Here is a 277,682-nt window from a genome sequence, read left to right as displayed (position 1 = left end):
TTTACCGTAGATTTAAATTTATGTTATTTACTGGCAAGAGTTTGTTCAAAGTTGAATAAATTTTAAATATTAACATGTCTTTATCTTTACAGAATAATGACATCCTCATGCAAAGCATTCTGGGAACCAGAAATCATCATCAACCTTTTTTGCTTCAGATTTTGTTTCCCAGAATGTTTTGCGTGATGCTGTCAGAGATGTTCACAAGTCTTTGACCTCGAGTCCAAGTCAAGTCTGAAGTCTTTGAGCTTGAATCCAAGTCAAGTCTGAAGTCTCTGGACTCGAGTCCAAGTCAAGTCTCAAGTCTCGTTGTAACAAATAAAACTCTAATAACAAAAAGAAATTATAAACATTTATATATAAAAAACAAAGTTGCACATTAAGTAAGGTCAGTGGTTTGAGGTCAGATTTTTGTAGTGAGTATACTGTGATTTTTCCCTCTCACCCTTATGCTCACTCGTCCCAGCGCAACGCACCACCACACTCACAGATGCATACAGTATGGATCTTCATGTAATCGAGAGCATTCTGAAAGTGTACTCATAAACAAATAAACTGAATGTGTTATCAATGTCAGTTTATTATAAGAAAAAAAATACTTTAACAGTCAATGGGTTTACAGCTGGGGAAACTGGATGGATTTTTAGACTGGTTTAGTGTTAATCAACATCTAACTCAGGGCCAAAACTTACTCAACTGTTAATTAAAATTAAATAAACTGTTTTCCGTGGCTAACACATGCATCGAACGAGAAAAAATATCCACTCTTTCAATAGCTATTATATGACACCTAGTGATAACATTACCATGTGTAATTTAATGGTGTAAATGTTTTTAATTAATACACATTTAAGATGACCATGAATTAACTCTAATTTGCATAGTCATTGAAATAAAAGCTTATTTTATGCATATAATACAAGCAGTGTCTAAAAATGAAAATAGGCTTTTACTTAATTATTATTACAAGACCATCATGTAGCCTAATATTAGACACCAAAACCAAAGTGAAGAAAATTATCTTTAATTTGCAAGTCTGAACTGAACATCAACGCAGACATGATTTTCCTCACAAAAGTTTAAGATCATATACATATTGAACGTAGATATATAAATTAACACGGTGAGGGAAAGTTTAACACTATGAACCACAAGCAAACATGCTGAAAGATAAAACCATCAGGATGTTATTACGGGCTTATTTTATTGCATTTGGAGCCTTACCTCCAGATAAACTAATAAACTGGACTGATGTTTTAAATGTTGTTTACTCACTCGCATGTGCGTTGTTAACTCTCCGGATTTTATATTGCAGCAGCTCGTTCACTTCACATGGATTGTTTACAGTGTCGCGTGAGCAGCTACACTGCAGGTTCGAGTTCATTTGGCGCTAAGCAGACCTCTTGGTGATGTCAAAGTACCGCGAGAGCGATTCAAAGCAGATTTCTCCATGTGATAACTGAAATCGCTCTCGCGGTACTTTGTTGTCACTTGCCTGTGGGTTCTTGTGGCGCCACAGCAGTCTGCTCCCCAGTCACTCTAGATCCGCTATAGTATTAATTTGAATTCATACGCCGATCGGATCGCGCAATTCGGCAAGTACAGTATGACACAAAGTAGCGCAACTCTGGACCTGACTGGAGCTGGACCGGATACACTGAACCGCATGTGCGTACAGAAATCTGCTCACTTGAGCGCCTTTTTGCGGTTAAATTGTTTAACCATTTAAACAATTGCAAGCCTTAGAAACACGTTAATGATAAACGTACCCTATTTAAATTGCATATTAATCCGCAAATCGCATGCGAGCCGAACCGCGGATCCGTCACAGCACTACCCAAAGCGTCAGATTAATGCCACAGCAGCGGCTGCCTGCAGGTACAGTCGACATATATATTCGCGGCCGCAGAAACGTCACGTGTTTACGTCGTGGGCAGGTTGTAGGTAACGGAGGGAGCTATGACAGCGAGCTCATCAGACGTTCCCTAAAAATAAACATTGTTCACGAGTCGCGCGGCTCGAGTCCGAGTCGAGTCTGAAGTCTTTGAGGGTCGAGTCTCAAGTCGAGTCTGAAGTCACTGTGTGTGCGACTTAAGTCGCACTCGAGTCCGAGTCTCAAACTCGAGTCCCCATCTCTGGATGCTGTTTTTCTAGATTTATTCTGTAAAGACAAAGACTTGTAAATGTTTAATGTTTATTTAACTTTGAACAAAATGTTGCCAGTAATAACATACATTTAAATCTACGGTAAGTTACCGGCAACCCAGCTGCAAATTTCTACAGATTTTTTTTACAGTGATGAGCCAAGAACCACTTTTAGTGCTACTGTTAGTTTTTAGAGTGCAGTTACAACTTTTGATTTTAATAATGTATGCTGAAATTTAACATGAACAAACATCAATAAATGCTGTAGAAGTACTATTCATCGTGTTTGCTAACTAATTGTAAAGTGTTACTTCGATGGTCCTGGCAGCTTTGTGTTGCTGATAGGCTGACATCACTGATGTCATTCACACTACTGTCACATGTTAGTGGCCTCTCTCCATCTCTGTCCCAAACCTGTGGCAGTCATGAGGGGTAAAACAGCCGCATACAGGCCTGCATGTGCATGTGGTTCTGTTTATTTTGCAAATAGCCTGTTTTGCATAAATGTGTTATTCGGATGAATCTTTCTAAGCAGAACTTTCTTGCTTTCCTGTCTTAAAGTAACTGTAGATCGATCCACGCTTCTTAAAAGCAGCTAGAATGAAGATGGAATTCAATTTTGCACAATCGACGTACCTGTATATAGAGCTACTTGTGTGCATACGTGTTTGTAAAGGGAGACCAATATATATCCAGAGAGTTAAAAAGAGGGGGGGGGGGGGGGGTTGGTGATGGCCGGATCGTGTATGCACACATGTGCATGCGTGTTTGTCCAGCCCTTATTTGCACAAACGTGTCTGATTTTCTCAGCCAGAGAGGATGTGTAGTTGGTCTCTCTGAGACCTCAGGCTTGGCTGGATGTGTCTAGGGGCTCTGAGTCATGCGTCTGTGCAGGCATGAGGATGGAGAAGACCCGCAGCTGACACAGTTCCTCAGGAGCCTCGTTTTGGCCTTAAGACTCTTGACCCTGGTCATTCCTGTACTGTTTGAGAGTCAGCCCTCTTGAATTTTCACCTCACATGTTTCCTGACAGTTACTAAGCCCTTGCATGAGCATTTGAGATACTTATGTCATCTTGACCTTTGACCTTATATGTGGACTGGTAAAGGAAGTGTGCTCATTCAGACCAGTACCAAATCATTTATTTGATTTTTAGTCACTTGTATCATTATGTTAGTGTATATACTTAGGCTAATATATGGTAATTGATTAATTGACCTTTATGCTCCTAGCGGTGAGGTCATCTTCAGGAAAGTGTGGTTGTGATGTAATCCTACTGTGACCTCTGTGCTCTTTACTTTAACAAATGTCACTTTGACAACAACAGCACACGTTGTTCTGCTCTTATCTATGATCCTATAGCTGTGTGCTAGCAGTGCAAAAAGTCATGCGTTTGATTCCAAGGAAAGACACTTAATAAATGTATAGCGCATAAGTCGCATGCTTGTAGGCTCTCAGGATACACTTAAAAATGTCTGAATGTCATTGCATGAGATACAAAGTATTCAATCTGCAATTAAATGATAGTCAAAGAGAACAAATGTCATTTTAAAGCCTTCAGTTACTTTTATTCATCTGGAATCAATGTGAAATTAGTAAATGATTTTCTGTAGGAATGTACTGTAGGAGATACAGTCTTTCCAATTAAGACTATTGTGTCTCTTATATTGTAGAAGTAAGCACGTATGGGTTGAATATACAGTATAATTAGTCTCTAAATGAAAGTCTTTAATATAGATACAGATCTGTTTTAAGTATACACATACTTTTGGTGCCGACAATATATAAAGAAAATAAAATCCAAAAGTCTAAAACACTTGACACGTAATGCAGGTTTATCCTGCTGATAAGTTCAAGTTTATTTATAAAGCACATTTGAAAACAACAGATGTTGCTGTACAATTATGAAAAGCAATAAGAGAAATTAGGTAAAATTTACAGAGTAATAAAGAAGACTTATCATACTGAAACCTTATGCATCTCAAGAAATACCAAAAGGAAAAAACTTAAGGGGAAATTTCTTCTGCAAATCCTAAAAGTCTCTTGCACCGCTAAACTTGCTACCTCACTTCTGCCTACATCTTTTGAATCAAATTGAAACCTGGTCTTTACTTGGTGTGACTTTCATTGAGGCGTAGTGATAAACGTGCGGTTAGGTGTACCACACAGTAGTCACAGCCTCGGGCGAGTGTTGCTGCGAACCAACCACATGTGAAGGCACTGTGTATCTAACAGAAAGAGACGAAGACTTTGCATGCTAAATAATATGGTGCCGATGAGCCATATTATTAGTAGTGAAAGCTGTTTCATTATTTCAGCTAATATAAAACGTGTGGCTGTGACACGGGGGACATGACTTCAGTACGCCCTGTGTCAACTGCGATGGCACGATGAATATTTTGCGTCTCATCTATAGGTGTAAAAACATCACAAAGCCTCACCATCTACTGTAGCTCTCCTGATTCCCTTTTAGCATCTTTATTACTCTGAAAAAAGAGCCATGTCTTTATCAGCCTAGCATTATATGGCTAGGTCTTTGAGAATGGTGCTTTTTACAGCTCAAATTGGCCACTTAGATAGGAAGATCCATTTGAGTGACATTATTCTGCTATATAGCTCAGGTCAGTTTGCTTTGTTTTTATGTACTGTTTATGGGTTATCGAAGATATTTTATACTTCAGGTCAATTAGTTCCTGGACTGCTTTTCCAGTTTTATGTGCACTATGCATCAGATGGTTAGTGAACTGTGTTGTGCAATTCGGTACGCCATCTGCAACTATTATCTACAGTATAAAGAATATTTATTTTCTTAATGAAGAATGTAATAACCCCCCCATTTTGTAGTTTTTGTCTTCCACTTTGCATTTTGTGCGTTTCGATTTCACATAGTATCTAATAAATGTGAATGCTGGCTTATACTGATACTTACATATGCGTGCCATTCAGGAAGCATTTAGAGGTGCATGTGAACTTCTGAACTTAGACATTATAAAATTTTCATGGTTAAAAGACTTACCGTGAGGCATGTATGGCCTAATCTACGTACAATTGTGGATGACTGTTTCTGTGTTAATAATTGCATAAATGAAAATACTGCATGTAAATGACTGTATCCACATTTATGTTCTTTAGTAATTGTGCAGATTTATGTTGCTGAAGATTATTTAATTTTTAAACCTTCACCTTAATGCGCTTTAATCACGTAATATGTAGTCGCACATCTGTTAGTAATTTTCACAGGAGTGCAATGCTAGTAATGTTGTGAATCGTCATACCAGGGCTCAACTCTAAAGATTTGTTCGTTCCAGTGGTTCAGATTTTTACTTGCCCTGCCAAAATGTTCATTTGCTCGGCCGCAAAGCACTAAAATAAAACAGACATGATTATTGTTTTCATTGCTTTTGGTAAAGACAAGTTAATGATCAGTGATGAAATAAGAACAAATAATCTAATTATGAGCAATAGCACAAATAAATACAAAACATTGAGTTTTTTTCTTTGTCTGTTGTTTGATTAAAATCTACACTAACACTAGTTTAAAGGAACGCTTCACTTTTTTTGAAAATATGCTCATTTTCCAGCTCCCCTAGAGTTAAACATTTGATTTTTACAGTTTTGGAATCCATTCAGCTGATCTCCGGGTCTGGCGCTAGCACTTTTAGCATAGCTTAGCATAATCCATTGAATCTGATTAGATCATTAGCATCACGCTCAAAAATTACCAGAGAGTTTTCGATAATTTTTCTATTTAAAACTTGACTCTTCTGTAGTTACATCGTGTACTAAGACCGACGATAAATTAAAAGTTGTGATTTTCTAGGCTGATATGGCTAGGAACTATACTCTCATTCTGGACTTTGCTGCTGTAACATGGCTGCAGGAGGTGCAATGATATTACGTAGTGCCCGAAAATAGTCCCCTATGAAAGATACTAAGGGGACTATTTTCGGCTGCTGCGTAATAAACTGTCCTATAGATCATCTTTTGTCAATATGTTGTCTCAGACGACAGCATGTTTGTCCTATGGCAGCTGTCGTACCTTCTCTATGTGTTTTGAAAGTGAGGGGTGAGCTGTGAACTGTGCCATTGGTAGCAATTCACAACATCACCGCTACACTCTTAGAAAAAAGGTACCTTTTTGTCACTGGGTAGTACCTTTTAAAAAGTACCATTAAGGTACAGATATGTACCTTATTGTACCCGTATGTAGTATGTACCTTAGATACCAAAATGTAAATTTTAGGTCCAAAGTGTACTTTTTGAAAGGGTACCGCCCCATTGAATACCTTCATGTATTTTTTTTCTGAGAGTGTAGATGCCGCCAAAAATGTACACAGTGGACCTTAAAGACCTAATGTATGGATCCAATACACTGTTACTGTACACATATGTTTAATATTTCATACTTTAATAACTGTTCACATTTACTTAATATAACTGATGAACTATGTTTCCGAAAATAAGCACAGCTTTTTTAATAATATTTTTTGCAAACGTGAACCATTTGGACACTATCTAAAGCCCTGAGATGGGGCTTTCCCTGCATGCAATTTGGATGTACGCACACACAGAACTTCTCAAACAGCGTGTGAGGAGGCTCTATAGCGCAATGACATCTTTCACATCTTCTTTTCTTAAAAACAATTTACTGGCAAGACCTCAAAACACGTGCAAATGATAAACTTTCGATCGGTCAACTGCCAGATCTTTTGGCCTGAGCAACGTTTTCACTGGCTTCAAGCTAATCTTTATTGTCTAGCCCTGTGGTACCAATACATTGAATAGGCCCTGTAAACTGTACAGGTGGTTCATTACAATACATACTGTGGAAAAACACTAAACTAAAAGTCTTATTTAGAGCTTTAGTCTGTTAATGGCAACATATGCCAGTTTGTTTTGGTTTATAATCAGTATTGAATATAAGTATTGTGATTACATTCACATGATCTGTTTGCAGATCTTTTTGCAGACTTTAGACTTTAAAAAAACTGTTTGATGTGGTTTCCCAGACAGGGACAGGGTCAGGACTAGGACTTTATTTATAAAATATAACTAGTTTTAACAAACATTCCTTACTAAGAACATTAGTTGTGTGCATTTTGAGGCAAAACAAAGGGCACTGATGTATTTTAAGATATGTCAGTGCAAGTTATTTTCAGTTTGGACAGCTCTTGCATTTATTTCAGTCTAGGACTAAGATAATCCCTGTCCGGGAAACCGCACCATACAGTATAGTAGATATCGAACATGGTATTATTAATTGCATTGATATTTGACAGCTTTGTTTTTGAAAATTTTACAACATTAATCGAATTTAGAACAGAATGTGAACATAAAAATATTTTTTTCTGGCCTAAAGCAAAAACGCAAAAATGCAGTAGAAAACTCTGCAACACAATGACCTCGTATCACTTCACCAATTCCCTGTTCCGTGTCTATCTCAATCTTATGATTATTCATAATGAACTGGGACCAAATTTTGGAAAGAGCGAGCAGTTATTTGGCTGTAAAATTGCATGAGTGGTTTAACACTTCAACAAAGGTGGCTTATTCTGACTCACAGCACGTATGCTAATGCATTCGCAGCTGCTGCACTTTTGATAAAGACTGTTATTCACAGAGCTAGTATGCAGCGTTTCCCCTATGTTTTAAACAAGGTGTTTGTGCAAGTGATGGGGTAGTTAAGAGGAACAAAATCAGCCAAGCACTTTAGCCACGGGCTGTCACCAATCCCGTCACGCTGTTCCAAGTATTTGATAGCTACAATGAGATAAGCTGTATTTTTACCTCGCAACTGCATTCAAAAGCTTAAGTTCAAACTTGAACTAGGTTTTGCCCAAATCTTAGATAGCTTACAGTGGTGTTTATCTCCCAAAACCATATCCTAAATTCTGAAATGTAAGCAGAGAACAAATACCCGATTGTTTCCAAACCAAATCTTCTCACTCTGTCCTTCGGTTCGTGTTGGGATAGATTACGGAGAGCTTTCAAGGTACTATTGTCTTCTTGTAGGCTGACAATGGTGCAATAAACCAGATGCCGTGTTTTGTTCTGTTCCTCTATGTAATGCTCTCATAACCGATGCCTTAACATGCTTGGAGACGCTTGCATGTGAACATCTTGTCAGCAAGGCGACGGTTGTTTACTGAAGCAGGGCTTTGTTTGCGAGAGCCAGCCAGCTGATACTGCACCTCAGGCATGTCTAGCAGCTCCAGCAGACAGCGAAGTTCTTCCTCTTTGAGTATTTGCTACTTGCCTGGATCCAGGAAAAAAGGCAGGTCAGTTCTGTGTCCTCAACGCACCCTGGCCGTCGTTCGTGGCCCTATATCGTTTCAGTGTTAACCACAGGCAAATGTGAGCGATGAGAAAGCAGGAATTCACAGTTTATTGTACTTGTTACTCACTGAAAGCTTTCCATCAACATGCCATCAGACCGGCTAATAGAGATTCGCTTGTTTTGCCAGGGCTGTGGAAACGTGCTGGAATTTTCTTGAAAAAAAAAGTCTTCTGCCCGTCCATTCTCTTTTTTAGCATTCTGCTGTAGGTTAATGTTCGAGTTGATTAAAACATCTCAAGGTGAGATGAGGTCCTCCTATGCACAGCAGCAGACCGCAGTTGCAACAGCATGGCGTTACCAAGGAAATCAAGCATTCGCAAGAGTCTGGGTTAATTTGTTACCTTGGAGAAAACAGCATGTTTTTTTTATTTGCAGGTAATATGCTGCGTCTGAGAGTCGGTGAAGAACATCTGTAGATTTTACAGATAGCATGATGTTTTCGGTATATTGCATGAAGCTTTATGACATACTGTAGCATCACTTAAGCTGCACTTTTTAGCATTGCTAAAAACAACTTTATTATGTGTATTATTGTTAGTTTGCATGGTTTATGGTTCAAAAAACACATTATTTTCCACATACCGTACATTATTGTTGCTCCTCTATGCACTGCCTCCCTGAAACGCGTTGATTTTGTACAAAGGTCATTGTTCTGAAAAGCATTGTGTCCTTCTATTTGCCTGCTAACCAGAATTTTGTGATTGGCCTGAATAATTCTGACGTCAGCCGTCAACGCTCCTTACAATGTTTGGAAGATTAGCTTTCAATGCAATACTGACAGGAGTTAATATCGTCTTTACTACTTTATCAATGGTAGTTGAACCGAACCGAATCAGGGGCCGGATTCACAAAACACTCTTAAGAAGAAAAATCTTCTTAACTGCCATTTTTATCTTAAATTCAAGCTTAAGAAAAAAGTTAAGAATATTTTGTATTCTCAAAAAAGCTTCTTAAAAAAGTTCTTATTTTTTTCCTTAAGTATGTTCTTAAGAATAAACTTAAGAAGAATTCCAATTCTCGAAAAATAAACTGTCTTAAATAAAATCTTAAAGTTAGGATAACCTTACAGTAGTCTTAAATCTCAAAATGTAAGATGTTTTATAAGTTAATGTGATTGTTTTAAATGTGACATGTTGTTTGTAGTCTGAAATGGCAATTTAATCAGTTTACTTCACATAGATTAGTTTAAAGAGGAATTCAACACTCATATAATGAAGTTTAATGGCTACTCAGTATATGAAACACATATAATAAGTATTAGTGATAATATTAGCAAACATTTAACTTCCTCCGTAATAGCCTACATTCATTGTGAAATTACTTAACAGCTAAAAGTCGCTCTAAGCGGGAGGCGCACCGGTAATCGCTCCGTCATGTGAGTTGAGGGCTCCGAAACCGCGGGCACGCTTCACCCTCCGCGGCTGTCTCTTGACGCGTGAGCGCGGGTCGCGGGAGACGAAGCCGTGGACACGAAGAGTGAAGCAGGCACACCCGGAGCGCTCGACCCGCATGACGGACCGATTGGGACATTATGGAATTATACGCACCGCACCGCCTTAAAGACTAGCTGGCCTCTGTTACAACAGCGAATAACATCCTGTAATTGTCCTAATGCATCACTCGTTTGTATCGCGTTAATGATCGCAAGGTAGCCAAAATAGTAATGGATAAGTGTATTGTTACCTCATTAGCAGGGTATCTTAATTCATTTAAAAGCTTGTCATTTTATTCTTAAGACACAAATTTAAGATATTCTTAAGAAAAAAATTGAGAACTTCTTAAGAAATGTTTGAGAATTCCACTTAGGAACATTCTTACGCACTTCTTATAATTTATCTTAAGAACTTTCTTATTTTTTGTCTTAAGAATGTTTTCGTGAATCCGGCCCCTGATCCAGAAAATGCAGATGACCAAGCTGATTGATTAACTTTGCCAACAGATTGGTAAAGTAAGAATAAAGCCCTTTTCACACAGACATTCCGGAAAATATACGGAAAATGAATTCTTGATTTTTCCGGGATCGTTTAATTTTTTGTTCATTCACACTGCCATGATTTGCCAGCATCTGCAAGGTCCCGGAAAGACACGTGAGCTGTTTAAAGACCTGCCCTCTCTTCTATGCAGCGTCTGAAGTTTGCATATTATTTATTATTTCTCTCTCCAGAAACCACTCGCGTGCTTTTTTGTTTATGATAAGACTATAAAGGAGCGTGTGACGCGCTGTTCTATGTTGGTGAACGATCTCAGCTTCAGAGTGGATATTTGATGAGCTTCCTGGTCTATGCTTCAAAAACGTTTTTCAGACATTTCTCATTGTGATTGTTAATATGCATTTAAAACCTCCGTTTTGAGGAGCTGAACGATATTGTTGGGATGACGCGCGGGCATTTTTGTTTATTATAAGCTCAAATTAGCACGTGACACGATATTCTTTTATGCTGCTGAATGATCTCCGTTTCAACGCAGTAAGTAACGAGCTAACTTACCTGATATCTGCTTCAGTCCAGTTTGCTGACATCTCTCATCTTGTTGTAAATCCCTCATTTTAAAGAGTTGAACCAACTTCATGTTGCCATGACCACGTGTCCTCACTATGGCATGCTCGTTGTTTATGCGTCTCATTTATCACTTCCTACTTCAATCGAGTTTGCGACATTTCTCGTCGTGAATGTTGATCTCTCGTTTTAAAGAGCAACCAAAACATAACTTTTGTTGTAATGACGCACTATGACACGCCCATTACGGCATTGTTTCGGCTTCTTGTTCACACAGAGGGTTTTCCATGTATCTTACTAGGTCCTCTTTCTCAGAAGATTTACGGGACGTGTTTGTTTTCACACAGACGCTTGTCTGGCAATTTTACAGGTATTTTCTGGGACCAAAGGTCTGTGTGAATGGGGTATTACTAAAACATTAAAACCATGTCTACATTTGTGATCATAGAAACAACAAACCCTGCACTGCTCAAAACTTTAGTTTGAATTATGGTTTAGTCAGTAGTAAATTCTTTAAATATGAAAATATAATCTGCTTACAGGCTGTGAGTCAAAAGCGGGCTTACGTCAACAGGCCGAGGAAGTAAACTGTTGCCTACAATCTGTGTGTTTGCTATAGTCCAAGAAAAGAGATTTACGTTGGAAACGATAACTCGTGTCATCGTTTACTTTGGGATTTGTACATTTTGCATATCATTAACATGTACTAATACACACTTACACACCAAAAGAAATGTAAAATCGTGAATCTGCAAATTGGTTCTCTTTAAATCTCCAATGACCTCTTTAACAAAACAATCAACCTTCCATCACGAACGTCTTTCATCTTGAATGCTTCTCTTACTTTGAACAATGATCAACCCAGTCAAACCCTGCAGTTTGATGTTGTCGCAATTCACACGGCCAATGGACCAGACTTCCAAGTCTGCATGGGGTTCTCTGACCTTTCAGGCTCCTCTGCTGTATTGCTGGAGGTAAACTGGAGTTGTGTGATGCAGAGGTATCAATAATAGAAAAAAGGAGCCTCCCTGCTGTAGGGCTGTATGTGGGTCATGCAGGCTCTCTACGGACGGGCGGAGATTGATGAGGAGCACCAGGGAGAGCGCCCGAGTCCCAGCTCCAGCGTCACACATTCACAGCCAAGCTCCCTGCACGCTCTCCCCCAGCTTCCCTCCAGCATCACACAGCCTGCCGCTCTTTAAACGACCTTCACGTTACCCTTGCTTTCCTGGGCCTTCAGAATCTGAAGGGCCTTCCTACAATAGAAAGATTGTTGGTTCTTTCTGTGGCACTGTATGTTCCTGCAAAGTTTTATTCCTCTCTGCAGTCCATTAGTTTTCTGCTTTCTGTTTTGTCAAGACTGCCTGGATGAAGATGAGGATCTTAATAATCTTATTGTTTTATGGGACTGACTTGAGGCCAGACTGTAGGAACCCAGATTAAGTCAGATAAAGTCTTCTGTGTGTCAATATCTGATAAATCAGAGGATGTGTGACCACCAAATGCAAACACTGTTTGAAAAACAGTAAAAATGTTTGTCGAGTTTTACAGTATTTAGCTTGGCATCAGTAAGACCAACCAGAAAGCTTCTGTCAAATAATAGTTAATACAAAATAATTATAATATAATATGTGACTGTGAAAATCGAGCTACATTTTACTTATTTACTGTTTTTTTTTACTTATTTTGCACAATTTTTGTCTTTATTTGACAGACAGTAATGGAAGGATAGACAAGTACAGGGTGGAGAGATGGGTGTAGGACATAATGAGCATTTGTTATAATGCTTCTATGATTAGGTTCAGTCATTTCACTTTAATTGCAATGAAAAGGTAATTAGTCAGTAATTGAAATGCCTTTTTTCACAAATGTCACTTTATTCATTTGATTAGTTGTATCATTAAAGTGTTTTGCTGCAAAAGCCTTTGTGCAAAAATGTGTGAACCACACATTAGCGGGCACATGGATCTATGTACTGACACATTTGGGTTACATTTATTTTCATGTACACCAGTTTGAATGATCTCTTAAGAATTTGTACACATTTTACGAATTGGCTAATTTGTATGAATTCGTACGAAGTGAATCATACAAAAATATACAATGATCATAAAAACAAAAATGAAATCCCCACCCATAACCCCAATGTCAAAGGGGCAAAAGCAAATCATACAAACATTTATGAATGTGGTCGTATGAATTAGTCACCTCGTAAAATATGTACGAATTGCCATGAGATAGGATTGGATCCACGTAATTTAGCGTGCCGTTGTTGGTCCAACAGTGGCGGCCGGTGACTTCTCTTCCAAGGAGCACTAATTCAAAATATGTGTTCGCTGCAACTGATCTCACAAATTTCCATGTTATAGTCAAGGAATATTTATCTCATTTATCCGTGTCATTGTCACGGATCTCTGCATTGTTCTTTGTCCGTACCAAGGACTTTCTTTTCCGTGTCAGTTTCACGTATTGGTTACTCAATTGTTTTTCCTATTTTCTTACCATTGTCGCTTGGGTTTGGGGTTAATGACTTTCTGTTACATAAAATTACATCCTAATCCAAACCCAACTCTAACCCTAACACCAGGTGACAATTGTTTAAAAATCTGGAAAAAATAGTATAAACCAATAGTTAAAGTAACATCTTAACCCAAACTCCAAATCTAACCCCAAACCCAAGCGACAATAGTAAGAAAATAGAAAAAAACAATTGAGTAACCAATATATGAAACTGACACAGAAAAGAAAGTCTGTGGTACGGACATGGAAAAATGTGGAGATCCGTGACAATGACAAGAATAATGAGCAAAATATTCCTTGACTATACCACGGAAATTCTTGAGATCAGGCTGGTTCGGAGTGTCATTTGTGTTGCTTGTCATTTCAAAATATGTGTTTGTTAAGTCATGTGAACCATGTGCATCATGCCTCTTGTCAAAATATGAGCCTGCTGCACACACATTGAAAGGATTTATGTACAAAAATGTACGAATGTGGTCGTATGAATTAGCAACCTCGTAAAATATGTACGAATTTTGAGCCTGCTGCATGTGCGTTAAAAGGATTTATGATAAAAGAGACGCTTGTGTTCACAAAATACTCGCAAGACACTAACTTAAAATTAAACTCTGATTTAGTTTTAAATCAAACACGAGCCTCTCGTTTATCATAAACCCTTTAGACGCGTCTGCAGCAGGCTTGAATTTTGACATGACAAGTTTACATGATGCGCCAAACACATATTTTGAAATGACGAGCCACACACATGATGGGCTACATACATGTTGCGACAAGCTTTGCATCATGCACCCTCGTAAAAGAAGTCACCGCCGCCACCGTCATCCAATTCAACTTCTGCACACTGAATTTGAAGCGAATGTATTTGATGAATGTATAATGCATGCAGAGAGCATTCGGTTAACATCATTATCTCAATTTTGATGAAGGTGGCATTTAGCAGCTTTTTCATCTGAGCTCCTCAAAAGCTTATCTTGAAGTCACTCTTAGTTGCTTTGGATAAAAGTGTCTACGAAGTGCATAAATGTAAAATCTTTCATCAAGATTGTATCCTGTCTTCTGTTTATTTAGTTGTCTGTTTTTGTCCACCGTCTAGTGAGAGAATGACACCTGCCCTGAGGTACCATAACTTGAAGCTGCATTTTCAATAGACCCTTTTCCGGTAGACTTCAGAATCAGGTTCATTTAAGTTATATCCATCAATCAGGCGATACAAACTTGAAACCTAACTCTCCATAGCAACGGCATGAACTCTCTGATTGGGCTGTTTGCTTTTCAGATCTTCTCCTTATGTTAGCTCTCGGTTGTAAAGCGTCTCCACAACACCGATGTAATTTTACCTCAGTTCTTCTAGCACATCTCAGGCGGTAGTCGCCGTCTTAGCTCAAGCGTACCTCACAGTTTTTGGATGAATAATTGTGTGTGAAACCGCTGAGAAGTGCCTCTGCTCACCCACTGATAACTTCAACAAAACACCCTGAAATGTAACCGATTCCTCCATCTCGAAAAGGTGTTTTGATAGGACAGATGTTTTTCTGTCAGGATGAATATTATGGTAGAGGCCTGTCGGAGGGAGAAATTAGAATTAGACGCCCTCCATGTGCCGAGTTTACCGGGTCTCTATGCTGTGTGAGTCTATGCCAGACATTTGGAGCTAATTTTCTGGCTATTGAGATGGAAAAATCTGAACGAAGGCTATCGTTACTCTCCATCGAGAGGGAGAGGGAAAACACTGAGAAGGGGAAATCAAGCTGGTAGAAAACATCATAAGTCATGATGTAGTGGAGGAGTTAGAAAGGATTGTGTGAGACAGTTTGTGACGGATGACTGTAGGAAAACTGGGTTTGTCTCTCCAGAAGGGCAAAGCCAGTCTGATTGATTAGAGAGCCTTACCAAATGCCCAATGGCGAACAAATATTCTTTTGATCTTTTAAGAAGCTTTAGCTATAAAATGATTAGAACACTAGCAGCAATATTAGTTATAGCACATTGTGAAACTATAGCTCGGTAAACTTAATGCTAGGCATATTAAAATTAGAGCTATGCGACTAAAAATAGTATTAGGAATGGAATGGAACAGAAACAGAATAGAATAGACCAGACTGATCTCACAGAAAGTCAAAATTTTATTTATTTTTCGTGTCCATGGCACGAAATTCAGCTTTTTTACGTGCTTTGAGGACGAATGTCTTTTTCACGTGACTTGCACATATTTCTATAAATAGTTTTTTTTGTGTGTGGCACGACTTTCTTTTTCGTTTCATTTTGTGTATTGTTTTCTCATTGTTTTTTCTTACCATTGTCACTTGGGGTTGAGGTAAGAATCATTTTCTGTTACATTTTTAGACATCGTAACCCAAACCCCAACTCTGACCCCAACTCCAGGCGAGAATAGTGTTAAAAGCGGAAGAAAAACATGTAGAAACCAATACGTAAAAATACAGTCTAACCCAAACCCCAAATCTAACCCCAAAATATAAGAGAAAACAATACATAAAATGACACGAAAAAGAAAGTCGTGCCACGGACATGAAAAATTTTTATAGAAATTTGTGTAACGCGAAAAAGACATTCGTGCTCAAAGCACGAAAAAAGCTGAATTTTCTTTTTCGTTTCATTTTGTGTATTGTTTTCTCATTGTTTTTTCTTACCATTGTCGCTTGATGTTGGGGTAAGAATCACTTTCTGTTACATTTTTAGACGTCCTAACCCAAACCCCAACTCCAAGCAAGAATAGTGTTAAAAGCGGAAGAAAAACATGTAGAAACCAATACATAAAAGTACATCCTAACCCAAACCCCAAATCTAACCCCAAAATATAGGAAAAAACCAAGAGAAAACAATACATAAAATGATACGAAAAAGAAAGTCGTGCCATGGACATGAAAACCATTTATAGAAAATTGTGTAATGCGAAAAAGCTGAATTTTGTGCCATGGACACGAATAAATTCATCATATTTGGGGTGATATTATCTTATGAAATAAATGGCAATTCAGTTTGTAGAATCAAAGTTACACTTAGAAATACACTTCAAATAAATGATCATACAGTAAAAACTTACCTTGTATTATCAAAAATATAAAAAGCCTCTACACATTTATTAAATGTACTCCATTTTAAAGATAAGTGGTTGCAATCAATTTATTTAAGCTAGATTTAAACAAAAGTTTTTTATTTTATTTTTCTAATTTTTTTTGTTTAAATGTCACTTAAATAAATTGATTGCAACCACTTACCTTAAAAAATTTAGTAAATTGAATGAATCTTTTTTGTGTGTGTGTATTTAATCATGATTAAACATTTAAAAACAAGTATCCGCCTACCGATGTGGCACCATGATGAAGGCTTACCAGCCGCAGTGCATTGCTGCGTGGTTACCTGTTTTAAAATGTTGAAGCCATGAATAAATAAAGACTTTATTGGGCGGTTTCCTGGACAGGGCTTATCCTTTTCCCAGAATAAAATGCATGTTTGAGCTGTCTTAATTTACAAACATTTCACACTGACATATCTTAACATATATCAGTGCCATTGTTTTGTCTCAAGATGCATATCAGTATTGTTTTTCAAAGGTATGTTTGTAAAAACTACTTAAATATTCTAATATAACTAAGACCTTGTCCTGGATTCATCTAAAACCTATCCGTGCAGTTACATTTTTACGCTTAAACACTTCAACTTTCTTGATTAGTTGGTATACATAAAAAAATAAAGTTGAATAGGTTTAAGTTCTTACAACTTTATTTTTATAATTTAAAGCAACTTCTAACTAGTCAAAATAGTTGAAATGACTTATTAATTCAAGTTGTTAAAACTTAAACATTTAAGTGCAGCAAGGAATTTTAAAGCAACACTAAAGAGTTTTTGCTCTTTGCTTCCCCTACAGGTTGGAAGCGGAATTGTCCATTACCACTGTCGTAAATTATTTAGCCATACTGCAGCAAAGCTGGCTCTGATTGGATTGTAGGTCTGCCGTAAAGCAAGTTTTTGTAGTTTTCACTCGAACTACAGGACCGAACTACAGGTTCTTTAGTGCGGTTTTGGCCGTTAAAGTGCCGTTCACCCTGTTTGGAGTGGATGAACGACTGAAACTTTTTTGGAAATGTTATTTTAAGGTAAAAAAAAAACTCTTTAGTGTTGCTTTAACAGTGTATCTGTATCTCGAATTCCTTGACTGTTTTTTGATTTATCCCAAAGAATACCGAGATGCAGATTTTACACCCCGCTCTTTTTGTATTCTTTGTCGTGTTTATAAGTCTTGACATAACATTGGCAAATCTTAATCATTCTGCGTCCAATTCTTCTACCGTTTCTTTCTTTCTGTCTGATCAAGGTGTAAATGTATTCAACTCTCTTTCCCTCTAAACATGTGCATGCTGCCCTTTGCTTAGCGTGAAGCTGTGAGTCACATGTAGTTGTATGTGATGGTAAGCTGAGCTGACGTTAACACATGTGACATAAGCCCCTGGCGTACAGACCTCTGCGGGGTCACGTCTGCAACTTGACTTCAAGCAGTTTTGTATCGTGCAGGGACGTAGTTGTTTGTGGTTTTGATCTCATCCTCACTGCTTCTGTAAACCTATTGATTAAGAGACCCTATTGATTTAGACATCGCTCATTTATTTTAACGCCCACCATTACCCACTCTCATTAAAGTACATCAGCGTTATAGTTATGTGCTCAAAAGGTTATGATTTAAAGGCTCTTTCTCTTTTTCCTTGTTCTTTGACGTTTAACTTTGAAATCTTCTTTTGTTTCGCTTCGGGCTAAGAACTCGAAATATATACATTCCTGATTCCCGATGTACATCTAAGCAGTGATTTGCAAAATATTAAACAACTTGTTTTTTTACAGGCAGTTCAAACACTACCTTGAGCTTCACATCATGACAATGATGCTCCATTTAGATGGTGTTTCGGCTCGCTCTAGAAAATCTATGTCTCTCTCTCTTTTTCTCTCTCTTTACCTCTTTTGGGTTATGAGATTTTGGTCTACCCCTTTTTTCTGCCCTCTTCTCAGGGTGGAAAAGAGGGTGCTTGTTAAATGATTTGCTTCCACATTGTACTCAAAATCCACACTCATTCTGTTTGAAGCAACTTCAAACAAAAGCATGAGTCAACTGCAGTTTTTGAGTTTTTGTTCTGTGCCCGCCATGTGGATGGCATATGCTAACGGCATGAGGTGAAAAAGTGGTGTTTTGTAAGATTGGCACCAGTATAGTTGCTGGTCATAACCGGTGGTGCTGGGGCTTGAGTGGCATGTGATTTTTTCAGATGTGTTTTTCACAGTTGCCACATGAAAAAAGCATTTGTGGCTTTGTGCTTTCCACTGAAATGGACAGCTTCCGTCTGTTGTAAAATAATCATAAAAAGACTCTTCCTGCCCAGATGTGAAGCACAGGTTTGTTAAGTGACAGAATTAAGGGATGTATAGGAGTTTGACTGTGAAAAATTTGGTCTCTACCACATATAGTGAATGCTAAATTTGCATATGCATGGATGGAGTATATAAAAGGTTGCCTACTCATAAACGTATGAATATGAATTCTTAGTCTTTTAAGCCATTATTTTATGCATAGGCTGCTATATAAAAAAATTAAATAGTCAAAGTTCATTAAAGAAAAGGCCTTTATTTTATCTCTCAAATATAATTTTCTTTGGGCGAATGTATGAATGCATTAAGTCAAGTCAACAGTGAATGTCAAAAGCCATTCACTACAGGTTGTTACCGTACTAACCGTTGTTTGCTATTATTAAAGGTCACGCTCTTCCTGATCCCATTTTTCAAACTTTAGTTAGTGTGTAATTTTACTGTTAGAGCATAAATAATACCTGCAAAATGATAAAGCTCAAAGTTCACTGCCAGGCGATATATTTTCTTTTACAGAATTCCCCTTTCAAAGCCTACAGCAGCGGCCGGTTTGGACTACAACCCTCAACTTCCCGATTGAATGACGTCAATAAAACAGTTTTTGACTAAACTCCGCACACAGGAATACGTCATTGCCAGCTAAGCTCAAACAGCTCTGGCTAAGCTAAGCAGCGATTATCACAACACACTAAACAAACTACACAAACTTGTTACGTATTTCTGAAGGAGGGACTTCATAGAACAAGGAAGACATCAGCCCATTTTTAGGAAAGTGGAAACAGCGCTATACAGATAAGTAAATTGTGTGAAAAATAATGTGTTTTTTTTACACATGATACATGAACACATGTTATATTGCGCACCATAAACACAATCATAGCTTCAAAAACACAAAAAAACGGGACCTTTAAGTCACATTCTCTTTTAACTATTAGTCAACATATCATCTGTAAACAGATTAATGATGCTAAACGCAGGATCACTTTAATATAACAGTTACAGATGATAATTTCAAGTCTTTTAAATTTTGACATGACCAATAATAGAGATGTTGTTTACTTTTTATTGCATCCATCTGTTTCCACTCATTCAGGCTGGTTTGTGAACTAGACAGAAAAACATTCTTATGCTGCGTTTACACCAACCGCGCTAAAGTCGTGAAGCGCGAGTAATTTCAATGTTAAGTCAATGTGAAGATGCGTTGACGCGCGTTTAGAGGTCCCGCGGCGCGGATGAGGCGTTTGGCATGGAAGACGAGTTTCCGCCCTATTCACGCGTCTAGTTCGCGCGAATGGTGCGAATTGAGCGCCTGGCGTGGTACGCGCCAAGTGAGCTTTTTGTGCATTTTGTGTTTGACGCGAATTGGCGGCTGACGCCCGAGCTGAAAAATTTGAACTTTGGCGGAGTTTCACGCCACGTTAACCAATCAGGAGGCTGCTTGCTGCTGTGGCGGCAGTCCCGCCCGGAGTCACTCATTCAACATGAAGGAACGCTTGATATTGTCCGTGAGCAGTCACGCGGAGCTATATGACACAAATTCTTATTTCTATAGAGACAGGAATAAAAAGGACCTCGCTTGGAAGTGTCAGTGAGGACATTGGGCAACCTGGTAAGTTGTAATACACATTTAACTTTTGAGTCACTTGACGTTTATAGACCCACGCCGTTTATTTCCCCCCTATAGTAAGGTTACCAAATACAAACTGGTAACTCTCTCGATAAATGCACAATCAACATCAGTCATCTTGCAAACAGACAATTGAATAGCACTTGCCCCTCCCACAAGAAGCGGAGTTTGCCTCTGACTCGCGTCAAATGCTTGCTTTTTCTGCGCGTCTACTTCGCTCTACAAAGGTGAATGCATTCAAAATGTTCAAGCGGCAAACTAGGAGCGGTAGAGGCGATTTTGACGCCTGAATGGTGTAAACACAGCATTACACTGACAATTCCTTTCACATTAACAGCACATATTCACAGTGTTATTTCAGAAAATTTTGTGGTTTAATACATTATTTATCTAATATTTTAAATGTACCTCCGATTATTATCTCGTCCGAATGTCTTTTTAAGCACCGCCTGACTTGCCTCCTTGGAGAAACGCCCCTGATCCCTTGCCACGGTACTAAATCTGACAGCCAAGTGATAATAGTCCAAAATGTCCCTATCATGGCCTTTCATTTTTATCCTCCTTAGATTTTATGTAACACCAGAGGCAATGAAGCATCTAATTGCCTTACCTTCACCTCATGAGAAATTGCTTGGCTTGAATACACAGTTTCATACCACCCTCCCCACTCATTGCCTGTCCAGCAAAGCATATCGTTTTCTCTGGCCGTGGATGAACCACTGCATCCCCAAGCCAGGATAATTGACTGTGTGGCTTAACAGCTTAATGGAGACGGGGGTGTGGGGGGAGGCGGTTACTCATGCGAAACTCAGGGAGCTTTGCTCTAAAGCGCTCTACAGGTCGTCCTACTTTGTATAGCTGAGGGAAAGATCTGGAGAGTGTGCTTAGATCGCAAGGATAAGATTTCACAGCTTCGTTTTTTTCCCAGGGGTCTTTGCCTGTGGGATTCTAATGAGCCTGATATGCTAATAGGGGTGGAGCTATCCATCGGTTGTTCCCCCTCCTCACTCCTCACTCCTCCTCCATTTTTCTGTCCTTGTCAACCTTCCCTGCAGCTTTGGATTTCAAAGGCATTCCTCTTCATACTTTCCCTGCACATTTGCATTGCGCTAACATGTAAAACAAGACGCCTCCACAACAAATATAGAGTCAGCAGTTTACCGTTTGACATTTAGCGGAGTATTAGCGAGTATTTCACGCCTCCTGTCCTCTTGCTTGTAATTAGGGTGGTGAGGTATAACACGTGTACAGTGCTGCGGAGGTGCATCGAGAAGAACATCATTAATGGACACCTGGAGATGAACAGCTTGTGGTTGCTGGTTTGCGTGACCCTAAGCTGGTAGAATCAAGTGAGTTGACTGATGTTGGGGATAATTTGTCAGATCTGGGGCATTCCCAAGAGCTGCAGTTTGTCTCCGTTGACAACTGCGCTCACCTGAAGGGCTGCTCATCCTCTGTATGCAGTAATGTGATCGCGCGGTAAAGGAGACTGATGTCCTCTATAGTGTCAGCCCTAGTGTCCTCTACAGCGTCCTCAAATTCAGTATTCATTTAAGTCCTTTTTCGCACTTATACCTCTCTTTCATTGTTCCACCTTTACAGTAAATTCCTGTAAATTATTATTTTAATTTAGTTTTTATGTTGTTTTTACTGTTACCTACTGGCAATTAGTTACACAGTTAGTACAATCTTTTAAATAAATTGCAATACTATATATTTTATATGTTTTTTCCTTATGCCTCTACTTTGTGTGTATTTATAACATGTATTTATTCAGATTTTTATTTATGATTTAGTTTCAGTATTTCAGAGGATATTTTAGCTCAGATTGTTTTCTTTGTTTATTTTATGGGTCGACTGTTTATCAGCCTGGTTGATTATCAGCATCGATATTAAGCATTTTTATGGTTATCAGTATTGGTCATTTTCAAAACCGATTTACCAATAAAATTATTAAATTTTGAAATGTGCTATTTTGCTCTGATGCAGCCACCTCACAATTATTTATAGTAATATTAATGTTATTATTAAAAGTTCTCAGAATTTAAGATACGTTTAAAAGCATTTAAAGTGCACATATTTAATTTTTATGTATTTGGTATAATACAATGTGTTTGCATAGTTTATGGTTAAAAACACATTATTTTACACATACCGTACATTTTTGTAGCTTCAGATTTCTCTCTCTTCCTGAAACGCACGGATTTGAAAAGCGCTGTGTCCCTGATTGGCCAGCTAATCTGTAAGTTGTGATTGGCCTGAATACCTCTGATGTCTGCCGGAAATGTGATGCTCCTTACCATGTTTGAAAGATTCGGTCAAAATGCAACGCTAACAGTAGTTAATTTACAGGCTGAGTCCGAAGCAGAGGAATTATGATAATGTCGGTCTTGTCTACATCACCAATCCCAGGAAGTAAACTGTTGTCTACAATCCGTGTGTTTGTTGTAGTCCAAGAAAAGAGATTGACGTTGAAAACGAAAACTCGCGTCATCGTTTACTTTGGGGTTTGTACCTTTTGTATATATTTAACATTTACTAATGCACACTTACACACCAAAGGAAATGTGAATCGGACAATAGGTGCTTTTTAAATAATTTTTTTCAAAGTCCTTGCTATTCTTAATTTTGACATTAATTTTTATTTTTATACCAGACATATATTTCTTAAAAATTTTGGTTATCGGTCTACTTGATCTGTCATAATCGATATTGCTATAGACTCTGAAAAAACATATATTAGACCCCTCGCTTATTTGTCTCAGGCAAGTTAACGTGTTTTTTTTTTTTTTAAATATGCTTAACTGTGTTTAATATCTCTGATCTATATATATATGGAGGTTTTAAACTTTATAATGTGCTGTGTATCAAACAGTTACATAAACTTAAATCCAATCTTTGTTTTAATTGTTGTTAATTATTTCAAATTATGTTAGTTTTAATTTAGTTAACAGTTAACAGAAATGTTTTTTAAGTTTAAGTTTAGTGATAACACTTACTCACAATGAGAGTTTTTGAAAAGTTGCTTACAGTGGATACATGTGTGAAGGATTTTGCATTTGCTTTTATTAGAAGTTCTCCATTCTTAATTCACCAACGATCCCTAAACCACTTTTCTACCTTCAACAGAGTCCAAGCAGGATATGAGAACCATCTCTCTGCTAACAGCTAATAGTCTACGGATTGATCCTTGAATGCTTTATGATCATCATTCAGTGGCTGGGGAACAAAGTAAATGAGAGATGATGTTGTATGAAGGACACATGGATCCAACAGGATGCATATGTAACAGACTGCAAAAAAGCTTGTGTTTTGGCTTGGACACACATCCTTTGGAAATGAACTGTGATCATATGTGTCTCACTCATAAAAACAATGGCATGATGTAATCCGCTGGGCCTGCGCTTTGGAACGACAGCCCATTATAGCAAGTTGCCATTTTATGTTCTGTAATCTTTGACCTTCCTTTAATTTTCTCACTGGCAAGATCCCCATCATCGCAGTAAGCAGTGTTATTGTGAACAGCTAAAGTAAACACAGACGTATTATTTATATCACGAGTTAAAATCAAGCACAAGGGGATTTTAAAGGAATATTCACACTTACAGTAGATAATGATGAAACTGTCTAAAACACACCGTTGCTGCTCATACAGTACAAGGAATCGCAAAGGGAATACTGCGTTTACTGTAATGTTTGCTGTCCCTTCAGGCAACCATCCCAGCAATGTATAAAATAGCATGAAATGAAAACTCCAGGCAGACTCCAGAGTTTTTGACCACATGTTGCCTCAATATGTGTTTTACAGGTGGCAGATACTGTAGTAGAAATGTGGCCACTGGTATAGTCCTCCTCTGTAGCCTGGCCAACCACAAGGAGCTCATTACAGTGGAACATCTTATGTTCTTCTGGGGGGAAGATGTCTGGGAACATATTAGATGAAATTTTCTTTCATCATAATGTCTGGTTTTGTGCAAAGTGCTAGACAAGACTCTTTATCTGTAGAAAGTGCTTTTTATTGGATCACAAAATTGGGTTACCTGGTGTTTATCCACATAGTTTGATTCCACTCTCCGACGTATTTCCTCCAGGAGTGTTTAATGCCATTTGATTGATTTTCGTCATGAAAGGTATTAGTATTTTTTGGATAGATGACCTCTAAAAACACTTAGGGGCAGTTTTGCGGACAGGGATTAGATTATTTCAGGACTAGCCCTTAGTTATTTTAGTATATTTAAAGGTGCAGTGTGTAATTATTTGAAAGATCTCTTGACAGAAATGCAAAATAATATTCCAAACTATATTATCAGGGGTGTATAAAGACCTTTCATAATGAACCGTTATGTGTTTATTTCCTTAGAATGAGACGTTTTTATCTACATACACTGAGGGTCCCCTTAAATGGAAGTCGCCATTTTGTTCCTCCATGTTTCTACAGAAGCCCTTAAAGCAACACTATGTAGTTTCCATGTAAAAATGACTTAGAGCTCCCCCATGTGGTTGAAAAGCGCAACAGTGACTGGTATCAGACACTCTTCTGCAGGCAGGGGTATGGGCGGGGGCTGTGTGCTCTACCCTCCACCGCCACTTTCAGAGTGTGCTTGTAGCAGCTAGGAGGCTGCTCAGGTTGCAGCAACAGTACATTTTGTCCAGTTAAAAGTTGTTCTATCACTGAAATAATTTTAGAGACATTATTTAAAGGTAAAACAACTACATAGTGTTGCTTTAACGGTCAAACTTTTTTTACTAAGTTGTTTCTGACGATGACATGTTTGTCTGGTGGTAGCTACCGTAGCTTCTCTATGTGTTTTAAAAGCGAGGAGTGAGCAGTGGACTGAGCCATTGGTTGCAGTTCTAAACCTTACCACTAGATGCCGCTAAAATTTACACACTGCACCTTTAAGTAGTTTTTACATACACGCCTTACAAAAAACAATACAGGTGTGCATCTTAAGACAAAACAATGGCACTGATACTGTATATGTTAAAGGAAAACACCACCGTTTTTCAACATTTTACTATGTTCTTACCTCAACTTAGACAAGTTAATACATGCCTATCTTTTATCAATGTGCGCTTTTAATCTTTATACAGGGCATTGTGAATGTGTTAGCATTTAGCCTAGCCCCATTCATTCCTTAGGATCCAAACAGGGATGAATTTAGAAGCCACTAAATTCTTTCATGTTTTCCTTATTGAAGCAGTTACTATGAGTAAGTATGGTGGCACAAAATACAACTTTTGTTTGAAGCCATAGGAATTAATGGGGCTAGGCTCAATGCCAACACATTCAAGAAGCGCTGTACAAAGATTAAAAATGCACACATCTTGCTTGCTTTATCGCAGTAAACATGATTTGTAAGATATAAACAACATAAAAAGTAAATTATACTGTTTTGAATGTCCGTGTATGAGCATGTGTGGAACTGAAGAGGCTTACAGCATCTGTTTTTAGGAATAAAGTTTAACATAAGCATATATTATTTAAATACCAATGTAGTGGGGTCTACGTTTTTTATCCATTTTATTTTGATGAACATGACACAATATAACATTGCAACTACATGAAAAGAGCTTTAACTGTTATGAAATTACAGGTTTGTGAGCATTCGTGGAACTGAGGGCATGAAAAATAAACACGAAACACACCTGATTGTTGTCATGTGGTGAATCCGACCAATCATGAAACAGCTGTGCCGTCATTACAGTACGTGTAGCTCCTCTTCGCGAACTGCGCTGGCTGACTCAGGCGGCTGATCTCGAATCGCTCTTGTGGTTCTTTAAAACAATATGACACAGTCACGTGCCTTCAGCTCCAGCTCAAGTCGAACAAAATTACTAACCGCCATGCACTGCTTTGAGCCAGCCGCCGATTGGTCTGCACAGCGCCGCATGAAGTCGAACACACCTATAGTCATCGTCACATGACCAGCATTTTCATTGCGTCTCGTCTCGTTTTCGTCACGTGAAAAAGATTCATTGACAACTATATTTAGTCAAACTTTTCGTTGACGAAAGCAACACTTGAATGAATTCATATAAGTTGAGGTAAAAACATAGTAAAATATTGGTGGTGTTTTCCTTTAAGATATGTTAGTACCAGGTGTGTTTAAATTAAGGCAGCTCAAACATGCGTTTTAGTCTGGGACAGGATAAGCCATGTCCAGGAAACCGGCACTTAAAGTATTTATGCTGTGTTTTTGTTATACACATTAAAGCGTAAAAAAACTCTCTGAATAACATCATTGTTGTCCATTGCCATCATCAGGTGGCTTCCATTGGTGTCTGCTGGGATATCCGTGTTTACCACCCTTCACCTCAGGCTCTTCCCCACTGAGAACTGCACCCAACATGGGTACAGCAAACTGAATCCCCCTTGATTCAGGTGCTCGCGTAAACAACCTGCGGGCAGCACCTCCTTTCCACAGACTGTCTCCCGCTTCTCTGTTCTCACACCGGCCCACTCCTCTAAAGGACACATCCAGAAAATTTTTTAGAGTTGGATCGTGACCTTACCTTTAGCAAAAACTTTTCAAGCTGTTTTTGTTATGTAATATAAACAACTTCTCCACTCTGTCACAGGCCATACACGAAAAGTTATACCGTGCCTCATTGCTCCCTCCATCATGGTGAACGCCACGACTACATATGTACAGAACGGCGATGTGTTTACTGCAACCACAGGGTTTTCCTCTGCTACAGAAGAGCTTGGCGTTGACAGGTCTTTGGGTCCCTGACTTTGAGGCTCATTACGCCACCTCCTCTCCCACCTCCACCAACCCCCTTTTTCACTCTGGTCCTTGACTTAGCGTAGCAGACACGTCAACTGTCTGGGCCAGTTGAAAGCTAATTGAAAGAGAAGGCTGTTCCTCACAGATCTAGACTGACAGCACCGCCTCGCCAGAAGTGATTGTGCCACCCCATGCTGGCAGTTTTCGCAGAAAGAAAAGTATGTGGTGGTGAAGAACGCAGGCTGTTCTGCGAGTTCCTGGGCTGGCTGCCAAAGCAGCCAGATGACTTTATTAGAAAAAGCAGTGAGATGCAAACACGGTATCATCTTTTGCCTTTCCTGTGTAAATTTAAAGAATCCTTTGAAGGACCGACCCTCATCAACTCAGAATCAAAGATCAAGTTGATGAGCTGGGTTTGGGAACGAAGCAAGTGGCTTGACACGCAATCCAGATCATTTGGTGTGCCGGGACTGTCGGGTTTGATCTAATGAGGTCTGATTTTGTCATCCAGCACTGTACAGCTAGGTTAATCATTTTCATTAACACCAGCTTTTAAGAGAGACCTCTGCCTCTTCATAGCTATCAGTGGTGCGCTGGCTTGGTGAGCACTCAGACCCTCAGATGTGTTTGCTTTGTGCCAGGAAAGACTGAATCGATGTGCACAGACAGGCAAGGACCCCTCAGCGGGCCCTGAGTCGACGACTGTGATTACTACTGACAATAATTTATAGACCCGGCTGATTGAAAACATGAGAGATGTAGTTATAGTTGCAAGGATGATTAAACAGTACCTTAAGATACAAATAAGGAGCCACAGCTGCTGCTGGGAACGGGTCTACTGTCAAAGACTACATGTCTTTAACCCCTGCAGTGAAATCAGTCTCTGTATCACCCCCTTACATATGCACACAGGCCAAATTATATCTTATATTTATTTTTTAATGTATACATTTACATTTATGCATTTTTCAGACGCTTTTATCCAAATAGACTTACAGTGCATTCAACTATACATTTTTATCAATACACCCTTGGGAATCAAACTTACAACCAGTGTTGGGGAAAGTTACTTTTAAAAGTAATGCATTACAATATTAAGTTACTCCCAAAAAAGTAACTAATTATGTTACTTAGTTACTTTTCATGGAAAGTAGTGCTTACGTTACTTTTTAGTTACTTTTGCGTTACTTTTTCTTGGCTGAGGCTTGATCTCTTTCAGGCCTTGCAGGTGTTTTTATAACTGAAAAGTTCTGCATTCAGAAATTGCATATTTCTTCACAAAAATGTCGAGCTCTGGCCTGCCATCTCAGTTTCTGACTCAAACTGTTCCCACACAGGCGTGTACACATAGAGTGCACAATGTGACTACGTTTAGTTTAATTCAGTGCCTATTTTTTTATCAACTTAATTAAACTAAAAAAGTAACTTGCATTATTTTTTTTAAAGTAACTCAAATATTAATGTGTACATTTAAAAAGTAATGCGTTATTTTACTCGTTACTTCAGAAAAGTAATATTACTACGTAATGCAAGTTACTTGTAATGCGTTTCCCCCAACGCTGCTTACAACCATTAGTATTGCTTACACAGTGCTCTACCAACTGAGTCACAGGAACAGAGATATACAAATTGTCGTCTTCTCGTCCATCATGTTGCATTAGTTGTTATTCTACAGATTTATGCATATGTTTACAGGTTATAACCAGAAAATAAACTTTCCCGTGCGCACACACAGATTTATTGTAATATAATTTTTTTATCGTCTTGTATTATTTTTATTGAACAAATGATATTATCCATTATTGTCATTGTTTGTTAAAATCCAGGGACAGTTGTCAACGTCAGGTTTTCCTGCTTTGTGAGTACAGTTTGATTCTCATGGTGTTGAATTTTTTTGAGCTAATTATATTTTTTCTCACCCAACGCAACTTTTTTGACCTTGTTTATATTTATTATTCCTATGTTTTTTCGTAGACACTGCTGGTTGGTCCTCATAATCTGTGTTGGGGATAACGCATTACAAGTAACGTGCATTACGTAATAATATTAGTTTTCTGAAGTAACGAGTAAAGTAACGCATTGCTTTATAAATGTACACATTACACGTTTGAGTTACTTTTTTATAAAAGTAATGCGAGTTTTTTTTTACTGAATTAAACTGAACATATTAACATAGAATTACATACTCTTTGCACCAGATTGGAAACAGTTTGAGTTAGAAACGGAGATGGCAGCAGAGCTTGACATTTTTGCAATCATAAAAAACACCAAGGCCTGAAAGTAAAAAAAAGTAACGCAAAAGTAACTTAAAAAATAACGTAAGCTTTACTTTCTATGAAAAGTAACTGAGTAATGCAATTGGTTGCTTTTTGAGGAGTGGCTTGGTATTGTGGTGCATTGCTTTTGGAGGTAACTTTCCCCAACACCGCTCATAATGCACAGCACATGATTTTATTTTTAAGGACATTTCAGCACACGCATTCTTTGCATTTCGTTGCCATATGGGTCATTCTACAGAAAAAGTGGAATTCGGGTGAAGGAAATCTGCTTAAATGAACTTCTTTCAAAACACCCAAAATTTCTATAATAACATTAATTAACTTGTCAAATCTATGAATCCGTAAAACGGGGAGCTTAATCTATGTTTAATTTTTAATACATTTTAATAAAGAATCCATGACGTTGTATCTACAATACCTGACAAAACGAGAATATAATAATAGATAATGAATATGATAAAACTTATAAACTTAAAAAATTTTCCATCTTGTTTTGTTTGCATGCTTTTATGTTGGTCAGTTAAAGGAATAGTGCTTAGGAAGAACTCATTAGAGAAGACAGTAACACCAATGACGGTAACACCAATGACGGTAACACCAATGATGGTAACACTAATGACAATTTACATAAAAAACAAACATTTTAACAAAATGGCTGCCATTAGCCATGTGCTATTTCATCAGAGATGTAACAATCACATACTTTTTCAGTAGAATGTATTTTTATGTAAAGATCTTAAAACTCCCAGCTATAAAAAAAATAACACTAATGACATCCAAAAAATCTTATCTCAAAATTCTTAGACATATCATGATATTTTAGACAAATAAGGTAAGACATCTCACAAACCTTTTGCCTTCCTCCACTGCACTTCTTCCACTGACCTCTTACCCCAAGAAAAACTTCAAAGATCTGATGCATTGTTTCAAAATAAAGGTGCTTTGGGTAGGGTAACACCAATGACATAAATTTGGGGGACAAATATTTATTTGATATTATTCATATTAGTAGTGTATTTTTTCAGTGTTGTAGTAAATTCATACAGGGTTGAAGGTAAATGTAAATTAGATTTGTTTTATAAAAAACATGGTTTTAAATAATAAGTACACAGTTCAACTTCCATGTATGATCAAAGGGACAGGACAATTTTCAGGACCAGACATTTAAAAAAAAGTTTAAAAAGGAAAAAAAATTAAATTAAATAAATAAACTCTCTCATAATTTTAAGGAGAGTCTATATTTATTAAATATATATCATTATGGGATTATTGGGTCAAAATAAATGACTAAGGGGTCTGCAAAAGCAAGGGACAAGCATTTCCACCTTTTTTGTAGAATGACCCATATGTGATTTTGTACTCTAACAAACTCCTCTGGACTTCCACGTGTGATAATTGAGGTCCACTTTTGCTAATTGTACCAGCTGTTTGCCCTTAAGTGTCAATCCGCCTAGAAAAAGGGTTAATGTCTTGTGTATATTTAGAAACGACGATTAGGTTGATGAACAAACCAAACCAGATTAGCACTAGCCACCTTTTTGTTCTTTCGTGATTGTAACCAGCACAGTATTAAAGGAGGAAAAACTCTGTGTACATGTGGATGTGGCCTAAGAGTGATATTTGATCTTAGCATTTATTCTTTTTGTTTTGATCAAATCATTCGTATAGTGTTTGGCTGCACACTGTGAGCTCATAATCCACAACCCCGAACACAGATCTGCTTTCATAAGCACCTCTATCTTTTACATATTCATCTGCTCTTTCTCATCCCCAGAGGGAGAAGCACAGTTGCTTACAATGCCTGTGCATCTATGTCAACAGCCAGAAAACCAAACACTGTTTTTATCTGCAAATAAAAGCATGTGTATTTAAGTACGCACAATGCATTTTAAAAGCATGCAGGTAAACACATTGCAAGTGTGTGTGAATATTTAAATGAAAAATATGTGTAAATAAATTCAAAGTTCCATAATACCAAGAATTAAACATATGTTTTTTAAGCATTTTAAATAAAAAGCTAATAATTTTTTAAGCACAAAAATTATGAGCCACACAAAAAAATGTTACATTGCAAGGTTGCTAGACTTGATGTCAGTTACACATTAAAATGTTTGTTAACCACAGCTGCCGATGAAGTATGGAAACAGGAAATAAATTGATCAGGTAGAAAGAAAACGTCTCGGTTACGGATGTAACCCTCGTTCCCTGAAGGAGGGAACGGAGACGTCACGTCGTGACCGACGAATTGGGAGCTCGCTTAGAGAGACCAATCTGCTTCGAATACTACTAAAACGCCAATGAACTTGGCATTAAGATATTTGCATAATGCTGGCGCCGCCCCGCCAGGTGCGTATATAAGGCGCACGTGCAAATAGGGAAATCAGCTTCTGTTCGCTGAGAAAGCCGGAAGGTGACCGGCCTAAACAGCAGGTGGCAGCACCTGTGGCGACGGGACGTGACGTCTCCGTTCCCTCCTTCAGGGAACGAGGGTTACATCCGTAACCGAGACGTTCCCTTTCAGTCGGTCACTACGACGTCACGTCGTGACTGACGAATTGGGAAACCCTACTAAAACGCCACTAGGGGCTGACCTCTTCCAGTGTCTGCTTAAAGCCCTCCGGTTCCACTTAAGGATAGGAGAATTAGGTTTCAAGGCAGAAGGCCGGGCACTAGATGTTCCTTTAACCCCACAGTAGTGCCAGCGACTGGGAAGCGCCCTAACTGAGCGGTATAGGGACGCTGCGGAAGCCACCGCCCCGTTAAGGGCTAATGGTGGACGAAAGTCAACCGTAGTTGAGGTATAAATGACAGCCGTGGCTGTGTAAGCAAAGCAGTGCTCTGCTAAGGGAAACGTGGGCTGGTAGGATTAACCCCACGGAATAATACTCACAAAGGAACCCGTTGGGACACAATGTGGGGCCCTGGCCAAACACGTAGGTTCGTAAGAATACAGCTAGTGAAAGGCTGACAGCCAATGCTCCGCAACAAAGGCTGTCAAGGCAGTGTTGAGAGCAAATCAAACCATTACGCATTTTTGCTCTGTTAGCCTTCCATACTGAAACTCAATTTGGAGCCTCAGTCGGAGGCTGCAAGCCGACTTGCGAGTCTGCTCTCCGTGTCCTCCCTGGTGAGGACAGAACACGAGAGGATACAGGCTCGATACGAACATTGTAGAATCTAATGAACGTATTAGGTGTCGCCCAACCAGCAGCTCTACAGATGTCTGTTAGCGAGGAACCACGAGCTAATGCCCAAGATGAGGCAACACTCCGAGTGGAGTGCGCTCTCAAATTAAAGGGGCAAGGAATGCCCTGCAAATTGTAAGCCAGGGCGATAGTATCAACTATCCAATGAGACATCCTCTGCTTAGTGACAGCTTTCCCTTTCTGCTGGCCACCATAACAAACAAAGAGCTGGTCTGAGGTCCTGAAGCTTTGCGTGCGGTCCACGTAGAATCGCAGTGCGCGTACGGGGCACAACAAAGCCTCGGTTGGGTTTGCCTGCTCCAAAGGCAATGCTTGCAAGCTCACCACTTGATCTCTAAAGGGAGTAGTGGGAACTTTGGGCACGTAGCCTGGTCTGGGTCTCAAGGTCACGCTCGAGACAGAAGGACCAAACTGAAGGCACGAATCGTCAACAGAGAATGCATGTAAATCCCCTATTCTCTTCACCGAGGCCAATGCTAGTAGGGTCAGAGCCTTCATGGATAGAAGCTTCAGACTCGCAGACTGCAAAGGCTCGAACGGAGGACTCTGTAGCGCTTTCAGCACCATGGACAGGTCCCAGGGAGGAATAGAAGGAGGGCGCGAGGGGTTTAGCCTGCGAGCGCCTCTCAGGAATCTAATAACCAAATCATGCTGGCCCACTGATCTGCCGTTAATAAGTGAGTGATGCGCAGATATAGCGGCGATATCAACTTTAATAGTGGACGGTGACAGCCTACCATCTAACCTTTGTTGAAGATATAAAAGCACAATGTTAATAGGGCATTCTCTGGGGTCCTCGCGTTGCGAAGAGCACCAGGTGACGAAAAGGTTCCATTTTAACGCGTAAGCCCGTCTCGTAGACGGAGCTCGTGCCGCGTCAATAGTGTTAGATACCGCCTGGGGCAAATCACTTAAACCTTGCGCGCGCTCAACGACCAAACGTGGAGATTCCACAGGTCGGGGCGCGGGTGCCATAATGTGCCCCCTCCCTGAGAAAGAAGGTCCTTCCTCAGGGGAATCCGCCAGGGAGGGGCTGTCGCGAGGAGCATTAGTTCCGGAAACCAATTCCTGGTCGTCCAATACGGGGCGATCATTAAAAGGCTCTCCTCGTCCTGCCTGACTTTGCACAGTATCTGTGCTATTAAACTCACTGGGGGGAACGCATATTTGCGCATGCCCCGCGGCCAGCTGTGTGCCAACGCATCCACGCCGAGGCTGCCCTCGGTTAGTGAATAAAACAGGCGACAATGGGTATTGTTCGGTGACGCAAATAGGTCTATCTGCGCTCGACCGAATTTCCTCCAAATCAGCTGGACCGTCTGGGGGTGGAGTCGCCATTCGCCGGGGCGCGCTGCTCGGGAAAGCGCGTCTGCCGCTGTATTGAGCGAGCCCGGTATGTAAATGGCACGAAGGGACCTCAGATGCTTCTGACTCCAAAGGAGGAGATGACGAGCGAGATGCGACAGGTGACGAGAGCGCAAACCGCCTTGACGGTTGATATACGCTACGGTCGCAGTGTTGTCTGAGCGTACTAGTACATCCTTCCCTCGCAGCTCCTGAGCGAAGCGTACGAGTCCCAGATATACTGCCCATAACTCGCGGCAATTGATATGCCAATGCAACTGGGGTGCTGTCCACACCCCCGAAGCCGTGAGCTCGTCGTACGTGGCTCCCCAGCCCGTGTCGGAGGCATCTGTGTGCACAACAGCATGCCGGGAGACCTGTCTCATGGACACGCCGGCCCTGAGAAACGCGGGGTCTGACCACGGGGGGAATGTTAGGCGACACGCAGGTGTAATGGTTACATGATGGATGCCAGCGCGCCACGCTCTCCTCGGGACTCGATCGTGAAGCCAGCGCTGAAGCGGTCTCATATGGAGCAGCCCGAGCGGTGTCACGGCCGCAGCTGCTGCCATACGCCCCAGGAGTCTCTGAAATTGTTTCAGAGGGACCGCATTCTTCCCTCGGAATGAACCGAGGCAAGTCAGAATTGATTGGACGCGCTCTTCTGTTAAACGCGCCGATAAATCGATCGAGTCCAGTTCCATACCGAGAAAAGAGATCCTCTGCGTGGGGCAGAGTTTGCTCTTTTCCCAGTTGACCCGAAGACCCAAACGGGCGAGATGTTGAAGTGTTAGATCTCTGTGTTCGCACAGCGTCCGCCGAGACTGCGCTATTATAAGCCAATCGTCGAGGTAAGCCAGAATGCGTACACCGCTCTCTCTGAGGGGCTTTAACGCCGCCTCTACCACTTTCGTGAACACACGGGGAGAGAGAGACAGCCCGAACGGTAGTACTTTGTATTGGTATGCCCGCCCCTCGAACGCAAACCGGAGAAACGGTCGGTGACGAGGGAGAATGGACACATGAAAGTACGCGTCTTTCAGGTCTATCGCTGCAAACCAATCTTGGGGGCGTATTGCACTGAAAATTTGTTTCGGTGTAATCATCCTGAAAGACCTCTTCTGAAGAGATTTGTTCAGGACACGCAAATCCAAAATCGGTCGTAACCCGCCGCCTTTCTTGGGTACTATGAAATACGGGCTGTAGAAACCCGATCTCATCTCGGTAAGAGGGATCGGCTCGATCGCGTCCTTCGCCAGCAGGACTTCGACCTCTGCACGCAGTACATGTGCAACGGACGCTTTCACCGTGGTGAAACGTATGCTCGCAAATTTGGGAGTGTGCCGATTGAATTGAATTTCGTAACCGAGGCGGATCGTGCGTAAAACCCAACGAGACGGACTGGGAAGCTGAAGCCAAGCCCCCAGGGACCGTACGAGAGGAATTAATGGCACTACCGGTGTACCCGCGGCGGGGCAGCGAGGCGGGACAGGCGGGACTGCCGGTGCGTCTGCCGTGACAGCATAAGCATCTACAGTATGTGTGTGTGTGACACTGACCTGAGCCCGCTGAGGTAAACGGTCGTCCGGTCTCCTCAGCTGAGGACGCAGACTCCGAAGGGGTTGCTGGTGGTCCAGTCTCCGAAGGGGAGAGCTCGAACTCCTCAGAACACCCACTGGCGACAGAGGAGAGGGAGGAAGAGCATCTGACTGCCCGCTCACATCTCTCTTGATCCTCTGGAGACCTGGAGAAGGAATAGGAATGCACTCTTTTTGTGGTTTTGTGGGTGCCGGCTGAGAAGCCGGCGGAACAGAAACAAAACGAAACAAAAGATTTTCCACCCGGCCCTCTACCGGTGGAAGGAGCGGTGCCGTCACCGTCTCCCGTAGAGTGATCCCATCCAACTCCAGGTCGCCCGTCTCAGGGCCGCTTCGATTTCCGTTTGCCACGGGAAGCGGGTGGTGCGGGCGGGGCGGGCTGCCGACGGCTGTTCCCTCTCCGTGGTCTAGAAGACGTTCTAGCGGGGGGGGCGGAGGCAGCCGCCGGAGGGCGCCCTCGGCGAGGAGCAGACGGGGCCGCCGGCGCTGGGGGGCGAGATGCAGGTCGCTTGCGCCGGGGCATGATCTGAGCGATCGCTTCCGTCTGCTTCTGGGCGGCGGAGACCGGCTGGGCACACGACTCCACCGACTCGCCGAACAGGCCTGCCTGGGATACGGGCGCATCCAAGAACTTGTTCTTTTCTGCATCCGTCATGTCGGCCAGACAGACCCACAGATGGCGTTCCTGGACCACCATCGTGGACATCGCACGACCGATCGCCTGTGCCGTGACCTTCGTAGCACGGAGGGCCAGATCCGTAGCGGCCCGGAGCTCCGAAAGCACAGGCGAGTCGTGTCCTCCCTCGTGCAGATCTCTCAAGGCCTTGGCCTGGTGGACCTGCAGCAACGCCATAGCGTGCAGGGCTGAAGCCGCCTTTCCACATGCATGATAGGCAGCCCCCGTTAAACCGGAAGACTGTCTGCAAGCACGGGAGGGGAGGGCTGGGCGATCCTTCCAGGTGGAAGCGGTGGCCGGACACAATTGCATCACAACCGCACGCTCCACGGGGGGGATTCCCGTATAGCCCTTAGCGGCTCCATCGGTGAGGGAGGTGAGGGGGGAGGGCTGAAACGGCCGTAAACGGGTAGAATACGGCGACCTCCAGGTCCTGGTCAGCTCCTCGTGCACCTCGGGGAAGAAAGGTACCGGCGGAGAGGGTTGTGAAACCCGGGCAGCTCCAAAGAACCAATCATCCAGGCGGGACGGTTCGGGCTGTGGGGGGTGAACCCACTCCAACCCGACGGTCTCCGCCGCTCGAGAGAGCACGGCCACCATCTCTGGATCGAAATCCGGCGTCACGACCCGTCCGGAAGGGGGGAGGACATCCAGATCCTCAGAGGTAGAGGGCCCACCCTCGGATGCTGCGGTCTCCGTGGACCCGGAGGGAGGCACGACAGATCCAACAGACATCGTAGAACACGACTCTGAAGTTTCCATCGGCGCATCAACCGGCTGTGGATGAGGAGGCTGAGAGGCAGAGGACGAATCCCCTGCCCGGTTCAGCACATTGATGCGGAGATCATCCTTCGAGAGCTTCACAGCCGCACCGTGGCGGCGATCAGAGCTCGTCGGACGTGGGTTGCGTTTTTCCCGGAGGAAAGACAACCGTCTCCGCAAATCCACAAGGGACATGTTCTCGCAGTGAGAACACTTACCCCCAGCGAACGCTGCCTCAGCGTGCTCGATGCCCAAGCACGAAAGACAACGCTCGTGACCGTCCTTCGGACCCATATACTTCCCGCATCCAAGATCGCACGGACGAAAAGCCATCCTGAAAAGGACGCTAATCTCCGGATATACGAGAGAGTGGCTGCCTTTAACCAGGCACAAAGCTCTCTCGTATCACTCTTTTAGGGAAATTCACTCAGATGCTCAGTTGATGATGCGCACAGGGAAGGCAACGCACACACTAAACTCAAAACAAAAAAGATGCAGAGCCTGTGGAATACTGCGAAGCGTCCGCTGTGGTACTGCCAGTCCAACCAACTTCCGCAATCGATCCCAACAGAGTGAAGTAGCTTCTCAGTAGCAGATACTGCCGGCTTTCGAAGCGATAAAAAGCTGATTTCCCTATTTGCACGTGCGCCTTATATACGCACCTGGCGGGGCGGCGCCAGCATTATGCAAATATCTCAATGCCAAGTTCATTGGCGTTTTAGTAGTATTCGAAGCAGATTGGTCTCTCTAAGCGAGCTCCCAATTCGTCTGTCACGACGTGACGTCGTAGTGACCGACTGAAAGGGAACAAGACACTTTAATATTTTTTTTGGAATAGCAGTTTACTCAAGGTTAAACATTACTGAGTTATTATTTTTTAAGTACTGTAAGTATGTTTGCCTGTAATTTCAGTATGAATCTAAACTTTGAGCAGTATAAATCTAAAACATATTGGCTCTTTGTAGTCATCCACAGGCTGCAATATTTCACTTTCACAAAGATTTTCTCAAGGTTAAGATGACAAAAAATTCTGTATGTAGGCTACAGTGCATTATCATGACCAGAGTAGCCGTACCCTGCATGCATTTATGAAAACAAATATCACTTAATTGGGTCATTCATATGGGCTGTTTCCAAAGGTGTTGGCAAGGGATGAGAGATGGTCCATGCACAACTGCCTCTTTATTGTGAAACTCTCTAATGGTTTGGGGCAATATCACCCTCCTCCCTTTATGTACCGACAATGGATTGCATTCATCTCTTATAATAAAAACATCATAAATGTCCCTTCATCCCCCACCGTGAAAGTAAGATCATGTGGTCAAGACCATAAAGCGAAATTACGGCTATCCAAGATTTTATTAAGCTAATTTCAGACTAAAAGGATAATAAATTGGTTTGGAGTAAGGAAACCCTGTTGAACTGTAGTGCTGAGCCTTTTAGGTAGCTCCGCCCCATTACCGCAGGTAATATCGTGTCCTTGTAGACCTGAAGATGTTGCCCCTTTCTCTTACTTGAATGCCTGCAGGATTTCCGCAGCCTAATCTCCCATGATTAGCCTTTGCCACTGGGTCCAGGTCATTAATCCCGTCCCCTACAGTGAGTGACAATAATCTCTGCTCACTGGGCAGGGGAGCCAACTCCATTTGTCACTCTGTCACCCAGTGGCTCTCACATGGGAGAGGACAAGGACCATTTATCTACAGAATGTGCTGAAGAAACTGCAGGGCTGGCAAATTAAAAAAGCCCATCCTTCTCCAGCATTCTACAATTGTATAAAGAGCAAAATAAATAGTTATTATTATATTATTATTATATATAATAACCTCGTATGAATTCCTGAGAGATTAGGCAATTTATTTATTTATTTTTTTGTACATTTTGATTACCTCAGATTACGTGTCATACAAAGAAACCAATCGTTGTAAGATTGACTGACTCAAGAGTTTGACTTTCTCTGTTTCTCTCTCTCTCCCTCTCCCACGTGCTACCTAAAGCCTCAGAGCCTCGGCAGACGTTCAGAGGAATAAATTTGTGTATTTTATAGCATGTTCCTCTGTGGTAAAGAATCCTCCAGAGGCCTCTTCCTCTTCTATCGTCTTGTCTCCTAAGTTTGCCTCACACCCTGTGGAGTCATTAGTTTCCTTGCAGTATTGAATCTTTAATCATCTGTGTTTGAGGGAGATAAAAGAGGGAATATTGCTCCTTAAAATTCCAGTTCAACCATCTCCACTTCGGCTGTTTCTTTGAAGTGCAGATCGTCTGTACAATATTTCCTGTTTCCTCCGAATTCAGCATGTGCAGGATTGAGACGTTACACAATAGGAGCCGGGATTGGTGTGACCCCAAAGGTGAACGGTGGTCTAGTTTGGCCTTGCAGTTTTCCCTCAATGCTTTGCACTGCCAAACTAAACCTTGTTCTGCTATTCTCCAGGCAACAGTCATCTATCTGTGGATGTGTGGATTGGCAGTCATTCTTTAAACGGACAGCTGGCAGCAATAGTTGAACTTATCTGCCTGGATACTGGATACTGGCACCCTTTCCAGTTCACCCTCTTATCACCTTGGATTGTGAAAGGTATGGCACAGCAGACCCAGAAATAGTTTTTATCATAATTAATGTTACACTGTAAAAAAATTTGGTAGAAATTACAGTATTACTGGTAGCTGTTTGCCAGTAACTTACTAGATTTAAATGTATGTTATTTACTGGCAACAGTTTTTTCAAAGTTAAATGAATATTAAACTTTATTAAACATAAAGTCTTTGTGCCCTATTTTAATGATTAAGTGCATTGTCTAAAGTGCACATTCACAGGCTAATCAGGCGTGTCCAAATTCACTTTTGCTAATTTAACGATGTAAAAAAAATGGTTTGTGCGCCAAGCACACAGTCTAAAAGGGTTGTTCCTATTCCATAATGAGTAATGGGTGTGTTTTGGGCGTAACTTGAAATAAACCAATGAGAGTCTTATCTCCCATCCTCTTTAAAAGCCAGTTGCGCTCAGGCCATGCTGATTCCCTATGTAGATGGCGAAATTTGTAAACTGAAAAACTAAGCGGAGGATAAAAAACACCAGTTTGAGATTGATGTTAAAAATTTGTGTTGTTTTCATTTTTATTAAAATTGTTATTTTTTGTATTAAAACCTTTAAAAGTTGTTTTCTTTCAGTCATGGAAGTAATAATAGCAGGCTTTTAATTGCTGTAAATGTATGGATAGCCCAAATAATCAGTAAAATCTCAAAAAATTATTTACAACTATGCAAGAAAAGGTTTAAAATACTTTATTTGTAACAAACAGGAGATAAAGAATTTACAAACGTGTAGAGAGCCGAAACGTTTCAGCACTCGGACAGCGCCGTGAGTGTTTTGAAAAGCAATACATAAAAACGGTTCTCGTCACATCATATCCACAGGTACAAAGTCATCATATACAATAAATCCGTGGGGTATCATTAAAAAACATTTAAAAATAGATGCAATATTTAAAAGCAAAACATTTAATTATTTACCATGCTACAGATGAAGCAGCTCTTTACGCCTTCTAACGTCTCATAATCGGCCCCTTATTTATGTCCAAGAGACTCAATGATAATCTTTTACATTTGAATCCTTTAATTTTTCATATTTAAAAACGTTTGTGGGTTGCTGCACATCCATGTGTGTGATAAGCAAATGCGCATTGTCATCCCGTTCATAGGCGCATATTACTAACGTGCTCATTAAATAACAAAAACAATATTGCACCATTGACTTTAGATCAGGTTTTAGTGTCTAAAAATTGCAATGTGCCAACAATGCGCCTGAACACATGGCGCAAAATTGGGCGCAAATGCATTTACTATTTAAACAACATGGCGATAAACGTGAAAATGATAATTGCGCCGGGTTGAAACACACACTTGTGTAACGCATTACCCTGCATTGCACCGGGTGTATGATAGGGTCCATTATCTTTACAGACTAAAACTAAAACAACAGCCTCATGCAAAGCATTCTGGGAACAAAAATTTGAAAGAAAAAAATTAAAAAGGTTCATATTTTATAATTTTATTCTGTAAAGACAAAGACTTGTTAATGTTTAATGTTCATTTAACTTTAAACAAACTGTTGCCAATAAATAACATAAATTTAAATGTACAGTAAGTTACTGGCAAACAGCTGCATAACTACAGCAAATTCTTTACAGTGTATTAATTGTGTTTATGCAGTTTTCTCTCCCACTTCAAACAATGGCACTGTAAAAAAATTGTAAAATTGTGCAACGGTTGTCTTACTTTAGTAGTTGAATCAATGATTTAAATTTGGTTGTCTTATCAAACCATACCTGACAGAAAATGTTTTACCGTGCCCCTAGATGCTCTATATTTTAAATACTTTCCTTCTTTTGTAATAACAGATGTCAGGAACACACAATACTAATGTGTGACCTCATTTAAGTTTGATCTTTCGGAACAATGGCACCACAACGGATGCATTCCCTATGCATTCCCAAGCCTGTCAGACCTGCTCAAAACGTCACACATACACACACTTTCCAACACAAACAAGACTCTACACAATAGGTTTGAGGGCAACAGTAACTGTAATAGGGAATTCTTACAGGAATAACCTGACGTTGTGCATTTCAGTATGAAGTGATTCACACTCTACACTTTTACTGTAAATTAACATAGCAGAACATTAAAGACAAACTGGACCCTTTAGTCATCTTGCTCTAAACACAGTACACATACTTTCAATAGTAAAAACATTTGCTGTGCTCCTAGAGCATTGCTTTAGCACACATGCTAATAAAATAAATTATACTTTGTAATGCACTGTACGTAGCTTTGGATAAAAGCATCAGCCAAATGCATAAACGTAAATGAACGTGTATTAACTCTCCCTGTTCATGCAAAGCATGCTGGGAACTAGAAAGCCCCTTTCCAGTTTCAGCAATGCATATATAATGAAATAATGTACCTTCTGTTTTACACATTGAAATGAACCGCAAGTGATTATGTATAAAATTTACTTGCTTTAAATTCATTAAATGAGTAAATCATCATTATTTATTATTTATGAACAACAGACCTTAGTGTGGGAGAGGGGAGGTCTAAAAATGGAGAAAAAGAAAATACAGTCATTGTGCAATAGAAAATATTATATTCAATAGCAATATTAACATTAACTAGGCTTTGGATATTGAATCTGCATCATTGTTAAAAAAAATAACTGGGATTTAGCTCAATATTAAGCTTTTTATATTGCAGAAAGCCATGACAGTCCCTGATATTTTAGGTTGTAGTTATTGCCGTGGAGACCCTGGCCTCTGCCTCTCAATACTGTTTCTGTGACAATCCTGTTTGCCTTATCTGCGTGCATTCCGGCCGTCCTCATTACAAAGAGCAAGAGAGGGAAACACACAGAGCGAGAAACCAAAAGCACACAATCCGTTTTCAACGCTTGTGGTCTGAGCATGTAGGGTTTTAGACACAACTTTTGACCGGAAATCTAAGCCTATTTTCATCCACCGCAGCACGTTTGCACAGTTGCAAAATCTAAGACACACAGGATGGAGGGAACAATTTATAAATGGCTCGCGTGTAAATGCGTGTGCAGGCACAGAGATGCCTCAAAACTAAACAAAACAACTCATAAAGCTATAATTATGCATACGTGCCTCAAATATCCACACTAATAGACCCATCTGTATGCAGGAACGCGGTATGCCACACAACCCTGACGGCTAACTCAAGACCCCACTTGCCCTGTGTGATCTTCCTAATTTAGCATGTGAGTTTGATATAGCGCTACAAATATTTGCTAGTGCACACATTAAATCTGTTTGCTCTGGATGTTTTGACAAACAAACCGCAATGGTATATTAAATGAAGTAAATGTTCAACAGTGCATGCAATTATATGCTACATATATCTGAGCTTCTTCAGTGAAAGAGCACCTTTGTGTTCACAGGTCTTGTTTAGACAGACGGTTATTCTTCAAGTCTTGATGTTATGATAATTTTCCTTGCATTAACATCTTTAAATGTTTTATTTACAGCTTGCCGTGCTATAACTTTAATCAAAAATGTTTTCCCCTTCATATCATATTTGAACTGCTACTTCAGTGTCTGATGTGCAAAAGAGATGCATGTTAGGAGGGTTTTCATGCTTTAAGTAGAAAATGAGTTTCCTTCCATTGTCACAGACTTCCTTCCTGCCCATATTCATCTTTAACTATCTTTATTCATTAATTTCCTGTACAAGGTTCCTGGTATCAAGATTGTCTGTGAGGTTTCTGCCTTCACAGTCCAAAGAGCATTAATATATATATGCCATATATTGAAAAATCAATTTTTAAGCATTTAAACAAATGTGCTTGGTTCAGACCTTCACAGTTTAAATATATTATAGAGATGTTTTGAAATCCAAGAGGAGTGTTAAATATGATTTGACAACAGTTTATACAAAGACAGTGGATTTTTGCATGATGGTTGACCAATTAGTTATTTTTCTTTTAGCTTCGTTGTAGAATATGATTTCCTTATACTGCTACACTTCGTATAATATCTTAATTATGTTAAATTTGTTTCAAAAGCCAGTGTATAATAGAATAGAATACTAACTTAAACAAAGATTTACCAGGGTAGCAATACTTTTTATTTTAAACAACTTTAGTATGAGCAGTCACAATACTGCAAATTCATACAACATCCCACATTGTCAGAATAAAATGGTCCCAAGCTGTGGGCAGTAACATTTAAAAAGGTCCTTTTTGAAAGGGTACCGCCCCAGTGACAGTTAGGGATAATTTTTTGACAATTTTTTTCTGACAATGTGGGATGTTATGTGCATTTGCAGTATTGTGACTGCACTGTAAAAATACTTTGCTGCCTTAAAAATTTTTGTTAAATCATCTCAGATTTACAAGTCATGTCAACTTACTATTATTTATTTTGACAAGAGATGAGTCGTTACAACTTATAAAATGAAATTGACTTTTTTCAACTATATTTTATAAGTTATAACAACTAACCTGTAGTTAATTCTGGCATGGTGGCCTAAGACTTTTGCACAGTACTGTATATAAAATCATAATTTATTGGTACTTTCAATTGGGAGGTGGCTGTCCATAAGCCTAACCCCTAAATATATTAAAATAATTTTTGCATTGTTGTTTTTAAAAATATATTTTTTTCGGTAAAAACGTGTTTTCTATACCAAGAAAGTGACAAGATGAAAACCACTATTTTCTGTTACAAACTTTCACATAGCATCTTTAGGTTATAAAAACATAAAAAATTCAAATCCATAACTTGATTTTCAAAGATTTATTATAAAAACGAATTCTTTTTTTCCACAACATGCAATAAATCCATGACAGTTTTTTATTTCAAAATGCTATAAATCTATTAAATCAATGTATAACTGTGCATTCATCTTTACCATTTTATATTTATTTAGTTGACTAGTGGTATACAATGATTAAAAAATAAACATTAATGGCATTAACCAAAACACTTACTTTGTCATATTAAGATCACTGTCATTGCTGCGGTTATACTTGACGTCGTCTCTTTACATTTTTCACAGTGATCAGATGTAAAATGTTTTGTTCCTGCTCGATTTTCGTTGACTTTGAGTAAAATAATGTAAAGTTTTTCATAAGATCCTCTGGGGTCAATGTGTTAGCATGAGAAGCTTGATGCTGTCAGGAGAAGAAGCACCCGAGTGCCTCTCGCGGAAATTATTAGATGTTGATGGCTTACGTTTCTTTCCCATCACAGAAAACCATCACAGGTTTATCAATGCCATTAAAGTATAATTTTGTTTTGTTTGTTGATCACGAAGTACAAAGTAGATGAGGAAAACTAGGACTCCGTGTACTCAGCGCGCCGCCATGTTTGTTTACATTGCGTGACTGGTGGGCTGTAATTTCAGAAATGGATTTATTGCGTTCTGTAAAAAAAGAGGAGTGGCGTTTATTGCATTTTGGGAGAAAAGGGAGAAAAGATAACAGAATAACACGGCGGATATTGGATTTTGCATAAAATTAAGAAGTTACAAGAGACAACATTGCCTGTCTGGATGAGAGAACCTACTCTGGTGAAAATCGCTTAAGTGAGATTAATTATAGTAACTCGCAGCATTTATTGTCAGTAACGGTAACAGCGTTATAACGGGGGAAACAGTAATTTATTGATTACTCGTTACTGAAAAAAATAACGCCATTAGTAACGCCGTTATTACCATCACTGGTGTTTATTACCTTAGAACGAGACCTTTTTATCTACATACACCGAGGGTCCCCTTACATGGAAGTCGCCAATTTGTGCTGCCCTTTATACAAAAGCCCTTAACGGACAAACTTTTTTTAACTAAGTTGTCTCTGACGATGACATGTTTGTCCGGTGGCGGCTACCGTAGCTTCTCTATGTGTTTCAAAAGCGAGGGGTGAGCAGGGGCTAAGCTGTTGGTTGCAATTCGCAACCTCACCACTAGATGGCGCTAAAATTTACACACTGAGCCTTTAAGAGATGTGTCCTTCATTTTCATGTCACTAACAAAACATAACTGTTACTACCAAAAATGGGCTGAGTTGATATGAATTATCAACTAAGATGTTATGATAGTGTTTGATTCAATGTATAGTCAAACTAATGAAGTTAATCAGTATGATCAACTTTATGCCTTTTACAAAGAAAGATTGGATTCAAAATACAACAAATCTCATAAATTTAAATTGTAATTGTTATTGATTGACCCGTGAAACTTAACCCTGGAGAACCCACGGATCAAATTTGGCCAATGTTCATTGATGCTATGAAAAGGGTTCTTCGGTTTTCCAGGGTTAAATATAGACTCACCAAAAGGATTATTAGGAACACCATACTAATACTGTGTTTGACCCCCTTTCGTCTTCAGAACTGCCTTAATTCTACGTGGCATTGATTCAAAAAGGTGCTGAAAGCATTCTTTAGAAATGTTGGTCCATACTGATAGGATAGCATCTTGCAGTTGATGGAGATTTGTGGGATGCACATCCAGGCCACAAAGCTTCCGTTCCACCACATCCCAAAGATGCTCTATTCGCTTGAGATCTGGTGACTGTGAGGACCATTTTAGTACAGTGAACTCATTGTCATGTTCAAGAAACCAATTGGAAATTGTTCGAGCTTTGTGACATGGTGCATTATTCTGCTGGAAGTAGCCATCAGAGGATGGGTACATGGTGGTCATAAAGGGATGGACATGGTCAGAAACAATGCTCAGGTAGGCCGTGGCACTTAAACGATGCCCAATTGCCACTAAGGGGCCTAAAGTGTGCCAAGAAAACTAAACAGAAATTGAACAGGTGTAATAATCCTTTAGGTGAGTGTATAAAAATATATATATTTACAAGGTCAATATAACCCGTCTTAATCATTTATAAATTATTGTGTTTCATTAGTGACAAATTTGGGGATCGGAAAAATGTTCCAAATCTTTTTGAAAATACAATATGAGAATTAACTGCACGATTACTAAACATGTGTACCATGGATATTATACAATTTGAATACATGCAAAATTTGTGGGAAAACATTTTTTTTCAAGAGGTTTTCAACTCAGATTTTAGACCAATTCTGTAGAATGACCCATATACAAGTAAAAACTGGAGAGAGGTTGATGTTTTGTATTGTTTGATTCTTTATAGACCGTTTCAGCAGTAACAACATAAACAAGCGGCTGCACGTAGCATCCGGTAAACTCCGCTAAGAATAAATAACATGAAAGTTCTTTAAACATAGTTTATTTATATAACAAGCAAAAAAACAGCACATAGATTACCTAGGAAACCAAAACATGTGATATGTCCGACGAGGCATTTGTTCAAGAGATCAGTTTAGCAACTAGTCAGAGCATTAAAAAAACGAAACCGGAAGTAAGGTTCGGATCCAGACGTGTATCACTTGCTTCCAATGAAACCGTCTATATAAAAAGCTCGTATTGTGCTCATCATATGTTGTCTGCCTCCTTTGTTGGTTCGTTTGCAATGTCAGCCTCAAGGACAGCCTTCAAGCACTTTAGTCTCAGAAGACACAGGAGGATTTCTCAAGACAATCAGGTACAAGCGTAGTACACCAACCCTGAACTGCTGTGACTGGTCAAGCTTATTGGTTTTAGAATATGACAAACCTTAGGCTAATAATTCTGCTTAACCATGAGAATTATTTCAACCGTTATGTTCATTACTTACAATATTTTGGGGTCTCAGAGACTAAATGTAAAATGTGTAGAAATGCATTGAAATTCCAGATTACAATTTATTTTTGTTGTATTTTTCTACAATGTGTTTCTGCTCAAATTTATTGAATAAAAATAATAGAATTTTTTTTTAATTTCTTCTTTTTGTATATGTCATTTATTGTCTCTGAGACCCTGATTATAAAAAAAACAATAACGTAAATTCCAACAGAACATATAAGGGTTACTCTTGGGAGAAAGGGAGGCCTTGCTGATTCACAATTGAGAAACGTGATGCATTTGTGGGAGAGAGAGAGAGAGAGAACTGTCTCTGCCTTCGACCAGTTTGAAATATGAATTTAAAGGACAACATTGATTTGGATTGAATCATGGCTGATTAACTTTTTAAGCCTAATTTACTCTCCCATTCATTTGCACAAAGTGACAAATACTGTAAGATATTCGGAACGCTGCTGGCCATCAGCGAGTGGGGGGGTATCCAGAGGGAAACGATGAGCAGAGAGGTTGTCTCTCTCACGGCCTCACTTTGCGTCTGTTATTCTTGCTCACCTGGTGTGCAAAGAGAATATACCCACCATAGTGAGCCTCACTATCCTGAGGGAAACGGAAAGGGCTCCCAAACACCCAAAGAGGGCGAGACCAGACTGAAGACTTTGTTGCAGTTTCCAGGCAACATGTCGAATGAGCCTGTGGAGAAAAGGTGGAGGAGGTGCACCACGGGCCCGGAGGCTTTGGCGTGATTAATGGCAGAGGTATGCGTTACAGCAGGCATCCTCCGAGAACCTGGAGATCAGTCTTTCTGTAATACAAATCCGACATTTGCCTCCCTCTCCTTTCTCCACCCCACCTGCTCCTGCAAAACCATCATCAAAACCTCGGCTCCAAACTGCCAAGTGCATCACTGGCATCACCCTCATAAATCATCCCCATACAAAACACGCTTAATCTGTGACGCGCAGGCCTGACGCACAAATTTATTACCTGTGTAAGATACACAACAACATGTCTTGAGAACATTCTGTCTGTCTATCTAAAATATTAATAAAGAAATACACATGGGGAGGAGAGCAATTGCCGTTTAAAACTTTTCTGTTGGTAAGGTGAAGCTAGCTACAGTATATATGATAAAGATACGAAGCATTTACAAGTCTGGTTAATTTCAAGGGTTTGATACGGCACACAGAGCGTTTCCCTTGTTCTTGCCAAAGGATTTTACCCAAGCACATTTGTAAGACATGAATGCGTAAGTTCTTTTCATAGATTAGGTTGGCAGTGAGATGAACGGTCTATGGTGTGAGTCAAATTGCCTGATTGCAAGTGGGCTTTTTAAAGGACAACATATGAGGTTAATGAAACAAAAAATTACTTCTCTGTAATGCAAACTTGATTTAGCGGCTATCACAACTCATATTCTGTGTTATTCTGCACATACACATGTTTTTCCAAAAGACTTACCTTTTTTTTAAAGGTACCGTCATGGTAACAGCTATAGGGACCATTTTCTGAAAGTGCAGAGATACCAAAAATAATGTTTTAAGAAACAACAACAAAAATGTCACCTTAGTCACAAATAAGATAATAATATTTACTGAATGCTCTCACCACGTACAATGCGTTCATCAATACTTTCACTTCAAATTCACTTAATCCCACCATCAGGCCATTCAGAAATACCGATTTGCTGGCAGAAACCATTAAAGGTCCCGTTCTTCCTGATCCTATTTTTCAAACTTAGTTAGTGTGTAATGTTGCTATAATAGCATAAATAATACCTGTAAAATGATAAAGCTCACTGCCATGTGATATATTTTCTTTAACAGAATTCCCCTTTTAACGTGATAAGGAACACTGTGCCGTACACCTTGCACGTGAGGCTGCATTATGTCATTGTAACTTTGAAGCATTAAATCTTCAAAATATACGGTCACGCAGCACATCGTTGTAAAGCTTAGACTTTTAGGATTCCATTATGCGCACACACAAAGCAGAATATGATTTTTAGCAGTCATAAAACTGTAATCTAGTTATTAGTTACCTGAACCGGGCAGCGCCGATTTAGGATATTTACTTACCTTCAAAATCTTCCCTTTATCCGCTTCGGTGAAATTGTCCAAAACAAATTGTTCATAAATCCTCAAAAGTCCAAGGAAATAGAATATCCAAGCCTTTTAATCCAAAACGATTTGTTCATCTCACAATCTTGACGTTTCTGACCGAATTACGATATAAATAGTGTATACAATTAGTTCACTAACGGACATTCGTTCGAATCTCACTTTTCATTCACGATTTATAATGAATATATTCGGATGTCACGTTTATTGTGCAACGTCTGAGGAACAAATACACTCCCTTGTGGAATTTCAGCCGTTCCATAAGAGGCTACAGCCTACAGCGAACGGCCAGTTTGAACTACAGCCCTCTACTTCCTGTTTTAAAGGTCCCATTCTTTCTGTGTTTTGAAGCTTTGATTGTGTTTACAGTGTGCAATATAAGGGGCTGTTTAAACTTGGTATTAAAATGTGTTTTCGTCAAACGGATCACAAGTGGACGAGAGAGACACATCATGTTTACGCCTGGTATTTAAATCCGTCTTTTTTGTCCACGTTTGACCACTTCTGTCCTGAATACTTTGAGTGGGTGGTCTGTCTTTGAGACGGTGGGCGAGTTTTTTGCTGTCATTTAAACGCGAGCGGGAGTATTGACGAGTTATATGGACGCGGACTAATATTATGTCAGACTCCACTGCTTTTGTTGTAAGTAAACATGCTGCACAGTGTTTTTTACGTGTATATGTTAGAGCTTTCTCTGAATTTTTTGCGCAATTTATGAAATAGGATCGCGCAACTTTCACACGCTTGCAAAATGAAACTGCGGAGATCAGCTGCTTAAGTTTTATCAATGAAAGGCTAAAAATAGCGCTTTTCACCGTGTGTTCACGCCAGATGTCAGAAACGACATAAAACCGATCGAAAAGGGTTTCGACAGGGGTTTCGACTACCTCAGAATGTGGTTGAAAGTGGTCGAAAGTGGACGCGTTCAAAACGTTTTGAACACCGTTTACACCTGGCATTAACATTGTCCACTTGTGATCCGATCAACGAAAACGCATGTTAATGCCAAGTGTAAACAGCCTCTAACATGTGTTCATGTTTCACGTGTAAAAAATGCAGTATTTTTCACACAATTTACATATCTCTATAGCGCTGCTTTTACTGTCCTAAAAACAGGCTGATGTCTTCCTTGTCCTATGCAGTCCCTCCTTCAGAAAAACGTAACGAGTTCTGATTGTGTAGTTTGTTTAGTGTGTTGTGATTCGACAGCAGCTTACAGTAGCTTAGCAGAGACGTTTGAGCCAAAGCTGGCAACTGCCGTATTACTGTGGGCTGAGTTTAGTCAAAAACGTCATTAAGTGTCTGATGCACTTTTAACAGTCAGATGCACTTTTTTACATCTTAAATTTTTTTTCTAAAAACTTCAAGTTCATTTCACCTTGATAAATCATTTTTGGATATATGCTTCATTATTTCACTGTGCGTACTTAAAGGACAAGTTCGATATTTTACACTTAAAGCCCTGTTTTCAGATTGTTTATGATGAAATAGAACGGTTTTGCCTGAAATTTGGACATATGATGCTGGCCCGAGAATTTTTTGGTTTCTCTTGTATCAGCCCCCACCTCTACAATGGCTGCATAGGTGCACTGAAACAATCCTTCCTAAAATGCATTTTTTGTTTACAAAGACGTGAAACTCACCGAGTGGTCAGGGGTGTTCACTGATATGATCACACAAAAATCGCTGCAAAAGATGCTTTCCAACAGGTGCTTTACCGTTTGTTGTAACTTGTGGACCTATTTTTCCAAACGCCTCACACCCGTACATTCTTCTGTTGAGAGCTTGAATAATAGACACTCCAGCCCAGTTGGTGGCAATAATCCTCCTTTGCCAATTGCAAGAATACAAACAAAGTTCCCGGCGGCGGAGTAATACCGTACCTCACAGCACATCTAATACAATTCAATGGAGTTGGACAAAAACTACGATAAAACCTGTTGGAAAGCATCTTTTGCAGCATTTTTTGTGTGAGCATATCAGTGAACACCCCTGACCACTCGATGAGTTTCACGTCTTTGTAAATGAAAGTTTAATGCATTTTAGGAAGGATTGTTCCAGTGCACCATTGCAGCCATTGTAGAGGTGGGAGGTGAAACACAAACACCCGAAAATTCTCGGGGCAGCCGCATGTGTCGAAATTTCAGTTAAAACCGTTCTATTTAATCATAAACTATCTGAAAACAGGGCTTTAAGTGTAAAATACCGAATTTGTGCTTTAATATTTCATTACCTACATTTGCAGTAGACAAGTGATAGCACAGATCTTATCTTCACCACACAAGAGGGAGCAAAAATCGCATAGAAGTTTTACCTGGGGAAACCCTTTTCTGATTAATGCTCCTGACATGGTTCAGATTACTGTCAGTCATCAGCATACACCAGACATAAATCACTGTAATGTGAATCACTGTAAACATCTTGGGATGCCTCGGGAGTATGACAATAACAATACTAGTCATGTTTAAGATTAATGTCAAACCTAATACAAATCTTGTGGATTAAACACAAATGAGGTTGAATTTGAAGAGCGATTACTTGCTGGATCATCAGAGCAATAGTTTTTGAGTCGCAAACAATACAAGGTAATTATGAGTAAATGAATGCATTGAAGTGCAGTCGCTTAATTACTGACATGCAAACCGTTCACAAGTTCTGTTATTAAGCCTTGTCAATTAATTTTAGGGTCTTCACAAGGGAGTCTGTGACCCCTATAGGGGGCACATACAGTAGCTGCAATGCACTGGGTCCAATTACTGTTTAATTGCAATCTGTTTTTCTTCTTTCTTTTTTATTCTTTACACCATTCCAGCATATGGCTATATTCATGGCGAGAACCGCTAAAGCCATACACATGTTGGGGAATTTGGTATCTCCAAATCACCTAACTTGCATGTTTCTGGCTTGTGGGAGGAAACCGGAGTACCTGGAGTAAACCCATGCGGACACAAGGAGAACATGCAAACTCGAACCGGGAACCTTCTTGCTGTGAGGCAACAGTGCTATCCACTGATGTTTTTATTACATGTTTAAGTAAAACAATAACATAAAACTATATAACTTATCATAGTTTTAATTATTTTATGGGTTTGCAGTGTAAGCATCATAAAGTACGTATGCAAATGATATGGTACTAAATGTATATTATCTAGGACAGGTTAAAATGAAACCCTTTCATACAGTATGGTGTCTCTCTGTACTGTATCTCTCTTTCTTTGTCTCTCTCTCTCTCTCCCATGCTATTACAGCTTTGTTTAGCTTCGAGGTTAAGTGGTAAGAGATGTACTTATGTTAGGTGTTCAATGAACATCTCCTTTGGCAACTCTTTGGTCATAATAGGCGTGTTAATGATTTTAGTACAAGGTCTTTGTGAAGTGAAAAAGCCTCTGTGTTTTAGTTCTGTATTTGGCCTTATTGATCAAATGCTTTTTATGGTTTCTACCTTACTGTCCTAACTTAAGGTACTGTAAAGTGCACAAGGATATTGATTGTTCCTGTTATACTTTTTTCGTTATAAAGCAAGGTTCGATAGTTTGGCTGGTTCCAGACTGCATTAGACAGACAGATAGAAGGCACTTTAGTGCGAGCGTATAGGCCACCTGACCTACCTGACATTCTCATGAAGGTTACATCAAGGCAGACATGAATGATTTATTATATGTTGTGCATTTCAGATAAGATAGGACCTGAAAATAAGATAAGCAGTTTTATAATCTGTGGCAGGTTGCATAAACTATTAAGACTACTCTTAAAAGTTAGTCATGTATTTGTTTCTTCAAGACTGATCATAACTGTTTCAAGTAAGGTGCATAAAAAGGTAGATTGGTCTAATTTAAATGTATATAGTAATTACCCCTAATTGATAGTTGGACAGACTAGTTCTTAAAGGAAAATACCACTGTTTTTTAATATTTTACTATGTTTTTACCTCAACTTAGACTAATTAATATATACCGATCTTTTTTCAATGCGTGCACTTTTAATCTTTGTACACCGCCTTGTGAATGTGTTGGCATTTAGCTTAGCCCCATTCATTCCTATGGCTCCAAACAGGGATGAATTTATAAGCCACCAAACACTTCCATGTTTTCCCTATTTAAAGACTGTTAAATGAGTAAGTATGGTGGCACAAAATAAAACTTGTGTTTGGAGCCATAGGAATGAATGGGGCTAAGCTAAATGCTAACACATTCACGAAGCGCTGTACAAAGATTACACGACGTGCCCGATTTATACTGGCAAGCTTGGGTTTTCCTCGTCTCCTGACATTATTGTAGCGCTTGGCGCGACGATGGGGATGCCAGCTGATGAGACAATTGCGTCTATTTCCTCTCACGCCTGTTTAACCGACGCTGATTTGGGCGGGTTTCTCCAATCCCCATACAAAATAACTTCTCTGTCTTCGACTGCTCTTACAAGAACGTCGGTCTCCTCGGCTGTGAACCGCTCCTGGCGTGCGCCTGGTAAATCCGTCATAATAATAGCAACCTGCCATGGAACTTGCGCCCTTGCGTTTAAAGGGAATGTTGGATAGGGTTCTGATTGGTTTATTTGACGTTACGCCCAAACCACACCTATGAATAATGAACCTACTTCAGACCAACCCCTTATTGATTTGCGCCTGGCGCAAGAGTTATTTCTCCCGCCGGGAAAATAGCAATAGCGCCCAAGATCCGCCCACAAAGTCACTTGCGCTTCGCACTTGCATTTCAGATCGTTAAAATAGGGCCCACAGTCTTAACTTCATGGCTATGTTTATGCAACCGGCCACTGAAGGTGTGGTGATTCAAGCAAACAAGAATTGTTTATCTTGTTGCTTTGAGTTGTATTGCATAAACTACTTTAAGTGGACCGCTTAAGCGCTGTTAGACCAATTTCAGCTATTTGCCTCAGAGATTTGGAGCAGCGTGAGAAAACACATGAGATAAAAAATATTTTGTAACCTTAGCCTGAATTTACCAGAAAAAGATTTAGTTAATGCTCAAGCGTGTTTATCAGGTGGATCTCTGCTGCTGCTTCCCAAAAGCTACGTGTCAAACGTAATTAATTTAAGGCCATTTTGCAAGATTAATTAAATAATTCTTGATATTAAGGACCTAATGAAAAATGTGAAGAAGGGTTTCATTTCTGACCTTGCTTAATTTTTAATGAACTCGCTATGATTCGTGCAAAATGTCTCTGTATTATAAATGGTCCTGTACAGTAACTTCAACAAATGGTGAGCAGATTAAAAAGCTTTTATTGTCACTAGAAGCAGCTGTCTGTAAGTCATCGCACTATACTCACGCAGAAAACATGTGAGGTATCCTATCATCATTTATGCATTTGGTATCCACAGTGCCTTCAATTCATAAATTTTTTATTAATATGTGTATTCCCTGGGAATCGATCCCATGACCTTTGCGCTGCTAATGTAATGCCCTACCAGTCAAGCTACAGAAACACAGATTCTACAGTCAATGCAACAAAATTTCATCTGCTGTGTCATTTGTGCACACCTTGTTTCATAGTTATCATTCAAGACTGAGTTTTGGCTATGGTGATGCATAGCACGCTCAAACCAGATCAGACCAACCTAAGGAACATAGTATTTAGAGTGTTTCAGCTGTATAATTACAGGCTCTGGAAACTACAGAGAGAACAAAGGGAGAACAGTAGTTAGTTAGAACTTGAGAGATTTGATTAGATATGTAACACAGATGCATGAGTATGTGACAGTTATATGCGGTAATGGCAGAGCATGCTCAGTGTTAATTACGCACGGTAATGAGAGAACAGAGCCAGACTGTGAGACACTGGGTATTTTTAGAGCCTCTGCAAAGTTATCCAACGCACAGGCTCAATCCACACACAGAAAAACTACTGTATACATCTTCTTTTTACCTTTACTTTATTAAGCTCTGCCTCATATGCTGTGGTAAAATGATTTTATGAGTCTAAATGAGTCTATCAAAGGTTTGTACACAAATGATCACAAATTCTCAATGCATTTCTTTTAATCTAACAGTAATTTGTGAATAATTTATTAGAATATATGATTTATTATATACTTTACATTTATATACTGTTTACTTTGCTTAGCATTAGTTGTTAAATAATCATGAACAATATTTTTACAGCATTTTTTAAAAGTCATATTAACTTCTTCATATACACTTTCACATTTTAAATATATAAAAAGCATTAATTAATGTACTATGAACAAATACACATTAACAATGGGCAACAGTTTAAATTAACATTAACCTATAGCTAGATTCTGTAGCTCAGTTAGTAAAGCATTGTGTTTGATCCCTAGAGAGCACAAATACTAAAAAAGTATGCCCTGTAATGCACTGTAAGTCACTTTGGATAAAGGCATCTGCCAAATGCATACAAAATGTAAAAAAATGAATGACTAACTAAATGTAAAACCAAAATTAATAAATGCATTAAAATTCAGTTAATTGTTAGTTCATAATACCTTAAATCTTGTTGTAAAGTACTTACTGTACCATAAAATATTATTGTTAAATAATTTTTCCTACTATGAAAGTTTGAAATATGAGAGAGGCATTTAAAGATTTTTGGCTTAAAGGGGCCATGGCATGAAAATCTGACTTTTTCCATGTTTAAGTGCTATGATTGGGTCCCCAGTGCTTCTATCAACCTAGAAAATGTGAAAAAGATCAACCCAGTAACTAACCATTCTCTGCAAGCACATAAAAAATAGGTAGTTGAAATTTGGCTCTCCTTATGATGTCATAAGGACAGTGGTGTAGTGCAGGGTATACGCAGGTATATGGAGTATACCCAGTTCTTTATTTGATGGCATGGGGTATACCCACTTCTACTTTAAAAACATGGGGGCATAAAGTAAGAGTGTACCCACTTCTCCATGTACCACTACACCACTGCATAAGGAGCTCTTATTATAATAATCCAACTATCCAATCACAGCACTGCTATTTAGTGCAGAAAAAAGCACAATTGAGTTTTAATTGCAACAAACCACCATCATTGTGATCAGTGTTTGAATTTCATTAGCTAATTTGCATTTTAAAGGACACACCCAAAACAGCACATTTTTGCACACACCTACAAAGTGGCAATTTTAACATGCTATAGTAAATTATTTATATGGTATTTTAAGCTAAAAATTCACATATGTGCTCTGGGGACACCAAAGATTTATTTGACATCTTAAAAAAATCTTGTGCCATGGCCCCTTTAAGTGAGCTACAGTATATGATAATGATACATTAATCAAGAATCTGCTGTCATAACAACAGACTCATGGAACTCATAAACACATTGTGCTCTATCTTACACCCTGCGCAAAGCAGCGCAATGCGCGACGCAAGGGTCTTTTGCTAGTTTCCACCCTGCGCAATTATCATTTTCACGTTTAGCGCCACGATGTTTAAATAGCAAATGCATTCGCACCCCCTTATGCACCCATGGGCGTTCTGGTCTGAAAACGAGGTGCATTGTTGGCGCGTTGCTATTTTGAGGCAACTTAAATAGACTACGCCATTGACCAACAAAAACCAGTCTAAAGTCAATGGTGCAATATGTTTTTTGTTATTTAAAGAGCGCATTAGTAAAAAGCGCCTATAAACAGGACGACAACGCTCGTTTGCTTATCACATACATGAATGCACAGCAGCACAAAATGCTTTTAAATATGAAAGATTAAAGGATTGAATGTAAAAGATTATTACTGAGTCTCTTGGACATAAATGAGGACTAATTATGAGACGTTAGAAGGCGCAAAGAGCTGCTTCACCTGTAGCCTGCAAGTAAATAAATGCTTTGCTTTAAACAAATGCATCTGTTTTTAGATGTTTTTTTTAAAAGCTACCTCACGGATTTATTGTATATGATGACTCTGTACCTGTGGATATGGTGAGATGAGAAACATTTTAAGTAATGCTTAAAAAAATCATGACGCTGTCCAAGTACTGAAACGTGCGGAGAGCCGTTTGTAAATTCTTTATCTCCTGTTTGTTACAAATAAAATATTTTTTAGAGTACAAACCTTTTCTTACATACTTGTAAATTATTTTTTGATGATATTGGATAGCCATACATTAAAAGCAACTTAAAGCCTGTTTTTTTACTTCCATGACTAAAAGAACATGGGTTTTAAAGGTTTTAATAAAAAAATAACAATTTCAATACAAGTGAAAAACAACACAATTATTTAACATTAATCTTAAACTGGGGATCTTCTTCCTCCGCTTAGATTTTCAGTTTACAAAGTCCGTCATCTAAATAGGGATTATACATATCGCCAGCGCAACTGGCTTTTAAAGGGGATGAGAGCTGAGACTCTAATTGGTTTATTGCACGTTACGCCCAAAATACTCCCATTACTCATTAAAAAAATAGGAACAACCCTTTTCGACCATGGGCTCGGCGCACAAATCATTTTTCCTGTCATTAAATTAGCAAAAGTGGATTCGGACACGCCCATTTAGACGTTGCGCTGTGCGCTTTAGACAATGCGCTTAGATCGTTAAAATAGGGCCCATTAGGTCATTGTTAAGAAAAAAATTCTCTAACAAGACAGTTAAAACAGGAAATCTAACTTGACTATAGTGATTTAGCCTGATATATGAGATATTTTTTATTTAATTGGTGGCTTAGTATCGCAACAATTCGGAGCTATTTGTGGTCTAGTACAGTGTTGAAAATGTCACCTGTCTTCGATTCGAGTGTGTTTTAATAAACCCTTGGCCCTTATGACTTATCAGTAGAAAATTTTAGCCAAAAACTAAGCTGGCAGGGCCATTTCGTTAGTTTTCAACAGAGTTATAAACTTCATGACATTTTACACTGCAAAATTCATAATTCACTTTAATTCAAATGACACTTTGTAATGGTGGCGGTGGCTTTATTTAGGGCATTTTGTGATTTTAGCTTTTATCCATCAGTGAGGCAATAATGTTCTCTGATCCGCAATATATTCTTATTAATGATCATAACACATAAAACATCCAACACACGCAGTATTGGTGAGTGACAGCTGCGGCTGGTCCACCACTCCCTTGAGCCAAGCCCTGTCAGATACACGCATGCCCAGCATGTCACCGTCCATCTGGGATCCTACCCTTCAAACTTCTGTCGCCCAGCTCCCTTCCGGCAGAAAGACCCAGGGACGCGAGTGTGAAGTCAGGCCTCACAGGGGCAAGAAGAAAGCCATCCAAAGCCAGCTGGTCTGGCTTTGAGGAAAGCAACAGAGAGAAAGAGAGAGAAAGAGAGAGAAAGAGAGAGAGAGGAATTAAAGTAAGTAGGAAAGTAAGAGAGCGACACCTGAGTGAGATACATGAGGAAGGCCTTAGCAGCAGGTCCTGTGAAGGTGATCATACAGCCCAAGAAACAGGTGAGATGCAGAGCCATTCGCTGAAGGGGAGAGGCAACGGGGCACAATACTTACAAGATATGGGGCAAAATATTAACACATACTGCATGACCTCTTGGATTGTAATGGTAATGGACTAATGCAATCAAAGAAATTATACTCAAGCAATTTTAAATAAATGCATTTCAGAAAATTGAAGAACCAAAGATTTTGTACATTATATTGTTACAATTTGTTTGCTATTTTTCAAATGCTTCACCACCAATATACAGAATATTATTTACGAACATTCACGTACTTGGCAAAGTTTTTATTTACAGCTGCTTAAATACTAAATTGGATGGTAGACGAATAAAATGTGTCTCTTTGTAGTTCATCTCTGACCACAGGTGGCTGGGTTCAGTGCGGTTTGTTAGGGTTTTGGTGCCAATGGGTGTTTGCACAGTGGATCCAGAGTATGTGCCTAGCCCTGATGGGACTATTTTTATGTACAGCTCCGGCTTTACAAGGCTTCAAATAGAATCTGAAAAAATCTGAAGTCACAGAGGGCACATAATTAGGGATTTCATCAATATCCATAGCCATTTTCCAGGGCTTAATTAAAATGTAAGTGTGTGCTTTAGATTTGTGGCTATATGATCCATATATCATGTTAGGTGTCATACGTTGGAATGATTGAAAATTTTCAGCATAAGAAATTGATGATATTATGATGTCATTTTGTTATAGATTGTTGAACGTTCATTCATTCTTATATCCTAATTAAAGGTTTTGATTGTGGCATACTGATAAGGTTTCCCAGACATAAGTATGTGATCACTGTTATAAACTAAGGAAGAAGTTTAAATTATTTTGATGATCAAAAGTTCACCAAATCCCTATCCTATCGTAACCTATTTAAAAGGGCAGCCAAACAAAAAAATGCTCCTGTATTATTTACAGTATATATCTAACAACTGGGACTTGTTTAATTTAAGCATAAATATTGTTCTGAAAAAAATACAGCAAAGATATATTTTGTTAATAATATGAATCTTTTCTGCTCTGTGTTATTGTTTTGTGTTTTTTACTGTAATGAAGTGTACTATAAATAGATACTTTGGCAAACCTTGGCAATTTCCTACTTATGAAAAGTATACCTTGAAAAAAAGACAATTAAACTATGTGTAAGGTAGACCTTCCACACCCCTTCACCAAAACAAATAAATCATTGGTCTGTAGATATAAACTTTTCTAAACAAATGACACAGTCTGTTTATATGTTATAAACTTATTAACTTGTTATTCATTGTTAATGTTTTGTTTAACCACAAAGGTTTAATAACTTATGGTTATGTCATCAAAATCTGTTTACTCATAGCAGTTATACAAACCTTTGTATTTATGTTTCATTTTCAAAATAGATATAAAGTGACTATTGTAGTCTTACAAGTTAATATAAATGTATAGACTATTCTGGCTCAGTATATGTCGTAGTAAAGCCTTGTTTGAATGCTTAAATTATTCTGTATTTTTACTGTTATAGCAATTACATAGACAGTATTACAGAATTGCACTGCAGATCTTTTGGATAGTGGTCAGAACCAAGGTAAAATGAGTAGCATATTGTGTGAAATATTCAAGTTCATTTTAGGTCATGTGTCGAGTCTGTTTCCCCTTATCTCCTTTATCCTCTGTATGACTTTCCTCACTTTCAACTGTCGAAAGATAAAAAGAAGAAAGCCCCGAAACAACATAGAATAAAAATGAAATGACGAAATTGATGGACTTAAATTGTAGCGTAATATAATAAAAAAGCTGAGCTATAGTAACACAAAGATCATGGGTTCAATCTCCAGGGAACACATAAAAAATTGTGTGCATTGTATGGACTGTAAGTCACTTTGGATTAAAGTGTCTGCCAAATGTATACGCTTAATCATTTAAACACTGGTTCCTTACTGAATAAACACTGATTTTTATAAATGTAAAGAGCTTCTGCACCATGACTGATTATTAACTTTTGTTTTGTTTTACATTACACTTTTGTTATTATTTTGTTATCCTGCATTTTAACATTTACATGTGGTAAAAGTAAAAGACAATTTCTCTTTAAGTCCCGGCAAAAACAACTCATGTTCAACACCACACCTCTTCCATAGATCCTACAACTACACGTGACGCAGCCACATGCAATGTAGAACACAGTCGGCCCCCTTTTCTCTGATTGGTCGGTAAAAACCCGCTGAGCAATTCGATTGGATAAGAAACATGTCACTTTAAATTCACTGACCCTATTGTTACTGTTGTTTAATGGAACTTACGTCAATCGTATCTAAGGTAGTGCCCGTTTAACGACCATAATAAATATTAAAAGTGCACTGCACACAACGGCTTTATTGCAAGTGACCCACATTCATCACTGTTGGAGACTTTACCCAATAGTGACGTCTTTATTAACTCTTTCCGGTTGCACTTTTACTACCAATTTCCTTGATATATGACATGCACATGTGACTCTTGAATATTCAGTTTGTTTCCTCGCTTTTAGTGATGTCATTATTTAGCCGTCATGGAACCGTTTCTTCTTCTCACCTTAAGTCGCGCGCTTATTTCTTTCGCCTTCTTTTACTTTTCACAAAACACATTTTTGTTAACTTTCTTCGTGTTTCCCGTCACATTTAAGTCACAGTTTTGAGTTTCTCGTGTTTGTTTTTAAACTAGCGATGAGACACGAGTAGAGTAGGAGGAAGATGAGGAGGCGGCTGACTTTGACTCTGTGTTCGTCATATTAGGGGCGGAGCTTATGTTTTGACAAGAGCGACTGCTGCTTCTTCTGAGTTTGTCAGCCCAGCTCCCGAAAATAGAAGCCGTGTGTCAATGTGACTGAAAATACATTTCTGTCACAGCGTATCCACGGGAGTCACTGATACACAGTATCTATATACAGCGAGGGGAACCGCGACGACAAAAAGGTGAGTCGCAAAAATAGCAACAATGTTACACAGCAGCGGAGTCTGAGAGAGTGTGGAGAGAAAGCGCGAGAGGCAGTCGTGAAGTGACACCGGAGAATCGCAAATGAACGCGTTTCACTTGGTTGGGAGGTTAAACATGTTTGTCATACGTTTCTCGGTGGTCTGCAACATTGATAGAAATGTTTGGTGTTGGGTCGTGAGCTTTGGAGTGGAGGACAACAGTGTTTGTCGTGCTTGTAATTCTCTGGGAAGAGCTCGTGCGCGGTTTTGGGTTCCGTCCACTTTGACAGTTGGCGAATGTCTATCGAAGTTGTTCGTGGTGGTTCGTTTTTATCAGAGTTTTTGAAAATTACGGATAAGTAACAGTGAGGGACGTTATAAGAAGGTTTTACTGTACGTGACCTTTATACTGTAAAGGAAGAAAACTGTGCGTATGTATCGTATTAACTGTTCAGTTTTGGTTAATATTTAGGCATCAGTGATCGAAAAGTACCACCTGACTCAGGCATCAGAGGCAGAAACTGCATTATTTTGTATTAGTATATCCCGGTTAAGAAGTTCTGAATCCGACGGGTAGCCTACTAAAGGCGCGAGGATGGATACGAAATCGGAAGACTCGTTAAAGTTGCATTAAATATGTATTCTATTAGACATGTAGTTATGTGCACTGAACATTGCATGCAAAGTAACACAATCGAATAGTTATAATACTATTTTAGACTATTAAATCGATGAAATTTAAAACAAAACAAAAAAGCTACTTTATCACTTCACCAGCCCTTTAAAGCACGTCTGACCATCTTTGATTACTTCAATGTCACACCGTTACATATGAATAACTTTAGGCGAGGTTATCGATATTTCAAGTAATTGATATCATGATGCTTAACTTTGAGAATGAATGGTGACTTTGAAAGATCCGGTGGAAGTCATTCCAGAGACTTTTCTTCTTTGTGAAGTCTAGAGGGTGCTGGTCTCATACACAGCTTTGTACAGTTGACACCAGTAACTGCACGAAGTGTCACATTGGTGAAGTGTCCGCGTGGTTTATGCTGTATGTTAGTGAAATAAATGCAGTTTAGACAAGGGTAAATTGATGGCATCATTAAGTGTAACAAGTTTATTTAAATTTTGATTAATGTTCTTTAATGAAGTCATTTGGTATTTTTACAAAGTAGTGAGAGATCTAGCTATTGTGTGGTATACGTGGCTGTGGCACATTTACAAGGTCATTGTTGCATTTATTTAATTAAATTTTAATTTCATTTTTGATATATTGAGTTTGTTTTATCATTTACCAGTAGGCTAACAGGCAGCTTAAGTGCCAAATTAAGTTCTCTTTTTGTAAAATAAATAAATCTCATAAATGTGACACTTATTCAATCAATTTGTTTGATATATTTAAAAAATAATAATTTGTTATATCTCTGTCTTCAGCGTTGTTTAAGTGTTTATTTACAATTAGCCTGTACTACTTTGTATACAATAACTTTATGTACAACAAAAAGTTGTTGATAAATGCAGCCATTGAAAGAGCAATTGACTTTAAAATACCCAATGAGGTAACAGGCTAATCATATACTGGCAAAGAGTAGAGTACTTGTGCTTGTAAGATTACACATGCCTCTGTAAATGGCCCTGTACCCCACCATTTAGTTATCAGTTAAGTGCTTTAGAGACTCACCATGATGGCTGTCCTTAAAACTGACAATACAAGATTGTATGTCTTTTTGACCTTCACATAATTCCTGTACAGTATAATTTACATGAAACGCAAAATTGAAGAGTATAAAACAATACAATAATGTATGCCATGCTGTCGTTTGTCCGAACGTTAAAGTCTGAATAGAGGCTTCTGTATGTTCTTAGGTTTTCTCATTGCTTGTGTCTGACAAGCTTTGTAATTACAAGCCACATGAGGCAGACAATCAGGTCATGGTATATTATCATGAAAATAACCTCAGGAGGATTGTTTGTCTGTTCCACTGATTGTTTGGCTTTTAAGGAGCTTACAAACCAGTGTAACTACAGTACTAGTGATAGTGAGATAAATTGGTTCAATATTTCTAGCTTTTTTGATGGATGGTGTGTTAGAAAATGTACTTTTTATTCCGTAACGAGAAAAGAAAAATGTTGGTTCTTTGAGTATTTGCTTTAAATTGTTGGACTAGAGTATATTTAATATGGCTGCATGGCAAAAATCTGTCTGGGTAACGACGTAAACAAGTTCATTAAAAAGTGTGTGTTAGTGAAAGACGAGGATTATTTCCAGTGTTGGTGTCAGAATCGATTTGGTTTTAAAATCCAATCACGCTCCACTTTGACTGTTTGACTTGAATATGGTACCTCATTTTACATTTGTTGTACCCCCCCCCCACCATATTCATCTAAAGTACATTTAAAATAATAAATTTTTCAATCAAGTGTAAAAAGCACATTTTTCTTTCTGGCCTGCTCTGTGACTTCATTATAGTTTAATAAGCCCAAACTTAGCCTGGGTGCAAAGTCAGCGCTAAAAAACTTCACACCGAAATTCAATAGCTTTCTTCTTACACACTTTACAATGAATTAGTCAGCGTAGGAATTCTTTTAACATTCTGGATTTTGCTGTTCTCTCTTAACATGCCCAGATAAAGCATGGCATCACACTTTTTTTTAACCACGCTGTTGTATGTTAATAAAGAATTTTATTTTAACACTTTTTGATTGTTTATTATGTTTCTTTATTACTACATATTGTCAATTGTAGTTGTAAGCAAATATATTCTGATATAAAAAGTGCCATTTGTTGGCTCCTGTAGCGTGAAAGTAAAGGCATCCCTGTCTATATCTAATCCCATACGATTTTTCTTTTTATATGCATTTTTTCTTTTATCGCTATTCAGCCTAATGTACCGCTATTTCAGGTGAATAAATTTCACTATCTAGCGGTACCCCAGGATCGGCTTTAGGCCTTAAATGTCATTTTGTCTTTCAGGTTCGTTCAGTAGTAAAATCTAAATGCAAATGGGCTTCATATGCCGATGACCTGCTTCTTAGAGTTAAAATCTCCCATATGCCTTTTATGATATAGTATTGGATTGTAGGTTACAGAGCATTCCGTGTAATGCATACAATTTATAACATGCCAAGATTGCATTTGTACCTCATTGTAAGTATATATGCATTCTCCCATGGGCATCTGTGAATGCTTCTTCCGATCTTGTGAAATAAAGTCAGCTATAGGGAAGTTGAACTCCAGAGGTGGTGATTGGTGTTGTGCAGGGTGGGGGTTAGAGCGTCTCCCACTGTGCTGTTCATAGCACTCCAATATCACAGCCTGCTCTCAGCTCCTTCCAGGAGAGAGTGAATAGAGAGAGTCTGGAGTGTGTGGGCGAGTCTGATCTGCAATTAACGCTGGTTGTCAGAAAGAGAAGGCTGGCGTTTACACCATGCTTCTGAATCACTGAGCGAAACACTTTTCCTTTCCTCCCTTCCCCCTCTTACAGGGCATTTTACCCAAAGAGGAGAAAGCACCAGGAAGCTCTGAGTAGTGTTCAAAGCAAAGGAAGAAAGCACGAAATTAAGACTTGAACTGGATATTTTGGGTCCAGGGCCGAGGATTGTGCTGCATTGTTTGTTTGGTAAGCCTAACTTCTTTTCCTGTAAAACCATGTTTAGACGCTCACTTTCTGTAGTAAATCTAATGAGCTAGGCTCCATACAATGTCATACAGTGCCAGTTGCGGCCTAAGGTCAGTACTGTATATGCGCGGTATGATTTCTGTGGTAGAGCTCTGGAAAGTCGTTTGTCCAAAAAGTTGTTACACTAGCCACTAACAAGTTTCAGGTTCTAATCTTCACTACAGTCCCCACATAGATTTTAGTGAATGATGCTGTTTACCCTGCAAGCTGCTGATGCAAAGGATGCGTTGTTCAGTCACAAAGTTAGCCACAAATGTTATTTAACTTGTGGAAGGTGGACCCTAAAATAGTATGTAATTTTGGTCTCGCTAGTTTTATGAAACCGGTTTTATTTAAAATGTAAATAGTCTGTTTCTAGGTTATTCTGAAGTACATAGAAGTGCAAATTCTGCCATTAGATAGATATTGTTGCAGCTTAAAGTTCATCGTAAGTGATGTTGTTTTACTGTCATACACTCACACAACAAAGTAAACAAAATTACCACATAGCCCATCGTTAACAAATTTCCTTTAATGACACATTAATCCAGTCTGTGCAGGAAACCAGCTGTTGTCAAGGGACATCATTGACTCCACATTTAATGCGTTATGCTCATTACTCGTTTGAACGTTGCTGTTGTTTGCCCTTTTTTTTTCCCAGAGTGTGAAGGCACTTTAGCAGTTCTGTTCGAAATATTTTTCAGATCAACTCTACGGAATGTTCTCCATATCCATTAAATCACACTTGCTTTTCTTTTTGTTCAACGGCTCTTTTTCACGCTTGCTCAGAGCAACGTGATTCATTGTTTATTGGAACCCTATCATTGAGCTGGAGATTCCAGCATTCCCCCGTGAGACCTGGAGGCAGGATGCAGAATCTTGAGCCCAGTAGATAATGTTTGAGTCTTAGTTTGCTTGTGTGGGCACTACAGGCCTTTTTCTCTCCTTTGGGAACATCGCTGAGGATTTTTTATTCAATAAAAAGCGTATAAACGGACTGCTTTTATCACCATAAAGGGCAGAGTTATGAATATGCATTGAACATGCATATATTCAGTTGATTTAGTCTGCTTCTCTATTATCTGTGGTTTTTGCATAGGCTTTCTAACCCAGTAGAATGTACGATGTCCCAGCGGGGTCATCCAGCAATTGGCCGTAAGTAGCAGCTCAAAAACCAGAAACCTCTGGCTGCCTCCTCTCCCACCACTGCGCCACATTGCCACACGTTTGATTCTAAATAAGTTATTAAAGGATATGAGAAACATGTTAGGTAAACAGAAAAACCATCATTTAAAACGTGTACCAAAATATTAGCTTCTCACACACAGAACTGTGCCTGTTGCAAGCCGTAAATAGGCTTCCATAGCCCTTGCCAAATAAAACCATCTATCAAGTTCTTTGGCTCCTCAGTTTTAACTTTATTAGGGAGCACCTCAATATAAGCTGGCACAGGCGTCCAAACCACATGAAAATACTGTCCACTTTCTGACACATGGATATGATTTCAAAATTAAAGTCTGTGTAAAGTAAATTTCTAAACGCAGTATAAATGTTTTGGTAAAAAAACACATTACAAAGACTGTGAACTTTGTAGTACTGAATTGTGGATAGTTAGATCATTAAATAGTTTTAATCTAGGATTTGTTCCAGTTCAGGGTTTTTTGGGCAGGCCTACAATCTTGACTCGATGATGCACTGGAGCCACGGAGCGCCCTTATCACAATCATGAGCATCCATTCAGGTTTCAGCGATATTTAAAAGTTGAAAGAGACGGATGCTTTCTCGCGGGTGAGCGTGGTTTCAGTGCCGACAGAAGATTTAACCAAATAAAACTTATTTAGTTTTTTTCACCATTCAAATTTGACTGGGTGGTTAATAACACATTTTTCTGTGGTGTGACAAACTGAGAAAACATTTAATATGCAGACTGCATTTGTGAATGCCTAATATTTGTAGGCATGCACACAATTATAATTAAATATATCCCATATAAAATATCCCATAAAAGGGACTTGTCTTGGTCATCTAGGATTGAATATACTAAAAGCATGCTGGGATAGGTTGTGAAGCCAAACAAACTTTGTACTTACCTCTTTGTGGTTTTATTGAATTTGCTTTGAGCTTTCCATTTGTGTATATGCAACAAAAACTTTTTTCTTTTTGTTAGTAGTCTCCATTAAACTTCTGACGTTCATTAAAGTTTAATAATCTTTAATGATGTCAGAAGTTTATTGGAGACTGTGCAGTCTTAGACACAGCCACATTGTATCCATTTTTTATTTAAACAGCGGGAAGATAAAATGTACGAAGGGGTTTCATATAAAAATTTATGTGAAAATGTAATGTCTCCACAATATATAACAACAACAACAACAGGATATGTTTCTCTGATGTATCACAAACATGAAACAATCATTCATATTTCCCCCTTTTCTGCTATAGTACTGTCAAACATAAGTGTATCTATAAATGTAACTGCATCCTTGATAGCAATTGAGGTCTGCTGTAAATGATCTACCTCATTACTGCTGCCTTGCGGGAAGGCTGCATCTGTGCTATCCAAGGAAACAACTCATGTTGACCTTTTAACTGCCCTGCCCTTGACTGTGACCTCTGGTTGTAAGCCACCCAACACGGTCCACTCAGCACATGTGCTGCTGAGAAGAGCAGAGCGGCTTAGGGATCGTCAGCCCATCTCATTTGCCCTTCCTGAAGACATGGTCATGTGTACGGCCCTGGCTTCAGGTGCCCTTACCTATTCTGTCTAGGCAGTGGTTGGGTACACGGCATCACGAGTACGAGGCTGGAGCCAGAGAAGCAGCCCAAAGCTGCTAATCCTCTTTTCTTATACTGATCCTCTTCCTCTCTGCCTCCTCACCCTTCCACCACGCCTTTAAGGGTTAAGAGGGCAGATTAGGCAGGAGTCCCATGTTACTCAACACTAGAGCAATACAAAACAAAACCTTCAAGTGCTGAGTACTAATCCGCATAGTGAAGGGTAATTTGCCGTAGATTATCTCGTTTTGTGGGTCAGCAATGAGCCTTAACATAAGGATCATTATAGGTACCACTGTGTTTTGGCTTTTCATCTGACTAAGTGCCTCTTTCTACTAAAATTCAGGTGGAGAATGTTTCACATCTATGAGTGTTTTTTTTTTTATATTTCATAATTGTAGTAGTTGAGTCTAATAACAAAAGTTAATTAAAATATTTGGTATCATTTTATTTTAATACCATATTTCTCTACTGTTTATTATTTTCTTCTTCATTATGTCTTTTCCAATTTTTTCTTTATTATTAATTATTTTCTTTCGGAGATGTGAGGCAGAATGTTTAGGCAGCAGTTTTCTCAAAAAGTACATTTTATAATGCGTGCGTGTGTGTTGGGGGGGTTTATAATGGCAAGCTCCAAAATGATAAAAATATGCATATGTACAGTTTTCAAAATCGTTTTATTAGTCAAGCACTGAATTGCACTAAAATTTTTGTTTGGACTACAGAAATTTTTGATAAAGTTTCTCTAACATCATGAAGAAAGTAAGCGTGCGAGAGATCACATAGAAAAGAAGTTTAAGGTGAACATCAGTGAGATCGGTTTTTGAGGTGGGCTCGTGTGAACGTGTGGTGATGATGGCTGATGGCTTATAAGAGTGACGCAGTCTGCACCTGTGTTCTGCCGACACCCCCCCCCCCACACACACACACACATACAGTCTCTCATTACCTCTGCACTGTGGGCATTGATATGTTTGGTTTCAAACCACAGCCATGCATTGCTCTGCATGCTCAGGATATTATCACTGAATGCTAACGTGGACACACCTTCAGAAACATGTCTTAGTAGACCCATCATGTTGAGCTATGAGCTTATACTATTTTGACTTGCTGCTTTTTCCCTTATATCATAGTGGGTGGATTTTGAATGTGTGGTTCTTGTTTTATCACTGCATCATCATTGTGTTTGTCGTTCAGAGGAATTGTTGTTTGCATAGCATGTCATCTGCTATGAGTTATGGTGTTGTAATGCTAAAATCACATATGAGATCTTTTTAATATCTCTATTGTTTTGCTAGCAATCATTGAAATTAAATGGAAAGCAAACGTGGGGGTTTGTCATTCTTCTGGTTTTCTGATCTTTTCTGGAGTTTCAGAAGGTATCTCAATAGTTTTAAAATGTGCCATGATTTTTTTTTGACAAAAAATCTGCATGTTTTGACAAATGCTCTGCTATGCTGTTCATTTTAGAGCGTACTCTTACACTTATTTACTGGTTTTTGTGCTGGATTCACATACAATACTGGTAACCCAATAACATTACCTGAGCTATGAAAGAGCAACATCTGAGCAAAAAAAGAATCTTTAAAGAAAAAGTTTAGGGGTCTGAAATCTTTGGTTTTTATAAAGGGCCCAGCATTTTTCCTGTTACCACTTCCTTCGCAACATATGATGGCACAACACAAACAAACAACAAACCTGTAACAAACCTAAGAAATTATCATAGTATTTGTATTGCGGTCACACAGTGGATCACAGTGAGATTTTATCAGTTCTCTGGGCGAGCTGGTGATCGCTCCGATATCCTGAATAGCAAGCTTATATCACTGTGAGCAAAAGCATGTTTGGCATGTAATTATAATGGCAAACCAACTTCTTGTCTTGGGTGTGTCTCTTTTGTCTAACAAGACTTTCCCTATTGCCAGAAGCATTATTCTTTCTTTCAACTTACTTGAACCTGACAGTAAATAAGAACAAGAGTAAAGAAACACACCTCTGGATAAGGACTAAAATTTACTATTCAAAACCAAAGTAGCTGTTTTCTTTGCCTCACGTCTCTCTGAGTGTCAACATGATATGGTTTGATAGGCAGATGCATTTTTGTAATGAACTGCATTGGATTGCTTTATGCATCGCTATTCTTTCAGTAGCATGTGCTTATCCTTAATTGACTTGCACAACTTTAAATAGCCTATGATATATGACATACTGCAAATTGTGTTGGTGCATTTTATTGTATTAGACTTTTCTCTTTTGATTTTCTGGATTAGATTCTGATTATGAACGACTGAGAGAAATCAAAAAGCATACAGAACCCATGTTGAAAATGGGGCTATTATGTAAAGACAGTCAGTTCTGTTCGAAATATAAAATGCCTTTTGTACAGCGTGATTCCTCCTTATCACTAAACGCATGTCTGATCTGGCTGCGAACCCTGCCTATATTTTTTGGCACACTGTCACAACTGACTGCAAGGAAGTTTTAAATTACCCTAATCCCTTAAATTTGTGAAGACATAATTCCAGTAATATATGTCTTCAGGAATTTGTCAAGGCCACCTGGAATATTTTTCCATCTTTCTAATGCAGCTCACCGATAGCAGGATGTCCATGTAAAAAGCCCCATCCCTGGTGTAAATAGAGCTCTTTGTCTTAACTACGCCTAGAAGGAAATTGCCCGTGCTCTTAGATCCATATTCAGCATGACACTGTTTCAATGGGGTCTTTTATTTTACTAGTGTTCAGCTAAAGAATTCAGCCAAAGCATATTATGTTGCCAGATTGATTCAGTCTAAGGCTTTTAAGAGATTTCAGCTTTCATCTTTCTCCTTACGGCCTATTATTTTATTTAGTAGTTAGGTATGCAAGTTTAACTTATTTTATGGGAGAACCTGCAATGTAATATCCTATGAAGCATCATTTAAATAATTAGGGATGCATTAAAATTTGTAATGGACTTTGGAGTTTAGTGTGAGAACACCATGTCCAAAAGTTTAAACACAATGTGTCACAGAAAATGTATGCAACATTAGTATGCTCTCAGCTGTGACAGAAATGTAAAATGACATAAGGTACTAGTAAAGAAAAAAACCTGATGCTAAGTGCCTTGGGATCCTTAAGATTTAAACATTGGTGAGAGTAACAGACCCAACAAACTTTCTGGGATAGTTAACCATAGTAAATCACGTTTTACTACATTTTCACTTTCTGTGAAACCACATTGATTTTCCAAACATGATCTCACATTGATCAGATTAGGTCAGGTCAGGTCAGCTTATCTCTATTTATCAATCGGCATGCTATGCCAATACACCAATATCGTAGTTGAGCAGAGAAAGCACAGTAAGAAGACTGATAGGCTTAAGGCTGTTCGGGAACTGATATGAAGTAGTTGACCTCTGCCATGTAAGGAGAAAGTAGTGGCAGCCAGGACAGGGAGGTATCAGTTTTACAGGCATGACATCACCCTCCCTCTGGTGTTGCCACTTTTCAGTAGAGGAAAACATGACGCTACTCCTTTAGTAAAATCTGAGCAAATGAAATGCATTGAAGACAATAAGATGAACGGGACTACGTCTTGAATCAGTTATAAATACTTTTAGTTTATGCAAATTTCAGTATTAACATTAATTTATATTTAGGAAATCCACCGGAAAGGGAAAAATCACATTTTACCTGAAGTTTTAGAAGAGGTCTTACTACTTAGATTTACCAAAATATGAAAGTCAGATTTAAATATAAAACATTTCTTATTAAAGCTGTCTCGTACTAACTTCTTTAATGTGTGTTGTTACAGTACTGACTGATTCAATGCATTTGGCACTGCATCATCTTTTATGTTGAGTCTCTCTGAAAAGTCTGCATCCAACTGTGTCTTGTTTAAAACAAATTTGCAGTAAAATGAAGTGAACAAAACAACAGTGTTTTACTGATGTGAACAAAAACATAATCTATGCTGTACTAATTTTAGAATCACAAGAAGGCAATGTGAAGACACTGCACAATGTCTTGAGGTATCTCTGTTGTTTGAATAATCTTGTGTTTTCATCTCCCGTATTTACTTACCTCCTGCTGCGTGTGCCTGCATGAATTGGTGAATTGGCTAAAGAGTCAATGATGTAGAAGTAGACATTGATCTTTTTCTGCAGAGGTCTTTTATTGCACTAATCTGGTACAATGACGGCTTTTATGTCAAAAGCTCAAGGAAAATTTGATTTAAAATGTCATGACTTCTTTAAACGCCAAATTGTCCAAACTATGCTAGCTACATAAATTTTATAGCTCTTTGCTTTTACTGTTTGTCAGCAATTGTCTCATTCGTGCTCATTTTTTATTTCTCCCAAGGAATTTTAGGAGAAACGAGACAAACTTGATTTAAAAACGTTGCACATTGGGAAAGCACTGTTGAAATAAAATTTAATTCAATTAAACTTATCTGGCGTCTCCATTAAGTCTCCTGAGCTGTTAAAGCGTAACCTTTTATGAGCAATAAAATTTTCCTTTGGGAAAATTCCAATAGGGCAAACTATACAAAACTATGTACAGTGATTGATTTAAGCAACCGCACTATGTAGTGTCACAACTCTTTAGTTGTACTACACTTGTAAGAGCAAGTGCGTTGTTGCCAATCTCTCTCTGTCTCTGCTGATCCAGGTGAAATAGTACTCGGGGCCTGGTATCTCAGCTGCTCTGTGGCCATACTTGGCCAGCGTCTCTGACTCCTGGGGTCTTATCTTTTGCTCGGCGGCCCCCCTTCACTGATCGTCCGTCTGTCAGTGGCTTAGCCGCTAGCCTGTATCAGAGCACACATGGGAGAAGAGCTGGGCCGGCACTTACCACCCAGTCAGGCCACAGGCTATCAGAGAACAGTTGGGCTGAAAAGATTCTCGGGAAGGCAAACAGCAGGGCTTATTTTGCTAGCAGTTTTTCATTTCTGTTATAATGTCACAATAGATTCTTTTATATCTCTGTATTCTAGTTTGTCATAACTTACTCGGGTGGGCGGTATGACCAAAAATCAATTTCACGGAATGAGTCATTTTATTTCACGGTAACGGTTTATTTCACGGTATACATGTTTTTCAGTTTAAATTGTTTTTGGAATATAAAAATTTGCAGAAATTTGCCACTCACTATAGCTTTGATCTAATTGCTCACCACAGTTTTATAATATGGGAGAATTAAGGTTAGTATTAAAGTGAAAAGTCTTGATAGACAGAATCTTGTTATTAATTTTATAGACTATTGAAACTATAGTATGTATTGTATTTTGTATTTATGCATACAGTACATTTAAACTAGGCAATATCTAAAATAAACATGTATGAATATATGCACAAACCTACAGACAGAAAAAAATACCTGTATATGAGAGACGGATTTCTAGATAGATATTATAAATACGACAGGTGTTATGAGGCGATGACCATGGAGTCTGATTTAAAGGGATATTACACTTTTTTTGAAAATATAATCATTTTCCAGCTCCCCTAAAGTTAAATATTTGATTCTTAACATTTTAAAATCCTTTCAGTTGATCTCCGGGTCTGGTGGGACCACTTTTAGCATAGCTTAGCCCAATCCATTGAATCTGATTAGACCATCAGCATTGCGCTAAAAAAATAACCAAAGAGTTTCGATATTTTTCATATTTAAAACTTAACTCTACTGTTGTTACATCGTGTACCAAGACCGACGGAAAATTAAAAGTTGTGATTTGCTAGGTAGATATGGTTAGGGCTATACTCTCATTCTGGCATAATAATCAATGACTTTGCTGATGTAACATGGCTGCAGCAGGCGTAGTGATATTACGCAGCAGCCGAAAATAGTCCCCTGCTATAAGTAACCAAGGGGACTATTTTAAGGTGCTGCGTAATATCACTACGCCTGCTGCAGCCATGTTACATCAGCAAAGTCCTTGATTATTATGCCAGAATGAGAGTATAGCCCTAACCATATCTACCTAGAAAATCACAACTTTTAATTTTCCGTCGGTCTTGGTACACGATGTAACTACAGAAGAGTTAAGTTTTAAATATGAAAAATATCATGACTCTTTGGTTATTTTTTAACGCGATGCTAATGGTCTAATCAGATTCAATGGATTGTGCTATGCTATGCTAAAAGTCCTAGCGCCAGACCCGGAGATCAGCTGAATGGATTCCAAAACGGTAAGAATCAAATGTTTAACCCTAGGGGAGCTGGAAATTAGCATATTTTCAAGAAAAGTGGAATGTTCCTTTAAGGTCTTGACGCCCTTTACTTTCTATTAGACCTTAACCTTTGCATCTCTTTCCCATCACTATGATTAAAGACTTTGTACTATAAGCAAATGCCGCATCAAACTACATCGATCCAGCAGCGAACGTGTCACTGATATAAACGCGAGTTTTGTCTTAGCTTGCTTAAAGTTCAGAAAACTTTACAACTATTAGCATTATGTGCGTGAAGAGCTTTCTTTATTTGGTTACATTGAACTTACCGGAATGAATTTACCGTTAAATAAAAAATGTACTGTTTACACACACAGTGAAGTTCTGTCTTTTTACCAGTAAGATGTCATTTACACATCAGTACCAAAATACCAGTAAACTCGGTGTGAAAGCGGAACCTCAAACTGCCACATGGTGAGCTCAATGTTGTTTTTGTAAAAATGGTGGTGATGACTTCATATCTACGGTCCGTATTTTGTTTTAACTTTTGTGGCAAACGCTGACAGTCGCGCAGTTGCTCGTGACCAAACAACATTGCATTAGGGGACTTAAAAACACATATAAGGCTTCATAGAGGTGTGCTAGGAACGTGGGTCATTCGGCAAATAGATGGTAAGCTTAAACAACTTTGTTGAAGAAATGTGTATGTTAACTTTATGTGTGCTCGACTTTAAGCAGTTTACGTGTGGAAGTGTCTAAACAGTGCTGGGGAAAACGTGTAATTTGTATCAAAACTTTATAATTTTACCAGTAATTTACCAGTAAACACTGTATGTGGGAAAGGGACTATTGTCTCTGTATCTCTTTGGGGCTTTTTAGCCACTTATTGACACCAAAAGTAAAGCGGAAATTGTTTTAGAAAGGTGGAATGGAATTGCATTGCAGATTCACTGGCTGCTTTAGACTGTGGACCTGAAGCAGCACATGAAGTCAGCAGTATGTAAATCCTCATGAATTAGTTTGTCAGCCACTCTGAGTTACAACTGTATCTCTTTACTAAAGAAATATTTACACTTTATTTCTCTGCATATTTGAGAAGTAATTATATGTTCAAAAGGGGGCAACTGCAAGATTTGCCTTGCTTAAAGAAATCCTTAGTTGTTATGCTTCATGGACTAAAGAATTCTCACTAACCAAAGACCACACAAATGCAGACAGGGGATATCTGTGCACTTCAAACATTAGTTCATTGTGCAGAGTTAAGAGAGACTGCATTTAGAGTCCATTAGGTAAAGAGCAGCGTTTTCTAAAGAAGTGCTTCCATTGTAAACACCAATGCATCTGCAATTCTGCATGCAGACGTTTATGTAAGAGCATATCTATATTTTAAAATTGCTTTCGTGCAGAACTGAGGAAGTAGTAATCGTCACAGCAGTCCTGTTCAGATTCTCTCTGGAGCGCAGATGCTACAGTGATATTTTGTACTTTTTGAGTCTTTGAATCTTTTTGAACCATGCATCAAGGCGGTCTTGTACTAAAAAATGAGTCTGTCCGCAAAGTAGGTTCCTTTCCATTTGTCAGCCCATGACAAAATGAAAACAAAAGTTTGACTTGGCAAATAAATTATTTTTTGTGATAGTCTGCTGAATTTGTGGAGTATTTGGCGTTTTCTTTAATGGTCCCAGACAGGGTTCGCAAAATTTAAAAAATCCCTGGTAGGCTTTCGGGCAGAGACTCTTTCATTTTGGTAGGCCGAAATGAATATAAGTAGCCCAAATAAAAAATACATTATGTTTAATTTAGAATATTGATAAATCCTGGATTTCCATGAAAGCCAACTGTTCCTGCCCATTCCCAGCTAAATAGAAAATAGAACGTTATTTTAAGGCTAGTTTAACGTTCCTCTAACGTTATTTTTTTAGTTAGTTTAACCTCCTAAGACCTGAGCTTTGGTTTGTCTTTTTTCAGATTTCTACAAGCTATTTTGGAGTTAGTTAGAACCAATAAATATAATAACGAAATATTTTCTTAGAATGGAAGCAGTGTATTTGTCCATGTTTTGTACAACATGCAGGTTCCAGTTACACAGAATTAAGTATTATGGTGCAAACAACAAAAAAATTTGATGTCCACATATGTGGACATCCAGGTCTTAGAAGGTTGATGTTCTCCTAACTTCGAATAATTCAATTACTCTTATTAATGAAATATTATATGAATGTATTATAAAAGGTTGTTAATAAAATTATTTGTTAATAAAAATATTTCAACACATCACACATTGTATTTAGAAAACATGGTATTTCATCAAATATAAACAACCAGTGACTTACAGATATAGAAGACTTAAAATGGATATTTATTGAAAAATATTTCCCTTTAGGTTAACAGATCTTACCACAGCCGTTTAGCTGCCTCTTCGTCATTAAAATAAACAACAATCAATCTCTTCATAGAGACTGAAATCACTAAAATATATTTTGGTTTTCAAATATTTAAGTTACTAAATAAAGAAAGAGAAATAAGACATTGCTATGTTGTACTGAGGTAAAATAAATCAGATTAACAGATCAGTTTTGACGCCTAACATTAGCTGTCTGTTTTTATAACAATCAAACATAATATTCTCTTTATGGAAATCACTAAAAATATATTTTCTTCTTACTAAATGAAGAGAAAAAAAAGAAATCGCTAGAATAATGTTAGACTCTGAGGTAAAACGAAATGACAAATAAATAAACATTTAATTTACCAGATCTTATCACTGCATATTGGCTGTCTAAGTTATCTATTTTTACAACAATCAAAAGCTTCTAACATTATATTCTCCTCACATAGACGTGTCAAATCGATCAGAAATCATATTTCCCTTCTGACATATTTAAATTACTAATTGAAGAAAGCGAAAAAGAAGAAACGCTTTAACAATATTAGTCTCTGAGGTTAAAACAAAATAACTTTATTTTTTTTATTACTTGAGTTCGTGTTTTTTGCTGAGCAAAAGAGCAAGCGCCCCGGACCGTAGCACCCGGAAAAACGCATGCAGGGGAGCATGTGCATTTCTGACTTGCACTCTAAAGGAATATTGGGTTTAAATAATAATGCTTTTACTTAATTTCTTGACAGTTTCACTTGTTACATGAGGATAACGACTGACAAGACCATGCCGAATTACATGCAATATAATTACAATAATATAATAAAATAAAACATTAAAATATTTTTTTCTCCCTGAGATGCAAAGATACATTTTGGTAGCCTGACAGGAATTCACAGTAGTCCCGGGACATCGAACTAGCGATTTTGCAAGCCCTGCCATAGAGAGATACAGCTTATAGGTTCATTCATTCACACAGCTTTTTTTTCAAGCAAATGACAAACTCTTTTGACGACGTTGCCTTATACTTTTTACCTGCTATGCTGTTTGTGTTTATATTTAGAGATTATTGTGCATCAATCTTTCTATAAAAGAATCTCATCAGTTCACAACCTTTCCAAGTTTATGAGTCATTGGCATCCATGCTGCCTGGGTTGCGTAAACCTTTTACATAATGGAGTATTGTAGAACAGTGGGACTGAAAAGGATTGAAATGTCAAAGGGGAAGAGCATATAATCAAAAATTTATTGTAAACCATTTTAAAGTTTTCCTGTAAAAAGCAAAAGTATCTTACAGGTCAGGCAGAGGTAGACATTCGGTGTCCAGCTGCAGCGTTACAGAGAGGGACTTTTTTTCTGTAAGTTTCAATGATATTAGTCATCATCATTGCTGGTTTGCCACAAAAAATATTGCTTTTCACCATGAATATTCTTACCATGAGTTTATATGAATAGAGAGTTATATGTAAGATATCTTTCATCACCAAAAATGCTGTCTATTGTTGGTAGGTAGAAAGTAGATATGCGATTTATTATATCAAGTGAATTTTGATTCCCCCAAAATATGAATGTGAAACCGTTAAAATTGTGTAGATGTGCATGGCGATTTTATACAGAATTTTTCTATAAAAGAGGTTGTGTGATGGTGTGTGTTCGAACGTGCATGGATGTTGTAGTAGTGCATTAAAGCATGGCATCTTTAATACACTTAAGCACCACTGTTCCCTCAGGAGGAAAATCTCTATTCATCTCCACTGATTATCATATGTGAATTGAGATTTGAGCAACATCAAAAGGCTGCCATGCCAGTTAACACAGCGCACAGGATGGCTCTGGGCAAAATTGGAGGTAGTTTTGGTGAAACGCTAGCACTTCTTTGTGGTTTAGTGGGTTTAGTTATCTCGGATAACAAGTCTTTTTCTCTCTTCCTGCTGATTGACAGCCATGCATGGAGAGCCAGGAACACATGCCATCACTTCAGACAACAGGTCCAGAAGAATGCTTTCATGCAAACATCTAGAGATCACACTGAGTGTGAGCTTGTATAAAGCTGTTATCGTGTACGTCTGTGAGTTTATAAGTGTGATAGAGTGGGTGAGAAAAAGAAGAAAACAAAGTCAGCCTTTATTCAAGTAATGAATTTTTAGATGAATAGCGTTAAGCATGCATGATTCATTTATTGATACATTCATAAAACAACATGAGACTTCAGTGGCTTACTCCAAGGGCTCTACCTAATATCACCCAGTGAAAACCTATTGTAATTTTACAGTCTGTGACCTGTTCCATATAAAAGCAAAGTCAGGACAGGTGTTTATAAAGATGAATAAAAACTCTTGAAGAGCTCACTCAAGTGGAAAAACGTAAACCTAAAGCCAACTTTTCTGTTAAGACACAATGCTGTACATTGACATACTGTCATAATAAATTTAGTGATGAAATTATTATAGAATGTCTCACAGTTTTTTATTTGCCTTTTGATGAAGATGTGTAGTGAGCTGGTGAGGCCTCTACGTCAAAAAAGATCACCCATCAGTCACAGATTGTGATATTTTGGTAGTGAGCTTGGTGTGCTTAAATTTTGGCAACCTACATTCAAAATAACACAGTATCGCAACCAATTTAATGTAAACACTTATAATGTTTTCTCTCTTCATAAACAAGAAGTATCTTAAGTAGTTGATTTTGCTAAAAATAATTGTTGGTCACACTTTATTTTACGGCATCACTATTACAGTGTAATTATACATTTAAGTACTAAGTAATAATCATTAACAACATGTACTTACTTTAGGGTTGGGGTTAGGATTAGGGTTTGGTTTAGGGTTAGTTGCATGTAACTATGCATAATTAACTGTTATTACTATAATAATTACATGTAGCATGTGTAACAAATACACTGTAAAAAAGGGTTACCTAATTTTCTAAAACCGTTCATTAATATACAGTTTAAGGCACCAGCTTAAAATGCATATAGTACATTAAACTTTAAAAGTGGAAAGGATTGAAACAAACTACTTGTATTTCTATCTTTAGATTGTAAATATCCTTGTGGGTCTTATTGCGCATGATTCATTGAATAGAACATTTAACTATATATAAATCAAATTTTCTGCTAATGTAACCAATACATTAATCAATATTAATAGAATTCTTATTAATAATAATAATCAATAATATTATAGACTACATAATGTCACCATCTCAAACCTAACTGTAGGTAAAATCAACTCCTGTGCTTGAACTTTTTCATGTCACATTACAGAAGCTAACTTTGTTTGCAAATGCTGTTTTGTGTGCAAACTGCAATATTAAGCAAATATTGTCTTTAAAGGAACACTCCACTTTTTTAAAAATATGCATATTTTTCTAACTTTAACGCACTGCCCGAAAATAGTCCTCTTGGTTACTTTCAATAGCAGGGGACTATTTTCAGGCGGTGCGTAATATCATTGCGCCTGCTACAGCCATGTTACAGCAGCAAAGTCCTTGATTATTACGCCAGAATGAGAGTATAGTTCCTAGCCATTTCTTCGTAGAAAATTGCAACTTTTAGTTTTACGTCGGTCTTAGTACACGATGTAACTACAAAAGAGTCAAGTAGGAAAAATATCGAAACTCTTTTTAGCGCGTTATTTTTTAGCGCGATGCTAATGGTCTAATCAGATTTAATGGATTATGCTAAACTATGCTAAAAGTGGTACCGCCAGACCTGGAGATCAGCTGAATGGATTCCAAAACGGTGAGTATCAAATGCTTAACTCTAGGGGAGCTGGAAAATTAGCATATTTTCAAAATAAGTGGAGTTTCCCTTTAAGTTTAATGTTTCCAACTTGTTGCTGCTAAAAGGTGACCAATATAGTTACGTGTTTCACCTTTTCAATGACAGTGTGCTTCAGTTATTAAATTGTTCTGCTGTTACTCTATTCAATGACATTTGAACTATGAGTTCCTTCACTTATATTATAGACACCAAAATCCCAAATTAGCCACAATTAACACGAACAAACGTTTCCCCACCCAACACAGTGCATCCCGCATGAAATAGATCTAACTGTTCGGAGAGGGTCATCACTTTATCCTTGAGAAACTGAGAATCCATTCATCGGCTCGGCTTGGAAACCTGACTGACGCAAATGGATCACTGGGAATATGAGTGTCCCAGCAGTAATTATGTTACAACGCTGCTACCGCACACGACCAGAGGGTTGGGGGGTGGGTGCGGTGAAGAGAATAGTGATACTTCTCTTGTTTCATTACAAGTTTTTTTTCTTTTCTCTTTTGTCCTCCTTCAATGCCTGTCATATTCACACACACACACACATCATGCACAAGCAGTGCCTACTGTACATCAGTCATCACATTTACCATGTGCTGAACAGTGAAATTTACTGTTGGCACATCACACCCAAAGTAAAGTTTAAGTGAGGCTGGTTGCATTCTATATCTTGTTGACATCGTCTCCAAATTTCATGTCATTGTTTGCCCCCAAAACATTGAGTGAGAGTTGAAAGAACATGATGTAATGGATGATCACGGAATAGACAGTAGTGGGAACAAGAGCCATATTGAAAATTCCTCCATGGCTTTTTCAGCACGGCCCCCAAGGCATCTTCTCAAGTCAAAGTCACCTTGTGTAGTCCGCCCCCTCTCTCAGCTCTCGACCTTGCTTAAATCCCTGATTGATTGTGGGCACGTCTAATGTGCAGTTGGCATTCTCTTGCTTACTATGCAGGTAACAAATGTTTTATTGCGTTTATAAATTAGACCCAGTCTTTCAAGTGATTTTTCTGATCTCGCCCCGCTGTTATCACTACTGTACAAGCCCTTAAGAAAGCGAGCTGATCCTGGGAGAGTTTAGATGTGGTGATAGCATTTTGGAGGTGAGAAGTGGCTTTTTCTCCTTCACCTCCCTGTCTATGACACCAGGCACTTCCCTGTATATCTATGTGCCAGCAGCAGTACAAAAGATCGTCTCCGTTGGCATTGATTTGGCCAGGGTACATAGCACAGACAGAGGAGAGTTGTTGTACGGACCGTGCAGTCATTAGCAGAGATTAACCACCCAGTGACTGCCTGCTCAGCAGTATCAGAGAGCTACCCATCAAACAAACAGTACAGTGAAAATCCATATCGCACAAACACACAGCTCTTCTGATTCAAAATCTGGTACAGAGATGATAGGAGGGTTCAGACTGATCAGATCCAGAGCTGAATTAAACTCTGTAAGCATTGGCAGGAGGTTTGAATACAGAGCTGACTTGAGTGTATTGAATGGCTTATGGTTGATATGTGACATCATGTGCTAAGGAATGTTTTTGTTTTTGTTAAGATCTGTGTTTTCTGTCACTGTGATTCAAGTTTCTTAGAACAGCACTTCCAAGTCCAAATAAAGCTGTGTGAATATAGAAATACACTTTAGGGATATGCCTCATGATTGTTTCACAAATGTATAGTGTGCGTTCCCTTTAAAGAATATACAGCTAGTCAGTTTTGAGAACTGAAACTTGGTTATTTTTAATCACATCCTTCCTTTTTCATTACACAAAGCTAACATTTCCTGATTGAAGCATTACATCAGTTTTCTGAATGACAACACAAATTCTGAATAAGTAGTGTGAATGACAGTGCTGATCTACAAAACAAATATGCCTTCGTGGTGTTTACTGCATCATCTTTCAGGTTGATCTGAATTAGATATAGTGAGACATTTAGCAGACTGACATTTCACATTTCTCCTGAATTTTATTATGAATTTTACATCATGAAATGCTGAAATAAAAAAAAACTGAGGCTGCGTATGATTCCTCATATTTCAGTCTACCCTCCGGGACACTATTTTGTTGACATGTACATATGCACTACTTTCCTGAAACAGTGCTCATATCCTGATCATCTCAGCTTGTGAGGAATGTGTTTCAAACTCATTTGTCCTGCTGCGTAACATCACCTAAAGCCATGTTTTTAAAGGAGTGTGAAAAGTTTGTGCGTGCAAGCCTTTTTGTGCGCTATTCCATCTGCACTCGCGCACGCTCTCTCTCCGAACCTCATTTTCACTCATTTCTTCACGCACACCCCTTTGCTAGATCTTATTAATTATATCTCATTAGTTGCCTTGGAAACAGAGGTGAGGGAATGAAGAGTGCAGAGATGAATCTGGGAGACTTAACAAGGCGAAGAATGAGAAGATGAGAGTAAAAAGAAGCCAGAAAATTAACGAAATGGAGAGAAAAGTGTTAACTAGAAGAGAGGAAAGTGGTGTTGTCAGATTAGCATCTGGAGACATCAACAGCCATGGAGCTGCTGGGGCTGGACTCTTTACCCTGGGTTGCTGGAGAGGAAGATAAGCACGGCCTCACAAAGGCAGCCAGGGTTGCTGCAGACACCAGCACGCCTTTTCCCATCCAAACCAGACCGGGGCCGCCACATCTGCAGGTATTAAGAGCCCAAGAACAAAAGCCCTGGCTCTCCCCCATCTTCTTTGCCTCTGTGTTATCAGTGTCTTTCAAAAATGAACCTTAAAGTCCTCCCACAATTTCTGGAGGCAAATTAGCCCCTTTGTTTTAGTAATACATTTGTGGTCTGGTTATTTGTATTTCAAAGTTCCACACGTTCTGCGGTGCACATCTACTGTGGCTCACGAGGCGTTTTACAGCTTCGTCCTTCTTTGGTGTGCTATCAAGTGGTGATTCATAGTTATGTAAGCTGGGAAGATTTCAGCTCCTTATCAGCAGAGGCCAAAAAAAGGAAAGCCTGGTGCTACTTGTTTAAAACAAGCAGAACGAATGGAAAGAAAGCGAGCGAGAGCCCGGAAGAGTGTGCTGTAGTCATCTGTGAAACAGTCGTGGTTATGAACATAATAAGCATGGTAGGATAATACACAGGAGATGGACTTGTATAGATGTTTAGTCTCCAACGCACAGGAAGATAACAAGGGAAGGATCAGAGCAGATGCTTGTCCGAGTGGCTCCTTTTTCCTCTCTCTCTCTCATTGCCTCTCTGTCTGTCACTTGCTTTCTCTTTCCCACCCTGTCTAGCTTTGTCTCTCATGTCTGTTGGTCATCTAAAGGGGTCTGAAAAACAGGAAGTTGAGGAGCAGGATGTGAGGAGTGCGCTCTGCCCACAGCTTGTTATATGAGCCTTCAGGGCGGCTGTGGACAGGAAACAATGATGTCGTTGGGGTGCCCAAATTGGTCACTGTGTAAAACATACAAGCGCTTAACTAGGTTTTATTTACCTAAACGATCTTTAGAGTAAGATAGGAAGGGAGTATTTTTGGGTTGACAGTGTGTTCACATTGATAAATGTGTGCATTTTCATTTAATATTAAAGGTTTTCGTTGCAAATACAAAACAACAACTTGGAACAAATAATGTTTTAGGTTTTAAATGGATTATTGACATTTTTTGCAAGACCTAATTTATGTAAGTCAGCTAGTCTGCATTACCTGAGTAAATCAGCAGATTTTACAGCAACAGTGCTCTTAGATAACCTCTTAGATAAACTGTTTCACTGTAGTCTGCAAGGCATAAAACCGGCCTACATGATTAATGACTGCACGATGTAGTGACAAGGCAACACTGGTCTAATAGGCCTAAAGAGTGAACATTTCATCAACTCTTTTACACTGAGCCTTTAGGTCGCATTTATTGTTGGTATTTTATATGTACACACAATCCTGTTTATAGAAAGTACTTTTAGGATTATGTCCATGCACATACACTCACCTAAAGGATTATTAGGAACACCTGTTTAATTTCTCATTAATGCAATGGTGTAATGGTGTGGGGATGTTTTCTTGGCACACTTTAGGCCCAATTGGGCATCGTTTAAATGCCACGGCCTACCTGAGCATTGTTTCTGACCATGTCCATCCCTTTATGACCATCCTCTGATGGCTACTTCCAGCAGGATAAAGCACCATGTCACAAAGCTCGAATCATTTCAAATTGGTTTCTTGAACACGACAATGAGTTCACTGTACTAAAATGGCCCCCACAGTCACCAGATCTCAACCCAATAGAGCATCTTTAGGATGTGGTGGAATGGGAGCTTCGTGCCCTGGATGTGCACGCCACAAATCTCCATCAACTGCAATATGCTATCCTATCAATACGGGCCAACATTTCTAAAGAATGCTTTCAGCACCTTGTTGAATCAATGCCATGTACAATTAAGGCAGTTCTGAAGATGAAAGGGGGTCAAACACAGTATTAGTATGGTGTAGAGCCCGACCGATAAAGGATTTTGAAGGCCGATACCGATACAAATGTTTGTTGGTTTTAAAATCCGATATTCCGATATATCGGCCGATATTTTTTACTTTTTTTATTTCAACAAAACATTAAAAAATTTCCCTAACATTAGTTATTTGTAGTTATTTATGAGTTTTAACTAAAATAATATGAGAAAATAATGCATTTTAAAAAGAAATTTGTTTCTTTTATTATCACAACAGAACAGAGGAACATCAAAATATATTAAAGTTCTGATAAATAAAATGTAGAAAAATACAAACTTAAGATATGAAACGGAAAGGCCTTTGACCAAAAACAACAACAACCAAATCAAAGTTACCAGTTTTAAAAGACTTGGTTCATCAATATAACTTTGAATAGGACTGGAGACAAATTCTGTTAAAGGAATAGTCTACTCATTTTCAATATTAAAATATGTTATTACCTTAACTAAGAATTGTTGATACATCCCTCTATTATCTGTGTGCGTGCACGTAAGCGCTGGAAAATAAAACGTAGAGCTTTTCTAAGCGGATTTAAAAGAGGAACTATATTGTATGGCGTAATAGCACTTATGGGAGTACTTCGACTTTTCAGGCGAGTCGAAGTACTCCCAAAAGTGCTATTACGCCATAAAATATAGTTCCTCTTTTAAATCCGCTTAGAAAAGCGCTACGTTTTATTTTGTACCACCAAACTTGCTCGTATAACTACTCGTCTTAAATAGGAAAAACGTTGATGTGTTTGGTCACTTCTAACTTTATCTCTAAATGGTACCATTGAATGAATGGGGCTAAGCTAAATGCTATCGAAGCATCGCAGCGCGCTCCAGCGCGCTCCAGCGCTTACGTGCACGCACACAGATGATAGAGGGATGTATCAACAATTCTTAGTTAAGGTAATAACATATTTTAATATTGAAAATGAGTAGACTATTCCTTTAAGTTCTGATAAATAACAACAACAGCAAAATATAAATTGCTGATCACTTGACTCAGGCAGTGGCTAGACGCCTAAATCTGGACCCCACCAGCAGCTACTGGTTCAGAGCGCTCTGTCAAAAACACAAACAGTGAGGATTTTTTTTATATTCATTTATTGGCTATTATGAATGCCGATACCGATAGTTTGGAAAACGCCTAATATCGGGCGATAATATCTGCCTGCCGATATATCGGTCGGGCTCTAGTATGGTGTTCCTAATAATCCTTTAGGTGAGTGTATGTCACTTGTATGTTTTTAAAACAGTTAAGCAAATCGTAGTTTATAAAGTTACGGGATTAGAGGACCAATCCTCAAAATGATAGGTTTGTGTTAAAATGAGGTAGTAAAGGTTTGGCAGGCATGTAGTGTGTGCGTGTGTATGTGTGTGGTAATTACAGTGGGAATAGGACATGTTTTATTGAGTGTGAAAAGGCCTGACCCCAGTACCAGCCCTCCCACTCTCACATTGGCATCCTCCAAAGGGAGAGACAGAGAGAGAGAGAGAGAGAGAGAGAGAGAGAGAGAGAGAGAGAGAGAGAGAGAGAGAGAGAGAGACCTACTCAGACCCGTTTTTCTCACACATGCTCACCCACTCACATATGCACAAGCACAGAGTGCAATCATTTACATTTATATAGATTCTGTCATCATGGGATCATCTCACTTACAATATACTTTATATCTAAGCAGTGTGAAAGACTTGGGAGTTAACTTGTTTATAAAACAAGGGAGTGTTAGAATGTGTGATAAACGCATGTTTCCCATTACAATACACAAGAGAGTGTTTATAGAAGTTTTTTGTTTTTTATTGATCCATATTGTTGTGCATGTGTGTATTTGCACCTGTGTGCATTCATAAGCAAGTAAACGACCTGTGTACAGTCGGGTCAGGGTCATCAGAGCGAGCACATGGACATGTCTCACTAGAGATCGGCTTGGTGTGCACATTCTGTGGGTCATGTACTCCTATTGATTTTCATGTCAGGGCCTAGCAGTCTGTCCAATAGAGACATATTCCCTGTTTATCGATCATACTGACTACGGATGTTTGGTAAGCACCTTTCAAAAATGCTGGACTGGGTTAAATCAAAGATGCACTGTACTGGGCCAGGTGCAATGGCATTATGCAAATGGAATATTATATTATTGCATATTTTACTGCTTGTACAATAAACTGTACTATTGCCATAAATTACACCACATGTCAGTTATTGTAATGTTTACCTGGTTTTACATTACCTGCCCTTCATTTTCTAGGTTAATAGGGTGCAGTAAAAGAGAGTGAAATATTCAGGCTAGCTGATGTAATCGGTGATGGGCTCGTACTGCTGGCTCTGCTGCCCGTGTCCAACAGGCTCATGTTGGATCACACCCTCCACCAATTAGCCCCACTGAATCTGCCCTGCTTTTCTGTATGAAACCCTTTTCAGCCTCTTATGGTTTTCTCTGTGACAATTTAAGCTTTTGAATGACCACACTGACCCTAATCACAAACATATCACAGAATAAAAGATTTCAGATGCATACAGTTTTGAATTCATAAACTGTTCTGCTCAAAATCTGCAAGACATAGTATATATGTACTGAGCTTGCAGTAATATCACAGATGGATCACTAGATATGGAGAATAGAAATGTGTCAGGTGTGCTATAATAAAGTCTGTTTTAAGTAGGTCTTTCCTTTCTAACATTAGACACACGCATTTACTATTGTTGTTGTCTTTTTTTGTTAAATGTGTTTAGGCTAGAAGGTGATCGAGCAGCCCTGCAAAGATTTATTGCTCCAGCTGTGTGACGCTTTTAGATTGTTGTGGTAACACTGCAGCTTTTACAAATTTTAAGCAGTAATCTAAATGAAGAAACATGTGAGAAAGTGTACACACTGAGCTTTTTAAATGAGAGATGAGTCAGATTTACTTTGAAATTGAAATGAAAGTCTGAAAGACAGATCAATTATTTTTTATATGTTAATTAAATCTATGCCTGTTATAGTTTCTAAATGTTTCGAGTGTTGATTCTGCCTGATGGTTTTTTTGAGCTTAGGCTCATAGACATAAGAGAAACCAGGCCATGTAACCTGACCTGAATTTCCAGGATTATGAGCATGCAACTTTGTGCATAATATTCAAAATTGCAAAATCTCAGTGTGTAAATAAAAGCAAGATTTTCTTGCTGTCCTCAATGAGTTTAATCTAAAATACCATTTGATATCCTTGAACTGAATTCTTGTAGGGAATAAGGAGACGTGTATACCAACCGTTTAAATGCGGCTGAAAATGCCAGGCAGATGCCGACTGTGGGCGCTTGCCAGCGTTTTTCAGCAAGGCAGCTTTGGTTGCTACGATACTTCTGCTTTGCTTTGCTGTTATTGAATGATGCACCGGTTGGTTGTTGTGATATTTGTTCCCCCCTCCTCTATTGTGATTGGTTGGCCTGGGTGAGTTTCACCTTCACAAAGTTGAAGAGTTTTTTCAACTCTAGGAGCTCAGCGATGAAACACAAAGAGAACTCCAGCTCAAACCGCAGCGCTTCCATTGAAAACAGTTAAAAAACACATCAGCCGCTGGCGTAAATGCCTTGGTACACACCTTTGGTACACGCCCCCTAAAGGTGCTGGAGGGATACCGAAAACCTAATCAATGGAATGTTGTATAAGCAGCTGTATATGTATCATCAGTGTTGTGATTGACAGCTTTAAATAATCGTGAAGTTTAATTAACAACTTAACTCTATAAGGACCAACCTTCTTACTTGTCAACTAGAATGTATAGGGCTGGTTAAAGGTGTGATTACTCTCACAAGTACACATGTCAGTTCACTGTAAAAAGTTTGTTTCTGTCAGATACAATCAGATAGTCATTTCAGTTAAGTGTGAACGTAGTAGATAAGCTGTTTATAATATATCATTAACAAAGTCAGTACAGCAAGATAATTTGAAAACAGTGTGTTTATTATAAATTCGCACCAGACACCTGTTCCATTATTACGTGCCTTAAATTATTATAGTCAAAAAGAAAAGGTGTTTACATGATGTATACAGCAAAAAAAGTGACAAGATGAAAACCACTATTTTTTGTTACAAACTTTCACATAGCATCTTTAGGTTATAATATCATTAAAATTTTAAATCCATAATTTGATTTTCAAAGATTTATTATAAAAACTGATATTTTTGTCCACAAAATGCAATAAATCCATGACAAGTTTTTTTTTCAAAATGCTATAAATCTATTGAATCAATATATAAATGTGCATTCATCTTTGCCATGTTATATTTATTTAGTTGACTAGTGGTATAGACGGTTTCATCGGACGCACCTGCGCTGACGCAATACACGTCTGGATCCGAACTTTACTTCCGGTTTCGTTTTTTTAAATGGTCTGACTAGTTGCCAAACTGATCTCTTGAACCAATATCTCATCGAAAATAACAAATGTTTGGGTTTCCTAGGTAATCTATGTGTTGTTGTTGTGTTTTTCTGTGCTTGTTATATAAATAAACTACGTTTAAAGAACTTTGTTGTTATTTATTCTTAGCGGAGTTTACCGGAAGTTACCTGCGGGCCACGACAGCCGCTTGTTTATGTTGTTACTGCTGAAACCGTCTATACACTGTTTTAAAAAAACAACATAAATGGCATTAATCAAAAAACTTACTTTGTCATATTAAGAACACTGTCATTGCTGCTGTCATCCTAGGGACGTTGTCGCTGTACATTTTTAACAGCAATAACCTGTAAAATGTTCGATTTTCGTTGACTTCGAGTAAAATAATGGAAAGTTTTTTATAAAATCCCCTGGTTTCAGTGTGTTAGCATAAAAGAAGCTTGATGCTGTTATGTGAGAACAAGCAACAGCCGGCATTTTTCAATCGCTCGAGTGCTTCTCGCGTAAATTATTCAATTTTGATGGCTTACGTTTCTTCAATGTCACAGAAAACCACCACAGGTTTTTCAATGCCATCAAAAGTATTATTTTGTTTGTTTGTTGATCACGGAGAACAAAGTAGATGAGGAAAACTAGGATTCCGTGTGTATTCAAATTATTGTTTACAATGCGTGGAATGGTGCGTTGTGATTTGTTGAGCGGATTTATTGCGTTCTGCATAGAAGGAAGCGTGGGGTTTGTCGCGGTTTGGAAAGGAAGGGAGAAAAGATGACAGAATTAATACGGAGGATATCGGATTTTGCGTAAAATTAAGAATTTACTTGTTAATACTAATCAGATACAATACTGATTTTGGTGGTAACATTTTTTTTTAAATGGCATTTTGGAACCAAACTCTTTATATGTATACAGCCTGAAGGCGCCTAAGACACTCGCAGTCCTTTGAGGAAGAGTTGATTCTGCCTTATGGTTTTCAAGCTCTGTCAAAGCATAGGCTCATAGATGTGAGAGAAACCAGGCCATGTGACACCAGGCCAAATGACATCCTTTCTCGTCTCTCTCCATACCAGACACTAGCACTTCACAAGGTTGCCAGATCTTTGCAGGAAACCCACATAGACATGACCAGCAAAACTCACCGGTCGCACCGTAATAGAGTCCCGTTCTGGCTTGCGCATGTGATACAGGACTGCAACTTGTCTATGTCTGTTAACTTGACAGAAATGTCATGACACAATGCATTACGCTTCCAGACCTACATTCCCCGTTTGCAGCCATGACAGCTCACAAATACGATTTCCAGCAACAAGACTGGATACATGTAATTATGTTGAGCTTTGTTTGCATAAGCAGACCAACATTGCCATGTGCACACAAACACAGATAAAGTCCTTAACTTCAACCATGTCAATTATTAATCAAGGATCTTGTAATCTTTGGATTGGTTAATCCAAATGTTTTCTCTGCAGTTTGCAGAGTGATTAAAATGCAAACAAAGAAGAAACTGGTTGATTTTAATCTCTCAAATTGAAATTGTTCATCTGTGGTAAATAGAATATATTAAGAGGGTAAGTGGGGGCTTAAAACTCAAAATCAGTTTTTTAGTTAAATTTTCGAGTGCATTTGCATCTGTGGCCTAACATGCTGGGATAAGCTTCTGTGACCCTGTGGCATATTGTACAACTAAACGAAATTCGATGAATTATCTCTCTGTTAACCTACACTGTTAGACTTTTTATTGTATATATGCGGTAAGAGTTACTGTAACTGCCCCATTACAGTACCATAACTGTACAGGTTTTTTACAGTAAGATGCATTTACCGCAGTTCCATTTTACAGTATAAAACCCTTACTGTAACTTAGTTAGAAAAAAATATTGCCTTGAAGGGGAATCAAACCCGGGTCGCCCGTGTCGTAGGTCTGTAACACTACCACAGTGCCCAGAGTCACTTGATAAAAGTTACTCGCTACACTCCCCAAGTAGCCTCTCCTGTCACTCTCCCGACACTCCGAGGAGCGAAATCTTGGCGTCACTAGTGTTTTGAAGTCTTGAGGTCAAATTCAAATCTGATGGTCAAGCATTTATCCATAATCCCTTTCTTGTTTCTATCTACAATTCTCAAAAAATTATTAACACTGCAGAAAAACAATTCACATTTTGAAATTTGCTATACTGCTAAAAGCATAACAAATAAAATGTACACTGTAAAAAAATCCGTAGAAATTACAGTGTTATTGCAGCTGGTAATTGCAGCGGTAACTTACCGTAGATTTAAATTGATGTTATTTACTGGCAAGAGTTTGTTCAAAGTTAAATAAATGTTAAATATTAACAAGTCTTTATCTTTACAGAATAAAACTATACAATAACAGCCTCATGCAAAGCATTCTGGGAACCAGAAATCATCATCAACCTTTTCAGTTTTTTGCTTCAGATTTTGTTTCCCAGAATGTTTTGCTTGATGCTGTATTTTAGTTTTACTCTGTAAAGACAAAGACTTGTTAATGTTTAATGTTCATTTAACTTTGAACAAAATGTTGCCAGTAAATAACATAAATTTAAATCTATGGTAAGTTACCGGCAACCCGGCTGCAATAGCACTGTAATTTCTACGGAATTTTTTCATTTCATAGACATATTTTATTTTTCCATTTTATATGCTTTCATAACACTATTTTATTCAACTACAGTAGCACTACTGCTGTTGTTTTACAGCAGTCTATCGCAAATTCAAAACCTACAGTAAATCACTGTAAATTAAATGTTAATATCCATAATGCAATGCATATTACAGTAATGGACTGGAAAAGAAAATGATGGTATTTTACTGGGCATTTTGTGGTAAGTAACTGTAGAAATTACAGTTAAGTCTAACAGTGTAGACTTTTACAGATCATTGCATACTTACACCCTAGTGCAATTCACCCTGAAAAACCTAAACCTGTCATTGTTGTTAAAAGCAAATGTGGTTTTCAAAATGTATTATATGGTTTCAATATGCCCAGCACTCAAAATATGCACATGTCGTGAGTGTGAAGATTGAAGGAAGAGCACATTGTTTTCCTTCCTGCTCTGGGACATGGTTACTGAGAAAGAACAGTGTCACTCTCACAGACCTGGCGTGATGCGGTATAGGGAAATGTCTTGTTTTGCCTGCCTGTGGTAAGAGTTTCCTACTGCGGACAGACAGCGTGACCTCACTCCTAATAGAGACCTGCAGACACCTAAACACTTGTTTCTGTTCAGTCAGTAATTATAGCATTTATTTTCTGCGGGTCACTCGCAGTCTTCTGGTCATCAATTTTTACAGCTGTTGCAAGTTGTTGTCTTTTCGCTGGCATCGTATGGCTACAAAGTATGTCGCTCTTTCCTGTTCTCTAGAGGAGAGAGTTTCTGCTCTCCCTCAGCGTGTCTCAGATGTGAGATGTGGTTGCATAGGCATTTTCTATTTACGTGTCCATGCTGGATGGAGATGATGAATGCTTCCTCTGAGAGGTAGCTTGCTCTTTGTGGGCAGGTTAGCAAGGGGATATAGGGACAGAAAAGAGAGAGATGGCCATTCGTGGACTCCCAAGGGGCGAACTGTGCTCTGAACCCTCTCGACTTGGCTTCCACGCTCTCTCTCACGTGTGAATTGCCTCATCTGGCCCAGAGGATTTAAACTAATGTCAGCCCGATACTGGGTGCACTCTTAATCATCTTAGGAGCAAGAGCTGGCAGCAGACGGAGTTTTGAGTGGAAGAATGAAGCCTGCTTAGTGTCTCCTGAGACACAGTGCAGAGGCAGGGTGTGCGTGTGTTTGTGTCCTAGGTTGTGTCAGAAATGCAGACAGAGAGATATGTGGGAAGAAGGAAAATGAGTAAAGAAAACAGAATGAAATGACCGATGAAACATTATGCACTGCTTGCATTGCGAAACCAGACAGATGACTTTATGACCTGCTTATTGGTATCATATCGACTTATTTTATAAAGCTTACTTGCCTTCAAGCCTGAAGTCAGCAGTAATCCACAGGTATCTAGATGATTTTCGACTTTACGTACACTCTCAAGAAACTGGGGCGGTACTCTTTTAAAAATTACAAGTTTGTAGTGCTTATTACAGGGCTCCAGACTGCCACCAAATAGTGCCATTTTGCCACCAAAATTTGAGAGTGTGCCACTGCATTTTACATCCAGTCGCACATGTGCGACCAGTAAATTTGACCTCTTTTTGTGATGTGACACTAAATTTGAAATAGCACATTGTACTTTCTGCATCTATCATGAAAGTATGTATTAGTAATACAGTGGAAATGAGTAGAAATGTGAATATTTGGTTAGCATGTTGATTTACGGTGTGTGCCCCTAACTTTTCTGGTTGCGCCCCTAAAATTTTCAGTTGGGGCCCTGTGCTCCTAGTGAAAAAAGTTAGTCTGGAGCCCCCCTGTATTAGTACCTCGAAGGTACATATTGGTTCCAAATCTATACATGACAGTACTTAAATTGTACAAATTAGGACCTTTTTAAAGGGCACCAGTGACAGCTTTTGTACTTTTCTTTTTGAAATTGTATTAGTCTGGTTACTTTTAATTTGAAATTGTTAATAGTTGTTTAGGAGCTACGTAACTAAACAGCCAGCATTGTGATGCTTAGTAAAGAGCGAGAATCGTAACACTATGTTTTGTGCTACTATAAATGCTCTATTGCAACTTAATAAATAAACAATTATATTTTAATTGACTAAAGATATGGGTAAAAGTTAAATAAATTCATTTGAATTAAATTTTTTTTTAACTAAATAAAACTTAATATAAAAATTATTAATTATAAAAATAATAAATGGAAAATGGAAATAATAAAGTGAATTTGTGCAACAAATGCCTTTGTCAAAATGTGTTTTTTACATTATACATCCAGCAGTATACATTTTCCGCCTTTTCATCGAGATGAGCGTCACATTTCTGTCTTTTTTTTTTAAATAAAAGTGCCTAAAATGAAACGAGATGTTTTTATATTTTGAGTCTGATAATGAATGTCACGAGTGTAAGACGGCTGATCTACAGCTGGTAAAGAGAAACAGGTGGGAAGATAAGAAATCATTGCGGGTCTTCTATCCTTCCTGCATGTATTAGGCAAAGAAACATTCGTCCGCTTTCATCTGCATCAGACCTCCTTGAGTTTTCATGTTTGTAACATCTGTCTTTTGGTTTTCTTCCTTTCTCTCTTTTTCTCTCTCTCTCTCTCTCTCTCTCTCAAATTTTTTCTATTCACAGATCGTGGTGTGGACACCTTAAGAGAAAGACACAGAAAGAAAGAAAGAGAGAGAAAGACTCGAGAAGAATAAGTGGAGTACAATGTGCTAGGGGAGTGAAGGGAGACAAACTCAGTGTTTTTCTGATATTCTCGGGGTGTCAGAGAGACCAAACAGGACGGCAAGATGGGACGAAAGAAGATCCAGATCACGAGGATAATGGACGAGAGGAACCGGCAGGTCAGTAGCTCCTCTACCCATCATTTTCCTTTTTCTTCACATTGCCGTCGCCGCCATTGGAGTAACTAATGGGCTGTTTTAAACCTAGTGTGATGCCCAATTTAACAGCATTTTTAGGCATCATAGGTACTACTGGAACGTTGAACTTCTGTGTTCTTATGCACTCAAAAATGTAGTCTAGCTAGGCAGCCCGCTAGGTTTTGAGACTGAGTCAAAATGGTTTTATAGGGTAATTTGACACAGAGTAGAAAACCTGCACCTCACCATATTATGAAACATTTAATTTTTTTATCGTATACAGCTCACTGATATTTACGGTTGTTCTATCATATTCATTGAGGTAAATTCTAGATGCAATTGAATTTGAATCCCGTCATAATGTTGTAGACCATGACAAACCCAACCGTCTTTAAAGGACCATTTAATTATTGCTTGGGCCATCTGTTCATTGGCTAAACATGTTGTCCCGCATTCCTGGACAGACACACAGCAAGAGCCATAAAAGTGACTAGGACACATTTCCAGCCGTATTTACAGACGCGGCTCCCACACAACGCCCTGCAATTTCGCTCTGTTGAAGCTGATGAGGCGGCCAGAGCTGGTGAGAGCCAGTCAATGTGCCAGCAATATGGTGCAGGGGTGACCGGGGTGAAGTGGGGCGACTATACTGTAGCCTCACCCTTGTCTTTACAGTGGTGGGCTTGTGCTGGGGCCCGACAGGAGCAGTCGCTCCCTGCGGTTCCAGCTGCTTGGTAGTAATTACGGCACCCTCTTATTACAGGGAGGGACAACGGGACACACAGTTAGCCAGTCTCTCTTTCCTCAGAAAAGCACCAGTTTTCTGGTCAGCGATCGAGACAGACTGGAATTCAGCCTTGTCTACTCACTCTAAATATAAACAACACAACACAACCCAGTATAGTCGCTTTCTATGACAGACATTTCTTTCCTTTACTGTATCTGATATGAAGATAACAGATGTGGTACACATAATGTACCACTTGAACGTACAGTAAGTCACATGCATAACACCTGTTTAAAACGAGAAGTCACTTCGTTTTCCAAGCTTAACGATTTGATAATATTATTAAAGCATACGCCTGTCTCTCCAGCTAGACTGGATGCACCCATTCACACCCGCTCAAAATATCATTTGCAGTGTCTCATTGGTGAAATAACTTTCTTGCCATGCTCATGGAAAGCTAATTGAGGTTTTGCTCACTCTCCTGAGGGTGATAACATAACAGCCTATGCCCTCCTCCCTCCGTGCCCCCAGCTCTCCTCCCACCTCTCTGACAGTTACTGTGGAGGTAGCAGTTCAGCCGAGTGAGAAACTCGAATTTACAGGACAGGCCAATTATCAGCATAACACCAGGTCCTGGGTGGGATCCAAATAGGAAGGCAGGCAAAGAGAAGATGTCTACTAGAAACATCAGCATCTGCACTATCTGCCCCAGCATACAACATCAGCAAAAAGAGAAAAAAGAAAGTACGAGAGAAGGAACGAAGAAAAAACTGAAAAAGTTATGATATATAATCACTTTGTGACTGGCGGTTGATCTAACACAATGAATAGAATTATAACAATAGTTTAACAAAAAATGCCAATTTTTTATTATGTACTATAACAATTTTGCGTTAAGTACTATTTTGACATTACACGTTGGTGGGCTGTGGAACACAAAAGTAGATATTTGGAAAAAAAAAACAGTATACTCCTACTGTATGACAAATAGTATAATAGCCAGAGACAAGAGAGCTTAAATAGATAAATAAATAAATAAATAAACATTGAATAGCACCATTGTCCATATGACATATGTGCTCTGCATATGAATACTTAAAAAATATGTTACACAAAGAAAATCACAGACATGAGTTATTCAATCATTTTCTTAATTTTTATTTTTGGACGAACTGTCCCTTTAAGAGTTTTTTTACTTGTGAATTACTGCTCCAAATGATTACGCCATTTCAGGCCATTTTTTCTTTTCTGTTGTTATTACCATATACGCACAAGCCCGAGAGACAATACACCGTCTGGTAATTAATAGCGCTCTTGTCCGGCAGAATTTAAATTTCACGGCTCTCATTGGAAAGAGCGGTTATCAGTGGCACACAGGCTCGGCTGTGAGTGTGGCACGCTTGCTCAGCAGAGAGTTCTCGAGGAAGATGTAAGACGTAAACCCTTCAGACTCCTTTATTACCGAGCTTACAAACACTTGCACAAAGTTCTTCTCCCCCACATGCGCGAACCTAGTCTCTTGTTCGCTCTAGGGTGCTCTCCTAACCCAGGGGAGATGGCCATTAGCATACCGGGCCCGATGAAAGAAGACAATTAAAATCCTTATGTGCGTGGCTGTGCCCGGAGCTATCTTTATTCATTGCATTAGAATGAGAGAATGCCTTAAGTGGCCTAATTAAATACAGTGGCAGTACTGCACGCTGCACAGGTTTCAGCAGGGGCGTCTTGTATCATTATGAGGAGGGCTCTGGAAAGCCTGTTGACCTATCAGGATTTATTTAGGAGAGCATAGCAGGGGTTAGGAGGTATCGCGTTATCTATCAAAACAATAGCTTTGAAGCCAAGCCGCAGGACGTTCATTGTGCCGTTTCTACACATATTTAACCACATTATTCACCCCAGAGGGGTTTGAAAGATCTCGGGGTGCATTTTATGCTCTTCCATTGATTCGCCAAGAAATTCGCAAAACCGGAGGGCATCGATTTGAGCATCGATTGAAAGAGGTGAGGAAGACACATTATTTTATAAGAATGCCCAACTTCTCCGCTCATATTCGGAAGTGCTCACACACACACACACACACACACACCCACACACACAATATGAAATATAGAGGAGCTGGAGGTCCTGTCATGCATGCAGCCCAATCCCTCCAGAGCTTTTCACCAAAAGCCCCTTAAGTGCGGCCTGTAGGAGAATTGGGGGGGAGGAAGGAATGACAGCGAGAGGAGAAGCTTCAGTGAGCCTCACTGAACAGCTCAGGCTGACATGCTAATTGCAAAGCTGTGTAAAGAGGGCGACTGCCATAATAGCACAGGAGGACAGCATGATCCCGAACCACCCCTCCCTCTAGGCGCCCACCTGTCCATCGTCCACTCGGTACAATCTCAGATTTTCTCCGAGCCTATAATTATTTGTCCTGATGATGTTGTACACCTGTCTCAATTCCAGCACATATGATATTGGTAGCAAAATGCTTTTAATTACTTCCAATAAAACTTAAAATACTCATTTTATGTATGTTGGAATGGCATCACTTCATTGTGCCTCTGATTGTGCTGTGACAGCCTTTTGATTCATGAATGATGGAAAGTATTATTGTGAACACTAAAATAAAGACCCAACGGAACAGTTCTGAAGAAGCGCGCAGATGAAAACGCTCCTTGTTAAAAAAGAGAGAGATAACTTGTTGGACTTGATTACATCAGATACCTCTTGCCTTTGTTTTTGTACAGTGGATGTGTTCTCTCACAGCTACGTTTGTGCGCGAGTGTGTCTTTGTGTTCGAGTGTGTGTTTGGACCTCTGTGCCTAACGACGTCCGCTGTACACCATTAAGCAGGCTCACTAGGGGTAATTACCCAAGTCATTAAAAGTTTGATGATTTCACTGCTGGGCGGAGTGTCGCCCGCCCTTTCTTTGGCTTACTTTTACTTCCGTATGTCACATGTACAAAGCACCAGGCTTCTGTCTTCCTTTTCATCCCTCTTATTTTCGTCAGCAGGAAAAAAGTAATGCTCATTCCTTCGTTTTATCAGAGCCCTGCTCGCTCTTCCTAAAAGGTTTTGAGCCAACCCCATTATTCTTTAATGATTGAAAACATGGTTTAGAAACTAGATATTGAAGAAAGGCTTTAGTAAAAAAGATGGAGTTCACTCAATGTGGCCTTTCCGTTATTGGATGTCCTTAAATGATAGACTGTAATTGAAGCTAAAGTGGATTATTGGAAGCAAAGGGAGTTTTGTTTTTGGTTAACTGCATTAGAGTATAGCTGTAGGATTGTAAGGGGAAATAGTGTGGGTGGTTTTCTGTCTGTAATTCATGTCTGATGACAACAACAATGAAATGCTCCGAACAATGAAAACTACACCCACCTCCCTCCAGTTATTCATCATAGTGGCGGCACATCAACAACATAGAATGAAAAAATCTTAGTAATCCACATGATCTTTATATCCAAAAGAATGTGGTTATTGATTTATTTTCCTGTCAAGCCTGTTGGCCTCATTAGTCATTTAAAAACCAAACATGGATGCACACGTCAGACTAGTTGGTTACTTTAAAAGAGTAAACAGATTTGCGTCTTAGTTGTTTGGTCTTAATTGCTTTGAACTGAATATAAGCCGCCAATTATCACAGGTAAAATTCATGCAGTGAATGAGGACAAGTGATAAATGCACAGAGATCAGTCTAATTACAAGGTCACACCAGCTAAGCCCCAGCTGGCTGGCCCAGCCCTCTGGGTACTTGAAAGCTCAGAACCCAACGGTGAACTTTGGACCCAGGGCTTTCTTTGTGTCCTGTGAAGGCTGATTCAGCCGGACAGGAGTAAGGGACCGCTGCCTGTCTCCTGTGCAGGCCTGAGAGTGCTCTTTGCCGGGAAGCAGGAGCCAGGGGGCTTGGGTCACACCGCCAGCTGGTGCTATGGCAGAGACTCTCTCTGGACCACACAAATCTCCTGCCGCTTGTTATCGAGATCATTGAAGCTGACATGTTAGTTTCATGATGTGTCACTCCCCTGCACACTCAATTTGATACAGACATATCACATTCAATGTCTGATGACAGACCCACATGGCTTGTTTTTATGTTTAAGTGCAGCCTGATTCCTTGGATTGACAAGCCAGACCTTGTCTCTTTATAACGAGGTGAAAGACACACACAGAGAACGGTACAGATGTTCACAAACATTCAAAATACGTGGGTGCACTTCCTTATGGTTTCGTTCGTCTTACCGCCATCCACAACAAGGAATTCGTTGAGATTATGGTCATGTAAATGCATTACTCAACACTTTTTGCCCACAGATATTGCCCATTTCCTCTTTTGTGGTACCTTAGATTTATTTTTACTTACATCCTCATTTGCTTTGATTCAATGGTATGTGGACATTTTTACACCCGTTGCCATGTGAGTCGGCTCAGTGCTTGAGTTGTAACAAGAGACTAGAAAAGTAAGAGATAAAACACCGAATAGATGATGGCTGAGCAGAATTAGTACCCCGGCGACTTACTTGATATGCTGAAAAGTATAGTTGTGAAAAGGTCAGCATTCATATTCCTTCTGTACAATTAGATGAGAAATGCTAATATAATTACAGGATGGCTAGGATAGAATGACCTTATCAGAGACTGCCGCAAGTTGGAGGGGGAAAAGTTTGGAGCACAAAACATGACTTCACTTATTCACACAAGGACTAACTGTGGGTTCACACCAGATGCGAGTTCAACGATTTGCGTGAGTAGATTACATACAAAGTCAATGCAAAGACGCGATCAAACGGGTCCTCACGTGGGGCGATATGGGTGGTGCGTTTGCCGCAAAAACGCGCTATCTGCCTCAAACGCGTCTTCACCCAAGTTGAAAATATTCAACTCGAGCTAAAAATTCGCATGACATGATGTTAAATCCCCCGAGTAATCTAGAGCGAGTAACGTGATGCCCCACGTTTGGTGTGAACGTAGCATAAGTTACCCTTAGGGGTTGTGCACACCAAAACTTTTAAACGCCTGGAGGCAGCGAATGCCAGCTGTTTTTCAGCTGAGTGCCAGCTTTCTTCAACTAAGCGCTTTGGTAGCTCTGATAAGTTAGCTGTGAGATGGTTGGTTGCTGTGATACTTGTCCCACCCCTCCTCCACTGTGATTAGACGGCCCCATGAGAACTGACATTGACGAACTGAGCTTTTCATCCAAAATGAAAATTTTTCAACTCTCAGCACTGAGCGCGGAAAAACCGCCGGGCGCCGGTTTTCAGCGTGGAAGAAAACCGGTAGCTGCTGGCTTATTTGAAAAACGCCAAGCTTCATTGGAAACAATTGAAAACATGCGCCGGCCGCGGGCGTAAAAGCTTTTCTCGCCAATATGCATTTATGCTATTACAAGGCATTTGGAATTAATATGTCCATGACTTATATGACAATAACTGGTTTAGAAAATTACAGTAACTGGAACAAAAGCTTGAAATCAGTCAAAATTCACCTTTAGAACTTAGTTGAGTGTATTTCTCTTTGAGCTGGTGGAAAGAAAAACCCTGCAGCCTCCCACGTGACCTCAAATCTCTCTGTGGCTTTCCACTGTCTTACCACTGACCCAGGAGACTGGGGTTGTTGTTTAGGGAATCACCCAAAAGCTCTCTTCTCAGTTAGAGAAGCACTTATTTGTGGCTCTTTGATACTGTGGCTGGTATCTTATACTTAACACACACATGACGACGGCATTTGTCATCACTGCAATCACAGATGCGCATTGTGCCGCCCAAGGCAGTAAACAATGAAATAGCTCTTTTTATGATAAGTTATGAAGTTCAACCAGAGTTGAAAGCTTTTGTTTGTGTGTAGATGTGTGTGTGCTACAACATGCACGTATACTGTACCATACCTTCTTTGCACTGCATCTGGAATAAATGGTTGCTCAGGGTCAGCAAGCAGCTACTCTGAGTGCCCTGTACAGCGGTGGGGTGAAACAGTGTCACAGCACATACTGTGCAGTGCCGGCCTGTGCGTCCCACACTAAAGGTGACATTTTTTCCACTGCCTCCGAGGTCAACCCTATACCAAACCTGCTTGGACTACGTTTCTGCTGTATATGAGGAGCCTCTAAAAGCCACTTCAGTCAAAATTAATTATGCAATAATGATATAAACCGAATGTTCTCTGCATGTATCAATTACTTACGCTTCAAATCTGCTTAATCCCGGCCTCTGGTCATTCAGAAATTCTGCTTTGTTGAAATAATCCATTAAGAGTTTGGTGCACTTGGGTGGCGTGTACACCAAAGCTTTTAAAGGGACACTCTCCATCAAGGACTTTGCTGCCGTAACATGGCTGGCCCGAAAATAGTCCCCTGCTATTAAAAAGTACTAAGGGGACTATTTTCGGCTGCTGCGTTATATCATTGCACCTCCTGCAGCCATGTTACGGCAGCAAAGTCCTTGATTATTACGCCAGAATGAGAGTCTAGTTCCTAGCCATATCTGCCTAGAAAATTGCAACTTTTAATTTCCTTCGGTCTTAGTACACGATGTAACTACAGAAGAGTCAAGTTTTAAATAGGAATATATAGGAACTCTTTGGTTATTTTTGAGCGTGATGCTAATGGTCTAATCAGATTCAATGGATTGTGCTAAGGTATGCTAAAAAATGGTAGCGCCAGATCTAGAAATCGGCTGAATGGATTCCAAAATGGTAAGAATCAAATGTTTAACTCTAGGGGAGCTGGAAAATGAGCATATTTTCAAATGGAGTGTCCCTTTAACCGTGTCTGAAAACGCCAGGCGGACGCCGACTGTGGGCGCTTACAAGCGTTTTTTCAACTGTGCGCTTTGGTTGCTATGATTCTTCTGCTTTGTTTATCAGTCGATGAACGATGCACTGGTTGATTGAGTGAGAAGTGAAATTGATGAGCTAAGCATTTTACACAAAGTTTGTGAAAAAATTTTAACTCTCGGAGCTCAGTGTTGCCAAGCGCCGGTGCTCAGCATGGACAAAACCAGCCAGCTGCTGGTGTTTTTGAAAAGCGCAGTGCTTTCATTGGAAACAATTGAAAACATACGCTGGCTGCCGCCATAAACGCTTTGGTGTGTACGCTACCTTAGAGGGTTTTGCATCTGAGTTCTTTACTATATCTTACCTTCCCATTAAGTTACACAATTAAATATGTCCTTTATGGTAGGAAGGAACATTTAATGATGATATACTTGGAAAAGGCTTGTCTAGGAAATGTGCCATGCCTTGTGTTTGCTCTGTAAGAGAGGCAAGAAGTGTCTAATGACAACTGGGAGGGATCTGCTCTCTGTGGCACTGGGAATTCGCACTGCTGTCTGCCTGAGCTCAACTTACTACTCTCACTGGACTGCTCAGGTATACAGTCCTGCTCCACTGCCACACTCCATTCCCTTCTTGTTTTTCTCTAATGAAAGCTGCTACGTGTCATTGACTCCTGCCATGCCTTGTATTTAGATAAATATGTGTATCCACAAAACATATGTTCTATATAGATTTGATTAGGCTTATAATTCAACAGTGATTTGGGAAGCTGACATTAACTTTCAGGTGCTTCACTGTGAGATGCTGTAGTTAAAACAATTTTAAACCAAATTGATTTAAAATTACTTGTTAAAGTGGATTATAGGGAGAATAATACATTCATTAAAAGAGTAGATTATAGCCCTATAGGTTGTGCATGCATGAATAGAGTAACCCGAAAATGTATTGTGTTTAGCTAAAAACACATTTTAATCGTCAAGGGCGTCCGGTGACTTCTCTTCCGAGGGGCGCAAATTCATGTGTCGTGTGTTGCTCATCATTTCAAAATATGTGTTCGTTGCGTCATGTGAACTGTGTGCATCATGCATCTTGTCAAAATACGAGCCTGCTGCACACACGCCAAAAGGGTTTATGATAAAAGAGAGCTCACATTCGCAAGATACTCACAAGACACTCACTTAACAATAAACTCTGATACACATGAGATTAAGAGAGTATCTGGCAAACGCAAGCGTCTTTTTATCATAAAACCTTTAGACGCGTCTGCAGCAGGCTCGCATTTTGACATTACACTTGATGCACGTAAGTTTACATGACGCACCGAACACATATTTTGACATATAACGGGCTACATACATGTTGTGACGAGCTTCGCTTCATGCTCCCCCCAAAAGAAGTCACCTGCCACCACTGTTAATCGTTATGATCACCTGTACTGCAACACATGTGAGGTTCCCATTTTCACAGCTGGACCGTAAACTGTATGGATACTGTGCTCCTCATTGGATTATATTGCATTATGCCATTTGAAATGAGGGTTCCTGCAAGCTGTGACCAATTAAAGTTGAACAAAGCCAGCTCATCTGCTCAGCTCTGTTTAGTAGGTCAGTGAAATTGGCGGAAGTAATTGTACAGCTCTCGCTCTTTCTCTTCCTCTCACACACACAACGCTTTCCAACTTCTTTTCGCCTAAGGCACGGCTTTCGATGCCATCTCTGTAGGTTTTGGCATGTACTGTACGTCACACGTCTTGCTCATCTTGTGAGTGTTCATATGCTCATCCATGATGTTCTTCTATATTGTGGAAGTTAATCTGCTGCTAGATTCACTGTACAACATGAGAGCTAAACAAATGCACGATACATTCTTATGCTATTGAAGGCTCGTGAATGAGCTTCTTGAGGATAATGGAGCACATGCTTGGCTTTGCTTGTTGTATAGCTGAATCGGAAGCCAATTGTATACCCGAGCTTAGTGCATAATGGCCGGTCATCTTCTGAAAAGTCAGATTGTTAGGGGCGTGTACGTACGACCTGCAGAAGTATACAGCTCGGCTCGTGTTACAGCGGTGGCACTGCAGGAAGAGGCTGTCAGAGGATGCAGGCAGGAGTGATGGAACCCACTGTCTCCCTAATGGGCTGATTGCACTGGCTGTGGAGCCTCTGTTGTGCTTCTCTTACTGACCTTCTGTCTGACCTGCCATGGCATCATTGTGGCAGCTCTGCTGTGTGCCTGACTCATTATCTCACAATAACATGGCCCTGGATAGATGGAGACCACTAAAACAATTAGACTTTATCAGATCCTGATGGACAGTCCAAAGCCAGTACTCACCGCATTAGTGAGACTGAGAATTGTTTAATTATGGCTGCTATATTAAAGTAAAGGTGTACGCATTTTTAGCTTTTTATTAAAGTGTTGTTTCTGGGTTTAATATAAGATGTTCTATTGTTGCTTTTTGGCATATACAGAGCATGACAATAAGGATATCCCGATGGGCCAGGACCAGCGTGAGCGATGCTCGGGCCACTGCGACAATGCCATGGAAATTTATCATTTGAACATGTTTTTATGCCTTGCCAATTTAAAAATTCAATAAAAGAAGATGCGAAACAGATGTCAATGCACTACTTTATAATAAACGCTTTTTGAGAAGATTTGTGTGTTCGTACTTCCGAAGCGTGAGCTTGATAAGCCGCATCTCAAAATCGACATGCATTAGGTCTTAAAGAGACAGCACCCCAAATGAACCCTGCACTAGTGTTAATTAAACTTTATACTTTCGCGTTGATTGTACGGCGTAGCCAGAAACGCGGCTACACAGTAGCCTACCAAATGTAACGCGTCAATGCTAGGCAGACCGTAAGCGCTGTGATTGGCCTCCCTGAGGTCAAAAAGATCTGCGTCGCATTTTCTTGCACGCATTTCTGAATAAACAATGATGGGCCAAGTTGAGGAGCTATATTTAAAAACTCAGGTTGCAAAAAAAGTCTGTTTACTTCAATCACTGCTGATACTTCTCCAGAAACGTATACAATCCACTTCTTCTTCGGCTTTTGCCTTGATACTTTAACATGGCCGTGGACATGCCTACTAGCGATCTGCATGTGTAATTTTGGCGTTAAGGTTACGTCGTAGGACCTACGTGGAAGTATAATGGGCCCTTTAGTGTAGATTTATCAAACAACAACTGACAAAGAAAAATCCATCACTGTTTTTGACTGGTTTACTTTTACTTAGTTATTTTAATCTATTTTTAATTTATACAGTGAAAACTATGCAGTATTAATTTACATTTGATTGTGTTCAATTTAAAATTTTTGAATGTTGTGATACTTTGTGTTTGCCGGGCAAATAGCCTTTTGGGCAGAAATGGCATTAAAAATTAAATAAATAAACCATTCAATTTCTGTAACTGAAAACTACAGTACTGTTAGATCAATCTGAAATGTATTTCATTTGTATGTTTGTTTTATATTTATTTTTGCTATAGCTCATAATTTAATTATTGGTTCTCGTTTTTTTACTAAATTATTACTTGTCTTTAACAATATTTGAAATGTATGAGGTAGGCTAGAAGTTTTTGGTGTTTTAACCTTATTTATTAAGGCTACATGGGTCATAAACATTGAAAACAATAATGAGGCTGTTTTATTTTAGTGCTTTTTGGTGGGGCCAGTGACAATTTTAGCAGGTCCGGTAAAAACTGAACCAGAGAAACTCGGGGTTGAGCACTGATATTGTTGATAAATGTCCATAAAGTTTACATGAAGCAAACTCAACACACATAAATTGTAACTATGCACAATGCAATTAACTTTTTTTTGTCAAAAAACGGGAGCAGTGGGGTGTTTTACTTTGTTAACTTAAAGGGATAGTTCAGCCAAAGATGAAAATTCTGTCATCATTTTCTCATCTTCATGTTATTTTAAACCTGTATGATTTTTTTTTTTTTTTGATGAACACTAAAGAAGATGTGGTTACACTTTATTTTACGGCGTCACTGTTACAGTGTAATTATATTTAAGAACTAAGTAATAATCATCAACAACATGTACCTACTATAGGGTTGGGGTTAGGATTAGGGTTTGGTTTAGGATTAGTTGCATGTAATTATGCATAATTAACCGTTATTACTATAATAATTACATGTAACATGTGTAACAAAGACACCATAAAATAAAGTGTTACCAAAGATATTTTGATAAATGATGGTAAGCAAACAGCTAATTGTAACCATTGACTGTAACCATTTCTGGAAAAGAAATACAATAGAATTTAATGGGTACCATCAACTGTGTGCTTACCATTATTTATCAAAATATATTCTTCATAATATCCATAATATTTCTTTTCCTACAAGGGAAGTCAATGGTTACGGCAGCTATGTGCTTACCATCATCTTTTGTGTTTATCAAAATAAAATAAAAACTCAGATTTAGAACAACATGAGGATGACTAAATGATGACAAAATTTCATTTATTTGGTGAATTATCCATTTAAGTAATTTCTTGACAATGCAGTTGCAATACTTTCTGTCTTAATGAAAATTAATGTTCTAGTTTGTTTGTTACCATTTTACCAAATATCTCTTCTTGTTTCCTCTAATTTGTTGCAGGTTACCTTCACAAAGCGAAAGTTTGGCTTGATGAAGAAAGCTTACGAGCTGAGTGTATTGTGCGATTGTGAGATTGCCCTGATCATATTCAACAGCTCGAACAAACTCTTTCAGTATGCCAGCACCGACATGGACAAAGTCCTGCTTAAATACACAGAGTACAACGAGCCCCACGAGAGCAGAACCAACTCCGACATTGTAGAGGTGAGCAACCAGTTATTTCTCATTGGAAACAATAATTTTACACGTCATTAATGATGCGTATTTAATTGGACAATTTGAAAAGTGACCTCTACATGGGTACCCTGTGAATCCAAATGTAGCTATCAAGGTCCAAATATTACTTTTTTAATGTCTAGTTTCAGCAGTCAGTCAGTTGATTAGTTTTTGTAGGCCTGATATGATCGTCACAAAAGTTCAACATGTGTGTTTCATAGTTCCATGTGGAAAACAATGTCTGGACAACATGTAACAGTTTCCTACTTATCCGAGTGTAGATAGGGCTCAGGACGTCTGCTGCCGCTGATAAGTCCAGCCACACTTAAATACCGCAACTGAAAAGGGCAGCAGATCATGTAACGGGCATTAACTGAATTCAGCACATGGCACAGTTAAGCCATTTCTTTGTTCACCATTCATGTATGTCACAAATAATGTGTGTGTAAATTGTCCCATTTATAAAATTCACATAAAATTGTTTGCTCATCAAAAAGCTTTCCCAGCTGGCCATATGGGTGCTGTGCAAACCAAAATCATAGTACCATAGTGCTCAGCACGCAGGAAGCAGGATTTGTCAGGCACGTACTGTCCTCATTTGTCAAAGAAAAATTCCTGTTTTATAGGCCAAGGCCATCAGTGAGCACAGAACAAGAATGGATTCAATTCTTTTCAGTGACGTTGTTTATATTTTTATGCATTTACAAAGCGTCGTCCTGCAACTGGTGGGCTTACTTGCTAGCAAACATGATAGTGTGGAAAATCTGGAAATAGTAATATTTAAAGGATTAGTCAATTTTCTTAAAAAAATCCAGATAATTTACTCGCCACCATGTTATCCAAAATGTTGATGTCTTTCTTTGTTCAGTCGAGAAGAAATTATGTTTTTTTTTTTAGGAAAACATTCCAGGACTTTTTTTAACTTTTAAATGGACTTTAATGGACCCCAACACGTAACAGTTTAAAATTGCAGTTTCAACAGAGTTTCAAAGGGCTCTAAACGATCCCAAACGAGGCATAAGGGTCTTATCTAGCGAAACGATTGTTATTTTTGACAAGAAAAATAAAAAATATGCACTTTTAAACTACAACTTCATGTCTATCTTCGGTCCTGTGACGCACCAGCGCAACATCACGTAATTGCGTAATGCCGTGGAAAGGTCACGTGTTACTTATATGAAACGTACATTTGCGGACCATTTTAAACAAAAAACTGACACAAATACATTAATTAGTATCATTCGACATACAACAACGTCGGAACGGTCCTCTTTATTCACACTTGTAAACACTGGGGCGTAGTTTCGCATACGTCATTCGTGACCCTTTTGGTGTGATGACGTATTACGTGAGGTTGCGCTGGCGCTTCACAGGACTGGAGATAGATGAGAAGTTGTAGTTTAAAAGTGCGCATTTTTTATTTTTCTTGTCAAAAATGACAATCGCTTCGCTAGATAAGACCCTTATGCCTCGTTTGGGATCATTCTTTGAAACTCCGTTGAAACTGTCATTTTAAAGTGTTGGGGTCCATTAAAGTCCATTAAAATGAGAAAAATACATAATTTCTTCTCGACTGAACAAAGAAAGACATCAACATTTTGGATGACATGGTGGTAAGTAAATTATCTGGATTTTTTTTAAGAAAGTTGACTAATCCTGTAATTGTTTTGCAAGGCTGTAATCTAAGAAAAATATAAATCAGGTTATGCGTGCATACTTTTTAATGTTTTTAACAGTTGTCAGTATATAGTACATCACCTATCCATAAAGTGTTCTCATTCTCGTGCACTCTACATAAATTATCATGTGTTGTAGATCGCGTTTTGACAAATTACAGAAGCACTAAAACCCAAAGAAGTTGTGCCTCTTCCTATTCCTATCGTAGTCTTAAAAAATCCTCTAAAATTGCATAATGGTGTCAGCTCTGGCAAGATATCTTTAATTCATGCCGATGACACTGCTGGTGAATTACCTGCATGGTAGAGCTGCAGAAAAATGCACAGCCATCCACATGGCCTCAGCTTTCCATCAGTGGCCCATCTGCTCTTTTTCCTGCACAGAGTGGGACCTCACCTGCATTAAAAATGAATGGACACACTCTCCCCTTATGTAACAGCCACCCCGTGTCAGCTTTACCTCTTTACAACAGCTTTTAAAAGGGATGCTGTCCTCTCTTTCAGTGGCTTTATATCTTTCCCTCTGTGATTTAAAGAACAGCAAAATCACTGTGCCGTGTTGCAAAACATTTTCATGCTATACTAAAGAGCCTCTTTGCTGTTGTGGATTACCATTCAACTGATCTCTAAAGTAAAAACTGTTAGCTCTATCCTTTAAGTGTTTGTAGGACACTTACAAGTACATGAAGAGACTTGTATGTACACACAATCGCCATGTTGTCAGGCATCAGCAGTTTTTCTCCTGCCGCTTGCTGATGTGGAACACAAGCTGGTGGCAATCTGAGCCTGAGCCAGTGCGTGAAGAGCCCCAACAAAGCAGCCTTGTCCCTGCTTAGTGGGCCAGCATCCACTCATGGTTCCAGTGATCGCCCATAGCCAGCACCTTTTAGTGCCCATGATTCTAAAGTAAAGAAGCAGAGCAGAAATAAGCTATTCAGGCCTTTATTTTGCGTTGTCATATAGTGCTGAAGAAACCAAATGCCCTGTACTTCCATCAGATTCCTTTGATTCTGTCTGAAGGCGGTATGATGGTATGTCTCCATCAAGACGCATGTAAAGATCTGCGTAGGAGTTGTACAGTACTCCAATATATCCAAAGGATATCAGCATTCAGCATTATTGATTTTATCTGTAAAAACCCTGGCCTCTCATATTTTACAGTGTGCCACTCGGAAAGAAGATACCACATATTATTTTTCAAACAGCATGTACAATAGAAAGTAACCTAAAGTCCCTTTAAGACAAGTCAATTCACTTTGTGGCCATATTTGCAATGCAACCCGTCAGCTATCTGCTATGTATCTAGGCATTAAGCATGCACATAGATATCCTATCTAAATGAAGAAGATACGCAAGCTTATATTTCAGAAATATGTTTTAAAGGTCAAATCAAGTATATTTTTTTAAATGTTTAAATTTTCCCTGTTGTCATTTTTTTACTGATAAATTCTAGACACTTATATCAGATGTAACCTGCCTGACTGTCTGTACAGTTATGTGGAAACTGTTTGCTTATGGATCCAGTGTTAGTGAATCCATATTTTGTTTGTTAGCTGTGCACTTACCTTGTCCTTAAAGAGTGTTAAGTTAATGAATAACCATCCCAGTTTTGCAACCTCTCTCTGTCTCTCTTCTTTTTATTTCTTCTGGTGAAATGTGCTACACATGGCGACACTTAACACAAATTAAATACCACACAAACAATGGTACATCTTTCTTATTTGTCCTTACAACACCCTTTTCTTTTTATTGGGTTGCCATTTCATGAGAGAAGGCACATTCCTGCTCACCACTACCATCTGCAGATAAATGCCTGGCCTTGCCATGTCAGGGGAACAGATGTATTGCTTTCCACAGATGGATGTTTGACTGGGGCACAGTGTGACAACTAAGCTCAGGGCTATGGACATTGTCCGGCCCGCAGTTGGTATCAGCGTACTACACTGAGATCACTCCACCTGAGCGAAGGGAGAAGTGTGCATGTGTGTTGTAGATGTGTGTGTTCACCTGCCGGCACGGTGGTTCAACTTCAATAACCCTCCAGGCGACAGGTGAAGCGTTGCATGAAATCTCCCTTTGTGGATCCTGTCCACTTCTCCGTCTGATTAAAAGTGGCCGGGATCCCATCTGTGTCTCCCTTTTCAAAGGATGCGGGTCTAAAGCAAGCCCTTTTATTTACTGAGTAGCAGTACAGTATTGATGGAGCGTTTCCTCAGAGGTTATAGCATGTCCATTCAGCAGCTCGCAAGGGTCTTTAAGGACCACCGGTGTTCGATAGTATCAGGTCTCCATCAGCACACTTTGTCCTTGTTCTCACCTTTATCACATCTTTGAGAATGTGAAAGGATTTGGTGATGAAAGACATGTTCATGTTTGATAGACCTCGGTCCGGAGATTGTGTTTAATAGCCCTGCCCCACAGATTTCGCTTTTTTATTAGACTGTGAATGTTCTCTGACCTTTTATGAAAGCACATGTGAGGATATGGATTATTTTTTAAGGCATTTACACGGTTCATGTTTATAGTAGAAAATTGGTTAAAGAAAAGTTTCAGGACCCAAACAAGAAGCTGTATTGATATGATCTGTGGTATGTTGTTGATTACCACAGACAATACTCCTCAGTTAATAACGAAACAAAGATTGTGTTTACAGTAACACAAATGCGGTAATGCAAATAAACTTTAGTGTTTAAAGGGCTAGGCATTCGGCAAACTTAAAAGTAGAACAATGCAGCTAATTTCTTGTTAAAATGCTGTATAATAATATAACTTTACATGTTCATACAACAGAAGTTAAAAAATTAGATAGAATTTAAGGAGCATAGATGCAAAAGCCACAAGATGCCACCCCCGTCAAAAATTAGATAATGATATTGATCTAAAGTTCTCGCCATGTATTATACGTTTATAAAATACCTTCGCTTCAAATCTGCTTAATCCCGGATTCCCGGCCTCTGGCCATTCAGAAATTCCATTTTGTTGGCAGAATCTGCTAAACGGCAAGTTTATTTTTCAGCAAAGTCCTCTAAGTGCATTAGATGAACAATGGCGTGCAAAACAACCATGAATCACATTTAACCTTTCTTAGAACTTAGGCTTGAATACAACCTGAATTTTGCTGTCACATGGATCACAACTTCCCTGCATTTGTGATTCAGTTTCTTAATTTTTACATTTTGAATTCTGACTTTCATAATTTCCAATCTTTCTAGTTGCGTCTTTAGGGATTTCGCAACTGTTTACGATGTCTTTTCCAAAGAAGTGGAATTTTTTAGAAGTTTTTGCCAAAAAACTTGCATGCACTTGTACCTTGTTCACACTGTCAGTCCAAATCCGATTTTGGTGCATATCTGATTTGACAAACTCACACACATTGTGTATCACAACTGTTCAGATCCGATCTATGCGTCCTGTAGCTTTCTGCCGTTTTCCGGATTTTCTATGGCAATGAGATCGCGCTGGCATGGCAATTTGCTTCGACGTCTGACGTCTTTACGTTTTACGTAACTGAAAAGCTACACAAATGCAATCATAGCAGTCAGACTGAAATGGATTTCCGGAAATGTGATTTGAAAAGGATGTACACCTCTGGATGTACACTAGCTTATAACGGATTAGAAAAAAAAGGATTTCATGTGTTTTTTGGCCATTCACACATTCGAAATGTGATTGGATTCCAATCGGATATGCACCGAAATCGGATTTGGACTGACAGTGTGAACTAGAGGTCTTCTTGAGTCCAAAGAAATGTACCCGAACCCGACCCGAATCAATTTATACCTACACCCGACGTGCTTAAATTTTTTTTTTAAAAAGACCCGACTCAAATTTTTTAATTACCAATCAAATGACTTAAGTGACATTTGTAAAACTAAGTTATATGAGTTATATGAAATTCCTAAACATAAGAGCATGAAATAAATGTTAATTTGCAATTATACCTGTCTGAAGCACTTAGAGGGTTTTGCATTTAAACTCCCCATTTCACAATATTGGTAACCAGTTGTATCACACTTGTCTCATGTAATGAAAATTACATACAATGAAGTATACATGGTTATACTTTCCAGTGCAATGCATTAACATATTGACCATCTTTATAGACTTCCAATGTAAGTGCATACTGTACGCACATTTTTAAGTCAAAGAGTTAAAATTATTTTTTTATGTAGTTATAGAGCTTGTAATTACTTGAAACGTTCCTTTAATTCTTTTTAATTAAACTTGTTATGACAATTTTGCTTACTGTACATACATTTCCATTTTAATAAAACTTTTAATAAAAAGTTAGGCAAACAAAAACAAAATGTTTCTATGGTTATCCTGTCTAACAGAAGTTCTTTTAGTTGTATTTTAAATTGAATTCTATTTGTGATCCAAATGAAAAAGCTGCTGGAGGTAATTAAAATAATGAAATCATCCATTCTCTTGTTTCTTTCCAACTGGATGTAATGAAATCTTCCAAAGTAGCCCTTCTCTGGTATTCTGAATACAAGCTTCTCACTGTACACATTGGATTCTTGAAACAAGATATCAACTTCAGAGCAGATACTGGATGTGGTGTCAATTCGTCCCTGTTTCACCCCGCCTCTCTTTAATGCTCTCAACAGTAATACTCATATCAGTATCTTCTCATTTTGTCTAAATGGTCATGCTTTGAACACACTAGCAGACTTAACAGCTATTCTTTTGTTTACAGACTTACATTCACACGCCAAATGCTTGCTTTGATTAGATTTACATGTATGACTTTTTCCTCGCTCACCATGTTGTAAATAACCGAACTAGTGTTGGTGAGAATGGATGGCTGACCTTTTGTAATACACTGGTTGTTGTCTGTGGTGTCGTTTACTTGTACCTGGCTCAAATAGTAAGCAAATCAGGGAATGATTCAGGCAAATGTTGTGTCTGCCTTTAGGCCTCTATAAGAGGCTTGCATTGTTGAGTGTGGTTTTAAAAAGCAAATGTTTTTTTTCTTTCCTGAACAAATATTCAAAGGCAGACCAGTGCTATGGAGCACTGACACATCAACAGTAGCCCGCATTCCAATAAGATATGGTCAGAAAGTGGCAGGAATGTATTTTTGATTTTTTTAATTGTTCGATGTTATTGTTGTTTGTGGTTTTATTATTATCGTGACCTGAAATTATTATACAGCAAGTTGAATGTACTGTATGTTGCTTTAAATAAAATAAATATAGGGCTCTATCATACACCCGGCGCAATGCGGCGCAATGCAGCGCAATGCGCGACGCAAGTGTCTTTTGCTAGTTTTAACCCTGCGCAAACTTTGTCACGTTTAGCGGCACGTTGTTTAAATAGCAAATGCATTTGCGCCCCCTTTTGCGCCTGATCTAAAAATGAGGTGTGTTCAGGCGCATTGTTGGCGCGTTGCTATTTTGAGGCAACTATTATGGCGCAATATGTTTTTTGTTATTTAAAGAGCGCAGTAGTAATATGCGCCTATAAACGGGACGACAACGCTGGTTTGCTTATCACATACGTGAATGGGCAGCAGCACAAAAATGCTTTTAAATATGAAAGATTAAAGGATTGAATGTAAAATATTATTATTGAGTCTCTTGGACATAAATGAGGGCTTATTATGAGACGTTAGAAGGCGCAAAGAGCTGCTTCACCTATAGCCTGGTAAGTAAATAAATGCTTTGCTTTAAACAAATGCATCTATTTTTAAATGTTTTAAATGCTACCTTACGGATTTATTGTACATGATGACACTGTACCTGTGGATATAGTGAGATAAGAAACATTTTAAGTAATGCTTTGTAAAAAATCCCATGGCGCACGTTTGTAAATTCTTTATCTCTTGTTTGTAATTTTAGAGTTTAGAGTTCCTTTTCTTGCATATTTGCAAATTATTTTATGAGATTACAATGATTATGTAGGATATCAATACATTTACAGCAATTAAAAGCCTGCTATTTGTACTTCTATGACTGAAAGGGAACATCTTTTAAAGGTTTTAAATGGTTAAAAATAAAAATTTCAATAAAAATGAAAACAACACAATTTTTTAACATTATTCTTAAACTGTGGGTCTTCTTACTCCGCTTAGTTTTTCAGTTTACAAAGTCCGTCATCTAAATAGGGATAAGGCATAGCGCCAGCGCAACTGGCTTTTGAAGGGGATAAGAGATAAGACTCTCATTGGTTTATTGCACGTTACGCCTAAAACACACCCATTACTCATTAGAAAAATATGAACAACCCTTTTCGACCGTGCGCTCGGCGCACAAACCATTTTTCCCGTCGTTAAATTAGCAAAAGTGGCATCGGACACGCCGATTTAGACCATGGGCCGTGTGGTTTAGACAATGCGCTTAGATCGTTAAAATAGTGCCCATAATGTTGTTTTTGGGCAACAACATTTGTTAAGAGGGAATTTGCCTGTATTGTTGTTTAAAGCCAGGGCTTAGTAAAGGGTTAACTGACTCGTAAGCACAGTTTATGAAAATCATCCTCAAAAAGAAACTTGTTGCTGGTCTTTAGAGAATTACTGCCTGGCAGAGAAATAATCAAAAGTTTGCAGGATATGTAAATCTTGACCATTCCCAAATGTCATCTTTTCTTCCGTGCCTTTTCCATGAGATTCCACTTTTATTCCATCTGAATAACAGCATTGTTTTACCATAAGCACGGGACAAAAAGCAGTCACTCTTCCTTTTATCTGAACCTTTAAAGCTGCACAGTGCAATCGGCAGATGAGCGCCTCTAAACAACCGTGCAACTGTGTTAGCTATGCTCTCCATATTCATGATCATACAGAAACACTTTTGCTTGCGACAAGCTTACTTCAAGCAGTCTCTATTGGCTCTAGAAGTGAAAGTAGTAGGGACCGCTGTCTGGGGAGGAGAGGAAGGAAATGAGGCTATACTGTGGGACTGGGGGAGGGAGATATTTTTGATAAGGGACTCTTATTCATCACTCTGGCGGAGGAAGGAGGGTGGCAGGGAAACGGGTGATGTCATCTGGACTGGGGATTTTTGGGACATTTACCCACATTACACATAACTCTGTGTTATGTCTGTAATGTAGCCAAAGCTGTTAAGTCACTTAAGCCAGAGGACCGTGTACCAATGGTTTTAACGCCTCCGTTAAAAAAGTTTTGGCTAAATATGTACGTTTTTATAGAAGATAATTGCATTTATTTATAATGCTGTGGTGCTTAATTTTACTGTTTTGTTGTGAGCTTTGCATTGAATTGTTTGTGCTGTCAATCAAAGCTCACTCGGTGATTAAGACCCGACTCTGTCTTAATGAATGCAAATTGGCACATCTGCTTCTGTGAGCTAGCTGGCCAGACTGTTCAATTAGCATGATTGATCAATTATCCTCCTCCTGGTGATGTGAGGAAAGTGAAAGATAGGAAGAAAAGCAACAGTGTGAGAAGAAAGATGGTGGGAAATGCTTCCAACCAAATCCCCCATGTCTTCCTATTAAAATATGTTCTTTAGATTTGATTAGTCTAAATTGATAGTGATGGAATGATTTAAGCCATTACACTTAAACCACACATTTATAAAATTGACTTTGACAAGAAAAATTGAAATTTTGTAGGAAAACTACAATGCAATTATTTAAACCCAATGGGTGTTTTAAAAAAGTCCCATCATTCATTACATTCAGGGCACGGAAGTTGATGTGTAATTTTGTTGTATTGAACTTGCCCATTTTAAAAGAAATTGGCTTATTTGTCTCATTTAAAAAAATTATTGTGTGCCTCGTGTGTATAAATAGAATGGAACAAACAAAATAAATTATCAGTGTATGTTTATAAAAACACCACAACGCTGTAAGCCATGATTACATTAAAAAACAGCACGAATTCAAGTGTCTTGCTTTCAGCAAAACATCATTTTTTGCAGATTATTGTCACCTTTCTGTATGATAAAAGTCTTTTATACGTTTATTTAGTTTGCATCATGGTGACAACTCAGGGGTCTCATAGTATGTGTAGTTAATACCATGAAAATGACAAATTTATCCCTCTCCGAGCAGGCTTAGCTGGCGGTCTAATGGGAGTATTATTTATATGGCCCTGTTGATTAAGACTTAGCTGCTAAGCTTATTTTCCAAACCTTGTCTCAGAGGGACTTGTCTGGGCTGTTTCAGCAACAGATCAGGGCTGGAGTGCCAGTATCTTTACTAGTGACATACCCAGATAATGTGGCTCTGGCACCATACAGTATTCAGCTCTGTGCGTCCTTACTATCACATTAAACTTGTCATGGTGTGGGAAAGCTGACTTGTTTGTTAATCTTAAATTGATTAAAAAGCCATAGGGATGAGATCTTGTAAACGGGTCATTCTACAGAAAAGGTGGAATTCGGGTGATGGAAATCTGCTTAAATTAACTTCTTTCAAAATACCCAAAACTTCTATAATATAGCATTAATTCACTTGTCAAATCTATGAATCCGCAAAACGGGGAGCTTAATGTTGAACTTTTTAATACATTTTAATAAAGAATCCATGACGTTGTATCTTCAATACCTGACAAAATGAGAATATAATAATAGATCATGAATATGATAAAACTTATAAACTTAAACATTTTCCATCTTGTTTTGTTTTTATGCTTTTATGTTGGTCAGTTAAAGGAATAGTGCTTAGGAAGTACTCATTAGAGGTAACACCAGTGACGGTAACACCAATGACAATTTACAGAAAAAAACGAACATTTTAACAAAATGGCTGCCATTAGCCATGTGCTATTTCATCAGAGATGTAACAATCAGATACTTAATCAGTATAATGTATTTTTATGTAAAAATCTTAACACTACCAGCTATAAAAAAGAGTAACACTGATGACATCCAAAAAATCTTATCTCACAAATTCTTAGATATATCATGATATTTTAGACAAATAAGGTAAGACAACTCACAAACCTTTTGCCTTCCTCCACTGCACTTCTTTCACTGACCTCTTGCCCCAAGAAAAACTTCAAAGAGCTGATGCATTGTTTCAAAATAAAGGTGCTTTGGGTAGGGTAACACCAATGACATAAATTTGGGGGACAAATATTTATTTGATATTATTTATATTAATAGTGTATTTTTACCATTTTAGTGTTGTAGTAAATTCATAGGGTTAAAGGTAAATGTAAATTAGATTTGCTTTATAAAAAGCATGGTTTTAAATAATAAGTACACAGTTCAACTTCCATGTGTGATCAAAGGGACAGGGCAATTTTCAGGACCAGACATTTAAAAAAAGTAAAAAAAAAATTAAATAAATAAACTCTCTCATCATTTTAAGGACAGCCTATATTTATTAAATATATATCATTATGGGATTATTGGGTCAAATTACGCAAGGGACAAGCATTTCCACCTTTTTTGTAAAATGACCCAGACAACAGATCTCTTCTTGACCTTGTCTATATTTTTAATTTAGTTTTATTGTTTCAATACTGTCATGTTAATGAGGTCACTCATATAATTCATGGTATAGCATGAAAGCAGGGGCATGTGAGTCCTTCCTTGAGGTTTTGGCGGGCTAAAGGATCATTCACTCGTGCACCGACGCCACACGCCTCGCGCTCTGGCACAGCCATAGACCCCTGCAGTTCAGGACTATTAACCTAGTCTGTAAGGATTTATCTAAAAGGGGTCAGGGTTTTAATTTACGTTTAATATGCACAAAAGAGTACACGAAAGAAAAGATGGTATTTTAATTGGCAAGCACTTAACTTAGTGGCTTGACTTCGGGCTGGCCAGGAGCTATATTGACTGTGTGATCTGCTAAAGCCGCGTTTGACATTTAAAAAGGCTGCAGGGGGATACATGGTCAGTTAAACTGCTCAGCTCATCCTGGGCGTAGCATCCAACTCCAAAAATTACTTGTTAAATACCATTGTAATCTTATGTTAAGGTTCTTCTTTATGAAAACGTTAGTAATTATTTTTACAAGTTATAATTTTGATATCTTTATAGTGCCTATTTAGCAGCTGTCAGTTCTGTTAATATATAATTTTCTCACTGTTTTGATAAACTAGTTATTAAATCTGGTCTAATTTCCCTCATGATCTGTAACATATCACTTCATTTCAGCGATCTCTGTTTCTTTCTATTCTCAATTCCCAATGCTCGCTCTTTAATGTCTCATCTACTGCCACTCTCTTCCTTTCCCTCCTCCTTTTTCGTTATGCCGTTCGCTCTCGCATTAAACTGCCTTCATATTAAAGCACTTATTAATTCAAGCCAAATGTCAGCAGTATTGACATAAAGTGATGCCGTCTTCTTAAGGTTATTCTAATATATGTGGTGCATTCCTCCAATATCATTCTTAATAATGCGCTCGCTGGAGCCCTACGTTATAATTGTTGTGTACACTCTGAATAACATATTTTATTAGTCTGTGGTTTGTTTGATTTTCCTTTCATGTTCAAACAGCAGCTTCACTTTTTTTTGAGGTGTGAACAACAAGTTTGTGGCACACATATCATTTTGAATTTTGGTTAAAAGCTCTATCTTGGTCTCATATGACCGCAGAATCATTACCCACATTGCAACTGGGTCACCATTATGCTTTTTGGCAGACACAAGTTGCACTCCTTTTTGAGTAATGGCCAGAGTCTTGATATGGGTGACCATTATACTGTTTTTTTCTACTGAACTGAGCAGAATTTTTAGGGATGCTGCCTGTGCAGTTTCTAGGTGGTTTAATGTAGTTTCCTCTTGCTGATAATTGAATGCTTTTGGTTTGTACACTTCTCGGTCTCTTTAGTCATTTTTTTCACAGCTGTCCTTTAGATCACAACCTGAATAATGATGTTTCACTGTGTTTTTATCTTAATAATTTGGCAGTTATTTTATATTAAGTATTTCAAGCTTTGCAACACAGAGATTGTATCATTTTTAGATTTAAGAATTTCAGCAGATAAAAATCCTCACAAATATTTAATTGTTTATACAATTTTAATGAAAATGAGTATAAGGTGTAAAGAATTTAACAAGGTGCTGTCTTTTAATGTGTATCTATTAAATCACTTTGATATAGATTATTGAATTAAATTTACTATTCACAACAGAGCGTGCATATATGTTAAAATGTAATTTGTCTTTTATGCTTTGGAGTAGCACTACCTTCATGACAAATTCTGTGTTACTTGCAGCTGTTTGCCGGTAACTTACAGTAGATTTAAATGTATGTTATTTACTGGCAACATTTTGTTAAATGAACATGAAACATTTACAAGTCTTTGTCTTTACAGAGTAAAACTAAAATAACAGCATCAAGCAAAGCATTCTGGGAAACAAAATCTGAAGCAAAAACAGAAAAAGGTTGATGATGATATCTGGTTCCCAGAATGCTTTGCATGAGGCTGTTATTGTATAGTTTTATTCTATAAAGATAAAGTTAATATTTAATATTTATTTAACTTATAAACGTATAAATTTAAATCTACGCTAAGTTATCAGCAACCAGCTGCAAGTAACACTGTAATTTCTACGGATTTTTTTTACAGTGAAGAATTCCCACTGCATTTGACCTTGACCTTAATTAACATTAGAAATATTAAAATTTTAATTTATCTTTAATGACCCAAACAATAGCAACAGTGAACTGCAACTAATCCTTGCTGGAGTAACCTGTTTAGCAGTCTGCACACTAAAAACAAATATTCGTCTGAGTAAGCGCTACGGGGAGATTTTGGCGGAAAGTGTTGTCATTTCTGCTAAATATAATTAGAGGAATTATATCACTAATGTTTGACGCAAGGTTAGAGGGTTTTAAGGATGTAGTATTAATAAATATTGCAGAGTGCACACCCATGGTTTATTTTTATTATACATGTTTAGGATAAATGTGAGAATTTTTTTTTATTATCGGTTAGCAGAATCCAACAAAAATAGGACTTTGCTGCATATATTTAAATGTTAATTACTGTTTTCATTTCTGCATACATTTTTCGTACGGCATTGTGCAAGTTTGTTTAACTACGACTATGACAGATTATATACATTATACATGAAAAATAACTTTTTCTCTTTAGTAACCTGTTGAAACAGTGACGTTTTGTAAATGAATAAATGAATGACTTGGCTCTTTGGTTCTAGGGTGAAGTACACATTTTAAGTTAGAAAGCGCTGTCTTAATAAACCACGCAAAGTGCTGCAGCACTAATGGTGTAGAATCAAGCCTCCTGCAGCTTTTCAAAGTGCCCTTTTTTATAGGACAAGGACTCCCTTTCCTCTGGGCTTTCAGTCTAGAACAAGAGCACAGTCCCTCTTTGGTACATGCCATTTTCTCTCGTTTCTCTCCTTCATTCTGAAACAAAGAACTACATTTGTTTCATTCTTTCGGTAGCCACTTTATAAGACCTTGTGTCTCTGACAGCTCTCTAGATGAAGGTCTAAATTCATGGTAATTGTTGCTCTTTTCTCTCTCACATGTTAAGTGTGACCAGGTTGCTGTGGAAACACAGTTTGGTGTTTACCTCACAACAGAGACCAGGAAGACACAGACGCAAGAGAATATTCCTCTTTCATTTAAAGCAAAAAAATTGCTGAAAGCTAATATGAAAGAAGCACAAAGGACATATAACAGTAGAGGATTTAAAGTAATGCTCCAAACTTTGGGCTTCCAAGCAACCACTTAAGTGGAAAATGGCCTCTACACGGTCTTATTATCAATGACACATCAGTTTGGAGAGCGCATTTTAAAGACCTCGGGCAGCACACGGGGTCACACTATGTGTCATCGAACATGACAAACTGAAGTGTATCCATCTCATAGCCATTCTTGCTGTGCTCCATGAGAAGGTCCATGCTTTCTCTGAGCATGATGCTTGTTACCTGGTTACTGCCAAAAGGTTCTTGTTTTCCGTACATGTCGTGCCTCATTGACGTCAGAACCTCTTTCGCTTTCTCTCTCGCTCTCATTTTCTAGCAAGACTGATATTTTTCATTTCAAAACCAGCCGTTCTTCAAGAGGTTGAAATAAAAGGGAGACAAGGCAACAAAAGGCCCTTAGCGAGGTGGGTCTTTGGTAAACATTAGCCTCCAATGAGACTAATGAGACAGGCTCTAATCTCAAGTGCTTGAACATAGATGCGCTGACTCTGAGCAAATAACCCCGGTGCTCATTCATAGAGGAAACAAGAGAGCGCGGCACAAATGAATGACTAATTTTGAACTATCATTTCTGCTCTCAGCTCGCTGGATAAAACCGCTGTTTTTGTCTGTATCTCAGCGTTGTCCAGTAGTCATGTCTTATAGATGCACCAATTATGAACGTTTTAAAGAACTGGTCACTTTTTCTGTTCTCATTTATCCCCTTTTATTTACTGAAATTGATCACTATCTTTAATCTATAGTATTTGGCCCCCACATTGAAGTAATTACATTCTAAGTGTTATTACGAAACGTACTGTGGGTTGCTGAAAGCCTCTTTTAGGCTTTCAGTATTTTTCTTTTCCAAATAACATTAAGCAACTTGGTGCCCACAATTTTTTCCTTGAGATAAAATATTTTGACTGTGATGGTTCTAGTTATTTGATAAAGTGTTTTATTTAGCAAAAACTTTTGAGGTTTTAAGCAAAGTCAGGCCAGAATCTGTTGTTATTAAAAATGGAATTTAAATGTCTTGTTTTATAAAGGGTTTTAGTTTTTTCATTACTTCAATTCTTCCTTGTAAATAGCTTTATAAGCTGAAATAAAACAATTATTTGTAGTCTACAGTCCAGTCCACAAGTGCTCAGTAACCCGCTTGAAGTTATTACTAAAGTAGGTAAAAGTTAGTTACTGATAGTGAGGGCATATATACTGTCCAGGCATATAAAATCTGCCAATGTTTAGTTTAGTCTACACTGCAAAAAATTATTTGTTAATTTTTTACACATTGTGTGTGTCATGCTATTTAAGGCATTATTTCATGTTAAAATAAATAAAAGGGACGACACAAGTTGTGTTAAAAACAGTGATGGGAGTAACGGGTTACAAAGTAATTCCGTTACTGTAATTCCACTACTTTTAGCGGTAATGAACCTGACAGTAATGGAATTACTTTGTAACCCGTTACTCCCATCACTGTTTTTAACACAACTTGTGTTGTCCCTTTTATTTATTTTAACATGAAATAACGCCTTAAATGGCATGACACACACAATGTGTAAAAAATTAACACATCATTTGTTGCAGTGTACCTGCATTGAAAAACTATATTGGTACACCAGAAGTAACCAATTTTTTTTGCTAATTTTACTCTAAGGAACTCCAAAACTTGGCTTGGGATTGTAATGATTATAACTTTGGATAAGAGATCTGTTTAATCTGCTAATAGGCTAGTATAATGAATGGAAATTAATAGGGTCATCTTTTCAGTCACGCTATGCCCTACTCCTTTATGCACTGACGGGTGCTTAGTTTGTTTAACTTTACAAGTCATGGTGTACAATAGGGGCTCTGTCAAAGAAAGCGCTAGAGCAGCCACATCTGATTGGTTTCTTAAGGGCTCATGACAGATTTCTGCCTGCCCTGTCCTTTCTGGATTTCATCTATTGCAGCAAATATCATGTTTTCTGAAAAACAGGAAATATTTCCGCTTGGTGCATTACTGATGCTATGTACAGCATATAGTCGGACGATATAGGCTAGCTCAAAATCTTGATATTTATGTATTTTCTCCGAAAAAGTGAGATTTATTATTTTTAAACATGCGATCCATCATTGGTACTAAATATTTCTAACTGCTATATTGTATCTCAGCAGATTCAAACAGTTTAGCATAGTACTGAAACTAAAATATAAAACTCGTTTCTCACTAAATCAACGGAAAGTAGGACCTATATTTATTCATTTTTATCAAAAGCACCGCGGAACTTGTATTCTTCACGTCTAGCGCCCCTAGAGGCCACAAGCGCCGCAGCACTGTCGCAAAGGAAAAGAAGACAACTCTTTAGGTCACAAAGGCCGCGGTGTGCCTTCCAGCATGTCATATGAATAGAATTTCATGGGTTTTATTTTTTTCAAACGCCAAAAGACCGCGTAAGCTCACGTTTACAAGCCAGTTAACGGTGGTCGCTAGGTTAAAGTTTATATTTAAAAAAAATATTACCTTAAAGGGAAATCCAACCCTGGTTGCCCGTGTCAAAGATCTGTAACACTAACATGGTGCCACAGAGTCACGAAAATTCACGTTAAAAAAAAAAAAAATCGTGTTTGGGTGCCAGACAGGACTTGCAAGCAATATAACATTACTTACTTGTCCAAAAGCATGACGGCCAAGTCAGCATCGGTCAAGAACCCCTCCTCCTCCTTTAGTTCTGGCCCAATATTGATCCTCGTTCTTCCTTTTATTCTGTCACTCTCCTGTTTTCCTCTTCTGGTCTCCTCCGACAAAACCTTGGGTTTCTTTTTCTTAGTTGCTGCTTCGACCATGAAAAAAACATCAGAAAATTAAATAGTTGCGCTCTCACGTCCGATTTTGAGGAAGTGGGGAAGTAACGTATGCCGTAAAGCAGTCGAATTTTGTAGTTCTTTTTGTGCTCGGGTTACTACCCGAAACCCCAAGTTTAAAAGTACAAGTAAAAGCGATACAGAATCCCGTCAGGCTATGGTGGACATGCCATTCAACCTATTTTAAGTCGATGTACCATCACAAGGCTCTTGAAAATATATAATGAAGGTTGAAAAAAAAGTCTCTTTAATATACCCCATTGTATATTACATGGTTTAAATTTCTGTTTATTTCTATTTTATTTCTAAGTCACAATGAAACGGAAGTAGCAATTGTCTTATTTTCCTCGTTGTGACGTATATCCGAGTGAAACGGTTCGTCCATCGATAATTGATTGGATCTTTTTGATCATGATCTATTGCATTGGTTCCCAACCTTTTTCACTTCAAGAAACATCTTGATTTTTGCTTGTTTTAGTTTATTTTAATGCTTGTTTTGTCCAATTTTTTATAATTTTAAGTCATCTTGAGGAAATCTCCTGAAATCTTTTCTCGTGACCGGAAGTAAAGAGAGTTCGTTTCAAAGAGGGGAAAAGATGCGTTTTTGATTAAAGTTTATGAGGGCACATGCTCACTGATAAGTCATTTGTATAAAAAAATACCACAATATTCCAAAAAAAGTTTTTAATCTCAATTTCATTGTGACTTTATAATATACTAAATTACTATCTCCTCATTGATTTTTTTTACGATAATGGCAATGACTAGATAGACTTGACTAGAATGATAGAGCTGTGTTTTGTATGACATTGGTACTTGAGTCTCTCATTTGTCTAAAAAAAGAAGTGCGTTTCAGTAATTTCCAATGCTTTAGATGCAGATGTAGGAGTGTAATAGAAACAAATGGAAACGCCATTCTACTTGAACTTAACAAAGCTCTCCGTCTCTCCTCCCTCCTTTCCTTTTCCTGGTTACCATCAGAACCAGTCCCTAGACAGCAGACGCAAAAGCTAATGGAAGTGTCCTCTTTGGCTATTGATTACGCTCCAATGGGAGGGGGAAAGCATCTCCAACACAGGCAAACATGATTGAACGTAATTCAATAAGAGCAGGAATAGTGCCTCTCTCTCTCCCTTTCTCTCTCCCTTTCTCTTCCTTTCTCTCTCCCAGATATTGTTCAGCTTTAAGATCTGGCACGTGTTTGCTGATTTCAGTCATGAATTATTTTCAGATGACATAAGCTCAAATAGCCTCTATAATAATTTCAACACTCATGTGAAAGATTATGTTTACTTGCTCGGTCTTGATTTGTAATGTAGAGTCCAGGGTTTAGTAAAATCCTTAAAGATTCTGGACCTGGCACATACAGTGATGTTATGCTTCTAATTAAAATTCTTTCACTTTCAGTGATGTATTGTTTGTTCATCACACGAGTGGGTTGAATTGTTCTCAGCGGTGATGCGGACCGCCTGAGGAAGGATTTTAAATCAGTTGACACTGCTTATGCTTGGTTTTTGCATATGCTTTGATTCATAGTTAAAACTTGGCAGCTCACTACGGACCTGACTTCAAAGAAACTTTCATGCATAACACATTCCCAAATGTCTGCAATGTGTTAAGGATACATGTACTTAATTTTACTGAACTAATTTACAATTGCAAAACAAGAAATCATCTGAAAGGTTATAAGCATGGAGGCAGAGAAATTAAGACCGCACACATGTACTGTAAACACACACACACACACCTACTCCATTTTTTTTCATTTGAATTTGTGTATGACTGTAATAATAACCAACAGACGAAACCTAAGAGTAAAGAGATAACCTCTCCCTTTGCGTCCTCCATTTTCAAGGAAACTCACTCAATCTGAGTCATTTGTAGGAGGCTTGTCTTCTTTCCATGAATGACAGCAATGTATTCACAGTAAAGTTTCATTGCAATACTGAGCAAACACCAGATCAGCCTAAACAATTCCGTGCATTTCACTTTAACACTTATCATTACAAACATTACAAACCCAATGGGGCGTTTCCAAGATAGGGATTAGACTAGTCCTAGACTAAAAAAAATGTAAGAGCTGTCCAAACTAAAAACAACTTGCACTGACATATCTTAAATTACATCAGTGCCCTTTGTTTTGCCATTAAAATGCACACAAGTAATGTTTTTAGTAGTAATGCACCGATGTATCGACCGCCGATATTTATCGGCCGATTTTTGATGAATTTGAAACCATCGGCAATAGCAAGAGAAAGGCCGATATCGATTGTTTATTAATTAACTGCATAAAGAAATCCATTATATGTAAAAACGAGTTAATGTTGTTAATAAAATAAATGCTGAATAGCAAAAACCACCTTTGAAGGTTGTCATGCTGTCTTATTATATTTGTTTTAGCTTAATTTGTGCCTCTCTTATTATGTTGGTCAGTTGAATGTTAATTAGATCCAATCCATGTTCAGTAAAAATAATTTGATGCAGAAATAAACTAGCAAAAAGACCAACTATATAGTATTGTATACAAGTGTTTAATATCGGTATCGGCCAGAAGTTGTCTGTTTATATCGGTATCGGCCCAAAAAAATCTTATAGGTGCATCCCTAGTTTTAAGTAAGGCATGTTTGTTAAATCTTGTTATTTTCTAATTAAACTAAGGTCTAGTCTTGGTTTTTAGCTAATCCCTGTCCAGGAAACCACCCAATATGTGTATTTCTTCAAATGTGTTTTGTGTAATATAAAATAATACATTCCGAAATATGGTAGTGGGCTTTTTTAATGCTTTTATGAGGAATAGGGACTGAAATCAGTCTTATTAACTATTTTATTAATTAAATAAGGCCCACTTGGCATGTCAGATGTCCGATTTCAAAGTCCCCGTCGACCTAATTTGATTCGAAATCGTAGTGACGTGAGAACCTGATTTCCAGGAGATTTTTCACTGCTGGTGACCTAAAAAGACAAAACCACCAACTCATTTAATATATGCATTCGTCTGTGAAGCAGTCCACCATTAACCCATTTGGTTGTTTGTTAAATATGATTTCTAGCCCGCTCGCCACCCCAGCGTCTCGTCCTTTGACCGAACAAACCACACAATGAGAGTATCAAGGCCACGGTCAAGGCCGGCGGTTTTCAGGGCGGATGACAGGAGGCCGGAAGGCTGGCGAGGTGCGTGTGGAGAGGTGCGCCCTCACAGATTGATGAGGCCTGCTCGGTGGCAGGGGTATAGAGTGTTACAGAACAGACGTCCTGCTGGCACGACCTACCCTCTCTGCTTTCTCCTCTCTGCCTTATCGGAACTCCTAATTGTCCTTATGAATATTTTAGAGGAGAGGAGGAATGGAGGGGTTCGGGGGGGCTATTGTTTCAAGGGCTCTCATGGCTAATGATCCAGTCTGTGGGTCAAGATGGTTAGGAGTGAAAGACAGGTAGGAGGGAGAGAAAGACTAACTAGTTTTGGAGGAAATGGGTGACGGGAAGAAAAATGAACTGAAATGAAAACGGATATATTTGTCAAATGGAAATTTCCCACTTCTTTCCCCTTTGTTCGTCATTAACTGTAATAGCTTCACTGTAGATTTCAGTGTTAAATAGATGAGATAATTTATTTAGACCAGTGGGACTAGAAAGCAACATTAGTTCATTGGAAAGAAACTTTGATGACTTTGATATGCCTTCACCTCAATTTTGGTTTCAATTCCCAATCTGCAGTCATGTCTCAAAATACCCTTGATAGTGATTATGTTCTTTTCTGCACAGTGGCAACTAATAGCTTGATCAAGCCCGCCAGTGTACTGTCTGCGAGCATCTGCCTGTCTTTGTGGGACACTATTGCTCCTAGAACTGTAACATCCTTGCTAACTAATCTTCATATAAAAACAGCAATCTCAGTGGTCGACCAGTGGTAATTAACTGTGATGCATGGCAAAACTGAGACGAAACCATGCTTTTTCTTAGAACCGACAGAGATGCATCAGGCACTTAAACTTCTGCTGTTATTTATGTGCCATTCATTGTGAAGCAGCTTTTTGTCTGGCGGGGGGGATTAGATTTCACTGTATATTGTTTTATTCCAAACAGCTGCGCAAAGATCATAATTAACAAACGTTCAGCCGGACTCACTTGCTGTAAATGAGCTCCCGCTGTCCAGCTTCCTGTATGAGGAGCACTAAGACAATAGCACAGAGGCAGGAAAATCACGCGTGACATCACATCCATAGAATAATATCTGAGCAAAGTTCAGAACAGTAGAGATTTCCTAGAATAGTTTTTTTTCAACCTACACTATAGACATTAATAATATGGGTCAATGTGGGAGGATATGCTTGTTTGTGCAGTTGTGCTATTAGTGGTGTGCTACGTCACGTTGGCCTGCTTGAACAGGCACTAACAGCGGCATTTCTTTTAAAACCAAGTGAGGGAGAAAGAACAACAAACTGTTTTTGGAAAGCAGGAACGAAAAACTCCACTTCTCGCTAACTAGCATAATCTCTTATCTTCTTCATTTTTTGTTTTGTGCAAAAATAACACCTTTCGTTTTGTTTGTTGACATGTTGCAAAAATCAACCTTCGCTATGTGTTCAAAGTTGTGTGAAAACAAAGTTTGATCATAACTGCAGTCAAAGAGAACGATCTTGTAATTGAAGCAGCACCACCAAGGCTGTGAATTGTTATGTAATGTGCGAATCGGCACGACAAAAAAGCAAGAAATTGTTTTTAAATGCATCTCGTATAGACTTAGCCTAACATAATATATTGGGCAATATATATGCACTGATTTTTAAAGGACAAGTTCGGTGCTTTACACTTAAAGCCCTGTTTTCAGATTGTTTATGATGAAATAAAACGGTTTTGATTGAAATTTGGACATATGATGCTGGCCCGAGAATTTTCGGGTGTTTCTTCTATCACCTCCCACCTCTATAATGGCTGTATAGGTGCACAGGAACAATCCTTTCTAAAATGCATTAAACTTTCATTTTTAAAGACGTGAAACTCACCGAGTGGTCATGGGTGTTCACTGATATGATCACACAAAAATTGCTGCAAAATACGCATTCCAACAGGTTTTATCTTAGTTTTTTGGCCAACTCCATTGACTTGTATTAGATGTGCTGTGAGGTACGGTATTACTCCGCCGCCGGGAACGTTGTTTGTATTCTTGCAATTGGCAAAGGCGGATTATCACCACCAACTGAGCTGGAGTGTCTATCATTCAAGCTCTCAACGGAAGAATATACGGGTGTGAGGCGTTTGGAAAAATAGGTCCACAAGTTCACAATGACACAATCTTTTGCTGCGATTTTTGTGTGAGCATATAAGTGAACACCCCTGACCACTTGGTGAGTTTCACGTCTTTGTAAACGAAAGTTTAATGCATTTTAGGAAGGATTGTTCCTGTGCACCTATGCAGCCATTGTAAAGGTGGGAGGTAAAACAACAAACACCGAATATGTCGAAATTTCAGTCAAAACCGTTCTATTTCATCATAAACAATCTGAAAATAGTGCTTTAAGTGTAAAATACCGAACTTGTCCTTTAAGATACTTCCCACACTCAAACCACCATGATAATGACACAAAGCAAAATGCACCAAGCACAGTTGTGATCTTTTACAGTTTAGCATGCTGACTTACTCAGTTGCGACAACACTGCAGGGTCACAGTTATAAACCCCATTCACACAGCATGCTGATCCCAGAAAAGTTCCATAAAATTGTCAGCGTGCCTTCTGTGCGATCACAAACACATCCCGCAATTGTTTCTTGGATTTCTCCCATAACATTTACGGAATGCGTCCTGTGTGAACAGAAGGCAGAAACATTGTGACGTAGTAAGTGCCATCGCAACAATAAGTTATCTTCGAGCTCTTTGACACGGGGTTTTAAGCATATAAACAGTCACGATGAGAAATGTCTGTAAACTGGAATTAGGCAGAAATCAGGGAGCTCCTCACTATCTCCACTAAAGCTGAGATCGTTCACCAGCATAACAGAACAAGGCGTCACATGCTAGTTCATGATCAAATCAGAAAATAAATGCACATGCTTGGTTTTTTAAAAGAGACAGGGTTTCCACATGTCCATGAAATCCTTGAAAGTTTGTGAATCTGGGGGGAAAAATTCAAGGCCCTGGTAAGTTTTTGAAAATATCCATACATAGATACAGGTCATTGAAAGTGCTTGAATCTATTTTATGCAAGAAGTTTTCTGGAAAAAAATCCATATTATTCACTGTGTAGTGTAGGATAATATCATAAAAATTCTAGACTTTTTAAGCACACGTGCTAAACTGTTCGCTTTAAATGCTTATATCTTCTGTATGTGAATGTTGATTCATACCAAAATGCTTTTTTGCAAAGTTGTGTTTGACACATGAAAACATCTCGGTATGTAACTGTTGTTCCCTGAGAATGGAACCAGACCCTGTGTCTCCTCCATCTCTGTAACGCGTCTTTGGCAATATTTCAGATAGCGATATACTTCCTGGCTCCCGCGTCACTCTGTCTTTGTCATTAAGCCTCACCATTGGTTGAATTTCATATACACATTCAGACGCATTTACCCCTGGAGGCGTCCCAAAGGGTCACCGTAGTGACGCACCGCAAGTTCCCTCGAAAGGGAACTGTAACAATGTATCTTAAAAGGTAAAACAATGTAACCTTGCACTCACTTGAAATGTGTCCACACATTTAGTCCTTGAATTTTAGGGTATTGGACCTGGAAAGTCCTTGAAAGATCCTTGAATGTGAAGGTAACTAAGGTGTGGGAACCCTGAAGAGAGATCATCGATAATAAGCAAACTAAAGATGCTGCGGACAAAATCCACCACATGCACAATTACAAATCTGTCACGTTTCTTTATGGGATCTTTGTAAACGCACACACAGATTCCGGAAAACTGGCATTGTGAATGAATCAAAATCAAACTATTCCCAGACAAATCCTGAACACATTTTCCGTGTTTTTTCCGTAATCTCTGTGCTAAAAACTTGGTTACACCACCTTGACAGAGCATGCCTCAATTTTAAACATAAGGAAAGCAGTAAATGTCTGAACGTAAAATTAGAGACTTCTTTTTACCTCATTTTACATTAGTATGCACCGTATCATAGATGAACAAAAGCTAAAAAAGTCTTCGCACACACAGCTGTGTCACCGTACTGTATGATTTAATCAGAAACGGAGGATAAGCTCTCCACCCTCACTCCACCCATTACACAGCTCGCACTCTGTCATCATCCTCCATTCTTTCTTCTTTCATTTTTCTCCAGCTCCTGCTTTATTTTGAATGCTGGGCTTTTAGGCTTACAATTTCCGACTATATCTGAATCTTCCTTTCATCCACGTGCAGCACATGAATAAGTCAATACAAAAGACCTTTGATAGAACGGGGGTATAAGTGAAATGCTTTTCGACGTATACTGTAAAGTGCTTGTGCCATTTCACTGTGCGAATGTTAAAAGAAGCTTACGCAAGCGAGGGTTTATTTTATTTTTTTACAATTATGCTTGATGATTTTAGACCTTCATGCTTAAGAATAAATTTCTGCCATAAACACTTTTTACCTCATTTTTGATATTTCTTATATATCACATCTGTCCAAGTATAAAACTGTTTGTGAACATCTTTAGCTGTAGTTTAGATACAAAATTGTCATTAGAAGTGAGCTAAATCTGAAAAAACCTTCCTTGGGGACATTCTCATTTAGGAACAAAACTATTTATCATTATAAATGAAAAGTTTGGTTCCAAAATGTGACTTACTGCCAAAATCAGTATTGTATCAGGTCAGTATTTTAGCGTAAATTCTTAATTTTATGCAAAATACAATATCCGCCGTGTTATTCTGTCATCTTTTCTCCCTTGTTTCCCAAAACGCAATTAACGCCACTCCTCCTTTTCTGCAGAATGCAATAAATCCGCTCCACAAATTACAGCGCACCATTCCACGCATTGTAAACAAATAATGGCGGTGCGTTGAGTCCTCAGAATCTTATTTTTCTTCATCTACTTTGCACTTTGTGATCAGCAAACTAAAAAACAAAATAATACTTTAATGGCATTGATAAGCCTGTGGTGGTTTTCTCCGACAGGAAAGAAACGTAAGCCATCAACATCTAATAATTTACGCAAGAGGCACTCGGGATTGGTTGCTTGTTCTCCCGACAGCATCAAGCTTTTCTCATCAGTTTTTAATTAATCTTTAAAAATCAAGTTATGGATTTGAATTTTTTTGTTGTTATAACCTAAAGATGCTATGTGAAAGTTTGTAACAGAAAAGAGTGGTTTTCATCTTGTCACTTTCTTGGTATAGAAAACAAGTTTTTTACCGAAATTAGTCAAAATGGATTTATTGCGTTTTGGAACCAAACTCTTCAAATATAGTTTAATAGCAAAGATTTTTTATTGCAAAGAAGGGTTTAAGTGTCTGCTTTCTCTATCCCCCCTTTTCACGTGTTATTCAGGTCTTGTTTCATTACACACACACAGATCCAGTCAAATGAAAACACTACGCATTTATGTTGTGCTGGCTTGACGTCACTCTCATTTTTGTGTCGACTGCCAAAGTTTTATCAATACAGGTCTTTTGGCGAACCTTCTATTAAAAAAGCGAATATCGGCATGAATATTGGCGACTGTCCCACTGTCCTGTCTCTGAGCCATGCGGGACATGCTGAACAGATTACACAATATGAGTTTTCAGCTCCCTCTCCAGAACCGCTTACGCCAGCACTGCCCACTCTCCCTCTTTCACACGCTCTCACACACTGAGCGCGCTCCACGCTCTCATAACAATAACACTCCTTTTCCCTTACGACATCTAAACTCATGATATTAGATGTTCAGGTACAACAGAAATAAAGACAGCACATAGTTTAGAAAGTGTTACTTGATGTAGGCTGCTTGCTAGATCTCTTCTGATGCTGTGTTTACAATCATCCCTCGTTACAAGTAAAGCTTACCGAAAATGCTACACTTTGCTCTCTTGATGAGAAAGCGTGGCAGACTTGCACTTAAAGGTGTAATTAAGAATGTAAATGATCCAGTTTTATCAAACTTGCGATCATACCCCCATCTTGTATTTACCATATTCACACGCATCCAAGTGTATCATGCATTATTTTTTGCAGCACTGACAACTTTTGATCGCAACGCATAACGTGCCCTTCTATGGCCATGCTTACACCAGGGCTCTTGATTGGCTGATTTGTGAGGTGAAGGGGCTGACAGGTGTTAGGGAGAGGGACACCTGTTCGGACATGTGCTGATGTAGTGATCCATTTACTAGAGCTGCGGGCAGTGTCTATGGGACACCCAAAACATGCCAAGGCATTTAAGAGGAACTTACCAGCGTGCCATTCCAGTTTTTAGTCTTTGAAGCGCTGGAGGCCATGATAGGCAAAACAAATGGCAATGCTAGTGTTATTTGTGTGTAAGATTTCCTTCCATTTATCTCATTTCAGGGCTCAACATAAAGGACTGCCCGGTGGCCCGGGGCAAAAGTGAGAGACATTCGGACCAGTAAATGTCTAGAAAACTAGGATTCCGTGTACCCAACGCGCCGCCATTGTTTGTTTACATTGCGTGGAATGGTGCGGTGTAATTTGTGGAGCGGATTTATTGCATTCTGTAGAAAAGGAGGAGTGGCGTTTATTGCGATTTGGGAAAAAAGGGAGAAAAGATGACAGAATAACACGGCGGATATGGGATTTTGCGTAAAATGAAGAATTTACTCTTAAATACTGACCTAATATAATGCTTATTTTGGCAGTAACTCTTTTTTTTTCAAAAATGGCGTTTATCGCGTATATATTATTTAACATCTTGGGAGGGTAAAACACAAGGAAAGAAACAATGCAATATTTTGCACAGTTTGCTGTCAGTTTACAGATAAAGCTGAAAAGTTGGAACATGTCTGTTGAATATGTATACAATTATATTTGACGTTTTAATTATTATTTTTAAATATGTGAAATACACTGACATTTTTATGTTGGGGCCAGTAAAAATTTTTGGCAGTATAAAAATTATTTGCGTTGAGCCCTGCATTTTAACGTATTTACTATTAAAGGATTAGTCCATTTTCTTAAAAGAAAAATCCAGATAATTTACTCACCACCATGTAATCCAAAATGTTGGTGTCTTTCTTTGTTCGGTCGAGGGGAGGTTGTGTTTTTTGGGGAGAACATTGCAGGATTTTTCTAATTTTGATGGACTTTGGTGGGGCCCAACATTTAATACTTAACTAAACACTTAACAGTTTTTTTTCAACGGAGATTCAAAGGACTATAAACAATCCCAAACGAGGCATTAGGGTCTTATCTAGCGAAACGATTGTCATTTTTGACAAGAAAAATAAAAAATATGTACTTTTAAACCACAACTTTTCGTCTAGGTCCGGTCCAGCGCGACCTAACGTAAATGCGTAGTGACGTAGGAAGGTCACGTGTTACATATATAAAACGCACATTTGCGGACCATTTTAACACTCTGGGGTCGGCTGCGGCGCGGACGCCGCCAACTCTTTATTTTTCAATCACTCCGTAAAGAGACTTAGATAACTCTGCTGATTTTGGACATACAGATATGATTTATACATCATTTAAAACGTTAAAGTGTCTAGCTTTTTTTCTGTCCACTCCCAATAAAAACAGAATGTTGTGCTTTTCGCAAAATTAAGAAAATAAACATGATGCGCGTTTTGTTCTCTCTCCCTCAGTGAAGCCATTTCAGAAACGCGTCAGAAAATTAACTGTAACTTCACGAATACATGTCATATAAACAAAAGATAAATGTCTACATAATGCTTGGAATGTCAGCTTTTAAATGGTGTAAGTGAGATCGAAAACATATATTGTCATTCGGTGTAAACTGTATGAGAAGTAGGAGAGGGACCGTCTTTCTAATGTTACCTGATTATCTGTAATGAGAAGAGATCGCCACGCCCCTGCGCCATTGAAGTGAATGAGCAGAGACATCCATATGCATAACTTGTGCCTCCTGCAGTCAATGGATACGCAATCCAGTCCACAACCCAGATCTCCATTCCTTGTTGTTTCATCCGATTGCACCAAAACATGACATCTAAATCCTTATTGACTTGCGTATGTGTGTCAGTATCTCCAGACGCGAGTGTTTTCATTGTTCTTCCGTCAAACATTTCACGCGAGGGAAACACACGTAAACAAACACACGAGTCAGGAAACTCGACGCGGTTTTTGGTATTCTTATAAAATACGCGACTGCAAACAGTACAATCCTTATTTAGTTGCGTCTAAGCATATATCTCCGCACAGCACGTTTATTAAACACAGGATCACTCGCATGTGCACACATAAGTTAATAGGCTTGTTCGACTTAGTGCGGCGCCGCGGGAACCGGCAGCCGGGTGACGTCGGAGTTTCGCGAGAGCGATTTAAAAGCCAACTCTTCCATATGTTTTCGCGGATCGCTCTCGGGGTGTTTTGCCGGCGCCCGGCTGTCGATCTTTGCGGCGCCGCATGAAGTCGAACAAGCCGACTGCTTTCATGAGCAACACGTGAGGTAATGGCGGCGGCTGTAAACAAACATTGAGCAAGTTTATCGTGCAAGTTTATCATGCTTGTCCCTTGTTGTGTTTCTACTATAATGATATAATGATTACAAAAACACAACTAAGAGTCCAAACAACGATAGGCAGTTGTTCTTTTGAGCTTTTTGCCACACACAAACCCTGTGTTCACTTTGATTAGGCTACTATGGTTTTTAAAAGGTAACTTATAGCCTACATGTGAAATTAATGTAATATATATATCTATATATATATATATATATATATATATATATATATATATATATATATATATATATATATATATATATATATATATATATATATATATATATATATATATATATATATATATATATATATATATATATATATTGTGTGTGTATTTACATTTAAATTGAAAACTAAACCATCATGGTTTTACTACAGAGAAAGTTACATTCCTGTTGAACATCCCCACAAGGCTCATTATGTGGCTCATTATGCAACCCTTTTGTCTCTCAGCTGTCAATCACTGATTATTCAGGAGCATTCCCGCCTCCACGCATACAGCCTTTCCCTAGCAAAAGTGTCTTAGAAATTCTAAATCAATATCTTGCTTTATGTGAACGAGTAGGCCGAATGATTTTCATATCATTTTGAAGAAAAAACTCTAGACTACTAGATCCTGTTTTGAAAAGTCTTGGGAAAACATGTTTAGAATTAGTTTTGTGGACTTATATCAGTGACTTAAAATTTTTGCTTTTTCAAAAACCACGCATAAACATTTTTCTCTCAAAAATACAAACATGTACATACATGTTGATTATATGATATTGTAGCCCAGTTTGTTCTGAACGCAGTGTTATGAGACTTTTGCCATTAATATGTTTTTAAGCAACTGAAAAAAGCACAAATGTCAGTGCATGTCAAAACTTCCCCAGGGCCCTAAAAACCCCTTAGACCCCAGAGGGTTAAACAATAAACTGCCACAAAGACATTAATTAGTATCAGTTGACATACAACAACGTAGGAACGGTCCTCTTTCAAGACACTTGTAAACACTGGGGCGGAGTTTCGCATTCATCCTCTGTGACCTCTTGAAGTCATGACGTATTGCGTGGGGTTAGCTGGCGCATCACGACCGGATCTAGACGAGAAGTTATGCTTTAAAAGTGTATATTTGTTATTTTTATTGTCAAAAATGACAATCGTTTCGCTAGATAAGACCCTTATGCCTTGTTTGGGATTGTTTATAGTCCTTTGAAACTCCGTTGAAAAAAACTGTTAAGTGTTGAGTTAAGTATTAAATGTTGGGCTCTATAAAAGTCCATTAAAATTTGAAAAATCCTGCAATGTTTTCCTCAAAAAAACATAATTTCTTCTCGACTGAACAAAGAAAGACATCAACATTTTGGATGACATGGTGGTGAGTAAATTATCTGGATTTTTCTTTTAAGAAAATGGACTAATCCTTTAAAATGTCAAGTGTCCATACAGTATTTCGACAGCTCCACGGTTGAAGATTGACTACGCTTTGTTTTGATATGTTATTGTGCTGCATCGCCAGGAACGTGTACCCATGAGGAGGCTGGTCTGGCAGCCGTACTTTCCACAGGGGCTCCTCCCTGTCGACTCAGGCCCCAACAGACGGGTGTGTCCCTGGGGTTACTGTGGAAGTCAGCAGCCCTGCCCTGCTCACACAGACCTCGCTGCCCTGCTCCAGCCACAGTACTTGCCACATAATGAGCAGGTTGGGACTATAATTTGCAGGTCCTGATGGAATCTGTGGCACTCTGGGGGAGAAAGTGCATAGTTTCACTGGTAAACACAGTGTTTCAGAGAGCCACATAGGGCCCTGTAAACAGGAAATGACCCAGGAAGGCGTTGCTCAAAAAGTAAGAGCAAGAGCCACCTTCGGTACCGCACTAAATAGCTTCATGGTTACAGAAGGTCCCAGAAAAGCCATATATATGTAAGCAGTATAGCCGTTTTGTGCTGTCATTAGACGTAGATAGATTGCACAGCACTATGCATTATGAACGTTTTTCAAACTTTCCTGTGCACACGTGCCAGTGAGAATTCTCAGAGCTTGGTTGCACATTTTGTTAGATAAAGTAGATAAAGATCAACAAAGATCTCACTTCAATTCACTGAAATACCAGAGGAGAGCAGCTGCACTGCAAAGGCACTCGCACACAAGCATACCTACGCAGTCACACACATTGTGAGAGACTAAGGGGCTTGTTAGTGTATGTGTGCTGTGCTTCACTTCCTTCAAAACATGACTTTTTCATCTGAAAGAACATGTGACCTCTGCTACCACACCGCCTGAGGTAGTCTTATTACAGAGGCTCTATCTAGCAAGAAATAGGCCGGGGCGTCAAATGAAGATTTCCCATTTTCAAGCGCGCCCTGACACCTTTTGCTGTCGTCTTGTTAACGCAGTCAATCTGATGCGCAACCAAAAGTGTGAAAAAAAGGGGTAACACATTACTGAAAGCCTGTATAGTACTGTATATACTGTAAATTTCATCATGAATACCTTCAAAATGGATTGTACACTATATACTGCATATAGGCTGTATACATTATACATGCTTTTTACAATATATATTGTTATATACCACTTTGATAATGTGTGCTTACCAATGTGGTATTGATTTAAATATTATTATAGTTTTTTCTATGTATATACTATGCCAGTCTCACATACAGTATACCACCTGACTATAAAGCGTATAGTTTTGGCATACTTTTAGAAATTAGATATGCTTTTGAATATAGAAATGATTTAGGACTCATTTATTGGCTAATATAACTAAAAAGTGTCTTATCTCTCATGGTAAAAAAAGGATGATACTGTAATACTAAATCTGGTGGCATGACCTCTGCACTTTGCACTTAATATAATCAGTCCCTTCCATGCTTAAATGTTAGTGACCGGATATGATAATCCATTCAATTTGTACATTGCTTTCACATTGCTCCTGTGAATGGCAGGGATGCCGAATTACAGTAAGAGAGTTTCTAAAGCTCGGCACTGTGGGAGCCCCTTATGTGTGTGTGTCTTCCAGCTGGGTGGCTTATGATAACTGAAAGATAATGAAATATGCATCACAACACACACACATGCTGAGGGAAATGTATGTTCCTAAGAAAGAGTCGAACGGGGAGGGAGGGAGAGATACGCACAAAGACGATTTGGTTTTCTAGAGCTTAATGTTTTTAAGGGAAAGGATAAGGAGTGACAATTCAATTTCCTCCCTGGGGACTAATGCAATAGGCATGGTGCAACCATCAGCGTGTTAGCTCTTAATGTATTTGCCGAATTATCCATTGAACTGTTACCAGTTCAATTTCATCCTAGCACTTTTGTGCTCACTAAGCAGATGTTACAGAAACACACAATTACAGTCGATTGTAGTGAAGTTCATTAACTATTTCTTTACTAAATGCTGTGAGATTAGATTGATCATATTGTACTGTCATTATTTAGGTAGTTTATTTTGTTGATATTTAGACATCATTTAATTTGATATTACAATAAATAAATGTTCATAGTCAGACTAACAGAAGTAAATGTTTTTTTTTTTTTTGTGGTGTAATGTTATCTAGTAGGCTAATGTGAAATCAGTAATGTTTCTCTTCATCATTTTTAGCAAAGTGTATTACAAGCTAATCATATAAATTATTTGTAGTATATTTGTTCATTTGGTAAAGAAAAAAATAATAAAATATTATTAAATAAAAATTTTAGGCCAAATTAAAATCCTGACCAGGCCAGTAGACAAAATCCTAATTGTTGAGCCCTAGTTTGGGTTTCAAATGCCTACGTATGTGTGAATTTTCCAATTTTATTTTCAGAAATTAAGAAACAAAGGCCATAATGACTGTGCCAGTCCTGATCCAGATGACTGTTTCGGTCACAGTCCCCTCATGGACGACCGTTTCGGCAAACTAAACGAAGAGAGTGATTTAATGTACAAGCGCTGTGGTGCGCTTAACAAGAAAGAACACAGAGGCTGTGATAGCCCGGATCCCGACTCCTCATATGTCCTCACCCCTCACACAGAAGAAAAATATAAAAAAATTAATGAAGAGTTTGATAATATGATGCGAAATCATAAAATCGTAAGTAAATGCAATGTTTTTGCTTGGCTTTGTGGCAGAAAGGATACACACCCCCTTTTCATTGCCTCACCCTTAACCTCTCTCAACAAATAAAGACTTTTAAAGCATATTTACTCTTTTTGTCCAGTGGAATTGCACTTATATTTTTAATTGTGTAGCTTTTTTCTCTCACCCTAATAAGATCACATTGTTTAGAAGATATCAAAAAATTCAAAGCTCTCATTCATAGTATCATTAGTTATTCTATAATTAATTTTCAATTAAAGGATTAGTCTATTTTCTTGGGAGAAAAATCCAGATCCAGATTACCCACCACCATGTCATCCAAAATGTTGATGTCTGTCTTTGTTCAGTCGAGAGGAGGTTTAGTTTTTTGAGGAGGACATTGCAGAATTTTTCTAATTTTGGTGGACTTTGGTGGAGCCCAACATTTGATGCTTGGCTTAACACTTAGCAGTTTTTTTCGGCGGATTTTCAAAGGACTATAAACAATCCCAAACAATGCATAAGGGTCTTATCTAGCAAAACGATTGTCATTTTTAACAAGAAAAATAAAAAATGTGTACTTTTAAACCACAACTTTTCGTCTAGGTCCGGTCCAGCTCGACCTAACGTAAATGCGTGGTGACGTAGGGAGGTCACGTGTTACATATATAAAATGCACATTTGCGGACCATTGTAAACAATAAACTGCCACAAAGACATGAATTAGTATCAGTTGACATACAACAATGTAGGAACGGTCCTCTTTCAAGATGCTTGTAAACACTGGGGCGGAGTTTCGCGTTCGTCCTCTGTGACCTCTTGACGTCATGACGTATTGCGTGGGGTCAGCTGGTGCATCACGACCGGATCTACATGACGAGAAGTTGTGCTTTAAAATTGTATATTTGTTAATTTTATTATCAAATATGACAATCGTTTTGCTAGATTCTTATGCCTAGTTTGGGATTGTTTATAGTCATTTGAAACTCTGTTGAAAAAAACTGTTAAGTGTTGAGTTAAGTATTAAATGTTGGGCTCTATTAAAGTCCATTAAAATTAGAAAAATCCTGCAATGTTTTCCTCAAAAGACATAGTGTCTTCTCGACTGAACAAAGAGGGACATCGGCATTTTGGATGACATGGTGGTGAGTAAATTATCTGGATTTTTCTTTTGGGAAAATGGACTAATCCTTTAATTCTTACCAAAAAATTGCATATAGTGAGGGCCAAAAGTTTAAAGTATAAGTATCTATTTTTTTGCATCTTATTTTATAAAATTTTTGTAATAAAAAAATAATTTATTATAACGTAACAAATTGAGTGAAAATGGTTTTTTATTCGTTTAAAAAGTACATTACATGAAATATTTGGATCTTTTCCTTATTTGCATGAATGTAAACATATACAGTACCTGATCCTGCATGGATTTTACAATTTATGTACAAAAACCTGATGATTTATGTTATCCAACCATGATTTGAAATGTTTGCTCTCATAGCGGACATATCGTATACGCCCTTGTATACCATAATGCTAGTTTTAAAATCCTAAAACATTAGTTAGACTCTTTTAGACAAACATTCAGATTTTTTGGAGAAAGATTAACAAACCTCTGCATGAGACTTTTTTGTGAGAAAGTGCACAGTGTATTGTCTAAGGAAATGCCTACAAGTCCACTGACTGGCTAGTATATTGACAGATTCATTGGTTTGAAATAATTGATGCGTTCTTCCCAGCACTTAGCCAAACAGATCTGGAAATTGAATCTTTTCTCTCAGTACTGTGCTCTGTCCAGGTCATGTGATGGAGAAGATTTTCCATTCTATAAAGACGGAGAGTCTTTCTCACCATTTCTCCTCCAACAGAAATGATTTTTTATTCTCACTCCTTCTGGTGGGTGGCAACACCAGAGCCCAGTATCTTTGTGTAATAACAAGCTGAGCCAAGTAACGTCCAAGTAACAAACAAATATGGAAAATTCTTAGTCAAAAACGTAGCCTTTTTTATTTTTAAAACATAATGTGACACAATAGTGATCTTGTTGGGTGGTGATCATAACATGCACCTGATAGAGGGTGCCAGGTGATTTTTTATCGCTGCACCGAATAAACAATGCTGCAGTTTTTTGTGTTATTAACTACTAATATTTGTACTAACTGTCTCACTGCACTGTTAAGTGGATGTAGTGGTTTGTCACTGCCCCTACTCACACCCACTCTGTGGATAACTATGAATAGTCAGCAATGCACTGCCTGTTGATTTTATTAAGACACACTATCCATTAATGCAATCACATGATTACCTGTTGTTATTTAAGCTCAATCAGATTTTTGTATATGTATGTCGATTAGACTTAATAAGTAAATGCTGTAAAATAATAATAATAATTATATAGTGTTTTTTTGTGTTTTGTATTTATGGTTTGTTTTGTAAAAGGGCCAAGTGCAGTGCTGGCTATAGCCATGCTTGACTCAAGAGCTATTTCAAGTTATTGCCCAAATGTGCATGCCTTTGTAATATATTTCATCTCGAATTGTTGTTTTATGTATTAAACCTGGGTCAAAATTGGTGTTCCAAGCACAGTAAAAACGACTCCCAGTAGGAGATTTGTTTTCCAGGAGTATTTTTCACTTTTTGCCAGGCTTTTTGGACAGCCCAAGGTGATCCAGAGATCTCCCTCCCGAGATTACGTTTTTCCACCATGCAATCTATCTCCTGTTTTATTCCATTGTATGATAAAAGCACCAAAACTCAAGGGCCATCTTTCAATCCTGTTAGAAGCTTAAAGACGTGTGCAACCATTCTAGTTGAATGAATTCGAACACTGCAAAAAACCAACTACATGCTATTATTGTGCAATTTCTTGTTATTCAGTATGAATCGAGATACAGTATGAATCAGTTATCTGTGTTATTGATGTGGGGATATTTGAATTAAATAGCACATGTTAAGTTGCTCTGTAGTTCTCCTCACATAAAGTTATGTATGTGCATCTGTTTCAGCCTACAGGCCTTCCCCAGCAGAACTTCTCCATGCATGTGGCTGTGCCTGTGTCAAACCCCAACGCCATGTCCTACAACCCCGGGGCCTCTTTGGGAAGTCAGAGCCTGTCAGCCGCCACTGCCTCTCTGAGTGATGGTGCCATGCTGTCTCCACCTCAGGGTTCCCTGCACAGAAACGTAGTGTCTGCCGGGCCCCCGCAGAGGCCCCCGAGTACAGGCAGCGCAGGTTAGTGCTATTCCCTAGACATATTTTAATTTCTACCACGAAAAGTAGGGCAGTTTCATTACTGTCACATCTTGAAATCTTTTCAGTGGCTTATATGTCAAGTGATGTGTTTTCTGTATTTAATACAGATGTTGTTTTTCTACGTCTCAGATAGTGAGATCTGTTAGAGGAAGTAATAATGAAACAATGTTTTTCCTAGCTGCTGTGCACAGACATCGTTGTGTTTCTTGATATGCTTGGTGTTTCACACCTCAGTACTGGCATGAGAGAAGCGGAAGTGAGATCAATTAGTAGCCTCCTGGAAGTGGTCTCCATGACGACAGCAGGGCTGTAATGCCGTCTGATCTGCTCTTTAAGCTGGTCTGACAGCAGTGGGCTTTGTGGCTGGGCCGCACCAGCCCGAGTGTGAAGTGCGAGAGACAGACAGACTGACAAATTGGAAAAAAAGAGATTGTTTTACATACAGTGAATGCATTTCACAAACATTTCTCATTGCAACAAAAGAAAATGCAATGCAAAGATACAGATAATCACTTCTTGATGTTTATTTTATGTAATCTTAAATCTAAAAATTCATAAATACCATTTTGAATTTGGCCCTAATGTGCGCTGGTCGTTTTTAAGTTATAACACGAGTGTTAAATGCATGTTTTTCTGTGCTGGACACATTAGTCATCCTTTTATCTCTGTTGCTACTGTATGTAGGAGGGAGGCATGATCGTAGTAAAGTGCAAAAACACTGCTGCAGTGCATCGCTGCAAAAAGTGTTTGATGTTCCAACAACACCCATTACTGACCTCAACAATACTTAAACCCTCACCCTTCACAGGCCAGCACATGCTCTCTGAAGTTTGTACTCGACGGTACAAATACCGCTCGAAATCAAAACGGGACGATTTGATAGCCTTTCTTGTATAACTGACTTAAGAGAGATTTTCTGGTTCAGATTTTATTATATTTACATTTTTATACTTTGATCACTATATAAAGATCACTTGCCTTTGATTGTTTTGTAGATAAGTTAAATATGTTCTTTTAATACCAATATAGACTAAAATGCTAGCCGCAACAAAATATAAAATATGCAAAAAACCCAGCGAAAGCCATTTTTTGTTTTCTAAATATAATTATCTTCCATAATGTAAAGAACATTTTGTGAAAATATAGCTTTGATATATTTTATATTGACAGTGTAAAACCATGTAAATGATTGACATTAATGTAAGTAAAAATCAAACTCTAATTCTCGTAATAACAAAATTAGATTATAAGAGCTTTTACACACACTCACACACACACACACACACACACACACACACACACACACACACACACACACACACACACACATACACGTTGGCATATGTGGTTTACGGGGACAATTCCATAGACGCAATGCATTTTATACAGTACATTCCCCTAACCTACCCCAGTCCCTAACCCCAACCTTTAACCTATAAAAAAGTAACATTTAGGGTTTTACTAAACAGGGCAAATAGGCTTTATGGCCAGCTGCACTACTTCCTGAACTTCAGCCAGCTTCTTGTTTCCTGTCTGCCATTATTGGACAAACTGATTAATCCAGGTTATCTGATTATTGTTGTTGTGACTACTGATGTCAGGCACACCTGGATTAATCAGTTTGTTTGTGACTACTGAGGTCAGGCACACCTGGATTAATCAATTTGTCCAATAATGACAGACAGGAAACAAGGAGCTGGCTGAAGTTCAGGAAGTAGTGCAGCTGGGCATAAAGCCTATTAGCGTAGCGTGCAAGCGCAATTCAAAAAATGCGCAGATGGGAGTGGTAATATCTGCGGGTTATTTACTATAAAAGCGCAAATTAAATAACACAGGCGCAATTACGTCTGATTTGAAGGTTTACAATGAGTTTTGAAACAACTGGTATTGTGTAACTTCTCCTAGTAACTCCTCTTTCATTTCCTCAGCAAATAAAAAATAACATGGCTTGGCAAACAATATTTTAGAGTAATATATTTTTATAAAGTTATTTGGCATTGCAAATAAACTGTTACGTGTTAAAACAATCCTCTGCAATGTATCACGCGTTCTCTGCTCTCTGTGATGTCTCTTTTTCTTTCAATAATTTCAGACTTTGCATGCGCAAAGTAATTTAAGACGTGCTTTTTTCGGCGTTAAATAATAGCGCAAATGCCAATCATAACACACGCCAAACATTAGTAAATTGCGTTGCGTGAATCATTTAAAAACTCTGCTCCCATAAATTTGCGTCTTAAAGGGAAACTCCTACAAATAGATATTTAATAAGGTCAGTCGCAAAAATAACTAGATAACTACACCTTTGCAGCGCTAATGACATCTTTAGTAAGTACCGACATAGTTATTTAACGACAAAATGATAGTTTGCGCTTGCGCAAGCTGTTAGTGAATCTGGCCCCTAGTATGTTTTTTAAGATGTTCAGTAAACCATGTTTATAGCATAGTAAAAATGTCGTTATATACTATTCATGTCCCGTAAACCACATATACCAAACACACACACACATATACCTGTATATTAATCTTCCGAAAAATATGACTTCAGCAGTGTTAAGGCGTTGCTGGCTTTATGGTCACCAATCTATTTTAATATGTTGTTTTTCGGTTGTTGTGGTGTTCTATCTGAGGTTATTTTCATTTTAACACAATGATCATCATCGAATGAACACTTTAGGATCTTGACGGAAGTTGTAGGTCATCCGGTCATCCGGTGTTTTTTGAATATTAAGAATTCAGACATACTTATTGCTTTGTCTACTGATTTTCGCGTACTATATAGTATGGAAGTAGGCCGTTTGGTCACAGCGAATTTGTACTAGTGCATTTTATTGGTTGCTAAGATGTTGCAAGTATATGAATATACAGTTTTTACCGATTGTATTGTCCAACAAGTGAAAATTTATCCTGATTGCTTAGAAAAGTAATAACTCACCTCTTTTTCCCAACCCACATTAATTTGAGTTATTGTTAATGTCCTTGAATGTTGAAGGTTGAGTTATGCAGTTATCTTGTTGTCCCTAAAATATATGGGCTTGTTTATATCAAAAAGTATGTGCAGTAATAGAGATGCTTGATTAGTTGTCTTTCTGAAAAAAGTCGGAAAATTGAATTTGTTTGACACACTACAAGGAGCAGGTTGCTGTGTTAGTGGGCTAATCTGTGTATTCACACCCGCAGATGAAGGATACAGACGGTTAATCATCTCATTTTGTGCTTCTCATTAGGTAACATGCTGGGTAGCCCAGAGCTCACAGTGCCAAACGGCATAGGCTCCAGCCTTGCAGGTAAAACCTAAGGGGTGACTGCACCAGCCACGCTGTGATCCTGAGTCAATAAATGTTATGCTTGGCCAGGGTTTGTGGATCCATATTTTAAGTTGATGGCTTGATTTGTAATATACGATGCCACAGTATTTGCGCCTACTCTGTTTGTGATCAAACAGTCGATTCTCCCTCGTTGTTTCTCATCTGCTTAGAGAATAACCGACATGTTACAGTAGAGCACACCACAACCCCCATCCACTCTCTTGATATTTGGAAATCTAGGCCAGACCGTTATGAGCCAGTGATGGATGTTGAAGTGACTCTGCCCTTTATGAGGACATCAGAAGGATATTATCAAGGGTTTTCAATGGCTTCTCAAAAAACGAATTAGCATATTATGATTATCATTCAAAGAAAACCTCAGAGGTTGTGTCACAGGCCCCTAAGCTGCATTACCTGCCTATGGAAGAGCATTAAGTTGTGTTAGTGGGATTCTGTCAATTTCAGGTTCCAGGGCGAGGGGAGGTGTTTGATCGAGCGAGTGTAAACAGTCATGTGATGTTGGAAAATGGCGGCAGCTGCGACGTTTCTGCCCTGCTGCTTGTGTGTACACACACTGTCAAGTCATGAAGGACACGCGCAAGGTCATGTGTCCAACTGTTCCTCCCTGACAGTTACAAATACAAGGGTTGCCTCCATTCTCCAGCGGGCCGCTCTGTCTATGTCACCGGTAGAGCAGGGCTACTTTTTCAACATTACAAAGCACCCCAACACAAAAGCTTGACTGCTGGAACGACCGGGCTGAGAGATTCATGCTCTTTCACGTGAACTTGAAGGTTCCTCTTGCCCTAATTTGTTTATCCTGGAAAACTTCAAAGGAAAAACAAATATCAAAATGACCCCATCATTTACTCACCCTCATGCAATCTGAGATACGCATGTTCATCATCTTTCAGACGAACACATTTGAAGTTTTTTTAGTAAATGTCCTTGCTCTTGCAAGCTTTATAATGGTAGAAAACAGGGATCAGGGAACAACTTCTAACTTTAAACACCAAAAATGTGCATTCATTCTTCACAGAGGTAATCCACACGGTTCCAATGGATTAATAAAGGTCTTTATAAACTTTAATAACTAGCTTCCGGTAACGGCGCCATCTTGAGCTCATGCCATTTATGTGAGAGTTTTTGCAGAGTAAGGCTGCGTCCGAAACCGCATACTGTACAGTAGGTACTAAATGAGATGAAGTACCTACTTACTTACAGTTTAAACAGTAGGTACTGTATAGTATGAATCCTGGTAGTATGAATGAGATTCGGACATACTACATCCGCCATGTTGCTACATCACGTACATCACATCATGTCATTTCAGCGTCAATTCAGCCTACGCGTCGTTTTCTTTGTTGGATAACTCCTCTCCCGGGGCATCATGGGATAGTGAAGTGTCCATCGTATGCACACTGCAAAATCTAACCGGAAGTAGTAGGTTATCCGGGTACTTTTCGCATACTGTTTTTGGAATACTATGTAGTGATAGACAGATATATCGGCCGGCCGATATATCGGGCTGATATTTGCGGGTTTTATGTGTATCGGCATCGGCCGATATGTGGCTGCTGTGTTCGGCGATTTTTTTCCGGCATTATTTACAGACAGAGTGCTGGAAGCCGCAAGCGATTGCAGGTTGTGTGACTAAAAACAACCATCCTTTCCATGACAACATCGAAAGTTCAGCCTAACAGCTGATCATAGCTGCACAAAGCGGATTTTTATTTCTCATCTCTATATATATATGTGTGTAGTAGTAAAGTGCTAGAAATCAGTATCCTTTGCAGATAGTTCCTCGTCATAGTGGAGAGTGCAGTTCATGGTCTAATAGCACCCTCACCTGTTTTTACTATTTTTTAAATATAGTTTTTTTAAGTTCAATAAAAGTTACTTTTTTCAATTGAGACATTTGGCGTCATCGTGCCATTTTTATGATGTAAATTGAGTGAGCAAAAGCAATATCGGCTCAAGAAAATAGGCAGCCTGTATCGGTCATCGGCTAAGGCTGATGAAACAAAAATCGGTAACGGCATCGGCACTAATAATCCATATCGGTCGATCCCTAATTCGGACATACTACTCGCCTCCCCTACTGCTTTTCGCGTACTATATAGTATCGGTTTTGGACGCAGCAAAAGTGTTTGTTGCGCAATGACACTTGTGAATTGCTGAGTCCAAGATGGCATGGTTACCGGAAGCTAGTTATTACAAAGTTTAAAACATAGACATTTTTCTTTCAATATCGCATCAGTTACCTGCCAAATACCTTTATTAACCCCTTGAAGCCATGTGGATTACTTCTGTGAAGGATGGATGCACTTTTTTGGGCTATAGAGTCAAAAATTGTTCCCTGATCCCTGTTTTCTTCCATTATAAGCTTGGAAAATCAAGGACATTTACTAAAATAACTTCAAATGTGTTCGTCTGAAAGATGATGTACGTATGTATCTTGGATTGCTTGAGGGTGAGTACAGTACATCATGGGGTAATTTTGATATTTGGCTGTAGTATTGCTTTAAAAGTAAAACACCACCGTTTTTTATGTTTTACTATGTTTTTACATCAGCTTAGAAGAATTAATACATACCTATCTTTTTTCAATGCGTGCACTTTTAATCTTTGTACAGTGCTTCTTGAATGTGTTGGCATTTAGCCTAGCCCCATTCATTCCTATGGCTCCAAACAGAAGTTTTATTTTGTGCCACAATATTTAATCGTGTAATTACTCGTCTAACAGTCTGTAAATAGGGAAATCATGGAAGTGTTTGGTGGCTTCTAAATTCATTCCTGTTTGGAGCCATAGGAATGAATGGGGCTAGATTAAAAGCTAACACATTCACGAGGCACTGTACAAAGATTAAAAGTGCATGCATTGAAAAAAGATAGCATGTATTAATTCGTCTAAAAATCGGTGGTGTTTTCCTTTAAAGCGTAAGGTGGGCTCACCTATACAAAAGTGACAGCTCTGTGCAAATGGCTTAAGTTCAGAGCGTGGTTCCTCTGTGTCTGTATTTGTTTTGCCTGGTGTACAAAATGGTTAACGGTCTCAGCGGCTGATTCAGACAGGCAGGTAAATAAACTCAGCATTTCCTTTAAGTCCTCGGCCCCCTGCCTCCATCCCTCCTGCCCCCCGCCCGAGTTTCCGTCCCCCGATTGACAGGTGCATCTGTGTTCCTGGTACTGTGGCAGTCCTTATACGGCTGGCGTAAGCCTGCTAAATACCTGACCCAGCAAAACCCTGCAAACATTCGGACCATGACAACCCTCTAAGGCACAATGACCAGGCAACCTATCACAAGCATTCTGTTGGTGCTGAGAGACAGGAACAGGTGGGATTTAACCATCTTTTAACCAGCTGCAATTATATTCACAGATATTTGTTTACAGAGTGTGAAGTGACCGTGACTCGCTTTACTAGATGCACACACAGACAGACAATAAGAATCATATTGAGTCTCATGTGAGATAGTGTCCAACACTTTATTGTAATGAATACATTATCATAGGCACAGTAACATGGAGCTGATTTTATCGGCATTATGCATTTACTGCATTTCCTTTCTGTTAGTCTTTTAGTGATTGTCATACAGTTATGAGTCATATTATATCTCAGTAGAGTTTACATTAGAGAATTGAAACAAGCGTCGCTAGACATAAATGGCATCTGTGCTATAGCCAGTTAGTGCCATATTGTAAAGTGTAAATCCTTTTTTTCCAGGATTTATTTGGATTTCGATGCTGCGATCACATATGTCTGACCAATAAATAATAGTCAAAGTTTATTTACTTTCTTTATCTTAATTGTTTTGGGTCTATAGTACAGACTTACATGTAGTAAGATTATACACTACCCCAGTGTGTCTGGTAGGGGCATTTTGGTACTGGATGTACAGTGCTTAGTTGGCAGTGGCATTATGGGATGTGGCAAAGAGCGTTTTCCCAAGGGTGTCTCTGGTCACATAGCGCAGGCCTTTGGCTCTGTGATCACATAGTGCAGCTGTTGTTTGTTCCAAACAGCCTGAACTGGCGTGGCCGCTTTGGAGAGGAACCACTTCAGTGGTCCTGTCAGATGGCCATTCCTTGCATACTTCTGATTTTTCACAAGCACAAGGCACAGGGAAAGCAGGGACATCTCAGAGCATAGCCGGAAAGGAATGCAGCTCACGGCAATCGTCCTCTGCCGTCTTTTCCCTGTGTAGAGCTACCTCATATTGCTTAAATGAGTTCAGCGGAGCGCTCTCTCACCAGTAAAGATCCAAGCGTTAATCCAAGCACATACTGTACACAGAATCTTCACTTTAAAGAAAGTTTTTTCTCTATGGTAACATACCCAGCTGGGGTGCAAATGAATGTCTGTGTTCGTGTAATATCAGCCTGTTGTTGTAGCACGATTCATTTCTTTTCTGTAGCAGTTTGGTGTTTCACCTAACCATGTGCAGTTGCTGGAGGTCATGATGACTAATCTGGAACAAAATGGCTTAGTTTCCTCTCAGAGTTCTCGGATATGGTAGAGCACCATGGTTCCAGAAGAACGTTTGGTTTCAGATTATATTCGGTTAAGATTTTATTTTCTCATTGATTTGTTTAGGTAACAGAAGGCTTAGTTTCGGTCAAATCGGCCAGATCTTATTGTTGACTAACAAATCATTGGCAGTGCTTTTATTGACGCAGGAAAAATCTCTTCCCACATGGTGAAATTTTAAGAAAGAGAAACAAAACCAGTTTTTAGCTGTCTATGCAGATGGCACACTTAAGCTATGTAGGGACTTGCAGGTGAGCTCACACATTACCTGTTTAATCTGCAATCGTCCATTTTTTTTCTTATGATATTAAATTAAAGGGGGGGTTTAATGGTATTTCAAGCATTCTGACTTATTAACACAGTTATAGAGTTGTTTCCTCATGCTAAACGTAGGCAAAGTGTCAAAACAGCAGTTGGACATGTTAGAGTATTTCTGTGCCGAATGCACTTCGCCAGGCTTCGTACAAGTTTCGGCAAGTTTTTTTCAATTACAGTTCTAACTGACGTTTCAGGGGTTTTCGATACGTATCACTTCTTTATATGGGCTTCCACCGAAAAACTTCCCCTGGAAAACCCCGCCCACCCATCAATCAGCAGGAGACGCTAGAGCTGCTAACAGCTTATCACGCCACTCAGCTTTGTTTAATTTCAAAAATCAACAATGGCACAAAAGTGTGTTTTTGGATGTAAGGAGAAGACATCCAGCCTTATGGAAACAATGGATATAGTTTATTATCCGGGGTAGCAGCGGAGTTTTGCGTGTGTGTTTGATGCAGTGGATTTTCCCAACCGGGTCATAATCGAGTTGAACGCGTTAAGTAAGACTTCTGTCTTATGTTGGAAATAGTCGCGTGCATATTATATAAATGACACGAACATGTAATGAATCATAAGTTAAAACAGTGTTGTATAGTGTTGCATGACTCGTACTCGCTCCTCCCACGGTATAACTCCTCCTTCTTCATTTTTTCGTACGTTATCGGAAAGATTCGGTAAAGCTAATCTTTCTTTTATAAATCTGATTAAACTAAAGACTCTTCGAAGATATAAAGGATGTCATACTACTCTATAGGTACTCCAGATTAACATCAGAAATGCAGAAACAGCGTGTTACGTGAGCTCTAATATCTATTATAATTATTTATTAATTTTCAGTGTGGTCACATGTCTGTATAAAGCCGCATTCACATTAGCAGCGACTAGGAGTAGCAGAGCGACACAATCTCATTGATTTCAATGGAAGCTTGGCAGCATCCGACGACACAAGCGACAGTAACCATTAGCGACCGGATGGACGTGTCCAGTTGCGACAAAGTTGAGAAAAGTTTAACTTTATGCAAATGATGAGCGACTTTCTTGAGTGACTACCAATGAGAACGAAGCAGTGGAGTTCACGGCATCCGTCTCTCGTCAGTTACTGGAGTGGACGTTACTCATTTGTTTATGACAACCAGATTTAGGCACGCCTCCTAACAACCTCTTTGAAAGAGACGGGCGACACAGCGCAAAGTTGCTTATAATGTGAATATACCTTTAGACAAAAGTTGGTATATTTTGTGCAGTTTCATCTGCAATCTACTTACAATTCTATGATATTGTAAATTGTCATGAGGTTCTGTAGTTGCTGATACCAAGCCCAAGTTATTTTACAGTATTTTTACTGTAGCCAAACTGAAGTTTTATTTTGTGACCCACTCAAATAGATGTAATCTATCCTGGGACCCACCAACATATTTTTTAATGGAAATACAGATTTCACCTCTTTTATAATTGAGTTTTTTTTTTCTTGTCATTTTATTATTGAAATCTAATAGGGATGTTGCGGTGACTGAATTTTTCCACCGGTTATGTGGCGTGTGACAAATCCAGTGATCCCGGTATCACTGGGTGGGAGGGGCTTATAAATGGGCACACAGCCGTGCATATTTTACTTTCACTTTTGAATTAGAGGCAGTTGTTTAAATGTGGCACATGCGTAAGCTGCGTTAAATCGCTTATTAATCCACATGCAGCAGTGAGCCTTTACTTTTACATTTATATTAACGGCAATGCGAGGGCAACAATTAGTGTTGCCATATGTACAATAATTAAGCAATATCGCTCGAGTAGGAGTGTGATATAGCTCTATATCATCACGGCTGTGATTAGGCCAGAGGCACGAGGCCGCAGGCCGAGTGCCGGAGGCAATCACAGCCGTGATGATATAGAGCTATATCACACGACTCCGAGAGCGATATTGCTTTTATACAACAGTTCGACGGCACACGTTTGAAAAACGAAAACTAGAAAACAACAACGGAGTTATTTTAAAAGCCTCTTTGTTTGAGAACTACTTCTTCCGCCACGGATTTGAGGGCGGCCAGAATGACAGGTAAAACTTTCGGCTGCTTTGAAGCTCATAACAACTCAATGGACAGAAAAGCCGTTACTTTATATTACCGTTTCTTGGTCACAAAGTGTAGTTTTAAGATTAGTTCAGTCGAGAATGTATATGTATTATATTTAAATCTGCAGTCGATTAGTAAAGATAGCGCCTGTTTGACATTTGCTTAGTGAGATTCGGTACGAATGAGAACCAAAGCATGAGCGGACATCAGTGTTCACTCGCCCCGCTGACCACCGCCCTCTCTGGGCTACATTTCTGAAAGAGATACCCTGGCTCTTATGTTGGCCTTGTTTGTTTATGATCGTCAAAATGAGATCAAATCAGCAGTATTTGGTGTCACGATCAAACTATTACTTGTTTTTTAATTCATATTTAGTGTCTTTTGTGTTGTTATTGTTTTGGCGCGAGGTAAAAGTTAATAAAACTATTTGTATAACGTTACTATTGCGTTCTCATTTATTCTTAACGTGATACGAGCACTCGATTATTATTATTAAACTTTGTTCTTGTCAGTACTATATAAAACTGTTTTTTTATAAGTGTCAGAGAGATGTTTTTGCATGCTGCTTATAAATATATCAGTGGCGATATCTCATAACATGTTTTAATAGTCAGGTCACGATAAAGTAAATGATCAATGTCCACATTTAAAAGCTGCGGTGCTTACCTGCAGTTCCACGGTGTTTTCGCGTTCTGATAAGAAATATAGCTCCAGAAAAAAAACGAGTGTTTATATTCCTCTTTCCAAGTGTTAATCATCCACACGATGTGACAAGACATTACTCCCATTAACTGTAACGTAACATCCAAGAGCGCTGATCTTTGACGGAATAATACTTCTGATTGGGGATTCAGACTGATTTATGAGCCAACTAATGAGACACACGGAGCGTGATTCAAACAGCGCGTCTGTGTTTTTCCATTCAGAGATGAGCCTGCTTAGGACCTCCATTCACTAGGTGGCGGAATAATACGAAAGGTGAAGAGGTTACAGTGCTGTTATCAGCACAATATCGTATGGCTCTTAGCCAATCAGATTCGAGAACCAGAAAGAACCGTTGTATAATTATTGTATTTGCACCATAATTTTGACCTCTGTCAGATGTACAATCAATAGTGAAAAAAAATCCCATAATGTACGTATGATCATTTCCACATTTTGTGACACTTCAAGATGTTGGGTTTAGGGTTAGGTTTGGGGTAGGATTAGGATAAAAACAGCGCTCATTCGGCGAGATTTCATGGTTTATTATTCTTAATAAAAACACAACAACAATATTTTAATATTAAACATTATATATGTATATTATAACAAAATAAGTAAACACGCGGCTTCTGTCATTATCACGCAGCTCTCCTCACACACAGTAATGAATGAAATCGGACACCTGCTGTTCTGTGCGTTCAGCTCGCACTGAATTTAGGCAGCAGATGCATTTTTTAGCAGTTTTTAGTGTTTGCTCTCTAACAAAACTAAATGATTTAATTACTAGAAAAATCAAAACGATGGTGGAAGACACCATGTATTACCGGTTTCACAGACAATCGCAACAAGCCTAAAATCTAACTTTAATCATCATAATTTATAATGTATCATATCAAAATCATTGGCACTGCTAGTCATTAATTGGACTAAACTGTGCAACCCACCTTATCCCACTATGCGACCAACAAGTGGGTCCCGACACACAGATTGAAAACCCCTGGCCTAGTAATCGCAGTTTTTCAGGCATGTTTTTACTAGCGGTACAGTACAGCATACAGTGTTTCGTTCAGATTTCCTACTGTATATGGATCAGAATGTATTTAACTCTTTCACCGCCAGCGTTTTTTTAAAAAAGTTGCCAGCCAGCGTTTTTCAAGTTTAATGCCTTCCAGAAAATGTTCTTCTTCAAATATATAAACATACAATATACCAAATGAAAGAACAAAAAAAAAACGTTTCATCCTACTTTCAGTAGTTCTTTTGTAATCAGCTTTTGATTATGGGTAGGTTTCTGCAAAAACACCACATTTTGAGCAAAAAGCAGAGATAATTCCATTTTTGTGACGGACTTTTCATAGAGATCCCATTCAGAGCGATCTCTAAAACAGACACGGACATGCAGCAGCTTGCCATAGGGCAATACTTCCGGTTTTAAAAAGTTCCGGAAGCGGTATTGCGGAAAGACGGAAATACTCGTCATTGGCGGGGAAGCGTTTTCTCTTGATTGACGAGATATCTCGTCAATGGCGGGGAAAGAGTTAATATAATATAAGATCCTAATATTAGATCCATATTTGCTGTGCAGTTGGATAACGTAAAAGGTCAAAAATACAGTACATGAGGCAACTGGCAGCTCTTGCAAAGCATTGTCAATTATGTGTCTGGCTGCAGACAGTGCTCTATAGATTTTGATTTAGTTGAGTTTTTATCTAGTTGTCTTAGCTAAATGCAGCATCTGTTCTGCTTCTTTAAGCGCAGGTTTTGTGTCTGTGTGTACTGGCAAAATGAAACAGCCCAGCAAAAGCCACTTATGGCTGAAGAGCCCACAGTTCCAGAAGGTGAACTAGTCCTTGAAGCTTGTGTCTCAATCGCTTTTGATCCAGAAGACTTTTCGATAATCTCTGTCGTAACAGGACCACTTTTACGGTGTAAGCTTTTGTGTTTCAGAATTGTACAAAGGTTGAGAAACTGTAGTGAGATAACTGTTAGATCTGAAATGTAACCTAGAGAAGACATAACACGTCTACACTGTCTTGTTTTCAGTAAAAATATTTTAAAAAATTCTTAAATTAATTTTTTGCAAGATTTTATTGCTTGTTTTATGTACAAAATCACTTAAATTTGATATTTTTGGTCTTAAAACTAGACTTATTTTCTTGGGTTGTTTTGCTCATCAAGAAAAAGCATCTTGTTTTCAGTAAAAAATATCTAAACATTCTTAAATTAAGACAAAAATATTAAGAATTTTTTTCTTGAAAATCATTTTTTGCAGTGAAGGGTACAAAAGTTGGCACTGAAACGGAACCTTTTAAAAATGTTGATACAGATATGTACCTTTGAGGAACCAGTACCAATGTGTACCTTTAGGCACCAATATGCATCTCTTAGTTACATAAGTGTACTTTTTGAAAAGGTACCTCCCCAATGACAATTTTTACCTTCCCAATTTTCTGAGAGTGTCTTGACACATATAGACATAGGGCCCTATCTTGCACCCAGCGCAATTGACTTTGTCAGTGACGCATGTATCATTCGTATTTTGCACCGGCGCACAGCGGGTTTTTCCCTCCACAGACGCACGTCGGCAAACTAGGGAATGAACTTGCGTTCCCTGGGCGGTTCAGCGCAAAAAAGGAGGTGTGTTCCGGCGCAAACCATCCCTGATGCTATTTTGCAGTTTCAAAAAACAATTGCGCCACTGACCAAAAAAAAAAACTAGTCTAAAGTCGTTATGCTATTTTAAGGGCGCATGCTTGACCATAATGTATAGCGTGCACAACGCGCACACACTTTGCTTATCTAATCTACACAGATGCAACAGTTATTTTTGCAAAACATACATTGTTACAATAAAAATATTAACACATGAAATAAGGGAAATCATTGTGGTGAGCATTGTGGTGATAGTTTTTATTTATTGTGTGGCTGCGTTAAAAAATTCTCATGCAAATAACGATTAAAATATTTTCATAAGTTTGTTGTGTGGCTGTATTACATTTATTTTATGTAAATAATAATTAAAATGTTTTCAAAAGAAACTTTAATGTATGTGAATTTGATTTGTAAGTGTACTTTGGGGTTGGACCTTTGTGCGTTTCTTAGGTCCGATTTCAAAGCCCCCAAACCCTTCAACACTTTCAGCGGTGAGGGTGGACGCAGCGATGTCCTCTGCTGGCGTCAGGTCATGTGTAGAGGCAGATCCACCTCCCGATTTATGCTGGCAAGCTTGGGATTCCCCCATCTCCTGACATCATTGTTGCGCTTGGCGCAACGTCCTAGGGATGCCAGCTGATGAGACAATTGTATTTCCTCCCACACCTGTTTAACCGACGCTGATTTGGGCGGGTTTCTCCCATCCCCATACAAAACAACTTCTCTGTCTTTGACTGCTCTCACAGGAATGTGGGTCTTCTCGGCTGTGAACCGCTCCTGGTGTGCGCCTGGTAAATCCTTCATAATAATAGCAACCCGCCATGGAACTTGTGCACTTGCGTTTAAAGTGAATGTTTTATGACGTTCTGATTGGTTTATTTGACGTTACGCCCAAACCACACCTATGAATAATGAACCTACTTCAGACCAACCCCTTATTGATTTGCACCTGGCGCAAGAGTTATTTCTCCCGCCAGGAAAATAGCAACAGCCCCCAAGATCCGCCCACAAAGTCACTTGCGCTTTGCGCTTCACACTTGCATTTCAGATCGTTAAAATAGGGCCCATAAAGTTCATCTTTATGCACCAAGGAGTCTGAAAAATGTTTAATATAAAAAGTTTTATGTTGTTAGATGTGGTTTTGTCTTGGGATCTCCGATGTGTGGCTGATACATAAGAAGAGCAGATCCCACACATTCAATTAGTGAATTACAATAAAATTGGCACTACAAGTTGATGTGTCAAAAACACCTTGTTGAAGCTGACAAGAGCCAGTTCTCAGCTTTGCAGATTACACTGACGTTCGTAATGCGTGATCGTGCACAAAGAGGAAGTGATGCAAACATAATTGTTCCAGAAATACATCATTTGTGTTTTTATGAGCACCAATTAGCAATGTGATGAGCTGATCTTCGAGGATCTCAAATTCGGTTTTGAGAACGAAGCGGCGTGCAAATATGTGCTTTTGGCTGTTCTGCACCTTTCCAGTTCAAAACGAGGCATTGTCGAAGAGGGCTTGTTATGCTACGTGCCTGGAAGCTGAATTAAAACTACTGGAAAGTTGTTGAGGAGCAATTTCAAAATTTGTTTGTGTGTCGGAAGAATATTTTTCGAAAGTGCGTTCACGTGCCAATTATTAAGGTCCGTACTGTCCCCATCCAGATCTCCAAATAGCATCTCCTCGTTTCCATTCTTTGTAGAGGCATTATAAATGATATTTATTTTTTGTACAAAAGGGCTCTCCAAGTTAAATATGAATTGGATTTTCTTGGCACTGCCAGTTGGAGCTCTTTTCCCAGCTCACATTGTTCCGTGCATGATTTCCGGAGCCAAAACAATATGGCTGCACCCGTTAAAGAGGTGCTGTTCAGCCTCATTAATTAAGACTATAATTAGAATTTGGACTCTGTTCTTTTTAATCTATTAGGGGAGGCAAAGCTTTGATTCTGAAATCCATTAGTCTTTCCTCGTTCATGCATACTTTCCCCTTTCGAAGACACTACGCTGCTCAAGGTAATAACGACTTATTAATCATTAGGACTCATGTAGTGCATTTTGTCAAAACCGGCTTATAAAAGAAAACAAATTATTTGTTCTGTAAAAGTGGCTATTATGTAACCATGCTCCCAAAAGATATTCAATTACTCAGCGCTGACAAGAAGATTGAGTTTAATAAAGTAAACAACATTGCTTAACATTGTATCACTTTGTGATTATGTGATCATTTAGATGTTTTGACACCGAGCGCTCTCTTTTGGGTATAAGAAGATTCATTGTGGGATGAAGACATGTTCTTTCAGAAGTGAGAGGGGTGGGGACGCTCATAACAGCTCAAAACTAAAGCAGGTTTTCTCTCAGTAGAGCCTCAGTTACACATCCTGTTACAGAACAGGTACCTTTTTCAGAAGCTTTTCAGGTAAATGATATCATTCTCCCTCCCTGCGATCATTATCAGAGTAATGTACTGCTGATATGTTTTTTTTTTACAGTAATTACACCATATTTTCCTCTCTCTTCGGTTGCAGTTCACACGCTCCAGTGCTTATTATAGTATATTTCCTGTTAATGAGGTAAACATTTATAATACCGGTCTAAAGCTTAGACACTCACTTACCTACTCATTTTTATCGCTATTTTAAAATAAGAGTGACGTTATTGATAGGGCTGTTAATTTAATTAGAATAATTAGTTATGGTGAAAATAACACCTTAAAAATTTTAACGCATTTAACGCCGGTGATGCATAGTCACAAAAGTTTATAGTTTCACATGCATTCAGGCCTTGCCAATTTAAATATTTAAGCACGCAAAGCAGATCTCAATGCTGTGCTCACATGCCATTTAAGAAGTTTTGTGTGTGTGTGTGCGTGCACACGACTGCGCTTATCTAAAGCCATCTGCATCTCAAGGCTTCAAAAAGCACACAAATGCTAACTGAGCATGGGCGTCCCCCTACCCAAAAATATTTCCATTTACTGGAGTAGATGCCATTTTCTTATATGCTGGTGCATTTTAATTAAACAATTGCTTTTATAGGCTAATAGTTTTGTTTACCTTGGCTTGTCGTGTCGGGGGAGTACAAAAGGCGAAAGTAGTGAAAATACGAAATTGAGTTTAATTTGTCAGGGCATTCCTCAATTGGAATGGATTTTTGTTTGACGGCACTTTGACAAGTGAACAGCCATGTGCTGTAAATTAGAGAAAAAGTGAGTGGGTCCAATATCACCGGTATTAAAAAGTGTGCGTCTTTAAATTGAATAAAATTAACAGTGCTTTTCGTGTTTTTTCAGGTTGGTCTGTGTTTTAAGGTACTGAAATTAAATTAAGTAATCAAATGTAAAATAATACGGCATGCATTGTATAATATTGTGATTTGAATTTTTTTATGTTTAGGGCAATTTCTCAATTTTTATGCCAATATTTATGTGCAATAAAATGCGATTAATTAATTGGCACATCATGCAGTTAATCAGATAAAAAATTTAAATCGATTGCCCTAGTTATTAATGGAAGAAAATAACACATACCATATTTTTCGGTCTATAAGCCGCGTTTTTTCTTAACTTGTCTGGTGCTGCGTCTTATAGTCATGTGCGCCTTGTAAGTCAGTATGAATTAATTTTGACATTTATGAAGCAAGAGACATCATTACTGTCTACAGCCGCGAGAGTCCGCCATGTGCTGCTTCTGTATTTATGTAATTCAATGGATTCAGTAATGTGGAATGACGAGTCTGCGAATTTTGACGCTAGTTGGCTTGTTCGGTTAATTTAGCCTATTCAATCTTCCAGGTAAGTTCTGTATGCTATCGTTTATCATTTAAATAACTGATAATATTACTTAAACGTACAGACATCTATTCAGCCTGCTGTTCTGTCTGCTATTGTTTAGTTGAATAACTTGCCTTTCCAGATTAAATGTCTGTTCTTCGTCTTGGATTTTGTGAAATAATTTTCTAAATAAACGCGACGTATAGTCCACTGTGACTTATATATGTTGTTTCGTCTTAATGACGTGTTTTTGAATGGTGCGGCATCTTAATGATGGTGTGCTTTATAGTGCGGAAAGTATGGTAGACATACATGAATTACATGTATGTAGCAAAACATGTTTGTTTCTACAAGCATCCATCATGTACTTATACTATAGTTTTGAACACTTTCAGCCAACTTCATAAGGATGTTTTTTAAACAGCAATGCAGAGTCTCTATGTATGCTTCACCTGCCCATTACTGTGCTAGTGTGCTACTGTATTTTTTTCTGCATAGTAGTATGTAAGATTGTGTACTGTATTCAGATTTAGCTGTACAATCTGACATGTAAATGCTGCAGTGTTGAAAATGTGTCCTGGTGGGTAATGCACTTGCTACGACATATTGCATGGTGGTGCGTACGTGCGGGCAACACGAGTTTAAATCTTGCTTGGATCATTTCCCAAACCTACTCCCCTCTCTTCTGCCCGCTGTTTACTTTAATCTGTCCGGAAAAATGTCAAAAACAAAATAACGAGCGAATATCACTCGAATAAGCTGTAAGCATTACAGTACGTGTGTATTTTCCTTCTTCAGCGGAGGCGTGCTTAAGTGGAGACACAGCGTAGGGCTTTCTGTCTGTCTTGTATGATGATGGCCTCCTCTCTCTCGCTGTCCCACAGCAAGCCCCACAGGAAATGAGTATGGGTGGGGGGGCACAAAAAGCCCCATGACTAACATTTAATGAAGCTGCTATTACAGAGAAAATACAGGGAAATGACATTGCACTTCTCTATATATGCAATTCCAAGCAAATAGAAATAAAATGGAGAGAGAGGAACGAACAGACGAGAGAAAACATTAAAACTGAGACCTCAGGAGTGATTGTGCCTTTTGGTTTTGAACGCCGGCCAATTGTAATTCCTGTGTTTGTCTTTGGAGGTTACACATTGTGTGGGTAAATGACCCATGATTGTTAGAGAATATTTCAGATGGTTGTGTGAAGGAACTTGCTAACAATGTGAGCCAGCAGATGGTAGAAAGACATCTTTGTAATGCACTGACATTCACATGAAACCAGAGACCCACAATATATATAGATCACGGTGCGAGGTCAGTCAGGTGCAGTTTTGACGGATTAGTCTGTTCTTCCTCATGTGATGACATCATTCGCACACAGATTTTTTTTGTATTTGTGGTTGATGTCCCACAGACACAGGCGTTTATTGTGTTATATTACATTGTGTTCCTCTCGTTGTGCTTTTTATGGATTGCAACACTTGCCAAACATTTTGATTGCATTTAATTTTGATTTTTTTTAATATATCCTCTTTGTTCTTGATTCAGCTCTGTTCAAAATGAAAATAGCTTTAGTTCAAACAAAAAATTCAGTTTTGAACTAGGAATGGCACCAGATGTAAACGTGCCATTGACACCCCACCAAAGTTTTCAGATTTCTTCTCCAAAATGGAAGTTTAATTGCTTTTCATAGCCGTGAATGGCTGCACTCAATTGTAATGACTTTAGCCATTCACTTTTTAAAGAGCTTAAGTCACACTACATTTGTTAAACTGAATTGCTTTCCTCATCCTGGGACGCTTTGACGCCATTGTACACCAACACAACCAAAGGCTCATCAATTTTAAAATTTACGTTTTATTTTCGTAAATGTGCAGGATAATTACCAGGGTCTTATTAGAAACTTTCCCAGAGGGTTGGGAACACTTAACGTTGCGTGCTATGAGATGCTATGACTGCAGCTGGGAAATGGCATGTCGTCAAATCGACTGATGGCTGTTGGGGATTGGTCGATTAGAGCGCAATCCCATGATGCTTTTTGTCTGTATGTGTGTCTCAGCAGGAAATGGCTTCGTTAACCCGAGGGGCTCGCCGGGGCTTCTGGGTACACCCAGCGGGAACGGACTGGGTAAAGTCATGCCTGCGAAGTCACCACCACCACCGGGGGGCAACATGGCCATCGGCAGCCGCAAGCCAGACTTGAGAGTCGTCATCCCCCCATCCAGCAAGGGCATGATGCCTCCCCTGGTGAGTGTTAAGAAATGAACTTTTATCCACGCTTACTCTCAAGACACTTCCATGCATACGTGATTATTCAGTTGCTTCAAATCTACTTGGTCTATTACTACTACTGTATTATTATAAGATCTGGGTACCAGTTGAGAACCACTGCCGTAGATCAGTATCTGGGACATTCCACCGAATCGGTGCAATTTGCATGTTGTAAGTTAACTCATCAAAATTGAAGTTCATGTTTTATCTTTTTTAACACTAAATCTAATAACACACATATTTTACTTTTGAAAATGAGTATTGGTTAATATCAGGTAACTAGTTTATTTTTTAACATGGTATCTTAAAGGATTAGTCAATTTTCTTAAAAAAATCCAGATAATTTACTCATCACCATGTCATCCAAAATGTTGATGTCTTTCTTTGTTCAGTCGAGAAGAAATTATGTTTTTTTTGAGGAAAACATTCCAGGATTTTTCACATTTTAATGGACTTTAATGGACCCCAACACTTAACAATTTTAATGCAGTTTAAAATTGTAGTTTCAACGGAGTTTCAAAGGACTCTAAACGATCCCAAACGAGGCATAAGGGTCTTATCTAGTGAAACGATTGTCATTTTTGCAAAGAAAAAGAAAAAATATGCATTTTAAACCACAACTTCGCGTCTTCCTCCAGTCCTGTGACGCGCCAGCGCGACCTTACATAATTGCGTAATGACGTGGAAAGGTCACATGTTACATATATGAAACGCACATTTGCGGACCATTTTAAACAATAAACTGACACAAAGACATGAATTAGTATCATTCGACATACAACAATGTTGGAATGGTCCTCTTTCTCCACACTTGTAAACACTGGGGCGTAGTTTCCCATACGTATTCCGTGACCTCTTGACGTGATGGCATATTGCGTGAGGTCGCCCTGGCGCGTCACGGGACCGGGGATGGACGGGAAGTTGTGGTTTAGAGGTGCATATTTTTTTGTTTTGCTTGTCAAAAATGACAATCGTTTCGCTAGATAAGACCCTTATGCCCTGTTTGGGATCATTTAGAGTCCTTTGAAACTGCAATTTTAAACATCATTAAAACTGTTGAGTGTTGGGGTCCATTGAAGTCCATTAAAATGAGAAAAATCCTGAAAAACATAATTTTTTTCTCGACTGAACGGGGAGGGATATCAAGATTTTGGATGACATGGTGGTGAGTGAGTTATCTGGAATTTTTTTTTTTTTTTTTGAAATTTGACTAATCCTTTAATAGAGGGTGGAGATATGGTAACAGGACTGAGTTTTTGGCATAGATTTAGAAAATACATGAAATATGGCTGCATTAAAAAGACACTGAGCAAATTCTAGTGATTTACCAAAATGTTTTATTTTTAAATAAACCAATAGCATCAAATAAATAATATAGGTAACAAGATTGAACGTTAAGGTTGACATTCACAGTCATAGCATCAATATCATTAAATATACAGAAAAAAAATGAGAAAAGTAACTTTTGATCTTCACATAGCCTTCAGAAGATCCAGATGATGTCACTCTTGAAAATGTGACTTATTCTTAGATTTTCAGAGGTTGGGTAACAGGCTGAGTGAAATCTTGGGGACATGACTAAAATGTACATTTTATCTAAAATAATAAGACTTTTTCAATGGTAAAAAATATTTAAAGCAAATATGGGATATGGACCCACACAAAAAATGCAGAGAAATAAAGATATCTGAAGAGTCGTATGCTTTGTATTTAAAGGTAAAGTACAACGATAGAGAGCAGGGACGGATAAAAAAATTCAGTTTTTCTATGTAGTTTTTATTATTGTTTTAAATGACATAGTTTAAATTTGGTGTTAATAATAAAATGTATTTTAGAGTTAGTTTTTTTTTTTGCATTTTATACATATAATGTCATTAGGACAGAAATGGCACAGATTCTGTGGAATGTCCCGTTTATAATACCACCTTAAAGGGTGTGAAATTAAAATGGAAACATTGTCAAAATTAGTAGACCAGTGGAGGGTAATATCTCCATGATCCAGGTACCCTCATTCCTTCTATTATTCATATAGAAATTAGAGAGCCTCTTAAATGATTATAATTAAGGTGCAGAGAGCTCTGGCCACATTCTGCACCTGAGGCTATACCCGGCTGTCAGACTCATAAATCACTAAAATATAAAACAGGAAACAGAATAAAGAATATTATTATTACTATATTTAAAAATGACAATAATTTGTTCAGCAGCAGAAGCCTCTATATTTCCACAGCAAGGCTCATGCACTGTCTTGTTTGGTAAATAGCATCGGGGTTACATAGGGTTCTCCCAGCTCAGCGGAAATATACCGTACGCAAGCACGCGTGTGTATGGAATAGTATCCGAGCATCTGGAACCGGTACAGTCATGAATCAAAACAAATTCCACATGCCAAGCTAATGGTGTCTGAAGTCATCACTAGTAAGAGGCCCAGAGGATTATTTATTTGTGTATATTTAGGTATACGGCGAGTGTCCTTTATGTGTGGGTGTGTGTATGTGCGTGCATATGTGAATGAACTGCTTCAAACAGACAGTCTAAAGCAAGGCCTGTAAATGTGCCTGCAGACAGGCTGTCATTAGTACATAATGGTATTAAATTAATCACATCGCAGTGTGACAGAGTTGGGATGAAGGCTTAATCAGAAGCCCAGAGTGTGAGCCAGATAATATCTTGTCGCCCTTGTCGTGTCTCCCCACTGTTATTGATTGAGTGCTGGTATTAAGACAGCACTGGCCCGGCACCACTGACAAGAGAACTTACTATCTTCACAACTGTACAACTTCACGCTGTCAGCTGGATCCCAACAAAAGAATGTATTCATATGATGAGAGATTATAAATCAAGACCATTAAATGATCAAGTTATCCGAAGGGGCAAAAATATAGAGATCAGCTGGCATTATTTTTGTGCTGAAGGAAGTATCAAAGTAATAAATAAAAAAAGAATTAAATCACTTTAAACCTTAGACCTAAGAAACAAAATAAGCTACTTGTGTTGATGGGCATTATAGAAAAGCTTCTTATTGGCTACTCTTACAGTATAATAAATCTTTTCTATAGTTCTCATCATAAAATATTACATTATATCTTATTTAGCCCATGCAGTGCTTACTATTCGCATCAGTTAAAGGATTAGTCAATTTTCTTAAAAAAAAAAAACAGATGATTTGCTCCCCACCGTGTCATTCAGGGGGTTGATGTCTTTCTTTGTTCAGTCGAGAGGAAGTTATGTTTTTTGAGTAGAACATTCCAGGATTTTTCTCGTTTAATGGACTTTAATGGACCCCAACACTTAACAGTTTTAATGCAGTTTAAAATTGCAGTTTCAACGTAGCTTCAAAGGACCCTAAACAATCGCAAACGAGTCATGGGTCTTGTCTGGTGAGACGATTGTCATTTTTGGCAAGGAAAATAAAAAATATGCACTTTTAAACCACAACTTCTCTTTTTCCTCCGGCTGTGTGACGCGCCAGCGAGACCTCACGTAGTTGCATAATGAATTCAAAAGGTCACGTATTACGTATATGAAACGCACATTTGCGGACCATTTTAAACAATAAACTGACAAAGACATTAATTAGTATCATTCGAGATACAACAACGTCGGAACGGTCCTCTTTCTCCACACTTGTAAACACTGGGCCGTAGTTTCGCATACCTCATTCGTGACCTCTTGACGTGATGACGTATTACGTGAGGTTGCGCTGGCGCATCACAGGACCGGATCTAGGCGAGAAATTGTGGTTTAAAAGTGTATATTTGTTATTTTTATTGTCAAAAATGACAATCGTTTCGCTAGATAAGACCCTAATGCCTCGTTTGGGATCGTTTATAGTCCTTTGAAACTCAGCAATTTTAAACTGCATTAAGGCTGTTGGGTGTTGGGGTCCATTACAGTCTATTGGGGTGAGAGACGTCCTGGAGTGTTTTCCTCAGGAAACATGGTTTCTTCTCACTGAGCAAAGAAAGACATCGACATTTTGGATGACATGGTGATGAGTAAATTATCTGGATTTTTTTAGAAAATGGACTAATCCTTTAAAGCAAATTGTGCTATTGAAAGCAAACTGATTAAAGAGAGCTATAAGACACACATGCTCATGTGTGGATGAGTCTACGAGGTAAAAGGTTAAGTACATCTTAGCTGTCAGGCCAAGCTGCTCATAGATTTTTGTACAGTATACAAACCTGATATTGCTCTCCTCTACTTTCCCTTTGTGTTTCATTTACCTAATTGACACATGTAAGACAAACCGCATGGGCCATGAGGAATGAAAACGTTGTGCATTTAGTGGCGGTGAATTTGACTTTTCATTTGAATTCGACTCTGAATTTGAATTTCTAGTTTCATAGCAAGTAACATGAGGCAGCGTTCGTTTCACGCTTCAGTCTCAAAATTTGAATAAGTTAGTTTAAAGGCACGTCCTGGTGAGAACGGCGGGCTGACCCCGCTGAGCTTAGGCGTGCCACCTGGGCCTGTACTGACACCCTCATCTGCTTTTTTTTGGGAAGCAGTCGGAGGAGGAAGAGATGGAGTTGGTGAGTTTCAGTAAATGCATGGGAAAGCGAGGGACTAATAAGCTTTCGATGCGGTTTTTGAAAATCAGAGCCACACTAAATACACCACTGCTTTAAATGAAGATCAACTAAACCCAACTGGATGAGCGTTGTGTGGAAACTGTTGTTTGACTCACATTACATAGTCTTATAGAGAAGTTCGTAGGAGCCAATATGTGTTCATATGTGTAATAAATAGACGAGTATTGTGGGTGAATTCTAAGAAGATAATGACAAATCTCCAATATAACTGAAGTCATAAACAGGAATTGTTTAATACTTTGAGACCTCACTGATATAGTTTTTTTTACCATATGCTGAGTGAAGTAATGTAGAAGATTAAACCAAGGCAGCATTTTAGGAAACAGAATCCAAATAAAACATTTGTGCTGTCCAGAAATGTTTTTCTTAAAAAAATATCCTCTCTAATGTATCTTGTTATTTGGCCTGGGCAGTGATAACTTTCCTTAAGATGATGTCATTGAGATCGAATTGAGTCCAGAATGATATCATTAGTCAAGGAAAGCTGCCAACTACAGTCGAGGAGAATGTTTTCACTAGCTAAAGAATTTAAAGTAATAAAATACTAAACTAGTACTTAAAGGAATAGTTCACCCAAAAATGATTTAATAACCTGTGCAACGTTCTTTATTCTGTTAAACAAAAAAGAAGATAATTTTTTAAAATGATGTTGAAGGATTAGTCCATTTTCTTAGAGAAATATCCAGATCATTTGCTTGCCGCCATGTCGTCCGGAATTTTGGTGTCTTTCTTTGTTCAGTCGAGAGGAAGTTATGTTTTTTGAGGAAAACATTCCAGGATTTTTCTAGTTTTAATGGACTTTAGTGGACCCCAACACTTAACAGTTTAATGCAGTTTAAAATTGCAGTTTCAAAGGAATCTAAACGATCTCAAACGAGGCATAAGGGTCTTATCTAGCTAAACAATTGTCATTTTTGGCAAGAAAAATAAAAAAGATGCACTTTTGGACCACAGCTTCTCGTGTTGCTCTGGTCCTGTGGGGCGCCAGTGCGACCTCACGTAATGCGTCATCATGTCAAGAGATCACGGATGACGTATGCGAAACTACGCCCCAGTGTTTACAAGTGTGGAGAAAGAGGACCGTTCAGACGTTGGTGTATGTCAAATTATACTAATTCATGTCTTTGTGTCAGTATTTTGTTTAAAATGGTCCGCAAATGTGCATTTCATATATGTAACACGTGACCTTTCCACCGCATTACGCCATTACGTGAGGTCGCGCTGGCGCGTCACAGGACCGGAGATAGACGAGAAGTTGTGGTTTAAAAGTGCATATTTTTTATTTTTCTTGTCAAAAATGACAATCGTTTCGCTAGATGGGACCCTTATGCCTCGTTTGGGATCGTTTAGAGTCCTTTGAAACTCTGTTGAAACTGCAATTTTGAACTGCATTGAAGCTGTTGCGTGTTGGGGTCCATTGGAGTCCATTAGGTTGGGAGAGGTCCTGGAATGTTTTCCTCAGGGAAGCGTGGTTTCTTCTCGACTGAACAAAGAAGGACATCAACATTTTGGATGACATGGTGGTGAGTAGATTATCTTTTTTTTTGGGAAAATGGACTGATCCTTTAAGCACACAGTTGACGGTACCCATTGACTTTCATAGTATTTGTTTCTCCTACTGTGGGGGTCAATGGGTACCATCAACTGTGCGGTTTAAATGTCTTCTTTTCTGTTCAGCAGAATAAAGAAACTCAAACAGGTTTATAACAATATGAAGGTGAGTACAGTAAACAATGAAAAAATCATTTCATTTTTGGGTGAACTATTCCTCTTAAAAAAAGAAGCACATACATATTCAAATATATATTTTAAGAAGAACTTCGAACAAGATGTCTCTCTGGATATGTTTTTTAGTTTAATTTATGCCCTGTGGTACTCACTGGGGTACACCCAAACTTTAACAATGTCCCCCAATGTAGACTTTCTGCTTTGGTAAAGTTGAGACGTTGCTGTGTATGTGTGTGCTAGTTTGCGCACTGCATGTTTACCCGTTTTGCTTGGGTTGACTGTAAATGCACTGCATGTCGATTGGTACATTTATAGATAGATACTTGCAGTATTTCGACACAATAACTATTAAATCTTTTTGTCAATTTACTCCAAACCCAGTTGGTATAACTTCACAGGACAGCAGCAACCTTATATGGACAATATACAGATAAAGTGTCACTTACTGTATTAAGGAAGCTTTCTAAAATGTGTTCGTCTGTATGCTTTTAAATAAAATGTAGCAGACAACCCGAAGGTCTCAGTTTCCAATGTATCTACAGCGCCCCTTATTGGTGAACAATGAGATTACCACACCAAATACTTCACGTGGTTGTGTACAGTCACAGTGTGCATGAACTGTGTCTCACTAACTTTTTGTATTTGCTCCTGTATACAGAGCACCCATAGGATAAGCAGCTCCCAGTCGACCCAGTCTCTGGCCACCCCGGTGGTCTCTGTCACCACCCCCAGTCTGCCACCACAAGGCCTGGTCTACTCAGGCATGCCCACTGCCTACAATACTGGTGAGTCTGAAAATGCACTGTTCAGTAATCCATTGCTTTAAAACGCACATTCACTCTTATATTTGTTTACTGTCAAAATGTAGAGGACTAACACAGACGCTCATAAAACATCTACTCGAGGCGCTGCTGCAGAAATGTGTTTGTTTGATTCATAAACACTTTTGTTGATTGTGGTTGTGTTGTTTTGCTTTAGAATACTCCCTGAGCAGCGCTGAGCTCTCATCTCTTCAAGGCTTTGGCTCTCCAGGGCTCTCTATAGGCTCGGTGTCGGCATGGCAACAGCATCAACTGGGCCAGGCAGCTCTCAGCTCGCTGGTGTGAGTAACATAGATGTCTGCAATTATACGCACACAGTTTGCAAAAGCACTAATGCACCCAGACATGAAGTCAAATGTGTGATAAAATCATTTTTTGTACTGTATGTACAGTCAGTAAATATTTTTTTTCTTGAAGATTTTGCTGACCTGAATTTTTTTTTGTGAGCTAAATAGTCCAGCTCTACTAATATGTTTGTGTAACTTATAACTGTAGAGTGCATGACTCACAGACAGACATATTGATTTTATAAAAAAGCCTTAATAGCCTGCAAACGAAAGCTTTTATTTAAATGCAATGGTTGTGCCATCACAACATAAGTGAATAGATTTACTAACATTCTATGCATGCACCAATTACACGCGCACCCTCGAAAATTATTTTGGTTTGTTGTAAGTAAACATGGGTGGAATATCATACATCCTACATCCAAATACAAATAGTTAAACACGTAATTTCTAAAATACGAATTTGTCTTTGTCTTTGTTCAGAGGTGGGGGTCACTTACCTCAAGGCTCCAATCTCTCCAACATCAGCCACATCAACATCAAATCGGAGCCCATATCACCCCCACGTGAGCGCGTCACCCCGTCTAGTTTCCCGCCCCAGCAGCAGCCTCCCTCCGGGCGTCTGGATATGGGCCGCTCACCCGTCGACAGCCTCAGCTCCTCCTGCTCATCCTACGACGGAAGCGACCGAGAGGATCACAGGCCCGACTTTCACTCCCCACTCGGCCTGGGTCGACCCCCTGCCGGCGGGGCCGAAGAGAGGGAGAGCCCCACGGTCAAGCGCATGCGCATGGACACCTGGGTGACATAAAGCTGTCTGGAGCTGACCGCCAGTCAGTCACACGCAGGGCTGGGGAAGGGAATGAAGAGAGGGGAGACAGCAGGGAGGGTCATTATTGTTATTATTCTATTGTTATTATTTAACGTCATTTCACTTTTTTGTAAGTAGGTGGATGGTGATTGCAGATGTCCTTACATATCGAAATTAAGCAACTTAGTGGAGAGAAAGATGAGGAAAAAATCTCAAGTCAAGAATAAATGGTGTAAACAGGTGTTATCAGGTACTTGATGCAAATTGGATTGCGCGAGAGTCTATGTTTTAAGAAAACAAGTCATACTAAAACTTTTTCGATTATTGTAGGTGCCGTTTGACACTTAGCTGTTAAATTGGCTCAACAGTCATCAAAGTTTTGGGGTGAAGGTTGTTGTGTGCTGGGCTCATGTATTAAACAATCTGTATCTGCACTCGCCCGTATGAAATATATCACCTTAATAATTTATTTAAAGGTAATCAGTAGATCATAGATTTGGATCGGTTAATACGAGGCAAGGCTTGTATCGAAATTGAGATCACATTCCGCCTCAGTCAAGACATTAATCGCATAAAAAAATAATAATGTCTCTAATGTGCTTATTCAGTCGCAAAATTTTCTATATATTGATGACAAACGGATAGTCCGGTGAATTTGAAGACGATAGTTGTTGTATATTCATGCAGCTCCAACAACCCAATGGTAACGCAAGCCAAAGCCTCCTCATCATTTTGTCGTACTGTAGGTTGGGAAGTTCAGCATTTCTCGCGCAATGTTTGTTTCATATTAGTTCTGTCATAGTGTGCATTGTTACAAATGTTGGAAAAATGATAAACATGCAAAGCAGATCTTGAAACAATATCTAAAGCCATGAACACTTGCTGTTCTGTTTGTAAATTAAAGATTTGAGCCAAACCTTTTTTTTTTGTTATGTACATAGCAACTTTAATATATATCACTTTCGGTGTAAGTACGTATGTATTGTACCTTCACCAGATTCAAGAAAAAAAGTATATTTTTGTGGATTACTGCCATGTTTACAAGGCGAGATCCTTATTAAGTAGAGTATTCACTGGTTAATATTTACTATTTTGTTAACTATACTGTACTTTCTTTAAATTTGACTATTATTGGTAATAATCAAAGTGTTTTGTTGGTTTTTTTTTGGGTCGTTTACCCTTTAATGGTGGTGAATGTCTGTCCTTAAGAAATTGTAACAAAAGAGCTATATGATTCAAGCTCGACCATTTTTTTGTTTTGTAAAACGATGATTGCCATGCTAAGAAAAATGGTTGGTTTTCCCAAACAACTGTTTTTTGAGGGATTAGCCTGCAGCTGCTGAATACACTGCCTACTCTAAAACTCAACTTAGCTTAGATGCACTATTCAATCATCTTTATTCAAACACAAAAGTTTCGATTCAGAAACATTCCCACAGTTTGTAAAAAAAGTTAATTTCATTTCAATCCCCCATATTCAATGCGTATCTTATAATAAAGATATTGTAAATAAATACCATAAGTAACCCCTTACATCCATGCATACTATGTACAGAACATTTCCCCACATATTTTGTGAATTGGCCTAATGTAAAGGATACACCGGTCGCATTGCTTGACAAAAGGGGGCGCTGTAGCTCTCTCCGCTGTTGCTGTTTTGCTCTATATGTGCAGATCCCTCTATTGTATGGCTGTTTGTTTGTGCAGCACAAATGTCTGATATCAGTGGCCTCCGGTTTGCATCACACCACCTCACTGACACTCAGGTGGCAAAGCGACAGAGGATTCAGCAGCTGATGGAAATACTAGAAATTGTAAATAGACTTGGACATGATCTCTCCACAGGATTGCACAAAGTTTGTTCAAGCTCGCCATCGGATAAAATGATGCTTTCCTCTTTAGATTTGTTATGTATTTGGACAATGTGTACATACACCAATCACTTTAAGATACCTCCCTGCCGTTAGCAACAGGCAATAAGCTGATATTAATCTATGCAGTCCCCAAACCCACACATAGCCAGGAACACGAGACATTCACATTAAAAAATAAATGATGATAATAATAATACATGCATACTATAATATCATATCCCCATTTGTCACACAATGTTGCCTATAGTTCATAAATGAAGTGCTCTTTATTGAGCTTCTGAAAAGAAGACTGTTAACCCTTCGTCCCTAAGTGCTTACATATTAAGGCACACTTAAAATAAAAAAATAAAAAACAAGAGCCATGCAGTCACTGCTTTACTGTAGGTAGGCCTATAGCTTTAGATGTATCTCAGACGTACAAGCTTTGTTGTCTCAGCTGAATTTAATAACTCGGAAACCCATTGGATGATGTCTGTTGAGAATCATTTAAAGTTGATCACAATCAAAGCTTTTCAGGGTAGACAAGCAATAATGCTAGCCTAGTGCTATAAAAGCACTGGGAATAAAAAAAACGTGCAGTTTTTTATACTGCAATGCACACATACATACTCACCCACTCAACATTAGTGCTCGATTTGGAATCAGGGAATGTTTCTCTGCTACATGCACAATTAGAGCCTTACTCCAAAGAGTTGCTGGTGTATCCAATATATCACACACATCCCATTCAAACAACATTAGCCTCAGTCTGATGAAGTGCAGTTTTGTCCAGCAGTCCCTACAAATGCACAGAAGAAATACATAATAATCTAAAGGGAGGAGGCTGTTCCTATGGTGCAGAGTGAGTGCTGTGTCTGAAATCACAAACTGTTGAATGTGAAAGGAAGGGATAAAGAAGAAACAACAATTGTGTGTTGCGTACTTTCTTCACTTTGCTGTGCAAGATTACACTGCTTTGCTTTATGGCTTTTCTAAAACAGAATTATGTATTTGGTAATTGTTTGTAGCTAATAGTTCACTTCAAGAAGCTGTTTGCGGTTTGATTGCTCAAACCGTTTGGCGGCACAAGCTGGACTTTGTTGCCATAAATGAAACGAGATGTTTCAAAAAAGGAAAAGAAAAAAATGGACAAAAAAGTAAAAAACATGAGAGAGAGACCTTTAAGTTAATCTGCATTATATTTCCCTTGAATGTGTTGTTTTCTCTTCATTATACAATTAATATTCTAGTGAACTTTTTATTGAATGACTAAGATATTATGCTAGAGATTGTTGTACAAATTTGTATTCTGCATTCACTAAAGTAAAGATATTGGCTTTTATTGTGTAATATAGGTTCTCTCGCTTCTTCTGTGCTAACTGAAGTGAACAATTCTCTGAATTTGAGTAGACTTTGTCCACATGTGAAAATCCAAACATTAGAATCTGTCCGCTTTATTAAAAACTTTATTGTACCCTCAAATACTCACTCTACGTGCCTTCATACTGCATGCATCTTTAAGAATCACACAATCAATGCACATCAAACAAGTAGGTAGTTATTTTTTTAGACCTTTTAGTTTAGTAGTAGGCTATGGAACACAGCATAATATTCATCCAGATCTTTAAATCTATTACAATAGTTGCACATTTTATTAAGCAAGTTTATGTGAATAGCCATGCAATGTGTAAAGCTGCCACCAGGTGGCTCCAACTTTTCATGCAAGCCAAATAAGTGTGATGGGTTTAATAATATCACATAAGGCTGCATGTTAAGGGTTTAATATCACAGTTTTTTAATGTTTGATCAATATACTGTATTAGTTTAATCCCAGAAAGAGGTTGAAATAAACTCAAATTTACTTACAGTACTGTAACTGCACTACACTTAAAGTCACGTATAAACGTTTGCTAAATTACAGATAACGAACAGTCTTTATTATCACAGTTTTTTAATGTCTGATCAATATACTGTACTAGTTTAATCCCAGAAAAATGTTAAAATGAGCTCAAATTTACTTACAGTACTGTAACTGCAGTAGGTACACTTAAAGACACGTATAAACGTTTGCTAATGCAGATAACGAACAGTCTCAATATTTAGACTCGTTAAATTACATTTAGACCATTTAACGCTAAATCATTTAATGTTACAGTAAGTGGTGTAGTGTTGTCTGGAGAAGTGGGTATACTCTTAATTTATGTCCCCAGTAGAAGTGGGTATACTCTTAATTTATGCCCCCAGTAGAAGTGGGTATACCCCATGCCATCAAAAAAAAGAGGTGGGTATACTCCGTATACCTGCGTATACCCTGCACTACACCACTGGTTACAGTACATTTATGCAAATTCCTCAAGTTTCTGTAACTGTTTCAGTGGCAATACCCCGCCCGGCAACACAAACCGGTCCAAGCGCAAAGGCTTTTGTTGTGTTCGACTTCATACGGCTCTGCGCAGCCCAGTCAGCATATTGTATCAAAATGTCGCGAGACCAATCCGAACGCTCTATCTCGCGATACTCTGATGTCAGACGCCGAAATGTGTGCGCATCGCCGCATGAAGTTGAACACACCTCTCAAAAGACACCAACAATGCTGACAGACAGGTAGATGTGAGAATTGACTGCAAAGGTGCCATGTATTTCACCTGAAACACGTCTGAAAAACATTTGTTTGGATAGAGGTAAGAGCTTTTACTTTTCACAAATACTTTAACAGTAACCACAGGCAAACGTTACGCAAATATTGTTACGGTAAAACTGACAAAAATAGTTATTTTTACGACCTCTTTATGCGGTTTGAATAATTCAGTGTTTAACGATTAAAAACATTCTTGAGTGTTATGCTAACACAAATAACGTTAGGACACATTATCTTTTATCTCTCATTATCTAACAAAGTTTTATATATTAACAAAAAATGTACTCTTAAAATTGAGTTTTGAGTAAATTAAGGTAGGCTCGAAACGAATGTATCGTTAAGTGTTAAAGGTTTACTCTGTTAAGGTGAATTGGTGGTAAACAGGGTATGAACTCAGACCTAGCTCTTTAAGTTGCTAAAAATGACATCAGTAAAATAAACCAGACCAACACACCTCACTGAGCAATGCCCCTAGTATGTGTCTGTGTACCTAGTAAGTTTAGTGCTTTTATCATTTTTTGTTTAATGGAGTTGGAGGTGTCGTAGTGCATTACAACTTTACTATTTGACACTGCAATGTAAAAAAAGAAAATAATATGTAGACGCGATTTGCTTTGCTCTAAAATTATTAAGTTTATATAGTAAATAAATGCATTTGGTATGGCCATGTGGTTTTTTGTCTGATGTGTTTATTAATACTAATTTAGTTACATTTAACTTTTATTTACATGTTAGCACAATGAAACTAGTGTGACTTTTTGTGTGTGAAAACTCAAAATGATGGTGGTCTGATATGTGTTACTGTCACACAGCATTTTTTTCCTGCATACTTTGCATTTGTACATGCATGCATGTTTCATCACATTTCACTTGCTTCCTGCTACTGGCTTGACTTAAAGGGACACTTCACCCATTTGCATTAAGCTTTGTATAGTTAGAAACCCAGTCATGTTTTTGAATGGTCATGCATCATTCCCTCTGTGTCCCCTGAGAGGGGAGAAATACTGATTTCAGTGTTGAACTTCCTTCTTTCAATGATGTAAAAATTTGACCCCATGCTGCGCGCGCACCCGATGGTCATTCAATGTTTACAAACCTTGAAGGGGTCTATAGGCACCAAATTCTACATTTATGTTACATTTTGACTACAAATATGATCCACTTTTAATAAAGATTAATGTTTCCACGGGTCAAAAGCTCCTTTAAATCAAGTGACAGAGGTCAAGTATACATAATATAAGCTATAACCATGTCATCCACCTTTGCTTTTCGGAAGTGACCTATTACAGTTAGAGTTCTTAGGCAAAACAGCTGTTAAAAGTGAACTTTTTCAGAATGCTAAACTGTATTTTCTCATTGTTGACATTCTTTTAAATGATATCTGTCTTTTGTCTCCTTTTTGGAGATTTTCATTTACAGCGTGGAGAATTTTTTTACATGCAACCAGCATTTGGTTAAAGGAATAATTCAGCCCAAAATTAAAATTCTTGTAGAAGTTTTTTCCCCCTTATGCCATTCCAGATGTATTTCCTTTCTTCATTTTGACACAAACAAATAATACAAATATAATTGTGCCATAATGCACATGGCCATAAAGTGCCATAATCTTATGGTACTCAAAATGGTGAAGCTCCAAAATGGCACTAACTGTACATCCATCTTTAAAGTAATTTAAATGACTCCAGTGGGACTCCAATATTTACAGTAGCTTCTGAAGCAAAACACCTCATTTCCGAAAGAAAATTATAAATATTTTAAAGGGACACTCCACTTTTTTTGAAAATATACTCATTTTCCAGCTCCTCTAGAGTTAAACATTTGATTTTTATCGTTTTGGAATCCATTTAGCTGATCTCCGGGTCTGGTGATACCACTATTAGCATAGCTTAGCACAATCCATTAAATTTGATTAGACCATTAGCATCGCGCTAAAAAATAACCAAAGACTTTGCTGCTGTAACATGGCTGCAGTAGGTGCAATGATATTACGCAGCAGCCGAAAATAGTCCCTTTAGTATCTTTCAATGGCAGGGGACTATTTTCGGGCAGTGCATAATATCACTACGCCTGCTTACAGCAGCAAAGTCCTTGGTTATTACGCCAGAATAAGAGTATAGTTCCTAGCCATATCTGCCTAGAAAAAAACTAATTTTAATTTTCTGTCGGTCTTAGTACACAATGTAACTACAGAAGAGTCAAGTTTTAAATAGGAAAAATATCGAAACTCTTTGGTTACTTTTTACCGCGATGCCAATGGTCCAATCAGACTCAATGGATCATGCCAAGCCATGCCAAAAGTGGCAGCGCCAGACCCAGAGATCAGCCGAATGGATTCCAAAACGGCAAAAATCAAATGTTTAACTCCAGTGGAGTGTTCCTTTAAGCTTATTTCAAAATGACACGCTAAAACCAAATATGACGGCATGTCAGTAACATAAAATCTCATTGGTTCTTGTGTGTCTTGTGCTGAACCACACATAGGGGCGGTTTCCCGGACAGGGATTAGACTAGTCCTAGACTAAAATAAATGCAAGCGCTGTCCATAGTAATGTTTTTAGTAAGGCATGTTTGTTAAAACTAGTTATATTTCCTAATTAAACTAAGGTCTAGTTCTGGCTTAAACTAATCCCTGTTTTGGGATTAAAGTTTTGGAAGAAATATTCCTTGAATGGCTCTTTACATCAAAATTCTAGACTCTAATGCTCAGTCAGTTTCCTGTACAGGTTTTGGTTTAATTTAAGACTACACTCTCAGAAATAAAGGTACAAATTTTGTCACTGGGACAGTACCCTTTCAAAAAGGTACACCTTTGTACCCAAAGAGTGCATATTAATACTTCAAAGGTACATTTTGGCAGTTATTTGTACCTAAATTGTACATATTAGGACTGCCCCAGTGACAGCTTTTTACCTTTATTTTTTGACAGTGTAGGCCTGAGTTATATTAGCACATTTAAGTAGGTTTTACGAAACATACCTTAAAAATAAGAATACTTGTGTGCATCTTGAGACAAAACAATGCGACATGTTAAGATGCATCAGTGCAAGGTGTTTTTAAAGGAAGGCATGTCAAATATGCATTTTAGTATAAGTCCTGTCCGGGAAACCGCCCCTAAGACATTTATTTGGTAGGCACTTCTGTCCAAAGCAAGTACAAATTAATGTTTATACAAGACTTGTTTGTGTCTTGTTTTACTTCCATGGATTCTGGATTACTAGTCTTTAAGACATTGGTTAATTAAATTGTATTAGTGTGTAAAGTATGTAATGTACGGCAAAACAAGTACTATACTATATGGAACAAAATATAATATGAAAAGAAAACCTAGAACCTTCAGTAGCTCAAACAGAAAAGGTTCTGTAATATATTACAGTGTGCATTTCTCACCTCAATGCTTTTGAAATGATCTGACAAAGCCAAGCAGGACATCCCATGAAATGCTCATGGATACAATTTTATCAGAGACATCCAAAAAGTTTACCTGCTTTTGTTTGACAGTTATGCTTGCATTTCAGCTGAAGTAGAGTCTTCTTTGCAATCATAATGGAACCGAAAAAGAGAATATGGCCGAAGTTAAATATAAAGATTGGAAAAATGGGTCGTGGAAAGAAGAAAAAGACACCTCTGAAACACAGAAGGAGCATGTCTGTACCTGATCTTAGGTTTAAACCGGAAGAGATGCTGGCTTTGGATGGTTCCAGGCCACCTGATCAAGACACCATCTTGTTTGGAAGCCAAGCTGTTTTAGGTGACCCAGATGAAACAGAGAGTGATTCTTCCAGTCTTGTTTTTTCTGACTATATACCATACTCGAACAGCCCAGCACCATCAGAGAGATCATGTGGACCTGTGGACTTTCCAGTTTCAGTGGAGACCACGGCCGATAAAAAGCCAAGAGCCACTACTTGGTATATAAGTGATTCAGATACAGACAGGATGTCACCGGCTCTGATACGAAAAGACCCAGTAGACAAAGTGACTTCAGCTCTCATTAGAGCCAGTGCAGGTAGACAAACGCCTTTGGAGAGTGAAATGTCTTCGACGGCCATGGCAGAGTCAGTCGGCACTTGCGAGGATCAAATACGCTCATCTTGTTCGGGTGAACAAGAGCCATCTTCCCCACTGAGAATGTTTGTCATAGGATCTGCTGAGAACAGGACAGATGTGAGTTATCACCAAGTAACACATTCATTTTGAGATCAAGATAATACCTCATTCTCAAGGAGTGTTGTTAAATTTAGACCAGACGTTTACATTTACACAATAAGATAAGCACTTAAAGGGATAGTTCACCCAAAAATAAAAATTCTGTCATCATTTACTCACTCTCATGTTGTTACAAAACTGTATACATTTTATTGTTCTGATTAGTGCTGCAATGGATCACAGTTGATCCGGATCACGACCCACGGTTCGGCTCGCATGTGAATCGCGGATTAATACTCAAATTTAAATAGGGAAAGTTTAACGTCTTTCAAAGGTTTGCAAATGTTAACATTCAAGTGATTTTAAACAATTTAACCACAAAAAGGCGCTAAAGTGAGCAGTTTACTTTACGCACAAACGCACGTGCGGTTGAATGTGTCCGGTCCAGCTCCAGTCAGATGTGATCATCCTTTAAAGCTCACGTAACACACGCTGTTTCTGCATTTTTTATGTTATTCTGGAGTACCTAGAGTAGTAATACATCCTTTTTATCTTCGGAGAGTTTTTAGTTTAATCAGATTTATAAAAGAAAGGTTAGCTTTACCGAATCTTTCCGATAACGTACGAAAAAATGAAGAAGGAGGAGTTATACAGTGGGAGGAGCGAGTACGAGTCATGCAACACTTATAACTTATGATTCACTACATGTTCATGTCATTTATATAATATGCACGCACCTATTTCCAACGTAAGACAGAAGTCTTACTTACCGCATGCAACTCACGACCCGGCTGGGGAAATCCAGCTCATCAAACAGACACGCAAAACTTAGCTGCCACCCCGGACAACAAACCACATCCATCGTTTCCATAAGGCTGGATGTCTTCTCCTTACATCCAAAAACACACTTCTTCTTTCGTGCCATTGTCGAGTTTTGAAATTAAACAAAGCTATCTCGCGTGATGTGATGTTTGAAAGTTCTAGCGTCTCCCGCTGATTGACGGGTGGGCGGGGTTTTCCGGGGAAAGTGCCCATATAAAGAAGTGATACGTATAGAAAACCCCTGAAACGTCAGTTGGACCTGTAATCAAAAAAAAAACTTTCCGAAACTTGTACGAACCCTGGCGAAGTGCATTCGGCACAGAAATACTATGTAAAGGGGGGGTTTAATGGTATTTCAACCATTCTGACTTATTAACACAGTTATAGAGTTGTTTCCTCATGCTAAACGCAGGCAAAGTGTCAAAACAGCAGTTGGACGTGTTACAGAGTATTTCTGTGCCGAATGCACTTCGCCAGGGTTCGTACAAGTTTCGGCAAATTTTTTACGGTTATGGTTCTAACTGACGTTTCAGGGGTTTTCGATACGTATCACTTCTTTATATGGGCTTCCCCCGGAAAACTTCCCCCGGAAAACCCCGCCCACCCGTCAATCAGCGGGAGACGCGGCTAGAGCTTGCTAACAGCTTATCACGCCACTCAGCTTTGTTTAATTTCAAAAGTCAACAATGGCACGAAAGAAGAAGTGTGTTTTTGGTAGGGATGCACCGAATCCAGGATTCGGATTCGGCCGAATACTGGGCTTTTTGACGGGGTTCGGGTTCGGCCGAATCCTAGATTTTTTTTCCACCGAACCGAACCCTAGGCTTGCGCTACGCTGGTCAACGTCACACGGCCGTTGATTACACACATCGGGTGCTGACGTGGAGATGAGCTTTTTCTTTCGGTGAGCCTTAGGAGCTGGACACACCAAAACCTTTAAACACGGCTGAAAACGCCTTGAGGACGCCAAATGCCAGCTGTTTTTCAGCTGAGCGCTTGGTAGGTGTGATGCTTCAGCTGTGAGCCGGTTGGTTGCTGTGGTAATGTCCCGCCCCTCCTCCACTGTAATTGGACGGTCGTGTGAAAACTGACATTGACGAGCGGAGCTTCTCACTCAAAGTTGAATATGGTTTTCATCAGAAATGCAGAAACAGCGTGTGTTACGTGAGCTTTAAAGATTAGCAGATTCAGAACTCTTGATATGTAAACTTTAGAGAGTTGCTTCACTGTATCTCATACTGTAGTGTATTGAAATAAATGTGGCTAATACAGCAATAAAAACAACGTAACGTTTTTAAGTGTGACGACTATTTATGCTGCCTGCGCCGTTTGTAATGCAGCCTTTGTCTGTGTGTGTGCACACGCGTGCGTAAGGGCACTCAATACTGCACACACGGAGAGACGTGTTTCATAGAGCAAGCAAACACAAATCTTTCTGTTTTTGACAGGACACATACAAACAAAATTATCTCCACAGTATTTTTTTCTAATAAAAACATTTGTTTATGTCTAAAGTGTGTGTATAGATTAGAAGCAGAAACCAGTCTGTGCCTATTTGGTCTTAAAGAGACAGTAACCTCAATTAACCTACAGTACTTAAGTCTGTATCATTAATGTTAAAGATCACGTAACACACGCTGTTTCTGCATTTCTGATGTTAATCTGGAGTACCTATAGAGTAGTATGACATCCTTTATATCTCCGAAGAGTCTTTAGTTTAATCAGATTTATAAAAGAAAGATTAGCTGTACCGAATCTTTCCGATAACGTATACGAAAAAATGAAGAAGGAGGAGTTATACTGCGGGAGGAGCGAGTACGAGTCATGCAACACTATACAACACTGTTTTAACTTATGATTCACTACATGTTCGTGTCATTTATATAATATGCACGCGACTATTTCCAACATAAGACAGAAGTCTTACTTACCGCGTGCAACTCGTCATGACCCGGTTGGGAAAATCCACCACATCAAACACACACGCAAAACTCAGCTGCTACCCCGGATAATAAACTATATCCATTGTTTTCATAAGGCTGGATTTCTTCTCCTTACATCCAAAAACACACTTCTTCTTTCGTGCCATTGTTGAGTTTTGAAATTAAACAAAGCTGAGTGGCGTGATAAGATGTTTGCAAGCTCTAGCGTCTCCCGCTGATTGACGGGTGGGCGGGGTTTTCCGGGGGAAGTTCCCATATAAAGAAGTGATACGTATAGAAACCTCTGAAACGTCAGCTGGAACTCTAATCGAAAAAACTTTCCGAAACTTGTACGAACTCTGGCGAAGTGCATTCGGCACAGAAATACTCTGTAACACGTCCAACTGCTTTTTTGACACTTTGCCTACGTTTAGCATGAGGAAACAACTCTATAACTGTGTTAATAAGTCAGAATGCTTGAAATACCATTGAACCCCCTTTTTAATCAAACAACCGAAGACAAAGAAAAAAATCACTTCTGAAGCTCTAAAAATAATAATTACATTAAACTAATACAATAAATACCGTGTTATTATTTAATTGATTCGATTTTTGTATACCTAATGATCATTTTAGACCTAACTTAATGTGCAACTTTGTTCTTTTTTATAAAGTTTGTAATTTCTTGATTTGTTATTAGATTTTTCCCATCCTTTTTTATGCTGATCCGAAAAATGATCCAATTCGTGCCTCAAAAACAGTAATGTGATCCGAACCGTGAGTTTTGTTATCCGTTGCACCCCTAGTTCTGATAAACACAAAGGAAGATATTTTGAGAAATGTGTGTAACCAAACCATTTGTGGACCCCATTACTTGCATAGTATTATTTTTTCCTACTATATAAGTGATTAGGGTCCACGAACGGTTTGGTTTCAAACATTCCTCAAAATATCTTCCTTTGTGTTTATCAGAACAAAGAAATTTCTACAGTTTTGTAACAACACGAGAGTGAGTGTATTATGACAGAATTTTCATTTTTGGGTGAACTGTCCCTTTAATAATAATAGTACCTCATACTATACATACTATACTATCCTTTACCTCTGTCAACTTTAGCCAAGTGGACATAATTATTATCTGTTTATCACTAACAATAATCTTAAATCCCCAGAGCACCAATAGTCATTCATTTGTGAAGGAAAACATTACTTTGTCCACACAGATGCCAATCCCAAGTGCTGTTGGAAGTTTATCATTCAAGACATTTTTTTTTTTACTCAGGACTATCACAATGAATCAAGTGATTATGACACTGTCTTCCTACCAGATCAAGATGAACAAAAAGTGAGTATTATAATAGGAAGTGCTGTCTTGAAGAGACAAATATCTTGCAAAATCTTATGCTGGAAGTAGCAGGTTTAGTTTCATGCTTGTCAAGCTGGTTGACCAGCAATGTCTAGCTGGTGTGAATGTGAGTTTCCTTATTCTGTTGAACACAAAATAAATATTTAGAGAAATGATGGTAACCAGACAGTTGACGGTACCTATTGACTTTCATAGTGGGAAAAACAAATACTATGGCAGTCAATGAGTACCATTGACTACATTATGTGCTTACTATCTATGATCTTCTTTTGTTTTCAACAGAATAAAAAATCTCATACAGGTTATGAGATAAGTAAAATGGGTGCACTAGCCATTTAAGATGTTTTGTGGAAGTACGGGGATACCAGTATCAAAACACAACATATACTGGTAACCAATAATGCTGGTCTTTATAGTTTCTTCTCTAAAATAGTATTAACATACTGTATTGGATTGTATGACCCTGATTTAATGCACATATGATTATTTAGTGTACATACAGACATTGCATTTATGTTGAAGTCTTTGTGCTTTGCTTTACAGAACCCACCAGGCTTGTATGACAGCCAGATTCTTCATCCACAGCAGAAGGTTCAGTATCTGCTCACTATCAACCTGAAGGAGGGCAGAAACCTGGTAGTCAGAGATCGCTCAGGTATTGCCTCTTAAACACTGTGACTAATGAAGATAAAGACTAATAGAGATAATTAAACTTGCTATGCTGGGTGTTGTCATTTCCATTTAAAGCCTTACTTGCAAATTCCACTCCATTTCAATGTTTTGCTTTTGTTATTTAAAACCAGTGAGATGGTTTTAGTAGATTAGATCCTTTGGTTAAACATACACCTGATTAGGAGTAGGAGGGATGGGATTTTCACCTTTTTACTACTAGACCTTTAATGATCTGACCCTCTGAAAATATCCAGATGCTTGTGTTTCTCTTGTCTCCTTGCATCATTGATCCCAGGTGTTTGTTACTGTCCTGCATGAAAAAGATATACAATATGATACATATACATGTAGTGTGGCATGTCACAAAAGTACAAGACTGGTACAGCATGTCATGTTAAAGATGAGCAATTCTTCCTTTTAATTCAGTTATTAGCATTGTGTTTGCAAGTCTTAGTGCGATGTTGTGATCGTCTGTTGTGTTAGGTGAACACACAGAGCTGTTGATTTCTTTAACCAGCGGGTATGATTCATATCAGCGCCTGGTGCTGTCCAGTTCTTGATGTTTGGATGCTGTTCTTAGACATCTGCCATTGCAAAGGTCACTGGTTTATAAGTTGGGAGAGATCTGTGACAGACTGCTCATGTCTGTACTACGAGTCATTTTGACCGGTGCCACTTAATGTGTTTAATGTATCACTCCTCCGTCTTTATTCTCATGCCAACATCAAAATATTTAATTGGTGCCAAATATTTCAATTCAATATTTCAAATCCAGTATTTATTCGTATGTGGATTGAATATAGTGTACTTCCAGCGGGATAATGTACATCCAGGCAAACAAGGGGTTATATGAAGGGATTATGGCAAAATAAACCTCTTCAGGATAATACAAGACCCCTTTTTATTGTAGTATTGAATGACAGGTCTAGAAATGAGTAGACGTTTCTTTTGTCTGTATTGACCTGGGTAGACAAAAGCATACGGGCAACTTGCATACATTCTTAACATACATTTTCCACAATCAGATTTAACATGCTGGGGGTGCCAACAACTTCTGTTGAATGTGTTAAGTCCTGTTTTTAATCACATGAAATAAAATTAAAATAAGTGCTCAGTATCACAGCAGACTTTCGACGTCTTCTTTGTCTGTAGCCTTTATGAATCAGCAGGTAAGACTTGTATGGTCTTCCTAATTCTCTAGAATGCGGTCGGACCAGATTGTCCTTCTCTTTATCACCTTACTTGTTTCCCAATTGCGTAACGTACAAGAAAACAAAAGGCTATTTCTGGAAGTATTGTTTGGATTATCTATCTTCCATTCAAATGTTACATCCAGACAGATGCACAAAAGCCGCTTCAGTTTTATAACACGAGCGTAGAGAAACAAATAAGCTTTCGTTTTATCTACTTCTGAGCCGATGCAAATGGTCTCGGTGATGTGTTGTTTCCTAGACATTGTTGAAAATCCCTAGCGTGTTGTTGCAAAGTGAGTGAATGGGTTGCTTTGTGTTTTGTCCCTACAGCAAGGTTTATTAAAATCTTATAGCAAATGACATTCCTACATTTTCATTTGATACTCCGAGCAGCTCATCAGATGTAACGCCGGCGTATCTGGTGGGCCTGACCGCGCTGATTGGCCGGCTCATTCTCATGTTCAAAGTCACAGGTGTATACCCACAGGCTATTCATTATCATCTCTACCTCATTATTTTTCATAATTAGAATATATTTCACTGATATCCCTCACTGCCAAATGAATTTGATGAAATGTTCATGCACACTTTTGACTAAAGTCATTTATGGGGGAGTTAACGCAGACTGAAAATTAAAAAAATAATAATAATTTTAAAGCCTAAAACATTAAATCCCTCCATTTCCATTTAATGAGTTGATGTTACTTATTTATGTATTTCATTTAATTACATATATTGCACTGCTGTAAAATGCCTGAGCCTGACAAATTGTGCATATGACAAATAAACTTTAGTTGAAAATTATCCATAATAATTCATTATGATTGGTGTTATGTAGATATTAGCACGTACACAAAAAAAGCTGGGTTATTTTCAGCTCAGCGTTTAGTCAAAAAGGGTTGAGCGCAGCCATTGGGTTTAATTAACCCAGATTTTTTTAAATATTTGACCTAACAATGGGGTAGAACTACCCAGCATTTTCGGTTAAAGCATCCCACCATAGGTTAAATTGCAACCCAACAGGCTGGGTTCGTCCCTTTTTGACACAATGCATTTTTTTAGTGTGTACATTATAATATTGCTCAATATTATAGTTTTTCTGTCAGTTTTTTGTCAGTCACATTGTAATCAATATTAAAGACCATAATCTATCTATATCATACTATAGAAGAATGTACTAAATATGAAAAAATGGATGCATCTCAAATGTATTTGTTGGGAAATTGTGCCCTCCTGTGGTCTTGAATTAGAATGACACACAGTTTCATCTCTACAATATGATACAAAGTGCTGATACAGCTGGTGAAAACTCTTTTTTATTATTAAAATATTTCACTTTATACCACAGGGCTGTTAAATTCTTTATTCTGATTGGTTGAGAAATGTTCCATGGGTGTTGATTATTTTTCAATAACCGCACACCTAACCTTTAAAATGTCTTAAAAATATGCACCAGAGCAATATTTTTGGTAACTGTGGTATAAGTGGAATAATTGACTCTGGTCTTTTGAATTAATCGAAAATAATGCTTGGGTGTGCATTATTGTTTTATAATTCAACGGCCCATCGTCAATTATTCCTTACTTAAAACATCAGAATATTTTGATCAGAAGCCAATTGAATAATTTCTTCATCATACTAGTTGATTCTTCCCTTTCACTTTTGTCTGTCCCACAACAGCACAAGGCCGACGATGCGGTTTGCCTAACAATTACCACCCGGCTCTCTGCCCGACTGACGCAAACGCCCGAAAGTGGCCCGTAAACCCCCCTTCGCCGTCCTCCATTTTCCTTCTGTTAATTTCTGCCATCACCGTGCCGTCTTTACAGTCACAGCGGATCTCTCCCCCTGGCTGCCCGAGCCCCTATCCTCCTGTCAAGCTGACTGGAGGTTTCCTTGTCAGAGACTGGCAGGGAGGAGCAGCCTCCTGGAGATGTTCATTTGGAGAGGGGATCTGACAGATCTGACAGTCTCTCCCTACAGGGCTTTTGTCATGTGATTCCAGGCACCCTGCAGCTTCTCTAAAGCGCTTTTTTATCCAGCCATACAAATGAAGCGATGGTTTCTTTTTCACTCATATTTTCTTTTTCCATCCAATCTGCATACCACGGCATAGACAAAGCCGGACCGCTCTCCCTCCCCTCTCGAACAGACAGACTTTCTTAACAGGCTTTGGGGATTAACACCGCTTGCTCCTGGTTTCTGGGGTTTTAATGCACCAGCATTACATTAACAGATTTACGCTGGTTATAATTTTTCACGATCAGCCAGTTCAAATCACTCTAAAAGGGACAAGTCCAAAGTCACCATGCTTAAAACTGTCCTCTAAATGATAGGTAGTGAAGATTATTTGCAGTCTGGTAGTTTGTATGAGTATATCTGTGTGGTAGTAATGTTTGTTTTGATGACATTTATGAGTTTCCACGCCGTCTTTGTTTCAAAATAAGGAATTGTGCTGTTTTGTTTTCAACAGGTACAAGTGACCCATTTGTCAAATTCAAACTGGATGGCAAAAACATCTACAAAAGCAAAGTTGTGAACAAGAATCTGAATCCCACCTGGAATGAATCATTTTCCACTGCCATCAGAGACTTAGATCAGACTGTTGATGTCAAGGTTTGGGACCTATTAAGATTAATGAATAATGCAAAGCATTTTAATTATTAACTTGAATATTTATGTTCATTCTATATATAGTTTTTCTGTATTGGAGGTGCTCTATTTTGGGACTTCTTTTATTTATCTCCACATATAACAAAAATAATTTAGTCAATACTTACATTTATAAACATAATGTATCTGATAAAATGTAATATGCATTTAATCTTTTAATATATGCATTTATAGAATTTTTTTTTTAATGCATTCCCAAATTCCAAAAAAAGTAAAACGTTCTTTAATAAAAGCAACACCAGCTTGGCTGTCTTCCTCGCATCACAATTCTCATTATTTCAGGTATATGATCGTGATCTACGATCCAATGACTTCATGGGATCCAGCAGCTTTCCTCTCTCTAAACTGGTTCTGGACAAGTGAGAAAAACTTTCAGTTTCATCATTTCCATGCTATTGTGCGGTTAATTCCCTCTCACTATTTGGCCCAAGTATTATTTATTTAAAAAAAATACTTTGCAGATAAAGGTTTGTGAAATTCCTCTCTGCAGAACATTTCAGTTGACACTGAATTTGGAGGATCCCAGCAGTGCGGAGGACGATATGGGAGTGATCATTATAGAGGCCCGTCTGTCCATCCGAGAGGAAAAACGAAATGTAGGACTTCTGTATATAGACTCACTGTAATTTGAGTGGAAATAGTCAAAGCATAAATCAAATGTTTTGTAACATGATTTCTGTTTGTCACATTTTTCAGAAGTGGCTACCAAAGAGAAAGGGAAGTTTCAATAAGGTATGTCATTCAAAATTTTTATTTCAAATGCAAACACAGTATACCTGTTACTTTTTCATGCATCTTATACTGTATGTCCACTTGAGGGCAGTAGATCCTTATCATCTTTCAACATAGATATTTCACTGATAATGTATACAGCATTTTTGCAAGTGTCTTGAATTGACCTTATGTTCACTTTAACTTATAGTTAAACAATTTTGAAACAGTTTTTTTTTACTTTAGTTTGTGGCTGTGGTTGTTTGATGTGGTGTACCATCTATATTCATCAATTACTGTATACATATCACCATGTTTCAAGCAAAGTGCCCCGTCTTTCTTGAATTTTGTGTACTGTAGGTCAGTTCATAATTGAGAGTTTATTTACTTCACAGCAGAAGGAAATAACTTGTATTCTTCAGGCTGTGAAAGGTAGCAATTTAAGTGTCCTCTGTACAAAAGCTCTGTCGCATGGAAGAGTGATGTACCAGCACAGTGAACTTTGGATGTTGTATTTATTTTAACAGTGAATTTTATGTCAGTACATGTCAAAAAAACAAGGTAATGCTGTGTATCAAATTTTAACAACTTCTGTGTTTCATACAGTATACAGTTAATTTACAGTATGAAAGCTTCTTAATATAATTATTATTATATTAGTTATGTTTTACCCCACAGTAAAAGTAGAATAAGAATATTTTAGTTTGAATTTATTCCTACCATTAGGAGGCTTTGCATTGTTGTGTTTTAATGACATTGAAGCTCATTTTCGCCCAAATAATACAATAATAAAAATCTTCCTATCTAGTCAAAATACTTTTTTGTTATCATAATCAAAGTTAATAAACTTTAGGACAGCAAATACTCCTAGTATATCCATTCCCCTTTTTTCTCGAATGCGGAAGTAAGTGATGTGACGCATTTCCTTTCAACCGGTGCGAGACTTCCGGTTCAATAGCCAGCCGGTAGAAAACAGTGTAGTGGGAGCACGCATAAAACATAATTTAAACAGTTAATATTTACTACACCTGCCATGTATAAACCAGTGTGAGGATGAAATTACGAAGTGGCTTGATATATGAAGATATATTTAATAATTTTGTGTTGTTGATCGGAGGTGACGGGTCTTCAATGCGCAAATATAAAAGCACAGAGACGTACCAGTATCATTACAATGGGAAAGTCAGTCGAGTGTTTGAACATGGAATTTACCAAGACTTTGTGTTTTTAACTTTTTATGGGCTGGTTTAAAATGTCACAACTGTCCCTCTGGTGCGAGGGTTTCTAAAAAACTGCAATTTTTAATGGACTTGTTTAGGGTGACACGTCGAGCTTCACTCGGTCCGACACAGTCAGCAGTATCTTTCTCATTCAACGCATTGCAAGTTATTTGAACAAACCATAATAAACATATTAAACAACAGTACTAACGTTACATGTATTGAGTGTTGTTTTCGTTTTATGAAAAATTATTACATCGCTTCTAATTATTTTTCATTTAAAACATAACAAAAGTTTGCTCAAACACATTACGAACTATTACGAACTATTATAAACATTAAAGGACAAGTTCGGTATTTTACACTTAAAGCCCTGATTTCAGATTGTTTATGGTGAAATATAACGGTTCTGACTGAAATTTCGGCATATGCGGCTGCCCTGAGAATTTTCGGGTGTTTGTGTTTCACCTCCCACCCTTTACAATGGGTTTATAGGTGCACTGGAACAATCCTTCCTAAAATGCATTAAACTGTCGTTTACAAAGACATGAAACTCACCGAGTGGTCAGGGGTGTTCACTGGTATGCTGACACAAAAATCGCTGCAAAATACGCATTCCAACAGGTTTTATCGTAGTTTTTGTCCAACTCCATTGACTTGTATTAGATGTGCTGTGAGTTACGGTATTACTCCGCGCCGGGAACTTTGTTTCTATTCTTGCAATTGGCAAAGGCGGATTAAAGCCACCACCTGGGCTGGAGTGTCTGTTATTCAAGCTCTCAAGAATGTACGGGTGTGAGGCGTTTGGAAAAATAGGTCCACAAGTTAACAACGAATGCTAAAACACCTGTTGGAAAGCATCTTTTGCAGCGATTTTTGTGTGAGCATATCAGTGAACACCCCTGACCACTCGGTGAGTTTCACGTCTTTGTAAACGAATGTTTAATGCATTTTAGAAAGGATTTTTCCAGTGCACCTATAAACCCATTGTAGAGGTGGGAGGTGAAACACAAACACCCGAAAATTCTCGGGGCAGCCGCATATTTCGAAATTTCAATCACAACCGTTCTATTTCACCATAAACAATCTGAAAACAGGGCTTTAAGTGTAAAATACCGAACTTGTCCTTTAACTAAGCAGATTATGTCGTATATACTCTGTACTGTAATCGCATTTTTGTAATAATATATAGTAGCAGAATAAATAAATCAGCTAAATCAGAATATTTTATCAGCATAATATTAGTTGTTTTTGAATAATTATTGTATTTATTGTTTACTGGCAGTTTCTATGAAAGGTTTTACTGGATGGATTTGTAAGATCATGATTGCATGTGCCCCACATACACATTCAGTTCTTATACATGGATTATGGTTAAAACAAATGTTTTGTAGAGATTTACTGCGTTTGTATTAGCAATTATGGAAACCCCTAACTGCGCAAATTTTGTCAGTCTTTCTGGATTTCATAATAAACATGAAACAGTCAGTCAAAACGGCACACTTGGGTCCTTCGTGATAGGCTACATTATTTTTACGAACAGGAAAGCTTAAAGATGGCGGCGCCCACATTTACATCAAGAAACAGGTGGATATACATTATGCAAGTATTCCAGTACTTACAGTTTATTATTATTTACTGTACATTCATATTTAATAATAATGCATTAATAATGTTGTACTTTTAAAATCTTTTATTCACATTAAAGTAATGTGAGTACAGTACAGTTGTGGCAGAATAATTAAGTGTGCCTAATTCTCATTTAGATGATGTTTTTGTCATGCACAGTATAATCTCTTTCTCATTTTTGGGTGCAATATGACCAGAACTTTTCTTTGTTTGTGTGTGTGAGATTTGCCCAGATAGATTTCCACTAGACCATGCACACAGGTATAGCTCAGTATGTGTTTCTGAATTCGCTAGTGTTCATGTTTACACTCCAGCATGTCCTCTGCCAAAACAGCTGAGACCTCGTTCTATTTGACACCTATCAGAAGAAGCCGAACATCTCTCAATTTTTACCTCTCCTGGCACTTTCGCCATCACGGCCATGCCGCACTGTCTCTCAGATGGAAACAGACAGTAATGTTGGCACATAGTATGTGGCTTTTATTCTTTGTGATAGAGTCTTGAAAGTGTGTCTGTGTGTGTGTACACTTTGAGGCACTATGCCAGTGTAAGATGCTGAGGATATCTGTGATGGCTCATTCCCAGGCATGGTGAGCTATAACCCAGATGTTGGGATGTAATATCACAGCTGTGGACGGACTGCACTGAAGCTCCAGCCAAATGGATACGGCTTTGGGCTTGTCCTCGTGTCCCCATGCTGCTCCACCATATGGAGGCAATCCCCCAGCTCTTTTAGGACCAGGAATAGCCTCTCTTTAGGGGCCACTTACTCTTAAGCGGAATTGTTTTATTGGCCATGCCGATCAGAAATTTGTCCAAAATAAACACTTGGGAGGACTTGGCTCGGATGAATATTGTATTTCTCTCTGTAACTACCCCCTTTATCTCTCACCCCCTCTCTCTCTCTTTAAAGAGGCTTGTTTATGGAGATGTGGCCATTACGTTAAATGTTAATGCTGGTTTGTCTGCTGTGTCGTGTATGCGTGTGTGATTCTAATGGACCAAAGGCCCTGTCACACTCTTTAAGCAGCCAGGTGGGAAAACAGCTCTCTGGTCTGTGATTACTGGCAGAACAGACCAGCCTCTTCCTGATGCGCCGTGTTTGAAAGTGCAGGGCTATCAGCCCACAAGTCATCTCTGTACTGTGTACTTATCCATCTGCAGTCTTGTTGATGGACCCGTTTTCTCTCTCTGAGATGCCAGGATCACCTGCACATTTCATTTCATAATATATTTATTTTTCTTAAAGTGACCATATTTTACTTTTTATACAGTACAGCGAGTAAAATAAGTATTGAATGTCACAGTTTTTCTGAGTAAACTTATTTCTAAAGGTGCTATTGACCTTTTCACCTACTTGCATCACAGAAGAAAACTTTTTTTGTTAAACCAACCAATCTTTCATTTCTACTACATCTCAAATGATGTATTTAGTTAGTTAACAATCTGCTGTGAAAAGATTTTAAGAGCACTTTATTCTGAATCCTTTTTTTTCTACAGGTTAATTTCATTGCTTGGATTTTATATATCCTTAATACAATTCACGAGTTCACAATTACAAATAAGTCGTATAGATTAAATTTGTAAACGTATTTGGCGTGCTGTCCGGGGAGAGGGCTCTGAGTTCGGAAATGGGCCCGAACGCAGAGTACCCCCCCCCCATGTTTAGGGAGTAAACTTGTGAGTGAGAGGAGATGAGCTTGTGGAGGGATTCTGAAGACTGTAGAGAATCCTTAGGTGAGTTTGACTGTGATTATATATGGGCTTGCCTTCATGCTGATTGGGTAGATATGTTGATTACTGATTGTAGACAGCATGGAGGCACTTTAGTAGTTTTTTTGACGTGTTCCTCCCGAACTACATTAATAAAACATCATTAAGTGTATTTTTACATTTTGCGTAAATTAAAGGTCCAATTTGCAGTATTGGGGAAGCTACTTCGAAACTGTAGTTAGATAAGTACAAGCTACTTATCAGTAAAAGTAGTTAAACTACAGCCAAGCTACGCATCTGAAAAAGTAGTTAGCTACACTACAAGTTACTATTAAAAAGTAGCTAGCTACATTTAAACTACTTTGATTTTTTTTACAATGATATTATATTACAAATAACTTAATATAATATTTAATGAAAAATGTTGTAAGAAAAGGATTTAGGGAATACAATTATGATTTTAGCATTGTTTTAGTTTGTGAAGTGCACAATAGGCTACTCAAATATTTATCTATGTCTTTAAAATTGACAATGAATAGGCAAAAAAAAAATAGAGAGCAGAAAAATGTTTCAAAAATGAGTTTTATTTCAGCTCTTTATGATAGTAACCATGAATTGTTATTAACAATTATTATAAACGAACTACTGTTAAATCACGTGGTTTGATATATGCACTACTTTTAGTATATATAATATAAATGTTTTCTTTTTCCGTTTGATTGGTAGATGCTAAAGCAGTTACGCAAACACAACTTTAGCGTTTTTATAGGTTTGTTACAAAACTGTGGCAGGACAGATTCGATTTTGGAATAAAGGGAAATGGATTCATCACTGCACTTAATATAGAAACAGACATTTGATATAGAAGCAATAATGCAGGAGGATTAATTTAAAATGGCTAATAGTATGTGCTTGAAGTTTTCGACACAGACATTCAAATCCTTTGCACAGATTACATATGAACATGTAAACTTAACTGTTGGTTTCTTTAAGAGAATTTGACTGATCTTTAGATTCTGCCACCATGCCACTTCATCACGGACATTATGAGAGTGTCAACTTTACCCCTGCACTTTTTGTACGTAATATATCAGACGATCTTCGCAAAGATGCGTGACAGAACAATAGATGGCAGTAATGAACCAGTTGAGTTTCTGATATGCTGTAGTAAGAAGAGAAAAAGACACTGCTGCGCTTAGTCAGTACGAGTGCACTGCTAAAAGGCATTGCGGAGGAGGCACAACATAATGTAGCTTCTGGTCGCGCTGCATAGCTACTTGCTGGAAAAAAGTATTTAACTACTGTTAAAGCTACACCATTTTAAAAGTAACTGAACTACCGTCAAGCTACCGAAAAATGTAGTTGAGTTAGTAGCATCACTACTTGTAGTTAACTACTTCCCAACACTGCCAATTTGTAACTTTTGGAAGGATCTTTTAACCAAAATGCAATGTAATATACATAACTTTATTATAAGCTACCATAGCTTCAGTGCATTTCGAAATTGAGGTTGGCTGCAATTTTTGTGATGATGCTAAAAATCCATACTGTACCTTTAACGAAATTACAGATTGATTGGAAATAAAACATTTAAATAAATACAAAAAACATCTAAAAAGTAACTGAAGAAGCCACAGTAAAACATTTACAAATGTATTTCAAAAAATATGCAGTGTATAAGAAACTGGGTACCACTATATTTTAGCGTGCAGTATGTGCACTTACAGTGTACTTACCCAACAAAACACCAGTACCTACATTTACTTAATATGGGTTAGGATTACTGTAGGTTCAGGGTTGGTACTTTGCACTACAGTTATATTATATATATATTTATATTTATGCATTTGGCAGACGCTTTTATCCAAAGCGACTTGCAGTGCATTACAAGCTATACATTTTTTATCAGTATTTGTGTTTTCTGGGTTCGAACCCATGACCTTTTGCACTCAAGTGGACATATAAGACAAATGCAATGCTCTACCACTGAGCATTAAAAACTTTTACTTTAGAGTAATATAAAAAAATAGCATGAATGTTTCTTTATTTTTGATGTCTCACTAGCTATGTGAAAATTATTCTAAAATGATGTTCACATGTTGGCTGTTCCAGGGTCAGCCAATCAGCCAGGCGCAGGTTGCGCGACTCTCGGGTGGACAAAAGAGTCAGGTCTGGACCGGAGTTTACTCTGTCATCCTGGTTGAAGGCCAAGATATGCCAGACTCCGGTCAAGGAGACATCTACGTGCGTTTCAGAATCGGAGACCAAAGGGTTAAGAGCAAGGTGAGATCATCCGGCTCCCCGTTCTTTCTCCATTTCATGTAATTGTTACATCATCATCTTCACTTATCTCTCTCTTTGTTTCCAAACCTCCATCCTTTGTTTTTATTGTACTCTTCTCTCTCCTCCTCCCATTATTTTTCAGTAGTTTACATACCTTTCCTCTCTCTCCCGCTTTATATTTTCTCATCTGCCTTATACAGCTCCAGTACCCCCCTTTCTCCCCCTCATGGATCACTCCTCTCAGGCTTCAGTGCTCCGGTGACAGAGGAGGCTACTCATTAGATCGGCCGTGTCTGGCAGGGCGTCTCTCCTGATGCTTCTGTTACTCCGTCTTGTTCAGCTCATTTGCATACTTAGAATGCCTTGCTCATCTTACCTCTTCATCCTTCCCCCTTGATGGTTCCAACCAACTAGTCTTGTGTTCTCATGTCATCTTTTTTACAGAGCCCCCTGGCTCTATTTGGGCATGTTTGCTTGTTGAACAAAACTAGTTCTAATTGAATGCTGTCAGAGTTTATAATCCCAGTGAGAAGAGAGGATACGTTCACCCCCCTCCACCACATGTCTTATTGAAGTCTTACTGAAAAAGGCTTAATATACCTGTCATGTTAGCTGTCTCTGTTTTTAGGTTCCTTAAAACCTTTTCTTTCTCTTTTTTACTCTGGTTTCTATTACAGAATCTATGTATTAAGGCAAACCCCCAATGGAGAGAGTCTTTCGATTTTAACCAGTTCCAGGATCAGCAGGACAATCTGGTGGTTGAGGTTTGTTGCAAGAGGGGCAGGAAGTCAGAAGAGTGCTGGGGAGTGTAAGTCCAACATTAGCAAAATATAACAGACCAATGCCGAAGTTAACCGAAGTTAACTGAAACTAAATAGTTTTTAAAATACACTAAAAAGGATTGGGGCAAGCTGTGCCACGGTGTCATCTAAGCACATTTACACCTGGTATTAAGATACATTTTGGTTGATCAGATCACGAGTGGACGAGAGAGACATATAGGGCCCTATTTAAATGATCTAAGCGCATGGTCTAAAGCGTACAGTCTAAATAAGCATGTCCGAATCAACTTTTGCTAAATTAACGATGGGAAAAATGGTTTGTGCGCCAAATGCTGAGTCTTAAATGGTTGTTCCTATTCTTGTTATGAGTAATGGGTGTGTTTTGGGCGTAACGTGCAATAAACCAATGAGAGTCTCATCTCTCATTGCCTCAACATTCAATTACTTAACAGGCTACAGGTGAAGCTGCTCTTTACGCCTTCTAACGTCTCATAATCGGTCCTCATTTATGTCCAAGAGACTCCATAATAATCGTTTGTGTGCTGCTGCGCATCCATATGTGTGATAAGCAAACGTGTGTTGTCTTCTTGTCATAGGGGCATATTACTAACACACCCATTAAAAACAAAAACAGTATTGCGGCATTGACTTTAGACTTTAGACCAAGTTTTAGTTGGTCAATGGTGTAGTCTATTTTAGTTACCTCAAAATAGCAACACGCCAACAATGTGTCTGAACACACCTCGTTTTCAGACCAGAACGCCCATGGGTGCAAAATTGGGCGCAAATACATTTGCTATTTAAACAACGTGGCGCTAAACGTGAAAATGATAATGGCACTGGGTTCAAACTAGCAAAAGACACTTGCGCCGCGCATTGTGCTACATTGCGCGGGGTGTATGATAGAGCCCATGGTCACTTTTGTCCACTTTTTGTCCTGGTGGTCCACTGGCCAGTAATTAATACCCAAGCAGAAGAAATGGCATTTTTAAATTGTTTCACACTGACATTATATGAGAGTCCGCTGTTTGTATATGTAATATGTGTATGTAAGGGATTTCTCGGGTATTTCAGAGCAGTTGATGAAAAACTCTCACACGCTCGCAAAATAAAACAAAAATGAAGGAGGCGATTAAGTTTTATCAAGGATACTCTAAAGACCGGCCGAAAACTGGGTTCGCCCTAGAAGTCAGCACTGATAAAAACACTGTTCTCGGTACATAACACACAAGGCCTTGTTTACGCATGGTATCACAAGTGGACGATGCTAAATGTGTAAACAGTGTGTAAAACGTTTTAAGCTGATCCACTACCAGATTGCTTTTGTGTTTGAACAGCCACTAAAGACCACCTACTCTACATAGGGTTAAAGCGTTGGTGTAGGCATCGATAGGCACAAGACACTTGCGAGGGTGAAGTAGCACTGACAGTAGCACCCTGTTTATCACCCTTCTTATACACAGATCTCAAAGACAGGTGTATATATAGTGCTATATATATATTTAGAGTGTGGTTATGTGAACAAATTTGTCCACAGTTTGTCATCTTACTCACTGACACATCTTGCCTCTCTCCTAATGCTCTCTGTCTTTAAAACACACTGACCAAATGACTTGAAATATTTTCAGGCTGGACATTGACCTGAGCACGCTTCTTGTCAATCAGAGGCAGTTATATACTCATGATCTGGACACAGGCAAGGGCCGACTGATGTTCCTGGTCACACTGACGCCCTGTTCTGGTGCATCCATCTCAGACATGCAAGCTGCTCCATTAGAGACACCAGAAACCTACAAGAAGATGCTAGAGCAATATGTCAGTAATACATCTTGCTTGTTGTTTTGCTTGTTTTGGCTCGTTTCTCATGTAAAACAAAACAATCTGTGTGATTTAGTTTTTAAAAATGAAAGATTACTTGTGTTCGCAGAGTTTGATAAACTCTCGGGGAGATTTAAAGGATGTTGGCTATCTTCAAGTCAAGTTAATAAAAGCCACAGATCTTCCATCAGCAGATTTAAGTGGTACTTACACAATTTAATTCCAGTGAGGTCATATATTAAACTATAATTATTTTGTCAATAATATCAATATGTCAAATAATATACTGTATGTTATCAGGTAAAAGTGACCCCTTCTGTGTTCTTGAGCTTGGTAACAGCAAACTGCAAACCCACACAATATCCAAAACAATCAATCCCGAATGGAGAACAGCCCTTACATTGTAAGTAACACTGGTGAAGTCTCTTTCCTCAAAACATGTGCTGATGGTTTTGAAATAACATTTGATCTCACTATCATTTTGTCTACAGCCCCATTAAAGACATCCATGATGTTTTGGAACTAACAGTCTATCATGAAGATGGGGACAAAGCTCCAGACTTCCTAGGAAAAGTTGCCATTCCTTTGCTAAGTGTAAGTACCAAACCAATAATGTAGATCTACAGTCAGTTCCTCCAGAAAAACGCGTGATAATTACATGATTCATTGCATAAACATCCAAAGTACGCATATTTATGCGGGCCGCATTTTTAAAAATACGCAGCACTTTCGCCACATAAATTGCAGATTTCTGCGCAACTAAATATACCGAGTTTGCATGATTTCATAATCCCTGCATTTGCGTAGCAAAAAGTCACATTTATCTTAGCAGAAAGTTGAACATTTTTGCAATTATTCACAAAAGCCCAGCCATGTCCCCTGTTGCTATGGAAACGTTATAAAGTAACGTAATTACACGACGTGAACATCATTGAAAAGCTGCAAACCCCAACCGCAATTTTTGCAAGTTCACGCAATTCTTGTAAGTTAGTTCACGCAATTCTTGCAAGTTAGTTCCCGCAATTTTTGCAAGTTAGTTTCCGCAATTTTTGCAATTTAGTTCCCGCAATTTTTGCAATTTAGTTCCCGCAATTTTTGCAATTTAGTTCCCGCAATTTTTGCAAGTTAGTTCCCGCAATTTTTGCAAGTTAGTTCCCGCAATTTTTGCAAGTTAGTTCCCGCAATTTTTGCAAGTTAGTTCCCGCAATTTTTGCAAGTTAGTTCCCTTTTTCCAAGTTCCCGCAATTTTTCCAAGTTCCCACAATTTCATCCCATAAAATTGCATAAATGTCCCGCATATTTCATTGCATTTTTTAAGAAAAAGTGCTGCAAGATCAAGGATTTTTGCCCGCAACAATCACAAAAACTTTTTCTGGAGGACTGTACAGTATAATCATCATAGTGCCTAATTTTTTTTTAAAGGTAATGTTTTAATACTGCGGTTGGACAGTCTGCTATATTGTCTGGGACACATGTGAGGACACACCTAATCTTTAACATACTATGCATTGATTTGTCTTAGGTTTCTAATGGCCAGCAAATCACAAAAATGCTGAAGAATAATAATCTATCTAGGGCAGCCAAAGGAAGTATCACACTGGAGCTGCACGTGATCTATAACCCAGTAAGTGCAAGAGCTTTATAAATATAAGATATTTATAATAAAAATATAGTTATTTATAAAATTAAAACATGCATTAAACCCATTACAGACCCATTACACTATGAAGACTACATGTGGGTTCTAAAAAACTGTCAGTAAATTTACAATCTGTGATTTTTCTTTTCAGATCAGAGCAGGTGTTAAAACCTTCCAACCTAAAGAAACAAAGTTTGCAGAGGACAACCCAAAGTTTAACAAAAAGGTGAGCTTTATCTATCTTTAACTACTATAGCATCATTTGGCACCAACTTTTTCTTAGTATTAGGTTTGTTATTTAGAGACTCTAAGGCTTAAAGTTTTTCCTCCAGCACTGCCTGAAGCTCTTTAGACACCAAAGACGCCTTGACTTATAAATATTTATCACCAATGAACCTTCAGTTTAAAAGCCTCTTTACACCTGAGTGAATGTCATGTTGCAAGCATTACGTCCTCAGGCACATCTTGCTAACTACTGATTTGTCCCCATTAGCTTTTAGCACGTAATATCTATCGAGTGAGGAAGATCAGCACGGCCATTCTCTATACGCTGCAGTATATTAACAGCTGCTTTCATTGGGAGAACACGCAGAGGAGTATTACAGCCTTCCTGGTAAGTCTTCATGCCACTGTTTACAAGATTTCAACTCCGTGGCCCTTTTAGTAACCTGAGGTCGGTGAACGTATTTGTGTAATCCCTCTTTGAAGAAATCACTTTGCTCTTTAATAGCAACTTTTCACAAGATGAAAACAGGCCGTCTTTATTCAGCCCTGCCCTGTCAAAGTGCAACTATTAGGTGTTGTGAATCGAGTATTTCTTTTCGTTTTTTTTTTTAATACATAACTGAGCAGACACTAACACAACGTATTCCACAAAAGTGTATATATATATATATATATATATATATATATATATATATTATATACACACACAACTGTAGCCATACTATATAGAAAATACAGAATGAGTATATAAATATACATATATCAGTGGTTCTCTACCGAGCCCCTAAGGTGACATTGGAGTAAAAAAAAAAGTTTAGTTTCATGTGCTCACGCGAAACCTTCAAGTGCAGATTTTTATATTTTATAGTTTCACATGTGCACGCGATAGTTTCACTTGCGCACGCTAGGTTCACGTGCTCATGTGCTCACGCTAAACCTTTATGTGCAGATTTTTTTTTCGAAGTTTAGTTTCGCGTGCGCACGTGAAACTTTAATGTGCTCATGCGAAACCATAATGTGCAGAATTTTTAAAAAAAGTTACGTTTCATGTGAGCACGCAAAACTTTTATGTGCTCACGCGAAACCTTTATGTGCAGAATTTTTTTTCAAAGTTTAGTTTCGTGTGCGCATGTAAAACTTTCGCATGCTCACGTGAAACTTTCATGTGCTCACGTGAAACTTTCATGTGCTCACGCGAAACATTCATGTGTAGAATTTTTTTTCAAAGTTTAGTTTCGCGTGCGCATGTAAAACATTCGCCTGCTCACGTGAAACTTTCATGTGCTCACGCGAAACCTTCATGTGCGGAATTTTTTTTTCAAAGTTTAGTTTCGCGTGCGCATGTAAAACATTCGCCTGCTCACGTGAAACTTTCATGTGCTCACGCGAAACATTCATGTGCAGAATTTTTTTTCAAAGTTTAGTTTCGCGTGCGCATGTAAAACATTTGCATGCTCACGTGAAACTTTCATGTGCTCACGCAAAACCTTCATGTGCGGATTTTTTTTAAAAAGTTTAGTTTCGCGATAGTTTCGCAATAGTTTCACGATAGTTTCACATGCGCACGCAAAACTAAACTTTATTAAATTTTTGCTCCATGTCCCCTTAGGGGCTCCGTAGTTCTCAAACTGGGGGCCGTGGCTGTTTCATGACATTTTATAAAATACATTAATTTATCATAAATTCTGTGTAATATAATATAAATTATATACATTTTTGCTCAATCAAGATTAAATCTAGCAAAATTTTGTGAGGTTTATTCTTAAAACAAAACAAAAACATAAACACTGGGAATCACAAACAGTAGACACAAGCAATTTAATACCTGATCCGCTTCCCTGTTTGTTCCAGCATGCTGTGCTTACTGTAGCCATGCAGGAAATATTAAAAGTTGTGCTGTAAAACACATTAAGTTATTTTTAGAGGCAATACTTTCATGGAGCTGATGTGTAATACGCAGTCTCCAGTGCCGTTGCGTCGCGCTGCTGGAAAGAGCAGTAGTCGGAGGTGTGTGCGCCCATCCACCTGAGGCGCCTGGGTGTTAGGCTGGGGAGGAGGCGTGGGACATCCTATCACAGGCCCTATCACTGACTTAACATGCCGGGTCGAGAATGAAAAGTATAGCATCTCATCTCTGCTAGCATGTGGCCTGTTTCCGCACCACTGCGTTCAGAGCCGCACAGGTGATGCTGAGATATGGAGATGACAGGGAAAATGGAAATGGGGCACCTGTGTAAATCGTGCAGACTGTAAAACAAAAGGCCGAAGGGGGTGGATCTCAAACAGCGTTGTTCTGTTTTCTTTACAGCTTTTAAGACCAATTGCATATACTTTCTTGTACCGTCTTCATAATGTGTAATTACCATACATGTCGCAAGATGTCTATAAAACAACGCGCAACCCTCGAGGCTTAGCGAACGCCTCTCCGTCATTCCCTCGCGCTCTCTAGGTATATGTATATCTGTAGGCTGTGGTAATAAGGTAACAGGGTTCGACATTGACAGATGCTTACCTCTAAGAAATGCATAATTAGAGGAGTCCAAGCTTTCCTTTCTCCATGTCATCGTAATTGTCTCAGTGTGTCATCCATTTAATTTATAATGTAGGCCTGTATACTTTGTATGTAGTGTAGAAAGTGGAAAGTAGAGAGAGGATACTATTTACTTTACAAACATATATTTAAAATACATTACTATACATTATTCATAGAGTCAGTGGAGTCTCCGTCCTTAAGCTTTTACACTTTACGCAACTTATAATGCATTTGTGGTGCTGCGGTTTCTTTGTCCAGGTCTGTAGGTTGCACAGGCAGCGCCTGTTCCCGGAATACACTCCCACCCCAATGCTGGAAATCCCATAGGTCACCACCCCGACCCGCACACAGCAGAGCGCTTACAGACGCTCTCCCTCTCTCTCGCGAAACATCGCTTTCATCTGTAGAGAGTGGGAAATATGTGTGTGGGTGCATGTGTTTTATTCGAATATCCACTTATTTTGTGTATATATACAGTATGCGTGAAACTTTTGAAATATTGTATAATCGCTTTTTCTTTGTTAGGTGAAGAAAATTGCTTTTGGCGCTTTATAAACTTTTGTTTATCCTGATAAGTGCACCTGTAAAGTCTTAGTTAATTAAAAAAGGTCCTACTTTAAACTTGAGAACATTGAAATCACCTACCGTGTCAATTGTCAGCAAGCTGAAACACAAAAAGTGAAAGTGCACTGGAAAAATGTATTTTTTTAATCAGTATTTTCAGATCTATTTAGATTTTTTTCTATAAAAAAAAAATAGTGAATAAGAAAATATTTTTTGCTGTAGTGAGCCTCTGTTTCTTATTACATGCCATCCCCCATAAGAATTTATTTAAAGTTTTGATTCACATGCACCGCAGGCAGTGTTTTTAACACCAGGTCTAGCCAAGAAGATCTTCATATGCATTTAAAGAAAAACTCATGATATATCTTCAGAAAACATGCACAGCCGTGCTCTTCTAAGCAGATGGAGCACTTACATACTTGAATATTTTTTATTGCTTGTTTATGCAACAGTAATGAGCCCAGAAACAGCACTTATAAAGACCGACAACTGCAGCGAGTCCAAGAGAAGGTCTGCGATGGATAAAATCTTTATAAAATAGCAGCGTTTAAATGTGGCCTGCACTTAGACTGGAAAAGATGAATGTGGCATATATCAGTGGAGACTGCCGAGGGGTCACAGAGAGTTCTCTGCTGCATGTCTCCCTTTAGCCTGTAGATGGTGCTAAAGCACTGCCAAAAGACTCTCGGAGTGTGCGGATGAGAACAGGTATTTGTCAAGAGAAGTTTGACGACAATTAAACAAAGTAATTTATTTCACCACATTACACAGAGCAAACAGACTCCAAAAAGTTTCCAGCACAGGCTAAATGAGAATTACCCAACCAGGCCAAATTTACCATGCTCCTGTAGTTTCAGTAAAGATGAAAGGTATCTAAGGGTGAGGGGGAATAGAGATTATTTACACATGAAAGCTGATTTGGAGCTTTGCTGTCATTAGAGTGTTTTAAGTATTTAAGGCGAATTAATATTTTAACATTTGAGCTTGCTCCGTCCGTCGGTAGTCTCAGCTAGAAGGGAGCGCATGCGTGTTTGTGCTTTTGAATTTTTTCCCCCCTTTTTGACACTGCCAGGTAGCAAGCAGTTTCAACATCATTTGACAGCCTGTGAAATGCTGATTGCTTCACATCACAGACTGTAAAGATGGCATCTGATGAATGTTTGATGTTGTGCAGCTGTAAACACTGCTGGCAGCTGTGATGGAGCGCTCCCTCATTCTCTCTCTTCCTGTCTCTGTCTAGCTGAATGGCCAACGCCACATGATAGCAGGACAGGGTCTACACAGGTTCATGGGTCCTGAGGGAATGCTTTAAAGTGCCTTGCACAAGCTACTCTATTAACTGCTTTAGTACGGTCAGAATCAAAGTGATTATAAGCATTTTCACGACCTGATACAGTTTTGTATTTAACTTTACAAAAAGGATGCATTTGTTAACATTAGTAAATGCATAATATAACATATAAAAACAATGAACAATACTTCAGCAGCATTTATTTATTTTAGTTCATGTTATTTTCAGCATTTACTAATATATTATTGAAATGAAAAGTTAACATTAGTTAATGCACCAACAAATAACATGTATTGGCATTAAAGGGATAGTTCACTTTAAAACGAAAATTCTGTCATAATTTTCTCTTTTTTCTATTTTTATTTTTTCTAATAAACACAAAAGAAGATATTTTGATAAGTGATGGTAAGCACACAGTTGATTGTAACCATTGACTCCCATAGTAGGAAAAACAAATACCATGGAATTCAATGGGTACGGTAAACTGTGTGCTTACTATTATTTATCAAAATATCTTCTTCATCATTTCTATAATACTTCCATAATATTTGTTTTCCTACTATAAAAAGTCAAAAGTTATAATCAGCTGTGTGAATAACATCATTTATCAAAATATCTTCTTTTGTGTTCATCAGAAAAAAGAAATTCATACAGGTTTATAACAAGAAAGATGATGACAAAATGTTTATTTTTGGGTGAACTATCCCTTTAACTACAATTAACAAAATTAATAAATGCAGAAAAACTGTATTGATTATTGTTAGTTCTTGCTAGCTAAGGGATTTACTAATGTTAACAAATACAACTGTTTTTTTTAATGTAATTTATTAAAATTTCCACCCCAATTCTTGAGATTTTTCTAGCATCGGAGTCTAGCATGATTCAAAGTTCAAGTCATACCTTTGTTTTTTGCGAAACGTAGTCAATGCAGCTCCAGCTGTTGCTATATGCAATGTGTCAAAGGCAAATTTATTTAAATATTAAAAATAAAAATTTGCACAGATGGAAGAGAAGAATATCACTGCCCCTAAATCTACCTCGGACAGATTGACAACTTGCTTATAAAGCATTTCATATGATTGAAATTGACAACAACATAGAGCTTATTGTTATTCAAGCCATTTTGTAAGATTTGTTAAAAAAAGTTTAAGACGCCTATCTCAATGTCTCCTTTCATTTTTTGGTGCAAATGTTCATGCATGCAAATATGAATGATTATCATATGGTAAGTAGTTTAATTGATTGACAGGCAAAGTTTGTATGTTTTATCTTTGTCTGAGTTTCATTTTGCCTCACCTTTGTTTCACATCACTTCGAAGTTTTGCTGGACAGCTACACTGAAGTAAATGTGTGCATATAAGTGTGTGTTGGTCCCACTGCGTGTCTTGCAGGCTTTAAGAATCTGTCAGGGAGTTTGTGCTATGAATATGACAGGAGGGCAAACCATTGATAGTGATATATGTGCATGGGCTCTTCCTGAAACTCTTGAGGAAGGGATTAATAATTAAAGTGCTGGATTTGAGCGGCCGCTAACAGTGCAGTGATGGCTAGAGATTTGACAGTGTCAGTGTTGTTATTGAGATGTGTATGCTCCGTGTCATCGTAACACTCCTGGGGCTCAATGCTGAGTCTGCCGTGACCCCGCACACCCCCCTCTTATCCTTCACACTGACAGCTTCTCAACTCACTCCTTCACTCAAATTGTCTGTTAACCACTTACATAAACATTTATGCTTTTTTGGATCACACCATGTACATTTTTATTTATTTGCATTATTTGCATTTTCACAATTTGCATTGCTTTCCATTTTAGTAGATTTAATATGCTACCTCCATTTCCTCAAAATAAATGCGCTCCGACTGCAACCCTGATGAACGTGTCTGTATGCGTTTGCATGTCTGTGCAGTTGTAATGACCAGCACTAACACGCTCGCCACCTCTCCAGCAACACAGGATAGCTCTCCCCGGGCGCTCGTGGCCTCAGCCCGGTCTGCTGCATGTGACGTATGCACGCGTATGCATGTTTGAGCGTCTGTGAGTCGAGCTGACATTCGGGCTGCTTCTTGCCTCGGGGGAGCAGGCTCGCATGGCAGATCTGTCACCCAGGAGGTCATTGAATGTTAACGCTCCCAACATGGATTAAACACTGGTGGCCAGTGCGGTGGGGTGGGGTCGGTATGCCAGTCGCTGACAGGCACCACGGGGCTCTGTACGCTGCCCTCGACTCTGTCGGTGACAGAGAGACTTTATCTTTCCCTCTCGCTTTCTTTCATTCTTACCCTGTGGGTGCGCAGTCCACTGTACCACCCCACTGATAAGGACACGGCCGCAGCCGAGCCGAATCAAAACACATATTATTCAATTCGATTTTATTTATATAAAGCTTTTCACAATTGTTTAATTATGACAAAGCAGCTTTACATGAATAAAAACAAGAGAAAAAACTGAAAAATTAGAGAACAACAAGAGTAGCAAGTATTACTAGTAGGGATGCATAACGATTAATCGTGATTAATCTATAGCAGAATAAAAGTTTTTGTTTACATCAACTTTGTATAGATAAATGCTCACACATTCATGTATATATTTAAGAAATGTTTATATACATTTGTATATTAATGTATAATTTATATTATATATAAACACTTAATATATAAATATATATTTTTCTTAAAATTATACATGCATGTGTGCATATTTATATATACATTATACACAGTTCCCACGCATATATGATGTAAACAAAAACTTTTATTGTGCTATAGATTAATCGCGATTAATCGTTTTGCATCCCTTAATATAACGTCTAGAAGTAGTTCTAAATTAAGATTAATTACGATTAATCTATAGCAGAATAAAAGTTTTTGTTTACATCATATATGTGTGTGTGTGAACTGTGCATAATAACCTTGATAGATAAATGCACACACATGCATGTATATATTTAAGAAATGTTTACATGTGTATATACATTCGTATATTAATGTAGAATTTATATTATATATAAATATAAATACTTAATATATAAATATATATTTTTCTTAAAAGTATACATGCATGTGTGCATATTTATATATTTTTTGTAAACAATTTTTTTTATTCTGCTATAGATTAATCGCAATTAATCGTTATGCATCCCTAAATGTAACGTCTAGAAGTAGTTCTAAGTTAAGCTAATGTCAGCTGTCTCCCTAGGGGTTGAAAAAACTCCTAGGAGAAAAACCCTGTGGAAAAAATACCCATAGAGAGAGAGCCAGGCATAGCGGATCCTATAGAAAATATACTATATACTAATTACTATATTATACAATTTTATGGAAATTATTTTTTTTTATTAAATTAAAAGTTAAAGGAAGTGGTTGGTTCTCACTGGACAGACTTAGAGGTCCAGTAGCAAAAATACTATATATTAAATACTATCACCCTTCATTTCACCTTGAAATAAAGCCAGAGAAATACAGAAAAGTGTGGCAATGCTGTAAGATCCTCGTCTATTCACATTAAAGTTGCTCGGTTTCTTCAGCTCTTTCAAGCACGCACATACAGTACACACATTAAGCCTGCAGCCAGTAGTCAGCCTTGTTAGCTTTGAACAGATACGTTCGTGTAATCTGGCATCCATCCACAGCCCTTCGTCTGACCCTCATAAGGCAGACTGGCACTGCCGAGGTTGTTTGCTCCTCTCCGAGTGCTGCGGAAGATAAATGCGTGAGAGGGATGCGAGAGTCAAAAATCCCCTCTTGGTTTAGTTAGTGCTCACTTGTTTTAAGAGCGTATGTACACATAATAGATTTCCTACTGTCAAAATGCACAAATCTGCGTGCCATCAAAAGTAAACCATGTAAAGTGGTTCTTAAAATATTGAAGTTAATATTGCATTATATCCTCCTATCAAAATTGCTCTAGTCAAATTTTATGAGATCTGTCTCAGTTGTTTGGTTTGGCTTCACTATACATAAAAGATGAACCTCTTGTATCTGTTTGACTTCTCACTGCATTTCGGTCTTAAATTAGTCCAAATCCTTCTATGTCCAATAATCTCACAAATTTTACCATCGTCCCAATGCAGCACTTTAAACTTCAACATGCTTCCTGCTCAGCTCGTCTTTCTCCTCATGTTTTACACACTGAATGAATTTATTGTGCTCTTATAAAAATGCTTTTAGCTAAACTAATCCCCCTCTATTAGCTGGTTATTTTAGCCAGTCAGTGTGTAAAGTAGCTGATATACAGTGAGGTCCGAAATACTAAGCTAGAGAAATCTGAGATTTAAAATCTAATTTAAGCCTGGAAATAATGTTTTAGGATAATGCTGATAGGAAAATGCTGATGTTAATTTAAAGAAAGTTTTAGATAATTCACTATTTGAATAATAGTGAATAGATTAAAAATAAAATTCTGATTTATTTTATAAACATTTTTATTTATTTGTATTATTTTATTGTTTATTTATTTTATTGTAAAATAAATAAAAATTTTTCCTGTTAAACTTTTTCCTCAAATGATTATGATTAGAAAATATGCAAAATACAAGCATTTTTTTCTTTTAAAATACATTTATACAGTATTTTTGAACCCTGTGGTTTTATGATACGCTGTATGAACATTATGCTCTGATTTTAAATTTAGATGGATGGAGGTTATTGTACTCCCACAGTATTGCTCTGATGTAAACACGCAGTAGCTGTGGAGTGTTTTTTCCAACCCTCAACACCACTTGTGTCTAGTCTATCAGTAAGTTGTCTGGATTGGTAGCCTCACTCCACCCCTTTGCCGTTTAATCAATTTGCCGGATCGTATAAACTCTTAGCGAGGGTGTCTTTGTCCTTTTGTTCCCGCCGTGGGTCTCCTCTCCCCCTCCCAGGAGAGCGTGGGTGGCGTTCTGCTGCCAGCCTGGCTTCAGCTCCAGGACTTGTTTTATTCACACTTTTAATCGGTGAGTGCTTTATTATTAGGTATAGGAATTCCTCTGACCAGGGGATCATCTCGAGAAGCTTCAGAAATGCATTTAGTGAAATCATATTAGAAGCATGGTAAAACAAATCTGCCAGGCGGTTCTTAACCCTGCTGGTGGAGTCGCCCTGCTCCTGGCCAGGCTGGACTTCTGCTGATCCCTATTAAGTGTTTTTATCTTTCATATTTTTCAACTGCTATGATGTTTCGTTAAAGGGGGCCTGATTTCTTTTGCTATGTTAAAGATGTGGTGCAGTGTTTAGACTGTGCTGTGTGCTTTCCAAATTTTTTAAGGATAAATATTTCATGTACAGTAGTCTTTACTGTACGTCTAATGCCTAATATTTACCTTATTAAAGAATATAAAACTCTTGTTTAAAAAGCATATCACATCGCAGGACCCAAATAAAAAGTAGCAAAGAAGATCCATTTAATGTTATTACGCTCATATGTACGTCTCACTGTACATTAGTGGGTCCCTGTTTGCTCTTAATGCACTTGGCAAGCAGTAAAACATCACCGCCCTCCCCCAGATTCTGAAATGAAGACCATCGTATGGCTGGAGTTCTTTTCCGCTATAAATTAACTCTAAAGTCTGGCAGTTTTTATGTTGTCCTCCCTCACCATTAATCAATAATTTTTGCTAATAAAACATAAACAACTTTGCTCTTTCTTGTTTCTCAAACACAGCGCTTCTGCTAAACAGACCTGGCTTATTCTCTGCATATTATCCAAAGACACCGTCTTTGCGTTTAAAGGAAGAATTCAGAATGGCTTTCCCAGATGGTAGCCGTTACATTTTTATTAGCACTGGGGAAAAACGCATGTAAACCCAGCATGCTTAGACACACATGTATACTCAATTCTGGAAACGAAATAAAGAAATGTCTGGCAGGTTTTGTTTATCTGGTCATTTATGTTGCTACATTTAGACAAAGGGTATTATATTTCCACATGCTTTTATCTTGTCCGCCATGCCTGTGAGCAGTTGAGCGGAAATTTACATTAGCGGACGATTATGAATACCTGTGACAGACTCCCAGGCTGTAAATGAATGGTCTTTTACTGTTGACTCGCAAGGGAAGACAGGGACCAGGCAATTAGACTTTAGTAGTTAATGTAGAAGCTTCTGCAGGCAGGGCAAGCGGGTTCAACGTTCCTGCTGCGCTGATGCCGGTATTTTCCAACTCTCTTTCTCACTCGCTCGCTCTCTTCCTCCGCTTCTTTCGGAAGGTATCATTTATGACAGCTAACCTGTTGGTGAGCCCGTAAAGTTCATCTTTGGGTGAGTGTGGAGGAAGGTAGTCGGCCCTCAGCATGAGATCTTAGAAGTGGAAGTGACTACAGTATGATTTCTTTCACACCCAAACCGAATGTTTATTATATATTCTTCACAGGCTCTGGCTTATAATAGCTATAATGTTTAGCACAGGTTGATAAAGTAGTTAAAGCCATGTTCTCGAGTAGTGCATTTGTAATGAAATATTTAAGAAAGAGCCAGATGTATACACTATTGTTATGCCTGGGGGAAGGGGGTTGTTGTCCAAGTGCAATGCGCATTATGCACGATTTATATTTTGCTGGTGGCTAGCATGAGAGTAGCAGTAGGTAGACTGCCTCCAGTGCAGGAGGTCTGACCAGTGGCGGCTCTGACAGGAGCATACTGGTACTGAACTGAAGCTAAAGTAAAGCCTGCAGGCCCATTCTAACGTAAGCCTGTCACAGGCATAAGTCAAACATATTGTCTCTAACAAGCCTCCAGCTTGCCACGTAAATGCAAGGGTGGTGTTCTGTGTGGGGTTGCCATTATTCTCTTTTTTAAGATCTTTGAGACATTTCAAGAAATGCATTTATTTACATTCATGTTGCACATATACCGTACAACGTGGCATCGTTTTATGTGGAAGTGTTCTAATAAAATGCAATTATTATTTAATTGGTCGACAAATGATAGATAATGTACAAAATACATCAGTGACTGACTGATGTATCAGCTAGACCGATATTTGATTTGTGGCCATTTTGTGATGACTACAGTTATTGCGGCTGGCTCACTGATTGTGTCAGTATTAATCTATCAACAGCTTTATCAAAGGACATGGATATGTTGTGTACTGTAAGTAGATTGACGGCAAAAACACTGTTAAACATCCAGGGTTTTTGTAACAATATAAAGTAAAAAACCACAAAATTACATCTGAAATATACATATATAGATTGCAGTAGATGAAAACTGGAAAAAATATCATTTAAAAATTAGGCATTAAATTTTTTAAACACTTTTTTAAAAATATGCTCATTTTATGCCCCTGGAGTTCAACATTTGATTCTTACTGTTTTGGAATCCATTCAGCTGATCTCCGCGTCTGGCGCTACCACTTTTAGCATAGCTTAGCACAATCCATTGAATCTGATTACACCATTAGCATCACGCTAAAAAATAACTAAATAGTTTCAATATTTTTCCTATTTAAAACTTTCTCTTCTGTAGTTACTTACATCGTGTACTAAGACAGACGGAAAATTAAAAGTTGCGATTTTCTAGGCAGATATGGCTAGGAACTATACTCTCAAACTGGCGTAATAATCAAGGACTTTAAAGCAACACTATGTAGTTTTTCGACCTTTAAATAATGTCTCTAAAATTATTTCAGTGATAGAACAACTTTTAACTGGACAAATTGTACTGTTGTTGCAACCTGAGCAGCCTCCTAGCTGCTACAAGCACACTCTGAAAGTGGCAGTGGAGGGTAGGAAACACAGCCCCTCCCCCTGCCTGCAGAAGAGTGTCTGATACCAGGCACTGTTGCGCTTTTCAACCACATGGGGGAGCTGTAAGTCATTTTTACATGGAAACTACATAGTGTTGCTTTAACATGGCGGCAGCAGGCATAATAATATTATGCAGTTCACCAAAATAGTCCCCTGCTATTGTAAGTAACCAAGGGGACTATTTTGGGGCACTGCGTAATATTACTACGCCTGCTGCAGCCATGTTACAGCAGCAAAGTCCTTGATTACGCCCTTATTACACCAGAAAAAGATTATAGTTCCTATCCATATCTGCATAGAAAATTGCAACTTTTCATTTTCTGTCAGTATTAGTACACGATGTAACTACAGAAGAGTCAAGTTTTAAATAGGAAAAATATCAAAAATCTTTGGTTATATTTTTTTGGCGTGATGCTAGTGGTCTAGTCAGGTTCAATGGATTGTGCTAAGCTATGCTAAAAGTGCTAGCGCCATGCCCGGAGATCAGCTGAATGGATTCCAAAACAGTAAGAATCAAATGTTTAACTCTAGAGGAGTGGAGCATATTTAAAAAAAAAAGTGGAGTGTCCCTTAAATGTGACATCAACATATGTCCAGTGTAGTAGACCCGAGGAGTTCAGATGCAAAGGCCGCTTTTTCCGTCAAAAATGAGATAATGATACTAACCGAATGCCCTTGACACGTATTATACCTTCATCGAATACTTTTGCTTCAAATCCACTTAATCCCCGCCTCAGGCGATTCAGAAATACCATTTTGTTGGCAGTCTGATAAGAATTGTTTTACAAGAAAACATGTCAGATGCACATAGAGGGTTTTGTATATGACCTCTTCATTTGTTTATTGGGGATTCCAAATGTTAAACCATCATTTTACAAACCAAAAGATTAAGAATGATGATATTCCTCTTTGAGGTAAAAAATAAAAACCAAGATATTGTTTTCCTTTGTGATTTAATAATTCATGCATCGCAGGATTATTTACTGTGCTGGAAGCAGTGCATTGATCAAATTTGTTGACATAAATACATACCCGCAAAATGGACTACTCAGATGCAGATGTTATATTACAGATTTGTTGAATCATAATGTGCAAAGTGCATTTTTATAATTATGTTTTCTCTGAATGTCTCGTTTTACGGTCATCCCTTAGCGTATCGCCTGATTATTTCTCAGAGACGGCAAGTAGCCGCTAGTCGGGTTTAAATTTAACCATCCAATTAGTGGCGTGCTGCGCTGTGCTGCAGGTGTTTTACCATAAGAAATACCTATTTCTCTTACGAAATTCTGAAGGATTATTCATCTTATTTCTACCAGGGGTCTTGGGTATTCGCAGTCTCTCTGCGTCGAATAAAAGCCAGGAAAACGCTACTGACGCCCCTCCAGCGGCCATATGTGCTTGCTATCGGTCAGGCAGTCAGGAAGCATTTGAAATGCAGTACATCAGAGCAAATGTGGGAGCCCCGCTCCTGTCACACACTCTGTTCTATCACATCCAAATTACACACCACCAGCACAGTGTTAATCCATGCAAATGGTTTTTCGAAATAATGAAATTTCTGCCATTCCTATACCAAACGCACAGATGCTGGCACAATCTCTCGTCTAGTGCTGGAGGATCTGGCGAGATACGGAGATACAGCTTTGCACGTCGAGAGGAGGTTAAGAGTCCCTGTGTCGAGTCTGAGTTGTTTTTTTCCTATGTAAACTCTTGGAAATGCATGATAGAGGAAATGCGTGTGTGGGCAGCACCGCCAACTGTGCTGTTTGCGATTCTCATACCGTGTTTGATAACCCCTTTCTGTCTCTCTTAGATATTTGTGGTGACAGTGTGGCTTTGGGAGCTGTTCATGTTGCCTCTCTTCCTCTTCCTGCTCATTGGCTGGAACTACTTTCACATCACACCAGGCATGGCCAGCTACAGTCAGGACTTGGTGAGTGCTGTGATCTCGCCCACTCGGCTGCACTGAAAACAGTCCCTCATAACTCAGTCAGTGCTTGTGACTCAGATGCTTTGGAATCGACAGGAATCACTTAAAAAAACCTCAACACTTTCTATTGTACAGCATATCTGTAGTTTATAGGATTAGTACATTTTCTTTAAAAAAAAATCCAGATAATTTACTCAAATCCAAAATGTTGATGTCTTTCTTTGTTCAGTCAAGAAGAAATTATGTTTTTGGAGGAAAACATTCCAGGATTTTTCTCATTTTAATGGACTTTAATGGACCCCAACACTTAACAGTTATAATGCAGTTTAATATTGCAGTTTCAAAGGACTCTAAATGATCCAAAACGAGGCATAAGGGTCTTATCTAGCGAAACGATTGTCATTTTTGGCAAGAAAAATGAAAAATATGCACTTTTAAACCACAACTTCTCTTCTTCCTCCGGCTGTGTGACGAGCCAGCGTGACCTCACGTAATTGCGTAATGCAGTGGAAAGGTCACATGTTACATATATAAAACGCACATTTGCGGACCATTTTAAACAATAAACTGACACAAAGACATTAATTAGTATCATTCACCTACAACGTCGTAATGGTCCTCTTTCTCCACACTTGTAAACACTGGGGCGAAGTTTCGATATACATCATCCGTGACCTCTTGATGTGATGACGTATTACGTGAGGTCGCGTTGGCGTGTCACAGGACCGGAGGAAAACGAGAAGTTGTGGTTTAAAAATGCATCTTTTTTATTTTTCTTGCCAAAAATGACAATCGTTTCGCTAGATAAGACCCTTATGCCTCGTTTGAGATCATTTAGAGTCCTTTGAAACTGCAATTTTAAACTGCATAAAAACTGTTGCGTGTTGGTGTCCATTGGAGTCCATTAGGGTGAGAGAAATCCTGGAATGTTTTCCTCAAAAACATAATTTCTTCTCGACTGAACAAAGAAAGACATCAACATTTTGGATGACATGGTGGTGAGTAAATTATCAGCAATTTTTTTTAGAAAATTGACTAATCCTTTAACTAGTAAAGCATTGCTTTAGCAGCGCAAATGGTTGAGGGTTCGATTCCAAGGAACACAGCTTGAATGCACTTTAAGTCACTTTGGATAAAAGCATCGGCCAAATGCATAAATGTAATGTAAAGAGCCTGGTGTACATCAATCACACTGTTTATTATATGGTTACTTACCAGTTTGATAAATGCACATAAAATATTGTTTTAAGATGAATTTATCACTATGTGAAATGTTTAGCTACTGTATGTAGAAAATAGTTGCATGGGACAGTTGTTGGCTTTACAGTTTGACAGCAATTGAGCCATCAAAATTTGTTATCCGAGAGCGCTGTATAGAAATTAAGTACAAGACGTTTTTTTAATTTAATCTAATTTGAAATGCATAATAATTAGATCCATGATTCTTATGAATCCAACGATTTCAAAGTGTTCGATTTTTGTGTAGTGAGATTTAACAAAGCAGTCACTATCTGAACAAACTCCATCTTCGCAGTGTTCTCAGAATGACCCAGAATGCATCAGCTCTTTGTGTACCACTATCACCATGTTCTCTCCTCGAGCGTTTAAGCACCTCACACTAACCCTTCGGCCTAGCAGAAACGGAGCACAGCTCCACACCACGGGCGCATTCAAAACCCAAAAAGGTTCAGGGTTGATTGATAGGAAACGATTTAGGCCCCCCAACAACCGAGATTAAATGTTTGCCTTTCGGTTTCAGGTACGTGTGTGATTGTGTGCATGTGTTTATGTCGTGAAGAAATGAGATTGCTTGGTTGTGACATCGCTCGCGCGAGTAAGGCCCCTCTCATTCACCTCCTTCTTTTGTGCGAGGTCACCCGAGAGGCAGTTGCTATGGCAACAGGGCCTCTCCCAATGGGGGTGTACATACAAGCGAAGGTTTCATTACAAGGTGTTTGTTAAAAAAATGCACCATTGCCCACGTGTGTCACAATCTTGGTCCCTCTAACTCTCATTCTTCTTTTTTATTTGCAGGAGAGCATTTCTGCGGTAGATGACGAAGACGACGACGAAAAGGTATTTGTTTGATTCCGTGCGTGGTTTTTGATTAACCACTGAGCTGTCCTCGGGGGTGCTGCTTTAACCGGACTGTACACTGTACCTTTAAATACCGCATTTAACTCAGGCATGCAGCGTAAATGTTTAAAATGGGGACAAGACGATTCAGCAAGCACATTTTCCCTCTAGTACTCTCACATCAGTCCTCTGGGAATTCTCGCTCATACGACAAATGGATTTGGTTGCTTTGCTGTGGTCCTTTGAAACGCAGAAATAAGCACAGAAAGGCATCATTAATTGAAGTTTGTCTTCCACTGGGGAATAGAGGCACTGTAAGGATTTTGCAGCAGGCATGGCTAAATAGGGAGGCTGGACTGTAGTTGAAGTCCCCCGGTAAATTTTTTATGTTTAAGACGAGTCATTAGACTAATTACAAATTCTCAACAAATCTGCTTAGATCCAATTATTCCTAAAATATTCAATCATTAACAAAAACAGTATAAAAATCCTTATTGTTTTAAGAATGCATCAGCCTCGTTTTTTTGGGGGTGTCGGTTTGGCAATCACAATTGTCAAAGTCTTAATCCTGAGTATTGATTTAATTTATAATGAGGTAGAGCAGGCTCATAATCACTTTAGTATAAGCTGTCTGGTCCGGTAAAGAACGGGTTAACAGGAAGATAATGTATTATTGCTTTTTGACTTGGATATGCGGAAGTGCAGAGCACGAAGCCTCTGAGCGCTGACCCCTGCGCTGTACAGCTAGGGCCTAGGATTCATATCCATAATGTGCTCAATATATTCCGCTATGATGACCGCAGGCTAACGTCATCTGTTGAGAGAAACCCCTCTGTTAAAAACAGACCCCTCTTCCAAATCATGTCCAAGCCAAGCAGATAATTCACAGATGAAACACATGATGTGTGTGTGCAAGCACATTAGCTTACGCCCAGCAGCTAAAAACCGTTGTAATATATCTTGAAGAAAGAAATACATTAAAAGCACATACATTACATGTAAGAATATATGGGTTGAATGTCAGAGTTTGATGTCATAAAAAATTATATGACTTTTATTTAAAAATGTTTTCTATTAAAATCTTTTTTTTATTATTTGTGTTATAGCCTAAAAGTTTTATTTTATATGTTTTCATTCATTATTTATTTTTATTAATATTATTTTGATTATCAGACTGAATTATATTTTTCCTCTAACATAACGGTTCATGTTTTTACACGCTTTTATAGCTTGTGTAAATGAAATATCTCCTTTCATTTATTTAATTACCCAGATGTCGGTGTTTATTTTAAGTTGTCAGCTCTAATTTAAGGTGGCTTGTTTCAAAGTCTCTTTACGTTTTTTTTTTTTCACTTTTACTTTAGAGTTCGGTGTCATGCAGGCAGATCAAACAGTGTAGCTTTACGTTTCCTATCCAAGTCATCACGGCTAATGTTTTCGGGTTGAAGAGCGACCGGTGTTAAATTTGATAACTTCAAAGGCTGTGTTTTTTCCCAGTCTTCGGTTAACATGAGGATAAAGGCCGTCCCCTCTTGGAAGGTTACGATTACCGCCTGCTTTCGCTGTGTTTTCCCCTGGAGGAAACAAATATGTAAACCAGCAGCTGAATGGCGTGGATTAGATGGAGTGAAGTTAAAGAAAGCTGATAGGAGAGGCTGCGATACTGCAGAAATAATACACAACAGATCTGATCTTTGAACACAAATCTGTCCTGAGGGAAAAAGAGAGAAATTTACAAATCACACATCGTGGTGAGACATCCCTTTGGCTTTCGGTATCAATTGTGTCGAGCGACAGATCTGGTTTAATCGTATCAGAAAACGAGAGGGTATATAAAAAGAAACTAAAAAAATGTGGATCTGTGTCCCATATGGCACGGGGTCACCCAACGCTCTTAGGTCTGGAGAGAGGGGGTCACACTGACTTTTTCCTCACTCATCATTCTAACACAAAGTATTGATGTCATAATCACTGTGCTTTCCAAACCTATGACGCATCTATTTGGGAGCGTCGGGTGTTTTGTGCTTGTTTGCACAGCATTTATCAGTTATAAGAAACCCATTTGCAGCACATTTGTGGAGCGATGCCAATAACGCAGGTGTTTTATTTAGACACATTCCTCCAGTTATTCCATAGCGGAATCAGCAAGTCACGAATATTTACAGCAGCTTTGAATGATTATTCAAATCTGATGCCATTTAGTCATTTAAAAGAATGTTAAATGAACCCTGCATTTTGATTGTGCCGAGCATCCCTTTTTGTTTACCTTTGTGCAATCTGTTCCATAACAAGCCGACATACTGTAAGTTATTTGACAATTTCATCCGAATTGAGACACAGGTTTTCTAATCAGTAGACGTGTAGCCGGGATCATTTACGTCTGCTGAAATCCCCTTCCACCTTTTGCACACAGGCAAAAAGATGAATGACTTCAAGGAGACGAATAAAGGGATCCTTTGGTTCTCATACGAATACCGATCGGCAGAATAAACTGTGAACAGTTTTTGGATGCACCGAGCAAAGATTTTTATGCTGATATCAAACACAGCTGATATGCTGAAATAATAAATCTTCTTCTGCACTTCATCCTCCATTGACATTTTAAACACAAGCAAAGGTTTTAACTGAATCATAGCAGAAGGCATGGTGGTTTTCGCTTGATTGATATCCCGGTCTCTGTGTTAGGACATGCTGTGTGCTGCTGCAGTAGACAGGGTGTGTTGAGTGGAGGCATGGCTGATTTCCTATGGTTTCCTGTGTCTGGGGCTGAATGGAGAGTGACAGCGGGGAGTCTGGGCTGAGCTTTCCCAGGGGCCGACTCACAAGGGACAGTCGCTTACACAAACATATACGCTGCTTTATCACGTATTCCTCTTATTCTCACCACCCCCATATTGGCTTGCTCTATTTCTGTCATTATTCCTGTCATTATTTCCTCCTTTTGATGTGAGAGCTCTCTCTCTCTTTCTCTCTCTCCCCGTCTTCTTTTCCAAAAGTATACTCATGGGCTCTTATTCTGGAGGAATCTCTGATGTGATCATGTTGCTTTGGACGTTAGATTACCCTAGCAATCTTCTTTAAGTAAAATGGAATAGAATTTCCCTTTATTTTTTCATCGAAAGTCCATTTAGCCCATGTCTCTGAATTACGCTGCAACCCAATACTGTGTGATGCATCAAATACAAGAAGGCAATGGGATTTCCCATCTCTCTTACAAGAAGTAAAAACATTGCTGTGTATAACAAGATTACATTTAGACAATGCAAGCTTTCTCCCATGAGCTCAGATATAGAAAACGCTAAATCCAATGATATCAACCCTGCACTCAATCTCGCCATAAGGTGGGCAACTCTTCGCTTTCATATGCCAAAAACTGGCACTCGAAAAAGCTTGCACCCCAGGAAACGTGCCAAGACTTGCCCAGCAGAGACTTGAGGATTAGACGACCTCACATGTCGGCGCATTGCGCCGTCTGTATTTTCGAACTCCAGAGTCCCTTTCTCTCCGTGCTTTTTGATTGCCATTTTTACATCTTCATCCCTCTCCGCTTAAACTTTGATTGTGATGCACCTTTATTGTTTGCGTCCGACGAACGCTGAAATACTTGCGGTTCTGTGACAGCCGGCGGAGAGGCAGACACATTCTGCTTATCTTCCGAGGAGATGTTGCTAGAGCTCATTACAGGCCATTGACTAGATGAAATACTGGTGATGGCACTCTGAAATAAACTGCTTTTCCTTTGTGGGCTTCTAGCAGCTGACTTCCCTCATCAGTGACTGTCTTTTTTCTTTCCCCTCAGGAATCAGAGAAAAGAGGACTGATGGAAAAAATTCACATGGTTCAAGAAATTGTGCTAACAGTTCAAAACACTTTAGATGAAGTGGCCTGCATTGGTGAAAGAGTAAAAAAGTAAGAAACATATTTTTATACCTCTTCTTGAGGACAAATGCAGTTGTTCTTATATGTTTACACACCGGTTGCAGAAGAGGTTTAGCATAATAATAATAATAGTAGCTAACACTGAGCATTCCTTTGGCTCCTTAAGGATACGTTCACTGAAACTGTTATGTGATTTTTGTGTAAATCAAAGCAGAATTTCAAAGATTGATGGTCATACAAGGGGGAAATATGAATTTTGTTTTAATGGGCTATATTGCATGTAAATAGCTTTATTTGGGCAACACTAAATTAAAACTTAATGATATTTTTATTTTATTTTTTTTCAAAATAATTCTCCAAAATGTATATAAACATTTGAATACTGTACATGATGATGATGAACTGTATATTATGGAGACACTTTAAAAAATTGTTTGCTGCTTTAAATTGTTTTGTTTAATCAACTTAGATTCATTTCAACTTACTATTATTTATCTTGACTAGAGATGAGTTGTTATAACTTATAAAATATAGTTAAAATATGTCAACTTTATCTCTTGTCAAGATAAATAATAGTAGAGGAGAGCAGTGGTTAAAGTACCATTTTTCAGAAAAAAAAATATTTTAAAAGATAATGTTTTAGACAGAGATATATTTTTGCTGTGGTCAATAACTCACAAGTGTGGTCTATCAATACCAGGTGAAATTTTAAACAAATGAAAAGTTTTGTTGCAAAACAAGATTTTTTTTGTCAAAACAAACATGTTTATTATCATGTTATCATGTTATTATTTTGTTTTATGGTGCTACTTAGCTGTATTTGGTTTAAATCAAAACAAACCAACTGCAGTTGAATTGATATTGGAATGCACAACCAAAAATGAGATTTCTGAAAATTTCGTTTTGCAATGAAACTCTTCAGATGTAAAACGACTTTAGCATTTCACTTTGAACATAAGTAGTGCATTGTTGTTGTTAACACAACATAACAAGATAGATTTTTGTGTTACACTTGTTTTTAGTAAATATACCTGACTATGGCCTATGCAAACTTTTTTTTTGGCAAAAAAATAATTAAATAGCATTTTCATTTCAAATTTCAGTTTCATCAAATGTTTCTAAAGCAACCCAACAGTACGAACTTGAACTTGAAAAAAATTAAAATTAAACAGTATGAAAATTAAATTTAATTAGCATAATATAAATTCTTAATGCAGATTGATCAGTAGTGTAACACATGAAACGAGAAACCAACGCGTTATAAGAAAAAAAACGAAATGTACTATTCATAGTCGAAAACAAGTCGACAAAATATTTGTCAGCTCTGTAAAGGGTTACATGCTAAAGATGCTATCATAGTTTGGAATGCAAATGTAATCAGGGCTCTGAGAAAAATCTCTTTCTTACGTCCTGAGTTACTTTCACCCCGGTTCTCCCCTTGAAATGACTTGTAAATCTGAGTTGCTTAAACAATAATATTTAAGGCAGCAAATATTTTTTTACAGTGTATTTATTCACATATACAATGTATAAACATTAACTGAAATTGTGTCTCTTTAACAGCACGTTCAACTGGTCTGTACGGTTCTTGTCTTTCCTGGCCTGCCTGGTTCTGTTTCTGGCCACTGTTGCTTTGTACTTCATCCCGCTGCGGTACCTAGTTTTACTCTGGGGTAAGTGTGTTACCATGTGTAGTCTTATCACCCGATCACGCGTGATACTCCATTGCCACTGTTAGGCTGTCTCCACTTTCCTTTCAATGGAAATCATGCAGAGGCATTTCAGAAACAAGCACATTTTACTGTCAGATTTGTAAGCGTGAACCTCCTTTACTGACGCATGACAAAAGCTATTTAAAAAGTGATCCATTTTCACAACTCAACCTGTGACAGCTGATCAGAATCATGAACACGATCTGCCATCGGGCGCAGACTTGTACTCACTGACGTTTTGTGAAAGTTTGATGTTGAATGTACAGTACAGTAAGAAAGATGGAGAGCGAGCGACAGCAGTTTTTTACAATGTTAATGCCCACAAGGTCAATTAGAGGTTAATGTTTCAGACCTATTAAGATAAATTTTCAAGCGTACACAACAGAAAACGGTGGCAGTTTAATTGAACAGTTTATATTCTTATAAGCATTTCAATTTAATGACTTAATGAATTTAATTATTTAATCACGTAGTGAATAATGAAAAATAAATTATTGAATGAATTGAACATTGCGGTTTGTTTTAAAATTAATTTTAAAACGTTCCCCATTAAGCTTTTGTGTGCAAAATACTTTATGCAAATATTATAAATTAATTTTGCACAACAACCATACTTTTTATATTGTTTGCATTGTTTTTGTCGAAATATACAGAACGTCACTCTTGTTAGTAATGGAAATATTTAATTTAGCCAAAAGCAGGGGTGTCAAACATACGGCCCGCAGGCCGAACCCGGCCCACAGAAGTGTCCAATCCGGCCCGCGTGATGATATATACAGTATTATTAAATATTAAATACAAAAAAAACCTTTAAGGCAGGCGACTAGTTCATTTTCAATAGCAGACATACAGAAAGCATCAAAACATGGACTGTTTACAAACGGACCAAAGACAACCGAGCGCGGTTCTTGCATACCCAAAAATCTTGCCGTTTCTACGAGCATGGCTCTCTGCGGCAAGCGCCGATAAAAGCAGCAGCTTTTAAATCAGTTTCTGTCTTAACAAGCCGCATTGGCAACACGCAACGAACAGCAGCGGGCTCTAGTTTAGAAATGTTTTCTATTAAATTTCGTTAACAGAGTTCTGTGTGGACCTGCTTATCACAGGGGATGGGGAAACTTGGAAAATTTTGGTTTTTCCTGGTTTTGAAAAAAGTCGCAAATATAGCAATATTATTGACCATGTAGCTTCTACTGTATGTTTACATGCAATTCAAATGTTAAACAAATAAGACAAATGTTTGCCAGGTCACAGTTTTCGCTCTCTGTTGTCAGTGAGATACCAGCAGGTGCGGTGGATAAGTTTATTAATGTACGTTTGTTTTTTCACAGGTGTTAACAAATTTACCAAGAAGCTTCGCAACCCATATGCCATTGACAATAATGAAATACTGGATTTTCTCAAGAGGGTCCCTTCTGATGTTCAAAAGGTAAGGGTCCAGTTTTACATTCAGAGAAGGAGGGAGGGAGGAAAAGAGACAGGGAAGCAATTCCCTGAAGATGTCTGCATTATTTGCTCTAACAGAATTCCCAAGTGTTACCCAGGATATTTCCTCTGGCTGTGTTTGATTATTAATGGACTCGCGCCTTTAAAGACGGCCCCCGACCCAATTATTTCCCAGCATGTCTTGATAGAGTCACTCGGCTGCCTGAATGGGGTCCGCTCTGATCTGTCCTCGGTCGTATCGCTGCAGCCTTGTCCCTGATTATCAGTTTTGTCGGCCTGTGATAAAAGAAGGATGCTGTTGAGGGTTCAGAGATTGGCTAAGGGGTCGGTGTCTGCACACTGACAGTGCGGCGGCCCGTCACATCAGGTTGGAGGACTCGAATAATGAAGTGTTGAGCCAACGCCGTCCTGCTGGGCGCCATATGTGATGAAACATTATCCATGGCTGATATGTCATTCAGGGTTACATCACAAGCCTGTGGATGTACAGCCCAGCGCTGAGAGAGGTCTGTCGGAGCCTGAAGTCGGGATGTGCTGTCGTGAAGGATTTTGAGCAGGATGCTGCCCTCCATCAACAATGCTATTAAACTCTAATCAATACTTAGCAGAAGACCGGCTAGCCCGAGCCATTGAATCTCTCGGGACGAACCTCTGCAACTTTACATTAACATATGTCTGTGTGCTTGGATGATGCCAGCATGACACACTGGTTTTGGCATGTGGAGCAGCAAGTTGGCAAAACAAGATGGAAACCGTCGCTGAGTTTTTAAGCCTTTTGAAGTTTGTTTTCGTGGTTGAATGAACTGCCTGCTGTTCATTTAAATGGAACACACCGAAAATATGAAGACAGAACGGTCGTTCACAAAACAAAATGTCAAAATATGCCACATTCAAAAAGGAAAACACCAGTAATACAGCGTGCTGAATGTTTTCTGTCATTAACCATACCAAGGTATTCTGATCCACTGCCGAGCCAAATCTGTTTCTCATGTCCGAACCTTTATGCTAAAAATGGGCAGACACGAATAAACAACACCTTAGAGAAAGCTCAGACTGACTCCTGTCTCGCGGCTCTGAAAATGACTTGGCAATTAGTGCCAGCGCGGTTCTTCAAACGCAAACCCTCAAAACTGGACTTCATACGGCGGCCCTCTGTCCTAAAATAACCAGCATCTGTCAGTTCTGAGGACAGTTTCATGTTCTGAAGCAGTTCGGCTCTCTTTGTTCCTGTGTGCTCCATCTCCCATTCTCATAATCAGGGCCTGGTAATTAGTTTGCAGTCTCTACTATACAGATATACAGTACACACCTCAAGTTATTGTTTTGGAGAGAGAGAAACAAACAAGAAAAGGATTTGGACACATACTGTATTTAATTGTTTATACTATTCTGACTGAATTGTGGTCTAGTAGAAGAGAAGAGATGTCGTGTGTATGGGTACATTTCGGATCAGGGTCAGGTGAGCCTAACACCAACCTATTTTTATTGATTACGGTGACTACGGTAGCTTTAAAGGGGACATATCATGAAAATCGGACTTTTGTTTAAGTGCTATAATTGGGTGCTTCTATCAACTTAGAAAATGTGAAAATAAACAACCCAGTAACTTAGTTTTGGTAAACCATTCTTTGCAAGCATATGATAAATTAGGTAATTTAAATTTGGCTCCCCTTGTGATGTCAAAAGGGGATCCTATTATAATAATTCCACTTCTTAATCTGCACTATCCAACCACGGCACTGCCATTTAGTGTGAGAGAGACAAAAAATAATAATTGAAAGCACAATTGAGTTTCAATTTCAACCAACCACCATCTTGGTGATCAGTGTTTGCATTTCATCTTCTCATTTGCATTTAAAGGGATAGTTCACCCCAAACTGAAAATAATGTCAATTATGACTCGCCCTCGTGTTGTTCCAGGCTCGTGATACCTTCTTTCATCTTCGGAACACAGTTTAAGATGATTTATGTGTAGTCCGAAGGCTTGTTGACCCTTCATTGGAAATCTATGTAGGGTCTGCTGTCCATGTCCAGAAAGGTAATCATCATCAAAGTAGTCCATGTGACATCAGTGGGTCAGTTAGAATGTGTTGAAGCATCAAAAATACATTTTGGTCCAAAAATAACAAAAATTACGACTTTATTCAGCATTGTCTTCTCTTCCGCGTCTGTTGTGAAGCGCATACGCGAGACTAAAGTCACGTAACTGCAGTGACGCGGATGACGTACGACGCGACTGACGTGTTATCTGGTGCGCCCCATTTGGGTTTTTTTTTGTGTGCCCAAGCTTTGTTTACAGTCTGAGGGAGACGCACGCTGTAAGTTTGAAAAAAAAACGTAGCAAACATGTCTGAGGATAACACGTCATTCGCATCACTGCAGTCACATGACTTAAGTCTTGCGCATGTGCTTCACAACAGACGCAAAAGAGAAGACAATGCTGAATAAAGTCGTAATTTTTGTTATTTTCGACCAAAATTTATTTTTGATGCTTCAACACATTCTAACTGACCCACTGACTCACATGGACTACTTTGATGATGTTTTTATTACCTTTCTGGACATGGACAGTATACCGTTACTTGATTTTCAATGGAGGCTCAGAAAGCTCTCAGACTAAATATAAAACATCTTAAACTGTGTTTCCGAAGATGAACGGAGGTCTTGAGTTTGGAACAACATAAGGGTGAGTCATTGATGACATTGTTTTCATTTTTGGGTGAACTATCCCTTTAAAGGGACACATTAAACACCTACAAAGTAGCAATTTTAACATGCTATAATAAATTATCTATATGGTATTTTGAGCTAAAACGTCACGTATGTACTCTGGTGACACCAAAGATTTATTTTACATTTTGAAATGTCCCCTTTAAATATGTTTCATTGTAGTGTAATAGCATTACTGTGGATGTGTTATTATTCGGTCTCTCATAGCTCAGTAAAACTCAGCTTTAGCAGGGGGTGAACTTGGGTCGGAGGTGAAGGTCGTCATGAAAGTAAAGTACACAGCGTGTTCAGCGGAGGAACCGTGAGATCATCTGTAACCGCACTGCCCCGGTATGAGCCGTGCAAGCACTTCCTTCTGCCTACAACATGCTATAATTAGTCTCGAACAAACTTTTCCGAGGAAGGACACAACTCGCAAACTCCTCGGCTCGCAAGGACCTAAGACAGCAGAGGCCTGCTCGACCAATCCACGTGTTCCTTTAGCATAGTTTCCTTATAGTTGGGGGTGGTGTAGTCACCGCTGTGTCGGTAAGGAACCCTTGACTTTTCAAATCTTTCCTCCTTGTGATTAATCCCCTCTGCTCCTGTGTTTAAAAAATGATTCATTACAGCTTCGCCCGCCTGGCTTTCCCCCTGCACCAGCTCTCCTCAGGGGAGCCATTATCGTGAGCAGGGCTCAGCTCCGATTACCTGCCTCTGACCAAAGAGCTGTTTGTTTTTACAGGTGCAGTACAGCGAGCTGAGAGTCGAGCTCGGCAACCAGGGCCCGGCGAAAAAGAAACGTTTGCGCTGAAACCCGACGGACGTGTCGGATGAAAGGAGCGGACGACGTTTCAAGACACGGTCTGTTTAAGTCATAATGCCCTGTGAGAGTGGAACTTGCCCTTGTATGAAGCCATCCGCGTTTCCACAAAGGTGTATTCATTTGACTTTGTGGTTGTGTATGTGTGTGTATATATTTGTGTGTGTGTGTGTGTGTATATATCTGTGTGTGAGAGAGAAAGAGAGGCCCCTTTTGACAGGGCCTTTGGCCCTCAGTTACTCAAATGGTCACAGTGTCTGAACATATGATGGTAAAGTCGGGCTACGCCAGACTCCGCATGTGGTCACACTGAAATACCAGCAAACAAATGACTTGTGCCATACTATTCATATATTAATGTCTTTTTACAGACCACATTCTGGTTCATTTAACAAAAGAAAATAATAGCACCATGATTCCTGTACTTTGTGACTGTCTACAGCAGAATATTCAAATGAGGGTAAAATATTTATGTAATAGTTCTGTATTCAAGCAACTTTAGATCATTTATTATTGTAAATGCATTGTGATTGCCACGATTTTTAACTTCTCCCCAGTCGTCCACTTTTTATATTTACGCAGCAGCTAAAATAAAGACGATAACTAAAAGTTTGACTTCTTAAGTGTGTTTTTCTTCTCTAACATGGCGTTGGTTGTGAAGGATGCCCTCTGTGAGAATACGCGGCCGCATTATCACTCATCCCACGCTTCAGAAGAGGATGTTGGTCACTGTTTAGCTCTGCTGGTGGAGGATACATCAAAGTCTTTGGGTGTCCAGAGCAGTCAGCTAATGCACCGCTTTTGTAGTTCACTGACAATAACAAGGTCCAGATGAGAGAGCTCATCTCACATAAATAGACCGAGTGTGAGTGTGTATATACACTCCATACCCGCACTTAGTGTTTCCCATTTTCATTAAAATCACCTTCAGTGCCTAATGGCTCTCTACTAGACCCATCAGTCTGTAGTGTTAGCACCAGTGATGGGGCTTCAAGTACAGCAAATGGAGATTTCCTGCCTCATCAACTTACTTATTCATATTACAGACATATTCCACGCTCTCCTCTACGAGTGTCGTTTTTGTAGAAAGCAAAATGCCCAAAGTGATGCATCTTGAATGTGGACATTGACAGCTTTGATTATTATCCGAATATTAACATTAATTAAATTCATACAGTAGTGAGTGCTTTGTCAGTGATAATGTTCTTCACTGGCATTCACACATACATTTTTATCCAACAAAACTCCAAGTCTCCACGTTGCGTTCTCTCGCTCACCGATATATATAAATAACTAAAAGAAGACGCTTTGTAAAAAAGTCATCCTGTCTGGATTTTTACCATACAGATGAGCCCTAGACCCTAGCTCAGGGAGTTCGTTCAGACTGACTGGAGCGCTCAGCATCCAAGCCTGGCCCCTCCCTTTCTTTCTATTCACTCCTCTGCAGTTTGGTACTGAAGGAGCATCGGTTGCTGTGGCGTGAAGAGTTTGATTGGCTCTAAGGGACCTGCTGGAGCCTGGGGCTATCTCTTTTGACAGTCTGATAGAGACATCACGGCTCTCTCCCAGGAGCTGCCACCAGGGGTCCGTTTCAAAGCGAGGGGGAGTGGAGGTGACCCTCTGACGCGAGAAATCCCACACACAAACTCCATCCTTTCTGCCCGCACCCCGACTCCACCGGAGGGCCACGGAGAGGGGGAGCAAGGAGGCGTCCCTTAGCTTAGTAAATGAGACCCCATCAGATGTCTGCGTGAGGTGAAACCAATTAAACAATGCTTGGAGGAAAGCTCTAGTCATCAGGTTAGCACCAAAACTTGAAAGCAAGCCTCTAAGTGGGTGTGAAGTGTTTATGCTGGAGGAGAACAGGGGTTTTTCAGAAATTTAGGACTTGAAAAAGTCCACATAACCCGAATGAAATGAGAGGCTGGCGATTATTATATCTTTTAAATAAGGACTAGATGGCATTCATCACTGAGTTTGAGGGCTTGCATTTTTTATTTTTACTACTATTGCGAATAGCTTTTTTGAAAACTGGTATACTTTTATAATTTATTTTATATTATAAAAAATATACTATGACGTTTCAGGCATTTGAAAAGTACGCCAAAGAAATAAAATTAGTATTTTTTAAAGCATGCAGTGTTGTGTGGGGCAAAGTCTTTATTCTGTGTTTGTTATATAAATTCCTTGCATTGCATTGCCTTTGAATGCTTACTAAACAGCTATTAAAGCTCACATAACACACGCCGTTTCTGCATTTCTGATGTTAATCTGGAGTACCTATAGAGTAGTATTATATCCTTTATATCTCCGAAGAGTCTTTAGTTTAATCAGATTTATAAAAGAAATATTAGCTTTACTGATTCTTTCCAATAAAGTACGAATAAATGAAGAAGGAGGAGTTACTACCGCGGGAGGAGCGAGTATAAGTCATGCAACACTATTCAACACTGTTTAACTTATGATTCACTACATGTTTGTGTCATTTATATAATATACACGCGGCTATTTCCAACATAAGACAGAAGTCTTACTTACCGTGTGCAACTCGTCATGACCCGGTTGGGACTTTTCAATGAAATCCAGCCCATCAAATACACACGCAAAACTCCGCTGCTACCCCAGATAAACAAACTATATCCATTGTTTTCATAAGGCTGACTTTCTTCTCTTTACATCCAAAAACCCACTTCTTCTTTCGTGCCATTGTTGAGTTTTGAAATTAAACAAAGCTGTGTCGCGTGATAGGATGTTTGTAAGTTCTAGTGTCTCCCGCTGCTTGACGGGTGGGCGGGGTTTTCAGAGGGAAGTGCCCATATAAATAAGTGATACGTAGAGAAACCCCTGAAATGTCACCTGGACCGGTAATCAATAAAAACTTTCCGAATCTTGTACAAACCTTGGCAAAGTGCATTCGGCACAGAAATACTCTGTAACATGCCCAACTGCTTTTTTAACACTTTGCATGAGGAAACAACTCTATAACTGTGTTAATAAGTCGGTATTCATGAAATACCATTGAACCACCCATTTAATGTTTATTTATTCCAATTTTGTGTATTAACAAATGTGTTGGGGGTAACGCATTACATGTAACGTGCATTACGTAATAATATTACTTTTCTGAAGTAACGAGTAAAGTAGCGCATTACTTTATAAATGTACGCAATATTTGAGTTTGTTTGTTTTTTTTCAAAATTAATGTGAGTTACTTTTCAGTTTAATTAAGTTGATAAAAAAATGATGTACTGAATTAAACTGAATGTTACGCACTCTATACGTGCACGCCTCAGCGAGAAGAAACAAAGATGGCAGACCAGACCTTGACATTTTTGCAATGGAAATATGCAATTTCTGAATGCAGAACTTCTCAGTCATAAAACACCTGCAAGGCCTGAAAGAGATCAAGTGAGAAAAAGTAAAGTACCGTAAGTATTACTTTCAATGAAATGTAACTCAATTAGTTACTTTTTTAGGGAATAACTTAATATTGTAATACATTACTTTTAAAATGAACTTTCCCCCACACTGATTAACACTAAATTGCATTCTTTTTTACCTTTATTCATGAATAATATCTACAGAGCTAACTTTATTTGTTACTATAAACTGGTATTGTCATGACTGTATTCATCAAATATACATGTTTACTGTAAAAAAATCTGTAGAAATTACAATGGTATTGCAGCTGGGTTGCCGGTAAATTACCGTAGATTTAAATTTATGTTATTTACTGGCAAAAGTTTGTTCAAAGTTGAATAAATTTTAAATAATAACAAGTCTTTATCTTTACAGAATAAAACTATACAATAACAGCCTCATGCAAAGCATTCTGGGAACCAGAAATCATCATCAAACTTTTTTGGCTTCAGATTTTGTTTCCCAGAATGTTTTGCTTGATGCTGTTTTTCTAGTTTTATTCTGTAAAGACAAAGACTTGTAAATGTTTAATGTTCATTTAACTTTGAACAAAATGTTGCCAGTAATAACATACATTTAAATCTACGGTAAGTTACCGGCAACCCAGCTGCAAATTTCTACAGATTTTTTTTACAGTGTAGGACACATCAGGTAAACTTTACAGTGCTAGGTTTATAATTACAATGTTAAGGAAATAACTTTTCCAAAATAGACAAAACACAATTGTTTAAAAAATGATCAGTTTTGCCTCTGTCTCCTGGGACTAAATCTCTATAGATTACTAAACCGGCAATATGGTCTCTGAATAGATTCTTGTATGTTCCACAAGCTCACTAATGAACATTTCATCCATACAGCAGTTAACACTGCTTGCATCATTCTCTCTCTCTCTTTTTTTGTCCCTCAATAGTTGTTGTTTTGCTCGGCATGGAGCTGATGTCTTCATCAGGCTGTCAGAAAGGAAGTGCCTGCAGCTGTGGCAGGTCCCCCAGAGCCTGTCGCACTCCTTGTTTCCATGGTAGTCCTTCAGGCAGCACCATGGGCAGACTGTGCGCAAGGACCCCTACAACCTGTTTTTTTTTTTTTTTTGGTAAGCAGTCACTGCTTTGATATGCAGCCCCGAAGCAGGCGTCAAAGTAAAATGTGCCAAATACTGCGAGTGAGAATGCAGCAGTTCTTCCTTCGCAGGTGTGCCGCATTATCTTTCAGAAGGCGCGCCAGACGAGCCTCATTTGAATACGGATGCCCCCGTTCAGAACCTCATCCACAATTATTGCTGTACACGGATGCTTTCGTTAAAGTGAAATGACCCACCCGCCGCAGATGTGTGTTCCTTATAAGCTAAAGCTTTGCGTTCACGAATAGGTGTCGTGTTATTTCACTATTTTGCAAGCAAGTCAAAATAAAAACACAACTGAGATTTGTGGTGTAGCAGAGGGGCTTGGCTTCTCTGTATTGAGAACGTAAAGGTCAGACACGAAGCTCTGAAACCAATACCATTCAGGACTTTCCTCGAATCGCAAACTAATGAGATCAAATAACAAGGCTGAATGTTTTTGCTTTGCACGGGTGGTTGGGGGGGCGTTACATCCTTAAACTGCCCCACTCCCTTTGGTACTCAAAGAGTAAAACCACAGTGGATGTCAACAGCGTATGTAGATAAACAAAGACCTGCCAACATGGAGAACAAAGATTACATACAGTAGGGGAAATAATATTAATTGTATTATAAAGTCAGGACTGCAATTCAGCCCTTAGGGCGCCCGCCGCCGTTTGTACATTTATACAGTGGGCGTATTTACGCTCGATGACACAAAGCCGTAATTTATTGCAATACATCAAGTGTGCGGGGATAGCCTATGCAGCTTAAATTAAGTCACTGGCCTTTAACAGTATCTCTCTTAGGGGCCCGTCCGTATTAATAAATTCAAATGATTTGGCTTTAATATTATTCAGAGCGCATTAGAATGAAGCTAACAGCTGGGGTGGTGGCCACTCTCAGGGGCATCGGCAGGGGCAAGAACCGGAGTCTGAGGGCAGCCGTGTGAGGGAGCGAGCAGCGCGGGGCTAAAGGTCCCTCCATTACAGGTGTGGCCCTGACAGGCTCGGCACCAAGTTCAGAAAAGCCAGACGCAGATGAAAGGATGATGAGTAGAGCCACTGACCGCCTCAGAAACAAAGTCACCCTTTTTTCCGAGCTCTCAGCGCTGACAACCGGCCACGCCGCGTCTTTTCGTTCTCTCTTATCATCGAGCGAAGAAATGTCAAACAATGTTAATAGAAAAAGGCGGCCCTCTCGGTGACACATTATAACAATAATCAAGAAACAATGTTGCTTAATAAACATGGGATATCTGTCATCCTGTGACTGAATTGCCGCACGTACCCTTGAGGTAGAACCTTGAAAAATGAGAGCCGCAGAGGTGGAAATTGGTAAAACGATAGGAGAGATAGAAAAACAGACACCTTTGTTAGCTATCTGTTGTTGCCTGAATGGTCCGCATTTAGCGTGCGTGCACCCCGTCAGGCAACAATACGCAGAATAATTTAACCGCATATTTCATTTTAATTAACAGTGATATAATGCAATGTGACTCTCGGCCTCTAGAGAGAAGAGCAATATTTGGCTTGATGAATCTACTGGAGCTGTTCGCAGTCTCTCTCCTCACCTCATGGGATTCAGGTATCATTAGAGATAAGCAGAGATCTGCTTTTTGTCTCACGCTACAATGAAAAAAAGTGCAGACACATGGGTGAATGCAGAAGTGTTCAATATTAATAGCCTTTCATCAAGGACACAATTAGGACACCTCTATTTGACACATTCTATAGGACTGTGATGAATATGTAGATCTGCTGTTCGGGAATGTGCCGTAGTGCAAAGCGTATTTGCTTCCACAAAAAAAGACGTATTTTACTGTATTTTTACAGTATGGTTAAAAAGTTATGACCCATTTTAAAATACACTCATTTACTAATGTACAGCTTGTGGCAACTTGTCCGTGTTGGCTGGCATCTTGCTTATTTGGCTACTGTTCTTGCTTCTACCAAGTGACAGATGAGTTTGTGCCAAAACAAAGTAGTTTAATTGGATGCATGGCCTTTGACATCTACAAGAAAATATATTGGAAGCTTTTACTTCCTTTTAAAAGTCAGTACGCCTGTTTGTTTTGCCGTTTCTAATGTGCTCTTATATGATTAGTTTATTATGTGCATTTATCATTGTTTGCTTCAAGATCGACAAGTACTGTAGGTAATCTTTCCTATTTCTACTTTTGCATTTAAAAAAAAAAAAAGTAAATTTCTATATAAAATCATGTTACATAATATAAAGAAAATTCTGTGAAAATATAACCTTGATATGTTTAATATTGACTGAGTATGGTCATGTCAAAGATTAAAATCAATATGAAATCAATGCTCAGAATTAGATTTAGCCGTTAGCCTGGATTTCACAGGCAGGGGCACATATTAAAAACATTTACCCTCGTTTATAATTATTGTAAGGATTGCTTTCATTTACTCTTGCACCTGTCGTGGCAATAATTGTTGCATTTATCTTTCCGATGTAATATATCTGGGATGTACTGAAATTATCCGACATATCAATTATAATTGGATGCTGAGGAGACAGAGGTCATTGGCCACTGCCACCGATGGCACAGTCCGTCTCCGGGCATGATTTTCCTCCTCTTTCATTAACAAGGCCCGCTAATTACAGCCATATGAACTGTCCTCCACATCTAAAGCGCGCCACGGCGCACATGTTAATTGAACACACCGCTGATGTAAAAAAGCGGATTTAACTTCATTTAAAGCTCCCGACTCAGATTAATTAGACGTGCTATTGCATTGGAACCACTTTGCTCTGTGATCGTAGTTTAAAGAGTCCGGTTGTGGAGATATTGAAATGGTGTTTGTTTTGCTCATAAGCCTGAGATGTCAGCCACCAGGGCCCAATTAGCCAGCAAACTGAAGCCTCTGTTAGTTTCTCCTCTTTAACTTTGACAAGCAGTGGAGGCCCATGTGATTACATTTCCTTACTGCGCTACATCGTTCATGCAATAACTGTAACATGCTATGAAATATGAATTCATTCAAGGATTACAAACATATTTGTCCTTCCGCATGTCTAAAACAGCATTTACTATAAGAGTTTAGCCGGGATTAATTTCTTGTGAATTTAGTTTACTTTAATTTTATTTTGACAATTGTATTTATAAGAAGGGTACAAATATGTCACCACATGCAACATGTTAAACCAAAATCTTGATTTGAAGTAATTAATACTGTATATTATTAATAGGGGTGCGCCAATTATCGCCTGATGATGCTTGATATGCTTCTCAATAAATAGAGGGTATGCAACAATGTCACTTTTCCACGTGACCACGCCGGAGCTCACCCTGTTGAGTGGCAAACATTCAACAAAATGGCTGGTTTTCATAGCGGCTGCTGCTAAAACGCCAGTAAAACTGACTATTATCAGCTTAAATTGTATTTAGTTGGCCTTAGGCACAGTGAACCTAACAACTTGCCAAACAACCAGTAGTCTGTGGACATTGGCATATGGCCAGACATTGCTTTTCCTGACATATACGTTTGTCTTGCCGAACACTACAGTATAACCATCCCACCTTTGTTTGTGAAACACAAGGCTCATCATAATGGATGTTTTTTAATGAAGGGTCGCTGACAAAACTTTGCAATTACACAGAATAAGAGTATTCATTGGTGTATTTTTATAGGATTTTTTATCCCAAAATTTACATACCTGACATATGGCTACTGCTACTGATTTACTTCTACTTTGAGTGTTTTTTGAAGTCTGAAAAAAGACCGCTTAAAATTTTTGTTGAATCTGTTAGCACAGTTGATCACACAACTACTTTCCCTATTTTAGATGCGTTTTCCACGTTATGCTAATGCTGTCGCTCAGATTTTTGCCACTCAATGGGCGTAACCGCAGTCACTTTCACCGAATGTGACATCACACCCCTACATCCAAAAGCCAGAGGGCGCTCTTGTGCAGAAACTCAATATGCGCTGCAGACGAAGAACACACGCAGCTCCAAGAAATGGAACTTGCTCTAGTAGTGACGTAATTACAGGAAGCAAGCGGAGTCCCTCCCATGATGCGAATTTCCACGTGAATGTCTCGATGACTAGAATTTCACCCACGGCTTTCATGCGAGAGTGAAGCGAGTACACTAAAAATGTTCAATCGTCCAACTACGCGCGCAAATTTGACGCCTCAAACGCGTCTGTTGTGAACCAAACATAAGACTGACGGAAAATTAAAAGTTACAATTTTCTAAGCAGATATAGGAACTATACTCTCATTCTGGTGTTATAATTAAGGACTTGCAGGAGGGGCAATGATACTACGCAGCAGCCGAAATATAGTCCCCATGGTAACTTTCAATAGCAAAAAAATCTCAGAAAAATAAAAATCGCAAATTTTAATTTTCCGTCGATCTAAGTACACGATGTAGCTACAGAAGAGTCAAGTAAATAGGAAAAATATTGAAACTCTTTGGTTATTTTTTAGCGTAATATAACTATGCCTGCTGCCGCCATGTTACATCAGCAAAGTCCTTGATTATATTGCCAGTTTGAGAGTATAGTTCCTAGAAATATCTGCATAGAAAATCACAACTTTTAATTTTCTATCGGTCTTAGTAACTAAAGTTTTGTAACTACAAAAGAGAAAGTTTTAAATAGGAAAAATGTTGAAACTCTTTGGTTATTTTTTAACATGATGCTAATGGTCTAATCCAGTGGTTCTCAAACTGGGGGCCGCGAGATGGTGCCAGGGGGGCCCCAGTTTTATGACATTTCATAAAATACATTAATTTATCATGAATTCTGTGTAATTAAACCTAAAAAACCAACAGCACTACTTTGTATTTTTTAATATGTTTTGTATTATTAAAATGTTACTTTTTAGAACATATTTGTTATAAAAAAATTTGGGGGGCCGCGAAGGTATTCACCATATACAAGGGGGGCCTCACGCTGAAAAAGTTTGAGAACCACTGGTCTAATCAGATTCAATGGACTATGCCAAGCCATGCCAAAAGCGGCACCGCCAGACCCGGAGATCAGCTGAATGGACTCCAAAACTGCAAAAACAAATGTTTAACTCTTGAGGAGCTGGAAAATGAGCATATTTTCAAGATAAGTGGAGAGTCCCTTTAAGGATATATTTATATTGCTGTTCTTCAAACTTTTTCAGGTATTTTCATGATAATAAAGAATATGTATAATGATTATGTTTGATGAATGTTGCTTTTTCAAATGCATGTTTTTCAATGCAACGACTCAAACTGTCGACTTACTAAAGGACTTACTGATCAAAAGCCGTAGTACATGGAAGTTCATACCTGTGAATAATATCGGCTGTGCGATTCAGAATGGATATCGGCCACGTATTATTAGTGTATATTAGTTTATCGGTGCACCCCCAATAGTTTTTAATTTGTGAAACTTCTGTATTAAGGGACAGATAGGATGCGTGTGAAGTGCATGATGGCAGTAAGGGGAGGAGCCTAAGTGTCAGACAGACAGGGGAAACAAAGCCATCATCTCCCTGTGCTTGCCCTCGTCCGCCTCTCCTCCACTGCACCAATTACCGCCTCTCCTGCTTAGCTATCAGTATGCAGCAGGGCTCACACGCAGCACCACTCGCCCCGGGCCATTGAATACGTTACCTCTGCTATGGGGTGAGAGGCTCCAGGGCAGCGTGCCCCGTAACCCCGTAGATAATTTCGGATTCCTTCTCCCTGCTGGCTGACGAGGGAACGAAGGCGTGGAATAAAGAGAAAACAAATAAAGAGACACATAGCAATGAAGTAATAAGATCTGTCAAGAGATCTACTGATTTATTGATTCCAATTCTTTCATTTGATTTCTTTCATTGGCTAACGCTAAACCGGCGCAGGTAGCACCATCCGTAATACATAATTAACTCTAATCTGTGCACGGTGGAATAGCAAGAGGACGTTGCACAGTCTAGTTTGACGCGGTGATAATGAACCTTGCACTTGAATGAATTGTTTCAGTGTTTGATGCTTTTGAATGTGGAGGACAAAAAATGTACGAACTCTCACTAGGAACAGATGCACCTCAGAGAGATCTGCTGAGAATTAAAGTTTAAATCCACTGCCACTACAATTTCATTTCATACGTAATTTTTTATCTCTTTGGAAAAGCTAAAGACGTCTTAACACAGAGAAGTCAAGGTTAAGGCTGCATTAAGCAGGCTATGTGCTGCCTCGAATAGATGATGAAATAACATAAAAAAGAAAATATTTTACTGGAATGGAGTATTTATGCTTATTAAGTAGTTCATATTTTCATGATTTAATTAGATGCAGCTTCATCAGTATAAGCAGATCATTGCAAAAACCTTAAATGATAAATCTGATCTGTTTGCTAGTTTTTTTGCATAGCCCCCATATAAAAGTTTTCCTAACAGTGTCTTCGAATGCAGATATATCTGACTCCTACACGCTGGCCTTCAAACCCGACCAGGGCTCTTCCCACTCGCCAGCCAACAGATGCGTCCCCACAGAGCTGCCGTTGTCATATTGAAGTAAACTGTGCAGTGAAATTCTGTAAAATTAGGAGAGAAGCAGGAACTTTCCACTTCACTGTTCTGCCTAACTGAGTTATCAACAGGAAAAAGAAGAAGAAGAAAAAATGCTGGAAGCGCTTATCATGAGACAAAGCTCACATTGCACCCAAAACATCTCATAACGGAGAGGCTGACATAAATGCCTTTTTAATATGCCTTTGTTTCTCCCCCAAAAACTGTTGGAATAAGGAATTATTGCATTAGTTAATGTAGCGACGAATCAATGATCAAACGTGTCAGTCCGAACTGGGAAAACAAGAAGATGGTAGACAGAGCCGTGGGGAATTATGGGACCATTCGCAAAGCTGTATTCGCTGGCCGCTAGAAGATTTTAGCTGTGCGCTGTGGTTTAGAAAGGGCAAACCGAGGACAGTAAATCAACTGGCCAAGAAATCTCACGGCATGATAGTTTCAAATAACTCTCCAACGTTTAATTGATGAGGTAAAGTGAGATGAGGTAATCCACTTTGAATAATTGAAAAGCCAGCATGATATGTTTCATAAAAGTGGCCTGTGTTGGAAAAGCACAGGTTAAAACAAACACAATCACGAAATGTAGCTTCTTTTATTCATATCTCAAAGCGTCCAACATTAACAGTATAACATTAAGACGTGCGTGCGCCAGGTGCATACAATGTTGAAATAACTACTGGGCTTGACAGCTAATAAATCAAGCGATAATTTCAGATGATGTTTTATTGTGTTAAAAACAAATTACCATTTCTAATTATTCATGTGCATAATAATTAAAATGTAGAAATCAGACAATAAAAAATATTTTCAGCTTTATTTACTTAGCAGATGCTTTTATCCAAATTGTGCTAAAAATAAAAATGAAGTTCAAACGTTCTCTTTTTCCAAGACGAATGATTTAAAACCTTTGACATTGATCATTTTCCAGGTTGTCTCTCAGTGAGTCATAGAGAAGCATGATGGTAGGTAGTGTAAACATTGCCGGTCTGTGGTTAGATGTGTATGGGAAGCTCTCTCCAGCAGAGGGGCACCTGCTTCTCAAAGCCCAGGCTCTTAATCACTTTCATCTGTCCCCCCTGCTGCCTCACTAACCTGGTCTTACTTTAGAAAGCAGATCTGTCTTTCTCATCCTCACACACGTCTTTTTTCTTTGTAGCTGCGGTTGTTTTACCTTTCTAATTCGGCCCAGATGTGACGGCCCACTCTGTCGCCCCGTGCTTTCCCCCTCGCCCACCTGCTCGCTGACCTGCAGACCCCACACCCAGGCTCTCATTTGATTTTCCTGAAAGGACCGTTCTGTAGCTCGACGCGCCCCTCTTTTCTTTTCGTCCTGTACTGCCTAGAGGGTCTGCGTTGAGCGTCGCAAGCCTTCATGGCTTTTGTTACTCCTTCAACATCCCAGTCTGAAGCTCCATGCCTTTGGCCTCTAAATAACCCACCACCCATGTAGATGGCTCTAGACCAAGGATTCATACTGAAAGCACTCTTTGAGCACACACAAAACATGCAGTGTTGTATTTTTTTTATGCAGTGGTTAAAAATGTTATTTTTCAGAAATAGAAGTAGATTTGAATTTGTAAAACAATTGTACTCTGAGGTAATAATAGGAAAGAACTGGTTTGTAGAATAATCTCTGATTTAATTGGATTGGACCAGTTGGACATCCCCACTCTCTCTCTAGACCAGCACAAGTCTGTGTCTTGTCTCTGTTGGACAGGCTTCAGTAAATAATCTCTCACTGCTAAATGCTCACTGTTAATTGTGTTTCCTTTATTCCCTGATAATTACGACAACACCTCTGTGCCTCAGCTTGAAGGACGCACTCCGCCAGGCCCTAAGCAGGTGCTCTTACTGACTGACAAGAGCTGTCAATCACTGGTAAAGAGCTCTCCACTTTCCTTCAGCTGTATGCCGTGATATTCCCTTTTGTCAGTTTATACCAAACACGAAATGAAAAAGCAGGGGCTTAACCAGGTAGCAAACAGGCCCCAGACTGTCAAAGGGAATTAGAGCGAGCATGTCTGCTGCCCTCCACTCTATCTGTGAGCCTTTCTTTGCACATGATAAGGGATTTTACTTATGGGACCTACAGTGATTAAGTGTCCCTGGGTAATAGAGCCTTGCCTTGCTGCTGCTGCTATTACAATTGACAATGAAATTACCTACATCTTTTCTGTTACAAACCGATTTTGCTCGTGCAAGAAGGCATTGGCGGAACTAGAATTGTATAAATGGGGTGGCCAGGGGATGGCCAAGGCTACGTTAGGGGGTCCATAGTCCATGAAAGAATACAAAGTGTTACCCTGTATAAAAAAACATGAATGAATGGCATGATTGCTGATTACTTCACATTACCCTCCCATTAGATAAATATTCCTCAATGATGTAAACATAATGTACGGCTGAATTTTAAGCTTTTATATTTCTCACATCTGATGAACTGTCTGTTAATGAAGCAAAAGATCTTATGTTAACTGGAAACATAAACTCCATTATAAACCTTAAACTTATTTCAAATAACAGCTCAACTCTTTTGGAAAAAATAAAAAATAATTAATTTAAAAGTTTGCAAAGTTACAAAAGTTAGTCAGTCAGTCGCAGTGAGTGATTTTCGCTTCTTCTTATGTTATTTAAGTAACTTTAATGATGACAGAGGTAGCTACGTATATTATGCTTAAGACTGAATGCAATAAAATGTTTATATTCGGTTAACACAACCAATTGTTTGGTGTGAATGATACTTACTAAGACAACTATTTTGAGAAGTGTCTATGTGTATTTCCGCGTATAGTTCGTTTGAGCCAAAAAGACGCGAACATTAACTAATCTCCGTGCGCGCGTGCGCTATCGATGGGTATGATGCGCGTCGCGTTTTCAAGTTACTCTCGGCAGTCTAGTCCAAGACAGTAAATCTAATCGTCATACAGTCCAAAAATCACTTTAAGATTAAAAAATGGCGTTGAGATTTGTTTTGAAGATAAGAAAAAGAGTGCAAAAGGCCAAATAATAAAGAAAGGCCAATCTATAAATACGCATAGGCTTTATTCAGTCCACAGAAAGACTAGCACTTTTCCAGGCTATATGATGAAATCATAATGTGGTATTTGTAACGTATATGCAGTAATATTCTCTTAATATTAGTTTTTAACAATGTGCTGCTTTGCCGCAAGTCATTATAAACCTTGATTAAAGGGATAGTTCACCCAAAAATGAAAATTCTGTCATCATTTTCTCATCCTCGTGTTTTCCTAAACCTGTATGAATTTATTTTTTCTGATGAACACAACGGAAGATATTTTGATAAATGATGGTAAGCACACAGCTAATTGTAACCATTGACTTCCATAGTAGGAAAAACAAATACCATCAACTATGCTTACCATCATTCATCACAAGACTTTCATAATATTTGTTTTCCTACTATGGAACTCAATGGTTACAATCAACTGTGTGCTTACCATCATTCATTCAAATATCTTATTTTGTGTTCATCAGGAAAAAAAAAGAAATCCATACAGGTTTAGCACAACATAAAGATAAAACAATGATGACAGAATTTAATTTTGGGGTGAACTATCCCTTTAACTGATTATGAAGGGAGTAAAGTAGCGCATTAAGGGGAACATATCATGAAAATCTGACTTTTTTCATGATTAAGTCAAGTGCTAATTGGGTCCCCAGTGCTTCTATCAACCTAGAAAATGTGAAAAATTTCAACCCAGTAACTTAGTTTTGGTAAACCATTCTTGGCAAGCATGTGAAAAATAGCTCATTGAAATCTGTCTCCCATTGTGATGTCAGAAGGGGATAATAATACCGGCCCTTAATCTAACCACAGCACTGCCAGTGCAGAAATCAGCTCATTTGCATTTTAAAGGACACACCCAAAAACTACACATTTTTGCTCACACCTACAAAGTGGCAATTTTAACATGCTATAATAAATGATCTGGTATTTTGAGCTAGAACTTTTCTATACATGCTCTGGGGAAACCAAAGATATATTTTACATATTTGAAAAGTCTTGTGAAATGTCCCCTTTAGATTTGGGGTGGCACCCCGGACACCCATTGGCTCCGCAACTGTTCAATGAGGATAAGCATGTATTTATGAAGGACATAATATGGTATTTCAAAAATACAGCTAATGCTAATTTTTTTGTTCAAACACACAAGCATGTCTGGGGAAAAATCAAGAAGAAATTTTGTATGAATGTACACGGGTTACTCTTCACCATGCAGTTACAATGACCAGAACTTTCAAGGTTTAAAAAAACTGCAAAATATACATAAAAGTAAACCGTGCAACTTTTGCTACATTTGTGTATTTAACAGAAAGATGTTACATTCTTAAAAAATCTTTGGTTACAGGAAAAAAGTAAGCCATGAGTTCAAGGGCGAGCAAACTGCCCAAATAATTGTTTTCATTTACCCTATATTGCCCATTTGTTCTGCACACAGAAAGCAAGCGGTGCAATAACCCAAAAAATAAATGCAGAACATACCACTCACCATTTGCATGACCACAATTAAGAATGCTAATAAAACAATCCAAGCACCGCCTTTGGGGAGGAAGGAGGAGACACCCTTATTGTTATTCTTATAGCTGACCTAAGGGGCACTGTCACGCTGTGCTGAAACAGCCGGCCTCTCAGGAGAGCATAATAAACTAACCAAATCAAAGTTGGGCACGCTGGTGTGGCCTGGCACTCCTAACACTGGTCCTTGATCAGTTAGATGAGCCAGGGAGACGGAGAGCCGGCGGCCATTCGTGCAGAAGTGGTTACGTCTGAGCGGAAAAGCAGGTCAGAGAGTCAGGGTCGCTGAGCACCACTGTGCTATAAAGTGTCTTTGACAGTACATGGATCAGAAGAGGAAACTGTGTGAGGTTTAAGCAGGACACAGCATATGAACCACTACAGGATTGTATTTAGTGTAGAAATAACATACTGTACAGTAGTTTAGTATGAGGGGGGACCTTTTTATCTATCTATCTATCTATCTATCTATCTATCTATCTATCTATCTATCTATCTATCTATCTATCTATCTATCTATCTATCTATCTATCTATCTATCTATCTATGGGCACCATATGTGCCATATCTGTAAATATAAAAATGAGCTTATATTTCTTTTAGCTGTATTAGTCAGCCTAAATATTGAAACAACAACTCCATTACCATTTTTTTCGATGTGATCTTTCTTGATATTGATTACCCATTAAATCAACCCTCACGATAAATGCTAGCATGCTTCATTTCAGACACTGGCGAGATTCGGGGCTCTCTCTGCAACCTAGCAACCCGTCACACACAGACAGGATCTAGAAAGGCACTTTGGGGGAATTCAATTCACTTGTCCGCAGTGAATATGATTGAATCACTTAGACATCTGAGGTGATTTAATAGTGTTAACATACGTTGCGCCTCAGCACAATGACACAGGGAAAAAGGGGCTCTTAGGATTATTACATTCACTGCAAAATAAGTCACTTTCCCGGGTTTGCAAATATCATTTTTCTGGAAGACGTTTCCCAGATAACGGCAGATAGATGGAGAAACTCCCATATTTTCATGCCAAATATCTGACTGAACATATCCTGCATGTTAACGTGAAGTTAACATAATGTGCTTACACCTGTTACCAAAACTAGTAGAATATATGTTAAATTGCTTGGATTAAACTAAAGTACAACTTTATACAGGCAATACAAGGCTTAAGGTTGAATATTGACTTAATAACAGCCAATATTCCAGATAGTTGAACAATATTTAGGAACAGAAAAAGTTCTATAAACAAAAAAGTCATGAAAGTTGACAGTTCTGCACCTGGAGAGCCGGACAGTAGCCACAGGACGTCTGTAAAACAGATCAATGAATAAACAAATGATAGATAAACAGCAGCAGAGATGAGAGGATATGAGGAGCGTAGGTGGCCTGGCCAAGACTTCTCTCACAGTCACTGTACTGACCGTGGGAGGATGAAAATCTGGAAACATACTTTGGCTTTTTTCTATTTCTCCTCATCTCTCTTTTTATTCTTGCTCTCTTGTTTTATTTTTTACTGCACTTTCAGGCTTGATTCTTTCCTTAAAAATGTTTAATAAGTGAATGATTGTGTTAATAAAAGTGGACGAATATGGATTTTCTTGTATTATTGGAAAAGTTTGGTAAATATGTTTTTAAATTTGAATTCCCTCTGTTGAAATGTCACGTTGATTTTAACCCATAGGTGGCAGTATGCCACCACAAAAGAGCTGCAGGCATTTCTCTGCACCACATGGCAGAAGAAGTATAAAGCTCCTTCACCGATTTAATTAGACAGAAACAGATACTTACATGTTCAGTCTTCAGCTGCCATTTCTCATTATTTTTTCATCGTCTGCTGAGAGGGTAAAAAGGATCTAATCCTCTTTTTTTTGTAACTTTTATAGCAATCACAACAACAAAGTTTTACTGTAAGTGTTAAAATGTTGCTTCTCACCTTTAAATGATCAAGATGATTACGGTCAAGAGTTGCAAATGATGCAGAAGATTCTATTATGAAAAATGCTGTATGTTATTTTTTTTTATTATAAATTGTTTTTGGGGATAGGGTGGTTTAGTCAATTTCTGCTTTTTGCTATTCTCTTGGCCAAGCCAAAGGACCGCATGAAGTCAGACAAACATACTCAGCAGACACATTTTTGAAAACGGCTACAATTACAGCCCCGTAAAATAATTATCTATTCAATTCTGGCCTGGTTTTAAATAATGCATCATTAGTTTTCCTAGGACGTGATACAGTAAAAGCAAATTACTAACAAGAAGAAATATAATACTCTTCCATGTCTCTGCCAGTGAAAGGATTAAGAAAAGGAAAGTAAGGATATCATGTGAATAAAAGGGCCTGCTAATGATCCCAGACACATGTGTGGCTTTTAATGCAAGAAGAGCAAAAAATAGTCCACCTGCCTACATACAAGGCACAGCAGAGAGCAGACAGACTGTTTCCTTTAGTGGGCCGTAGTTTGATAGACAGAGATGACACGCAGACGGGACAGAGATACAGCCTTCCTCTTTCCACATTAATTAAAAAAAGGCTCAATTAACAGCGATGAAACCCGCTGCAGCACAGCGACTGGCTGGCAGTCCAATCAAGACTTGAAATGCAGAGCAGTTGGCATGTCGGCTGTTTCTTTCCTTTTTTATCTGCGCAAACTTAATTGCAATTTTACAGTGTGGAATGATGTGATGGAAATGACCGAGTAAAATTAGCATCATATGAATAACTATTTACAAGCTATTGACAAAACACTCGCATTTGCTCATTTGTGATTTCGACATTAAAGTGCGTGGAAATACTATGCGGACAGAAAGGGCCTTTTCATTTTGGGGCCATTCGTTCTCTTCTTTTTTCCACCGTTGCATCCACCTTTATGATGGAAATTCAGCACAGAGCTGCTGGATATTAGCAACATCAGCGTTAGCTTCTGCTGACTCGAGAACATCTCGAGCCGAGGACGATTTTGCCCTTGTAGTCGTGCTGGATAAACACACTCTGGGCAGAATAGGAAAAATGCATTTGGAAACTGAGATTGGATGTTGACGTCGGTATGAAAATACCACATATAGATGAAATATTAATTTTGACCTTCAACTGTAGCATTGAAGATAAAGTAGTGGTCGTAAATAGAAAACTTTTAATTTTAGTGGAGGCCAAATCATGTAGGTCACTATCTGTGTAGGTTTGGTATTTTAACCCCTTAAACTTAAAGGAATAGTCTACTCATTTTCAATATTAAAATATGTTATTACCTTAACTAAGAATTGTTGATACATCCCTCTATCATCTGTGTCCGTGCACGTAAGCGCTGGAGCGCGCTGCGACGCTTCGATAACATTTAGCTTAGCCCCATTCATTCAATGGTACCATTTAGAGATAAAGTTAGAAGTGACCAAACACATCAACGTTTTTTCTATTTAAGACGAGTAGTTATACAAGCAAGTTTGGTGGTACAAAATAAAACGTAGCGCTTTTCTAAGCGGATTTAAAAGAGGAACTATATTTTATGGCGTAATAGCACTTTTGGGAGTACTTCGACTCGGCGCAGTAACACTCTCCCTCTCCCATTATGAGAGGGAGAAGGGGAGCGGACTTTTCAGGCGAGTCGAAGTACTCCCAAAAGTGCTATTATATCTTTATCTTTTAAATCCGCTTAGAAAAGCGCTACGTTTTATTGTGTACCACCAAACTTGCTCGTATATCTACTCGTCTTAAATAGGAAAAACGTTGATGTGTTTGGTCACTTCTAACTTTATCTCTAAATGGTACCATTGAATGAATGGGGCTAAGCTAAATGCTATCGAAGCGTCGCAGCGCGCTCCAGCGCTTACGTGCACGCACACAGATGATAGAGGGATTTATCAACAATTCTTAGTTAAGGTAATAACATATTTTAATATTGAAAATGAGTAGACTATTCCTTTAAAGTCATTATAATTTTGCATTTAATATATAGGACTACTGTACATGTATCTCTCTCACGACTGGAGAAGTCACATGCTATTGCAGCATTTGCACAGTGATCCTCTGCATACTGGTGGTCTTAGGATTATGCAGTAATATATTTGCTTGTTTTTAATAATTCATCCAGTTATTATAACAATATTAGCAAAGATTAAACATAAGGGCGTTACTCATTATATTGGGAACACAGTGCACCAAAAGCTCATTTCCTGCGGAGGAAGCCTGACTAACCCTCACTGACCCCTAGATATTCCTATTACCACGTTCCAATGTCTAAGACAAGCCTTACTGATCAGACAGAGCAACGGCACTGAGAAATGTGCATTATTTCTTCCTTCTTTCTTGGAAGCCATAGAAAACATTGCATCACAAGTTATATAATTACTAACTGACGCAATGATTTAACCTTTTGATTCGTGTTTTTGTAAGAATTTCATCCAGACAGATTGGGGGTACCAAAGCATTAGTAAAATCCTTCTAGTGAAGTTTTGAAGAAAATGTGCAGGGGGATTTGTATCATCTGTGTCTTGATGAATGTTTGGTGCAGATCATGCTTACAAAGTAGTGTCAAAATGGCAGCTTCACTTTGAAGTATGTAACTCACTTATTTAATCTGTTTTTCTTTGAAAGCCTTTCCCTGGGGAATATTTATATCCACCTGCCAATACAGCTCTGCGATCTCAAATGAAGTATGGAGGTTTATCCATCTGCATAGTCTTTAAATAATACAGTATCCAAGGCGCCATAATGAGCAATCTGAGGAAGCTAGCACAGTGAGGTTATGTTATACCTTGACATGCTTCCATAAACCTTAAAAATCCACCATTGTCAGCATACAACATGCTTTAAAAATGCGTTTTGTCCCACAAGATTTCCAAAAACAGAAACCACCATATTTGGAAAGACTAACATCAGCACTGTCTTTATGCAAATGTTTAATTGTGTATGCTGACAGACGGTGGAAGCGGAAGGCATCGAGGGAAACTTGAAAGCAGAAGTAACTATTAGACCTATTTTTCTTGTCCTTTATTCTCGTTCTAGCTTGGTCCTCCTGTTGACAGTTGTTGTGGAAGCAAGACGTATTCTAAAAATATACCAAATCATCGGCAGAAATTATAAATAGCAGCCATCACATCTAAGTGAACTATGACAGGAATAAACGCTTTGGTCCAACAACTACTGTAGCACTTCTCTAAAGATACCGTCAGTGCATCGGTGCATTGAGATATGATGCAAAAAAGTCGGCGAGATACCTGAGACACGACAGCGATGACACACGAATTAGGCTTCGACTCTAATGGGTTTGTCCGAGCTATTGCAACTAAGCTGAAGCAGAATGCAGTCATTTATTTCAAAATGGTAACATAATGCAATAATGGTAAGAAGCGGTTGTTTTGATTGGGGAAAGGATACCCACTAAAACCGCAGTTACAGCGTGAGAACACAATATTAGCGTCTGTCATCGAAAGGAGCTAACAGGGTTTCGGTTTCAGCTCTTTCCGAAATCAAATTAGTCAGCCAGACATCCAATTAGTGTTTTTGTTTAGTTACATGTCGGTGCTGTTCAGTAGGCTGTTAAGGGGTGTAGGGTGGGCCGTGTGGGGCTCTACCCTTTTAAACAAGCTTTAGGGGTTACGTAAACTTTAAACACTTACCGCCTAACTGCAAGACCGAGTGAGGAAAAGACGACTACGGCGGCTTTAAATAATTCGGAGGCGGTGTAAGTGTTCGCTAAAGCCATCAGCGATAAGGGAAGAAAATAGATGCCGTTTGTCGGGAGCTTTGAAGCCACAATTAAGGCGAGTCCCGGGTTTCTTAACAGCTAAATCATATCAGATAGACTATCGACAGCCTCCCGTCAGCGTGCGAGTCCTCTGAGAGCTAGCTATTTACACATTGACTGATTGACTGTTTTTTAATAGACACATAATTGGTGACAAAGACCTTCAAATGGAGTGTCATTTGCCAGAACATTTGCGATAATTCACAGTCGGTCTAATTTTCCATTGGACACAGTCCCAATGACAGGGCGGCAGAAACGGGTTTATAGTAGTGACATGAGCCCGGTGAAGTGCTAAAGCTGGGATGAAGGAACCCTCTGATACAAATGCATTTTTATCGTATGGTTACCCCATAATACAAAATCCTTTGAAAATCTATGGGTGACTTTCGCATTACCTTGAGCCGCCACAGTATCATCAGTAGGCATGGCATAAAACAATAACCTCATAATAATAAAAAGAAAAACCCTATAAATCGCATTGCAAATAGGCTTGGCTTTTCATAGCAGCTGCTCTGAGGATGTTTTTAACATCTATTAATGCTGAATTACTCCAATTACAAGCTTTCTTTACACCCAGGCCCCCTTGCCTGGCCCATGCGAGATGGCATCCACCTCCAGGAGCCAATCACAGCCAGCCCCAACCACCAGCAGCAGATGTAAGCAATTTACTTTTGATTTCTTCATATTCAGTGTGAGACGAGCTCCTGATGACCTGTAACCCTGGAGCCTGCAGGATTCTAACCCTATCAAATTAAAGCTCTCTGCTCACTTATCCCCCAGCTCTCTTCTGCTGCTAAGCAGCCATCTCGCTGCATAGCAACGCCGGGCCGGGCGTGCTGTCTCATACGCCCTACCTCATCAGCTACTATTAGGGAAAATATACAGTGGTCTAATTGGATGAGATTCAGCTAAGGAAGTGCAGTTAAAGGTCACCGAGCCGCCGTGTGTCTTCTGCTCTTCAGAATAATTTTCAGTGTTCTCCGTCTAAGGAAGCCGTTAAACAATAGGGCCAAAGTTGCAATCTCCTCTCATTCTCTCCGTCTTCCCGAGCTTCTGTAGGTGGAACGACGGCAGCCGTGATGAAAGGAGAGACCTGCGAATCATGTAAACAAGATGGCGGGGCCCTGACTGTTGCGCTCGGTGCCGCACGCGCGCTCGACCGCTCCGAGCATCCAGGTGCCCTGCCGTGGCCTCGACGTTAGCAAATTTCATATGTTTAGGGATGATCCGTAAGGCCGCATCCTTTATCTAATCAGTCATTCTTTTGTTGCAAATCCTTCATCCATGGTGTTAATTCTCAAGGCTAGGATCTCCTGAGATATTTTCACTCAATTTCTGATTAAGGCAGTAACTCCAGTGGGCATAGATGAGCGAAAAGCTTATACGAGTCTTTAGAAAGAAACTAACCAAATGCATATGAGGTTAATAATGTGTTTATGCTCACAGACTTTTAACTGTGAGAGAATTGTGCCGACAATTTGAAGAGTTCACAGATGAAATCCAATTTGAAAGCAACTGTGTATATGTGTTCATTATGTCTAAACCTATATAGTTTGCCACATAGTTAGTGAAATAGCATTTTTCAAATAAGTTTAATGGCATACATAATGTCTTTTTTAGTCTTAACAATTTTTTTTTAAAGAATTTGTGATTTGGACTTACAAGTACTTCCGATTTAATTCTAATGGTCTTTTACTTTTAATACTATGAAAATTCGTGCAGAAATTCAGCATGACTGTGAATGTTACAGTATATTGTTTTTAGCAATTCTTTAAAAAGTTAATATTAAAGGGGTAGTTCAATGGTATTTCAAGCATTCTGACTTATTAACACGGTTATAGAGTTGTTTCCTTATGCTAAACGTAGGCAAAGTGTCAAAAAAGCATTTGGGGACTTCGCCAGGGTTTGTACAAGTTTCGGAAAGTTTTTTTCGATTACAGGTCCAACTGACGTTTCAGGGGTTTCTATACGTATCACTTATTTATATGGGAACTTCCCCCTAAAAACCCTGCCCACCCGTCAATCAGCGGGAGACGCTAGCACTTGCAAACATCTTATCACGCGACACAGCTTTGTTTAATTTCAAAACTCAACAATGGCACAAAAGATGAAGTGTGTTTTTGGATGTAAGGAGAAGAAATCCAGCCTTATGATATAGTTTATTATCCGGGGTAGCAGCGGAGGTTTGCGTGTGTGTTTGATGCGCTGGATTTTCCCAACCGGGTCATGAGTTGCACGCGGTAAGTAAGACTTCTGTCTTATGTTGGAAATAGGCACTTACATATTATATAAATGACACGAACATGTAGTAAATCATAAGTTAAACAGTGTTGTAGAGTGTTGCATGACTCGTACTCGCGGTAGTAACTCCTCCTTCTTTATTTTTTCGTACGTTATCGGAAAAAATTCGGTAAAGCTAATCTTTCTTTTATAAATCTGATTAAACTAAAGACTCTTCGGAGATATAAAGGATGTAATACTACTCTATAGGTACTCCAGATTAACATCAGAAATGCAGAAACAGCATGTGTTACGTGAGCTTTAAGGGGCCATGTCACAAGACTTTTTTAAGATGTCATATAAATCTTTGGTGTCCCCAGAGTACATATGTGAAGTTTTAGCTCAAAATATCATATAGATAATTTATTATAACATGTTAAAATTTCTAATTTGTAGGTGTGTGCAAAAATTTGTCGTTTTGGGTGTGTCCTTTTAAATGCAAATGAGCGGAAGAAGTGCAAACACTGATCACAATGATGGTGGTTTGTTAAAATTGAAACTTAATTGTGCTCTGAATTATTTTCTCTCTCTCTCTTTCTCTCTGCACTAAATGGCAGTGCTGTGGTTGGATAGTGCAATTAAGGGGTGGAATTATTATAATAAGAACTCCTTATGACATCACAAGGGGAGCCAAATCTCAACGACCTATTTTTTCATGTGCTGGTAGAGAATGGTTTACCAAAACTAAGTTACTGGGTTGATCTTTTCACATTTTCTAGGTTGATAGAAGCACTTGGGACCCAATCATAGCACTTAAAAAGTCAGATTTTCATGATATGGCCCCTTTAAATAATTTTCATTACAGTTATAACAGGCACAGCTCGTTAACCAAAAATCTTTAACTAGTGAAAATACAGGAAACTTCAGGAATGTGACTTCTGCTTAATGTACAACTAAACTTTACATTTTTAATGTAGTCTTGCAATCCTCCAGTACAATATTAATGGCCAAGCTCTGCATGCATAGCTATTACTGTATGTTATGACATCACATTAACAAAAGCGAATAGAAACCTCTGGAACCAGAAAATTCAAATTGTGCACCTTAAAAATTCTTGGGCTGTGTATTTAGCAGTGGGGCTGGTGACTGCTCTTCTGAGGGGCGCAAATTCAAAATAAGGGTTCGGAGTGTCATGTGTGTTGCTCGTGTTTTCAAAATATGTGTTTGTTGCGTCATGTGAACCATGTGCATCACGTGTTTTGTAACAATAAGTGCCTGCTGCACACGCGTCAAAACTGTTTATGATAAAAGAGACGCTCACGTTCACAAAATACACGCAAGACACTCCCTTAACAGTAAACTCTGATTACGCATGAGATTATGCGAGTATCTGGCAAACGCGAGCCTCTCTTACATAAACCCTTTAGACGCGTCTGCGGCAGGCACTTATTTTAACAAGACACGTGATGCACATAGGATCACTCGATGCCCCAAACACATATTTTTAAATTATGAACCACACACATGACGGGCTACATACATATTGTAATGAACTTCGCATCGTGCGCTTTCGAAAAAAGAAGTCATCGGCCGCCACTGGTATTTATGTTGTTATCTAAATATAAGTAATAATAATTGAGGTTTGGGAAAAAGACATGCTTGCTTAGAGGTGCAATAGCCTAGTAAATGCTGCAGTGCATTTTATACCCTTTAAGAGTCTTGCTGTCAGTCAGTTTTCTAGCTGGAAAGACTGAAAGACTCTGAGCCGGCCAGTTGAACACATTGCCACAGAGCGAGCTGGCAGAGTGGGCCGCTCCCACCCTCGTGCCCTCTCTCTCTATCTTTTGTTCCCCAGAGAAAAACTCCTCCATCCCACAACACTTCACTAACCGCTATGTGTTTGCTGTTGAAAAAACCTGATTAAGAAGGCAAAACACACACACCGGTGACCGTGCACACACCTCCGACAACACACCAACCATAGACTAAGACTATCAATGACTCCCAGCTTCCCCTCATTCGTTCCACGCTCCCAGAAGACCCGGTATTGGCCCTCTCAGCTCTGGAGCTGCAAGAGAATGCCGCCATCCATTGATCTGTGTCTGATAAAGCCCTCGGTGTGGTGCACACGCCGCTTCATGTGCTTCATTCCGCTCAGCCGAGTCCATTTCAGGGAGTTGTGCGAGAGCTAATGCGGGCTGGGCCGCGCTAGGCACGGCCTCTGGGATTTGGCCTAAGTGCTGTTTGCTCTAACGCTTTGCTATGAGAGTCTGAGGGGCCATGCAGGAGCACTTTCACACTTCCCCTCAGCCCCCTTTATTCTTTGAGATGTCAGCACTCAGCCGAGAAAGCAAAATGGAAGAAGAATCGGACCACAACACCAACCACAAGCGTCAAATGTTTAGGTACCTGTGTCATGTGAAAATCTAAATGTTAGGAGCACTGTCTACTTTTAAAGTCATCTATATCCTTGTGTACTTCTAAATATTGGCTGAATAAATTCTAAGTTGACTTAAGAAAACGGACTATGGGGCTAAGTAGGGGAGAGCGGGGCACAACCTAACGCTTTTTGGTTTTGGCTTAATCTTTAAAAAATATTTGAGTTTGATTAATTATATTTTTACACAAGCAACACACACATCTCTGCTCAAAATGACCATTTGAAGTTTGTTTTTATTACTTACCATTCTTGGAAAATTACACCAAACATGACAGAAGTGCAAACGTTACAACTTACCCCATAGGTGGGGTTAGTTGTAACACTTGCTAAAAATTAAGTTTGAAGGTAAATATTTCAATAATAATTTTGTCTATATACTTGAAGTGGATATTGTTTATATCTATCTATAATAGACAGGTATCTAGACTATTCATCCCTCATCTAACCATAGTTTAATTATACATGGATACAAATGTCTAAATATGTGGGAAAAAGCAGCACAATTATGACAAAAAACATTTTTATATGTGACCCAGTCTGTAAAAACCATACTTACGTCTCAAAATCAAATTCTGAGATAATGAAAATTAAAGTCCATTCATTTCATTATGATTTCAATCTTTGACGTGACCTTTTTCAATCAATAGTTAAGATATGAACAAAAATACATTTTGACACACAATTTTTGAAAAGATTAGTTTTGCTGGCAGCCAACAATCATTAGTGTGTAGCCTATTTAAAACAATGTAAAGAACTATGCTAACGTTACGTTAACGGTTTTCATATCGTTAGTGCTGAGGGATTAGTTGTAACACAGCGTTAAAATTAACCCAGCTGGGTCAAAATATTTTCAAGCCCACCAAACAAGTTGCTAAGAGCTGCAGATATATTTCAAAATGATGCTATGTTTTAGTCAACAAGACACTGATTAATATGACATAACTTTGGTTTTGGTATCTTAAACACCCAACTCAGAAACCGGAAAAAAAAAACATATGATGAAAAAATGTACTCACATGCCACCAAAACACTGTTTCATCAATAACTCTATGGAAAAAAACATTATACATTTCCATAAATTTGCTGGAGACCGTCTTTTGGCAGTGTGAAAACAATATGAAAATACAAATCACTCAACCCGGCACAGATTTTTGAAAATGGGTTTTAAAGTGCAAATTTTTTTAAAACAAGAGTGCATGGCGACCATAACAACAGTGCCACCTTACAGGATTGTGTTTGTACTACACAAAATACTTTGTTAACGATTCTCAAAAAAAAAGTTGCCGCTTTATAGTCCAGAGTCACTTTAGTCTCATTGTTCACCCAAACTAAACTGCTTGATGCTTTTTTTTGATCGTTTGTAATTATTACTCTGTGAAAGTACAATTTTTCATAAAAATGTAATAAAAAATGTTTTAGATAGAGATATAGTTTTGCTGTGGTCAATACTGTAACTAGGGCTGCACGATAAATCGCATGTGATATGAAGCGCATCTTGTCAGTAAAGCCGGTTCCTTGATTAGAAGTAAATCGTCATCAGCTGCTTTCAGATGGAGCTGCATTTACTACACAGAGCCGTAGTTCCCTGACAAGCTGGGCCATATCGCATACATATCGTAGGCGATATGTCCGCGATAATTAATGCGAAATTGCCTCGATTGTCAGTGAACTACAGCTCTGTGTAGTAAATGCCGCTCCATCTGAAAGCAGCTGATGGCTATTTACTTCTAATCAAGGAACCGGCATTACTGACGAGATGCGCATAACAATCACATACTTTTATCGTTCAGCCCTATCAATAACTCAGAAGTGTGTCTATCAATACCAGGTGAAATTTTGAACAAATGTAAAACAACTTCAGTATAATTTCACTTTGAACATAAGTAGCACATTGTTACTTTTTCCAAACACAACAGAACAAGACAGATTTCTGTGTTACACTTGTTTTTAGTAAATATATAACCTTTTAAATATGTAACTGCAAACATATTTTGTCGTTTATCTTTGCAAAAAGTAATTACATTTCATTTTTAATTTCAGTTTCATGAAATGTTTCAAAAGCAACCTGACAGAAGAAACTTGAATTGTTGAGAATAAAAAAAACGTTTTTTACAAAGAAGGACAAATATGAAAATTAAATGAAATTAGCATAATATAAATTCTTAACATAATGCAACAGTATTAGCAGCGGGACAAAAGTAACAAACACCTGACATTTAAACCTGATTTACTTTTATTTTGAAAATAACCTGTAGATTGATCAGTACTGTAATACATAAAATGAGAAACATGTGTTTTTAGAAAAAAATGGTTGAAAACTGCTCTCCGGACCTACACGCTGGAAACGATGCCGGAATAACGTGATATTTGTCAGCTTTGTCAGGGGTTGCATGCCAAAGATGCTGTCATAGTTTGAAATGCAAATTTAGTCAGGCCTTTGTTACTTTCGTCCCGCGTTACTGTTACCCCAGTTCCCCCCTAACATTGCCAACTAGTAACCTGGCATGCATAATAGGCTACAGCGTTTTTAGTTGTTTTGCCAATCTGTGTAACTGTGGATCATTTAGACAAGATTTTCGCGTGTATGTGAAATTTCCCAAAAACGCAAATGAAAAACGAAAAATTTTACTATATTGTCAAGTAAACATTTCTAAAACCACCTCATTACCTATTCTGCACCACACCGATTTTTGTCTAATGAAATGCTTTCTAGAATGAGAATGTCACTGCCCCATTACCACCTGCAAGTGGCAGGCAACTAGCAATTCATGGGTCATGCCTGTGGCTTAACTACAGCCTATTAGCATTGTTTATTGTCCCACCAAATGTCCTGTTTTAATACGAAACACAGAAAGAAACATGCTCTCTCACGTTTCATACAGTTTTTAAAAGGTCAGGACGTATCAATACAATATTTATGTATGAACATATTTATGGTCAAATATAACGCAACACACGACTACTTAATATATTCTTATAAAGGTCACCATGTGATCCACTCCCTGTAACCTACATCCAAACCCCCGTGAAGACATGATCTACAGTATGAATGCTGAGCAAACACTCTTGTCTGGCTGATGTGACATGTTCAGTGGTCTCTATTGGCTCTGCTCACGCTGTCTGTCACCTTTCACATCGCAGTGCTTACGGAGGTGACCCTCGCCACATCCCCCGGCTCCATACGTTATCGGCACTAACCCAATCGAACACAGATTTCTGCTGAGGGGGTGGAAGGAGAGGCCAAGACCCGGAGTGTACAGAGAACCAACCCGCCACAACCCCTGTGACCTCCCGCCACCTGAAGCATGACCCTCATTTACAAGCAGGTCACCTTTGCATCAACTGCATTTGTGCAGGGTCAGCTTAAGATATAAGGATGCCTGACCAAAGGAGAGGTCTTAATTATGAAGAAGCAGGCCTGGCCTGCACATGGGCACTCTGAAAGAGCCAGTGCATGACCTCGATTTAGGTAAAAGATGAAGCGAGCTCATCATGCTTAACTTAAGGTGCCCGAGTGTGCATTGTTGCAACTCATTGCAATATTAGTGCGCATTTTCCACTAATGCCATGTGGTCATATGAATGTTGTGAGTGCAAAAATCTAATTGGGCAGCACACACGCTGTATGTTTCTTTATTAGTGCAATTATTTTCTCCCTGTTTGGTAAAAAGATGAGAAACGTCCAGATGCGAGTAAAAAAAATCCACCAACACCGCCAACTGTGAGCCAAGCACCATCAATCTGTTCACATACCCACAACGTATCGTGACTCATGTCAAAATTACTATCAAACTATCAAAACATCACCAATCCAAGACAAATGAAAGTTCTCCTCTACAAAGTACACGATTTTAGCTCCTGCCAACATTCCGTTTTTTTTCCCCGGGCACGGCCACATCACAGACTCTTCAGAACATGGTGCAATGGAAGAGATGAAAGAGGTGCATAGAGGTTCATTGTGACAGTGGACGCTCTCCTGGAATACAGCTGTCCTGAAACAGAGCCCTTATTGCTGAGACGTCTCAATAAAAGTGAATATGAGGTCTTTTTTGTTCTGACCTTCTGGCAAGACTAAATGGCCCTAATAGGGGTGACATAATGCACCATTTTATGGTTAATCAAATTCCCACGGACCTCGAGAGCTGCAAATCAGCCCCTACAGTTGGAACTTAACAGATGTTGGCTAGTGTTCATCTGCTTCACATTAAATAGATACTGACTCATTATGCCAAAGTATTTGAATTTTCATTTCCATTGGTATTGCATGCAAAGATTGAGTCTTAAATGGGAAAATTAAGAAGCATTTGTAGCAGCACTAATAGAGTTTCAATCTGCTCTGCTATAGACCTTGGAGTTATAATAAAGCAATATTTAATTTATGCGAAAATGAGGCGGTGAGCAAAATACTGTATATCCATTTAGTTGGCTATATTCTTGTATACGATGGTGTTCTACTCACCACATTCATTTTATGGGTCATTCTACGAAAATGTCAATGTTTCTGTCCCTAGCCTTTACAGAAATATTACACTTAAAACACCCTTTAGGGTTAATTTTTTATATTTTAAAATGAAACAATATGTTATTTGAACAATTACACATTCTTGAGCCATCAATGTAGCAATGTTTGAATTTTATTAATTATTTCCAAGCACCACAGAAGTGCTCGTCCCCACAGTCATGTACAAAGGGGAAATGCTTTATTTTAAGATCAAAAACAGTGTTTTCTTCCATTTAAAATACAATGTGGCCATAACTATCAAATATATGATGTAAATTACATTAAAAGACAAAATGCTAAATAAATATTATAAAATATATAATGAAAGTAGTGGTCCCCTGGAGTTGTGTCACTGGTGTTACTATTTATCAAAAAAGCTCTTATTTTTAAATCAAAATCACACTGATGACGTCACTTGACTTCCTTCTTTCAATTTCCTGGAGCTCTATGAAGAGACGCCCATATAAGTCCACTGTCTCTTTTCAGTTATCAGAAATCTTCTCATTTGTCTCATGATTTCATATGAAGCTTTTAGTTTAAGTCACTGGTATGACCTCCCTTATTGTTTGGGAATTGCAAAAAACTAAAATTCAAATGGATTAAACTACTTAATTTAGTGAATATACAATGATTGACAACATGTGGTTTAATAATTTGCACAGAAATTTTGTAAAATGCAGTTTTCATGAAAATTGTCACTGGTGTTACCTTCCTTATAGGTAACAGCAGTGAAGATCAGTAACACCAGTGACTGGTGATTTGTTGTGTCACTGGTGTTACTGTTTTTTTTTCACATTAAATATAATCTTTTACATGTGACATGATGATAAATTGTAATTCATTGAATTATGCTGCACTTAAGAATTAAGCTTTAAAACTGAAAAAAATATTTCAAAAACACCTTTAATATTGCTAAAGAAGTAAGGTAACACCAGTGACAAAAATATGGTTTATGCAGTTTTTAGGTACATGCACACAAAAAATACAAAATCATTAAGCTGTCATTCATGTAAACTCATAAAGTCAAAGAGTAATCTAATAATGTGGTCTAAGTTTAAGTGTTAGAAAAAGCAATCAATTTTAAGACATTTTGCCATACTAAAAGTGGACATTTCTGTAGAATGACCCTTATAGCTATTTTTGATTTTACCTTTGTCTATTACTATTTCTGCTAAGGAACTTTAGGACAAACAAATAAAAAGTGGATACATAAATAAAACATAACTGAGATCTCAATAAAGAGAAATCTCAAAGCAATAAAATTCTCCTCTGGGGTTACATGGCTAAAATTATGCATATTTGGCAGTGGATAGGGAGATAAATATTTGATTACGTTTGCATTCATTAAACCAATGTTCAATGTTAATTTTCCGAATGAAAGAGACAGAAAACCTTAAAAAAAAATCAAGCGCAAAAAGGAGACGAACACTCACACACAGTAACAGAGAGTGAGCTTGAATGGAACAGAGAGAGCGAGAGAGGTCACGACGACTGTGTGATGATGGCTGACACAGAGGTTCACAGTGCGGTCAGGGTATGCAGTTGAGGCTGGAGCTCAAGGCACAGGCCAGGCTCTGTATGCAGGTGCCCTCTCACTGCCCTGCTCACTTTCATCCCTCTTCCACTCCCACACTGCCCCTGCCCCACCTGCCGTCCGCCAATCGGATTGCGAGGGGGTGGCGGCGCAGCGGGGCTACATCAAAGGCCCGGAGCGGTGAGAGGCTCGGGGCCTGATTCTGGCACACAACAAAGTCGCACACAAGAGCGAGGCAGAGACAGGGACAGTTTTAAAAAAGCAGTCCAAACGCACTCTCTTTCTCAGAGAAGGGCATGGGCAGAACAAAACATTTCATTCTCCTCCCCAAACCAGCATTATGCCAGCCTCGCATCTCACAACCCAGACGAGATTCTTTTCTCTTTTCCCGCTTGCCCCGGTCTTCTCCTTTCAGCGCCTTCAGCCAACGGCCCCCTCGAGTGTGTGAACAAGAGAGATAATTTAATAAAGAAAATCCAATCTTCCAGTTTGGGGAACAAAGTTAGATTTGAATGGGTGCAATATGTTCCCCCTTTCCCTCGCGCCCCCCATCCTGAATTATAATTTCATTTTGAACATATCAAAGAAATGTTAAGGCTCCTTCATCTTTTGAAATACTAACCTGAAACCGCGCCACATTTGCTGGCTTTTCCATCACAATATTCGCAATCCTGGAGGGCCCCAGGGCCAGTTTATGTGTTCGTTTATTGAATATAAGCGTAGCTGTGATGAGTCATACATAAATGCATTGCCTTGGCATAATGAAATTCTCACATTATTAACTGTATATTATCATATGATAATATCTGTTGGATCAGATTTCAAGTGCAATATTGAATGCCTTTAGTGATATTAAACATGGGTGTTTGCGTTCTAAAAATAGAAGTCTCTGCCAAACCTAATTGAACAATAAAATCAATAAATGGGGATTTCAGTGCTTAGGGCATCGTACATATACAATAGCAGAGCACAGAATCCATCGTCTTGTAAAAGACTGCCAGTTATTTAAATTACAGACTGACTCATTTGTGATGTTTTTCTCCTCTTCTCCGGAGACCACCTCCTCACCAAACTTTGAATGACTTTCAATGTAAATCATTTCGGAAAACAGAGAACTTGCCGCATATGAAGCACCCTCACAGATGCCTGTCAGCTGCCAAGTCATAAGAAGTGGGCCGCTGAATAAAAGTGTGTCATGTCCTGAATTGATTACGCTGTAAAATCTGAAGCTCGATTATATATGTGATGGGATCCTATGGGAAACTTGGACAAAAGCCTGAAATGAGTTTGACTAGAGAGTGGAACTCGAATCAGACGTCACAATTGTCACGACCGGCTTGAAGCACAGAGAAATGAAACAAAATATCACGTCCTATTACACGACAGAGCCGGAAAGTAAATTACATTGTTGTTGTCACAATTGCTACTCTTAAAGGGATTACCACAAAACTACCACTTTGGTAAGTGAGGTGGTAAAAAGAAGAGAAAAACGCTCATAAGTACTGTTTTCTCCTATGGAGAGCACATAAAACTCAATGGCGTATAGTACAATGAAGTAGCACTCAATCTACTGAACAGGTGTCATTTATATCTTTCACATACTTGTGTAAAAATGACTTTAACAATGAATAGCTGAAACCAGTGTTTGCTACAGTACATATACAGACAGTTTTCTTTCATTTCATCATCACAAGGCCTTTTGACGTGTCCCTACCCCAATTATTAGTTTAGACTTGGAATTCACAATGTGATTTAAGAGCACATACAGTACGTAGTGTTTAAAAAAAAACTTGTGAAATGCTCGCATTGCAAGCTTTCATATTTACACAAAGCAGACAGTTTAACCGTGTATTGACAATGCACACTCTCCATTTACGAAAATGAAAACGGACGTACGCACAACTGTAATGAGCCCTTTATAATCCCGATCTTTTAAAAAATGCCTTGATTGGTCGGACCCGATGGTGTAGTGGACGGTGCTCTGACACATGGTCTGGCGACCCGAGTCTGAATCTCAGCTCGAGGTCCTTTGCCAATCCCACTTCACCCTATACTTTCCTGTCGTCTCCTTAACTACTATCTATCCAAAAATGGCCCAAAAAATAACCTAAAAAAGCCTTGATTGGCCCCGATACTGATCTTTGTGATTGGCTCAGGACATCCCTAGTTAAAACAGTTTCAAAGAACGACCCAATCTAGGTAAGAGGTCAAAACAGACATTTTTTAGCTGAATTTTCATGTCAAACTTTCATCTTTGCATTTCTGTTAAATACTCACACACCCAAATCTCGCATGGACCTCTGTTGCATTGTGTCAAGACTTTATCAAGTTTTTGTCTTAAGGTTCACTGTAAATATGAAAGCGACCTAATGTCAAAACAACAAATAATGAAAACAAGCAGAAGAGTGTTACGCCCAGATGAACACATTTTTGATCCGAGGTGGGTGGCCAGTTGACCATTACTGCTATATCAGTGGCAAACATTAAATCTATCTGTCAAGAAAGCACTAAACATACATGAGTGGAAAAGCGAGTCCTTATTGATGGATGTCAAAAATACATACAGCAGCTAAAATCCCTCAAGTAGAGCTGCTTCATAATGCTGTTCCTGAGTGCCATATAAGGGATAATATAGACAGAGCTGTGTGCATTAATGAAGACTTATTGATAGGCTGTGCTGTTGTAATGATGGTATTGATTAAATGTACACAGCTATTATTTGTATTTCTTCAACAGTTGTAGGTGTGAATTTGAAATGAGGAGTGGCCATCTCGACACATGTCAGTCATACAGCACAAGGGAACAGTGTAGAAGATAAAGCGTTTTGTTGTTGTCGGGTGAAAACCACAGCTGAATGTTTCACAGTTCTCAATGTTTTGTATGGCTGTCATACTTAATGTGCTAACGTATTAATTATGTGCGATCAATTAAATACTGCGATTTTTTAAACACTGTTAACGCATTTATTCAATTTGCATTCTTTTATGATGAAATTTAATTACCATTGAAAGCTTAAAAAGCTGATATGTCACCTACTGTATGAGTGAAACAATTTATAGAAATGCTAATGCGAACATCAGCAACTTGTGTCTTTGCACATATATACGTTTATGTCCATAATGTGCGAGAGTATGTTATTATTTAAGTATTGACGATTTGCATTTCTTTGACTTTTGATGCAGTTTGAAAACTCAGAATCTGTTGTTTCCGTGCAAGAACGCATAAATTTACGCCCCAAGTGTCATCCACACAAAATCGCTGCACCTAATATTTACATATAGTTCTCTTCCTTTAAATAGGAACTGAATCCATTAACACTTTAACAAAATTAGTCATGATTCATTATTTCTTTAAGACATAAAAGCTGTTTATTATTCAACTTTAACATCATTTTTGTTGCATATGGTCCATGATGCACCTTTGCATGCAAGTGCTTAATTTCTTAATACTATTTAGTAGTGTGAACTTCTTTAATCAGTTTGGTCACTGCACCAATCGACTGAATTTGCTCCTCCTCTTGCACATATTTCTGCCTACAGTCTCTCTTGTCAACGGTTGCACGCACCCAATCCGTCTTCTCTTATTGCGCATAAAGGTGACAGCTGGCATTCAGCTGTTTGTAAAAAGCCCTTTAAAAAACACGCAGGGGCCTTCGTCCTCGGCTACATTAAAGTAATTAGCTGCCAAGCAAGTCCAAAGCACCCCCCGCCAAGTGCCAGCAAGACAGTCGGTTGAAGCAGGCATCCTGTTTGACACATCTGGGCATGGGAGAGTAATGAAAACAGCTGCTTCTGCCCATATGGCTTCCAAAGGCTGGCAGAGCGGTGGAGCGCCGTGCCAACCATAGGCAAATTATCCATCATTAATCCCGGGATCTGACCGGCATACGAGTCGCTGCTAATCAAAACATCTGGGGGTGGAGGAATAAAAAGGGGGAGGTCTAACTTAAAAGGGGCTATATTTTGCAGCTGAAGGGGATGCAAGTCGACTGCTCAACAAAAGGGCTCAGAAAACATTAAAAGTGTGGGATCCTGTGAAATCCCTCCAAAATCTCCAGACACACGTGTGAGGGCGAGTGGGCGATAGCATCAGCCGGGTGAGCGACTCTTGGCTATTGATGAAGTGCCTGATTATTGGCAGTAACTGCTACTCAATTTAGAATGAAAACTTCAATTGAAAAAAAATTAAATAAAATGTTTGTTACCATATAAGCAACCTGTATGAATAAATAAGTCAAATCACTAACCGTCATCCTAAAGTCACCTCTTGTTCTGACTTCTTGCTATAACTTCCTGAGTCATGAATGATAACACACCTCTCTCTGCCCACCCCGCTCAGTTTACAGGATTAACCATGGGAACGTAACATTTGACTTTTAAATGTCGTCAGCTTTTGAAATCCATGCACTTTTACTTATACAGAAATCAATGCTTGGACACAATTTGATTAGCTGCAAATTGCCCTCACATTTGTTTCTGCGTTTGTCTATTGCGTGTCCTTTTCCCTCATAGGCTGGCCTGTTCAAACCTTGGCTTCAAATTCCCTCAGAAAGTCGGTGACATTAAAATGTCCTTTGATGTGCCTTCCCTAAGCAGGGAATATGAACAGTAATAGTGATTCTTTAACTTAATGCTTTTCCGGGGATCAATAGCTCTTAAATGCTACAGAGGGACAATTAAAAATAAAAGGGGGGTTGTTGGAGTTGGAATCAGATTATACGCTGTTGCCCCTAGCTGGACCTCAAAAGCACAGTATGGTTTCATCACTAGTCACCCGCACGGCACTCCTGGTTTGTGTGCAGCACATGCATATGCAAGTAAGGTTGCCTTTAAGAGCTTTAAGATCCCCGATATGACCTAGCTCCGTATCTAAAAAGGGTTTATGGTCCCAAACGCTAAGACGAACTTAAATGGAGTGTGCGTGCAGTCTAAACGAAATTAATCTACCAATCAACTTTCTTCATGCTGATTTCTACCCAGTATCACAAGAAACCCAACCGATAGCGGGGACATTTCACAGCCGCCCTGTTTAGGAGCTGATATAATGTCTCCCTCATTCCTCTCAGCCGCTGGGTTTTTGGAAGCAGATCTGTCTGGAAAGGTGGCGGAAGGGGTCGCGAGGTGGCCCGATCCCCCCCAGCGGCTCCCGCTGTAATGTCAAACTAGGGTAATAATACAGCTGTAACTGGAGGCTGGAGCAAGATGAACGCCAGCTCCTGACAGACACGGGCATATCCAACACAATTAGCCTGGCGACAGCAGGTGCTGCCTGCCTCTGCCGCGTTAGCACGTCTCCGGTTTCCCCCTTTAATGGCCACAAAGTGATCCTAACTTTCAATTAACACATTGCCTACATTGCCCCCGTCTGCCTCGCGTTTCCCCATCCAGGCCATTACCTTACATGTGTGGAGAGAAGTTAGGTAGAATGGGCTGGCACCGTGTGTGCGTGTTATTTCAACACATGATGAGATGTAAGCTGTCACAACACTGCTAATGATGGCAGTGAAAGTGACCTTTATGAGGTTTAACAGCTAAACACGTAGAAAATTACGGTAAACCTGCTATGCAGATTGGGTTAAATGATTGATGGGGTGATATTTGATATGAAATTAGTTTTTTTGTAGACAATGGAACTTTTACTGTTAATTGTGAATAAATCAATTCTTTAGGCATAAGAACAGGTTATGACATAGTTCTCAAAATAGAAGTTCCAACAATACCACACGACATGAAAAAAACGAAAACAGAAAAAAGTTAATCGCTAAAAGTAAAGTGACTTAAATCTATTTATCAAAAAATTTAAATGTTATAATTTTCCAAACAGTATATAATTTAGTAAGTTTTAGTATTATAATTTTTTTAGTAATTTCGACAAATAAAATGAAATATGTCTCTGTGAAAAAAATGTAATCACTAAAAGTAAACTAACTTAAGGTTAAATCGATTAAATTTTTTGCTCATTTTTCCGTGGCATTCTCAGGGATCTCCGCATTTTTCCGTGGCCCTGCTACGGACTGTCTTTTTCCGTGGCATTCTCACAGATTGGTTACTCAACTGTTTTGTTCTATTTTCTTACCATTTTCGCTTCGGTTTAGGGTTAGATTTACATGAAATGACATCCTTACCCAAACCCAACTCTAACCCCAACGCCAGGGCACAAATGTTTAAAGTTTAGAAAATATAAAAGAATAAATCAGAAAAAATAGTATAAACCAATAGTTAAAGTGACAAACTAACGCAAACACCAAATCTAACCCTAAACCGAAGCGAAAATGGTTTGAAAATAGGAAAAAGCAGTTGAGTAACCAATCCTTGAAAATGCCATGCAGAAAAACAGTCAGTAGCAGGGCCACGGAAAAATGCGGAGATCCGTGAGAATGCCACGGAAAAATGAGCAAAAATTCCGTGACTATCCCACAGAACTTTGTGAGATCACATTGCAGCTTTAGTAAGTTTTAGTGTTATAATTTTTTTTAGTAATTTTGACAAATAAAATGAATTATTTTTCAGTGAAAACAGAAAAAAGTTAATCGCTAAAAGTAAAATAACTTAAGGTTAAATCTATTTATCAAAAAATTTAAATGTTATAATTTTCCGAACAGTATATGATTTAGTATGTTTTAGTATTATAATTTTTTTGTAATTTCGACAAATAAAATGAAGTATGCCTCTGTGAAAAAATGTAATTGCTAAAAGTGAAATAACTTAAGGTTAAATCTATTTATCAAAATATTTAAATGTTATAATTTTCCGAACAGTGATTTAGTACGTTTTAGTATTATCATTTTTTTTGTAATTTCGACAAATAAATATAGTATGTCTCTGTGAAAAAAAATGTAATTGCTAAAAGTAAAGTAACTTAAGGTTAAATCTATTTATAAAAAAATTTAATGTTATAATTTTGTGAACAGTATATGATATAACAAGTTTAGTATTATCACTTTTTAGTAATTTCGACAAATAAAAGGAAGTAAGTCTCTGTGAAAAAAAATATAATCAGTAAAAGTGAAGTAACTTAAGGTTAAATCTATGGTTACACTTTATTTTGATAGTCCACTTTAGACATTCTACTAACTATAAATAACTTTGCAACTACATGTCATCTAACTTTCATTAATTTGCAACTATACGTCAACTAACTGCCATTAGAGTATTAGTAGACTGTAAGGGTTAGGGTTGGGAAATAGGTTAGGGTTAGTGAAAGTTGACATGCACCTGCAAAGATACTTATAGACAGTTAAATGTCTGAGGAGATATAATCACAACAAAGTGTTAGTAGATATTAAAGGGATACTTCACCGATTTAGCATTCAGCTTTGTATCTGTAGAAACCCGGCAGTATTACTGAATGACCATGTTTCCCTCCCTCATTTCCCCCTGAGAGGAGAGATATCTGCATTTTGGTTCTGCAAAAAAGTCCTCCGATGATGTAATATGACAATTTTTGCATCATCGGAGGACTTTTTTGCAGAACCAAAATGCAGATATCTCTCCTCTCAGGGGGAAATGATGGAGGGAAACATGGTCATTCAGTAATACTGCCGGGTTTCTACAGATACAAAGCTGAATGCTAAATCAGTGAAGTATCCCTTTAAGCAGACAGTCTACCAATTCTCTAAAGATTGGTAGTTGATAAGTAGTTGCAAAGTTACTTATAATTAGTAAAATATCTAAAGTGGACTATATTTACCAAATCTATTTATCAAAAAATTTAAATGTCATAATTTTTCAAATAGTATATAATTTAGTAAAGGGCTCGTTATAGTCGTGTGTAGGTCCTACATACTTTTGCGTCGTCCTCCGCGTCGAAGCGCAAACCGCTGGTAGGCAGTATCCACGCGTGTAACCACAGTAGCAGCGCGACCGTCAAAGAAGAAAAAGCTTGACAAGTTAACCCACAAACGAAGAAGAAACAGCAACTTGTTGTGTATGATTTTAGAAGACCAGCAATGATGGAAGTAAATAAACAGCGAATTTTGTTGCAGTTTGAGTTAAATCACTCCTAAACTTGGCTCATCTTTGTTTTCACCGTCGCAAACGGAAATACCTATGACGCAGTTTTTTTTACCTGACGGGAGGGGTTCTGCTGGACCAATCACAGCGCTTGCGGTCCACGTAGAACTGACGCGCTGTTAAAAATTTTGCGAGGTGCACGTCAGGCTACGCAGAGCTACGCACAGGCTACGGATAGCCAACGCCGAACTTACGCACGACTATAAATCGCCCTTTAGTTTAAGTATAATCATTTTTTTTGTAATTTTGATAATTAAAATGAAGTATGTCTCTGTGAAGCTGTATATTTTAGATGTAAATCCACAAAAATCTCTCTCTAACCTTTTAATGGCAGAAACACTCTGCTCATAAACCCAAGGGAGGCACCAGCAGCTATAAAAGGTTATACCGAAGACTAATGTCAAAATATGGAAATATGATGATAAATATCTTGTTTTGTTTTCCATAATGTCACAATGTGTAGTCTGATCTCAAGTACTATTCAATGACTTTTCGCACTGACCAAACATTTACAGACAAAACATGACAAGTACAAAGGAGGCAGGTCATTTCATGAGCAAAAGAACTTAATACTCTTGAAATATAAGTTGGGAAACGGTAACAATAACTAATGCTTAGGAACACCACAGTTCAAAGCTAATATTGCTAATATTGGAGAAACCTTGATTTTAACTGAGCAACTGAAGTCATATTATTTTGGGCAAAGTCCAGCAATTAACCAAAATATTGATATGAAATAAAACTGTCAAATATTGCATCTGTCAGATAACGTAAAAGTATAGCACGCTGTGCAGCTTTGTGACAATGACCTTCCAGCAGTTGAGCTGACAGACTTGTCAAAATACTTGTGTATGTTGGCTCTGACATCACATCTTCTTGCATATGTTGGCTTTGAATTGGGAAACTATACACAGCGACTGTTTTTATTATAAAAATCTACTCATAGCATAAAATAGTTCTAACGTAGGAAGTTTAGATTTACATATATTTAAATAAAAATCTTTGCACTAAACTAAGTAACTTACCAGATGCATAATTTTATAAGGTGAAATATCCTCAAAGTTTCACATCATTATTTTAAACTTCTGAGAAGTGTGCAAATTTAGAATCAAAAATAGCATTTGTTAACAATGCTAATAAGCATCTACTTGCACAAATCACTGCTTGCCTATGCAAGAAATATAATGCACTTCTCATCATCCGATCATTTAAATACGAAGCCGTACGTCACAGAAATGTATTTCATTAAGATCCCTTTCTATGTAGTGCAACATATATGAAGCAGCCGAGTTATGCTTAGTTAAAGCAGGCTGACAGCGGTGTGATGCAGCTATAGAGTCTGTTACCAATTTAATTGGCAACGTGTTTAAAACTGTATTACTTCATATGTGTGTTTATTAAGCAAACCAGACAAGGTTAGCAGTCAGGAAAGAGGGGTAATTATGCCTCCCTTTTAGCTGAATGTATTCGCTGCCAAGACCGATTCACAGCGGTGTGATCTGAGCTGTAAATGTAGCCCACTTATACACAATATATAACAAAAAGACTCATCGTAAAATCTTATTCTTTTATTAGAATGGTGAACAAGAGCTACTAGAATAATTTCTGCATTGAAAAAGCTTTAAATATATCCGGATAATTCGGAGAAATTACCTGCACATCTTGATATCACGTATCTGTATCTCTCTGTGCCGACAGTATGTCTCTTTTCCTCCAGGTGGTTATTAAAAGATATGCCAGAAAAGACTGTCTATTTATGAGGGCTTATTCAAAATATTTCCACTATTAATACATTTCATCTTTGCTGAAACGGTCCTTATGAGAGCAGATAATAAAAATCAAAAGGACCGTAAAATCAATGACCCTCCAAGGTCCCGCCGAGCGAACACACAGCATCAACCGGCCACATATATTACACACTATTTATCTCATCACTCAAATTCAGTCTATGTTTTCTCTTTAATCAGAGAAAGAATAACATGACTTTGCTCGCCACAGTGCACTTTTGACATAACCAGAAGAACGCTATCCACTGCACCCTCCGAATATCATCGATTCTCAAGGGAAACCCAGTCACATGCACCTTATGCATCCGTCTCTTTGATGACCTTGTGTCTGAGGCAATGATAGTGCCAGCACCCTTTTCCTGTTCCCTGGGAGCAGGATAAAAATTACAGGTCCCAGCAGTGCCCAGATAAACATGTGCTCTAATGAAAGTTGGGTGTAATTTGCTCTTTGCCATTTTAACTGTAGTTATTACTGTTTTGAATGGATGCATCTGTCTGTGTGTAGTCTTTCATTACCTTCACTCATTACGGGGAACAGCGCATGCCTCCCCAAGGACGCGCCTTTTACGTGCTCATCTGCCGGAATGCCCATTAATGCAGCAGCCTACCTAAAAACAAATTTGTCTGAGGCAATTAAAAATATCACTATAGGATACAACCCCTCATAAAGAATGTTTTAGAAAATGTATTCTTCCTCCCCCTATCTCTCTCTTACTCTCTTTGCAAATGATAGATGCACGAACAAAACAAAAATTAAGATCTACATGCATTCTCACTATTCTCAATGGCATGCACGCCATACTATAGCACAAAGCTTCAAATAGATTTTCATAAAATCCATTTAGGATGACCTTAGTGTCTGATAGTCACTGAGCATGACTAAGGAATATTAATAAGGTCTATTTCACCCCAAAATAAAAAGAATAATTATGCAGTCACCCTCGTGTCTTTTTAACCCATTTGACTTTCTTCTACGAAAAGCATGTGTGTGAAAGTGAGGTCTTAGGTGATTGAAGGGTATCTGTGAGGGTCCCCCAAGTTTAAGGACTGTGTTTAGTTTCATATGTGATCAGGGGGATGACCCACTGACATTTACCATTACATGTGAGCACTTCATGACATCACAGAACTAAACGTTCACATGTGTGCTTTTGGCCTTATGCTTATGCTCAAAGGAATCCATGTGAATCGAATATCACTACCTAGAGGCACAAAAACAATATTACAAAGAAATACAACATATAAATGAAATTATTCGGAGTCATGAGCACTTGCAAATGATGACGGCAACACTTTAGTTCAGTCCCCCGTGAAAGTTCACCGTGCACGGCGACGGGTAGGTAAGTTAAAATTCTACACATGCCTACACTTATGATAATTAAGACTCATTTCACTGTATCTATGTTTGTGTTTGAAAGAGCCGCATGACCATGGGGCCATTAAATAACCTGCCTCAAACGGAACGCTTGAAGTGATCTGGGGAAGGTCATTTGTGACCTGTGTCTTCCTTTTAAACCTTTTCCCTTCCATTATTTCACTGAATTATTAGCTTCCTTTTGAAAATATTGGGCAAATTTATTTAATAATGTTTGTACAGCTGTGCGGTTAAGCTGCGCACACTCGCTGACCGACCCTGATCTGCAGGACCCTGCAAGCCAGGCACGTAGATGTAGCTTTGATCTGTGTTCGGAGATACACACAGTCACACACATGAAAACACACCAAAAAGGCTTCAAAAGAAAAGATATGTATTTTTATATCTACACCCCACATTATTAATGACATAAACTATTTAAAAAATCAGAAATAGTTGCTTCTGAGACAAGATCTTTTTTTTTTTTTTTGAAAAAAAATCATAATAATTATTATTATATATTTACTACACGACTCGTTGAAATGCTTGATTCTGATTTGCCAGTAGCAACATTTATTCCCAGATACTAATAACACACAATAACCCGGATACTGCAAATCATTTTGACAGGTACAGTTTATTATTACACAAAAACTAAATATAAATTTGGCTTTTAGTAACATATGACATTTTATTTACAAATTACTAAACCAAATATGTTCGTGACATTTGTACGGAGCCCCTAAGGGGACATGGAGCAATAATTAAATAAAGTTTAGTTTTGCGTGCGCACGTGAAACTTTCGCGTGCGCACGTGAAACTAAACGCAGTAGTTTCACATGCGCACACGAAAGTTTCAAACGAAACATTCATGTGCAGATTTTTTTTAAGTTTAGTTTTGCACGTGAAACTATCGTGTGCGGACCTGAAACTATCGCGTGAGCATGTGAAACTTTCGCTTTCACGTGTGCACACGAAACTAAACTAAAAAACAAAATCTGCACATGAAGGTTTCTCGTGAGCACATGAAAGCCTCACGTTAGCACACGAAACCAAACTTTAGATTTTTTTTACTCCAATGTCACCTTAGGGGCTCGGTACATTTGAACGTCTTATCTCAAAACCGAAAATAACGGTTTTTCATCACGGAAAGTCTGCATTTGTTAAAAATTAGCTAATAAAATATCTCAAATCAATATTTAATGTTTCTTACCTTATGAGGTAAACAGTCGTGTAATAAATTGGATAATGTACAGGCAGCTAATTGTTATCGCAAAATAAGAGCCTTCAGTGTGATACAAGACTATCTGCTTCGTGTTGGATCCTGATCACACTGTCGGAACTTATTTCTGCGATAACAACTGGCTGCCTATACATTATCCCTTATATATCATATGTTATGGTTTAGAGAAGTCTGAAGTAGCTTCTAAATTTACAGATTCATAAATTAAGACTCATAAGCAAAGTTTGGCAGCATTAAGAAGTTACTGTATATTGGAAATGTTTGATCAATCACAACTTTTCAATTTAGTGCATTTACTATATGAACAAGTTTCAGAGTTTATTTAGTTTGTTTCTTTGTTTCTCCAAGATGGCCTATTTTTGATTTACCCAGAATGGATTAAAAACTCCATAAGACAGCTATGACGTTTCGGCCTGCAATCTTCCCCTGTCAGAAGACTGGATCTCATTGGTAAGTCTGATGAAATAAACGCTGGCTGCTGACTCCTCCAATTTCACGGCACCCCTCAGTGTCACCTCGCGTGCCTTCCAGCAGATTGAGATATTTGCAAACTGTCATCTCCCATAAATAGCTGTCTGTGGTGACGGTGCTTACGGGGCCCAAGGTCTGGTTTTAAGAAGGCTTTTGCCTACGTTTTCTTATCTCCTCTGTCAAGCCTTTCGGAGTTTGCTCAGCACCATAACAAGGGAGTGGCAGAGTAGGGCCAACCCATCTGCCAACGAGAACCTGTCCCATTCTATCTATTTTTTAACACCCTCATCCGCCCTGTCACTCATCTCGCACACTCCTTATGGTTGTTAGTTATCCGACACGCTGCAATCATTGAACTCCATTAGGCATGGCAAATCCCCCTTTCCTGTCTCGTGGATGAAATGGGCTTTGCCATTCTTTTCCCTGCTGAAATTAAAATGTGTCATGTCTCCCGCGTCCGCAGAAGCGGGAAGTGTCCGCATGGTCCCGGCGAATCATTTCTGGCAGCCCCTTATTCCATGTACGTTCCTATTAGCATCACAGACACCAGTCACATACTTATCAGTTATTTTAACTCTGAATGTCCTATACCGACCCTGAGAGTAAACCAGTTTAGTGGCTGCCAGCTACAGTAATTATTCCTTTTCAGCTAGCTGAATATCAAAATGAACAGCTGCTTTTGATGTTTAGCAATTACAGATACACTATATCTTCCCCCCTTCTATAGAGGATTCACTTTCAGTTAGACAGAACAGACAGTGTTGTGATGAGAGGGCACTGCTATGTCGAAAGCATCTTTAGCTTGGTTGAAGGGCTCACACAGGTAACACCATGTACTCTATTGATTCCCTAAAGTGAAAAATTAGGCTACAAAATAGGTTTACATCACATTATATACATTTAAATTTCCATTTTATATGGCAAAATAAACAATTCCCAAGTTTCACTTGTCTAAGCCCAAAAACTTTAAATCTTTTAGGACATACTCTCCTTCTACATCACTGGATACAAAATGGCATGGTACAGATATCAATATATTTGACCATGTTCATTTATAGAAATACTATGTATTTATTTCAATGTGTTAAAAACGCATTCTGTCAACTTTAATTCTAGCATATGGATTGCTAAAAGGCCACTATACATGAACTAAAAAGCACACAACTCAGATTTTTTAATTGGTCTATAAACACCATTAATGGTGGTCAGAGTTAGATATCAAATGCAGAAGGTGAAGTTTTAGGAGGTTAATGAGGAATTTAACTGAGGAAAACAAAGTCACGAAGAGAAAAAAAAATAAAAATGCATATCTGCCTCCTTAAAAAACAAATGCTGTTTCCTGCCCCTCAAGCTGATCTTTCTCAGTTACAACAGGAAATGTTAAGCAACAGTCTCAGCGGTTGATAAACTGGGTTATTACTACTGCTAGCCCACACTTAATAGCCACCCGATACACCCAGAGCACAATCAGCCCGGTCGCCATAATATCATAAGCAAGTATTCACCAAGGACGCGTTTAAGATTTCCCAGATAAAACTGAAACACTAGAGGGACAAATTTGTTAATATCATTAAATGATATTACCAGGAACCAGAGCTGACAGAATACGATCCCTCAAGACCCAGCAGTCTGTGGAAATAATTTATGATGCAACAGCTATCAAACATGTGAAAGTTATCAAGTTCAAGACCTGTGCCAGTATTTGAGCTCTCTGGTTACATGTGGCGCTAGGCTGAGCCACACTGTTTAAACAATTAAAGGAAATGGCCCATTGAGTATATCTACGGCTACAATGGCGTATCATTCTACTTGCCTCGTTCTCAAATGTATGTTCAGATAATCAGACTTAAACTTTTAAAAACACATCAAAACAGCACTTTACAAAATAATTATGAACAAACATTGCACTTAAAGGTCCAGTTTTTCCTGTGTTTTCGAAGCATTGATTGTGTTTATGGTGCACAATATAACAATATAATATTTTCGATGTTCAGCCGCTGCTCAACATACACAGAGCTGCATGACCAGGTGTAAAAAGGCCCTAATGAGTGCTGGAATGTAAAAAAAAATTCATTGTTAAATAATTTGAAATAAATATAGTAAAAAGGACATTCTGAATGTAACTTGTGCAATGGTGAGGAAAATTGGCAAAATAATTAGGAAAAAATTTGTTTTTCATTTTATTTGGCTTCGGCCAAGAACTTTGAAGTTGGGTTGCTCCCGTTTTACATAATTCACTAAAGTTATTTTTATTACAAATTCAGTTTCTATTGTATTTGAGGACAAATGCAAAAACCCCTAAAGTCCAATTTATAGCCGTACGTAAGCTCTACGCCGTAGCTATACCATAGCTTATCCATAGCCTGACATGCACCTTGCGAAACAGCACGTTCTACGCGGAGCGCAAGCTTTGTGATTGGTCCACCAGAACCCCTCCCGTCAAGTAAAAAAACTGTGTCATAGATATTTCCCTTCGTGACGGTAAAAACAAAGATGGGCCAAGTTGAAAGAGATGGGCCATACTGCAACTAAAGTCGCTGTTTATTTACTTCCGTCATTTATGGTCTTCTCAAATCATACACAACAGGTTGCTGTTTCTTCTTCGTTTGTTGGTTAACTTGCCAAGCTGATTCTTTATTGACGGTCATGGTGCTACTGTGGTTCAAGCGTGGATACTGCCTATCAGCGGTCTGTGCGTATTTTTGCACGTCAACGCGAACGACAACGCCAAAGTATAAATGAAAACCGACGCGGAACCTACGCCGTCGCAGCTCCGACGTAGGACCTACGCACAACTATAACAAGCCCTAGTGTGTCTTACATGTTTTCTTGTATATGAGCATTTTAATCAGGCTCTGATGTTGATTTTCACTTTAATGGCAATGATAAGGTTATTGGTCAGCTATTAAAATGGCTTATTCTCACAAATGTCACTTTAGTTATTTCATTGTGTTTCAACATATTTCACTGTATTTCGCTGCAAAACCCTCTACTGTACATGCATGGAAATCACACAAAAATGCAACTAGAAAAAAGTATTCACAAGGGAAAAAGTCAAAAGTATTCACAAGGGACCCAGGTTTAAATGTGAAACACAATTGTCTTTTTGGCACTTAGAGGACTTTGCTGACAAATCGACTTGGCATTTAGCAGATTCTGCCAATGAAGCTGTATTTCCGACTGGCCTGAGGTGGAGATTAATCAAATTTGAAGCAAAAGTTTTTTAATATAATTTGATTTGACATCTCCAGTTCTCCTAACCTGCATTTTTAACCTGGTAATTAACCAATTCTCACCATGAATATGCATTGATGCTGAAATAGCAAAAAATAAATAAATAAATAAACATGTTCATCTAATCCAGTTATTCCAATCAAAACACCATTTTACAGAATTTAGTTTCCGTCTTTGTTGCAACAGTTTTGAATAGGACTTTTTTAAATCATTAAAGGGTTTGGATGATGAGTGTTGGGGTCAAAGCCTGCAAGTCATAACAAAGGTGTTCAGCTGGGTTCAGATCTGGGCTTTATGCAGACCAAGTTCTTCAACAGACTGAATCAATCATTTCTCTTTGAACCTTGCTTTGTACATATAGGGCCAATGTCATGTTGGAATAAAAAGGTGCTCTGCCAAAATTGTTCAGCACACAATTCTCTAAAATATATTGTAAGTGCAGTGGATTAAGGGTAATGTCCAAAATATCTTGCACAAAATAATTGATTCACATATTTAACAATATTTACTTGATTTGCAAAACTTTATTTCTAAAACGCATGCAATTTTCAAAAGGTCAAACTGCATCATACCAACATGGTACCAACAATACATTGTACTACTGAGCAAGTTGTGGTGTTGAATGATCAATTAATGTGCTAGATAATTAACCGCATATGCAAGACGTGTGCAAAAGGCATGTTAAGATATGCGTACTGAGCCTTGTTTGTAAATTTTCCACATAAACAAAATCTAAAATTTAGCTTAATAGACCATGATAGGTCAGGGAGATGGACCTCATCGACAGACTACTAAAATCTTACTGCCAGCAATTCATCTAACACATGTATTATATATCAAATATTTGCATTGTGATGCTGTCCACCTCCCATAACTCCCTCAATGTCACTTACACTACCGCAATGCATGAAGCAGTAGCATGTATTGTGTTTTCCTATATTGTGTATTTATACTCCAAGGTGACAGTTGGGAGAGAGGCGGGAGCCCACGACTTATCAGCATCAGCAAATGGACCATAATAGTCCCATAGGAGAGACGAGAGAATGGCTTCACTTGACTGCCACAGTGTTCCATATTGAGTTTATTTTATTCACAGTGGTAATGCGATATGTCACAGTGTTGCTAATACACTTTTGTGTGCTGTCATCTGCCTGTAATGCTTATCAGGACCCTGTGCTGACGATTTGCCCTGCTGTCGGGGGCAATTATAGCTGAATGCAGCGGGGTTGAGGGCTAGGCGACTGTTATTACTGACTGAGAGGCACTACGTTAGTACGGCATCTCTCCTTTCAACGCGGGGCCAGCAGGTTCTAAAGGAGCTCCTTCATTCCAGGGTTCATTCAGGGCCAAGTGAAGGACCCCATTTGTGTCTAAACATACCTTTAATGGCTGAAGCGCTGCGCCTCTATTTACAAGATACAAAAGGTTGCGAAGCATTCAAAATGTTCGCCGGCATCGGAAAAGTCAATTAAAACGGCACGAGCGCAGAAAGAGAAGCTACGCTGTTGTTTGGACAAAAATAAGAAGGTTTGCAATCTACATCAGAGTGTACAGTAATTACCCAACACCATTTCATCCATGTTCTGCTGAAGTACAGTAGTGATAGAAGATTGAGGCGCTGCTATCACAATCACGTATTTCAAAGATTTACAGTCATGCTTCTAAACGTGCTGGCACTATTTGTAAAAAGAAATTGAGTTTGACCTTGACAGTCTCAAGCTCCAGGCACAACAACTTGTGACATTTCTTTGAATTTCTTTACAGTGACACCATTTTGAAACATGTCCCTCAATGCTCTGATTTCCATCAAAAAACTTAGGATGAAACATATGTAATTAAACTAAGGTCAGAGGTGAACATTTCTTTATTAATACCATTATTAAGGGCTGTAAAAAGGCACTAAATGATTCCATCACCACATTGCCATCAAGGCGAAATCCGTCACCTCTACAATATCATCTTTTATCAATAAAGTGTGTAGTGATGGTTGGTGAACATGGGCTTGAAGACTGTGCACCATCTCCTTTCAACTTTTTTGTTTGCCATCAACCTTTCTTCTCCTAAAATAAAACTCCTCTTGGCGACCTTCCTGTCTTACAGAAGAGTGTAAATCTCGGTTCCCTCTGCCAGAACTCTCTCATTACTCCCCGTTTCAAAACAAAGCTCTCCGGTCCTGGAGGCCTCATTACTGCTGGAAAAGACACCCATGGGACAGGTAGAAAAAAACATTGAGGGGACCCCCTCCTCCAACAAACTCAACTTCCTGAAGTCCTACTCAAGAATTTAAAGAAAAGCCCCCAGCTTGCCGTTCTCCCTAAAGGCAGGACGTCTTTGAGGTAAATCAGCTTCATGGCTCAGGCAACCTTCATTAATAAAGTCTGGCACCGGTTTGAGAGAGTGCCAGCGAAGTGAAGCAGTTATTGCAAAGATGAACGAAAAAGAAATTGGTGGCAGGAACATAACTGGCAAAGGAAAAAATATTTTAGAGTTTCACAGTTTATTTTCTTTTGATAATGAACCATTAACTTAGGGCTCCATTGACATGCGGAAGGCTTTGAAGGGTGTGCCATAG

The 277,682-nt window shown here is 38.7% G+C and overlaps 2 protein-coding genes across 13 annotated transcripts; both read left to right on the top strand.

Annotated features, from left to right (window-relative positions):
• The first annotated feature begins 58,546 nt into the window (after nucleotides 1-58,546).
• mef2aa (myocyte enhancer factor 2aa) lies at nucleotides 58,547-171,195 on the top strand. Of its 12 annotated transcripts, none has more exons than XM_055175009.2 (11): nucleotides 58,547-58,804; nucleotides 65,226-65,360; nucleotides 94,569-94,786; nucleotides 106,914-107,117; nucleotides 139,631-139,897; nucleotides 142,885-143,110; nucleotides 162,540-162,727; nucleotides 167,263-167,289; nucleotides 169,736-169,862; nucleotides 170,056-170,179; nucleotides 170,669-171,195. In XM_055175009.2, exons 3-11 carry the CDS (start codon nucleotides 94,733-94,735, stop codon nucleotides 170,994-170,996), a joined length of 1,545 nt encoding a protein of 514 aa, XP_055030984.1. In that variant the 5' UTR covers nucleotides 58,547-58,804; nucleotides 65,226-65,360; nucleotides 94,569-94,732; the 3' UTR covers nucleotides 170,997-171,195. The 12 variants fall into 12 exon arrangements, with proteins under 12 accessions (XP_055030984.1, XP_055030982.1, XP_055030986.1 ...); XM_055175008.2 differs by lacking the exon at nucleotides 58,547-58,804 and adding an exon at nucleotides 61,333-61,737; XM_055175007.2 differs by lacking the exon at nucleotides 65,226-65,360.
• Nucleotides 171,196-175,386: 4,191 nt separating this feature from the next.
• mctp2a (multiple C2 domains, transmembrane 2a) lies at nucleotides 175,387-227,602 on the top strand. The gene is made up of 23 exons (XM_055175005.2): nucleotides 175,387-175,530; nucleotides 179,003-179,651; nucleotides 183,660-183,722; nucleotides 184,287-184,398; nucleotides 188,082-188,224; nucleotides 188,564-188,640; nucleotides 188,772-188,877; nucleotides 188,978-189,013; nucleotides 195,667-195,837; nucleotides 196,515-196,645; nucleotides 198,248-198,434; nucleotides 198,547-198,640; nucleotides 198,738-198,840; nucleotides 198,929-199,031; nucleotides 199,960-200,061; nucleotides 200,228-200,302; nucleotides 200,570-200,689; nucleotides 214,229-214,348; nucleotides 216,380-216,421; nucleotides 220,221-220,330; nucleotides 221,864-221,973; nucleotides 223,344-223,441; nucleotides 226,913-227,602. Exons 2-23 carry the CDS (start codon nucleotides 179,031-179,033, stop codon nucleotides 226,979-226,981), a joined length of 2,793 nt encoding a protein of 930 aa, XP_055030980.2. The 5' UTR covers nucleotides 175,387-175,530; nucleotides 179,003-179,030; the 3' UTR covers nucleotides 226,982-227,602.
• The last annotated feature ends 50,080 nt before the right edge of the window (nucleotides 227,603-277,682 follow it).

Source organism: Misgurnus anguillicaudatus, chromosome 15 (genome assembly GCF_027580225.2).
Source record: "Misgurnus anguillicaudatus chromosome 15, ASM2758022v2, whole genome shotgun sequence".
NCBI lineage: Eukaryota > Metazoa > Chordata > Actinopteri > Cypriniformes > Cobitidae > Misgurnus > Misgurnus anguillicaudatus.
Note: the sequence above shows the minus strand (reverse complement) of the source record. Positions and strands in the feature narration are given on the sequence as shown.

What these genes read in the sequence shown, in the direction of transcription:
- mef2aa (XM_055175007.2), top strand. Translation starts at nt 94,733, where the DNA reads ATGGGACGAAAGAAGATCCAGATCACGAGGATAATGGACGAGAGGAAC. An exon ending in CCAACTCCGACATTGTAGAG is followed by an intron (nt 107,118 to 139,630) that starts GTGAGCAACCAG and finishes TTTTATTTTCAG; the next exon opens with AAATTAAGAAACAAAGGCCA. An exon ending in AGGGCATGATGCCTCCCCTG is followed by an intron (nt 162,728 to 167,262) that starts GTGAGTGTTAAG and finishes TTTTTTGGGAAG; the next exon opens with CAGTCGGAGGAGGAAGAGAT.
- mctp2a (XM_055175005.2), top strand. Translation starts at nt 179,031, where the DNA reads ATGGAACCGAAAAAGAGAATATGGCCGAAGTTAAATATAAAGATTGGA. An exon ending in GAAAGGGAAGTTTCAATAAG is followed by an intron (nt 189,014 to 195,666) that starts GTATGTCATTCA and finishes TGGCTGTTCCAG; the next exon opens with GGTCAGCCAATCAGCCAGGC. An exon ending in CCAGCTACAGTCAGGACTTG is followed by an intron (nt 214,349 to 216,379) that starts GTGAGTGCTGTG and finishes TTTTATTTGCAG; the next exon opens with GAGAGCATTTCTGCGGTAGA.